Below are 288,358 nucleotides of genomic sequence, written 5' to 3'. Positions count from 1 at the left end.
CCAGAATCAAAAGGGAAAATATATATACAATAACAATGTTATTGGACTAAGTTTCTGTTTACTTGATTGTTTTTGCTTTCAGAATGTTCGCGTGAAATAACACAAGTGTTATCTGCTCAGGGCAGTTTTTAATTAACAGTTTTTATACTATAGAATACCAACAGCACTCATTGATCACTCTTGGCTGCTCTTGCCAGACCGATTGATAACATGTAAATACCATTTTTAAAGAGCGCTTATATTCAAAAGTACGAAAAACATTTTTTTTTCAGCTACAGAAAGCATCAACTTGACAGTCCAGCGACGCTATATACTAAAATACATCCAGCTATGGTCACACTCAATAAAGTTTGATAAATAGATTATGTAGGTTATAAACAAAAGAACAAAAACAACAAAACTATTTTATATAAATATCTTAAGTGATATTTCATGCTATCTGGGTTTAGAATTATTAAACATAGCAAAATATTATTTATTTGAAGTTGAGCACAAAGCTACACAATGGACTATCTGTGTTCTGCCCAACACGGGGCTGATTTTTAGTGTTATAAGACTGCAGTCATATCACTATGTTTCTAGGGGGTTTATGCAGAAGTAACTCAAGTAATTATCGCGGCAGACTAACCAAAGAATTGCTTTCATTTAATTTAATTCTTTTATAGAATAAAAATGCATCAATTACAACTAAACAGGCCTATTTGAATAACTACGTTTACACATTAGTTTAATACTTGGATGTGAAATTAACTGAGTTTTCTTTTAAAGAAATATAAATGTTAAAAAACGTGTTTCATTTTTTTTACTATTTTAATTTTACATGTTGTGTATAAATCATTTGTTTTATTTGTTTGTTCTGCGTGTGTGTGTTCTCTCATAGCAAAGCCACATCGAGCTATCTGCTGTATTTGTAACCCTTTACTGCAGTGGTGTAGAACATCTAAGGTAACGAAAAAATTGACTTTGAGGGCCTAACAAAAAGGTTACAGTTACGTTTAACATTTATATCTTTTTAACTATGAAGTACGTGGAAATAAAATTACCAACATATCTTTCGACTGACATAAATCAATACACAAAATATTTTTTTCATTCAATAGCAAAACTTATAAACAGAGCTTTATCAGCAAAAATATTTGAAATTTTATTTGTATGCGGTATGATATATCTCATGCAGTAAACTAAAAGGCTTAAAATACCTTTTCAGGCGTAAGAAGAGTTATTTAAAATTGTATTTGACTCTTGCCTTTTTTTGTTACATTTTTCTTAAATACCACCTTGAAGATTAGAATCAATTCGATTATAGTAATATCATAAAATTAGACACTGCAATTTCTCCAACTACAATTTCAAAATAAGCCTAATTTCATATGTTTTGCATAATACGTTTTTAAATACAAATTAAATTATTTAATGGGTTTTTACCGTAATACGCAATAGGTAGCATTATCTATGGTATTATAACAGTTTTCCTTTGTTTGCTACTGACAAATCGATTATATATATATATACAGAGTGAGAGCAGTACATTATATTAAGGTAAAACTGAGACTACATATTCTGTACTATTTCCTAATATACACGTGCACGTGCATAACGTAAGCGCAATTTACTTTCATGTTACGAGATTCTTCAGTGATTGTAGTCACTGTTTTATACCTCTTCCGCAGTTGTTTTGTTTCGAAAATGTAACAATCTATCACATGTTAGTATCATACAAAAAGCTCCTGCCACAAAAGACGACACGCACTCACGTGAACCCTTGCAACTAAATGTTCTACAAATCAAGCACTTCCACTTCATGCAAACACTTTCAGTGTACGTTATTAATCATAACCAGCATGAGTGGAACGGATGTCTTAAAGACTGGATCTGATTGTTGAAATCTTAAAACAATTAAGAAAGAAACATAATCGTTTAATATCTCAACTAATACATATCTTTGCAAAGGTTTCACCCTTCCAAATGTGTTTTAAAATATTCTTGTTTAAATTAAAAGCAAAACAGAATAAAATACATTTTAGTCGTAAAGCAATATCTGTTAATAAATAATACTGTCGGAAAAGATTGCCCAACATTAATTAATTACTGTCACGTACCCGAACGTCGGATATTTATCTTTGTGCAGTAATTGATTCATGCCGCCAAGCCTGGAGATGAATTAAAATTTTCACCCATGAGTAAGAAATTTGGTTTGGCTATGTAAGTACGTACAAATTTAAGGCGAAGTTTCATGCTGGCTCTAACAACAACAAAATAAACTAATAGACTAATATAACAATAAAGGTAACTTCACATTATTAACAGCACGTTGAAACTGTATACTATATAGCTTCACCAGATTGGACTGCCTCCCCTTAGATGCTGAAAACTGACTGTGCAGTAATTACTTCAGATTTTGACATATTACACTTTAAACGGAATTTCAGACATAAATTTTGCTGTCATAGATATATCTGCCCAGTGTATGAGTAGTGCCATTAACTGGACACCTTCTCAAGAGTAATACATAACAGACAAAATACAGGTCTAAAATATTTTACATTTGCACTTTCATTAGAGATGTTACACCCAATCACACCAAGTGCACCATTGCCCTCCAAAATTACAATTTATCATGAAATTTGAATTATAACGTATTCATCCACTCAGTAGCTCAGCAATATTGTGAAGTGCGCATAAAGCTAATATTCAGGGTTCAATACCTGCAGTGAACAGTGCTAAAGTTGACAGTTGTGTAGCCTTGCGCTTATAAACTTATCTATGTTAATAAGTTTTGCAATGGTATTATATAACGATTTTAGCTAGTTTTACAAAAAAAATACAAAAATTATCAAAACTTTATTTTTCCAAGTGTTTATAGGCGCTTTATGTACGATAAAAACTTTAAGTAAAAATTGTTGCAACGATATCTATTCTGTGTTTTGTAAGTCTAAAAACATTGTTAACTGTGTTTCTTATATTCTTTAAACTAGATAAATAAAATATGGAAATAGAAGTACAAAATATACCAGACATTAACTGTCATACAAATAATTGTCAGAAACTTATATGTTTGTCACAAAATTGTGCAAATTGTTATTTGACTTCTTTTCAACTTTTTTTATTAAAACTACTTAAAACTAAATTATACAGCTTGTGTTTCGTTCCACGTCTTTATTTTCCGTCGTCTCTGTAACGAATTATTTATCATTCTTAAGAAATTTAAGTTTTTTTAGAAAAAGTCTCAGCTGGCTTTACAACTGAACTGCAAATATTTTTAATAATGACAACCCAAAGACATGCCAAAACCTGCGAAACGAAAGTTATCATGAAGTTTCTTAAAGTAATAGCGCCTTTACATATGGTGAAATTAGAGATGTCGTAAGTTGTTTATGGTGTAAAGGGCTATACTTCCGTTAATTTATTTGCTATTATAAAACGTAAATTATCTTGGTAAATATACAGATGTTATTGTTTCTCAAATAAAACCAGCAGATTGAAATTTCTATAAAGTGTTATTCGCGCTTTATACGAAATATATTCTATTTGCAACCTTTGTAACTACTTCTTCCATCATTAGTCATTATTTCCCAAAACAGCAATTTCCATAGTAAAAAGTTCCTGAGATCTGACGTATATCTGATTTTCCCCACATCTACTTCAACTGAACGTCTTCTTCCAAGATTATATTTAATCAGACTAAAGGTGCAAAAGACCATAGGAACTTCATATAGAGAAACTTCACAAATGAATTAAGGTTGTTGTGATTTCAATATTTTCAACCACCTATCTCAAGAAAGCTGTTTCTGCACCGAAGGTTTGACTGGAGGTCCATGAACATTTTAGCTTGTGAACCTTCAGCAAATTAAAATCATTGTTTATTATCATGTTAACAGGACCAGCAGATTATGTGCAATTTTATCACAGTAGCTTTGTGAATCGCAGGGTCTTCATGACATCTAATTTTATGGACTAAAAAGCTGCTGTGGATTAGCTTTAGGTATGGGTTTGGAGCGAGTTGATATCCTGAATACTCTATCAAAGCATTGGAAGCTAGTGTTTAAAAATATTGTATCTTCTGGATAAACATCATTTAATGATGCTGTTATATAAATACTTATCTCCAGAAGAATCCTGCCAACTAAAATCTACATGATGGCATCACACTGCCGAATTGTCAGATATTCTTTGTAAAACAAATATAAATAGGTATTTAACATGTCGATCGTGGTGCTAGAGCTCGCATTTCTAGCGAAACGACAATGCATTAATACATACAAAATGCGACTAACCTTCTATATTCGCATCTTACGTTGTGTACTCATTCAACAATTTCATTTTCTAAGCCCAAGAAGAATATCATCTAGATCAGTAGGACAAAATTATGTTTTTTTTGCATATTTTATACTGATATTATTATTCTAAAACTACTATACTATAACTATTCTAGCATATTTCATGTTAATTCATTAGATTATTGATGAATAATAACACATTTCATTATTTCCCTTTTTACGACTTTATGCAAATAAATTGTAAATTATTTATTAAATTCATAACAATTATCAACCCGCCCACAGTGGAATATCTACAAACTCATCCCCCCTATAAACCAGGTTTCGATACCTTTGGTTGGCAGAGTACAGGTAGCCCAATAAGAAGCTTTGTGCTTAATTCTAAACAAAGAAACAATTCTCAGAGCTTCAACCTTTCTTTTTCCTGTAGAAACATTTTCAGTAAATTTTTAATATTCAATCGCTTTAAACAATTTCATTTAATATGCTTCTTGTGTACAGTGCAGAATACTTAATAGGGTGTACTGTTCGGTTAAACTAACAGTTTTCGTTTACTAAGACATCAAAACAGAGCAACAAAGTCTTACCTTAAACAACATCTTAGAACTTCAAAATATTTGTTTCTGACTTTTGTTAAGGCAAACAATTTGTTTAATAAAATGCATATATTTAAACTTCTTTAAATAATAAACGAAACACATATATAATATTAAACTGATACAATATTACTAGTAGTTGTTACTTACTCTACCATTTGTTAGTGTTCACATCACTAAAATATTATTTTTGTGGTTAACTCAACCTAGTTACAGAAGCAGATAAACAGATCTAACTCTAAATGTTTTTAGCCTTTACTAATATAAACAGGAAGGTATTTGATAGTTAAATGATTCAGATAATATACTCAGTAAATCATTTTCCTTATAATCAAGTACATATTGAGTAGATTAATACTTATAAAAGTTAATGAAGAATTGCAAAACTGATAACTAGTGACTGATTATTTGTCAATGTTAATGATTAACTATTATCAACTAAATGTCATATAGACTAGCGGAAACGTCTAATGCTAGACAAAAAATAAAAATCAATTACAATACCTCTTATCCTGTTACTGGCTTAAAGCCAGCTCCCTTTAGTAGATAGTATTACTGTTCCATGTAGTAATTTAAAAAAATATCCGTTTCTTGAATATTAACCTCTTTCTGAAAAAATATTAATAAAAGGACTAGAAAATACTTATTCACAGGATACGAAGTTATGTTCTATACTATGGAAATGGAAATATTCCACTAATGTCCTCAATATCTTTACTCGTTAACGTTATTTTCTGATAAATAGAAGAAAGTTTTGTGCATGTGTGAGAACAACCGAAAGAAATCAGTAATATCTTGGCATGAACTGAAATCAATTCGTGAAATGAATGCAGCAAATTAGTCATATGGCATTTGTCACAGAATGAGCAATCACTGAGGACAGGGAACAGCTTGTGAAATTCCTTGTGTGTTGTCAGTTATTTGCTGCTTCATAATCTAGACGCAACCAAACTGCTGACCATAACACAAGATCCCTATTCAGTAGCCCGTCAATTTATTGTCTCGCGAAGGAGAATAGCAAGAATAGCTAACTGCGAGTCCGTAAACGCAGAAGACAACTAATTGGCATGGTATTCTAGTGCCAGTATATGGCAACCTCTGCTCGTGAAAATGAACTTGCAAAAGCCACAAGCAGAAACTATGCCAGATTTCACCTTATATCCTAACCGGGAAGGCCAGCCGTAATTCACTTTGTTAATTGATTAGTGTTAGTCACGGTTGTGTAGTATTGATAAATTACTTGGCGTAACTACTAAATTACCAGGTTCACCAATCTTATAAAACATCTGTATAGGAAGATGTACAATTTATGAATTGAGTGTCAATATTAAATATTGTGTTTGGTAAAAATATAGTAAAAACAACTGTGATTTGGAGGGATTTGATTATTGATTTCAAGGAACTGAAACAAATATTTAATACTTTTAGTGTTTATAAAATATAACAAACGGTTCACTTTCATATAACTCTTCCTACACGTTTCAAACACTTTTTGATTAATACGAAAAAAGTAAATATATTATTATGTGTATATTGCATAAAATTCCTTCTGAAATTTAATTCGTGAACTCATGGATACTTAAACAGTAGGTAAAAACATATTTGATTTATTTACATGTGCAATAAAAATATATATATGCTTTGACATTTTACAAAGTATTATGAAAAAACATATTCTTTAGGTTCATCAACAGAACATATCATATCTGAGAAGTCATCAACGTCGTAAAACTATTTTTCTTTCTCGACTGTCCCCCGGTGGAACAGCAGTAAGTCTTCGTACAACACTAAAATCAGGGGTTCGATTCCCCTTGGTGGACACAGCAGATAGCTCAATGTAGCTTTGGTATAACTAAACACTTACGTTCCTTCCTTGAATTTACTGGAGACGCACACTAAACAGACATAGTGTCTAATAACACCGAGTTTCTTTGTTCCTTCTTTTACAGTTTTGTTTACAGAAGAAGTTTAGTTTTATTACCAAGTTATGGTAACAAATTCGGTGGGACAGAATGTGTAAATTTTATAAAACTATACTGATTTCAGATGAGAGATATCTGCAGTAGAGTATTCATTTTTCAATGGAACTATTTTCAAGTAGTAGCTAAAGTTTATACTATAGAAGTTAACTACTGTTCTAATACGAATTAGAAATACTGGTAATGCTGGATTCTGTACATGGTGATGAGTTATTCATTTACTGAACAGGCAAAAAACGTTTACACATATTCTCATATGAATAAATAGATTAAACATTCTTAGATTTTTTATTTCAAAGTTGGTATTGACATACGAACAAATTCAAAGGTATAAGAAATACTCTTAAAAAAAAGATAAAGGTGATTAACTTAGTAAGCCTACTGACAGATGGTGAATGAGATCGCCCAAGGCACGTGACCTCATCTGACCAATGAAAGTTTGGCAAACACCAAATCCCGAAAGAGTTCAAAGCTAGTTCTTGCTCGCACACCTGTGTAACATAGGCCTTACCTGCCCGATCGATGAAATAGTCAGGGAGTTGTCGGTTTTCCGCACATGTTTCACTGGATTCTGTCATGTCAGAGCGGTGCTATTGTTGCATGAAATCTGACGTCATTGACGCGTGCACAGTTTCACAACATTTGTAAGGAATACGCGGTGAAACTTTCCAAGCTCCACACCTTGCTAGAAGATCTAGAATCAGTGCCTGACTTGAAAGTCGTGTATGTATGTATGAATGGACAGTCATAACCCTCTTCACAGCCCTGCAGACTTCAAGTAAGTTTCAACGTATTATGTCACTATGTATATATTTTGTATGTCTCAGTGGAAAGCTTTAGGTGAATTTCTGTAATTGTCCACATTTATTTAAGAAGACACTATACAAACAATACACAAGATGTCTAAATGAAAAAGTTTCATTTCATGACTAGCACATTCAATGATCCCATTTAAATCATTAAACGATGACAATGTAGTTGAATGCAACTTTCATTAAATATGAATAAACTCCCTTAAAATGTCATTGGATGCGCAAGGAACATTGTATTCTAGTACATAATAACATTATTTGACTTAACGTTTCCTAATTTCTAATAATGTAAAATGAATAAATATATGTACTATATTACCTTGACTTGAAGTTTACTTACAGATGCTTGAAGCTTAATAAGTACGTTATGTAATTACTAGCGTTTCAATTGATGGTAAGCGCAATTATTAAAGTCCTGAGATTGTTTTTGTTATTTTCTTTTAATTTTCCACGGACAATATATGTGACATAAAACATTTAAATACTTATCTGTGTGACAATTTTATAATTTTTGGTGATCGTCTTTAGATACGATTACCTTGAATATTGTTATCATATGTATATAAAGTTTTCACAGTACATTACTTCGGAATATCAAATATTTTGACACGAGGAAAAGAAAAAGCGATATAAAAATGTACTTTAAAAATTGATATAGCTTGTGTGTGTTAACATACAGTGTACATTTAATCACCATAAGTTGTTATTTGTTTAGGCTGTTTCTAGTTTACCTCAGTTATTAATTTTTTTTTAGTGTGTATATTGATAGGTGTGTAGCAAATGTATAATATTCATGTATATGTGTGACATGTAGGTAAATAGTAGTCTATTTACTGTGACAATTTTTTTCTAGCGCAAGGAAGGAAAACAGAGTTTTTATATCTTCAATCAATAAACATACTGTTCATCTACAATACCCACTTATCATTGTCAAATAATTTGTTTATTTGTAGAGAGCAAAACTATACCAGAGTCTGTGGTCTGTCCATCACGGGTATCGGAACCCGGTTACTGACTTTTTAAAGTCCGTATGCGTACCGTTGTACCACTCATGGCTATTATGATATAAAGCCATTCGAAACATTATCTACTTTTTCAATGTTGTGTAAAGCCATTCGAAACATTATCCATTTTTCCATTGTTGTATAAAGCCATTCGAAACATTATCTACTTTTTCATTGTTGTATAAAGCCATTTGAAACATTATCTACTTTTTCGTTGTCAAATAAAAAGCCATTCAGAACATTATCTATTTTATTGTCGTATAAAACCACACAATAACATAATTGTTTTGCTTTTAGAGCAAAGCCATATTGGGCTATTTGCAGTGGCTACTCCGGATTTTAGCATTGTAAGTCTGTAAACTTTTCGCTGTCACACCCGGAGACCTTTACCAACAGAAAACTGTCAAAATACAAAAAAATATGCATATATATACTCAGCATTGGAAACAGAAATCGTTTATTTTGACTAAGCATTAATAATTTGATAAAAGTAACTAAGGAGATTAATAATTTTAAGGATCACTTTACATGGACAGTTTGTTTTTTGGTTTGTTTTGGAATTTCGCACAAAGCTACTCGAGGGCTATCTGTGCTAGCCGTCCCTAATTTAGCAGTGTAAGACTAGAGGGAAGGCAGCTAGTCATCACCACCCACCGCCAACTCTTGGGCTACTCTTTTACCAACGAAAAGTGGGATTGACCGTCACATATAACGCCCCCACGACTGGGAGGGCGAGCATGTTTTGGCGCGACTCGGGCGCGAACCCGCGACCCTCAGATTACGAAGTGCATGCCTTAACGCGCTAGGCCATTACATGGACAGAGAAAGTGTTACAGCCAATGAGGTTTCCTATTTTATTCTGAGTTTGAATTACATTGATGAATTGAAGCATATCTCAACAGTTGGACTTGAGTTTCTTGTTGTCACGTCAAAAGTTTATTATTTATAGTTAAAGGTGTCTGGTATGTTACCATTTTAGTAGGAGAAATTACGGTCGTGTACACTACAGTATATTTATCGCTTTGCAAGTTTCCGTATATATATATATACCTTATACGCAGCATCTTATTTCTCAACCTCTTTACTACACTATTCAAATTAAAGGACTGTTTTGTGTCACAAAGTGTACAATATGATATAGTTAAAAAACTATAAGTTAAAGGAGTATTTGGCAAAAAAAATCGAATACGGATTACAGGTTTTAAAGCATTATTTTGATCACAAAACTAACTTTTCTGGCCTTTCTTATAATATTTATGATAAGAATCAACTTTTTGAGTTAAAAAAATCTACTACATTTACATTAGGTAATATTTTATTTCTCTTCAATTTTATCATCTAGGCTGGAAAACACAAACTATGCACTGGTTAGTGTCATTTAATTTTAATGATATTTATCAAACCTTCTAAGTTATAAATAATTGTATTTTTACTTATTGGTTTACCGCTGGTTACAAAGTAAAGATAACTGCGGAAACAAAACAGTCAACTCCGTTTTTGTTAAAGTTGACAAACAACTGTAAATATGAAAGTATGTCTCTTGTTAATAGAAAGCTACATGCACTCTAAAATATTAGTTATTTAATCAATCTGAGATTCAAATGTACTTTATAAGGCACACATGATTACCAGTTTGACACTTTTCTACTCGTGTTAAACGTCACAAATTTCATTCCTAAAACCAAGAACAATTCACAAATATAGATACTAGTGTGTAACCTCTGATTTTATTTGTGCAAAATGTAATGTTATATCTTCCACTAAATGGTGTTCTTATATATTTCATGTGTTTCCAACCAAATCAATTACTTTTCAAATACAACGCTACAATCAGGGATTCGATTACCCTCCGCGGACTCAGCAGATAGTCCGATTGGCTTTGCTATAAGAAAACACACACACACACATACTCTTCAAATATTAAATGTAAAACGTTACAAATATAGTTTAATGAAATGACATGGTTCTTCTCAGTCTTCATAACTAAGGTTTAAATGATACTCATGTTAATCCCTATCTTCCTCCAGATTATAATGAATATTCTTTCAATAAGATATATCAATAGTCAGTGGTAATGTTTGTTTTAAGCTCAAAGCTATACCATGAACTGTTTGCGCCATTCTATTATTGAACCCCAGATTTTAACGTTAAAACCCTTACAATACCGTGAAGTTACTAAATGTTAGGTAGTATGAGAAGTAGTAATGAAATTTCACTGACTAAAAATAAAATTTCTAAAAAGTTTGAAAATGAGCTGTGCAAAATATTTAATACATTTAATTCTTGCCTGCCGAACTCCAAAAAATTAACCTTAAAACATAGTTTGCACAAATTTGCATTGATTGTTATTTACGTTCAATTTGTTGAATCGAAGCTCTACTGGAATTTTTTTTCCCATACCATTTTCAAACACCTAATGATCCACCTAATTATAAGACTAATATATCTCAAACCTATACTTCAGGATCTTGTTTCGTTCTAGACACTTGATTTGGAGAAATACCTCTTTGAATTCTTTAATGTTACAGGTACATTATTGATTAAAACAAACTGCATAGTTTTAAAATGAATACCTCTCGGTCCAGATTAAAAATTGTCTGTAGTTATCGCAACAAAAGTTTTAATTAATATTCTAACGTTTACATAACAGTGTGTCTTTATATATATGAGTCATTCTTTTGATTAGTTTTCTATTGCACAAAACAATCGGCCTGGCATGGCCAAGCGCGTAAGGCGTGCGACTTGTAATGCGAGGGTCGCGGGTTCGCGCCCGCGTCGCGCTAAACATGCTCGCCCTCCCAGCCGTGGGGGCGTTATAATGTGACGGTCAATCCCACTTTTCGTTGGTAAAAGAGTAGCCCAAGAGTTGGCGGTGGGTGGTGATGACTAACTACCTTCCCTCTAGTCTCACACTGCTATATTATGGACGGCTAGCACAGATAGCCCTCGAGTAGCTTTGTGCGAAATTCAAACAAACAACAACTGGCTTTTGGTGCTGCTGGCCAATTACCTTATATATGGTCAGTAAATCAAAAATAGCTATGATAGGATATATCCTAACAACTTTTGTCGTAAATTGTTGTTTACAAACTGTTGTTTGTGTGAGATTTGAAGTTTAATTTATGCGATACGAGTTTGAAATGTTAAAACGGAAAACAAGTTATGAAGTGAACAAGAAAGCGTAAATGAATGTTTCAGTGTTCTGCCACCAGTATATTCTATAATTTTCTTTCCTTTTTTTTAATACTGTTATCCTTCATAACTATACATGTAACTTAAGTGAATAAAAAGAACCTTTAACCCGAGCGCTGAAGAAGAAAGGGACACTTTTCGAGAGCGCTCGGGTAAAAGGGTTTTTATTTATTTCTATCAAGACTGCTTGAACTTACAGCCTCCCAATAGCACAGCGGTATGTCTTCGATACTCTTTGTGGGTAGAGCACAGACAGCCCATTGTGTAGCCTTGTGCTTAATTTCAAACAGACTTTAACTTAAATGTTTTACTAGTATCATGAATGTAACATAAGGAAATGGTTCGAAAGTGCTAAACAAAGGATAAATATATTAAAAGTTATTGCCAAAGGTAATTTCCATTGAAAAATATTATATTTTATATTAATAAAAGATATCTAAGTAATTAATTAACTTACTTTGCTGCTGTTGTTGTTGCTGTTCCATATACTTTATAATAATCCGTTTTGTTAAATTAACACAGTTTTATTAAATGGATACGACATTAATCTATGAGGCAGCCCTAGTGACTAGTTATTCTATAACTTAGAGTCCGAAAATTTTATAACATATTTGTATATTTGTTATTTTCATTGTTGCTGTTCAGTCATTTAATAACAAAATGAAGGCTGTGATCAAAACTTTGAAATATCTTTTTTTGTAATAGTTCTATACGGTATGAAGTAAAAATCTGGGTTCTGTTTTGATTCTTTCAAAAAATTAATATTGGAAGTTATTTTGGAACTAAACACAAGTCATGTGTGTCTTATGGTAGGAAAGATTAGTCTTGAAACAATAGCTGGAGAATACATCAATAGGTACCGTTACTGCAATTTCAGATTTAAGCTCTCTTAACATCTAAGTGGCAGTTTAGATATTTTAACACTTAACATTGGATAGATTCCATGTCCAATTTGTAGAGTCTCGCCAGGCTGAAATAATTCCACTACAATCCTCAGCAATTGACACAACGTAATCACAGCCGAATAGTTTGACTGTCTGCTCTTAGACTTATATTTGGCTTTCACTCCAGAATTAGATGAAACTTCTAAATAACACTCCAAAAAGATTCCACTCAGAAGCAAAAGGTACTTTACCTGAAACCAAACCATACTTAGCAATATACGTTGCACATACCTTGCAGGTGTTGTCAACTGAAAATTAGTTGCATACGATACTGTATGAAACTATGAATTTGTTGCAAACATGATTTCTGATCCTGTTTAAGAATTTTCGCATGTTTTTGTCTACCTGGACGTTTTTGAGATGTTGTACCATCAAACTTTGAAGACTGTTCAACAGTTTCATCCAAAGTAAATGGGTAGTGTTCAATAATACAGGCTATTCCCCATATTAGTTTCTCTCCGTTCTCAGTGCATATAGTTCATTTTCTCTCAACTTCACATAACTCACTGCATTGTAAACCATTGTTCTACGTACTTTGAGTGTCCTTGTAATTAACGTTAAGAAAACAATAAAACCCTGTCAAAAGGACGAGTACTTTAACGTGTTTTTATAAGGTTAATAAACTCTTTTCATTCTACATGTTTCTTATTATTATGGTGTTCTTGTATATTCATAATTAATGTGTCTCCTTACACATCGGGTGAATTGGTTGTGCCTAATCTTCAAAGAGCATCTGGATAACTCGATACCTTTGGTAGGATTTATATTAGAAACTTAATAACATTAGGATCTTTTGAAATGTTTTAATTATTGCAGTTTTATAAGCAGTAACTTCCTAAAAACACTAATTTTAATGAGACACATGTCTTCCTTATCATATCATTCTCCAATGGGACAACGGTTCGTCTAAGGATGTACAACGTTAAAGTCCGGGGTTCGATTTCCTGTAGTGAGCACAAAAAATAACCCAATGTTCTTTTGCTTTAAAATGAAAAAGACATCTTATATTCAACAAAGATTTAAGTACTGTAAGTTGTACTTTAAAAAGTAATAATATTTTATAAGAATTAACATACATTAATATCAGTTAAACGTTTTAACCAGTACTTTAGCAATACGTAAAATACTTAATATAAACTACTGGTGTTTTTTTTCAATGTAATGATATGTTAACCACGATAAACGTTCTGCAGTGAAGCAAACAATCATAATCGAATTTAAAAGTAAATATTCCCTTATTACTCTATCAATAGTTACTTTATAACATCCACAATTTTTATTGTTTATTATCTTATATTGTACATCTGCTATAAACTTTAAATGTTAAGTTCAAGAAATACTGCTTACATCTTTGAATATTTTAATTACTGCTTACATCTTTGAATATTTTAATTACTGCTTACATCTTTGAATATTTTGAAAGATATTTCCGTATTTCCTATTAATTTAAATATTATACGTTTCGAATTAATTTGGATCCAGAGTTAGTATGAAACAGACGAAGTGCTTAAAATTTTTACTTCTACCAAACATTGAGCAATGAACAGTACAATTCATGTACTAAAAGATTTTATTACAGAACTTAAGAAGTATATGAACTACTTTTAGATATCACTTCTTTCTTTTCGAATCATTTTTTGAAAAATATCTGTTATGCTGATCAATATTAAGACTGAAATAAAAGCAGGTTAATGTATTTTAGAAAGACTGGTACATTTGTTTAAAATGCTTACTTTTCTAATAATATAATATACTATATATTTTTAACCATCTCGAATCTTAAATGCCTTATACTTTAAAAATATTTTTATTTTTTTCTAGGAAGTATCACTTTGTTAAAACGTATAGTACGATACGTTTGTTTTCACTGTAAGGTTTTCATACGTTTTTAATGCTCTTATAGATTTTAAAATTTATTCTTGTCGCCCTTCATTATATAAAGAAATCAATTTTACAACCTATTTCAAACATTCACAGTATCATTATATATAATAAGCAAGACGTGAAATGTTTCTAGCTATATTCTTATATTTCGAGATTATGTTCTTTATTATTCTCTAAAATGTTATCTCTCTACTTTTAGAAACTAATCAAACAAACAGTTTCTGCTTAGCACGGATGAGATTTTTCGAATACCATTGAAACAAAAATATTTTAATCATTCGTTAGACGGTATATGCTTCTAAGGTTATTGCAATACTCTCTACAAAATATGTGTAAATGAAAAATAACTTTCTGTTTAAGTTGTGATTACGCCGAAATATTTCACAATATTTTAGACATTTAATCATTACATTAGAATTTTAGTAAAACTGTCTCCATTAATTCAAAAGTGGTTTAAAGTTTGATGTGTGAATAAAATGGTATCATTCTCATGAATATTACTCTGTCACGCGAGAACAGTTTTTTACATAAAATCTCCAAAGAGTGAGTTCTTCACTCCAGTAATTCTTATGAAGACCCAGAGGGATATTGTGGAATGCGATTACAGCTCGGCTGTAGACGTGAAAGCTTTTGGTATTCACACATTAATAATTATACAGTTCCTTTCATGCAGGGTAACCTGACATAAATGATTTTGCATTTTTTTATGTTCTTATTTTTTTAACGGTAAACGAATCTCAGCGTCAAGTGTTGCAGTTAAAATACGGTATTTAATGAAGTGAGTCCAAATGTAACACTTGTTCCCGTCTTCCATCGTAAACTAACACTCCTCACGTTGTTTAATAGTACTGTACTAATAAACATTCAGTCAACCATGAAGTGTTATACCAATGCTTTACTTTTATTCGAATATAACTACAAAATAAGTATAGAGACGTTATAAAGCAAATGTGATGTTGGTCCAAAGTGTTCTTTTCTTGTGGCTTCACATAAAGGAAATTTAGTTCAATTTCGTATTGCCCATCCATCGGCATAGTCACAAATGTATATTAGATAAAGGCAAACTGAGTTTCTCATCAACAATGTTCTCACGCTGTGTTTTTGATTCTTGCTCCTTTAGTGTTTTTCCTTTAGATTAAAGAGGAAGTTATATGTTCTAAAAAACCTTAAGCTCATAGGTATACAATAATATCTGACTCGTTTAGCTCTATTATTATATTTAAAGTTTTAAAAAAATTAGGTGCAAAAATAAATTATTATTTATTATTAAATGTTATTATAAAAGGAGTGGAATATCTTATATATTTGAGGTGTTGAGCCAACCTCGTTACAACAAATACAACCTGTACAACTTCAAATGTTAAAAAAACATCAATAATAATGTTGTTAATTCTTAACCAAGTTTTAAATACTGGTTACTTTCCTTTTGCACGAAACTATTCAAAAACGTAAAAAAAAAACGAGACATATGAGCAAATTATAATATTTTTGTGTAGCTGACTATACGTAATTTTTTAAACTAATGCCTTTGATTAGAAACGCCCCCTTCCCAGTGGCACAGCAACATTTCTGTGGACTTACAACGCTATAATCTGGATTTCGATACCCGTGATGGACATAGCCCAGAAAACCTTCGTGTTGCTTTGTGCTTTAACTTCAAACAAACAAACCGTTGGAATCTTTCGCTGCGTTTAATTTTTAATTAGATACTTTGCTGGTTTCTACTTTGTCTAAATGGTTAATAGGTGCTGAAAATGCTCACAATGAAACAACTAATGAGCACCCTGAGTGAATGAAGTTGAAACCAATATCACTGAATTAATGTTACATTAGAATTTTCTATTAGAAGTCACGAACGAAATGTCTATCACTTCTATAGATACGAAGTTTTTATTACGGTAAAATCGTGTTTCATTTTTTGTGTATCTTTATTTCAAATCAATACTTTTGTAAGTATCGGAACGTACTTAGGTATACAATATATTGATTACCTCTATACATTCGGAGTTGACTAATATGTTGAAAACTTAAAAATATCAAAATAATTCGTTTACAACAGTTTCTAAATAAAAACTAACTCCTTGAGATTGATTTTACTGTTTGTGAAATTAATAAATATATATTTTGATAATGTAAATCCGAAATAATTTGTTTTATTTCATTAGAAATTCTCATATTGTGAACATTTATATATAAACCAAATATTAAAGTAATGTGTATTTAAAAAAAAACATCACGTTTGTAGCGGTGTGTCTACTATATTCCCTTTGAATTTCAATAAGCAGTCTATTTGCGTATAACAACATGGATCTATATATATATCTGTTTGTGTACATTAACGTATGTTTTGATTCTTTACAATATTGCAAAATGATTCAGCAGGTTAAAATAATCACAAGATTATAAAATTATTACATTTCAAAAATGTAGATATAACATAAATCATGCTTGTGTTTATGTTTCCATAGAGCAAAGTTACATCGAGTTATCTGTTGAATCCACCGAGGGGAATAAAACCCTTGATTTTAACGTTGTAAATCTGAAGGCATACTGGTGTCCCACCGCTGTGCTGTGCTTATTTAGTGCACAATATGTGCAAGTTTCAGAAAAAAATATGTTAAACATAACTGAATAGTAAATACGTCTTTGTTTGGAATTAAACACAAAACTACACATTGGGCTATCTGTACTCTGCTTCACACGAGTATCTAAACCCGGTTGCCAGCGAAGCGAGTTCGCAGACATACCGTTGTGCTACCGGGAAGAGGTAAGTAAGTCACTGTCAGTCGACTACATGCCATGTTTTTCCAGGCATTACAGTATACAAAACGTAAAAGTCCATAAAAAGACTTTACATAACAGTTTAATAACGTACACCACCAAAAACTTTATGAGAAGTATATTAATTTATTGTTCAGCTCCTACTGGAAAGTTTAACACTTTATATAATCACTTACACTACAAAAATGACTTTGCTTACGTAAGATAAAAGATAAGTTAATTTTTTTTTATTGTTACCTAAATAATAATTTTCGCATATGTTGATAAACTGCTATCAATTATTTGGTAAACGCTGAAAAGCAAGGAAAACGAAGATCCATTTCATTCAGCATGTTTGTGTAACGTTCCTTCTTGAAGCTTAGAATTGAATTTTTATCATACAAGATATAATAAAATCAAATAACTTCTGAATCGCCTAACATGTTAAAATCCAATTTTCATTAAAATTATGATATTCAAAAGTTGGTAGAATATAAGCTCTGTCTGCTTTTCGAATTTCGCGCAAAGCTACATGAGAACTATCTGCGCTAGCCGGCCCTAATTTGGCAGTGAGAAAGCAGCTAGTCATCATCATCCACTGCCAACTCTTGAGCTACCCTTTTACCAATAAATAGTGGGATTGAGCGTCACGTTATAACGCGCCACAGCTAAAAGGGTGAACCTTTTTGGTATGACTGGGATTCGAACCCACGATCCGCAGCTTACAGGTCAAGCAAAAACTATACAATGAACCATCTGTTTCTACAGCGTTGTGAGGCTCCGTACATACTGCTGTGCCATTGGGGTGGAAGCAGGTTACAAGATATAACTCGAAACTTTGTGCTTAATTAATCCCTATTCAAATGTTTATGTTTGACGTTCGCATGTGTCTGTGTGTCGGTGACTGGAAATATACGTTCATCGATATAATAAACCTAATAACTCATATCACTTTATACTACACTATGAAAAAACAATTTTAATGACTTCGTGTGAATCCGCTGAAATTTCAATAGGCTGTAAGGAACTCTCATGATACGTTGTCAACCAGAATGATAAAGTGTCCCTTGAACTTTCACTACTATTCCGGTACCAAGAGAACTACAATGATAGAATATGAAGTGTAATAGTATAAAAACAGACATTCTGATCTAAATCTGTAAGAACACACAACGAAGAATGAAAATGTTATTTCCGGTCACGTGAATTAATCACAATACCAAGCCCTGTCTACAGTGAATTTGATTTATGTGATAAAATAACTACTATTGTGTGCAGGTGCGTAAGGTTTATCTATATAATAAACCATTAAGGTCAATTATAACAACATAGTATTCAAATGCACTTCTTCGCATTATAACACTTTACTTTTTTATGTTAATAATACATTACATACGAGCTTAAACCTTGGAAACAACGTTATATAAAACACTTGTTTTTTCAACATCATTTCTTACTAATACTAGTAACACCGTCATTTTGAGTTAATGTTAAAGTTAAACCATAAAAGTATTGATATGCTGACAATATATCATACAGTTTCATACTGTCTAATAATATTTTCATTTTACTTTAGATTTATTCATGATTTTATAAAGAAAAACTTTCTACTTTGAAATATCAGCTTTGACAGTCTTGTACGACTCATTATTGTAGCTCAGGTACAATTGACGTTAACTGAAAACGTAGGAATGTTATAACTGGACTTATAAAATTCAAAGCTATCTTTAATTTTTCTAGCCCTGATTCTCAAAAATAATTGATTTCTGTAACAATTTATTAACTAATAGGCATATATATATATATATATACACACTAACGAAACAAAGTATATATAAAAAAGACAAAACACCTTACTTTAGCTGAAAGCATAAATCATCTACATCCATGCTTTTATTAAATCACAGCAAATAACACGTTGAAAGGAAATCTTGAACATACCAGATATTAATATCAGTCGTTATCTAGGAACAGCTGCTGAGATTCTCACGTAACAAAAACACTATATCTGTGATGTAGCGATGGAGAAGAGCACTTAATGATTTTTGTAGGTTTCGATAGTTCTATTGATGTGTCTTGTATTAAATATTTCGATGTAACTCAACATTTAAAATGCGTAGTAACAATGTACAATTCCTAAATAGGTATTTCTTGGTATAAGCTATAAATGGTTTATCATTCATATGTTGTTTAAGTAAACTTATATATTTCTATTCAGCATTCAACTTAAATGCTCCTTTTTTATATTAACATATTGACCACTGTGGTTATTTTGCTAACATACGTTTAACAAAAGTAATAACTATTTTTATATATTCAACGTAAAAATTATATGCAATCCATAATAAAAACAGCTTCCCGGTATATTTGAGGGGGCACAAGTTCTCAATGCATCAACAATAAACTTGTGGACACGTAATGCTAAAATTATGGATCCAATCCCTACGGTGGGCACAGCGAAGATACCCCCTTGCGCAGCTTTGGATTTCACAAGAAAAACAAACTAAATGCCTCACCGTATAGAAACAAACAGCTAGCTTGAACTTCATTAATGGCTCTTGTTTAGCCTATAATTATTATTAACTTTGTGAATATTATTTACGTTTATAAATGATTAGTAAATAAAAAAAATTATATTCTTTATTTTTTTGTTAAGGTTACAATAGGAGGTAAATATTAAGGCTAAATCCAGACTGAGGCTTGACAATTTTACCAGAAAGGAAAATTAAAGCGTTTTTGATAACCTCGCAAATATAATAAAGTTTACACTGACAAAGATTCAAATAAATTATTACTACACTGCAAGAACCTAAAGCAGCAAAATAAAGAAACCCAGTTAGTTCGTTTGCTGTAATAGCATATTACTATGGTTAGTAACGATTAACTTATTAAGACTGGTAATCCACAGAACCATTCTACTTTAGTTTACAAAAGAAAATCAAAGAGTAAATTCAACTTTTGAATTTTCTTTTCTCTCACCATTTGTGTAAAAGAAATCAAACACATCTCACACTTTAGCAAACAATATCGCTAGTCAGAAATTCATTTATCTACAACACAAAACACGTTCCCTCTTTCAAGACACTTGAAAATATAAAGTGCGTAATTCAGCAATTATGTATATAATTGGCTTTATTTTCAAATTATACATGAAAAAGAGAAACGCAATACTGAGGAGTGTAATATGAAAAACACCTGGATATGTTTCTTTCTTTACAATGTAATGCTTAATTTATTTTATTATCTCCTTTGCAGTCATGATCATTGCACAGATAATAATTGTGTTAATACTTTACTTCATCCCTTCAATAGACTTGCACTCGTGTGCAATGTTAACTTTGAATGGTATTACCCTGTGTTTGTAACCTCCTATTAGCACAGGCCTTATGGATTCTACTACATTTATTTAAGCAATAGTTGATTTTTAGCATTATAATCCATCAGACTAACCGCCTAACAACTGGAAACTTTTTTTTTAATAATAAAGTTGTTTCAATATTTCACAAGAATGAAACTAAAGCTTGATTGTATTCATGCACCCAAACAGCTCTCACATAGTTTGGGAAAAACGTGTTTTTTTAAAACTAATCTCTCACATAGATTCATATTCTTATTTCTAATTAATCACACATTTAAACGCATTTGAAATAGGTGTTGACATTTGATTGTCTTGTCTGACATGAGAAAAAAGTGATAAACCTCGTCGAGCAATCAACCACAACACTACTGCATTTCAAACTGTAATAATCTTGTCTTGTAGCTCATTACGTATCTCTGTGTTTAACTTCAAATAAACAAACAAATTTGTTCTGTCTGAAATGGGCAAAGAGTGAAAATTTCGTCCAACAGCCAAATATAGCACAACTGCATTTGAAATTGTTAATAACTTATTCTATCTGAGATGGGCAAAGAAAAAAAAACTTCGTTAAACAATCAAATTAATCACTTTTCAAACTTTATAAAGCCAAACTTTCTTGCAATCGTGCTTCCATGTATTAACAGTAACGACTCTTTTTTTTTTTGTTTGGCACAATTGTACATAAGGTCCTTATTAGTTGTTTCAGCCACGTACGAACTCTGATTTTAGTAATTGAGTTACAGAAACTACTTAACCGGAACAACCAGTAAAGACTTTATTCCCAATTGTGTCAAAAAAGTTGTATTTTACTTGTAACGTTATGTAGCCTATTTTATGAATATTTTATTTTGTATAATTTATTATTCAAATCCAATTATCTATCAATTAATTCAAAATAGTATATACCTTAATAGAGTTCCTTTGATGAATAACAAATATTGTATTTATGTTGGATATGATACATTGATTCTTTTTTTTATAATTACTAAGTTTCCAGTCTAAAATGAATAATTAATTAAATTTACTTATTAAAAACACAGATAAAGGGTGTATTAAATATGAAAATAATTAATTTTTGCATTATAATATTCTGTTATTATAGAAAATCAATTCGAGATATGAAAACTAAATAAAATCCAGGATATAATATCTCGTGTCATTTTTGTTATAATAGATTTATAATAACCTTGCAGTTTATAGTATATTTTTGCATTTGTGGGGTCTATGTTTTTAGTCGTTTAATGCTACTTAAATGTTATATGCTATTTATAATGTCGTCACAAACTGCCACATGTCTCTGCATTTAACATTTATTGTGAAATGCCTATTTTATTTATATATAGAGAGAAAAAAAAAGAAGTAAAGGGGGATTTTTTTAGTACCAGACATGACTCTACTGAACATGGCGCCACTTTCGCAGCTAAATGATACTATAAGCTCTTTTTTTATATTATTTCATTGGAAAATAATACCTTGAGAATAACGTGTCATATTTGATCACTGAGGTTACATTTCAGTCGTAGTGATCCGACCTTTGACCTTAATCACAGCCTACATTATTTTACCAATGTTTTCTTCCAATCTTTGAACACACATGATGCCATAGACCGCCACTCCTCTTGTAAAACAGCTCCTAATGTAGCAAGATTTCAGAATTTCTTCTTTCCCCCAATACAATACTTTGCTATTAAGTTAAATTGAGATCAGGACTCTAAACAGACATTGATGATTATTTCTTACACAGAGCTCATTAATTAATGTACTCAAAAAAAAAAATCCAGATAGTTCCAGTACGATAATATATGTATGACTTTTACACTTCTACCAGTAAACAGAATTATAGCAAAATCTATAATTCAAACTACTTTCATCAGTTATATTTAAGACAGCTTAAGTCATTTAAAACATTCTGTAAGCTGTCAGCTTTTTATCGTTTGTTTTTTATTAATACTGAAGTTAACAAGTTTAAAGCAATTCTCAACAAGAATTTTGCTTTTGTCTATACATATTTTGCACTTTTGTTAACAATTTTAGTGTCAACATACTAATTTGGAAACATTCACACACCTTCTTACTCAGTCCTTGTTCTCTTGTTTATGTTTACTACACATTTCAGAACCTTATAATATGGGAAAACCAAACGCACATGTTAAATGTTGCTTAGAGACATGTTGTTACTGTTTAGAGATAAAGAAACAGAAGACATTTCATTCTTTCAGTTACTAAGAAGGCAAACACATTCACTTACCTTAAAGAAGTGGATCACGTTTTAAAATAAGTGGACGATCGTGTTTACATTGTTCGACGTTACTTTACCACTTCTTCGTGAGAAGTCTTTTTTTTGCCTCAGACACCTAATCAAATTAGGAATGGGCTTATAAAGACTAAACTCAGTTAAGGTCAATAGCTTGATTCACAAAAAACTGATAAGAATTTATACTATAATCCTTTTAGTATAATTCAAAGTGGAGACACTTGTTTCTTTATTCTTAAGCCTAAAATATTAGAAATCCCTTACTTATATTAGTATCCTAACCCATACTGGCCAAGCGTGTTAAGGCGTGCGACTCGTAATCTGAGGGTCGCGGGTTCGCATCCCGTTCGCGCCAAACATGCTCGCCCTTTCAGCCGTGAAGGCGTTATAATGTGACGGTCAATCCCACTATTCGTTGGTAAAAGAGTAGCCCAAGAGTTGGCGGTGGGTGGTGATGACTAGCTGCCTTCCCTCTAGTCTTACACTGCTAAATTAGGGACGGCTAGCACAGATAGCCCTCGAGTAGCTTTGTGCGAAATTCCAAAACAAACAAACCTAACTCATACTTTGGAGAAACAAAGTAATTTTACATATATTTTCTCGGCAGGGTGATGATAATGAAAAATATTTCGTCAGTTTCCTCCGGTTCCCGCTAGTACAGCGGTAAGTCTACGGATTTACAACGCTCAAATCAGGGGTTCATTTCCCCTCGGTGAGCTCCGCAGACAGTCCTATGTGGCTGTGCTGTAGAAAAGACACAATCAATTTTCTGTACTAAAAAATACGAAAATAGTAATGTGGGAATATATTAGTTTATACACGGGTTTAGGTGTTTTATATAATACGATTTTGGAGCGTCATCATATTTTTATGCTCTACGTTGTCATGTTAGGTCATGCTATCTAACTACCGTACATCATAATGATACCCATGCAATGTATTTTATATTGCAAAAGGCTCAGTCGTAAGACAAGCATGTCTAAATCTTGCAACTTCTTCCTGCTTGCTTTCCATAATCAGCTAATATACCAATGTGATGGTTTTGCAACACCTGTTTCAACAGTATGATCACACAGAAATCTAGTGGCGCTACATCAGGTGACCTGAACGATATATCGTGTATGGAATAACGTTAACACCCGTTTTCTTCTCCAGCTGCTTGAGGTATACGACGATTGAAAGGATAGGTCAAGAAAACAACTTAGGTGTACGTGATAGGTCAAGAAAACAACTTAGGTGTACGTGACTCGCGCTGATTTTGCAAACGAAGATCCTTCCCGATTATGAACCGAACAGTTTAGTTACCTGGGGCACTTGAGCAACTTTTGTCATTAGTTTTTGTGTTCGTTGATTCTCACCTATTACAAGACTGCACCTTGTTTATCATGGTTAGAGTGCTACTTATTGAAGATCTTTTTATGAATGGTCTTGATGCCCAAATTGATTAATATCTTCTGTTCTCAATACCATTAACACAAAGGATATCATCTTCTGAAAAAAAAGTCTAGTTTTCCAACCTAAACACATACTTATGACATCGACGTATGAATATTTTGTGTCAGAAATTGCTGCTTCATACCATTCTCAAAAATGACTAGTTCGCTGTGGCAGTACACTACTCATACACTGAAATATAATTAATATACACATTCTTTCCACTGCGATTTTAAATCGATTGTTGATTATCACGTGCTGATTTTCATATTCACTTTAAAGAATGTATTCAATCGTGTATTAGGTAAAAATCTCACACCATAAACCATCTAAGAAGTATATTTTTTAAACAAGTTCACCTAATAATGTTATTAATGGCTTTAAAGTATTTTGATGTACACCTGCACTTTTATTCTGTTGTATATTAACAGAGAGTTTGAAGGCAGTCAGTTTTTGAGCTAAATTTAACCATGTTTCTGTGACGTTTTAGAGAGCTGAACTGCTATGTGCAAACAAATTAGCTTCCTTCGGTTTATGCATTTTCTTTTCTATTTAAAGCCATAAATATAAAATTCCATCGTCTAAGAATTTCTAACAGTGAACAAACAGAACTGTTGATATTGTTCTAACCTGCAGTTCTACCCTGCTAATAATTTCTCTCATCAAAAATTAAAAAGTTCATAATGCTAGATTTATCCAGAAAGCTGAACAGCTTCAAAAATTAAAATAAATGTTACATTAAAAATTTACGCGTTTCACTTATGTGTAATACAAGATAGATTTTGTATCTGACACATAAGCTATTTAGGGGCTTCCCAGTAGCTCAACGGTATGTCTGCGGACTTAAATACTAAATACCGGCTTTCGATACCCGTGGTGGACAGAGTACAGATAGCCCATTGTAGCTTTATGCTTAATTCAAAACACCAACAACTATTTAGGGTTAATGAGTTTGTAATTGATAAAATTAAAACAAACATTTTCATGATACACGTATCAGTTATAAATAACACAAAAATAGATAACTAAATTATTCAGATATTCACCCAACGATCAAAAAATGAATTAATTAAATAAAACAAATATAGGCTTATATGTAATTTAAAACAAATTTTTGCTCCAAAATCGGGTCTAATTTACATGTATATGATTTATGTTTTAGGCTGCACTAAGCTTATATTTAACAACATAACCTAGAATTATTAACTGAAAAATTCAGACGATTGAGAATGTTATATTAAAATTGTTTTAAATATGTAAATCATAAAGTCACCTGACAAGCACAGCTGATTTAAGTCGCAGCGAAACAACATGTATCAAAATTATATTCTGACACTGCTTAACGTTTCGTAGGTAATGTGATATCACTAAAAACTGGCCACTTTTGGATACGACATATAATAACCATTTTCCGTCGCAAAATATTCATACACTCGGACTATAAATGTGTTTAGATCAGAAATTTATAATCTGTGCTACAATGATATTCCTTGTTTTAAATGGTATTAGGAAACAAACGAATATTGATTCATTTAGAGCACTAGTATGACCCAAAAAGAAACCTGTAACAAGTCGCATCGCGGCCACAATAAACAAAGTTTGGCACTTTGCAACAGATGGTAACTTACAATCACAAATTCAAAAAAGTGTGTGTCTTGGTGCCATATGCAGCTATAAATAAAATATTCAAGAAGAATATTTGTCTGAATAGGCGATACAAATTTCTTCCACAATATATTTTTTTCTTAGATGTCGAATACCTCAAACACTTGGAGAATGAAACGTGTTCTTCATGCTATTCCATGTGCTTGCGGCCTGGCATGGCCTAGCGCGTTAAGGCGTGCGCTTCGTAATCTGAGGGCCGCGGCTTCGCGCCCGAGTCGCGCCAAACATGCTCGCCCTCCCAGCTGTGGGGCGTTATAATGTGACGGTCAATCCCACTATTCGTTGGTAAAAGAGTAGCCCAAGAGTTGGCGGTGGGTGATGATGACTAACTGTCTTCACTCTAGTCTTACACTGCTAAATTAGGGACGGCTAGCATAGACAGCCCTCGAGTAGCTGTATGCGAAATTCCCAAACAAACAAACAATCCATGTGCTTGACCTATAGATTTCTGTGTAATCGAATCGTTGAACCATGCGTTGAAAAATAGCCGTTTACGTACTTAGGGTGGCTTATGTAAAGCCACAGAGTGGAGAGGTGGGCTTTGGATGTGACAGTCTTATGCCAGAGCTTTCTGCAAGGAAGATTATTCTAAAGAACAATTGCCAAGATGCACAGTCGTCGAATAGAGCAGGAGCAGACGTGATAACATAGACTATGATGAAGTAATGAAGCTCCAAATCGATTTAATATAACGTATTATACCTTCTAGGAAACTTTTAAAAGTTTAAACCTCACACAATAACAAATCCTCATATAAACCGATAACAATGCTCTAAAATATTTCCTAAAGGTAAGGACTCAGAAGCTATTTGAACACTTCCAGGTACCATGATTCTATATCCTGTAATTTTTACAGTCAAATTCCAGTAGTATCTGTCCATAATTAGGTAAGTCTTTATGTAACAAATTCTTGAAGCAGAACTTAAATAAATGTTAATCAATAAACAGTTTGGGTCTTTGAGTACATACTTGTATTCAAACACTTGTAAAAACATCTAACCATATGTGATGACACCAGATGTCAGCTGATATAAAATAATAGGAATATTTTCTGTATATTGTCGTGGACGTGCTTAATAAGGTCCTCTTACCCTGGATCCATAAAACTTTCCATAATAACAAAACTTTGCAAAAGTTACTTTAATAGTAATAATGCCACGGTATTTACAAACTTTTAAGGCGTCGTAGTTAGGTTAACGGACTACAGTTTTACGAATCCAAAGATCATGTCTTTTTACTCCAGAAAATAATTACGCTTTGCACTTTGGGGTTGTGTGTGCTTTATAAGAGTAACAGTTAAAGTCTGCTATTCGGTTCGACATGGAAACTCCTGAGTAGTTAATGGTTGCTATTGACTATCTGTTCTCCTCCTAATGTTTAAATTCAAATTTAGGGACAACTAATGCTTTTGCACGAACACCCAAAAAAAATAAAAAAACATGCCTCTGATGAAGACGGTACAGATGTGAATAAGACATTAAATAAGACAAAGCTAATATGTCAATAAACAAACAGGCTACTTACTGGTACCAAAGATTTGACAAAAAATACAATGTTTACATTATTCATATATCTTCTTCACAGGAGATTCATTTATATATATATATATACTGTATTATACATTATATACAAAGTAACAGTCCAACAGTGCTCCTTTGACTGTTACATGGTGAAAAGTAAACTTCTGATCTTGTGCATGGATCTCGTTAAAACAAATCTGATTTAGTAATTAAAAAATACATTTCATTTTAATTTGTTTGTTTCTAATTGACTTATATTAACCTCCCCTTCAAGAGTGGTACAGGGGTATGTCTAAGGACTTTATACCGCTAAAAACCGGGTTTCGATAAATGTGGTGTGCAGAGCACAAATAACCCTTTGTGTAACTTTGTGCTTAATAGCAAAGAGCAACAACTTATATTGTTGCTATGTGATGTACCTCCGTTCGAAATGCTAGATTTTCATGCTTAGATTAAATAAAAATTACATTTATTTTGTCATTAACGTTTTTCCAAAATATCTATTTAAAGCCTAAATGGTGGTCGAGAAGAATCAGGAAGAACATTTACTAAGTTTAGACACAGTATAAAGTGTACTAAAGTCAAAATGCTTCACTTCTGTTGCAAAGACAAACTTAATTAGAAGCTAGCTCATATAGATCGTCTATTACTCTTTATAACAATTAAATGTTTATCAGTTTACAAACGTAATATTTCTAACAATTTATTCAGCAGTTCGTACCTTAACACTATAATTTACAGACATACTGATAAATCTCACTTACTGAGTATCTTGTACATTTTTAAAATAATATTGACGTACATTAGTTGTAGAAACTGTTAACTGCAATTAATTTTGTGCTTTTACTTCAGGACGGAACAAAAGGCAACAGATGTTTCAAACGTATTTTAATTAACAGCTATTGAATGTTCAAGAAGTGCAACCTGCTTTTTACGAGACTACCGTAATAAATCTTTCCCGTAATAATTCTAGCACTTCACTTGGTTTGCTTTCACGTTTAAACAATGCTTGAAGATGTTAAAGGTTAAATGTGTTATGTCATTGAAATTGGAGAACACATAATTTAACTATCGCATTGGTCGAGTGTGGCTCAAAGGTCAGAGTGCTGAACTGACGATCAGTGGGTTCAGTATTCTTATACACTTAGCGAGAAACAAAAAAGTTAAAAATCGACCCCTGTAGGACTTTGGGTGTATTATAATGATCTTACTATTCAATCAGACAACAATAACTCAAGGGTTAGCAGTGAATACTGTTAACTAGCTGCCATTCACCTAGCCTATCACTTAGATTTTAATAGCTCTCGACTAACTTTGCACAAATATCCTAAATGATAAAAAAGAACGAAGAAATATAAGTTTAATAATCATATGATGAACCGAATAAATCGAAAGACATTTCTACAAATGAAGCTATTTTACCTCTTGCTAACAATTTCAATATCAACATAACCTCATTTTTACGTATCGTATTTCATCTGAGAGATGTTTTCGTTAAAAAAAATTGAAACATTATGCTAATAATGTGGTCGCTGAGTCATTATACAAATAATTTGTCAAATATTAAAATAATTGTAACGCTTAGACTTTTTTATCAAAGCCAATTTCATTTTAAAATGTCTTCCCCTTAGTAGCTAATAACACTTATAACACGTAAATTTGAGGCTCGATATCTGTAGTTGGCACAATGAAAACAGTCCATTGCACAGCCTTATACTTAAACCAAATTGTGAAATGTACTTTCAAAACTGAAATGGTAAATTGTGAACATAGATCAAGGAATTCAGTGGTGAAACAAATACATGTGACAGTTGTATAATTAAGGATTGCGAAAGAATTTGTAAACTGCTTGTTTTATTGAATTCTGCACAAAGTCTTTAGGGACTATCTGATCTAGCAGTTCTTAATTTTGAAGTGACACTCTAGAGGAACGTCAACTAGTCTACAGTGTTCACGTTAAGTCGTACACTGTTCTTTACCAACGAATAGTAGTATTTACCCTTACAGTGTCACACCCACAGGTGAAAAGCGTGGGCAAGTTTGACATTCAATCCCGCGACCCATATATTGCGAGTCGACCGACCTAAAGACTAGGCTATGTTAAGTCCAAGATCGAAGAGAAATTCAAATGGCTGTAAAGTCCATATTGAGAAAAACATCATTAATCAGCTAAAAAGGTTAAACAGTTTTATTACGTATTTTTCTGCATTTTTAGTTTGTATATAAATATCATTTATCAATAAGCCAGCTATCAAAACAATATTTTTACAAAACAGATATTTATTCATTTTAAAATTGCAATAACATTCAGGTATTTAAAATATAATTTTTATTTTATCGATTAATTCTAGAAACGTACAAATAAATTATTAATACGGCTTTCAGCCATACCAGAAGTTGACTGTACTACTTTTCTAGCCATGACTGTTGTATCATTTATTTATTTTAATCTGTATAAATACTTATTCACATTTATAATTAGCAAAGTGCATGAGAAGCTACGTTTTATCACAGAACCATATTTTATTAGTTTTCTAAAAACATTTTAGTTTGATGATTGCATTTTATTACTGAATATTCCAAAGAAAAAGCAGTATAAGACTCATTCTGCCTGTAATGTGGTCATGCGATAAGAAAACGATGTTCCATATGAGTATTTGAATATCAATAGAAATTATCTAATTTGTGTTTTTCGGTTATGACTGTGAAAAACATTAAAATTAAGAAATCCTATAGAGTTTAATAAGTGGGAACATATAAGTTATTTCGTCTCCCTCTACATTGTTATGAGAATTTCATATAAGTCTCATGGTTTAAACTATGTAGCACAAAATATGTAATGATACAAAATTTTAAGTAAGTAATTTACTAAGATTTCTTTTTATTATCTTAATATTCAAAGTCTAATCTTTCCTAATTATATTTCTTCCAATAAAAAAATCTAAGTCCTCCTGTGAGTTCGATTCCCTACGAGGGTTCATTCACTAGTTCTGCGCGAAAAAAATCAAGAAAGATGGATATACCTTTCTGAAGATTACAGTTATCGGAAACAAAGTAAAAAAAATCATTTTTAGAGAAAAACTATCACTTATATTTCTGACTGTATAGAAGTAGAAATAAATCATTATTGTTTTAATAATCGCATAAAGATTTATCTATGTTTAATTGTACTAGCATGCTTAGAGATAGACAATTTTATATTAAATTATAACAGTCTTCAGTTCTAAGTCCTTAACGAAACATAAATAAATAGATAAATGGAATGGGTTTCCTACAACTGTTGTATTCTGTTAATGTCAATGATAAATACACTTCCTTTTAAACTTTTAATGGAGTATAACAGAAAAACGGGAAGATGCAGAGGGCAGGAAACATTATAAATTACACTTTCTTTGTCAAATGCAAAATCCTTTATTATTTCTTATGACTCAGTTGGTTTTTTCTCTCATTTAATACATCGAAGTGATCTCCTTTATGTCGAGGAACAAGTTTTCATTAGTCACCAGCTGCAACGTGTAATCCTTAAGTTGCAGCAATGCTGTCAGTCATAGCCACCATGGATGTAACTTTGATAGATTCACAAAATTTGCTACATTGACTGACAAGAAATGCATTTTCTCAAATACTAAAATAAATAAATATTAATCCTATCGGATTGGACGTGGCGGCCTAATAGCGAGTGTGTTTAAGATGTGAATCCGATGATTCGTGGTTCTTAGCTTGTTCCTCCAAAAACGCGCTCCTCAGATTGAAACTGTGGAATGGTGATCACAATTCGATTACAAAGGTTTGGTTTGGTTTGTTTGGAATTTCGCGCAAATCTACACGAGGGCTATCTGCGCTAACCGTCCCTAATTTAGCAGTGTAAGACTAGAGGAAAGACAGCTAGTCATCACCACCCACCGCCATCTCTTGAGTTACTCTTTTATGAACGAATAGTGGGATTGACCGTCACATTTATAACACTCCCAAGGCTTAAAGTGCAAGCATGTTTGGTGTGACGGGATTACATATGAGTAGCCAAAAGGATGGCATTCAGTGATGCTGATTAGATGCCTTCCCTCTAAACTATTTGTTCAAAATTAAGGTGATTTATGTGTAGATAGTCGTTGTGCATCTATTGGCGAAAATTCTGACATTAAAAAATATGTATTCGCATTGACCCTTGGTACTTGGTAACAATAATATATTATTGTTTCCGGAGTTGCATCCATGTTGTAACGTTATAACCGAACGGTTTAAGTAGATTTGGATTTTCGTTTAAGTTATTGTAAAACTCAGTATTTATATAACAGTCGACAGTATAGTTTCAATGTATTATTAACTAAGTCACTGGAAGGATCATTTTTGCAGAAGGGCTTTAATACATTACGTGCGTGTTTTATTGATTACGCTATTTGCAGCATTTAATAAATAATCTACATATTGCAGTAATGTACATGGTAATAGTTTGAATGTTCATTTTTGAGGATACAATATCATTATTGTTATTTAAATGTTTATCGAATAGCTTCAAGTTGGTGTATTTGTAAAGCTAAATGCTATGAAGTAGTACTCAATGTTTACAACAACACAGGCTTGCGATGGATTTATTGTTTTGGATTTTTTACATGTTCTATAGTAATGCCTGTAGACTGAATTCGAAAATGACATCCATTTGTCTCCATCATGAACAAATTTTTCACAAAACGTCATAGATACTTTTACATAAATAAATCACTTTCATTAAAATTTGGTTACGTTTTGTTTTGCTTAAAACATCGACAACCACTGGTTATGTATTTCTAAAGTCAATTCGCGACGTGAGAGTCTTATAGATCGTTCTAGAATCCAAACCTAATAAGTATAATAATAAAAAAAAATGTTCATTGCAGTAATAATAATTTTAACTAAGAGTTTTTTCCTTCTTTCCATTTGTAAAAAAATGCTTATATGATTTTAAAAAAATATTATTATATTCGAAATCTGCGTTGCTGAATTGTAAAAAAGAAATCTGTTTTTGCAACCAAAACAGATTTAAATTCACAAACCTGTGTAATTATAGCGTAAACTTAATAAGATTGTGACACGCCATACTAAGTTAACTAAACACCAACATATATAGAACACTGTTAATTGTTTTAAACCTTCAACGTAACGGTTCTCTTGTTTGAACATGTAGTAGAATCTGACTATCATTCGTAAACACATCCAAAACTCCAAAGAGTGGAGTATATTTTTAAGTCAACAACCTGTGAATCAAGTACTCTGAAAACTTTAACCATTTACCTTCATTTAAGTGGGGAAAAGAATGTCAACTATAATTTGTATTTAAGTTGAGGATGAAATTACCTTGTTATTCTTTTATTTCTTTTTACTTAAAGGACCATAAAACTCGATTCCTCAGTTGTAAGCAATGCTCTCTATGTGCGCCAGACAAGACTATGCAAAGCAACATATCAAAGCGATACTAGTTGCATGTACATATGCTGATTCCACAATATATCCGTTTAACTGTCACATGTCTCGTGCAAATAGAGAGTTAAACAGGTCCATGCTATTCCGTACGAAGATGTGTCAGTGAAGTCGCTAGATTTCTGTGTAATTGGACCGTTGAAACGAGTGTTGGCAAAACATCTTTGTACAAAGATGGATTATGTAAGGCTTGCAGGAAAGAGAAATGTATTTTTCGTAACATCTTTTTACAAAATGTTTTGCAACGTAAGCCATGTAGCAGATATGGCATGATCAGACGTGTCGACACCGACTGTAACGACATGGTAAAACTCCAGAATAGTTTTGATACAATGAAAGTCGTTGTCGCTGTTACTTTGTAAATACAATTATAAAATGTTTACCTTATGTTCTTAAGTGACACTAACCAACCACTGGCATCTTAAATTTCATTCCATACACGTATTTGATTCCTCCAAGTAACTGAATGAAGTTCTACGTATATGTCAAGTAATAATGAGTCAACACTTCATAATCTGTTGCCTTAGTCATATAAACAGCCTGCCACAAACACATCAGGAAATTTAACAAATTGTACTAAAGACAGTTCTAGACTGGTAGTTATGATGTTTATTTTGTCATCGTTAATATTTTTGTTATAACAGTTTTATTTTTAATTTGAACTGCTAGTATTAGTAATTACCATTCACGTTAAATAGTACGTGGTTTTACCGACTTGGTTTAATATGCTACAAAAACCAATTAAAGGATAAGCGGATTCATATTTTTATATTTGTGACAATGTAAGCCACAGTTATAAAGTCAAAGACAAGTACCTTCCCTCATTTCCTCGTCAGACAATTATAGTATAGGTGTCTCAGATGATCTTGTCTCAGCTACCAGGTTAAAGTTAACTAAGGAGATTAAAAGTCTTCTGAATTGCTTATGAACCATGGATCACATAGGAAAAATCTGAAACTTCCACTACGTGTAGAGCATTTGAATGAATGTAAACTGCATGACTAATCAAAGTAGAGTATTGCAAATAGACTTCACTTATTCGAAATGTCCTTAACAGAACGTTAACCACTTACAAACTGAATAGTACTGATTCTAGGGCATCTGTACTAGGTAGACTAATCGATAATACAATAAAGTGATTATCATCTGTCAATTCTAGCTTGCCGCAAGTAAGGGTAAATTACTCCGAAACCAAATTAAATGGTCGAAACCGCAACCAGACGCCACATCAGAATACAAACACTCTGAAACAGACTTCACAAGGTTGTTCTACAAAAAAAGACGATTGAAGGAGAACGATCCATTCACAGCAAGGAGCATAATGACTACTCTGAAAAGATGTCAAAAACATATCTATTGAACTAATAACGTGGTGCAACTGCATTTTAAGATTAGTGTTTCTTCAATCTACATGGCCTGGTGATTAAGGTGCTCGAATTGTAGTCTGGTGGTCGCGGGTTTAATTCTCTTCACCGAATATGCTTGCCTTTTTACCGTGGGGCCGTTATTATGTGACTATTCGTTGGTAAAACAGTCATCAAAGAGTTAGCGGTGGGTAATGTTGATTAGCAACATTCCTTCTAGTCTATCACTGTCATATTGGGCACGACTAATGCGGATAAACCTCTTAAAGCTTTAGGCCCGTCATGGCCAAGTGGTTAGGGCTCTCTACTAGTAATCTGAGGGTCGTAGGTTCGAATCCCAGTGCAACCAAACATGCTTGCCCTTTCAGTCGTAGGAGGAGTTATAGTGTGACAGTCAATCTCACAATTGGTTGGTAAAATAATAGCCATAGAGTTGGCAGTTGGTAGTGATGACTAGTTGCTTTCCCTCTAGCGTCACACTGCTAACTTGGGGATGGCTAGCGCAGATAGCTCTCATGTAGCTTTGCGCGAAATTCCAAACAAACCAAACCAAGTTTCAGTTATAACAACCGTGATAACAAGCGTATACTCATTTGTAATAATCTGGAACTATATTTTATCTCATTTTCATACAAATAAATAATACATGCAGCAGTGTTGAAAGTATGGTGTGAGCAGAAACAAACATTGTCAGATATAACGGACTCAACACTTCACAGAATTCTATCAATAGTGCCAATCACTATAGTGACCACATCCTTTGCTCTTTATGTTGCCATATAATGGTACAGTTTACTTTCGCATAATAAATATTAACTCCTGTCGTCACCTTGCTAAGCACTTGACGAATCACGATGTGTCTGATTTGCTTTAAAACTTACTATAGGAGGAGTATATTATAAATTTCTATTATTTTCTGTGCACTGCACGTTTGAGCTTGAGAACATTGTATATTATCGAAGTACACAATATTGTATATCAGAATAATTCTACAAAAACATTCAAGGATTCTGGAAATAGCCAAAACAAAATACCTTATAAAAATTCATTTTGTAAATAAAAGATGCACATAGAATAACTTAATATTTTGAGAATGACCTAAACACATATTCATGTAAGCAATCTGTTAATGTCCATCATGATGTGGTGTACTGTAAACCTTGACAGATAGAATAAATTTATGTTGCTTTATAAATACAAAAGTGATGAAAGCATACCACGAGTAAATTTTATTTGCTAGTGGTTTTAGCGTTGACGTTTGAAGCAATATGTACAGTTACGACAGAAAGTGTTTGTACCCCTGCGTCCCGAGTAGTTTTTTGCTCATAACTTAAAATGTATCACGATTAGGCTAATAGACGTAAGGTGATTATAAATATTATACTAACACACATCTACATAAATTATTATGTAAATTAAATGAAAAATAAACTGTTTATAAACAAATAACCAAAAATAGAGGAGCAGAAAGTGTTAGTACAGTTCAGAACGTGTGAAAAAACTGATATTCCCGTAAAAATTTTGTTTAGTTTTGCAAATAAACTACATTATACCATTCCAAAACTAGACACTAGATTCATGATTATTGGAATTTAGCCAGCGAAAAAATGTACTCCCGGCAATTTAGCGCCGTCTCCGTCTTTATCTGCTTGGTCATCATGGCGAACAGGAAACAACTGTCCAGTGATTTAAAAAACCGAATTATTGTAAAATACAAGTCTCGTGTGTCTCTTTTCGGTATGCTACACAACTTAATGTACCGAAATCTACTGTTCAAAGCATAATTGTCAAGTTTAAGCTTACAGGATCAACTGCTAACCTCCCTCGTTCCGGACGCCCCACCAAAATTCCAGAGAGAACCAAGAGAAAGATTCTCAGAGAAGTTAGTAGGAACCCTCGTTTAACACGTAATGACATACAGAAACAGGGGTTGAAGTAAGCACCTCTACAGTTACGAACATGTTACGCTCTTCTGGGTTCAAAACATGCCGTCCTCGTAGAATTCCATATTTAAAGCTAGTTCATTTAGAAGCACAATTGAGGTATGCAAGAAAGCATATAGATAAACCCTTTACCTATTGGAAGAGTATTCTTTGGTCAGACGAGCCTATAATCGAGCTTTTCGGCCACAATGATGTTCGCAATATTTTCCGTAAAAAGGGGGAACGAAATCTTCAAAAGAACACTGTCCCTACAGCTAAACAAGATGGTGGCTCGATCATGCTATGGGGTTCCTTCAGCTCTTCTGGTATAAGCAGCCTTCACCGCGTCAACGGAATCATGAAAAAAGAATAGTACGTTGATATATTAGGCACTTATATCAAGAATGATGCTCGGAACTTGCGGCTTGGGCGTCGTTGGATCTTCCACCACAACAATGACCCCAAGCTCACATCAAAATATGTGCAATCCTGGTTGCAGACGAACCATATAAGCATTCTGGAGTGGCCATCGCAGTCACCTGATCTCAACCCAAATGAAAACGTTTGGCATGAGTTGAAGACCAGGGTTCATCAGCATCATCCGAAAAACTTGCAAGAATTGGAGGCCTTCTGTAAAGAAGAATGGAAGAAAATACGAGTCAAGTACTGTCAAACGATCACGGAGAGCTATGAGAAGAGATTTCGCCAATTCACCTTAAAGGCTACACAACTGACCATTAAAGTAGACGTACGAACACTTTCTGCCTCTCCTATATTTGGTTATTTGTTTATAAACAGTTTATTTGTCGTTCAAGTTACGTACAAGTTTAGGTAGATGTGTGTTAGTATAATATTTATAATACGCCTTACTTTCATTATCCTAATCGTGATACTTTTTAAGTTATGAGGAAAAAACTACTCATGACGCAGGGGTACGAACACTTACTATCGTAACTGTAAAATAAACCCCAGGTAGAGTATACAAATCTTTTTTAGTTTTACACAACTATTTTTACATTATAATTCCTCTTTCATTTAATTAGTCAACCTTCACCTACTTATTTCTTTAATAATTTTTATTTCTTAAATTACTCTACAAATGTTATACATTCCTGTTTGAAAGGGGTTTAATGTTATACGGTGACTAACAAGTACAATAAGCTGAATATATCACTCTGTAAGAAGTTCATTTGGCCACAGTTTGATATAAATTTGCCAAAATGCTCACTATGGTTGACCCAAAATAACTATGTTTGCTCATTGTTCCCATTCTCAGAAGAACAATTCTATACTGGAACTGTTTCACATTAAAGCACGTTAGAAAAGTGAAAATAAATCGCTCAGCTTAGATGGTAGATGATATAATGATGCTGACTTTCTTCTGGCCAGTATTTCAACATTAAGGACAACGGTGGATAGTCTCTGTAGCGTTGCCATAAATACAAATGCTCTGCTCAAATGTTTTTAAACTTACATTTATCTAAATGCTTTGTAAATAGTACTGTGTTTTAAGTTAGTTACATTACAAAGTCAGTTTAACAGTATAATGAAAATATGTTAGCTTAAGAGCTTTGTTACGTTGATGCTATAACAATTTAGTAAGAGTAAACCAAACTAATTGTGTTACCGACTATTATAATTACCCATATGAGAAACAGAAGCCAATAAGATTTTAATGTTGCACCTGCATCCATTTAGATCAATTTAAACAATAAGATAGATCAGCGGATATTGCTGGCTCTTCTACCACATATTTGTGCTCTAGAACCAAAAAACTAGAGATTTTTTACGTCAGTAGATCTTTCTTTGGCGTCCTATAGACAAATTGTATTCCTGCTGTAAGCCTTAGGTTATAAAGTTTCGAAAAACAGCACCTTTTAGCATCAAAATATTTTACTGAAAATAGCTGCCATGATTCGTATTTGTTAAAACATACACATCGTGAATAATCGCAAAACGTTAAGAATGTAACTGTTTGGAACAGCAAATCTGTTTTAAAAAGCGTCGCTTCAGTTTACCTTTAGTTTTGAATACTTTATATATAGTACTGTAGAAGGAAGTTTGATTTTTTTTATCCTGTTGTGGTTGCTTGTTATATCTATACAAGAAACAAATAAATCAGAATTTAATGCTTGTTATCTAAGATCTTAATAAAAAAAATACTAAGGTAGAATAGTTACTTAGATGATTTACAAACGCTGACATGTGATTCACTGGAAACGTTACTCATACGTATTGTTTATGGCAATTTAAACAGATTTTTTCATTGAATGAGGCTTTAAAAAATTAGGGCTTTTAAAATCCAAAACAATGCTTTAATGTATCAGTTGTTATTGATTTGAATTTCGCACAAAGCTACACGAGGGCTATCTGCGTTAGCCGTCCCTAATTTAGCAGTGTAAAACTAGAGGGAAGGCAGCTAGTCATCATCACCCACCGCCAACTCTTGGGTTACTCTTTTACCAAAGAATAATGGGATTGATCGTCACATTATAACGTCCCCACTGCTGAAAGGGCGAGAATGTGTGACGGGAATCCGAGCCTGCGACCCTCGGATTACGAGTAGAATGCTTTAACCACCTGGCCATGCTGGGCCGTCAGTTGTTATAAGAAAGAGCTTATACTCTTGTTTAAACCACTTGAAATTTCATTCTCAAATATAAGCTACGTCAGAAAAAAATACGATAAAATACAATATATGACCAAACTCGTAGGTCACAAGCATCTCTAGACTAGAAACAAAACGTTGGTGATTTTATTCAATGTGATTACGTTATTTTACTTCACAAGCAGTATACTGCAGGCATCTTGCGAAAAGAAATATTCTGAATTAACATGAAATTAAGGAAAAGAGACAGAAAATAAAGGACCATTAACTGTAGAATTGGTTTACATTTCGCTTCTAGCATAGCTTTACTTCATAGGTGAGAGCTAAAATTAAGTTAACCTTTCCTAAATGGACAAATTACTTACAGAGAGTTCACCGACTAGCCATTAAAAAAGAAACCATAGTCACAGGGGTAAAGTTATGAATTAATGATATAGTTTGATCGTAAGTGCGTGTATAGGTTAAAAGCAAAACAGACAACGAGTTATGGTTAAGTAGCTACTGCTCTACTAAGTATAATTGAGTAAAATGCTCGTTTCCATGACCAAATTAAATAATTATGTTAGATCTCTTCCATTCCTTGACTCCAATACAATATCATGAAAAGACATTTATACATTAGAAGTATTTTATATTACTTCTCTACTTAGGTTATGTGGTTCTGATGGAGTAACTGCTTTTTCTACCCCAGATAATTTGTTTGTATATTTTTCGATTTTTTTTTTTAATTTAGACAGATCCTAGCCGTTCCTACATCAGAACTGCTAGACAAGATGAATAACTACTAAACAACATGTATCGCTAATTCTTGTGTAAATAAATGAGTGGGATTTGACTGTCATTCTTTTAACGCACCCATGGCTTTCAAGTAGGGAGCAAGTTTTTTCCCCACAACGGGACATGAATTTTTAATCCTTGAATTCACTGTTCGAGCACGTTATCCACAAGACCACGCCTAGCCTTGTTAAAGATTCTTTTTTTTAAAATCGTTGTTTTACCGAAAGCAAATAACTGAAAAACTGTGCATGAAATATTTCTTTTCTAAACAAACCATCGCAAATATGCGTGAAAATGATTGCCCTTGTACATGAAATAAAAATCTCATGCAAAGCTATTGTTATGCAAACTACAATTATTGATTGGGAAATAATGTGTTAAATTCATTGTTTGTTACTGTATATTAACTTTGCGTTTGTCGTTATGTGAGTGTTCTGTTAGTAACAATAATATACATGATGCGAATATTTCGCTCTTATTCAATTCGTTGATTATTGTAAATGAAACATCACCACATTCCCTTTTCGTACTTAAGTTAGTTTTATACAATGAAACTCACCTCATACAAACTTGTTAAACTTGCGTTCGACTAATGACAAAGATTCCTTAGTGGCGAGATTTTAAAAATGTAGCTTCATAATCCTGAGAAAACTGTATTCGATAAAACTGTCTTTTCTACAAGATAAGCGCAGTATGAAAAGATAAAACAAACAAAATTTAAAAAAAAACTCAGCACTACTGTATAATGTATATGAACTACTTTTCAAACTTGTTTGGTTTACTCAATTATGCCACGTAGTTTTAAAATTAATGATAGCGTGGTTCATCTTTTAAAAAATACTACTGCACATAAAAGTGAGGTGATACATGCACTTCTCATCGGCACCAAAGTAATGATAGAATTCATCAATCATTCTTAACTGACATGTAACACTTTTCTCAACGTGAGAGCTACCGCACAGGAAATTCTCGGATTACATTTAGTTTTTCTCTTTTCAATTGAAAAAAAAAAATGTGTAGGAAACATCGAGTAGACTTCAATATTGTTTACGTTGTTTTGAATTTGATTTTTTCTTTGCTGAGATAATAATAGATTTGTTCTGAACGTGTTTATTTAAATATTTATCATTTCGATACCCGTGGTAAGGCAGAAGACAGATAGCCCATTGTGTAGCTTTGTGCTTAATTCAAAACAAACCAAAACTAAATATCATGAGTTAACTTCTGTTCACGGTACAAACTCTTTTTATTTTTATACTTTCTTAAATAAAAGAACTAACTCAACTTAAAACATCATAAGGAATTGATCTGAACTAAATCCAGGATAATATTTGACTGAAATTAGATCTTGAAAACGCGGATCTAGATCGCCAGGTGAGGCCACGTGGTTAAAGCACTTCACTCATAATCCAAAGGTCACGTGTTCGAATTCCCGTCACAACAAACATGCTCGCCCTTTCAGACGTGGGGGCGTTATAACGTCACAACCAATCCCACAATTGGTTGGTAAAAGAGTAGCCATAGAGTTGGCGGTAAATGGTGATGATTAGCTGCCTTCCCTCTAGTCTTACATTGCTAAATTAGGGACGGCTAGCCCTCGTGTAGCTTTTTACGAAATTCATAAACAAACTAACTAAATTATACGTCCTCCAGTTGGACTCCAGTAAGTCTTCCGATTTACAATGTTAAAATCAGAGGTTTGATTCCCCTCGGTAATCAAAGCAGATACACCGATTTGGTTTGCTATAAAAACACACACATTTACTAAATTATACATTTCAAGTGAAAAAAATGGCTTTAGTATTTTGTATCTCTAACGATATGCTAAATGAAATAAAACTTAAACGATAAAGTGATATTAGTTTATTAAATTTATTGCAGAGAGTCAGGAACTATTAGTTCAGGAAATATTTTAATTATCAGTTTATATATTAAAACTAAAATACTTTATCAAAACAAATATTGTATTTTATAAAACATAAACTTTATTCTAAAAACTAATTACAATTAAGTTTCGTTCCATTTCTGCATTTTTATTTTAAAAACTCAAAACACTACAAAAATACGAGTGTTTAGATAAAATTAAACCTTGACTTGCATTCAAAAGTGCAGTAATTTGTTTTGTTTGTTTTGGAATTTCGCACAAAGCTACTCGAGGGCTATCTATGCTAGCCGTTCCTAATTTAGCAGTGTAAAAGACTAGAGGAAAGGCAGCTAGTCATCACCACCTACCGCCAACTCTTGGGCTACTCTTTTACCAACGAATAGTGGGATTGACCGTCACATTATAACGCCCCCACGGCTGGGAGGGCGAGCATGTTTGGCTCGACGGGGATGCGAACCTGCGACCATTAAATTACGAGTCGCACGCCTTAATGCGCTTAGCCATGCCGGGCCAAGTGCAGTAATGAGATCATGACTTGATAATCACAGAGTATTATTAAGTTTGATTAAGTTTTATTGAGATAATTCAAGACTACTTCTTCAAATTACACTTAATGTTAATTAAAAGAAGGGATAAAACTCACACCAGTTTTTTAGGAACAAAAGTAAAGTAATTTCGTATTAATGAAAACGTTTGGTTGTGTTTACTTGTGATCAATTACATTAAAATACTTTAGTGTTTTACACAACAAGTGTTTTAAAATATTCCACATTCATTGACGAACCTACAATTTTACCCTGCCGACAATAAATTGATAAATGCAGAGACATTAACTTTGTTACGTATTATAATTTGCCTCGGACAATCTTTAAATTATTATGTAACGTATGTTAACGTATTACGATTTAAAAAAAAACACGGAAATTTGAATTTAAATTTAAAAGTTAATTAACTGTCAATATGTAAAAAATTTATAATATTTTCCAACAAAATTGATGCTACAATTTTCTTTTTTAACACAACTGCATTTTAGTACACAAAACAATAAAATTTATAATATGGGTTAACATAAATAATTATTCATACACTAAAATTTTACAAACTAACAAACAATATTGAGTCTTCTATATTATATATTTATAAACGGCTAGTATGAGCAGAGAAAGCACTAATAAAGAAGTGAACAAGGTTTTGACTTTCTTCTGTCATCTTCAAGTTCACAAAGAAAGATAGGGTTACTGACCGATAGTTTTTGTTTTGTTACATGTGCTGACTCCCAAAGAATGTATAGTCCAGTATAAGTGATTTTTCGGTGTATTCCTCTTTTAAATTGTGTATCGGTTCTTGTAATTTTGAGGTTAAGAAATAAACACAACATAATTACAGAAAACACACAAATACTAAATGAAGAAACAAACATAAACGCAAAATTAAAGAAGCCTTACTTATACAACAACTCAAGTCCAAAATAAACCAATACAAAGGAAGACCTTTATACCTATATTAACGACCACCGCTAGTACAGCGGTATGTCTCCGCATTTACAACGCTAAAATCAGGGGTTCGATTCCCCTCGGCGGGCTGAGCAGATAGCCCGATGTGGCTTTGATATAAGAAAAACACGCAAAACCCACACCTATATTAATAAATATAATCAAACATCTAAGCACGCCCTCTACATTCCAAACTCAATTACACAACCGCCTTTAACATGTGGTCAGCTACTGGTGAGTAATCCTTTCTTTCTTTGTGAACCTGACGATGACCGAAGAAGGTCGAAAAGTTGTTCGCTCTTCTACTAGTGCTTTCTCTATCTATACCAGCCGTTTTTAAATATATAATTTTCTCTACAAGTAGACTTTCTCGTCATCACAGATGAATCTTCTATCTGGTCTGAAACATAATATTTTATCGACGGTCCAGGTCTACGACGAGCTAATTAATTTCACGTTGATACATAGATACACTTCACTTGTCTGTGTTTGGCCTAAAACGGTTTACAAGCTTACTTTTTACAGAGGAGGACAGATATCTAATTTCTTGTAGAAATATTAACGTCCGAAGCTAATTCTCTGAAGTTGAACGGTTCGAAATGTTTGAAATATATAAACGTTCCTGGTCAAATATCTGTAGTTATATCTGTAGATTAGCATTTTTCACAATTATAACTTCCGAGGTTTGTAGTAATTTAACTGTAGCGACCAAACAATATGCTAAAACTGTCTCTTGGCGTCTATCGATGGTTAGCTTTTATACTAATTAGGTACGATTCTCGAAAGTTCAGCAATATTCGAATATACGCTTGTGTTTTTGTGAAACATATATTGATGACTCTAACTATCGAGAATCTTCTACACATTTAGAGAACAGGAAAGAAAGACTTGCGCAATACACGTTTATCAATAAACGTTGCATGAATTAAACGCGGGTATTAAAGTAATATTAAATCGTTACATCTTCTATTGTTGTACAGGGTGTTCGGAAAGTCACTGTGCACTTATATATTTATTAACAGACAAAAGTGCACAGTGACTTCCCGAACACCCTGTATTACTACTATTTATTTCCAATTTTTCTAACAGAAACAAATATATTTTATTCTGTATCACACGAGTTTATTGCGTTCAGTTTCCCCTTTTAGATCTTTTTCTAACAACCACTACTAAATCACGCAAACATAGAATATTTTTGGCAAATGTTATCGTTTCTCACAATGACTTTGGTTGGGCGACGCCTTTGTTTTACAACATAAAGACTTTACTTGCTTTTCGTCTGAATGTATTCTTCTGTTATCTAGCTACTTCCTCGAAATAACTGTTTGTGCGATAATACTTTCCTTTAGGCAAAGAACAAAAACCAATTGAAGAATGAATAAGAATATCGCTATCCAGCTCTCTTGGGCTTTTTCTTTCACTGGTCGGTTCCAATCAAAAGCTTTTAGTTGGCTCTAGAAGTTTACTGTCTACAATAGTTAACTATAGATTCATATCACCGTCTAGTAATCTTCCTTATTGTTCGTTGTTATATGATTACTGAAAGGTGTGCTGAAACATATATCATGATAGATGTTATGTCAGTTTAAATCCTTGCTTAAACATGCCAGTCTTGCCAGAAACATGCTCGGTATTGTAAGATGAAGTTTGCCTTTCGAAGCAAGATTTTATTTCTTGTCTTCATAAAAACAAAAATAAATTCGACATAAGTTGTTTCATCTTCTCACATTTGAATATTTTATAACCATAAAGTAAGTGAGCTGGCAAGTATCATCAATGGAAAGACCTCTTTATATACTCATAATTCATTCTTGTAAGTTAGGTTATCTTATTATACATTTAATCTTAATTTTAAATTAAAGCTGGTTATTACTCTTAGCTTCCAGGCTTCTTTAACAATGTATAAGCTTCTCTAAACAATCTGCCCCATTGAAACGTATCTGAAGAGACCTGATGCAAAGAGGATTATCAGAACAATTGATCATAGGTATATAAATATTGCATATATGATCTTCTGTGCACTGCTTGAAGTTCGATTTTGATATTTGTCAAAGTTTACATTTATAAAATCTAAGTCATTAATGTCCTACTTACTTAATGTTTAATGTCATTTTCTATGTGTCCATTTCACAATGGATTATTTTATTGATATTAATAAATTAGTCACACGTTTCATTTTTCTCTTCCGTGGCTCTATCTTAGTGGTGTCACACATGAATCGTTATAAAACTTTACTTTGAGGCTATTAACATAATACATTTTAATTTTCGAAATTTAACAATTTTGCAAATCTCGAACAGAAGAGCAGTTTTCGTCCCTAAAATCGTGCAACTCAAAGTGCTAACCTTTAAATTTTGTATTTCATACACCTTTAAACGAAAGAGTGCATTAAAAGATTGCGATTATTCTGAGTTATTACTAATTTAGTAAATAATAAATAGCTTTATGAATACTATTAGTGAAATTCTTACTAAAGAGTCTGGTGATGAAAAAGTGACGATATAATTTGAGAATTAATTCAAATGTAGCTTCTTCAATTCTATAGTCTCATCATGTCGTCACACCTGATCGTACTCGATCTGATGATCGTGCAACGTGACAATAACCGTGCGATGTACTTTCAAACGCGAAAACGCCACATCGTAAGGTGTCATGTCTAAAACACTCTACACTTCTCTGCGTTCTTTCCATTGTCCATAATTTACAAGTAACATAATTTCCTAGTGTCCGTTTCAAACATTAAGTCGCATAAAAATCTGTAGGCATTACATTGATTAACATTTTGGATGAAGTAACATAAATACCTGTTTCATTTTCCGGCTGTTTCAGGTATACCATAGTTTAACAGATATGTTGTGAAAGCAAGCTGTGTACACTTTCCCAGACGGATAGATCCTTCTTGATTATGTTGAATATTGATTGACGCACGCAAACAGATTTTACCACTGATCTTTATACCTATAGAGTCTCACCTGTTATAAAACCTACATTTTACTAATCATGGCTGACGTAAGAGTACTTGCACGTCTCTTTCTGTATGGTCTTTAGTTATAATATTTAATACATGAGATACTCTTCCAAATTCTGAATCCGTAATTTGAACTTTTTTTACATACTACACACTCTTCACAACAACATCACAATCCCTGTCAAACAGTGTTAGAATGTAGTTATAATAAATAACGTCCCACTCCTCAGTCTCGTACATTTGATACATAATTACTGATTTGCACATTCAAATCATTTTAATATAGCATATTCAAACCTCCGTAGTAATAAAGTTACTCACGAAACAAGAACATAAATTTGTAATGAAAATAATATTTTTATAGGGGCTTACCTCTTCAAAATGTAATTACCGATGCAAAACACCTGCATACCGTTTCATCATCCAAGCTGCAGTTGTTATATACAAACCGTGTCATGTGGATATTAAGTTAAATTCTTATAATATATCAGCAAAAATTTTAACAAGTGTGTACTGCTGCTTCATTTCTACAAGAACTAAATAAAATTTCCAAATATAAAATGACACTCTTTAGTCTTAAAACCCTGTCTAACGCATTACAAATTATCACTGAATAATTATATTACACTAGCAAAAGCACCCGGCTTCACTCGGGATATTACGTTGATTTATTCTAGACGACTATGTCGTTGTATATTTAGTTTTGGTTTGTTTTGAATTAAGCACAAAGTTACACAATGAGCTATCTGTGCTCTGCCCACCACGGGTATCGAAATCCGGTTTTTAGCGTTGTAAGTCCGCAGGCATAACGCTGAGCCGCTAGGGGGCGTGACTATATCAGTGTGTGTAATTCTGAACCTACTGTAGTATAAAATAATAGGAAAAAATACATTAAACATTTTGATTTATCAGAAACATAAAAAAGCTGTAAAGAAAGTACAGTAAAGTAAGAATTATTTATTATTAAAGAACTTTATCATTGCGTTAAATATTTGACATTTATATTTAATATCACAAATTTCTAGCATATTTTAACAGAATCTAATACATTTTTTTTACCATTGCATTGCTTAATATTAGATAATATTGGTTGTTTCCCCAAAGAAATAACACATACGCTCTTTAATAATAATAATATAAGAAACCATTTCTTTTTTTTGTAGTCTTTCGCTAACTTGCCTCGTTAAAAAGATGGACAAGCGCATGTGCGCTGAAGATAATGAATAATTCCCGGTTGCAAACCGTCATGGTTCACTTAGCATGGATGCAAAATTTCAGGTTTCTAGGTTTCCATCTTGGAAATATGGTAATTAAAAATAGACACCCGTGTGCGCATGTATATGTCCGTCTGTGATTTGCTTGTATTATAAGAAAACACTTCTTCTCTATGTAGTTTTTGCTAATTTGCATCATTAAAAAGTTGCTCACGCCATGCGCGCAAACACGTGGATGAGATAAGCAGTAATATCCAGGTACACACCCACAAGGCCCACTTAGTATTGATGCAAAATATGGCTTCTAGGTTCATTTCACTTAGAACTATGGCGGTTATATTTCTTTTTAACATAGTTTTCCGCTAAAAATGTATTTTCAAGACAGCTGGTGTGGGTATTAAAACTTTACTTAAAATAAAGTACAGAACAACGTTTTGTTGATCTGAAGATGACGTAAAAATGTCGAAACATTGTCTTGCACTTTATTTTACTAAAAAGCTTAGTAACCATACCAGTCATTTCAAGAATACATATTTACTTCAAGTGGATTCCTCGTCATCATGAAGTGGTTTTCCGCTATCTTACCCACCAAAAGATGCGCATACGCACACATACGTGGCTAAATAATAACGCCCAAGTGCACAACCTCAGGGTCCACTTAGGTTCTGTACAAAATTTCAGGTTTCAAGGTTATTTTGTCCTGAAATTATGGTGGTCACACAAAATAATCGCAGACACGTCCTTTTATTATTGTAGATTATTTTCTCAGAATTGTTAAAGCATACTCGTATACTTTAACATATAAATTTGAAATATATTGTAAAACGTGTAAAAGTATATCTTTAAATTCAAGTGCTTATTTTTAATACGTTGTAAAATATTGGTGTGAGTTTCTGAAATCTTTTTACAATTACAATAAATTGTAGATCTGATATTAGGTAATACGCTTCTATGGATAACTATTTCATGTTCTCTTGAGTCCAACTTTTTCATAAAAAAATTCATACTATACAGTCCATTTTATAAAAGAAATTCCAAGTTGTTTTAAGTAAAAAAACATCAGCTGGGGCTCAAATAAAGTAGCCCTCGAACGTGGCGAAGTTCGTCAATCTCTGAATTAATGGGTTTTGTAAAACTCTTCTTTTATCATTACTTTACATGGCCAAGCGCGTAAGGCGTGCGACTCGTAATCCGAGAGTCGCGGGTTAGCGCCCGCGTCGCGCTAAACATGCTCGCCCTCCCAACCGTGGGGGCGTATAATGTTACGGTCAATCCCACTTTTCGTTGGTAAAAGAGTAGCCCAAGAGTTGGCCCTCCCAACCATGGGGGCGTATAATGTGACGGTCAATCCCACTTTTCGTTGGTAAAAGAGTAGCCCAAGAGTTGGCGGTGGGTGGTGATGACTAGCTGCCTTCCCTCTAGTCTTACACTGCTAAATTAGGGACGGCTAGCACAGATAGCCCTCGAGTAGCCTTTGTGCGAAATTAAAAAAAAACAATCATAACTTTAAGTTTTATATAATATTTTTGCTGATTTCCAAGGTTTCTCTTTTGTATAAAAGTGTCATATATATACATTACCATTTAGACATCTGTTTTTTTTTTATCAGTCTTGTACCTCAATATCTTTTCATTTCATCTATATAATCTTATTCACAGGATAAACACGGCACTGCATAGTTAATTTTTAGTGATATTTAGAGGACTTTCTGAAAAAATAATAATTACAAAGTTGTTTATAACTATATTACTCAGTTCTGTATGGCCACGTGGGTAGGGTAATCGACTTATAATCTGAGGGTCGCAGGTTTGAATCTACACTAAACTTGCTAACCTTTCTCAACCATGGTCGTGTTATAATGTGACTCTTAATTCCACTCTCCGTTGGTAAAAGAATAGCCATAGAGTTGTCGGTGGGTGGGGATGAATAGTTACATTCCTTCTCGTCTTACACTGTTAAATAAGGGACGGCTAGCGCAGATAGCCCTCGTATAGCTTTGTGCAAAAATTCAAAACAAATAAGTTTTAGGACGCTTTTAAATTATCTTATTAATCATTTTCTTTGGTTTTGGTTTCAATATAGATGTCGCTAACTTTACTAGTGCCAAATTCTTCAAAAATGATATCAATATTTTAATGATACAATTAATATGAACTTTTAGTAGAATGTGTATACATATATAAATTCAAGCGTGATTTTGACTCATTTACACGACGTTTTTGTTTTTGTTTTCAGAAATAAATGTAATTTCTAGATATTACTTTTACATATCTAAATATCGTGAAGTACTGAAATATTACTTTTATAGTACAAAATAAGAAAAGGTAGTTACTGTGTGACTAAAACAAAATTTACAGTAGTATAATTTACTCAATTTCATAGAAGTTAATAGCCAGTTAGATGCTTAAAAATCTTTACTTGGTTGTTGTTGAGGGGTTTGTTTTTGTTGTTGTTCTTTTTACTCAGCAATCCTCTGTGGATAAAGATATAAAATAAGTCTAGATTGAGGTTGTCACAACCAGCTGGCCATTAAGTGGATTTTACTGAAAACTTACACTTTAAGAAATAAAATCATATAACTTAACAATAAGAATACAATAATTTATTTACAAAAAACAGTTGTCCAGCTTTGAAACGAAACAGTGACCTTGTTTAAATTAAATATTCAAAGTACAGACTCCACTGTTTTCTTTGAACTGAGGATTAGGACACTTGTCTGAGGATCGCAGGTTCGTATGTTTACAGTAAATAAACTTTTTCGTCGAGGGGACGTTATAAAGCGAGGATCAATTTTTACAGTCAGTTGGTAAAAAGTAACCCAGGAAATGACGGTAGATGGTAATGACAATTTTTTCTTACTTCTGTCACTTTTAAACTAAGAACGGCTAATACAGGTGGCGCATGAGTAGTGTTGCGCGAATTCAGTAAATAAACATAATATCTTGTATTTCATTCTCCGATAGCTAATACTATATATAAAACTTGGATAGTGCTATAATTCATGTTGGCTTTAACACCAAGTGTTTATTTATAGATGTGCATGTGTTTTGGAAGGATTTGTTTATCTCTTTGAAAAACACACAATAAAAAGAAATATCTAACATCCATCACTTCAGATTGTGAAAGTCATAAATAAATGATTTATCTTTTTATGTTATATATTATTCTTACATCAAGAATGTAAGAATGTCTTACACATGTTTCGACAAAACACTAATTTTCTATAAAGTTGCAAAATATCCACAGTTGTTTATAAAACTCTATCGTCCGAAGAAAATGAAATTCAGGTCCATAAGACAAACAACAGTAATTTACAAAATGTGACCCTTTTATAGTGTGTAACAGTCCAGCGCTAAAAGTTAGCATGCTGTTCAAAAAGTATAGTAAAAAATGTTGAAGAATATAATATAGATTTTAATACAAATTTTTCTTATAGATTAAGAGGGCATTTGAAAGCTTCCCTTAATATATTATTAATGGTTAAACCATTCCTTTAATTTTCTATAAGGTGAAATCATTAACAAAGAAAACAATATAAATCAAAGAAAACATTTTCTTAAATCTCTTTATCAACGTCAATTAACAAAAATGTGTACATATATATTTATGGTAATGTTCTCTTTACTTTCCTATTGTTGATTTCTATTACATCATTAAACATTATTGTAACACGTAACAGTTTGAGTTTGTTCGACATTATTAATGGAATGCAACCTGCTGATTTTAAAGTAACGTAACAAGACTTAATATTTGTTAAAAATGCAATTTCATAAATACTTGCTTGTTTAACCATACATGAAAAATATTTTGAAAATAAACAGCTCAAATACAGAAAGTGTATATATCATGAAAAAAATGTAATATGATTTACGCAAAATTATGTATCATAAATTTTATTTTGAATCATTGCTATTGTCCTGGCATTTAGAAAAGTTTTATTTGTACAGATAAGGCATACTTAACTTCAATACATAGGTAAGATTTTTCCAGTGTAGTTTCATTTTTATCGTTACAATTATTTACATTTCTTTTCAAGAAACAAATATACTTAAGTACGATTTATATGTTATTTTCCAAAGTTGCTGACAAGATTTAAATCAGGTTAAGTACATACATGTGGTGTAAAACCATTAGGTAATAAATTAAATATTTAAAAGAAATGGTTATAATGTTGTATCTTCATATGTTAAATATTTGTTTGCTTTTGAGTTTGTTTGTTTTGTTTAATAATTTCTGTTTTTGTGCGGTTTAGGAATTATAACAGTGCAGTTAAAAGATACCAAAAATAACGAGAGATTAAATGCGATATTTCAACAATATTATAATAATTCACATTTACTAACAACTAATCATCAAAGAGCACAATTATAGCCAAAATAACTTCCCCGTACCATTATTCCAGCTCCAGATTTAAGAGTTTCTTGAAATTTACTCTAAATATTTTCATTTTCGAATAGTACAAAACAGGTAAACTGTACTTATGATAAGCATTGCACCCTTCCAGTTTTTTATGGTCAAAGAATTTAACTTGTAGACATTACTGAGCCGTGCTTTTCTGTCTGTACCTCAATGATTATTTATCTGAATGATTTTAAATGCCATGCGACATCTTTCTTAATGTATTTCGCTTGCTACGGTTAAAGGTATCAGATCCCGAGCAATATTAAAGGAATTTATCAATTGAGATACGACCTGAAGTCCATTATCTTGTTCAATCCCATACAATCGTATTTTTTCCCACGGTCAATAAACAGCAGTTGGAGCTCACAGTTTCTATTTTATTTCTCTGTGTTGCTTTTCTAATTGTAGAAATTTTCCCTATTCGGGTTGCTCTTGCCGTTGGACAAATGTCTGTAAACATCCAGTTAAAAGACGGCCTTTGTTAAAGTTGATTCTTAAATAAACTGAAGGAGCCCACTTGACGTATCATATGCTGAATTTATTTTACATATTCAAATAAATGCAGTATTTTACAAATTCAGTCGTTGTATACCCGCGAAGCTAGTTGTTTTTACTTTAAAAGCTTAATGGTATACGCACCATTTTAGGACATAGGTTTTACTTATCACATGAGAGGTCTTACTTTGACAAACTATTTATTAATCCATTAGTAATTAGTTTATCTTGTTTCAGTAGAAGCAACTGCTTCCTCTCGACTGGCTGTGAACGTTTAAAGCAAATATGTATGTATGTCACGGTAGACAAGCGCAACCACATCGACATCTGATGTTAAATTTCTAAATTTCTTGTAGAAGTGATTCTTAAATCTGATGGTATCTAACTCCTCCAGTAAGCCCGCTCTGTAATTTACATCTTGATTTTGATTCTCTATTCAATGTATGCAAAACTATTTGTTTGATTTGGCTTTTGATAAAAATTTAAATCACCAAAGAGATAGATATAAATTTTATTTGTCAATTTTGTTATCTGGCTGTTTGTCGAGTTTATATTTAAGAAATTATTAATTGTTTATCACAGAGATCTCGACTGATGAAAATAACTTTTATATAGAAAAGAAAACTTTCAAATACCTTTTATAGTTATATTTGCGCATGAGAACGTTACTCTGTGGTTAGCGGGCCCGAAATGTAAATTTTATTATTTATGGTTGCGACCCGTTATCGTTAAAACGTGCACCATATTAAGGCTGTAGGAACGCTATAAAAATCATGATCTAACCCTGTATTCGATCAGATGGGAACAGCCCAAGAGTGAGAAGTGGATGTTAGTAACTCGATGTCTTTCTTTAATTCACTCAGTTCCATATGAGAAGTGACTATGTACAAATTGTTTTTGGGGTATCTTTACATTTATATATGCTGTTTATATATATTACAACAGGCGAGGCGAAGAGAAACAATACTTCTGTGCGCCACACGTTATATCAGGTCCTGAGCTTTAGCTTGAAGTCAAATAATTTTAAACTGAAACTACTCCCACGCTCTCTTCCGGGAAGGCCCGAAGTAGTCCATGAGTTGGCGGTGGGTGATGATGACTAGCTGCCTTCTCTCTAGTCTTGCACTGCTAAATTTGAAACGGCTGGCGCAGATAGCCCTCTTGTAGCTTTGCGCGAAATTTAAAGAAAACAACCAAACTTTAGGTGAAATTTAAAAATAAAATTATACCTTATCAGTCTGTCCGTCTTCCATCAATGCCGTAATCTGAGGGTTGCGGGTTCGAATCCCCATTGCACCAAAGATGACCGCCCTTTCAACCGTTTCTTACCCTGCTAAATTAGGAATGACTAGCAAAATTCAAAAACAATCTATCAATTAATAATTTTAATATTATCTCTACCTGACTTTTTACTTAATTAGATGACTTTTACTCTTGTTATAATAACAATCTATAATAGCTGTTTTATTTGGATATATTACCATTTTAAAGACATTCTTTCTTTTACTAATGCATTCGATATACATATATTCTTCTGGCTTTTGGTTAGTAAACGTTTTGATACAATTAACTTCAAATCCTTAGGCAGAACAATACCATTAACGGAACCTGCTTCTTGTTTCATGTATGCTAGTTAATTATATGCTTTGTTTTTACTTTGTGAGAAATGGCACGAATAATAAGCTTCTTCCTGAACACAGGGTTGTGGACACTAACTACCACAAGTCCATTAAACCTACATCACGTGAGCCCAGATTTAGTGGAAGTCGATTGCAGAGGTGAAGAAACTATTGCTTCGGTACGTTTTTTGTATGAAATAATTATTAAAGTACAAACATGTTTTTGAAACGATATTTTGTTTATTTTGTTTTTCACTTAGTAAAACTATTTTATGCTTAACAGGTTGCATTTTTTTTAATCCTTCATATTTAAGGGTGTTTGGTATGATCAGGTAGTCAGAGCACTCGACTCGTAATCTGAAGGACACGAGTTCGAATCCCCATCACACCAAACATGCTCGCCCTTTTAGCTGTGTGAGCGTTATAAGGTGACAGTCATTTCCACTATTCATTGGTAAAAGAGTAGCCCAAGAGTTGGCAGTGGGTGGTAATGACTAGCTGCCTTCCCTCTAGTCTAACACTGCAAAATTAGGGACGTCTAGCGCAGATAGCCCTCCTGTAGCTTTGCGCGAAATCAAAACAAACAAGTTATATCTAAAGGAAAAAATTACAAATGAAATCAGTTAGCATTCTTAATACTAAAAAAAAACAGTTGCGTGTTTATAGAAATGTATGTATTCACTGTGTGATTAGCAATAGCAAATTCGTAACAATAGTTTAAACACAGGTCACAGCTATATTGCTAGAAACTTGTCAGATTCTGAGAAGCAGGAACCACACTCACCCAATAACTTTATGCATGGGGACTCGGTAATTTTTGTGAATGTAATGCTTTTTTATTTCTATGCATATGTTGCACGTGCATATGTTAATATGTTATAGTTATATTTATATGTATGTATAACATATGTGTTTAATGTGCTATATCCATTTCGCTCAATAAAGAGTTGTATTCGTGAATTAACTATGAAGGTTGAGTATTTTAAACTGAAAAGAATTTAGATATACAAATCAGCAAGTTATGTAATAGCTACAGCCGACAGAAACTCACAATGGAATAGCGTGTACCAGAACTATATTTTGACATTGTTTGGCGTTCCAAGTTAATGCGGTACCACTAAAAATGTGTCGCTTTTCATATATAAACTGGTATCGTAAATATATGTTCAGACAGGAATATACATTGTATTTATTATTATTGGAGTACAAATGAATATAAATCAACTTGTGGACCGTCTAGAAAAAGATATGGAGCAGATAAGATTTTGGTAGACCAGAAGTCGTTTGTTGGCTCTATATCTTACTGCAATATTGATATTTTGATGTATTTTATTGTGCTGGCTGTTATGATGTCAATTTGGTTGTGATATATGATAATGATTTTTCTGTGAAAAATTAACCCCAGATACTTTAGTTTTTTCCAAAGGCATTGCAGTGCTCGCAAAGTATGGTGATAGTTTTTTTCTAATTGGTAGGCTTGTTTATGATATTGCAGAATATAGTTGTGGTTTAAGCAAACATTTATAACAAATTCCTGTGTCATTGCACCACTTGTTGAACATGTATTAAGATGATAGCATCTTTAATGAATTCTATATTCTACACCAGAAAATCATCAAAAATGTTAGCACACAACATCATGTTAGATTGATAAGGTAAAATAGATCCTTGGTGTACCTTTTGAAGAGGACAGAAGTGGTCCTTTAAAGCAGACCAATATTGATGGTGATCTAACCTGATAAGTTAATTCCATTCTTTATGATGTATATTTTGATGGTTAATGCACCTAAAACCTATTCCGAAATTTTTGTCAGTAAGAATGAGCAGCTGGACTTTATTGTAGGCACCTACCAAATGTAAATGTATTATCAATCTGTTGTGAACAGCTTTAAAACTTTCTCGTCTGTCAACTACGAATTCATCAGTATTGATAGAATGTCTCTTTTCATCAAATAGTCATCTATGTGTATTTTTCACATACAGCAAAGTCACATTAAGCTATCTACTGTGTTTACCGAGAAGAAACGAATAACTAACTATCTTATGGTGAGGAAAGCAGTGATTCAATCTGATAGGCAAGTATTTTCTAGGATTTTGCCAATGACATTTCATAGAAGAATGATTTAATGGTCTTTAAGAATATAGTGACTCTTCAGGGGTAGGAGTAAAAGTACGAAAAAGGCATCAGTTCGTATTTCAGAGATAATCTTGTTGTTTAACTACGTTGAGTCTGAAATTAACTTCAACAGGTTAACTTCTATAGATTTCTTTAAGGTTAAGGTTCTTACACCATCAAAGTTTTACTATAAGAAATGTGTTGTAAAATTAAACAAAATATCAAAATATTTGTATTTTTTCCAGTGAAATTTCTTCTACGGACACAATATTAAATAACATTAAGGGAATGTCCGAAACAAAAATTAGTCTGACATGGCCAGGATGAGTAGGGCGCTTGCTTTGTAATCTGAGTGTTACGGGTTCGAATCCTCATCATTTTAAACATGCTCGTCCTTTCAGATGTGAGGGCTTTATAATGTGATGGTCAATTCCTCTCTTCGTTGATAATAGAGTAGTTTAAGAGTTGGCAGTGGGTGGAGATAACTGTGTGCCCTTTTAAATTTCGTTTCTTCTCGGTGGACTCAGCAGATAGCCTGATGTGGCTTTGCTATAAGAAAAATACACACACACACCTTCTAAATTAGGGACTGCTGGCGTAGATAACCTTCGTGTAGCTTTGCCCGAAATTTAAAAGTAAACAAACAATATCTGAAAAAAACATCTTTGCTTGTTTGTTTGTTTTTCCAAAGGTTTGAAGAAATACCCTGGTTCTCTTGTCTTATGTATTCAGTATTGTGAGAAATCTTGAAACACCGAAAATACCTTTGAAAATAAAAATTATACGGTGGCTCATCGATAATTCTGGGTGTCATAACGCTAAAAATTAGGAATGATCACTGAAGCTTCGAACTGGGCCATTTTGTATAAAAGTTTCCGTTGGTTAGCATTTGCACAAAAATTACAGATGCATATATTGCTCGTATTACACACTTAAATAAATAGCTTTAAAAGTTTCTTTAAAATGCTGTATAATTACATATCACAAAATCTGCTCATCAAAGTTAACCTTCCTGTTTTGTTATTCCTAAACATGAGTAAACAGTAAAATTCTTAATATATTATTGTTATATTTTATATAATAAATGTATTGCATTCTTAATAGACTTAATTAATATGGCAGTATTATTTATTTTTGTTTCATTCGCAGCAAACAAAAGTCTCTACAAACCTAACACACACAAGAAGTTAAGCTCTGTTTAATAAGATATTTGCAGCTTTTTAGAGTAACAAATACAAACAGTAAGCTTTATATCTTTTACTCTTTGAACTGTCGCAATAAACATTTCTAATTCCTATTTCAGGGGACATGGATTAGATCTCGTAATATCACCATGCACTCTGATGCCGAATTCACTCTTTATGCCGATAATGCAACATCCAGACATAATTCATGTTGTTCTCTATGCACTCCAAATGTGATGAGTGATTCTAATACTTGTTTGCCAGGACAGGGAAAAAACAAGGGGTATATTTTGCAAATTCGACTTTATATTTCGAGTAAGAAACCTAAGTATTTTCCTATACATTAACTAAAACGCCATCGATTTCCGGTGCTTGATAAAATGTCGTATTATTCTTTGGGTGTTGACATTTCAGTTGATTGAATAGAGTGTTCGGCATTTACAAAAACAATTAATTATGTTTTTCAATAATGACATTTGCCTGATCGAACTAAAAATTTGAGTTTTCTTAAACAGTTCAGACAAATTTTTAAACATTATTCAAGTTTATATTAATATTTAATATACAAAAATCAGTGAACAAATTTATTAAAAAATGTGATTCTTTTCGCAAGAAAATATCTTTGTTAATAACACTGCACATCAAAATTTTTGCTTCTTGAACACTGTTGGGTGTTCTTTATAGGTTTTTGGCTGCTGATCACGAATATCACATCCACATTTGCCCATCCATCTAAATCTCCAGTTTTGTCATTTTTTTCTCATATTTGTGTCCAAAAATTTTCGTTTCTGTAAGAGACCTATGAACAATATTTTGTGAAGTCTGGGCATGTCCAGGCATGAAATCATGCCAGGTTGAAAGCTGTTCTGTGGAAGTATGCAGCTCGAGCATGTCTGGGCAGGCCGGAGCCAGCGTGACACTGTCTCAGCAGGCTAAAAAAGTGGTTTGCATACACAGATGCTGCTCATTGGATTAATATAGACTTTATAGTGTGTACGTATTGTTTCAGAATATAGCATTGCCTCAGTAGCACTGTAACAAGTAAGTTAGATGTTATAGACGTTTTACAGGACGATTGGTATCGGACAATATGTCTTGTCAGTGTCGTAACAGCCGCGATACATTCTGCTATATTTGTGGCGAGTATACGTTCGTTCATCAGAGACGCTCAATGACTGCTCTTGTGAAGAAAGCTATCATCTGTACTTCGGTTGTAAAATTGGTGATCAAGACCAGGAATGGGCGCCTCACATTTGTTGTGCGACATGTGCTGTCTGTCTGAGAGCTTGACTCAGAGGCACTCGAAAGATAATGCCGTTTGTTGTCCCGATTTTGAACCGTGCTCCTCAGGCGATCCACATCTCATAACACAGTCAGAAATAAACGATCTGGTCAGAGATTTGGGTCTATCAAAAGTAAAAGCCAAATTGCTGGGTTCGAGACTGCAGGAACGGTGTTTCCTGTCACCAGGTACGAAATTTTCTATTTTTTGAAGCCGCCAAGATGATATAACCAAATTCCTTGCACAAGTTGACAGTCTCTGTTTCTGTGTTGACATCAAAGGATTGTTCTCTGCTTTGGTTTGTGATGACTATGACCCGCAAGAGTGGCGTCTCTTTATTGATTCATCAATGTTAAGCCTAAAAGCTGTTCTGTTACACAATGACAACGTTTACCCTTCAGTACCTATTGGCTATGAAGCACACATGAAAGAAACCTACGAGAACATGGAAATGTTGCTAAAGCACATTCAGTATAACAAGTACAACAGTAGAGATCTGAAAGTCGTTGCTCTGTTACTGGACTGCAGCTCGGTTATACAACAGTACTTTTACTGTTGTTTCATCTGTGAATGGGACAGTCGTGCCAAAGAGTCACATCATTCTAGACAGAGCTTGCCACTCCGTAAAAAGTTAGTTCCAGGACAAAAAAATGTGGCGCATGAACCGCTTATCGACCCGGGAAAGATTTTTCTGCCTCCTCTTTACATAAAATTGGTTCTGATGAAAAATTTCGTGAAAGCAATGAACAAAGAAGGTTTTCGTTATTTAAGACAGATGTTCTCAAAAATAACTGAGGCCAAGATCAAAGAGAACATTTTTGTTGGCTCTCAGATCAGACATGTTATTTGTGACAAGCGGTTCGAAGATCTGTTAGTTGGCCCAGAAAAAATTGCCTGGAAAGCCTTCAAAGACGTTGTTGACAATTTTCTTGGCAATTACATAGCTTCACATTACATTCAGCTGGTAGACAAACTTCTCAAAGCATACAAAACAATGAAGTGCAACATGTCACTCAAGGTTCATTTCCTCCACTCACACTTGGACTTCTTCCCCGCAAATCTCGGTGTTGTCAGTGATGAACACGGTGAAAGGTTTCACCAAGACATTGCTACAACGGAAAAACGATATCAGGACAACTGGAATCAGTCAGTGCTTGCTGACTACTGTTGGACACTGCAACGTGATGCACCGGACATTGAATACAAACGAAAATCAGGAGCAAAACACTTTTAATTATGTTGAACGTAATAGCGTATTAGAAACATGAACGCAATTAAATACGTTATTGCCGATAAACAGTTAACTATATATTTCTCAGAGTTCCTACGTGATGAAGCAAAACCAAAACTATATTTGTGCATACCCACCAGGTACCTGTCACAATCAGCAAAAACTTTTCAGGAAGCAAAACTTTCCAAAAAAATTGTTGTGCAGTGTAATTTATAGATGAAATAATCAAGTTATTATTCTCTTTTTTGTGAAAGCTGTTCATAATAACTATGGTATCTCTTCCTTAATTATTAAATATTTAACAAGACTTCCAAATAATTTTCTTGAAGGAGAATTTTTAGTGAAAATTTCATATAGTGACTGCAGTTGCAATTGTAAACTACTTCAAATAGATATTTCGTTAATTGCTTAGAATACTCTAAAATAAGTCACTTAAAATAAAAAGAGGAACGTTATTTTGGTTCATGGTCTTTGTAAGCGACCTCAGTTAGTAAAAATTGTTTTATTTTTGCTTATATGTATGTGATTCCGCTTTTTTCCATTCAGAGTTACTGTTATATTTATTGTCTTTATAGTTATTTGAAAATTTTCTTTCGGTTTAAACCCAAGTCCTTTTTTAAGATACTTTAATAATTCTTCTTTAAATTTTGATGTATTTTTAATCTCAACTGCTAATACATTCTATTAGCATGAGTCAGTTTATCCATTTGATCATTTTTGCTTCCTATTCTAGTTTATGATATTTATAAAAATTTTCTAAACATTAGATTCACCTTACATTTCTGATTTAAATTCTTCAGGTGTTAAATATCTTGATGACTGTTAAATGACATGATTAAACAAACAGGTCATAAACTAAAGCGTCTTATGATTTATAGAATAATTTTATTTTTATTTCACAATTCACACCAGTTCCAGGAAAACGTAGACGTGTGAATAAATCGAATAGAGTATCTATATGTCAGGGAGATGACGTTCACTTACTCTGCAATGTAAGCAGTTCATCACCTACGTCCATCACATGGCGAAGAACGTGGGATAACGTTTTATTTGAGGATGAATCTTTGGTTATTTCTAATGTTCAAAGAGAAGACGAAGGAATTTACTTATGTGAAGCAAATGATGAAAATGGCCATGTTGTAAGAAGTGACGTCATGCTAGTTGTTGAATGTAAGTCAAGGATTTAATTATCCTAAAATTTGGCTTGGAAAGCAAAGCTTATTTTCTTTTTTTGTGAACTTATGCTTTGTTTTAAGATGATAACGTCGTAATTGTCATTAAACTTAAGTTTAACTTAAGAAGTATAACATTGTATGTATTTTTTATGTTCACATCCGTGGTTCAGAAAAGTAAACTGGTATTTCTATTATAAGGTCATTTCTAGCAAAAAAAAATAACGTTAAATTTATGTTAAAATGTATGGGTTAAGTTATTAGTAATATATTCTAAATATTACGTTCCTCATTCAATGTACGTTTTAGTTTTTAAAAATACATATGATCCTTGTTAAATGTTAGTTTTAATTTTCTAAAAATTACGTCATTCCTTATTAAGTCTGTAATCTAGTCTTAAAAGGAAATGTCACGTTTCTTGTTAAGTTTATGTTCTAGTTTTAAAAAGTTACTTCATGGCTCTTGTTCATTAAGATACAAGTATTGTGCCACATAGTTTCCTTATTTAGTTTACAAATTCATCAACCTTACTATATTTTGTGGCAGAACGTACTTGGTTTGACCCAGTTAGGCCCTTTCAGCTGTGGATGAATGGTGAAGACTAGCTACCTTCCATTTTGTCTCACACTTTTAAGTTAAGAACAGATAACCATAACCTAACCACCTGGCTATGCTGGGCCAATAGCTTTAGTAGCTTTACAGAAATACTAAACACAAATTATTTAAAACTTATTTTCTTAAAATATCGTAATTAACTTTATTTACTTCAACCTGTATTCTTATTGTTTTGTATTTAAAATTCTTCTTTTTACGTCAACGTATTGATGGAAAAATCCAGCCTAAAAATTCACTAATTTCCTTGCAATATTAATTTTTCCAAAACCTCCCGGGAGAACACTTCCAACCAAGATACTTATATTTCAGGAAATATTTTTTTATATTCATTACTTTTTAAAGCCAGAGCCTTTCTTTATCTTATTCAGAAACCAAAATTTAATCAATCATTCTTATAAAAGTAATTTTTTAATAAAACATGGCTTGCATTTTTTTAATTTTATTAAAAATTACTATAACATATTACATCTATTAGATAAGTAAAAGTCCCCTGCATGCTTAGCGCTAAATTTAAAGACTCATAACATTGATATATGGAATTCGATTCCTGTCGGTATACATAACACAGATAGCTCATTATAAAGGTTTTTTGCTTTAAACAAACAAACATATAAGTAAACACTCCCCCTAGAGAAGCAAGTGTTTTATCTTCTTCTCTTGAATTTTCCTACAACTTACTTTAATTAAGTTCAACAATATACTATGTTAACGGGTTGTCAATTCTACAATAACCATATTATTTTAAATATTTTTTGTTCTATTACTATCATAATTTCAGTTAGAACACACTTCGTCTTTGACGTTTTCTGAGTATAAAATTGTAGAGTGCGGATTAACTTTGCTTCGTTTGTAATCTAATTTCTCTTTATTCCATATACAGTTCCTCCTTTGATCTATGTGCCAAATGAAGAGATTAACATTACCATTGAATCAGAATGTGTGTTACAGTGTATTGCGGAAGGACTTCCTGCTCCGGAAATTTTGTGGTTTAAAGATAACACAGTTCTCGATGAAAGAACGTACCCATATTATAATACGTCGATAGAAAAGACCGAAAACTGTACAGTGTTTGCTACTTTAAGAATAGCAGCAAGCTTACTATTTGGGGCATCTAATAAAAGTAGCTTTGGAAATTATACTTGTCAGGCAACTAATAAACACGGCAGAACCCGAGCTTATCTTCAGCTTGTTGGTAAGTAAATTCTGTTCAAGAAAATACATGTATACCTACCTAAAGATTTTGGATTTTATTTTTCGTTGGCAGTCACTAATCATAGGTTGACTTAAAATGCAAAAAACGAACTTTTACAAATAGCAAATCCTTTTATTTCACCATTATATCAAATGAATAAATTTACAGTAAAAAATAGATAAGATTTACAAACTAAATAGAGGTTACGTGAAAACAATTAAAACATAAATATAAAAACATAAAATAAATATATTAATTCGTCCGGTTTTGAGATGTACAATATCCAAAGTTTATATAACGGTTACGACAATGTAATTGAGTATTCGTGGTTGTTCAATGTTATCTTTTTCCTTTGTTAATTTCATTTGTCTGTCTGATGTTATGTTGTTATTCTAATTTCATTGAACAAAGATTTTGGCATCTGGCTATTTGAGTTCATCGTGTGATTGTTAGAAGCCGAATTTTCAAATGCACCTTTTTTTTGCAATAGTTTTTGTGTACTTTTAACCTAACTTGGAGATATATTCAGTTTTCCGATATAGAGTTTCCTACGATAAAAAGGAGATTTCACAGATGCCTAATTTTTTTATTCTTGTGATTATTTATTTTTATATTCCTCCATCAATTTTTTTTCATATATTTTGCTTTGTGGCTTATAAAAGACTTCTATATTTATATTTTAATGAGTTTCCAATTATTTTGACTATAATAAGATCGTAGGGTAAAAAATTCGTTATTCTTAATTATTCAATTTTTGCGACTTGTGTTGGCAGTAACTTTTGTGGGTAACGATTCAATTACAAAGGAAATCATAAGTAGGTTAATATATTGTTTTTTATTTTATTCACAAAATTGGTAGAGTTTTCGTGAGTGTACTCATGGAAAGTCAGTAGGGGAGAAATAAGCTTTGACTAATGCTTGACCTGATTGTATGATGAGCTGTTATAGCAAACAACGATAAACCTCAATTATAGCTTACTTGTAAGGTTTGTACAGTACATACAGTTTAGTGGAATTCTATGCTTGTTGTCTTTTATTCATCCTTCTTTAAGCATTATAAGAAAGACTCAACTTTGCTTACAATATCTTAGTTTAGGATGATTTAGGAAACACACTGAAACTAACTTTAAGGCAATTTACTACAGATGATTTGAATTTAATTCAATAATTATCACTCTCGTCCTTTTTGTTTTTATCTTCGTGAATGTGTTAAACTTAAATGGAGAAGTTTATTTATGAAACACAATGGTTGAACAAAACCATTTGTTATGTATTACAATAAGAAGACGCTTCAAGGTTCATAAACTTTTATAAATTTCTTAAAGTATTTATTTATTTAGAAAATCTGTTGTAAATGGATAAATTCTCACATTTAAGTGAAGCATTTCACATATTTCCAGTCATTCCTTTGATATTATAAGTCTTTCAGTGATACAAAGGTATGTCTGGGGACTTAAAACCTGTAGAAACCAGATTTCGACACCTGTGATAGCCAGAGCACAAATAACCTTTTGTTCTTAATAATAAATAACAATAACTTTTAAATTATATTTATAATGTGTACTTTAATGTAATAGTTCATCAGGATATTAAACAAACAAATCATATTCGTGATTCAGCATATTTTATTGGGTTATTAAGCTTAATTTCGCCTTCACACAAATTAAAACATGTTTCCTTTGGCAGATCTGAAAAGTTCCTATTAATATTTACATTGAAAGCACTAAATTTACTACATATTAACGTAAAGTGGGTATTTATCTAATACATTATAAACTTTCGTTGGTTAACAAGTTTTGCAAAGTATTTTATTATAAAATGAAATACGGAATTTACATTTTATCCTCTTAACTGGAATGTTTTGCTGCTCGATTCTATGAAGTAACTATTTAATTTTTAAAGAAGGTCTAAGAGGTGCAGCGCATTTCCGAATATTAAATGTTCTACGATAGAAACATAGAGCGGTGAAAATTGAATAGTGATTACATGAGAATGGCCAACATACGTAAAGAAAGTGCATTTCATTCTCGATGAGGGTAAAGAAATTGCGATCTGTCTTTCAAATCACGTTTATAAAGTAGTTGTTATGACATTTTTATTTCGTGTTTAGATGAAAGTCAAAAGGAAATTATTTACATTCTTAAAGATTTACATTAAACTTTCTAAAGACGTAAAAGGAAATATGACCAAAGATAAGTCTAAAATAGATTTTTTGTGAGAAAACAAAGTTCCCTAGGAGTAAGTCACGATATTTTACATGCGATATTTTTTTTATCACAAATCACTTCTATATGATAAAAGCATGTAAAAATAAGATGCGGTATTTTTGTTCATAATGATGAAATCTCTTCGTCCACCTTTAAAGAGTGATGATTTTACTCTGAATTAAACTTTATATAATAAAATCGCTGTCTCTTTAACAGAAGCTTTTTTTTCTGAAATGTAGTGTGTTCATGTACGAATAATTTTAATCAAACATAGATTTTGATTAAAAATGTCACCTAAACTTAGAACAAAGAATCCCAATTATATTTTTATTATAGCAATATAAATACTCTCGAAAATAGTAAGTTGGGCATTTTCATAACTTGATTGTACTTACATAACATATCTAGAATCGTAATAATGTAGGTACTAAAACAGAAAACTTTATGCATATATATATATATATATACATACACACTTGTAGGTATGATCAACTCTAAATTATATGCATTTAAAATCTGTTATAACACATAGTAGCGATTTGCATTTTAATGACGATTTGTTACATAACGAACCAAAAGAAATTTCTTTTTCTCAGATGTCTATGGGATCAACAGTAATGTGACAGTTAGCAGTACACAAGAAGAGAACAATCCTAAGAAGTTCAATGTAACAGGATTTATTGTTGGGATGCTTCCTCCACTTTTTATCTCTTTTTATATCATCCTCAAGCTTGGATACCGATCTCGCTATGCAGAGGAACGTGCTGAAGAACAAGGTATGCGAGAGGAACCTTTCTTTGTCAGCTACTGAAGGCTTCAATAAACACATGAGATAATTAAAGGATCACAAGAGTGTTGAATCTATCTGTATATTTATATATCTGTAAGTAATCACTTTTACAACAATAAGACATCTGCCGATAACAAGTGCAAAACACGAGAACAAAATTAACCGTTTGGCAGAGCCTTCGTAAAGGTCATATCAGTTTAAATCAAACAGAACAGACTGTCCTTCTTGAATAGGAAAGATACTGTGATAGAAAGAGAAGCAGCTTGTCGACACATGGATTAGATATGCTAGAAATGTGTCGGAATAAGCTTTAAAATAAATACAGAAAATATCGTAGAAATGTTTTAAAAAGTGCAATAGAGTAAATATATCACTAACTTGTTTCATTGAATTTTATCACCTACATTTAAATTACATTTTTTTCTCTAAGAGTTTACATAAGTTAATATCAAAAGCACTAATCACAAATGAACAAATGGAAAAAATGAAGAATGTAACGGGGATTCACCAAAGTGCTCTTATGTATAACTAAAGACTTGATAAAACTATAGTATTGTATTATTGCAAGAATGATCTATTTTAACCTTTTATTAGAGTTCTAATAAACCAAACCTAATGAGTATTGATTTAAATTTAAGTGTGTGGAAAATTATTAGCAATGTTTACTTTTCGAGAACAGGTTAAATTAATTTTGATGTTGCATTGAAGATGGCGATTGTAAGTTGACAGTGTCCTATTTATGTAAAGTAATAATGTAAGTTACCAGTGGATAATTTATTACTTAAAACTCTACTTTGTTAGAATAATGTGTATAACCAGAGTAACTGATACCAAAGCTACTAAATATACTCCACATTAGAGACCACATTATACATTTAGATTTTTGGCATAGATCTCGATGTGGTATTTTTTAACTGGTACGATTGCTCTGTACTTAATTTTGTAACAAAATCACATATCTAATACTTTAATAGGTTATACTAATAATAGTGTATGAAATAGTTTACTAATTAAAGCTGGGTTATTTAAAACATTATCTCTAAACAAACAACTAATCAATTTTGAACTGCTCTGCTTCAGCTAACTGGTAATTTAAATGATTAAGAAGTTATAAAGTAATTTAAAAATCTTATATAGCAGGTAATTTGAAATGTGATAGATAAGATACACAATGACAAAGGCTGAGCTCGTATTTTTCAAATGGTTCTGAAAATACAGAAAAAAGGGTAAGTAGTACGTTCTTTTCTCTGTTCGTCTTCCTAAAATATATGCAGAAAATACCATGTGTTTCTTTAATTCTGAGTCATTTAGTACAAGTTTAACGACAAATCAGTATAACTTAATTCTCTGTCTCCTAATGTGCTTCTACCAACTTCAAAATTATTTATATTTCTAAGAAATATTAAAACGTTTTTTTTTATCTTTATAATCGTTAAACAAGAAATGTGTTCTTTCATAGATTGTTTAGGCAGAGTATTCATGATGAAACTTTGTAGAATGGACGGCAACTGCCTGTTGTGAAGACACAAGTATAAATTGTTTGTTTGCTTTTGAATTTCGCACAAAGCTACACGAGAGCTATCTGCGCTAGCCGTCCCTAATTTAGCATTGTAAGACTAGAAGGAAGGCAGCTAGTCATCACCACCCACCGCCAAAAAGAGTACTTTTACCAGCGAATAGTGGGATTGACCGTCACATTATAACGCCCCCACGGCTGAAAGGGCGAGCATGTTTGGTACGATGGGGATGCGAACCCGCGACCCTCAGATTACGAGTCGCACGCCTTAATACGTTTGGCCATGCCGGGCTCACAAGTATAAAGGACGACGTTTCGAAAGTCTTCCGCCTTGAAGACAAAAAGCGGAAGACTTTCGAAACGTCGTCCTCTACACTTGTGTCTCTACAACAGGCAGTTGCCGTCCATTCTACAAAGTTTCATCAAGAAATAATGTGTATCTTTAAAACTATTTTTTTACTATTTTCTATTTATTTCAAGAAACTTTAGAAAGTTATGACGGTAAACGTAATAATTGTATACATTTAAACTTACAGTATACTGGCCAAAACTTAAAAGACAATTAGATTCCTCTAGAAGTTTGTTGAGGCATCGTTCAGCGTGCCTCAACAGCACTTGCTAATATTCAAATTAAAAACGTCAATGAAGATTCGCTTTAGTGCTAATGGCGCTCATTACATAAAGCTTCATTGATTTTACACAGCTGCCATTTTAACACAGATAACTTAACGAAGAAGGAGTAATTATTTCACCAGAAATTCAAAAATGTTTTTTTCATTTTTGCAACAAGTAAGATTTTAGATAATTTTACTCAAAATTAGCATAAATGTATGTTAACCCAATTAAGCTAATCTAGCAAACATTTGATAGTATAAACCATTCCATCTTGTACCAGACTAACAGCTTAGACTTAAAGGCGGCTACTGGAAATAATGTGTCGAGAAAATTAAAGACCTGTAAGAAAATAAATATTATGATTTTACATATTCGCGAATTTGTCATTTTCACGTCGAAGATAAACTATTTAAGCAACCAAATCACAATATGTCCCTCCGTATCGATAACTATCATTTTAAATATTTAAATAATTCGAAGGTATATTGATATATTATGTAATATGCATAAGTGGATATAAATTGCTTTACTATTAAAATTTTATCCTATAAATATGTTCATCTAGGGACATTTTTAGAGCTGTTACCGTACGTTTTATAAATTACTGAGACAGAAACAAAGCTGATCTTAATTTTGGAAAATGTGTAAAAGATAATCGCCGAATGTAAATGTTTCATGTGACTCACTAGAAATTAGTTATACACCTTTTCAAATCATATTAGTTTAATTTGTTTTATGGGTTAATGAGCCATAAAGTAAAAGACATATGGGTAGTATTGTTTCATTTGCGTGTTTACAATTAAACTCACTGGACTGTACATACTGCCCTTTTATGAACATGCATTAAACGTACATAATAATATAATAGTAAAAAATTTGGATTACTGAGTATTTATATTGGTTTTCCTAAGTCTTGACGTTATTTTATCACAACAGAAAACATTTAGCAATACAATAATTAAATATTGTAGATTACAAATAAAGAAACTAAATTTTTGTTTATTTACATAACTATCCTCCTCTCCACAGTGGTACAGCTGTCTATCTGCGGTCTTAAAACGCTAGAAACCGAGTTTCGATACCCCTGGTGGGTAAGCCACAGATATCCCATTGTTTAGCTTTGTGCTTAAATTTAAACAAACAAATTCATAACAAGCATTAGCTTAATAATCGATCACTCTTTTAAAAACTTATGAGTTTTTCAATTAAAGCTTCTTAAACAGATACGTGGTGACATGAATAAGAAACTGTCCAAAGTGAACAATTATTCCCTGCATAGAACAATTAAGTGATAGCTGTAATGTATAGAATCTTATTTATGTTAGTGTAAGAACTGTTGAAGTAAAAGAACGTTTTCTCGGTTCATTTTTTTGCAAATCAGACATCTGGTGATGATCCACCACATGACCTGAAATACAAATCATTAGTCCTTCAACTATGCTCATGAATGATCATTTTATAGAAAGTAATTTTATACTCATTACGTTTTAGTTCCCCCACTTCACCCAGTGGGATAGCGGACAGTGGACACACTAGACAACCCAATATGATTGTTTTCTACAGCAAACAACAGAATACTCTTTTTTCACTGTGAAATGTGGTCGCAATAAACAACAAGAACACTTTGACATGAAGTTGAATACTTGAAATCAGTGTGTTGAATGGTCAAGTCTTCGGACGTAAAGTCTTGGTTAGTGTGTCAAATTATTTGACAGGGTGTAACGCATCCTCCACGAGCATCTTTTAAGTAATGGACTGTACTGTAGTTCAGTGAACTTTCTAGCATATCTTCCTGAAGGAAAATACCAATCAGTTTAGTATAATGAGGTAAGGGTTACATCTATTACGCTAACGTCATAGTCAATTGCACCAGCAAATGGAAGTTCATAGAATGTGGTTCTAAACGCTGGTTAATGCTTCTTCCTTTTCATATATTCTCACCACCTCTATAATTGTATATGCCTGTGTAAAAGATGTGGTCAGATCTGGTTCAATATTAGTTCGAAATAAGTATGCGTCTGTTGTAGTGCTGCATAATGAATCGCGACTCAACTGAAAAAATATCATTGCTCCACATTCAGTTAATACAGTGGACGTATTCTTGGAGTCATGTAGAAGAGTTGTTTTGTATCTAACTGTGAGAATAATTCACTTCAGTGATCGTCCGTCATGAAGTATATCCTATTTCTAATCACCTTTACACTTTCACTCACAACTTGCAGTTGGGAAATTTTGATTTGATATCAGTATGTTGTACGTTTACCTCGTCCAAGTGTCTGAGCAACTGAACTATTGGTTTAGAAAAGGTTCCTTCTTTTACTAACAACACTTCGAGAAACTTGTGCGCAATTCGAAAAATTCTTAGTGAGATTGGTGAATTTCTATTCGTTCGATAATCGTCCACATGAATGAAACACTCAAATGACTGAGAACACTTTAAAGCTATGAATCGCTAAACAGTAACAGCTGCCACATAACTATATAAGACCCTTCTATATAGACTAGATCGTTCATTTCCATTTTTAAATCGCGTGACATATGAATGATCAACCTTCTGATGTACATAAACATGGACTATAGATTGTGTTAACGTTATTTTATAACTGTGGATTTGCTGTATTATTAATAGTCTTGATTATTATTTAACTGTGATGTCCAATTTACTAATACTTTTCAATTTATTAGTCCTCAATAATTTATAAATACTGATGTAAATATAAATGTTTATTTGTTTTTATTTATTCTGACTCTACAAATTATCGATAAACACAAAGGCATAGAAGGCATTTGTTGATATTATTAAATATTTAATACTCGCTAATCTTTTAAATACTTGTATAACGTTTTACAGCAGTAAATAATTTTACTTAACTCCAGAAGTTTAACAAAGTTTAAGCATTTGTTTCGCTCGTTACAACCGAATTCTTTTTCCTGATCATTCGAAACGTTATACAAACGATATTAAATTTGCTCTTTTACTTAGTGCTTCTTTTCTTACTCAAAGAAGTAAAGGTTCCGAGTGTTTGTTTGTTTAGAATTAAACACAAAGCTACACTGTGGGCTATCTGTGCTCTGCCCACCACTGATATCGAAACTCATTTTTAGTGGTGTGAGTCTGCATACATACCGCTGTGCTATTGGAGGGGTAGAGGCGAAACCTAGTGAGAAAACAGACATTCAGAAAATAATATTGTTTTATGAGCTAGATATTACAAATAACTCTAAAGAATGTTGACTTGTTGATCAAAAATATGTATATACAATATGTTTAAGCTACACATGTTTAGTATGGATATTTTCAATGCTGGGATTTGCAAAGGTACTTGTATTTATATATGCACAGCCTTAAGAATTTTTAATCAATGTTGTTTAAAGTTTTACACATCTATTTGTAGAACAAGGAAATCCTACTTAAGTAGAAATATCATATTTATTATGAAATAGATTAGAAACATTATGTGCATAGTTTCAACTCATTTTATTATATCTGTTGATGGGTCACATTATGCTGAATATTCTACATTGGGATAGAAAATCACGAAACGTAAGCAATGAGTAATGTTAGTGTTAACTATTTATATTGTTATTCACGATGTCATTTTATTCTCAGAAACACTACATTTTGTTTATGCATGTATTAAGTATGCTTTTAAAATAAATAATATACTGCAGATACAGCCATATTTCCTGTCTTTGTTTTAATATATCTTCTTACAAAAACTTTAATTATTTATAAAACTTAACGATATAGAAAATATTTTTCATACAAAAACACTTTATTTAAATCATTGACTGTTACTCCAAACAAAATTGTGCAAAAGGTTTCGTAAACCAAGCAATAAGTATAACGAATTATCCATGATATTAACCTAAATAAATGGTAAATCAAATTATAACTCATCTCCGAATTGTTGCTTTTCTTGAAATAAATAATAAAAGATAGTAAGCTCTTAATATGAGTTTTTTCGTATCAATCACAGTATTTTAAGTTACAACAGTTAATAGAAGTGTTTTAAGAAATTACTAGAATGGAAAAATATTGATTTTTAAAAACTTTAAATTCACATTTGTAACTAAATTATAACAAACGAGTAGTTTTCTACTCTTTTAGTAAAATGTAAAGATTTTTATTAAGAAAACACAAATGTATATTTATATACACGAGGTTGTTCTTTCATTAAGCCATTGATGAGAATGTGTTACATAAGCTCAGAAAAACAAAAGAACTAATTTTCAATATTTTAATAGACTTACACTGCGATTAAGGTTTGGATTTTGTTATTTCTAACACTTTTACAAAAAACACGAAGTCTCATTTTACTTTTTTCAGTTATCTAATTTTGTTAATAGTTTTATTTTCCAAGTCGTACTCTTTTGGAGAACTATGAATTCCTTTTTTTTCAGGCTTTATACTATATAGCACTCCTTTCAAAGAGCAGCAATCATATTGAGTGCAATAAACTGTAATAGCATTAACAACAATGTTCTAGTATATACTTCATCAACACTATTTCTTTTACTTTAGACATCTATATCATTCAAATGTTTCTACATTACGTAAGAATACTACAGTAATAAATCCTTTTAGTCAACCATAAAGCTAAAGCAATACACAGTTAATTGGTTCTCAACAATAGTTATATCGCCACAGTACTCGTTAAATAAAAATGCACTTCAGATGATGAATATCTCCACATTAAAACACAAAATGGGTAACGTAAAACTTTCACGATCCAAAACACTGAAAGAAAAACAAATTAACAAAAAAATGAAAGTTTTACCTAATATTCTGTGTTCCGACAAACATCAAGTCCTAGTTGAAAAAGAGTCAAATCAATTCTACTTCAACATCGTTATCAACTACACATTTCTTTCTTAAACCATTTCATCTATTTGTTTTACTTATTAAACTCTTAATCAATTATTAGATTAGTGATCAATCACCCACTGATATTCTTTCCTTTATTCACGTAGATTTTCTACAGTTTGTTCCTCTGATTCAAAACAGAAAGTTACATGGACCAGCTTTTTTGTAATTTACTACTGTTGGCTTTCAAACCGGGCGTGGCTTTGTTCTTAACTTGCCCAGATCGTGTATCTGAGAGTTCATTGTTCGCGGTCCACTGCTACTATTCGATTAAACGAGAGTACCTTATTATATAACAGTAACTGTTGTTGACTAGCTGTCTTCCCTTTATTCTATCAATTCATAATTATTATATTACCTGTATGGTTGGGATTAATATAAAATTACGAATAACTGTACCCAAACTGCTTTGAGCTGAACTTCTACCACAAGCTATCGTCTTTCTATCAAAATATCCAATATCATCCAGTTTCATGCCTAGCGAAACAACTAAAGCAGACGTACTTTCAATAAAAATCAGTGTTAATATTTCACAACTCTGAGCTGTAAATCAATAAGAATAATAATTAATTTCAAAGCATGTATTTTTCAAAGGAATTTTATCGTCTTTCCTTTTATGTCTTAAATTATTAATCAAACATTAGATTCTTTCCAAATCTCACTGTTCAGAAGTTCCAACACTTAGGAAAAATTCAAATTCCCATAGACTTGACAAGGACCATAAAAGTAAGTCTTACTTAGGCGTAGATCAATACTAAATTTCACCAAAAGGAAAGCTTAATATATATTATTTTTGTTTTACTAAACTTTGTACAGAAAATATGCTTATAAGATCAAATAATTTACAGACCATGGTAAAAATGTGCCTTTATTAAAATAGTGTCCTGAAAACGAAAAACAGAAATCAATAATAAAGGTTAAGAAGCTAGTTTTAGTTTCTTCTTTGACTGTATAGACGACCAACTAATATTAAACTCATAATAGGTTTGGGAGAGAATCCACTGATATATTTTCGCTTCATTACGTTGGTCCTTTCTGACTTTATTAGGCTCGGCATGGTCAGGTGGTTAAGGCACTCGACTGAGGCTAGCGGGTTCGAGTCCCCGTCAGATCAAACATGCTCGCCCTTTTAGCCGTGGATCCGTTATGATGTGACGGTCAATCCCACTATTCGTTGGTAAAATAGTAGCCCGAGTGTTGACGGTGGGTGGTGATAACTAGCTGCCTTCCTTCTAGTCTTACACTGCTAAATTAAGGACGGCTAGCGCAGATAGCCCTCGTGTTACTTTGCGCGAAATTCTAAAAACAAACAATCTTTCTAACTTTATCATCGTTATAAACAACAAAACTTGATAATAATTGATTTCTATTCTATAAAAAACATTGTTTTTTTATCAACAAACATCACCAATTTGCTCTTCTCTTTATAATTATTATTGTTCCGCCAGTCTTCAGCAAAAATGGGCGCGAGTATTACAATCAAACCTAGAGTATTACTGAACAGGTTATTCTGTATTGCGTACGGTATTTTAAGTAATTTCTATATTTTTCATAAGCAACAAAAATTATTATTTTAGAGAAAACGATGTAACTATTACCCCTTGAAGAAAAGTCAGTGTTTTCATCCGATGACATAAAATCAAATCGGTAAACTTACGTTAAATGTCACTTATTCTCTTATAATCCTGTTTGTTGTACTAATTCGAAAGTATCCTAAGTTCGTTAACTGAAAGTAATTAAAATACAATTTAGATTAAGCTTTTGTGTCTAATAATTATGTTGTCTTCGTGCACGTTATTACCCTTGTTTGAAATAATTTCATTCTTCCCTTGAACAATTTTATCGCACAAGGGAAGATTAGAATCATTTTAAATGTAATATATATCCTATTATAAAACACAACCTATACAACATTGTATTATTGACACCTCTACCATTCAGGTTGGTGTTTCACACCGATCGTATTATTCACATCAATCCGCTTTAAACTTATTTTGATAGGTGGAGATAGATAGAAAACATGATGTAAATAATAGTGCAACGGGAAAGACCATTATTAAGCAATTCAAACGAATATTTTAAATCACATTAGATTTTTAAAATTGTAATAGTTTTCGGGATTTTTTTTTCGAATTAAGCACAAAGTTACACAATGGAATATCTGTGCTCTGCTCACCACTTGTATCGAAACACGGTTTCTAGCGGTGTGAGAAGCTCAGGATTTTTATAGAGCTCAACGGAACGGGATATGTAACGCATTTCTATCACTTTCCGTAAAAAAATTCTAATTTTAACACAAAACCTAAAATAAACATAAAGAACTGTGTCACAAGAATATTATCGTCTTATAAACCTAGCATTACTCTGAACTGTGCATGCGTTAAAAATATCAGGAAAACCTTTGCAACAGTGAGCTGACATTGTCTCACAAAGTTCTTGAAAATTAAATGTTCAAACAGACTTATATTTGCTAAACTTACTGTGACAATATTCTTCATACTTTAATACACAAATGTGTGTATTTAGCGTTAAACTTCCTTCATATAGACTTAACCTTACTGATTACTTAGAAAATCTATTTAGGCAGATATATAAATCATGCAAATGCTTAATAATGCGTTTGTTTTAGTTATATTTAAATGATAACATGTTTAGGAAATACGTGCATTCAGTGTTTCCTTTCAAAAGTAGATAAAATTTCGACTCTTTCATTTTTTCAGTAATGACAGGAGAGAGTGGTTGTGACACTAGACAGGCGTTCGTGGGAAATGATTTGATTAATGAACAGATAACTTTTGGTTAACCCACGTAAATTGTGTTATCAAAAGTAACGATATGTTTTACATAGAGTAGTGTGCATCACTAAACTCAAGAGACAATAACTGTTTGATGCACGAAATTTCAACTTGCTAGAATCAGTCAAACATTAAAATAACAAAAAAGCTAGTACAATGGGAATTATTTAAATAATTAGAAATTATGATATTACTTCAAATTTCAAAATAAAAAGTGAATTTCCAAACATATCAGCTTAAACTAAACAAAACCTATTGTTTTCTTATACTTAGTTGAATAAATTAAAATATGTTTCTTCATTAAATTTCAATTCCTGTCCAAATTCATCCTCTCTTTAGCATGATACGATAAACGATGTATTGTACATAAAGTATACTGAGGAAAGCATTTCAACCGTCATTTTGTAAAGTACAGCAGAGGAAACAACGTTTCTAAGTAGAGTGGCTTATCTCTAACAGCAGAGAAGACAACGTTGTTAAGTAGAGTAGCCAATTGATATTCCAAGAACCTAAGAGGAAATCTAGAGAAGAATGTTCAATAATATGTCAACCGCGTTCCAAGTTTAAGCACTTACCTTTAATATTGATCGATATAAAAAAAACTGTTTCTGATGGAAAAGCTAAACATAGTAAAACTGGATGGCTTTAAAAGCATATCTATAGGTCATTTCAAGTCGGAAACTGTAACCACAGTCATATCGAACTGGAGTGCCGCGTTGCATAGTGAGGAAAACTGATCTGTTAAGTCGCGTATATATACATATATATATTTATAATGTACATCTTTATGTCACAGTTTAAAAATACTATGTTCGTACTAAAGTGATAAGTTTGGTTGCTCGGTAATAAACTGATTATTATTTTTTGTTTTCCTCGTAATTTGATTTATTGCGAGCCTCTAAACACTTTTATGTATCACTCGTTTTTTTCCCTTGAGTTACTGATCTGTAAAAATAAAAATCAACAGTTATGAACCCAATAGGATATTGAAGCCATTCCAACGTTGCCGTGAAAATAAAAATTTTAAACTGATTTTGGCATAAATGGCGCAATATAAACATTCTCAAACCACATATATTTTCCTATAGAAATGTTGGTCGATTTTCTTCCTAATTACTTCTTAAATTTGTACAGTTCATTTACTACAAAGCACACAATGAATACCTTGCCGACTAAGCAACAGAAAATATTTTGACAACGAACATCTCTGAAGTTAGGTAAGGTGTACTGACATTATTAAGAAACATACCTGGACTCTTCAGCTAGATTTAGTGAACTAATTCATTCTAAAGTCGTATATAAAATAACATAAAAGTATATTTTTTTCACTTGATTCACTTCAACTGAAACCAGTAATAGTGAGAAATATCAGATCTTCTTTACAGTCGAGGAAGAACTTGTCTAATCTTTTTATATTTTCCAAAAATAAAATTTAACATTTCTGCATATTAACATTATAACATTGTGCGATATAACGATAATAACATTTAGTAGCATGTTAGTAGCAGAAAGAACTCATCAAAAACACTATTTTGATGATATAACTTGTCTGTTGGGCAGAAATTAAGTCAGAAATACAGAAGTGATTTACAAAGGTATTTCCAGATACACGCATTGACACAGTATGGCATAATACAAACATTGCTTTTGTTTGTTTGTTTGTTTGTTTTGGAATTTCGCACAAAGCTACTCGAGGGCTATCTGTGCTAACCGTCCCTAATTTAGCAGTGTAAGACTAGAGGGAAGGCAGCTAGTCATCACCACCCACCGCCAACTCTTGGGCTTCTCTTTTATTAACGAATAGTGGGATTGACCGTCACTTTATAACGCCCCCACGGCTGGGAGGGCGAGCATGTTTGGCGCGACGGGGATTCGAACCCGCGACCCTCAGATTACGAGTCGCACGCCTTAACGCGCTTGGCCATGCCGGGCCGACAAACATTGCGAGGACAGTAAAAAGTTAGGTAATATTTTGTACTCTTTTACATAATAATGAAGAGATAGATAATATTTTTCGTATTTGTATGCAACAGTAAAAAGATAGGTAATGTTTTGTTAATAATATTTAACTTAGTATATTTGTATTTGGTTTAATAAATGTACTATTTTCAAAACACATGAAATTATAAATAACTCTTTCTTTCTGAAAAGCTATTTATTACAGCAGTATTTTCATATATCACGAATCTAGATATTGGCACACGTATTTTCAACCTAAAGGATCCCTTATGCCAAAAATGGGTTGAACAGCCAAGTCAAAAATCCCCACTCCAGCATAGTTGGCCTTATTTTGGAACTGCGGAATAGCAGTTCCCCTTATTCCAGTAGCGTGATTGACTGTCATTATTCTTGATGAGGAGAAACCCACTTGAAATAAAAATGTTTCTCAGAACGGCTGGTATGGATATTAACACTTTTATTGATAATTAGAGAACAACGTTTTGACCTTCCTAGGTCATCTTCAGGTTGAGAAAGAGAGATTTTGAAAGTGACCATTGACACATGTCTTGGGGACGAGAGTATAAACGGGTACGCCATTGTAGAGGGCGTTGCAGGTGGATTTTAGGTTATTAATTAGTATAGGTATAAAGGTTTTCCTTTATATTGGTTCAATTTTGGTTTCAGTTGCTGTATAAGTAGGGCTTTTTTTATTTTGCGTTTGTTTATATTTGTTTCCCTACTTAATATCTGGGTGTTTTCTATGGTTATGTTTAGGCCCGGCATAGCCTAGCGCGTAAGGCGTGCGACTCGTAATCCGCGGGTTCGCGCCCGCGTCGCGCTAAACATGCTCGCCCTCCCAGCCGTGGGGGTGTATAATGTGACGGTCAATCCCACTATTCGTTGGTAAAAGAGTAGCCCAAGAGTTGGCGGTGGGTGGTGATGACTAGCTGCCTTCCCTCTAGTCTTACACTGCTAAATTAGGGACGGCTAGCACAGATGGCCCTCGAGTAGCTTTGTGCGAAATTCCAAAACAAACAAACAATCTATGGTTATGTTGTGTTTATTTTATTTGCAATGTTCAAAAACATGTGAAGGTGTTTTTTTGTGTACTTTGAATCTATTTTCCATTTTCCTGCTTGTTTCTCCAATATAGAAGTCGTGGCAGTTGTTGCATTGTATTTCATAAATTATGTTGTTCAATATATTAAGAAACCAAGTAAGCACAGCCAGAAACCTATACGTATTCACCCGATAAAATTAACGATGAAATCAACAAAATAAAACAACTCTTTATCAACATCAACAAATTTCTTCAAAAAACTGTGGAAAAAAATTATACGTACACCCCTAGACCAACAACAAACAACAATAAATCCCAAGATAGAACAAGCTACAAAACCTTACACTGCTTCATACCATATGTTACCGTCATCAGCGAAAAAAAAAACCATTTGGAAAAACTTATAACAAAACACAACATTCCAGTAAACACCAAATTTATTCAAAGCCAGGTACAAAACTAAAGCCCATACTATGTAAACATCACACTGACAAACTCAACACCAACATAATTTATAAAACACAGTGCAACAACTGTCACGACTTTTATATTGGAGAAACAAGCAGAAAAAAATGGAAACTAGATTCAAAGAACAAAAAAACACCTTCACACGTTTTTGAACATTGCAAATCAAATAAGCACAACATAATCATAAAAAACACCCAGATATTAAGTAGGGAAACAAATATAAACAAACGCAAAATCAAAAAAGCCCTACTTATACAGCAACTAAAACCAAATTTAAATCAATATAAAGGAACATCTTCATACATAAACTAATTAATAACCTAACATCCACTTGCAACGCCCTTACAATGCCGTACCCGTTTATACTCTCTTCCCTAAGACATGTGTCTGTCAACGATCACATTCAAACTCTCTCTCTCTTACCCCCCGCTAGTAAAGCGGTATATCTACGTATTTACAATACTAAAATCAAAGGTTCGATTTGCTATGAGAAAAACACATACTCTCTTTCTTAACCTGAAGATGATTTAGGAAGGTCGAAACGTTGTTCTCTCCTTATCAGTAAAAGTGTTAATACCCATACCAGTCGTTTTGAGATACATGACTGTCATTGTTACAACATTCTTTACAAATAAAAGAAAATGTTCAACGGTATATCACTATTCGGAACACAAGTCACTAAGCTACGCCTCGCCCCCAGACAATAGACTAGTTTATAATTTGAAGGTTAAGGAAACATGACTGAAATTAATTTTAGTAAAATTCAGGTGTCAAGTAAAAGCAACATTTATAGTTGTAATGATATTCAAACTAAACATATTTCTGACTCGCTATTGAACATTTAAGACATGTTTTAGTTCTTTTGCCCAGGACTATGTCTTTTTACGTCTTTATGACAAGTTATAATTGTATCTCAAAAATGGACTTTAATATACCTAATAAGAAAATATGAATGGTATGTTGAATAACTATATTTCTTTACATTTTTATTATCTTGCCATTGCTCATGATTTACCCTAAGTTTCACACCTTTATTTATCTGTTTCATCGTTTGATCTCATTCAGTCTTTTCTTTTAACATTACTTGGTTCCATTCTAATCACATATCAAATTTTAGCTTGGTTTGTTTTCCTCCTTCATTAAGCTCATTTTTCATTATGAGACACAAAAACACAAATGAATCCTTGCACGTTTTAACTGATAAAATGTTATAGAAAATACATACAATGCGAATTGTAAACATTGTTGGAGGAAACAGCTGCCAGAATTTTTTTTCTTTTTTTTTTTGAGCTTACAATTTTTTTTCAAGTTTATGGTAGCGGGTGGCAACGTGGAGGATCATAGGCATACATATGACACCACAATTGGTCAAATAATCAATAAGCTATATGCGGCATGAACATGTATTTGTAATCCTAAATGTAATGAAGCACAACATATTACTTTATCTCTACATTTTTTGACACAACGAAAGAAAGACGCATTCAAAACATCTAGAAAAAAATGTTTTCCATTTAGTATATATATATATATATATATATAATTGTTGGTGTTTCATACCAGTATAAAATAAAACTTTAATTATAAACATAATATATTACTTATGCAAAACATATATCAGTGATTTATAGATAATTTCTTTCCACAATTAAAAGTTTGTTTATTTGAATTTCAAGCAAAGCTACACTAGCTATCCCTAATTTATAGCGTAAGACTAGAGGGAAGGCAACTAGTCATCACCACCAACTACCAACTCTTGGGCTAATCTTTTAGCAACGAATAGGAATTGACTATCTCATTATAACGCCTCCAGAGCTGAAAGGGCGAGCATGTTTGGTGCAACGGGGGTTCGAACCCGCAACCCTTGGATTACGAGTCTAGTACCTTAACCACCTGGCCATGCCGGGCCCTCGCGACTAAAAGAAAAGATTAATAACAATGTTCGAAGGTTCGTAAAAATATTTTAGTGAAAAGTTAATAAAACCGAGATCAAAATGTTCTGCAATTTGTGAATATACCCAAAGACAAATACAGATTAGCAGATGTTTTTGTTCGAACGAGAGATATTTATAAATTTTGGTTCCAAATTAATTGCCTCCCGCTAGTACAGCGGTATGTCTACGGATTTACAACACTAAAATCAGGGATTCGATTCTTCTCGGTAGGCTCCGCAGATAACCCGACGTTGCTTTGCTATAAGAAAAACACACACCAAATTAATTTCTTTAACAAGTGAATATTTAAAAGCAACATCTTTGTTCATCCGAAGAAAAGTTTTAGTAATAAATATAAACAATGAAATGTTATAGAGCTCGTTCCTTAGATAAACGATAACGATTTCTAAAACCTGACGTGATCTGTTATCTGCATTCACAAAGTGCATGTCGGCAAAGCGTATAATATATAAAAACTATTCTCTATGAAATGAGACGTACAAACTTCTATTTCTTACTGGAGCCGTTGATTTCAACTCGTGAATCTACTCTATTTATCAATGGCCAATGAATGAAATATAACAGCTTTTAACCAAAAAATCCGAATTGAAATATATATCATAGCAGTTTAATTGCCGAGTTTCCAGTCTAGAAAAACTTATGCATGATTCTAAAAGACACGTTATGTTCTGATGTAGGTTGTATGAAACACATAGGTTATTCTATATCTCTATATATATATCTATATATTCCTTATTGTTATTATGTTCCATATTTTAACAAATATATCATATAAAAATAATTTTATGGCATAAAATTGGAACATTTTTGTGTGGCTAATCAAACTAAACAGAAACAGAAAAATATTATTCTACGAAGGTAAATTTCAGTCACTCATAGAAACACTTATAGAAACACAAGGAACAAATAAAAGAAAATAGAAAAGTAAAAAAATATTCTTTATTTAAAAATATCTTAATAATTGATAATCTAGCGATTAAGCCAAAAAAGTAACAAAAAAAAATCTTGAATTTAACTATAATTGACAAAACATTCTTTTTATTTCCTTTATTCTAATAACTTGTCATAAAAGCAAGCTTTTAGCACTTATACAAGATATTACTTCAGCTTGATTTTATATGTATATATCCAACTATAAAATTGTTAAAAGCTCGATAAGTTTTTAACTTTCTTCAATAAGTTGATAAGTTGAAATTAGTTTAAGTGATAAATGTTTTAAGTTATATGTTACACAGTTAAAATTAAGAAAGGTATTTCAAATGTTCTACACAAACTTATGTTTTGTGATGATGAAAACTTATTCTATAACGTGTTGTGATTGGCTACTAGGAATAGCATTCGTCAGAAGTACCAAAATTTTCTCAAGGAACGATGCAATCTTTCAAGGAAACTTGTGCAAAATCTCAGCGACTAAAAATGTATTTACATTTATTCGTCTTTTGCTGTACGTATATTTTCCCCAGCAAATGACTACTACGCGTACTAACCACACCGGGAAGCTCATAGCACGTGGTGGTATTGATTGATAAAGATTATTACATTTTAGTCAACATCACACGTGACGTACCACTCTGTGATATGAACAAGGCTCTCTACAAACAGATTCGGCTTCTCTGATGGGAAATGAGGCCACGTTTTGTTTGAGCTCTACCAAAACACATTACGTTTAATGAGACTATATTAACTATCAAAACACATTACGTTTAATGAGACTATATTAACTATCGTTATAAATCTAAGATGACGAGAAGAGCCAAAGAAGTAAGTGTAGAATTGGCCCTAAAACGTTAATCACAATACTTATGTAAAACAATCCCATTCTACAATTCACTCGATTTTTAAATAAAATATTAAATTCTTATCTTTCCATATCATGAAAATAAGCTGAAACATTGAATTTCATAAGAGCAAAATTATGAAACAACAGGTGGTACCCAGTGAGTAGTTAAAGCATCTACATGGACCATTCCGAGAACCTGTCACAGCAGTCCACCAAATACGTTTGTCACAGAACAAACAATTTTTTTTTTATTTTCTTATTAAGAGATAAACCTGGTATTAAGGGCAGAAACGTTACATTGTTCAAATATTATACATGCCTAGTCTTTTTATCAAACTTTTGATACTATTTTATCATCATAGTTGATAAAAACTGTTTAAGAATAGTCTGTTTATTAAACATTTGATAGAATCTCATTATCTCTATTTCTTTACTGTATGATTCATTCTGTTACGTTGGGCAAAAATACTCACAGAGACATAAGAGCTATAAAAATATCACACATAGGTTGTTATTATTTTCAAGATGCAAAGCTACCCCGAATTTTAGCCTTGTAAATTAAAATCTACAAATTATTCATGCAGAGAAACGCGGATTATTTTCTTATGGGCATTATAGAAAAGGCTTTTAGAGAGATTATTTTACTGAAAGTGCAACCTATGAAAATACGGTTCGATATATATATATATATTTAGGAGAATGCGTCAAGGAAGCCAACTAAAATATTTTTTATCCTCTAAAGTCCTGCAGTTCTTATGATTCTTAGAAGACATAGTGATGAAATTTATAAATCATTATTGTCCACATATAAATAATGTATTGTTTTACTTTCTCAAGATGGGTTTTTACATGCCGTATACCCTGTTGTTAAATAATCACTATATGTAACCTATTTGAAGATGGCTTTTTTACTATTCGAAATTAGAAATTTTGAAACCAGTCACGTTTAAACCAGAACGTTTCTACCAAAAGTGCGCACATTCGCTAGTCGACGGTTCTATATACATATATATATAGTTTGTATTTATTGAAGATTTTCGTGTCTATTTGTATATATAATTTATGTATCAAACTCATAAACTTAAAGTCTAACTCAAAATATAAAATTGTCAAGTAAATTTTGAGATTAGAAATACTTTATGTATTAATTTGAATGTGATAAGTATTTATGCAAATCAAGATGATGACATTATGAAGTAAATATATTTTCTTAAAATATGAAACTATCGTTTAAATTAATAGAATCTACTTGTTCTTGGTTTTTATTTACTTTTGACATATTAACCTACTGTTATTAAATTCCAGCACTAGTGAAGAAATCTAGAAAACTTTAGATTGCAGTAAAACAGGATTTTTTCATTGTTCATATATACTAGCTAAGCTAAAATTATATAAACACTATTTCGACAAATATTTCTTTCAAATAGTGCTTATAAATTAATAGCGGCTATTATTCAATTAGATAAATTATAAATACAGAACAGACGTTATTATTCTCAGGTCCACAATACCATAAGACTATAATTTTTATTAAAATTACGAGAGAAATCATCGATAAAATACAATTTTTTGTCGCCGAAAGCACGAAATATTTAGTTAATGACGAATTACACTCCATCTGCAGCGCACTTCCGCCATGGATAGACTTAGAGACTGAATATATTCATCGAATATATCTCACCATTTCCCATTAGAGGTAGTCGTTAAGAAATATTGTTTAAATACATAAAGTCAAAGGACACAACATTTAACAAAAGAGGCATTTTGTATCCTGTATGAAAAACTCGCATAAAAAAGATGCGGTTAGGACAACAAAGCTCTGAAATTATATCTCAAGCTAATCTGGAACAATTTTTTTATCCATCACGTGATGGCTGTAATTTCTTAGTTACTTCGATATAAAAATCACTGTGTTAATAATGGGCATATTTTTTGACACCATTCCAACCACTTTTGATTCATTGTAAAACATACGAACTAATAACAGTAAATAAAACAGATATAAAATGGAAATTTTATTGGATTGTCTACAGTTAATTGTATGAAAAATGAACTGCACTGTCTTTATGGCTTCAAGAAAAAAATGTGTGAAAGTCATATTTTTTATTAATGTTATGTACTACTTGTGACAAATTGAGATAAAGTTCCTCACTTCAGTGGAAGTGGTATGGAAACTCTGAATAAAGTTTTAATAATAAAAGCAAAAAAAGAAGAAAGTCCAAAGTCTCTAAGACAATTATTCCTGTACATGACTTATGGCAATTTAGTAAAGATTTGCACTAATGTATTAGCTTTAAATACAAGTATGAATGTTACCTCCAAAACAGTAAGAAACACATTACCATCTAATGAATTTATATTGTACCTTCTCAGGTATCACTTTTTAAAAGAAATAGTTAAAACAAAAGGATAAAAACGCATCAGATTTCAAACAGGGAAATTAACAAAACTGTAAGAATTTAATCTTTATCACATTCAAATTTGATAGCAAAAATCAACAATAATTTGTTTAATGACAGAAATAAGACTGGAATCACTGTCCATCTGCATTTAAACACACTTAAAGATCAATAAAAGTGTGGATGCATCTCAGTCACTGGGTTTGCAGAGTTACAGAAAATAATATTGATGGCATCCTCAATGCTAGCAGGTACAAGTAGATTCTTGCGTGAATGCCTGGGAAGCAAGATCTGTTGGATATCTATTCGTCATACAGCAAGACAGTGATTTAAAACATGCAGAAATTTTGGTGTAATAATATCTGAAGTGAAAAGGTGCCTGTTGAGTACTCTGAAACATGACTATGTCTGCAAAAAGTCCTGATTTAAATATTATTGAAGTTGTACGAGAAAGTGAAACAGTAGTCAGTTAGGTTGGGTAAAATTGGGTATTAGTAGTATTTGGCAATCATAGATTCATAAACTTGCGAAAGCACAAAAACAAATTGTACTGCCCAACTTAAAGAAAATACTATTATGTTGAAAACTTATTTGCTTTTATTTCTTATTTTCATTAATAACATACTGCAGTAATGGTGAACTGAAATTATTTTTGATTGCAATTACTAATTGTTTCTAACTCTTGTATGTGTATAACCAGTATGTTTCCATAATTCTTTCCAATGTTTTATACATATGCAATATGCATGTGTGTGTGTGTGTGTGTGTGTGTGCATGTAGAAATGAATAAGAATGTTCCAAAAGCAATCAGTTATGACATGGAGAATATATTCATACGTTGAACAAATTAAAATTAAAACTAGGGTCATAAATACAGTTTCTCTTTTTAAAACTGTCTTCAAGAAGATAACAAAATTTGTATCCAGTTCTGTTTATTTATATTCACTTATTCTTCTGTAAAATACACATTAGACTATGAATTTGTTTTCTTTCTAAACCAGTAGACAAAATATGTTCTTTCTTTTTTGTAAGTTTACTTAAAGAAATGTAGTTTATTTTATGTCAGCACGTGCTTGTGTAATGCTAAGTTAAATATCCCAACAAACATTTCAGAGAGTTTATACTTGCTTGTTCGTGCTTCTGTAGATCACGCCCAGGTGACGGGGCTGACTAATACAGATATATACATTTGTACAAGACAAGTTGAGACGGAATTTTATCTCCTCTTTAATTTATGTAGTATATAAAAGTACTATGACCCAAGTAATGCGAAATCTAGATTATCGCACTAAAACATTGATTTACTTTAACTGTTTTTTAGAAACAATCCCTTAATTTTCTGTTCTGTTAAAAAATGTTTTTTTTCTGATCCAGCAAAAACCATATGTTTAACAACTATAACTTAGAATCCGTTAGTGCGGTTGAAAGACCTCAATAAGTCTTAATTTGTAAAATATTAAGCAAATAAGCAAAGATTGTTGTTGTCTGTTTCATATATTTGTGCTCTACACCGTTCCTCTGTTGTCACAGCTATACGTATGACAAACGTTTTTAACTCCAAGGTAAAAAAAAAATTGAGTTATATGTAGGTACTCTGCATAGTATTTGAATAAGAACGATATAAAACAAATTAGCAACTATTAATACCATGTAAGGTAAAATATATGTTGTAAAAATGATCATTTTCGAACAGCTAAGTGATCCATTCTCCAGTTATGTCAATTTTCTTCATAGTGACAATTCAACCCAATTTATTATTCTTAAGGCTAATAAAACATTATTAATAATCCGAGCTTTAAACTAAATTGTTTATAATGATCTTACCCAACTACTTGTATTGTAACAAATACTAAACCATCTGTTCTTCATCAGAGGTTTCGCATCCCCGTCGCGCCAAACATGCTCGCACTTTCAGCCGTGGGGGCGTTATAAAGTGACAGTCAATCCCACTATTCGTTGGTAAAAGAGTAGCCCAAGAGTTGGCGGTGGGTGGTGATGACTAGCTGCCTTCCCTCTAGTCTTACACTGCTAAATTAGGGACGGCTAGCACAGATAGCCTTCGAGTAGCTTTGTGCGAAATTAAAAAAAAAACAAAGAAACAAACAAATCATCACAGGTTGACATACAAACCTCTTTTGAATAACATGTGCCATTATCGGCTTAATTGCACTTATCTAGCTTGACAATACTATACTCGCCTCAGCAAATATGTTTCATGTTTAATTAATAAGTCGTAATTGTTCCATAGTTGGAAGCCAAGCCACAATTTAAGCACTATTTAAACAGATGAAGGATTTATCAGAGGCAACTGTTACAAAAACTTCAATTCCTGGTAGATTTCATTTGTCCTACTCTACTTAATAAGTCCATCTGAAAGAAGTAAATATCTTTCTTTTCCATCTACTCTACGAGCCTTGACAGCCTGGTCACTTGGAATTTGTTCCATAAGTTATAAAAAAGCAACATATTTAAAAAATCTGTCATCTATAAGTAAAAGGTGCTATTAAAATATTATCCGAGTTCGGTCATATCATTTACTTGGTTAGAGAAACGTTAACTACAAATTTTATTTCTGTGCGTATTTTTAAACGAACTTACACTACACGCATTGATAACTGATACGTTAAGACGAATAGTGGGATAAATCTATATAAAACACAATAAACGTAAAGATTTTTCTTAAAATATTGTTAGAGTTTTCATTGATTATTGTAAGTTGCTTAGTTCTACTTGATTAAAATAACACTATTAATTTTTTCTATGTGTAGTATAAAAACGCATCGCTTCACATTAGATAACAAAAACAATCTTGAGTTCCAAATCAAACTAGAAAGTCGACAAGACCTTAAACTCTCTTTCGCAATTAATGCGTATTCTTAGCAAATATTTTTATAGTGGAGAAATATTTTCCTTATTTATAGACTTTTATCAGTAAGCAAAGATTCCTATATAAGCTCCAGCTCACTATATTTGTACAAAGTATTATTCAAATTAATATCTAAAAAAAAACTTTCTTTGTGAAAATAAATTGATCGTTTAATGCGATTTCCAAAGTTGAATCCTAACATCTTACAAAAGAAACGTCCTAAAATACTTCAAGGACAAGCTTAGAGACTTCTAACACTAGAATATGCCGTCAATAGAGTGTAAAAATAGCTCTTTGTGTAGCTTTACACTACAACCAAGGAAAGAAAGAAAGAGCTATGCAAAGAAAGTAAACAGTATCAGAGATATTCCACAAACTGGATTCCAAACATTGTAGTTAGATCTATCAGTTTATCTTGGTTTCTGTTTTAGTGACTTGCTTTGTAAAAAGAAAAAATAGATACAAACAGTAGATAAGAAACCACTTTTAGTTAAATTGCTGAAATTAGTCAAATGTTCTTTAAATTATAAAACTTTGTGGTAAGTACTATATCGTACAAATCAACTTGTGAGTAAGAAATCGCAAAATGTTTGTATCAGTAACGTTTATTCCTACATTTAACAAATCGTAAACAAGTGAAAGTATACATTTTTCCTAAGTTTAGTTACAGTTGTCCTCAAGAGAAGTCGCCTTTTTCTCGCATGCTTTTATAAGGACCTCAATTTATCGTACATTTACCTTCAGAACCCAATAATGGTAATCTGTTTTGAATAACATAGAGAATATATATATCATATAGTTTGAGTGTGACACTTCATTTCAGCTGAAGGCTAGTGGGCCCTTTTACAATGTATATAAAAAAAAGGATAGAGTTCTTAAGCTTCCAAATATAATGTGAAACCATGGTTAATGTTTTATCTTGGACCGGTGTAACAATGGTTTTATGAAATTAGAATGTGTACAAATAAACGCACGATAAAATTATAATATTAAGTGGTATATTTTATAAACCTACATTTTACAAATAATTATTTTATTCTTTGCAAATGCTGAGAATAATCATGTTATGCTTTTAATATTGTTTGAAAAAATATATATTTAAATACCCAAGAGTTACAAACTCAGAGATAAAGGGCAAAGAAAAAACCAAGAATATTTGTATTTTACTACCAAAATGAAGTGTGTATGTCTCAGGTATCGATCAACTCTATTCTTAAAACCAACAGGACTCACTCATGGGTCGTTTCTTTCTGCTACTACAGCATGAAATAGATTCGTTTTCTTGAGGCTGTCCAAAGCAGATAAGATGCATAACTGGGAGCGACAAAAAAATGTCTAGGTTTTTACAGAACTGAAGAGCAACATAATTCAGAATTATTCATCTGATAAGGAAATGTTTTAGTTATGGAATAAAACTGTACTTACACACACATATATAATATATATGGTAAATCGTCAGGAAAACGTTTAGCTAGATGAAATAGTTCTCGTTTATGGACCTTACTTTAGTTTGCGCATGTTATGGAATTCATGTTTCTTTAATTAGGAGTTGTAAGAACATAAACATCCTTATAGTCATTTAGTTATGTTTCTGATGTCGAAGTCTGTCAACTTCTTGTTTTATATACTATTCTAAAATACGTGAAATATAATACCTTTTGTTTTCCCCTCAAACGCTTTTTCGGAAAAGTTATTCCAAAAAGTGAAGATATTGCATTATAATTTTGATTCTTGATTCCAAGTTAACTTCCGGTTTTCTAGATTATATGTTCTACAAAGCAGAAAACAATTTTCCTGGTTGAATTTTCACTTTTAGAAAACGCTATTTCAATACAAAATTAAATGCAGTCTCAAAGGAAGGCTGAATAAATAAACATACATCCTCAAAAATTAAATCCATCAGTCCTATAACGTCATATGTAAATATCGCTTATGACTCATAACTGCAGGTATGCCTATGGAAAGACAGCAAGATACGAAAAGATCTCTTAACTATATAATACCGAAAATGATCACAGATATCCTTCTGTGTAGCTTTGTGGTTGAAAACAAACAAACAAACCAAGCTGGAAACTGGAACTAAATTTTAAATAAAAAATAAGTAATTAAACATTCAAAAAATACTTAAGTCCTAAACATAACATTAAAGAACAAATGTAAAAATGTCTCATTTTCATCAGGAAATATCCTTTTAACTAGGGTTACAATTATAACATAGCTAAACGAAAGCAAATTCTTACCCAATACAATATCGTACATTGATAACAGTGAGTATCGCAGATGCTCTTATGCACCTCTGCTTTTTGGAAACTAATTCCCATAAACCGAGTTCAGATTTCCACAAGTCTTTGACAATCGACTTTCCAGGAATTTACGGCTGTCCACGCAGGAAATGTATTTGCAAACAGAGAGAAAATACGGTGATATTTCTGTTATAGTGTGGATACCATTAGTGCAACTGGTGGATGCGAAGGAATTGTAACTGCTGTTCCATTCATCCCAGTTCTCAAGAAAGGCCTTCTAGCTATCTACATCAATAACCAGCTAACGAAACGTAGCAGTGACTTCGTGCAAACTGGCTCCTGCTTATTCACCCGTGTCAGAAAGCGATGTTTTGAAAATCAGGGCATTACCATTCACACGTGGCAAGACATATCGCCGGATATTAACTCTATCAACATTCACACGTGGCCAGACATATCGCCAGGTATTAACCCTATCAAGCAAATGTGCTCCAGCTATGATCGTTCTCTCATTCAAGTTCTTGACCAGAAATGGGGTGCTATCCGGCAAGCATAGCTTATAAATATGGTGTTAAACTGTGTTTCTTCCTTAAATACTGCAAAGGACAGGTTGACAGAGCACAGATAACCCACTGTGTAGCTTTGTGCTTAATTACAAACAAACACTCTAGTACTCAGAATTATTTATAAATTTCTAATTGTGTATATCTATTTTCTATTATTTTACTCTTTGTAAGTTACAGTTTTGTTTTTGTACGATTATAAATAAATGCCGAAAAGTATTTTTGTTCCGTATCCATTCTGGTATTTTTGTTAATGAAACACTGATGTTATATGTTTCTCAAATTAAAATAGAAATATGACAGTTGATGATCTACTTATCAAACAGTGTTAGTCTTCACAATATGTTTCAATGCTATGTGAGTCTTATAGCTATTTTCTCCTATTATACTTTCGTGCTTTGTTTCCATTAATTTCCTGACTCAGAAAATCACATTGTCTAGAAAACAGCAATCACCTTAAAAAAGGCGTCTAGGCAAGAGTCTGATGAACATTCAAATTCCAATCAATTGTTAAAACTTTAATCTCACAGAATCAATGTTTGTTAATGTTTGTTTCGACAATGCATGTTGTTCATAAAGTGCACATACTTGAAGAACTTTTCAAACTTTAACGGAACTATTTGTTTAAATATGTATAGATAAATATTAAAATGTGTCGCTTGACACTTTCGACATGATTACTACTTGTTATCCTGATACGGCTCTTTTTGCTTTCATGTTTTCAAGGCGAATAAAATACTTTAGATACATTTACTTGTTGTTTTTTTTACGTTTACTTATGTTTGTTTTAGCTAAATATAATTTAAACTGATTTAATTAATGTTAATACACGAGCTGATAATACTCAAAACTATGGCCAGGTAGTTACGGCAGTCGACTCGCAATCTCAGGGTCGCGGGTTCGAATTCCCGTCACACCAAACATACTCGCCCTTTCAACCGTGGGAGCGTTATAGCGTAACGGTCAATCCCACTATTAGCTGATAAAAGAGTAGCTCAAGAGTTAGTCATGGGTGGTGATGACTAGCTGCCTTCCCACTAATCTTACACTGCTAACCAACTAACCAAGCAGAGTTGAGTGATAAAGATAAGTTAGAAATTTAATTAAACCTCGAGCAAACCAAACTTGCTCAAACCTGCATAAAAACCCAGAAAGAAAAAGAGCAAGTCTGTGTTGAAGCAGAAAGAGAAAAGTTACATCTCGAGGCTGAACAAGCCCGTATCAAAGTGGAAAGAGAAAGTAAACGTCTGAAGGCCAAAGAAGCCCGTTTCGAAGCTTAAAGAGAGAATATACGTCTCGAGGACAAACAAGCTCCTATAGAAGCCAAGAAAAAATTAAGCTTAAAGGAATAGAAATTACACTCAACTCTGATCGACCAAGGAAAAATAATAACTTTGAGTTCAATTGATATATAAAAGCACTATCATTTAATGATATATAAAAGCACTATCATTTAATGATATATAAAAGCATGAAAATGAAGCTGAAAAATATTTCCAACATTTTGAGAAAGTTGCCCAAACTATGGAATGGCCCACTGAAAATGGTTATTATTATTACAGGGTGTTTTAGCGGGTAAAGCACAAGAATCTTATGACGCTCTCTCTCAAGAAGAATGCGCCAATTATGATAATGTTAAAGCAGCTATTCTCAAAGTGTACAAGTTAGTATCAGAAGCTTGTCATCAAAAGTTTCGAGGTTATCGCAAGCAAGATAATCAAACTTACATGGAATTTACCCACAAAAAATAGGTTTATTTTAAACGATGGTGTAATTCTATGCATATTGATAATAGTTTCGACAAACTAAAACAATTATATCGAATTGAAGAATTTAAATGCTATATAAATGACGACCTAATAACGTAGTGGGTGAAAAAAAGTTGAAACATTACAGAAAGCAACTGCTCTTTCAGATGATTATGCTTTAGCACATAAAATCACGTTTCATAAACTTCCTGTCACCATAGCAAAAAAAAACAAAAAAACTGTACCTGTTCAGTCCATTTAAGTTAAGGATTTCTCTAATATATCCAACCCCTCTATTTCGAAATATTATTACAGATTAGATAAAACTTCATTAACCTCATAAAGGCCTGTCTGCTATTTTGTAAAAAACCTGTTTATGTTATATCCGTTTGTTGGTGTTTGAAAAAGAAAGAATAGGAGACAACATCCAGTGCGTTCATGTTCACATATGGACGTAGTTTTACCAAATGACCTACTTTTCTTGATTTGGCCACTGATAAAAAAGACTGATGTAGCTAGCGAGGAATTTTGACCTTTTGTACCTGTTGGTTCTGTGTCTCTGACAAATTACTTCACTAATTTTACCCATACGTAATTTACGTGATATTGGGGCGACTAAATCGTTGTTGTTAGAGGGTATATTACCCTTAGATTTGAGTTCTTCCACTGATTAGTCTGATATTATTCAGGATATTGAGAATGGTTTTGTTAATATCCTTCTTTATAGCACTTAATTAGTATCATACCTAGTTTCGGGACCAGTTGTGGTTGAAGTAAAACCTACTTTGCCAATAAAGGGTGGATCATTATCGTCGGGAAACGATTTCCCTAGGAAGAAAGTTGTTGCTGAAACCAAAATGGTTATTGAGATGATCACTGTTTCATACATGGATGATGTTATTGTTGAGGAAAATCCAGTTTGTTTGTTTGTTTTTGAATTTCGCACAAAGCTACTCGAGGACTATCTGTGCTAGCCGTCCCTAATTTAGCAGTGTAAGACTAGAGGGAAGGCAGCTAGTCATCACCGCCCACCACCACCAACTCTTGGGCTACTCTTTTACCAACGAATAGTGGGATTGACTGTCACATTATAACGCCCCCACGACTGAAAGGGCGAGCATGTTTAACGCGACGGGGATGCGAACACGCGACCCTCAGATTACGAGTCGCACGTCTTAACACGCTTGGCCATGCCGGGTCTAGGAGAATCCAGACGTGATTCCCATGTGTAATGTGAATCAAGCTCGGGCTAAGACATTAAGTTCCAAACAAATGACAGACATGTATTTAGAAAACGATATTATAAGTTTTTTTCATACATTTGTTTGGATTCAACAGGGATCTTGTAAATACCTGTCCTACAGGGCAATTCATTGGTGAGTGACAACGATGAATGTGAGATATCTGGTTCACCTGCTAAAATTCCGTTTGTTAAAATTTGTTTTCAAAACAAGAATCAACAGATCTAATTGCTATTTCAATATGTCCTTTCAGAGAATTGACTGGAGAAAATTACAAATGGTTTATTTTACAAAATTAATGTACTCATTAGAAAATGGAGACCACCAAGTGCGTTAGCTTCAGAAGATTAGGCTAGAATTTATCAAATGGTTGTTCCAAAAGCATATCATTCTGAAATATTGAAAGTTTCTCATGAACTCTCTATGGGAGGTCATTTAGATGTAAACAAGGCATGTGACAAACTTATGAGACGTTTCTTTTGGCCAAAAATTAGACAAGATGTTTCTCAATTTTGTAAAGATTGTCATACCTGTCAGTTGGTTTAAAAAACCTAACCAAAAAAATTACTGTTGCTCCTTTCAAACCTATCCTCTCTTTCAAATTACCCCTAAGTCGTGTTATTGTTGATGTTTTTAGGTCTATAGAAAAGAAAGATAGCACTAGTATTAATGCACTTTCTCGTGCTATATAAATTTATATAACATATAAATGATGTTATGATAATAACTTTATTATCATAAAATTATTTGTATTGATTGTGCTATATGATTATTGAGATTATATAATTCTTTACAATGTATTCTCTTTAATGTATTGTTTGCAACGTATCATATATGTATACATAATATTTTAGTTAAATATCGTCAAACGTCAATTTTAAATTCTCTGAATATATATTTAGATATGTGTGTAACATATATTGTTAAAAGTATATTGCGAATGTAACGCCTATTCTGTAAATTTGTAGAAGATTCTCAAGCGTATGAATTAACAATACATATTTTATATTGTTGCCAACTGAGCTTTCGAAGACCTTGCCTAAAGCTTTTAAACTAACACGCGGAAAGACAGTTTAATATTGTTATTTTGCTACAGTTGCTATACTATAAGCCTCAATAACTACAATTGTAATTAAAACTTGTTAATCAAAAAAATGCAGATACTTGATCAACAAGGTTTATAGATTTCGAACGTTACAGACCACTTAGCTTCAGACGTTAATATTTCTACGGGGACATTACGTATCTTCACCTGTGAAAAATACAAGCAGCAAGATATAGCTTACCCGTTAAGTGAACTGTATCGATATCAACATAGAATTAATTTGTTCGTCGTGAACCGTTGATAAAATATTCAATTCCAAACCAGCAAGAAGACTCGGTATTGTTTTTAAATTTGTCAAACTTTTGTATACAAATCATTATTTGTAATAACCGTTATTATAAATTACATTGTTGTTTAATAATTATATATAATCAGTGATTACGATAAAACCCACTTGTAGAGAAATATATATGTAAAAAAGTCTGGTTTGGGTTGAGAAATTTTTTTATGTTTTTACGTTTTGACCTTCTTCGGTCATCGTCAGGTTCACAAAAAAAACCTTCAAACATGTGGTCAGCTATCGGTCAATTACCTCTTTCTTTGTTTGTGAACCTGACGATGACCGAAGAAGGTCGAAACATTGTTCGCTCCTCTACATAAAATTTTCTCATCCCAAACCAGACGTTTTAACATATATATATTGTTGTTTGTACATTAAAATATATTTGTGTTAAGAAAGAAAATTGTGTGTATCAATCTTGTTGGCAAATGTCATAAATTTGATATATATCGATATTCAATTAAATTCTAGATTCAATTTCAAATTTTTGGCTATTTCAAATCATAATACGTAACGTACGTAACAAAAGAAATTGGAGATTCATCCCACACACATTATAATACGTAACACAATGAAAGACAAGAAGAAAAATCAACTGGATGAAACATTGGAGTCAGAAAAGAGAGTAAGTTTCCTTTTCATTTTTATCTAGCTTGCTTTTGAAACACTAGATGATAGTACAGACAAGAACTGGAAATTGCTGATAAAATTCAGTGGGTAAATAAATGTAGAAAACTGTGGTTGCAATTAGAATAGAAAAGATGAGATTCGTGAAATTTTAATTAATGTTTTAACCTGGAGATTAGTATAAATATGGGAACTTCTAGTAGTGTTTGCGAAGGTTATTACGCTGACAATTTAGAGCTTGTTAAGATATAGTTAAAAATGAAACGTTTAGAAACTGAGAATAAACGCTTAGAAGTACCAGTTGGAAAAAAAACACTTAAGAACAGACCCTGAGAAAAATGTTTAGAGGTAGAGTTAGAAAATAGGTGTAAACAAATAGTATTCGACTTGGTGGTGAGGGAAAGGCTGGGTAATTCTGTTGATAGTACTGGAATGCTTGATAGAAGCTCTCGTGTGCAGTTGTCTAAGGTTTGTGAAAGCGATTTAAATGTATATTTCTGTGCCTTTGAAAAAAAAAATATATAATGATAGTAAAGTAATGGTAGCTACATGATATGGTAAGAAAACGGTTTCCTGTATTACCTGGAATGATGTTAGCAGTATACAATGAGACAGGGCGCCTAGATGAATTAAAATATAATGTAATGAAATCAGCTATTATAGAGACGTACAAGTTAATTCCGGAGACATATATTAGAAAGTTTAAAAAAAGAGTTACTATAAACAGCGAGTGAAACATTTAAAGAGTATGGGTTGCTAGTTAAGTGGATAGAAAGTTTTAACTGCGCTGGAAACACTGACAGGATTGCAGACTTGATGTTGCGAGAGCGAATGTTGATAGAATCACGAAGTATTTATTAATATAGCTAAAAAGATAGAAAGCTACAAACACACGTGAGACGGTGACAAGGGGGAGAAAGGAATCCTGTTGACTGGGATATGATACTCCATTTTGTGCTATTCGTATCGATAGCTCCTTCAAATTACAACAGGATTTTTATTGTCTGAAGTTACTGTATGGAAGATACGCTAAGGGTCAATTACACTAATTAAAAATAAGCTGGTCCAGTTTCAGCAAAGTAACATATGACGTAAAGATAAGAGATGAGGGAGTATTAGCATGAACATATCGAATGAATATGCTTAGACTATAATACACTAAATTCACATCTGTAACTTATATGATGACGTCTTTAAAGTGTAGTAGTAATGAGAGTGAACATTTGAACAGATAACGTTTGTTAATTTTTTAAATGAATAACCTCTCAGCAGCAGGATAAAATGCGTAATATTGTGAGAAATTATGAGAACGTATTGGATGACAGACCACGGCAGAATAGCTAATTAAGTACACGATAAAAATAACAAAGTGGATATTAAATTAGAAAATTCCTCTCGTGGTTGAGTTATTAAACTAATATATGTTGTCTATAGATATGGAATTTATACAGCTAAGGTTTAAAACTAATATTTTGTGCGAACGTCTTGTTATGCAAATGAATGGAACAGTAATAATTTGTGAAGTTATTGGCTCGAATCCTGAACAGTAAAGTAGTACGGAAAAAGAAACCCAGGGTATTTTCTGGTTAAAGGTATAAGAATATATGTATACATAAGAATGCGAGTTTTTTTTTAATATTGCAGTTAGATATATATGCATATATAAATATATATCTGACATAAAAGGCTGTATATTTATGAAACATCTAGAAAAGGCTGTGAACTTAGTGTGATGAATTTAAGGACAGTTAAATTACCAGTGTTCCACAAAGGACAGTTACTGTTAAAACAGCCTATAGAAGAGTATGATGACACGTTGGAGTTTCATAGCATGGAAAACAAAACCGAGACTCAGTGCAATAAAAATTGTTGAACGTATTTAGGAAAAGGAGAAAGTTATATTAGGAATCTAGGGATAAGGTAACGTCAGCTGAAGTTTAAATAGTGTGAGAGGGTAACCGACCGGATCACACTGCTCTAAATTATTAGAAAATTAATGAAATGAGTGGATATGGCAGACAGTATGGAAACGTTAAAACCTCTTCAGTTATGAAACGTTACATTTCGATACACGGGAAACATGTGCAAGGTCAAAAGGAAAGGAGCCTGATCTTCATGGGTTTGAGAATGTAAAAAAAAAAAAAAAAGAGTTCGACAAAAAAAAAGAGAAAACCAAGAAATGTGAGAGAGAAAGAATAAATCGAGAGAGGAAAATAAAGAGAGTGATATGCTGCAACTAAGAAACAGAAGCTACTTTAAATTTATGTTTTATTGATTAACAACAATAAACACCAATTCTTTATTGCTATGAGTTAGTTCCTAATAGGAATAAGTACATAGGTAATGGACGTAAGAAGAGAAAGCGAAGTGTGAGCATAGCATATTCGTTGCATGTTCAGTCCCACTTTTTGTTAGTAATAGAGCAGCTCAAGAGTTGGTGGCGAGTATCGTTGACTAGTTGTCTTCCCTATAAGGTATCATCTCAAAAATAGAGGCGGCTAGCGCAGATAGCCTTTGTATTACTTTGCATGAATAGCCGAAACAAAAATCTAAACTATTTTAAGAGAAGATAATTTAGCTATTAATCGCAGCTCTGCCCTTAAGTACAGCTGCTTAAAGTCTAAAGCATAATACTATATTTGCAAATGCGTTGCTTTCCGAATGAACTTCGCATTGACATTAACATGTTCCTTAGTGTATACATTCAGAATATAAACACCACCCTTGTGTACTAATCACTAAGTTCGAAATAAACCTAATTACTCAGTAATGTTTTAAAAAATGACAAAGTTACTATTTCTCCAGTATAACATATGAGCCGTTAGTTATGCATGATTTACAAATTCGTACGCATTTTTATCCAAACGTTAAAGCAGTGTTGAAATATTATATAGTTTGCTGCTTATAAACAATCGTAGCAAGAGAGATTTACCATGGTTAGAAATGCTATATGAACAATTTTGTTTTCAAAGTAATCCAGTAAATAATTAATGCATGGGCTTTTAGTACAATGATTATAAAAGTCCTCCCTTTCCTGTAACAGAAGGTGGAGTCAGAACAATAAGGCTTCTGGATAAGCAAGATATGCACCACACACCCCATAGATTAATCTTCTCAACAACAGATGACCATAAGGTAGTACAACGTATACAGAGGTATCAGTTTATCAACTTTTATAATTTTGTGTCAGTGTACCATATTTTAACAACTAAAGATAAATTTCGTCTGATTTGTTATTTGTTAAAACGTAGAAGTTGGTATATTAGATTGAAGTTCTCTGACAGAACTCTAAGCAATTTCATATGCATAATTATATTCTGATGTGTAATTAAAGTCATCAGTAGTATCATACACTTAAGCATGTTTTTATTCTTGAATGGTTATAAGATCGATAAGAAATTATTGCATCTTACCCATTATCAAAATAAACACCAAAAATATTTTTTCTTTAATTGGAAATTATAATTAAATTAGATATTTTTCTATTCCTTGTCATACACATAACAGTTACTCTAGGAAAAATCTATAATGTATTATCTTTATTGTACATGATTGTTCTCATTTTTATGCATACTATTCTGTGGCACCTGATATAATGTTTTCGAGCATCAATTCAGCTCAAAATAGCACTGAGTTGAAGTTAAATTAATTTTACCTTTTACCTATTTATTTCTGTTATTTGCACTTAAAAAATTGTAGTATTCTTATAAAAGTAAACTCAGTGACCAATATTAAAAGATAGTTTTATCCTTACCAGAGTTTTTCTAGTTGGTCCTGCATGGCCAGGTGGTTGAGGTACGTGATTCGTAATCTAAAGGTTTTGCGTTCGATTCCCCGTCACTTCCAAACATGATAGCCTTTTCAGGTGTGGGGCGTTATAATGTGATGGTCAATCGTTGGTAAAAGAGTAGCCCAAGAGTGGGCGGTAGGTGGTGATGACTAGCTGCTTTTTCGCTAATCTTACGTAGCTAGATTGGGGACGGCTAGCGCATATAGCCCTCGTGTAGCTTTGCGCGAAGTTAAGAAAAACTATACAGTTTCTAGCAACAGTTATGAAATTCAATATTTACGATTACAGTTTAATAAATAGAGATTATTACTACAATATAGTTTTTATTCACTGCTGTGTAAAGTGTTGTTTAATAAGCAGTATTATATGTCATTAAGTGCCGATAAATGTTTATACTTTTCATAGCATGGGTTATTTTGTTTTAATCAAGTGATAAGCAATTATGATACAGCTCTGGAATTGGCGAGGATAAGCCGAGGTTAAATCCGAATGGTACCACATATAATTCCTTGCACTTTAAATGACGAAAATAATTAAAATATTGTAGTGCTATTGTAAAACAAATATAATTTTGTTTGAAATAGTTGACATTGAGAAATTTTAAAATTTCAATATGTTTTTGGAACAAAACCAATTATTGTTGTAGTTTCCTAGATTACATTCTTGAAACTGTTTAGAAAAATGTTCTAATTCTCATAAACGAAATCTAAATACGCAAAAACATGTTTTAAGTGAACTGTTTAAATATCGAAAAAATACATGGTAATATAGTGAGAAAAGCTGGTGCGTTTTTTTTCTCGAACAATTAATTTCTTGTTTATAAGTATTAAAGATAGAAAGTCGAAAAAAGACTTCTGTTTTTGTCATACCAAAGTTATTCTTCTAAAACTAGATAAACCCTGTTAAACTAAATCGAACATCATTAGTCAAGTGCAGATACGTGAACACGTGCATGCTATCATTTAAAGTTGGAAAATTAACAAGCAGTAAAAGTAATGCAGGAGAACTGTATTGATGGTATGAACATTGATGAAACCAGCTGTGTGGCTCGTGCAGATACATTAATTCTCAATGGATATTACTTAAGACATATTTCCAACTCTCCGTTAATGGAGTCCAGCAAACTTACATGTAGTCTTCTAATGGGATTGCTAATAATTTCTAAAAGATAATTTTTACTCTTTCTTGGAAATCAAAAAGCTAAATCTTAAACTTATGTTATCAGGTAAATCTAGTTATATAACCTTTCGTTTTTTTTCTAAAATAAAATCTATAATTAAATATTCCGAACTTGCTTTAAACGTACATTCAAAACACATCATTCTTACCAAATAGTAGATGTTATTGTTGTATATTTTCCTTTGCGTGAAGAAAAAGATCGGCTTCAAAATACTGTAAAACATGTCATTTTAACAAAATAGTAAATATTACTAATGTGTGAAAAAAGATCAGTTTCAGAATACTCTAAAACACGTCATTCTTACAAAATAGTAAATATTATCGTTGTATATTTTTCTTTGTGTGAAGAAAAAGATCGATTTCAGAATACTCTAAAACTATTTAATCATTGTTATGACATTTTATCGAGACGTTTGAATTTATTAATGTGCTACACTAATTGAATAACTGAACAAACGGTTTTGTTGCATCTAGCACGCGTTTAAAGAGAAATTCTTTATTAGTTATTGTTATAATATAATTAGTGCAAATTACAAAATAAGCTATATGCGATCTGTTCAACACAGAGAATCGAATCCCGAATCTTAGCTTTACCGATGACTTACTAGAAACTGATTTATGAAATGATATGTACAGACATTCTCCGATAAACTGAAATCTTACAGCACTGACAATGAAACTAGAGCCAATTTTATATAAATCCGAGGCGGTACAAATACCATTCAGCTTTATAAGTTAGTGCAACCACGTAATGTTTATATTATTTAAATCTTCTAATAAAATTTGACGTTTCTTTCGAGAAGTTGAAATTTTGCTTCAAAAGTGTATTATCTATCTTTATGTTACTAGTACAACGTCGTGTTACTATCAAAAGTGTTTATTATCATAAAATTTTCGTTTTAAACCTACTAAATAGTCGCTTTTGTTTAAAAAGATACAAATGCTTAATAGTGTGAAGATCCTAAAAAGTATCTTATATTTTACTTTATAAAAGTCTCCGCTAGTACAGCGGTAAGTCTACGGATTTACAACGCTAAAATCAGGGGTTCGATTCACCTCAGTGGGCTTGGAAGATGGCCGCTGTGGCTTTACTAAAAGAAAACACACATACTTCAGGAACTTTTTTTTCGTTTTTTAATTCAAATATTAAAAAATGAAACTTAAATTAATGCACTTTATAATCACTATATCAAAATAAAATAATTATATACTATAGAATATTCAAATCATTTAACCTTTAGTCATGACCTGTATGTTTCGAAGGTATGTTATAAGAGCGTTTCGTTTTGGTTTCATGTAAAGTTGTTTTTTTTCTCGTCAATAACCTACTAAAATACTTTTGGCGTTTGAATAACATGTGACATACTATCACAATTAATTATCTGTTATTATTCAACAGATGAAGTGGTTAATTATTTATTTGTAAATTTCTTTTCCTCACCAAAACTTGGATTTCAATGAACAAAAAAGAAATGACGTACAAGCTTAACCTATTAACTTCGTCACCTCCAATGAAGCAGACTAGTTTCGTTACGATCACAGCTCATCAGTGCAGTTTAGAAGAGTATGAAAGTAATCAAAAAAGGTCTCGTAAATGGTGGAATGCAGCCAGTTAGTTTAGTTTTGACATATGTTCCTTTATCACCACAATTAACCTAACATACTTTAGATATTTGAATGAAATATGACATACCGTCATAATTACCTAATCAGCAGACTAACAGATCATTTATTAATTTGAAAGGGTGTTGCCAAACTACTCTCATGTTCTTCTTTTTTTAATAATTTGTTCTTCCTAATAACTATTTAGAGAAAAATTATGATATCTCAACCAGTATAAGACCTTTATCAAATCAGCATATCCTAACCCATAAATGACTTATATTTCTAAGCACGTCTCCTTATACGATCAAAATATTTTTTTTAAATATAATCATCAAGGTAACAATCAAATAAATTTTACGGAACCATAGCATCTCTATTACAAAACCTACAAATCATTTAGAACTAAGTGATTTGTTAAAAAAGTTTTCAAACTGTGTAAAGTTTTTTATTCATGTAACTAAAAATAGTTTACTTTTTATTTTACAATTCTGAACATCTTATGAAAATTTTCGATGGTGTGAAAAGTCAAATATAGTGTCAATAGGAAGAACGTTTTTCAAATAAGAGAAATTAGGAGAGCCGCAAAAATGTAAATACATTTTTGTAACAGTGCAATGTTCAAAACTAGAAACGTCACTTTCCAATTCAATAATTTTCCAGTTCTACTATTTACCGTATAAGACCACAAACGATTCACATCAGACTACATAAAACCATATTTAGTCACAATACAGAGAAAGGTATAATAATTTCCAACCAATTTAACAGAATTCCTCCAAAAATTAATTTGCAAAATTACAAATAACACAAATATCGCTTTGTAATCGATATGTTACTGAGTAGGGCTGTATTAATAGTTCATTCAAACAGTTTTATTGTTACTCATGCTCAGGGGAAATCGGTGATCTATATTTTTATGGTATTTCGTTATCTAACTCATATATGCACAACATTTCTTTAAGATGTAAGAAAATAAGAAAAATGGATGAAACATATAACATATAGTGTGTAGTTTACTTAATTAGCAGTTTTATACAATCTTGGGCTATTTTTTGCATATTTTGTAACAAATACGATCATTATTATTGACGTGGAATACAAATACATTTAGTGTTGTCATACAAAGAAATGCATGTTATATTAAACATCTACAAATGTGACCTGTATAATCAGACTGGTTATATGGTCATCGTGAACGATTTTTTAAAAAGCAAACAGTTTTATGAGACATCTGTAGAAAGATGTGTAGTTCAGCATTTTACCTATAACAACCAAACCTTAACAAAACTAAAATAGTGACAAAATATCACATTAAATTATCATAAATAGTGTCTGTAACCTTATATTACTTCATATTAAACATTCAGTACTTTGTCTTTGGTTAGTCCTCCTCGTCCTCTAATAACTTTTGCAAGGCGACGTGGTATGCTGTCGAAGAAATTATTTCATCCAAACTTTTCACTAGAAGGCGCTGCATCTCAACTACAATAACTGTTTTAGATTTTTGGTTGGCAACTTTCTGGCTCATTTCTGTCCAACAGTTCTCAATGAGATTATAATCTTGAGATTTTGTTGGCCTTAGCAATTTTTAATATCCGACATGTCTAAATAATTATGTACAATAATGCAGTGTGAGCATTGGTATTGTAATCCTAGAAAGAAAAGTTATTCCCAAACCTTACCCTAGCATATGGCATAAATATCATATATATGTGATGCCGGTAGGAGGCACCATTGACGTCCATGGAAGATATGAAGAGTAATTTTCCATCGTGATGAATGCCTACCCAAACATTTACTGCACCATCACCTCTTGTGTGTTCTTTGTATTAAAACAATCTTCCCTCATCAGTTTTTTGGGCAAACGACGAACACGAGTTCTGGTTAATATCGGTTTGCAGACAGTTCTTCCTGCAAATTAATCTTCTTTGATCAGTCTGTTTATTCAATGTTCTTATGGATGTCCCGGAATGGATGAGTTTAAGCCATTCCTGTCATAACGTGTTGCAAGACTTTTTTCGACTTTGACGTGTTAACATTCTTACGTATTATAATTTATCCCGAACAAATTTTCAATTTATTATATTCCGTTTTATGCTTTCAAATAGCCTGAAGCCGAGTTAACTTGTAATTCAAATTTAAAAGTTAATCAAGAGTCGATATCTATTAAATTTATAATATTTATCAACAAGACTGATACATACAACTTTCTTCCTTAACACAAAGATATTTCAATATACAAGCAACAATACTATTTATAATAACTCTTATTAGAAGTAATGGCTTATATACAAGAGTTTTACAAACTTACAAACAATACTGAGTCTTCTATTTTGTTCAGAACTGAATCTTTTATCGACGGTTCACGGAGAGCAAATTAATTTTATTTTGAAACACAGGTACACTTTTCTTGACGAAAAAGTTAGCTAGCTCTATTCTTGGGTAACCTCACGCAGTCTACAAGTTCACTTTTTACCTAGGAAGGTATCTATGTCCTCGTAGAAATACTAACATCCAAAGTTAACTCTCTGAAGTTGAACTGTTTGTGATGTTCGAAATCTATAAACTTTCCTGGACAAATAACTGTAGTTTCCGAGTAGCAGGTGTTTATCAAAATTATAACTTCCGAAATATATAGTACACAGATTACATCAAGCCAACAATATTGTACTGTCTCTCCGCGTGTTGTGATAACTACCTTTTATGATATTAAGGCGACATTCTCCGAAAGTTCAGTTAGTAACAATGTAAAACATATATTGCTGATTATTACACTCGAGAACATTATATTATACAAATTTAGAGAATGGGCGGGACTTTCCCGATATATATTTAACAAGATAAGTTACATAAATTTTTATATTCATATTTAACTAAAACAAACATCGATATTAAAATAAATATATATTAGTAAATCCTTTATATAAAAAAAATGTATTAAGTTAAAATGTCATGAGACCTCATAGTAATACACTTATCATTGCATTTGGCTGGAAGTATATTCAGATACAAGACTTTATTAACGAAGAGTGTTTTGTTTGTTTATTTTTGAATTTTGCGAAAAGCTACAGGGGGGACTATCTGCGCTAGTCTTTCCTCACTTAGTAGTGTAAGACTAGAGAGAAGACAGCGAGTCATCACCACCTACCACCAACGAATAGTGGGATTGACCGTCACATCATAACATTCCCACGGCTGAAAGGGCTAGCATGTTTGGTGCGACGACTATTAACCACCTGGCCATGCCGGGCCTAACGTAAAGGGAAGATCACATTTTGATACATGTTACATTTTATAGTAACTTGAATATATTATTGGATACGTTACGCGCAATTTTTCAAAATCGTTCGAATCCCCTTTGCACCAAACATGCTCGCCCTTTCAGCCGTGGTGGCGTTATAATGTGACGGTCAATCCCACTATTCGTTGGTAAAAGAATAGTCCAAGAATTGGCGGTGGGTGGTGATGACTAGCTAACTTTCCTCTAGTCTTACACTGCTAAACTAGGGACGGCTAGCTCAGATAGCCCTTGTGTAGCTTTGCCCGAAATTTAAAAAAACAAACAAAAGATCGTTTCAAATAACTGAATCAACATATTAAGAATAAAATGTAATAACTAATAGCTGTCACCCAACTTTTCCAAGTCTAGCCCTACGAATTTCATTTAACTAAAACAAGCAACGATATTAAAATAATTACATATTAGTAAATCAGTCACAACTTGAAAAAACGTGGTCATCTTGGCCAGTAATTTTTCGGTGTTTACCAGTAGACTTTCCTGGAACAACGTTTTCAGTAGTCCAATGATGTTTCAGGATTCTGGATACAATACAATGTTGTTCTGGCAATGTCTATTTGCTTCTTATCATTTCTGGACAGACTTTGAGGCCTTCTACCTTCTGGCACATGACAAAGTATGACGCTTTTTCAAGTTCAAAGCGTTGGTCTGTTTCAAAAAAGATTATTCCAAAAGCACACACTTTTATACAAGACTGGTGAACCCAGCATATCCAGGTGGTTAAGGCGCTCCACTCGTAATATGATGGTCTCGGATTCGGGTCCGTCACACCAAACATGCTCGCCCTTTCAGCCTAGGGGGTGTTATAATGTTACGGTCAATTCCACTTTTCGTAGGTAAAAGGGTAGGCCAAGAATTGGCGGTGGGTGGTAATGACTAGTGACCTTCCCTCTAGTCTTACACTGCTAAATTAGAGATGGCTAGCGCAAATAGCCCTCTTGTAGCTTTGCGCGAAATTCATAAACAAACAAACAAAACAGGTGTGTACGTGTGTATATACTTGCTGATTAATCCAAATAAGAGTACTTTGTCGATCGCGTAACTTTACTTAATGTTCGTTATCAGAAACTTATCGTTCGTTATCGTGGATTTTGTGTGTTTGTGGTAGTCAGTGCACTTTGATTGCAAGTAAGTGAAAGTAAATATATTGTTTTCAAAAGTAATTGCTTTTCTTCCTATGTTTCACAAAGTTTTGTATATTATTTTTGTTTACTGTATTTCTTTGCACAATTTTGTACATAATTCTTGCTTATTGTATTTTTACCTAGTCTTCTTCACAATTTTTGTGTGGTGTATTTTGCATAGTTTGAACATATTTCTTCCTCAGTGTACTTTTAAATAGATTTTGTAACTACTACTTTAGAACACTCATAAGAATAAAACTTCATAGATGTATATTTTGACCAATTTTAACTAAAAACTGTCCTGTATATGTTCTTTTCGGTAATGTGTATGTCTAGAAGCTCCTTTGCTGCGATTACTACAACAGTTCACACTTACAGTATTTCTATAAATCAGAAATAGCTTTAACATGTGAGCAACTAGCTGGCAATAGCAGCAAAACCAGTAACAATATTTATATTGTGTTTTTACTTTGAATGGAATCGAATACATCGTGCTCGCTTTATATCGTTGACCTAAAGCTATGTTCGTAACACAGGCACTGTAATACATTTATCAAAACCTGAAACAAGCATCTACTAAGATGAAGAAACAAGACGTTCAAGAATTACTTGACATATTTACAGATAACAAGAGAGTAGAGGTTCAAATTCTTCTAAATCTAAACAGTTGCATGTGAGACAAAAACAGAACTGTCGAAGTGTACTACGAACTGCAACATTTAGTTCATGTCATGTTACTTATCTTTTATTTGTCATATTGGTGCAGGATTTCGCTAAGATCGGCATTTTCAAAACTTCCCTAGGGTATCAAAACATATAAAGCTAGCTTTGCTGTAAATAATATATAAATCTCAGATTTTCTCTGAATGTTAGTAAATACACATCTTTCAAAATATAAATTATGACCAAATTTTACTAAATATGGTCCTACGTGATGATTAGTAAATCATCACATGTCTTTCATTAGCTAATATTGTATTTAGTTTAGTTTATTAATAATAATTCAGTTCTTTTTCGTGTACTTAGTGCTTATGGACAAGAAGTGACTGAAATTCTAGATCAAGAGACGTTAATATTTCTCCACACAGAGAAACCGTTTTTTTTTTGCCATTAAAACACAAATTACTTTATAATTATTTTGGTTTTGTTTGTTTTGAATTTCGCGCAAAGCTACATGAGGGCTATCTGCGCTAATTTAGCAGAGTAAGACTAGAGGGAAGACAGCTGGTCATCACCACCCACCGCCAATTCCTGGGCTATTCTTTTGTCAACGAATAGTGGGATTGAAACGTCCCCACGGAGGAAATGGCGAGCATTTGTGGTGGAACGGGAATTCGAACCCGAGAGCCTCAGATTACGAGTCGAGTGCCTTAACCACCTAGCCATGCCGTGCCCTTTGGAATTATAGAAGCAGTTCTAACAATTGTAGTGTTGAAATGATAAATACGTTTATGAAAGAAAAATTCCTTTAATTTATGAATTGCTAATTTTCTGATAAAGTCACAGAAGACGTTTTATTCAACTTTTATACAAAATATGTAGAATAAGTTTCTTATATTATATATTATAATATTCCATGATTTAACTATAGATATTGAAATGTCTTAAAAACCCTTTTTATTTACGTAAATTTTGCTGATGACTTAAGACACTAAACTAAACACATACGAATAGTTTACCTCGTTCTTATGTCATTATGACATTCTTAGGTCAAACACCATATTAAGGTTTGTTGCATTAACCTTCTCATGCTACTACCACCCGGTACAGGTAGAATTAATTAGTATTATTATAAGCAGAGTACAGCAAATATACGTTTTGTTAAACTTGTAATTATTTAATGAAAAAATGAGCCAACTCATAAGTTGTATGCACTAGTTCTCCTTTACATCTTATTTCCAGGTGTTTAGACACTCAGTGTCAATCATGAAGTATAATATTTATTTTCCTTCCATTAAGTAAATTGTATATGTCCTCATCAAAATTTTAAATTTTATAAAATCCAGTTTATTATTCGATTTGCACATGAGTTTGATTTGTTTGGGTAATTGTTATCCACTCCTAAGTTCCTGGATAATGGCCTGTAAAGTACTAGCATATCTCTTGCAGCGACAGTCTACATGTCGTATATGTCTTGTTTAAAATGTCCTTTATTCCCGACAGTAAATCTTAGTGCTGCATTATTTGAAAAATATATGGTATTAACACTACTAATTTATTCTTCGAAGTTATTCGACGTACTTACTGTTTAGGATAGTGTAATTTGTTTACCTAATCACTCATCCTAACCAAGAATTACAGTTGTAGAATCGAGTAAGAGAATGTATTTGACAGTTTTTGTGTGGTGATGTGGGAAAGACAGAAATAAATACCATAAGGATAAGAAGCGTAAATTAACATACATGGAATAGTTGCAGAAGTATACGAAAGCTGGGATCTGATTGAAAAATAAATTATGGAATAAAATGATTATGCGGAACAGGTGGCCGGTAATGTTATAATTGATACTTAACGAATGACTTTTAGCTCTAGTAAGCGAACTATAATACGTTTGGGTTGTGATAATTTAAATCATAATTCAAATATTGGGATAACACTAAATAACATGGCTAAAGAAAATGATCTTAGGTTGATGGTGGATAACTTGCTCAGACCATCGAGGCACTGATCTGTCACAAATAGTAAACGTAATAAGTTTTTAGGGTGTATTCAGAGGCATTTGATCACACGTTGAAACAAAAATTCTTGAATTAGTGTTGTTCCGAAAGACGTGAGAAGAAAAACTTAAATAACTGGTAATAAAGAAAAATTGTCAAATCTAAATGAAACCTTTTTCTAATTTTTATTTAGACATGTCAATTTATTCTTTATTATCATTTATCAAAGCAAATCATTGTTTAGGCTTCTTTTGGAACAGTGTGTACAAATTTAGGTCTTCCTATCTAAAAAGAAATGTTGACTTATTTGAATGGGTTCAGAGAAGAGCTACTAGAACGTCTCCTTGGATGGAAAAGATATCTTACAAGGACACAATATGTTCTTCAAACCTACTTATTCTTTAGAAGAAAGTAAGAAATTGTTTTATTGAACTTTATAAGATTGTCCGGGAAATATGTAGGATAAAGGCACCTGACTTCTTTGGGCTGTATATTGAAAAGAATCGGATAATGGGAAACAAATTTAAGTTTAGGAAAAAGACGAGTAAGTTTCCAGTTAAGACAGTTTATAACAACCTAATTATTTTAAGTAATAAGTTGCTTTTAGCAGTAATATATGTCGGTACTTTATAAGAGTTTAGTTTCCTAGTGGAACAGCTGTAAGTCTTCGGATTTACAACGCTCAAATCAGGAATTTAATATCTATCGGTGGAAACAGCAGATAGCCCAATGTGGTTTTGCTATAAGAAAACACACACACATACAAAAGTTTAACATGGAAATTGATTATTTGCTGCAAAATATAAAAGGTAGGTTTAACTTTCTACTTTCCTTAAGGGTAAGTGTATAATTCTTGTTTATTGTATTTTTTTACATAGTTTTCCTCTTAGTTCAGTAAATTACTACCTTTGCTGTTTGTATTTATGTTATATTCTTCAAACACATTTGTTAGTACAGACTCAATGTGATGAGTAAAAACAAACTTGAATACCATATCTTTTCTTTTCTATGATACTTGTTTCGCCATCTAGAGGTCAATTAATAGATTTCACTGCATACATTGTGTTTAAATAACACAAGAATCTTCAAAAGGTCTTCAATAGTGGGCGTTTAGATACCGAATGGTTCTAAAGCTGGCTTGATAAGCAAGTAAATAATAATGTATTTTAATCAAACAGTCATAGGTAACTATACAACCATATAAAATGAATATGTTATCAGTTAAAAAGGTGCTGCAATAACATTTAACTTTCTACTTAAATATTTAATTATATTCATCATGAATGAGTACTTAAGATTATTAAAACATCCTAAAAAGAAATATGAAAGATACGCCATTAACTAGTAAACACTTTGTATATGTTTAACACTTTTGGCAGTTGTTCTCAACAACAAATATTTTTGGTTTCTCTACTGTTTAACCTACTCGATACATATTTCCAATTTACATCGAATTACTTGAGCTTCATTTGTTTGAGATTTTAAACATTTCTGTATTCAAGTAACTAATTTGGACATTAAATAATACTGAAACACCATATAATGATTTAAACACTACATATTTTCTCTTTTTCTTTAACCTTAAATAAATTCTTTCACGCACGAACAGTGAGCGTCAATGACTTTAGAGATCTATCAGTTTACATAACTTTCGTTATTTATTATTTGTATTTTAATTGTTCATAAAAATACATCATCACACCATTTTAATTACATTTAAATTAAATATTAAGCTGACTTTCTATACCGATTTAAGGTAAAACATAAAAAAACACCACTCAGAGAAATTCACACTAACTTTTAAAGCTCAATGCAGGTATAAATTATTTTAACTCTAAATATCTCAATATACATGAATCATCTCCAATTCATAACTTTTCTGCGAATTCATGAATAAATGAAGTAAAAGAAAATATAAAGATAGTATTATTAGCCAGTGCCATTTGATCAAGAAAGGCCAGTACTAAATGGTGATTTTATAAAATAGTAGTCTGGTTAATTGAAATAGCTATTATAGGATTTAAATATCTAATAACTATTAAAAAATCTCAGATAAAGTAAATATAGGTTTGGCCCTTGGATAAATAACTTTATTTATGTCATGGTATTAAACATATATATAAGTTTTGATAGTAAGTTTTAAATTATATGAAATAAAATTAATAAAATACAATTTGGCGCTACCAATATCTATTGAACACAAGCTTTATTTAACTTTTCGTCAGGAAAGAAACAATTTCAATATATTGTCTGTCGTCTGACAAAGAGGCGATAAATAATCTTAGAATCTTAGCTTTGTTTAACACAAGCTAGAGTCTACTGTGAGACATTTTTTTTATAAATGCAAATAAAATAACGGTCTATATTTCTAAAGGTTTGTATTTAAAAATGCATTATGGTGTTTGCCTCAAAGTTAATTTTGTATAATACCATAGTTTGTTTTTGAAAATACACTATAGCATAATTAAAAATAACCTTAACTGAAAGTAGAATACAAACTGCAATTATACCCACCTCCATGACAATTATACTTGAAAAAAATAATGATATTAATTAAATAAAACACTGTATATATATACATAACTGCAAAATGTCTTTATAAGTCATATAAACAAATACTATGAAATATTTTAGCAAATTTGTACTAGCTTAAAAAGTCTTAATTTAACATGCGATATGGTTGAATTCATACAGTATAAACATTGAATTAATTCATATTTTATTTTAAATACTTCCAGTAGTTGTCATCATCTTGTCTTATATCTTAAAGACAGAAAAATGTGTTAATATACATAAACGTATTTAAGAATTACATGAATTGGGGAACATATGGTCTATTTACACGAAACCTATAGAAGTTTTAAATATTGCAATCCATTAAATATACACATTGTGGAAGTACACGTATGCACTAATACTGTACGTTGTTCATGAAGAGTTTTGTTTAATTATACTACAAGACATTAACAAAGACAAGTTTTCACTACATTCTGAGTATTTCAATAACCATTAGATTTTTTTTTTTATCTTTCGAGTATAAAATGTTTTCATTTATTTTTCCAAAGCGTGTGCTTCCGACATATTTTATTGGTTCTACTATACTTTTTATTCATTATTTATTATCTAAGAATTATTATGGCTATTTGGAAGGGAAAACAACATACTCTCTGAAATATTTAAAAATAAAATAAACAGACGTCTTTTTAAATGACAGCTAAATACTTGCTCCAACATCTGTAGCAAATGATTGAAAGTGATTCAGTTTAATAAGCTCACCATTTAAGGTGAGCCAATACGCATGCTCGTAACTTTACAATGCTTCAATATATATGAATGTGTGTGTGAAGTAAGGCTTGTTTGCATTACATGAATTGTCCAGGGAAACCTTATAAAATATTTTCCAAAATTAGTGAAAAGTATATTTTATATTTTACATGTTTTATGTTCCTCCTTTCAACCCTGTTCTAATTTTTTTCATATCTTCGTATCAAGAGGAAGTATTTTATTCTAATGCTTGTGTAAAATATTACTTAGACAGAAACTAACGCTTGCTGAATTACAGCATAGATTTTCTTTTTTTCTCTTTAACAAGTATCTATATGTTGTATTTATATTAAAGTCCCGAAGGACATCTCCTGCATTTCCTAATTTTGAACAACTGACTAGAAGAAGGGCAAACATTCAGCATCACATTACCACCACCCACTAAGGATTACGTACCCACAGCTCAAAGTAGGAAAGGGGGAGATATTTTGTGGAATTGTGCAGATCTCAACCGTGGTCCACTAGCTCTTAAATTCAAAACTCTACTATACGGCCAATCAGCAAACCTTTTTTTTTAAAACAAAGAGCATATATATGCCAATAATAAAGAAGAAAAATTATTTAGTGAATGTCTGGACTACAAAATATATTCTATACTTTGAATTATTTATATAATATTCAACAAACTGAAAGGCTATAGTAAAATAAATAAAAGCACAATGTAATAATATACGCTGTACATGTGTCACGTGATCTACGATGTGGCATTCAATTCAGTTAAGATTGTAAATTTAATACGATGGTGCACGTGGTAAAAACCATATACTGATTTTCATGTTAAAACATGGTCAAGTATTCGGGTCACATAATAACGTAAGATGAGCTTTTGATTTCGAAATACCATTATTTTTAGATATTACTTCTCTTGTTGCACTGACAAACTACAAGAATGCGATCCCTAGCACTAGATTCTAGTATAGAGGCCCAAATACTATGTTCTCTGTTTTGTTTTTCATGGACAATCATCAAACATAGTTTAATTCTATCTTCAGTCAAACCATTTTGTCAACTTATATTTGAATAAGCATTGGCGAGCATAATTATAAAATCCCTCTCAACTTGCAGCATATAGTAACAAATTCTGATGTTCTTTCGTTGATTTCCATTGTGTATTTTCTTCAATTAATATTAATTTCTAACGAGTCGTTAATCCAATGTTTTGAAAGGAGTAACTATATTCAGTTTCGAAGAATTTGCAAATGAAGTTAAACTTACTACCCAATATTACTTTCACCAATTAGAATAAAATCGCGTAAACAATTCATCTTAACATCTTAAACATAAGTTTTCTCTTTTTTTACAAATGTAACTTCGAAAAAGTGCTATTTTAACAATAATGACCATTTCATGCAACGTTTCGTTTCACAATATTTGTCGTTTCATATGTCGTGGAGTTAAATAAGATTTACTGTTTCATTAATTATTTGTCTAATAGACACATAAAACTTTTTTTCATGGAAATGTCGAAATTTCCCAAATAATAGAACGTCCAAAACATTAGAATTTTCTATTTATTTCGTTTTTACATTATCACTGAGTACGTTTGAAAGGAGGTTCTTCAGAAGTAAATTATATATTTACACATACATAGCTAAAGCTTGTAATTGCTCTTCATACGTATTTAGTCTTGTATGTTGTCGTTGTTGTTTTATATTCTATCTCCTTATAAACATGTATCAATAAAATCTGCTGCCTGGTATCTTTTTTGAGATTTTAAAATTTGTTTAAGAGCAAGTAGCATGCTAGAATAAAAGAAACACAAATACTGAAGACATACATTTGATGCGGGAAAAAATGCGAAACACCAGTTTTCTTTCTCAAAGAAGACGTTTACCTAAAACTATATTTGATTCATATCTGATATAAGAATCTGTAAACTTTGTTCAATCTGTTAAATGCGTGCTTGTAAAAGAGAATATGATTTCTCTTTCACTCAGCAGCTTTAAGTGCTTTCACAATGAGTTCGATAAGGAGGTTGAACATTCGATCGGAAAATTCCCGAAGGATTTGCTGTTAACTACATACTTGTCAACTTTATTTTCGTATGTGAGATGACCATTCTAAAGTCTATAATTATCTTTAATTTCCTCAAACACATTATTACTTTCTCATTGTTATTCCAGTGTAACATTACTAACCCTAAAACAAAAGTTTATTTGTTTTTACCCAATTCATTTTTTTCTATCTTCTAGCCAAAAATAATACTTTGAAAAACTAAATCGGAAATCTATGTCCAATATTATTTTCAACACCAGGAACTACGATTCACATGTGATATTGAAACGTTAGATAAGTCGGCCCAACGTTCGTGATTATTAAACATGTACCTGAAAACGCACCATGATGAGGTTAAGTATCCAAATATAGCAAAACAAGTTTTTCATTTGTTGCACGATAAATAAAAGAGACTGAAAAGTAAAAAAAAAAAAAAGAGAATTCAAACTGATATGACAAACTAGATTTCTTAATATAGTGACTATTATACATGGTTCCGTGTCATCACTGACTCAGACATGCAACTCTCCAAAACGACCATGCGATCGCAAGCTCGAAGTTGGAGACATATTTGAACCAGCGCAAAAGAAGATATAATGGTGGTTAAACAAGTTGATAAACGACGAACATATGCCCATATTTCGATTTTAAGATATGATTTCGCAACAAAAATTGCTGTAGGTGTCAAGACGACAGTTATTTCTATGAGGATTTAACAAAATTCGAAAAAGCTAAAATTCTAAAGTTCGAGGATAGAGATTTACAAAAAGTACCAAAAACACATTCAAAGTATTCAGTGATGCGAGAGCCATTTTTCATCAATATTAAAGAAACATTCATTCAGCCAACATTTTTCATTATATCAAAACTTTCTGTCCACAGCTAAACATGGCAAAAGTCATTTAAACTTAGAAAACATTACATATTACATACACTAACTTTGCTCTTGAAAACTTTAGGGAATATAGCAAAAGTAACTGTCTATCTAAACCTTTTCAATAGGTATGGAACAACGTACCAAACGTGAAGACTCTCCAAAATAAAATGTTATGTGGGACCTAATCTATAAGTCATAAAGATTTTATAGGAATTATTTGTAAGACAGTGTGATTAATCGGTGTATCGTGAAGATAATTACGAATATTTCTTATGAGAGTTTGACAAGATTTACCTGTCTGCTGATTTGATATAATTTTTTTAAATATCTACATCTTTCTTAAAGTAATAACTCGTTCAATAACAAATGTATTTCATCCAAACGAGAAATTATTATGTAGTTATAACAATTACTGGTGAAGCTAATGAATACATAGAATACATTAATACAAAGTATTTTGTAGTGCTAGACACTTATTTGTGATATAACCTTATTTTATAATGTTTATGATTCGTTAGCCTTCTTGTTTTGCTCTTTTCAAATGAAGACGGGCTATGTGGAATAATTAAAATATATAAAATGTTGTTTTCCTAACCAAATGAAAAAAAGAATATTCATCCTGCTGAATGCTCTACCGAAATATGAGTATGAATAAAATATTTCCTGTAACTACCAACTTAAACATTTAACATGAGTTGGGTTAAGTCAAGCTAACAATATTTAATAGTGACCCAGTTCTTGTAATTAAAATATTTGAGAAGAGTCTCATGGAGTTCCACATCAAGACTCAGTCAAAAATCATTTCATATAAATATTATTTTATTTTAAAAAATTACGTTATCTGAGTTACGTGATCACAGTACGAGTATACAAATTATATAAATTGAAACATCAGAAACACTTCTAAATATATGACCCTAAAATCAGTGAAAAATACAATACAATAAATACAAAAAATATATAATATCATAGCTAACTGTACCAACTGCATAAAACTGCAAAACAAAATAACTCTGAAAGTTTATAATTCTATTAATAGCTAACAAATATATACTGTGTTGCAGTATTTTCAAAACGCAGGTTAATATTTAGTCGACTCGCAACATTGATTAAAGGCTAAGGTTCAAGTGCTTAAGCCAATCATGTCCCAAGTCCTACTTTATTCACTGTCTGCAGAAATTGTGGGCGTGGTAGTACTACCAATTAAGTATAATTAATAAAGAAAAAGCAGACTTATTTAAGTTCATATAATTAAAAACACGTTAGAATTTTATAATCGAAAAGTTTTTCACTTTGCTGTGACTAGTGTTATATTTTTTCAGAAAGTATTTTTTGCCAACAGGAAGAATTAACTTTAACTGAGTTAATTATTTAATTATTTAAGATCTGTAAAAGTTTCATAGACTTACGTAAACGATACGAAAACTTGCTAAATAAGTTTTCTTAAACTATTTTTTAAATAATCCTATTATTTAAAAGTAACATTTTTCTATTAAATTGTTTCATTCACAGCTTGTGTAGATAAAATTCTGTTACTTTAACGCAATGTAAAAGACACCTGTTAGTGAGATTTTTTACATATAGCTAACGAGTTAATCAAATCTGAGATTTTCAGTTTGTTAAATCTAATTTATAAAAATTTAAAATACACATACAGTTATTATAATCACAACGAAATAGTCGTTTTTATACAAAACAAATCTCATTTTCTTCCCTACCTAAAGTTTTATTAACTTTTTAAAGATAAACTGACATTCATAACACTGATATCTTGTGTAAACATTCAATATGAAAACGAATTATAGATTTTTGGTTACAAGTGTTATAGTTCTTTTGACTGAATCAAATGTAATATTTCTGCTAATATACCGAAAGTGAATAATAAAATCTGAATAGACATGAAACTTTGTTCCATAAAATGAATATCTCTCTCTAACATTTCACATGGATGTTTTATAACGAGAATATCCGATAAAAAAATCTCAAAATTTCTCCACTTTATGAGTAAAAACAATATTATCAGTAATAACTTTCAAAATATCCAGAAATGTTTAGTCCTAATTATTCTAGTTTTCACTTGGAGAAAATCACCAAGGTAACGAAACCAAATACAAAAAAATATAATTTTTAATTATCGTAACAAATTTTCCATTAACTAAAATTACGTTTTGTAGTTCCTTTGTTGGGCCTTTGCAATATCTCCACTTTAAAAGCTTTATGTTCTCTGTAAACCCTCTTATTAAAAGCACAAAATAACAATAGAGGAATCCTATCATGAAAATGTGCACAAAAATTCAAATAGTACTTAATTTGTTAAATCTAAATGATAATCAGTACAAGCATAACAAGAAATAACATCAAAAGAAATCGATTTTTTTATTTTCTTAGGTAATTTAGTTGTAAAACTTTTAAGAGTAACTAGTTTCAAGAAAATGGACCTAATTTTCTCCTTTGCAAACATTAGTTGAATTTAACATCTGAAATATTTGTCTCTCTCTTTACGATCGTAAGAACAGCTTATGTTCTACTTAAAACATTTTTGTGTGTGGATTCCGTTTGTAGTTGAACATAATATTCAATTTCAAACGTCGCTTTCTTCCTGGCACACTATAATGAATAAACACGTTTGTTACGCCCATGATGAAATTATATTTTCATTCATACGAGCGGACTGAACTACAGTAATATTTCCTTACTCTAAGACTTTCTCTTTCAAGTGTGCAGAAAAATCTCTGCTTCTCATTTTATATGGTAAGGTAATGATGCACAAGGTTTTATTCTTAGATTTCAAAGCAATCTGTAAAATAGATATTTATTTTATACATGAACAAATTATGTTAATACAACATACAGCCTCCAAACACATGCTTATTGTTTTATCCTAAAAGCCATAATTTTCTAAGCTGATACTACATTGTAAATCTGTTGGATAATGTTTTTAAATTAATACTATTGTGATAGTTTCTGTTCTCTGGCGGGATCATTTATATTATTCTGTGAAATGTAAAAGTGCAAAGTACAATCCACTTAATGATAACAAAAGCGTTTTATTTCTTTGACTACAAATTCCGCAAGTTGTACGTAATGACTTTGCCTTCATCTAACGATAGGTCAAACTCTAGTCCCACATCTGTCTTTTCACATGAAATCTTTTCACAATATTTACTCTTATTCAATATCAGAAACTCGGATATTATGTTGCATAAAATAGTTTCCCAAAATCAACATACTAACTATATTCCTTTTGCTGGAGCTTTATGACCACTTGCTTTAACTCTCGTAACTGGTAAAGCACAAGAAGCGTATGTCGCTCTGTCTCTATTTATAATTATAAGATTTATGATAAAGTTAAAGCAACTATTCTCGAAGCACACGAGTCAGTCCCTGAGGCTTATTGCCCAAAGTCTCGAAATTATCATAAGCAAGATAGCCAAACGTATATGGAATTTGTCTACGATAAAGGAGTTTGTTTTGATCGATGGAGTAATTCTATGCATACTGGCAACAGTTTCGACAAACTAAAACAATTATGTGTAATTGAATAGCTTAAATACTGTACAAATGACAACCTCAAAACTTACTTAGAAGACTATATGAAACAGCTGCTCTTTCCAATGATTACACTTTAACACATGAAACCACTTTTCATAAAGAGAAACACCTGCAACCTCAGCAAAAACTTGTATGTGCTCAAACCACTATAGTTGAGGATTATTCTAAAATATCCATCTTCTATAGTTCGAAATACTCTGACAGTCGGAATAAAACTGTATCAAAACCATCAATTTCTGTCTGCCATTTTTGTAAAATATCTGGTCATGTTATGTTCAATTGTTGGTGTATAAAAGGAGACAGCACCCAGTACGTTTGTGTTAACATACGGACGTGGTTTCACCAGATCACTTGATGTTACTAATTCGGCCACTGATAAAAAGGCTGATGTAGTTAGGGGGAATGTAAACTTTTGTGTCTGTTGGTTCTGTGTTTTGACAAATGACACTGCTAATCCCATACGTATTATATGTGATACCAAGGCGACTCAGTCGTGGTTCTTATAAGATATATTGTCTTTAGATTGCACTTTTCCATTGGTGAATCTGTTATTGCTCAGGGAATTGATGGTGGTTTTCTTAATATTTTTCTTCATAAAATTTAGTTAGCATCAAGTCTAGTTTAGGAACCAGTCGTGATTGAAGTAAAATCAACTCTGCCAATTAAAAATAAGCTGGGAAACACTTTAGTTGGGGAAAAGTTGTTGCCAAACCCAAAATGGTGAGCGAATCGACCACTGTTTCATCCCAGAATGCTGTTTTCGTTGAGGAGAATCCAAATTTGTTTCCTTCGTGTGTTGTGACTCATGCTCAAGTTAAAACATTGAGCCAAAAACAAATAATAAGCGCATGTTTGGGGGAAAATATTATAGATTTGTCTTAAACATTTCTTGGATCTGATGGGGATCTCGCGGATGATTGTTCTACTGATGAGTTATTAGTGAGTGCCAATGATGGACATGCGGGATCTGGTCCACCGGGTGAAGTTCTGCTTGCTAGAAATAAACCGATCACCGAACAAGAAAAGGATCCACAGATCTCATCATTATTTAAATATGCACTCCCGAAAGATGAACTAGTGAAAGTTCGAAATGTTTTTAATCATGTGCTTAGAAGGAAATGGAAACCACCAAATGTGCCAGCATCAGGGAACTAAAATGTAGTTTATCAAATTGTTGTTCCAAAACCATATCATTCTGAAATATTGAAAGTTGCTATTGAACTCCCATGAGAAATCATTTAGATGTCAACAAGACATGTGATAAAATTATGAGACATTTCTTTCAGCCACAAAGTTATTATACTTGTTATGTAATTGGAAAACCTTGCCAGAAAATGCCTGCTGCTCCTTTGAAACCTATCCCAGCTTTCAAGGAACCCTTCAGTCATGCAAGTGTGGATTATGTTGGACCTCTACCAAAAACTCGATTAGGGAACCAGTATTTGTAGACTATTCATGTGCGCATCCACTAAGTTCTCTGAAGCTATTCCCCTAAGAAACATTTCAGTTAACAAATTTTCAAAGGCTTTCATTAATTTATTTACTTTAGTTGGTTTGTCCAAAGAAATTCAGTCTGACCAGGGATCAACTTTTATGTCTGGATTGCTTCAACAGATTGTTTACCAGCTCGGTGTTAAACAGATGAAATCTAGTATGTATCATCCCGAATTTCAAGGTGCTCTTGAGAGATTTCATTCTACCTTGAAAAATATGATTCTGTCTTATTGTCTCAATAATTAGAAGGATTGTGCTGAAGGAGATAATTTATTATTATTTGCTGTTCGTGAGTCAGTTTAGGAGTCGTTAGGATTCAGCCAGTTCGAGTTGCTATTTGGCCATTCAGTACGTGATCTTTCAAAATTTCTAAAAGAACAATAGTTGGAAAATTACCCGACCCCAAAAAAATGCTCTTACTGGATTACGCTTCAAAGTTTCGGTCCGGATTTGTATGTGCTTGTGAATTGGCTGGAAAAAGCTTGAAGTCATCTCAAGCTAGAATTGGAAAACGTTTATGACTGCAAAACTGAAAAGCGTAAGTTCCATTCTGCTGATAAGGTTTTAGTACAAGTGGCATTGAAACAAGGAAGTACTGCTCCATCTGTCAAGACACCCCACCTGGTTGCAACAAACTAGACTAACTTTCGTTGCTTGTTTTATACCTGGTACACAAAGTAGGAAACGGCGTAGTTTGGTTTGGTTTTTGAATTTCGCACAAAGCTGCTCGAGGGCTATCTGCGCTAGCCGTCCCTAATTTTGCAATGTAAGACTAGAGGGAAGGTAGCTAGTCATCACCACCCACAGCCAACTCTTGGGCTACTCTTTTACCAACGAATAGTGGGATTGACCGTCACATTATCACCACCCACCGCCAACTCTTGGGCTACTCTTTTATCGACGAATAGTGGGATTGACCGTCACATTATAACGCCCCTACGGCTGGGAGGGCGAGCATGTTTGGCGCGACGCGGTCGCGAACCTCGGATTACGAGTCGCACGCCTTACGCGCTAGGCCATGCCAGGCCCAAAACGGCGTAGTAATCGAATATTTATGAAGGCAGCAGAAATGTTCAGTTAACTGCATAGTCTTTCATTTAACAAGCTGCGGTAGCCAAGGATATGATGACTACTCTATTATGTCTTACCATTACATTAGATCACAAGAGCATGTGAAATATTTGGCTGAGAAAACTTAACTTGTGCTTTGCACAGTTTGCATATTGCTTAAATTTAGTAGTCGTGGACAGATACACGAAGAACAAACTTATAATACATTTTTGATGTAATTCAGAAACTGCTTTCATTTATCAAAAGCAGAACAAAGCAACATTGTAGCTTCAAGAGCATTCAACATCTAATTTAAGATAGTGCAATTATAGGCAACAAAACATTGATCAATACGACTAGGAAACTGTAACATGTTTCTCAGTACATTAGTGTTGCGAATTTATTATAATTTATTATGCAGACGGTAATTTTGACTGGAACTGCAAATAAAGCTTAAAGATTAGATTTTGAAATTAACCTCTGTCTAGTCACTGTAGGTAAACCTACAAAATAACATCATACATGTATTTCTTCCACATATCTGCAAGGTGAGAGTATAAATATATCCTAAGCTGATTGAATTCCATAACAGATTAATGGCCTTACAGCTGAAATATTGTAAACAGTAAAAGTACCAAATTAAAAATGGATTCTAATCGTTATAAGTACGTAGAAATATAGTAAAACTATATTTAACAACTATATTTATTACCAAAACAAATTTTAGTTTCTTTCTAGTTAAGTATCTTTCTCTGACAGGATGTTATTATATGAAAACATTTGTCTTTCCTGAAAATACACGTGCGCTTTGCTATCTAAATACATATAAGCGCGCACTTCATTCAAACAGATGTAAACAAATGACGGGTGTAAATAAACTTTAGTAGACGTTTTATACAACAATATACTAAAAGCTTATCAAAGTTATTTTTTTAAAAAGATCTAACGTCAGGTCGTAAAATAACTTCATAAATTTATTTATCAAAAGCACGTAGAGTGTAATGTGGCCGAAACAGCCTACTTCAGGGCACACTGTGTGTTACTAACACGACTTAAAGTTTAGCAATTTTACACCTTCTACATTCTGTAAGTCCATCATACCCCAAGTTGGACAAAAACTGCGGTCAAGCTGACTATTGATTTTTTGCAGAATATTTGCTGTACAATTATTATCAGTGCTATAAGTGTAGCTACCAGTTCGGTTGCCAATTTTAATTTGATTCCTTTATGTCGCACACCCAATCCTTTCTATTGTCATACCTTTTTCCACACCTAAATTGTTTTTGATTAGATTGATATTAATAAGTGCGGGAAAATGTGGATAGCCCAAACTGAACTAAAGCAAACAACGTTCACAAGTTACAGTGTTAATTTAACTTTTTTATCGAATATAGACTGTACGTGATAAAGGTTTAACTAATGTTAAACTTAAGCAAGTGGACTTAAAGATTTCGGTATCTGAGATTATAATTATTTTATATTACTCCATAAAGACTATTTAAAAATCTACTGTGCAATAAATATATCAATTTTGCCGCGGTTGTTTTGCGAGTTTCTGATAGTATCAAATAACAGCAAAATTTCAAGTTTAACTGTTTACTTCACAATTTGAAATTATGAGAAATGAAAAAAAAACTTCTGAACTTCATAAAACAGTAGACAGTACTGGCTACTTGCTCAAAAATCTCGTACTAGAAAGGTATCTTCTACATTGGATCAATATTTTGCAACTCAAATCGTATTAACTGACTAAGATCGATACTGAGCTATATTTTTTATGAAGTGCTATATTTGATGTTCAGTGATCTAAGAATTATTTCCGCTCTTGATATCAACTGATCCATTAATGTGTTCAAATGCAGTGAAAATCTCTATGTTACAAGCTGTAGCTGCTTTCTTCATTGATAACGTGAACTATGAACTCTCTGATTACATGCTGCCTGTTAGATCATTTGCAAAATGCATACAGCCTTTCGAATTGAAAGAAGCTCCTTAGTTTACTTGCATGATAGAATAACAGAATCAAATAAATGTATTCAAACTTAAGTAGGCTTTATCACTTAACTCTAGTTTGCCAGTCACATCTTGACCCAGCAATCATTGCAAAGCACCATATAGTACCATTATATTTTGTAACGCATTCACTATTATGTATATTAATTTTAATATCTATGATTGTTTTACATTAATATGTATTTAGAAATACCGTAATTTATAGTGTTAAATATGTTATGGGAAATCCCTGCCTATTTTCAAACTTTTTAGAAGATTCTCAAGTATAAGAAGCAACAATGTGTTATGTGTGTAAGTAAAATATTATTGCCAATTGAAGTTTATAAGTCAACGCACGAAGAAACAGTATAATATTATTTGCTTAATATAGTTAATACACTACAAACCTCGAAACCTATAACCGTGATAAACGCTTATTAATTGGGAAACTGTAGGTATTTGACCAGGAACGTTTATATATTTCAAACATTACAAACTGTTTAACTTCAGTAAATTATCTTTGGACGTTTGTATTTTTACGAGGACATTAAATATCTTTCTCGGAGAAAAGTCAACTTATAAACCACGTGAGTCCAGCCAATAATAGAGCTAGCTAGCTTTCTCGTTAAGAAAATTGTACCAATATATCAACATAGGATTAATTTGATCTCCGTGAACAGTCGATAAAAGATAAAGTTCCAGGCGAATTAGAACACTTGGTATTGTTTGTTAGTTTGTGACACTTTTGTATATAAATCTTTTTTTTTTTAATAACCATTATTATAAATTGTATTTTTGTTTATATATTAAAATATATTTGTGCTAAGAAAGAAAACTGTGTGTATCAATGTTATTGGTAAATATCATAAATTTAATACATAGCGACATTCAGTTAACTTCTATATTAAAATCAAAATTTCAGGCTATTTGAAATTGTAATACGTAACATAATAAATTAAAAATTCATCTTAGGTAAATTATAATACATAACAAATTATATCAGTTGTGTTAATCAATTGATATGTTATACAAGATGGTTTCTGCAGTCACTTTGCTGTTAATTGATGAACAATAATAACTGTTAATTTTTCATTTTCATGACTGTTTCGCTACGCACATCGTGTATTCGTACTTCATGTAATATTACTAAACCTTTTGTACAACAGATAGAAAAACGAAATAATATTTTGCAGTAAGCTAACGTTCTTACTGGTACTGTACGACCAGTCACTTATCTTGCACAAAAACATGCAACTGTTACACGTGCGTAGTTTTATGCAACCTAAGAAATGGAAGAAGCACATACTAATGCATTAATATGAGCAACAAACATCATTTGTTATTTGAGCCCCAAAAAAGAAACAATTCATAACTTGATGCCTTGTCGTACAAAAGCTTACGTTTGACAAAATAAACATAATAGCTATCTCATGATAACTTATTAAAGATACAAGCTTACTTACTACACCCCTTCAAAAATACTCTCTCAATAGTTTTGATTGACAAACTGGATAATAAATTATTTATTTACTCTAGCAAATAGTAAGTTGTCTATTGTTCTTAAACTTTCGAGAAAAATCTAGACGGTAGGCATCGCTCTCATGGCATGACTTTGAACGTCCTTTTTGTTGAACAGTACATAAAATATATTGAATGTAACTATTACTACAATTCTTCATAAGATATCCATGTTTGTTGCAAATAAATGTACGTAGGTACAGACGTTTATTTTAATTTTATAATATATGAGGTATGCCTAAGTGCACCTATTCGTTATGATATTGTATTACTCTCAGAGCAAGACCAAAACTCAAAAATACTTTAAATGGAACTGTATGAAAATACACGTGTATTTACTGTAATTAACTATACTCTAAAGACTGTATTTTAAATGTTAGCTAAAGGGAGCTTTAGATCTAAATGATGACGTTCCCATCAAAAGGTTTAATAAGATTGACTCTAGAACACTTAGAAAATTCTAAGGAATTTATGAGAAGTTTTCACAATATTTAGAAGTATATTATACATAAGATATATGTTACGTATCATAAATTATCTCGGTCGATCCTCCAATTTATTATGTTGTATAGAACGATTTCAAATAGTCTAAAACTAAATAAAATTGTAATTTTATTTTAGAAGTTAATTAAATGTCGATATTTATCAAATTTATAATATTTGTCAACAAGATTGATACGCGCAGTTTTCTTTCTTAACAAAATCATATTTTAATATATAAACAATAGTACAGTTTATAATAACGGTTATTACAAACAATGATTTATATACAGTCGTTCTATAAATTTACCAATAAATCTGATCTGTTCTGATCTGAAACTGATGGTTCACGATGAGCGAACTAAGTTTTAGTTGATATCGGTACAGTTCACTTAGCAGGTAGCTAGTTATCTCTCTTTGATCACATGTGAATTTGTCACAGCCAAAATTATAAAATGGGTTTTCGTGGAAACACAACGTCCGATGGTAATCCGCTGAAGTTAAATGGCTTATAGTGTTTGAATTCTATAAATGTTGCTGGTCAAATATTTGTAGTTTCTTAATAAACGTTAATCTCAATTATATCTTTCGACGTTTATACTATACCAATTATAGTAAACTAACAATATGTACTGACTCTCGGTACGTCGGTTTATAAACGTTAAGGCGAGATTCTAGAAATTTTAGTTGGTCTAGCGTTGGTGTTTTCGTAAAAGATATATTGTTGATTCTTACACTGAAGGATTTTCTTACACAAAAAAGTGTAAAATAGGTGAGAATTTTGCAACACACATTTAACAGTGCACACATTTCTAAGTATATATTTAACTAAAACAAACATCGATATCAAAATATATATGTAATAGTAAATCCGTCACTAACAGTTAAGACAGTGTATAGTTTTTTGCCATAGTTGGGTGTGTGTTTTTTTCAAGAAATAAACTGATTTCTAAACCATTAGAGAAGTTTGAACATAATTTGTAACGTAGGTTGACAACAAATTAAGATAATATTTGTAGAAATTATAAAAAATGAAATAAATTAATTTATCATTGTTCAAAAGGACTGGACTTGAATTATTTACATGACATATTTTAAACGAACTCAACGATACAACAATACATACAATCTATCACTTACTTTGCAGAGAAACGTTGCATGTGCATAGCTGTATACAACCTAAGAATTTAATGTTTATTTAATATAAAATCAATAATTTAGATAATTTGGTTACCATGGCTAATTTCACCGTCACTCTTCAAAGCATTACGTATCAGCTTTGATGTTTATTGCCCGTTTTGGTTTTCTGATTAATATTTCAAAATTTACTAATGTTAATGTGATAATTATTTTAATAGATGCGACTTAGATTTCTTTCATATTTTTCAACTCTTCTATTCTGTTTTCACTGAGATATCATTGTCATTTTTGAGCTATTAAAATTAATTACTTTAAAATTCAAACTTATCAAAAATAGTCTATTTAACAATTTCAGTATAAATTCCTACTAACTGTCAGTGTGATTTTATGAAACCAGTCTCACTATCGAAATTGTAGCGTTCTGATATTAAATAAAGAAATATCTGGCTCAGTTTCAAACTGATAAAATATCGTAATTTAAAATAAATCACGAAAGCAGTTTATTTGGACTGATTTAACAAAATTCTCCATTAATGCACATGTAACTTTACAGAAAAATCAAACTCACAGAGAGCATTTTTATCATAACTCTACCAGTTAACATGGATATATTCCAAAACAAAAGGTACAAGGAAATACTTTTTGTTCTTGTTTAGTTTTTAACAAAAAGAGTTCTATTAAATATATTACGTTGAATTGCACTGCATAGAAAATAAGGAAGCGTGTAGTCAAGATTCTTTCTAGTGAACGTCTTTCTTGACCACCTCATAGCTAAACTCTGGGTACCGTTTATATCGCCTATTTTTTATAATTCAGAAATATTTACTATTTTCTTAAAACATAGGTCCATCGCTGCTACAGCGGTAAGTCTACGACGGATTTACAACTCTAAAATCAGAGGTTCGATTCCCTTCGGTAGACTCAGCAGATAGCCTGATGTGGCTTTGCTATAAAAATACACACGCACACACATTTTAAAAATATAGAGCATGTAAATATTGTGTTGTGTTGAATTCATAATTGTTTGTTTATGTTGTTTAGCATTTTACGTATGCTTACAAATGTAGAAACTATATGCCTATACATTTAGTATTGTAGGCTTATTCTGACATGAGTTTTCCAAGCAAGCCAAATCTTTCGCTATTCTCTTATAAAGATTTATTCTGTATGTAACACAGCACGTGCATTTTCTCTGATACCAACACAAACCTACAAAGCTGTGGTGTCAGATGTTTTTGAACTACATTAATAACACGTTGGTAGTCGGCCTCTTTCTTCTAAATATTATAGTATGTGAAGATTCACGAACAAAAATTAAGATTCGCCAAATAAGCAACAAAATGTAGCATAAGTGAATAACATGACTTTATGAACCGTTTTGAACAATTTGTGTGGTTTTATAAACACACTTCTGGTTGAGTCTAATCAAAGACGAGGGAAACAGATCATTATTATGTAAGAAATCTCTTATTCACAGTAAATTTGCTCACTTTTAGACATTTAAACAGCATTAGAAGTATTGTAATAATGGCTACGCAATATTAGACTCGGTTAAAAAATAAGCAAAATATTAACGTTGAAAACACACCATTGAGTGTAAACATTTACCTTACAATCTGTCACGACATATGTATCGCAACGTCTCTCGTAACCTCGTACACGTTTACCCTGTCTTCATCGCAATTTATTTCTTAGTTTCATTTGTCTATCTTTTACTCTCATTTTTTGACAAATGTGTTATGCTCTTTTTCTATTACATGTTAGATTTCACAGATCACTTGTTTAGTATTAAAGTATAAACTTTCTCTGTTTTATTGTACATATGACTTTATGGCATACGTTCAACAACTGCTTAATTTTATCAGTTTTTTATTGTATTTACATAATTACAAAAATTATACAGTGAAACTATTTAGTCCTGTCACTTAAAGATGTTGTATGAACATAAATTTCTTAGTAAATATTTTAACAAAAAAAACAATTATTTTTATTTTTACATAATGAATGGTCAAGTAATCTATCAATTATTATTTGTTTGTTTTTTAGAATTTCGCGCAAAACTACACGAGGCCTATCTGCGCTAGCCATTCTTAATTTAGCAGTGTAAGAGTAGAGGGTTTGTTTGTTTTTGAATTTCGCACAAAGCTACTCGAGGGCTATCTGTGATAGCCGTCCCTAATTTTGCAGTGTAAGACTAGAGGGAAGGCAGTTAGTCATCACCACCCACCGTTAACTCTTGGTCTACTCTTTACCAACAAATAGTGAGATTGACCGAACATTATAACGCCCCCACGGCTGAAAGGGCAAGCATGTTTGGTGCGACGGGGATTCGAACCCGCGACCCTCAGATTACGAGTTGAACGCCTAAACCCACCAGGCCATGCCGGGCCCAATTTATTACTTTCTCCATCTAGGTGTACCTAAACTTATTTATACATTCATAACCTAACATCTAGGCTGATAAATATCTCAGCAAAACACCAAAATATGTATTTTTTATATTTTTACGTAAGTGCATGATGTATTTTATCTGATATTATTGGCAAGCCAATAAGGGTTTGTAGCCCTAAGCTTATTTATGTGTGTTCCCAAATTTGTAGGTTTCTACTACCTCATGGACTTTCACAGTATAGGAAATAACGATGTTTATATATGATAAAAAGAAAATAAAACCTATAAAAACTTTAGAATTCTGTGGAAAGAAATCGCAGCTAAGGAACTTTACTAAGAGGTGAAGCTGCGAAAGGAAGGAAGACTCTCTTCCGGTTTTCTTTTCTTTTCTTTCTGAACCAAAGATTTGTCAGGTTAAATAGTATTGTAAAACATTGTCGGTAAGAGAAGAAAACGAAAGAAAAGTATAACAGTCTTCTGACAACATTACTGTATTCAACTGATTTTTTTTTTTTTTTGTAAAATATAGTGACCATTGTTACGTACAGTAGAAAATTGAAATGAATCGAAAAAATAAATCAAACTTCACAAACATTAATTATGTGTTAATTTTAAAACGTATCTTGTGGTATTTAATGCGAGAAAGAGTATAATTCTGTAAGCTATAAAGAAAATAAATAATATAATACTTTAATTAATAGAAGGAAAATTATGGTAATTTTAATTATGTGAAATGAAATCAGATTCGTTTATTTTTTTAATCATGAGAAAATAATATTGTAAAACACGTCTTCAATAAAAATAGTATTTTTAAAGGTAAATGGAAGAAGTATTTTAAATTATGGATCACTTATTTTTGGTAATTATTAAATTAAATTATTATAAGCATATGTATAAAAGTCACTGAACACAAACAGTCTTACAAGGGTCGCCAAACAAAATAAAATAGTTAGAACTGTCATTCCCCGCTCTAGTACCTCACAAGTCTTCCAGTGGCACAGCGACCTTATAACGCTAGAAACCGGGTTTCGATACCTATAATGGACACAAAAGAGATAGCCCATTGGTGTACCTTTATGCTTAACAAAGTAAACTATTCCATTGTTTAACAACACACATAAACTATCAACTTTCAAAATCTAACGTCATTATCATTTTAACAGCTCCCTCTAGTATATAACTAAACAAAAACACTTAAAATATATACTATAGAAATGCACTATGTCAAAATTTAAAAGGTGCTTGACGGAATCACTTTGTAGATTATAATAATAAATTGCAGAAATTTTAAACTTTCGACAGCAAATTGTAATTACTATGTAAATCATTTTTAAGTAATAATACTCTTATTTACTTCTATATAAGTATAAGCTTATATTCTTCATTAAAAATTGATAAACTTGGTATATTTTCAAAAAAAAACAATAAAGATATTCTTTATAGTTTGTTTTAAGAGAAGAGTGTGTGAAAATGTCAGATAGTAACACGGATAATAATTATTTCAGGAAAGTTTATTACTACTAATTTCAAAACATAATGTTATAATTAAATTATACGGACAGTTAATAATAAAATACAGTCAGTCTAAGGTGTACCTGAAGAAAATAAAATTTGAAGTTGGTTATTGCCAAATAAAGTTCAATTAAATCTTGATTAAAATATTAATAGAAGCATGCAAGAATAAAATCCCTATATCATACTGTTAATTACAGAACAGTAAATTTTAACGAAGTAGGAACTTTTGGAAGACTTGTGAGTAAAAACAAAAATAATTAAAGTAACTATCTAATAAGGCCCTTTATTTTTATATTTCAGCTGGAAAGAGCTAAAAACCTGAGAACAGAAAGCCTGTACGCATTTAACTTGAACTCAAGCCTCACTCGTGATAGTCGTGTCAACCAAGTTTCAACTACTGAATTAGAGAAAATTAATATATCCATGATGATCGAAATATCGATTAAGAAAGTGTATTCTCAACCTCTCGACAAACCGTTAACGTGTTTGAAGTGTTACGTATTATAATTTATCTTGGAGGAGTCTCCGATTTATTATGTTTCGTACGCTACGTAATACGATCACAAATAGCCAAACGTTTTAGTTTTACTTTAAAAGCTAACTGAATTTCGATATATATCAAATTCATGATATTTACCAACAAGGTTGATGCACACGATTTCTTTCGTAACACAGATATATTTTAATATACAAACAACAATACAATGAATGATATCGGTTATTACAAATAATGATTTGTATACAAAAGATTTACAAACAATACCGAGTCTTCTATCTGGTTTGGAATTGAATATTTTATCGACAGTTCACGACAAACGAATTAATTCTATGTTGACAATGATACAGGTCACTTAATAGGTAAGCTATCTCTCGATGCTCACAAGTGAGTTTTTCACAGACAAAAATACGTAATATCCATGTAGAATTATTAACGTCCGAAATTAATTCACTGAAGTTAAGCAGTTTCTAATGTTCGAAATCTATAAACGTTACTGGTAAAAATTCTGTACTTTCCTGATTAATAAGTGTTAATCGCAATTATAGATTCGAAGCTTATAGCATAAAAACTATAACAAACCAACAATATTAAACTGTCTCCCTGCATGTCGGCTTATAAACCTTAGGCGAGCTTTTGTAAAGTTCAGTTGCACATATTGTTGATCCTTACACTCGAAAATCTCCTGCAAATTTAGAGAACAGGTGGGACTTTCACAATACACATTTAACAATATGTTACATGCATTTCTAAATATGTATTAAACTGAAACAAATACGCATATATAAATAATTATATGATATTAAATCCTACAGAAGAAGTCATAAAATATTATACACGTGTCTCTATGAGTTTAAATTTTGAAGTTAAGCATAAGTTTTTTTAGTTTTATGTTGATATAGAAAGACTTTTGAAATTACAATTGGTAACAGGAGAAACAACAACAGAACAAACCAATGAAGTCAAATACTTGGAGTTTCTAAAAATTGTAAAAAGTAAAAACGCCATTTCTATATAATTAGATTTCATGTGAAAATTATGCAGTACACTATTTTCATGAATGTAATATTTCTACACTATTAAGTATATAATAAAATAGAATGAATTTGCAAGTAATTATTAATAATTTCAGTGTGGGTTAGATTCTTGTTATAATGTGCAATGTTTTAAGTCAAAAAGCTAAATAAAAAACTCTTCCAATATCTCACAATTGATCACAGATCTTTTTATCTTAGAAATATCAATATAGGTTAAGTGTATCGATAAAAATTGTGTTAGCTTATTAAAGGAGAACCAATAAACAAATAATATTTTTTTTAATTTGCAAACTGTGGTTACTTTCAAGATTTAATTATCATGTGAAAGGTTTAAAATATTAATCACTTTTTCTTTATCACAACATTTATGTATTATTTATGATAACTTCTCAAAGGCATGAAAAATAGAAAGTATGGAAATAAAACAACTTAAGATCTACAATCTTACACATACTGCAAGTCGTGGCGTCTGTCTTGTTTGAAAACATCCACTTTTGAAATGACGGAAGAACAGGCATGAATAATGTCGATCCTAAATTTTATTTTTCAAGTAGAATAAATAGTTATGAATAAATCACATTATCATACACATTTCAAAATGTGTCTAAATTAAAAAAAAAACATGTAGGTTTTTACCTATGTTATTTTTAATCAGCTCTTAACATAACTGAAATACTAAACAATTATTTTTCGCGTGAGCGTTGTTAGTAGCTCACAGCTTTGGCTCTGGATGAAACCATGAGTCCAAAACAATTAACTTTCTTTAAAATCTATAAAATTATTCAAATCAATAAATTAACTTTTGACTGTGAAAACATAATTACTGCGGTGACCCATAACTATGATCGCATGCAGACAAATGCCACCGTCATTTACATATATAGAGTGTAAGATCTCTTGTATAATAGTTTAAAAATTATTAGTAAGTTTAACTAAAATATCTCTATTTATTACGCTAGATGTTAGAGAAAACTGTGCTTACTACCTCATATATGAAGATTAATATTATGCATGGGTGAAGTGTAAAGATAAAAAAAAACACTTCATATTCAAAAATTAGGTATCATGTATAAAGAAAAAGAAGAAATTATTGTAAAATATTAAAATTTTGTGTCACTTTACTAAATCTCAAAAATGTATTTTATAAAAAAACGTACTACGTGTGTTTGGCTGAAAAATATCAACAATGAACAAGGTAACAGAAAATATATTTGTTTATAGTGTAACATGATATGACACCGTGCTATTGAAAGATAAAGAACTAACGACCAAATATAGCTAGAAATCAAAATACTTTAAACTTTTGTTTCGTGAAGAAGACTGGAAAATTGTACATAAATTAAAGTGCTTCCAAATCAATTAGCTGAAGTACTTCTCAGGTACATAAATGTGATAAATGTCTCTTTCAATTATTAGAGCTTCAAAAATAAATTCTTATACTTCTAACTCAAATTTTGTTATTTGACTTTTTATCCATTCTGTTTATTTTGGACACATAACTTCACATGAGCCATCTGCACCTTACACACCGCATGGATAATCCCGGACTTAGCGTAGTAATCCGTCAAGCTTATTGATGAGCCACTAGAGGATGGGACTCAACAAGTCAGTTTAAACATTTGAATATTAATGTTTAAAAATCACTTATAATGTTAAAGGATTACAACTACATTAACTAATATCTACTTTTGTTTTCTACAAATTTATTTTTTCTTGTGCTAGCTTTATGAATTTATTTATAACATGAAAAAATTTGACATTTCTCTTTTTGCCATTAATTAATCATATCTTGAAATAAATGTTTTAGAAGTTAGGTGATAGTTCTGGTTCAAAAAGACGATTTATCTTACGCTCTCTCTTTCTGTTTGTTAAATTTCTTTTCTTTTTTACATTACTTTCAGATAACATTTTTAAAAAGAAAATTGGACACGAAAAGGTCTGATCTGATATGCCCTCTGTCGTTTGCTTTTGAATTTCAGAACTGTTTTAAAAACGGTTATATCTCATTCCTTGACTTCCTTTCTATTGGCAGCAGTTCCTGACAAGGGATAGTGTTACAAGAAAAACGTTGAGCTCAGCAGCACGAAGACAAACTTTAAGACCTACTTTTCTTTACATTTTCCTTTCAATGATTGCTAAAAACAAAGAACGTAGGAGAAAATATACTAGTGTTATAACTATCCTTTCTATAAATACTTTCATCAAAACTTAATGATTTAATAATTTAGTGCATTAAAAATATTTATTCGGTTTGGAATGAATAATATTAAAAAAAAATAAAATTGGTATCCATAATTTAACTATCCTTTGACTGGTTTTAATTTTAATCTTTCTTTTTTTTAATTAATGTATTTCTTCGTTTCTTACTGTAGTTGGAGGATTTGGCCTGATAAGAGAAAATAGCATTCCAAATGGAAATCCGCTTTATAATAACGGAAATGTTGCTATTTTTAATTATTAGCTGAAATATTATTTCAAACAAAGCACAAGACGTTAATTAAAATATGTACATTCGTTATAACTATGCTGTACAATTTGTACAGTAATATCGAGCTCTAAGATTTTCCTTTCTTAGCTATTACTTATTTACACCAATAGATGGCACTACTGCATAAAACGGTATATTGCAATTACTCGATGATCCAATATTAAGGCAGAGCCTATATGAATATGTTTAGTAATATCTTTCGCAGTGACAAGCTATCACGTGACATGTATGGAATTAATTCTTCCAGTTAGAAGTCCTACGTTGCTACATTTTTTTCTTCAAGAAATGGCCAAAACTAGTAATAGTAAAAACTGATTGCTGCTAATAAACAGCACAAACATATAGAATACTGATCGTCAAATTTATTAGTACTCTACTGATAATTGCTCGGTAATAGTTAGTATTTGCTGTATCATCTTAAGTACAACTTCTCTGTTGTTTTATATATTTATCATTGTCTTTTGTATTATTCTTTGTGATAGATATATTTGAGAAGGGCCCAGCATGGCCAGGTGGATAAGGCACTCGAATCGTAGTCTGGGGGTCGTGGGTTCGAATTCACGTCACAACAAACGTGCTCGCCCTTTCAGCCGTGGGGGCATTATAATGTGATGGTCAATCCCACTATTCGTTGGTAAAATAGTAGCCCAAGAGTTGGCGGTAAGTGATTATGACTAGCTGCCTTCCCTCTAGTCTTACACTGCTAAATTGGGGACAGCTAGCGCAGATAGCCCTTGTGTAGCTTTGTGCGAAATTCAAAACAAACTAAACCAAATACTTGAGATGCAATTTAAATATTATACAGTAAAGTTAAATATATGATGTTGGAACTGAATTCTTTTTCTTTGCCCAATACACAAAAATAATTTAAATACAAACTTGACTTTTTTACTGGGGTTTAGTGCATAGAATAATTTAATATTTCGAAATAGGTCTTTTAATATATATTCAAAACGCTACAAGTTCAGATGAAGAAAGCTTAATGTATATTGTGCATGAAATTTATTGCAAGACAAGCCATTATGCAACAGTTTCTTACGTTACCATAAATAAAACAAAGCGTTCGTTCGTTGTTCCTTCTTTACAATGTTCATGAGTGCCACTCACAACACTTCAAAATTCTCGAGCAATAAAAATTCCTTTTTTTCACATTATATATATAATGGCATATGTAAAAAAAACCAGCTTTGCCTGTATATTGAGATCACTCGCAACTGGTGATATCAGTTTCATTTTACATACACTTAGTTAGTTATCACCATTAGATTCCATCAAGGAACATAGGGCCGCAATCACTTGCGGATTCTTCAACAAGTATTTAAGTGAGTAGGTTGTTAGCCCACTGTACCGAGCCGTCCCTAATTTAGCAGTGTAAGACTAGAGGGAAGGCAGCTAGTCATCACCACTCACCGCCAACTCTTGGGCTACTCTTTTACCAACGAATAGTGGGATTGACCGCAACATTATAACGCCCCCACTGCTGGGAGGGCGAGCATGTTTGGCGCGACATGGGCGCGAACCCGCGACCCTCTTTACATACACCACTGGCCAAAATCTTAAGGCCAATGAACGTAAAGAAAAAATGCATTTTGCGTTGATAGACTCAACTACTTATTTTAGTAGAGCTTCGAAAGATGAAAATAAGAAAAGGGAAAATAAAATAAAAACTTTTTAGCATTTAATAGAAAAATGTGAACACAAAGAAATTTGCCTAAATACTAGTTGGTAAAAAGTTTAAGACCATACCGAAAAGAAGTCCTAAACAGGGTAGGAAATGTGCAACAAGAGGTCTCAGTAGTGAGTTGCACGGCCGTCATTGGGAATAACTGCAAACATTCACTTTGGCCTGGTCGATATAAGCGTTTGCAGAAGGCTGACTGGAATGTTATTCCAAGTGGTGAAGATGGCTTCACGAAGAACATGCACTTTTTGGAATTGACGTCCATTTCTATAGACTTCCATTACCATCCATGCAAACATTTTAAATGGGGTTCAGTTTGATCGAACAAGCTGGATGGTCCAAAAGAATCACGTTATTCGCCATAAAAAGTCCTTTGTTCTGCTAGTATTGTGGATTGCAGCGTTGTCCTGATGAAAGATCCAGTCATTTCCACACAAGCGAAGGTTTTCACTCAATAAGGATGCTCTCTCCAACATGCCAATGTAGCCAGCGGCTGTTTGACGCTCCTGTATAACCTGAATCTCCATTGTTCAATGGAAGGAGAAAGCGCCCAAGGTCATGATGGAACCTCCTCCACTGTGTCATGTAGAAAATGTCTCCTGGTGGGATATTCTTATCATGCCAGTAACATTGGAAGCCATCTGGACCATCCAGGTTAAATTTTTTTCTCATCAGAGAACAAAACCTTCGTCCATTTTTCTATGTCCCATGTTTGGTGCTTCTCAGCAAAATGTAACCGAACTGTTTCGTGGTGTGGAATGAGGCGTGACCTTTGAAGACGACGATTTTTAAAGCCTTTCTCTCGTAAATGCCGTCTTACTGTTCTTGAGCTACATTCTGCGTCCGTAAGAGCCTTAATCTGGTTCGACGATCGGCTGGTATCTTGCCGGACAACCCTTCGAATTCTCTTGCTCAACGCCGGCAAAATTTTCTTGGGTCGACCACTTGAAATTCTCCTTCCGTATCCTTCATGGTCTTTTAAGAAATTTACAACAGCAGTTTTACTACGCTCAATCCTACCAGTGATGGCATGTTGAGAGAGACCTTGCTTTTGCAGCTCAACAATTCTGCCACGTTCAAATTCTGTCATTTTTTTAGCCGTTACCATGTTTTTATCCAATGCAACACAGGAGATGTCAGTGGGAGATGTTGACAACGCTAATGCTTGAACACAAATGACTAAATTTCGTTACGTGTTTACCGATTAATGCTTCGTTTCAGTATGGTCTTAAACTTTTGACCAGCTAGTATTTAGGCTAATTTCATAGTGTTCACATTTTCCCTGCTAAATACTAAAAAAAAGTTTTTATTTTTATTTACCCTTTTCTTATTTTCATTTTTCGAAGCTCTACTCAAATAAGTGGTTGAGTCTAACAATGCAAAATGCATATTTTTTCTTTATATTCATTGGCCTTAAGATTTTGACCAGCAGTGTATTTCGGAAATACACTGTGCGACTGAATTCTAATTGGAAATCTCTCTTTCGTCACACCAACAGGTCATGTAACCAGAGACAAGTTACAACTATATTGTCTAATTAGTAAGATATCACTGAAAAGCAACACGATTACAGATAAAAAAAAAATCAGATGTCAAAAGTATATAAAATTACACATCTTGAAGACTAATAAAACTTGATAATTAACAAATTGTAACAATCATCTAAAACATGCCGAAAATCCCAAAATACAAAAATATTCATAACTACTTAACAAGCTGTTTTATAAAACCATGCTGTGTTTGTTTGTTTGTTTTTGGAATTTCGCACAAAGCTACTCGAGGGTTATCTGTGCTAGCCGTCCCTAATTTAGCAGTGTAAGACTAGAGGGAAGGCAGCTACTCATCACCACCCACCGCCAACTCTTGGGCTACTCTTTTACCAACGAATAGTAGGATTGACCATCACGTTATAACGCCCCACGGCTGGGAGGGCGAGCATGTTTGGCGCATCGGGGATGCGAACCCACGACCTCAGATTACGAATCGCACGCCTTAACACGCTTAGCCATGCCGGGCTACCATGCTGGGTTTCTCATTACTATTCGTTGTAATAAAACTTCTATAATAGAGTAAACATACGATGTGTAGAACAAACCACTCGTCTTATCTTATAAATTGTAAATGCAGTTTACAAAACAGAGACTTTAGTGCATCTAATTTGTATTGTACATAGGTTCCTGTGAGGATTTCAATAATTTCAAAATTTGTCAATTACAACTTTTTATACATAAATAATTTGTATGATATATATATACATATACAATAAAATCCAAAACTTTAGATTTATAGTATATTATAATCCGCGCTTTCTTTTTCATCTTGACTGTGAACTGTAAAACAGGTAGTCTTATACCAAGTGTTTTCATCTGATTTGAAATCAGTGGATGAAACCTGGCACGTGATCGCCATAACAACAGGGGTCTCAAGCTTCTCGCCTAACAGCAAGAAACTTTCCAGGAAACGGGTTGTACAATGTTGGAAGAAACAAAGTGTCTTATTTAGAAGTTCTAAGCAGTAAATAAGAAATAGTTTTATCTAAAGCTTATTTCACCAAACTAATCAAACGAGTTTTATATTTTATTATTTTGCATATATATTTAACTCAACAATATTGGGCTTATAAACTATTTTCGTCATCACTGATCAATACAAATTGTTTGTGAGGTTGAACTATGTAACTTTGTAAAAACAAAACATGAATAAACATAGCCGTGTGTTTTTAACATATATGTAACATTGCAAACTACGATAAAATAAAAGTAGGATTTGAGTGGGTTTTTTGTTGTTTTTTTTTTAGCCATCTTTTCAGCAAGTTGGCTAAGTACAAACTGTTGTAATGAAACGTCTTTTGCATGTTGGCAGTGCACACAGTAGGGGACAAGTTGCCAGTTTTGCTTTGGTTACTGCTTCATTATTCAATATCAAGCACTGTTCATATCCCCTAACCAAAACTGAATGTTACATGAATAGCAAGCTGTACCGTGAAATTAAATGAAATATGATGTTAATGAGTCATCTTTAAAAGTAAAGTTCTGATTGTCAGTTCCTCTATTTTATTGATGCAATATCACTGTAGGATGGTGGAATATTTGAAGGAAAAAAAGAGCAGTTGGCTTAACTTTCATCTAAAGGACCTTCTTTAGAACAATGAAGAAAGCAACCATGATGGAGATGAATAGCTACAGGATAAAGGGATAATTTCTGATCAGAAAATAGAAAGCAAAGAATAGTAGGGTATCACAAGTATAATTGATGAGCTAGTCCTAACAAAGCGACAAGGGATCTGATTATATAAAAATCAACACTAAAAGAGAAAATAAACAAAAAAAATCATTCCCATATTCTGAATCACTTTTTACAAAGTAAGATTTGATTAGCAGTCATTCTGAAATTATTTGTTTGTTTGGTTTGAATTTCGCGCAAAGCTACTCGAGGGCTATCTACGCTAGCCGTCCCTAATTTAGCAGTGTAAGACTAGAGGGAAGGCAGCTAGTCACCACCGCACACTGCCAACTCTTGGGCTACTCTTTTACCAACGAAAAGTGGAGTTGATGGTCACATTATAATGCCCCAAGGCTGAAAAGGCGAGCATGTTTGTTGTGACGGAGATTCGAACCCGCAACCACGAGATTACGAGCGAACGCCTTAACCCACCTGACCATGCCGGGCCGTCAATCTGAAAATATTCGTGAGAAGTTATAACAATGAAAGAATTAATATTTATCACATCTTGTACGCTATAATATTTGATAATTTTTTGTATCTCAGGACGGTTGGTATGGGTATTAACACTTTTATTAACATTCTGCTATCAATAAAAATGTTAATACTCATACCAGCCGTTCTGAGGTACATTTTTATTTCAAGTGGGTTTCTCGTCATCAAGAATTTGATCATTTTTATTCCATAGAGACTCTATCAATGCGCGATTATAGGGATCTGTAAAATCCTTACTTAGTTTACATAAATTTTAAATAAGCACTAAGAAGCCTTTATGTTTACGCCATAATGAAAGTTTATAAAGTGATATGTAGCAAATGTTTATTGGTGTTTTTGTGTGTGTTTTTTTTTTGTTGTTGTTGTTTCTTTGCTTTAAGTTAAGCACAAGCTACACAATGTGCTATCTATGCTCAACCTACCACGAGTATAGAAGCGCGATTTTTAGTGTTGTAAGTCTGAGGGAGAGATATTTAGAAAAGTCTAAATTAAAATTATATTGTACAGACGTTATTGTAAAAACTCAAACAAACGCCCATAGATGACAGCACTTATTAAATAATGCACCGGACATTAACTGCTGTTTCTAAATAAAGACAATAATTTTCACAATTGTGGTCAAGTCAAATCATTAAGTTATTAACTCTGTATTTGTACAGGCCAACTATACGTAACAGGTGTGAATGCTAAAGAATTTTTAATTTAATATTTTTGCAACTAATATTGCGGATATACTGTAGTTAGTGGTATGATCATTGAAATCAAGCTCGTTCTGTGTCGTTAGAACAGAAACCTTGTGCTTTATAAATACCGCATCCCAAATTGGCAAAAATCTATTTTGTTGAAATTTTTATATACAAATTAAATAAAGTCACTTTTAAACATTATTTCGCACACACTGAAATACTAAACTAATTTACGGACAGATAAGCCTGAAATCATGAATCGTTTTGAAATTAGTCAAATAAACTCGATTTTTAACGAAATTTGTTTTCTAGGTTTTAAAGTTGTAAATGTGTCCCAATTCTACTGGTCAGTAACCTAAATCTCCAGTTGGTGTATTGATCGATATTATACCGAATCGCCAAAAATTCAAAAGCTTATGAACCTGAGCCTCAAATATTTTAAGCAACTAACAAAGCCTGTATTAAAATCTGATACTTTTGTACGATATCCTTTAGCAATACAATAATATTTCTTGAAAAACCATTAACTATTATATTTGTAAATAAAATAATTCCTTTGTATCGAACATATATTCTGAATAGGTTGGCTGTAATAGCAGGTTACTCAGTAACAAAATATAACAAATAAATAGTGTAAAGAAGAAAAATTATGGTTCATTGAGGTAGGTACATCAAATCAGTAAAAGTTACTCAAGTCGCCATATTGCTGACGTTATCAAAAGTGTGTGACCCCAAGTAACTATCCAAAATAAAATTAATTGTATGGAATTACGAGAGTCTGCAAGCAAAGCAAGTTTCATAAAGATTGAATGTTATATTCGTACATTTTCCTCTTTATTTCCAAAATGCGTTCATTCAAAGTCCCAAATTTTAAAGACTCTGTGTGAAATAGAGTTAATTGGGTATTTTTTTCATTCAAAACATTTTCATCAAACTAGACTTTTGTGGATTTTGTATATGTTACAAAGACAAAAACTTTGGTTCCAGCAATATCAGAAACAACTTGTTAATAATATTTTACAGACTACAGGGATATTGTGCAAACCCAGTTAATAATAAATTAGTATAGAGATTAAAATTCATGAAAAGCAATTGAATATAAGTGTAAAAGTAGAGTACAATGCTAGTTCACTAAATCCTAGATTAATCAAGTAAGCAATAATTTAATGGTATTTAGTTTTTATATGTCCAGATTTTTAGTTGGCTTATAATGAATTAGTACTGAGATTAAAATTCATGAAAAGCAACTGAATATAAATGTAAAAATAGAGTGCACTGTTAGTTCACTGAATTCTAGATTAACCTTATAGGCATTAATTTAATAGGGTTTTGTTTCTATAGAGCCAGATTTTTACAACAGTGTCTCATAGCCCATTTACTTGTTTCCGACACAGCCTTCATCTACTTGCATATTGTGATTTGTTACTATCTTTTGATGTTTATCACATGCTCTAATCACTACTAGCATTGTTGACCCTTTTGCTAACTTGAGTTAACCATCACTCATGCGCTGTTTAATTGTAGAGATAAAACTTTCTTCTTGTAGTGAATTTGATGAGTTGTCTTTAATCTGTTTCCAGCAATATACATAGTGACAGACGCTCTTTTGTTTTTTTCTTGCTAGCAACGTCTTCATAGGTAACTCCAGCTGCTTTCTTTTAAGATTCTTGCTGCTGCTTGGTGTTAACAGACTTGCACTTTATTGCAATGTGCTCTATTTTATAACAAGCATAGCATCCATCCTTCATTCTGCCTCTTGACTTCTTTTCATCTTTGGTAATATCTTTCCGGTCTGCCACCTTTGGTTTTCGATTTTAGTTGACCATTCTTGCACTTGTCAGTTATACTTCCTTCATGGACTAACATATAATATTCTGCCAGCTTGATCATCTCGTCCATATATCTTGGTGCTCTATTCTTTAGGAACAGTGACATATCAATGAGCATGTGATTATGAATTTTTCGAGTATAAGTAGATCTGTCAGTCCCTCAAAACTATTTTCACACTTGGCCATGACAATCCATCTTGTGAAGGATCACAATATACCATAGATTGAAATACAATTTTTCCAGCATCAGGTTTGACTTTTCTGAACTTCTGGTGAAAACCTTCCTCATTAAGTTCATGATGTTTTAACAAGAGCACTTTTGACTTGTCATAGTTTATGGCATGTTTTGATGTCATCCCTGTATATATGTTTAAGCCTTTTCCTGTGAGAAGTGGGCTGATACAGATCACTCAGTTACCTTTATCCAAATTTTGACTTTGGGCAAAACTTTCATATATCTCCAGGAAAGCATCCGTGTCACCTTTATTATTATCACATTTGAGCAGCTTGGGTCAGCTGTCCCTAACACCATTATCATTATTGGACCTTCATCTTTCTTTTGAGTGAGCTTAACAATCTCAGTTTGTTTCTCTATTTCCAGTCTTTCAGAGCTTTCTTTTTCCTTCTTTCTCATTTTTGCTCTTATTTTCCCTTCCTTTTTTCCAGTCTTTCCTCTCTCTCATTTTCTTCTTTCAGCCTTTCTTCCTCTTTTCTCTGTTGCTGCTCCTCTCTTTTCTCTTGCCACTCTTCTCTCTAGTTCTTGTTTTTCACTTGTAGTTCACTATCATTTTTGTTAACTGTGAAACTCTCTTTAAAATATCAACCTTAAGGCTAATCACTCACATACTAAATAACTTCACGTTTTTTAACTTTTTGAATATAATATTACTTACTTTTTATCTGCTTAGCTTGCGTTTCTTATTCCCCTATGTTTATATACCTTCTTCACTTAGGCCTGAAATTTTCTACAAACTACTCAATAGTGAAAAAATGCTAAGTTGAAGTAACAGGAAAAATACCAAAGATTTGAATATTTGATGTCAGTAATATTCCAAGCCTAGACAAACAATAAAATTGCAAACCCAACTTATGACTGGCATAGAGTTATATAACGAAATTTGTCACAACTGAGTCTCCTAAAATAATTAATCTTCAACATTGCTGTCATGAAAACTAAATAATCGTTAAATATTAACTCACAAAATAAATAAAGTAAGAGCATTTAGACTAAACAGTTTAGCATATCCAACATAAAGAGTCTGATAAAAAGAATATTTATATAACCATTCATCCTCTCGTGGGATAGCAGTAAGTTCACGGACTTACAATACTAAAATCCTAGGTTCGATTTCCCATGATTGACGTAGAAGATAGCACAACGTGGTTTTGCTCTAAAACAAACAAACCATTCAGTGAAATATAACATAATAAATGAAAACAAACATGTATTCACTGTAGGGAAATATTGACTTGCAAATCTTGTTTGTTTTGTTTTTTTTAGAACATAATTAATTAACATGACAAGTGGATGTGACATGTGTAGTTAGATTTTTTAAAATTCTTTTGATAAGGTGCAACATGAAAGATATTGCTCTAGTAGCAATTAGGAAAATAACAACAAACTGAATTTTAAGATGGTTAGATGGGGAAAAGTAAAATATTTGTTAGTGAAACAAAACTCTTGTTACTATTGGAGTACCTCAGGAGTGAATACACGAGCTTTTGCTTTTTGTTATTCATATAAATAAAATCGATGAGGATATAAACAGTAAATTAATAAAATTTGCTTGTCACAATTATCTGTTAACGATGTCGCGATATTGAAAAGCTAGTGGGATTAAATGGTATGTTAGACAAACATTTGACAAATGACCTCTAATTACAGAATTAGCAAGGGAATGTATTTGAGCTACCATAATTTGGATCACATGTTTAATATAATATTATAAGTCTACTGCTGAAAACACTATGGTCATAACCCATACCTTCGAGGAATGTGCTATAACAGTAGTAGATTTTTTTTATAGTAAGAGAAGCTACACTTACATACCTCATAGAAATGTATATTAAAAATGTACTGTCAGAAGCAAATATTTCGGTCCAGAAGTTGTCTAACGGAGAAACTTATATTGAATCCTTAAGTGAAGATGACCAAGAGTGGTTGTTAAGCTAGTTGAAGAGATACACAAGCTTGATTCTTACCAATCTATTACAGAAACTTTTAGATTCTACTCAACCACTACGTATCTCATACAGATGCCTGTCTTGCAAAACTCTAACAGTTGAGTGGAGTAAAGCATTCTTAGCAATGAGACTGTCATGTGATCAGGACAGAATATGGAATTTGAATGTCATACAAGAAAAGGAATAAATATTTTGTTTCAACTTTTTTTTTAATCCTTACGAGAGGCTCGATCTGATCTTTGTGCCAAGTTTCCTGGAATGATAGAAGACTAGAAGTAGGAATTTGTTTCTTGCTACTCCCAGTCACAATAATTACAGTTAAGTGTTCTTCTTCATCATTCAATAAAATTTTATATGATGAAAGAAATCACCTTTTGACTGATAATGTAAACGAACTGATGCGCAAGTTAGTTAACGGACTGGAAGCACCAGACGAACGTGAAATCATAATGGATAATAAAGATTGTTTTCATTTTCACCAGCTTTGTTCGCCCTCATTATGTTACAGACTCAGATAAGTTACCTGATCATGATCTGTATTTATTAATGTATCTAAAACTCGTTGGGAAAAGTCAGTTTTACCGTAAAATGTCACAAAGAATCAGAGGATGACTATTGTGGAGTTCTCGGTATGTAAATATTATTTTATATAGTGGTGTAACTGACTTCAGATAATAGGAAGAGGTAGCATAAGTCTAAGAGTTGGTGATGAAATACTAGATTTGCTCTAGTTAAGACGGTTTTATTTTTATAACAGGATAACTGAAATACGGAATGAGATATTGTTGGTTGCAATGTAGGTCTTAGAAAAAAATCAATTTTCAAAACATAAATTTTATTTTTCTGAAGGATAGTTATGCGATCAATGATCTCTTATTATTCATACCATATTAAAGGCACGAACAAATTTAAGCTATGAATACTATAGTCGGTCTATTCAGAATCCAACTATATAATTGTTTTAACTTTTATGTATAAGCTCGTTTGTTTTGAATTTCGCGCAAAGTTACACGAGAGCTATCTGCGCTAGCCGTCCCTATTTTAGCAGTGTAAAGCTAGAGGGAAGGCAACTAGTCATCACCACCCACCGCCAACTATTGGGCTACTCTTTTACCAATGAAGAGTGGGATTGACCGTAACATTATAACGTCCCCACGGCTGGGAGGGCGAGCATATTTGGTGTGACAAGGAATCGAACCGGTGATCCTCAAATTACGAGTCGGATGCCTTAACCACCTGACTACGTCTGACCTTATGTATAAGTAAGAGAGCGCGTATATATAATTTCACATTGTTGGCAGTGTTATCAAGAACTGTGGTTCCAAGAGCCAAACTGTATAAGTATTAGTGACTCTTTTTTTTTTTCTTTCCCAGCGACTTCCGGGCACGGTCGTGATTATTCGGCGCCCAGGCCGTAAATATAATTTCACATTGTTGGCAGTGTTATCAAGAACTGTGGTTCCAAGAGCCAAAATGTATTTCTCACGTAAGGGGACGAAGAGGAACTACAAAAAAGTTAATCAATGAAACGTTAGTTTAGTATTAGTGACTCTCTATACTTCGCGTATTGTTTTGCTGTTTAGCAGTATCGGTGCAACTAAACTACGTAAACCAGAATCATCGTTATAATTTCAATAGATTGTTTGAAAGAAGCTTTGTCGAATATGAAAGAAATTTTAATATCTGTCGCACAGTTAGTGAGTAATAGAAAAACATCGGCAAAGAAGACAAGAACGTACTTCTTTTTCTGTTGTGTTTATTAACAAATGCAGCGGCTTTCGAAACAGCGTGTTTGTGTGTGTACTTTTCTTAGCAAAGCCACAGTGGGCTATCTGATGTATCCATTGAGGGAAATCGCATCCCTGATTTTAGAGTTGTAAATCCGTAGACTTTTCACTGTTCCATCAAGAGACACTTTCGAAACACCTTTTCTACATTATAAAATCCACTTATTTTTAACCAGCAAAGTAAGCCAGAGAATGCGTCTAGAGTGATTTTATATCATTTATATTACACCTTCTTTATGCTTAAAAAAAGAGCATTCTCCGTTTGCATAAAATGGAAATAGAAAAAATATATATAAAACAGTGATGTGCTCCATAACCTTGCGTCCGATCACGCTTGCAGCGTTCCGAAACACATTCAGAGACATTGTGAGGTGGCCATATTGACTTACCTTATTTTGACGAGTAAACAAACTAGCACGTGGGTTTTGAGAAGATATGGAGAAGGTACCTAAAACGTTAAATACCCATCTGTATGTCTTCAAATCACTTTGTTATGTTAGATTATTCAAATTATTTTGTAGCATTAAGTCAGTTTTATGGAACCATTATGATAACAGAGCGCTGAAGTCAATAACGAATAGTTACACTATATATTATTATATAGTAACATCCAGTAATTGTAGGCCTATTACTATTAGTCTTACATCAGTTGTGTAAAAACTTTGGAAAGGCTACTAAAAGATCCTTTGTACAGTTAGTTAACAAAGTTTAGAATTTTATTTTATACTTGTCATGGTTTTATTAAGAGGAAATTTTGTCTTACAAATATTTTAACATTCTTTGAAAAGGTTACTATCTATAAATATTAGGGTAAGTGTGTAGATTTGGTGTATCTGGATTTTCAGAAAGCATTTGACAAGGTGATGTATAAAAGGCTCTTAAAAGAAAAGAGAGAGAAACATCTTTTTATGTATGGGAGATAAGTTGACAACTTGACCAGAAAGATGGAAGAAAGCAGAGGGTTCTTATAAATTGAGTTCAGTGAAATTGGACTAATGTTACAAGTGGGATACCTAAGAGCTCAGTCTTAGGAACTTTGTTCTTTTTTTATCTATATCATGGTGTAGATCAAAGAAGGGTCAATAAATTATTTAAATGATATTAAGGTATTTGGTGTTGCTGGCTGTGGAGAAGATGCTGCTGATTTACAAAATAATTTAGATCATTTAATGAGTTGGATGAATGAATGGTAGATGGGCTTTATTTGTAATAAGTACAAGGTAATGCATGTGGGTTGTCATAATTTGAATTATATGTATGATTTTGGTGAGAATAACTAACATTTTTATGGAAGAAAAAGATCTTATTGTTCTTATAGATTAGTTTCTTATACCATCCAAATAATGTGCCCTTGTTAGTGGCAGGGTAATTAACATATAAAATTATAAGGTTTTATCAACAGAAATTTTAAACACAAGTCTAAAAAGATTATAATATTGCATAGGTCATTGGTTAGGTCACATTTGGAATACTTTATTCAGATGTAAGCTTCTTACTTTAGGACATTGAAATGTTGGAAAGGTTTTTTTTTAATTGAAAAAAACAAGGATGAGTTTATCCACCAAATAGTGGTTATTAAATTTATTTACAGCTTACAGACATTTACAAGTATCTACTGCAAGCTGTAAATAAATTTAAATATTACCATTGAATGTCAATGTGAAAAGATGCCAAGCTTTTAAAAGAACCTAGTCATAATAAAAGTGGAGATATCCATGTACCAAGTCATAATAAATAAATTAGGTAGCATATAGGTAGCAAGGTTAGTTGTTTCTAACATGACTTGGATACACCCTAGTTGTTTCTAACATGACTTGTTTGTCCGATATCTGCACCCTAGTTGTTTCTAACATGACTTGTTTGTCTGATATCTGCACCCTAGTTGTTTCTAACATGACTTGTTTGTCCGATATCTGCACCCTAGTTGTTTCTAACATGACTTGTTTGTCCGATATCTGCACTTTATATGGCTGAGCTCTTTTTTCATAACTTGCTATATTTTCACATTTCCAATGTATTTGTTATACATATGTACAGGTGATTTTCATGGAGGGTATCTTTAATGACAGTCTAAGACTAATTAATTAATCACTCTTTTTTTTTTTTCATTTTTTACCTGATACTAATTACTAAATAGTCTACATCATATGTGGTGGATGCTAATTTATCTACTGCTGTCTTCAGTAAACACTGAGAAAGATTATTTGTGGTCATAGTGGCTAGAATTTGGACCTGATTCATCTTAGTAGAAAGGCTAGCACATCATTCATTTGTCTGAAGTCTCCACCAGTAGAATTTAATTGTGTTAATACTTTGAAAAGAACTATTCAGGTTTTTCTTAATTTTGTGCTAGGTTCACTGGGTGTGTTATTTAGGTTGATATAGATGACTGGTTTTATCCTTTTTTTTTAATGGTTGGTCTTTAGGTGATTTAATGTGTAGTAACTCTGTATTGTGTTGTGGATTCTGAATGCATAATTACTTTATGCTGCCTAAAAATTCTTTATACATCTACAAAGAAATCTTTGACATAGGGATATATGTTTTCCTTCTTATATTTGGTTAATTTTTTTCTTCTTTGCAAGTAATTTTTGTGATTTTTTTTTTTTTTTCCTTGTTCTAAGCATGTTTGTACATCACTGGAGGCCCAAATCACCATTTACTACACCCTTCATAAAAATGGGTTCCAATACTTTGGAAAAACAAAAAAAGTTAAAAATCTGGAAAATATAAACACGAATAGTGCCAACACATTTCCAATAGTCCATCATGCTATAAAAGACCATACAATAAATTAGAATAATATGGAGATAATGTGGTGTAAACCACACAAGAGCAAAAAATAAAAATAAAAAAGAGGCCATTTGAATTCATGTGACTGTAACACCTTCAGCCAATTCTAGGATAGAAGGTAGCAAAACCCAAGTAGCCATCTTGAAACTATTTAAATAGTTAATTGATTCAAGACCTAATGGAAGAGACTACAGGCTAGTGGATATTACACCAGCCTTTTTATCAAAAAGACAGGATTAAATCCCAATCAATACCAGTACAGCCCTTTTTCTCATGTTTTACTCTGAAGATGGCAGCAGACCAGCTGCCAAAATGCAAGATATAAGCTAATTAGTAATTGGTATCTAATGGTAGCAATGAGTAGCAATTAATTACTGACTAGATGCTTACTAATCTTGTAGGCCATTAGCCATGACAAAGATGACTGCAACCTTACCATAAATACTTAAAAACCAAATAGAATGTACTATAAAACTATACAATAAATCTGTGTATATTTGTATCATTTATATTATTAAAATATGTTATAATTTTTGGTTTAGTGTTTATTTTGTTGCACCTTTATGTTTATAGCTTGCTTCATCAGAAAAGTTGGTATGGATAAACATGCTGTAACTATGTGTTGTGCCACTGGTTTGAAAAAGGCCTTATTTTGGCAGGTCATTTTCTTGTATTTGCAACCCAAAAAAAGAGAATGTGGTAAGTTATTTATATTTTAGTTTCTATATTTGATATAATTATGTAGGCTGTTTGTGACAATTATTTAATTTAAGTTATAAAAGAACTAACAGAAAGATTTACATTTTTTTCATAAATTTTCTGAACAATGGCCAGAAATAAAGTCATAAGAAAAAAGTGTCAGTTTTGGCTAGGAAGAAAAAAAGTCACAAATTTCTTAATACCCGAACACAATGTAAAGTAATACAACAAAAACATTTTTAAGTTAGTTAGTTATTACAATAATAACATGATTTATGATATGTGACATTATGTGAAAAGTACATTAATAACACAACTTACTTGACATCATGGCATTACATGTATATTCAATGATGCAAATAAGCTGTTAACTTGACAAGTGTATTTGTATATAATGAAACATCAAGTGAACTTTTCAGGTATATATTGTGTCAGTAATCACATGAGTTAGTGGAGTAATTCAATAATTTAAATTTTATAAACTTCAAATTGTGACTTTTTTCCCATGCTCCTCTGAACAACTTTTAATATTTGTTTGGTATGTGTGTGGGAATGCTTCTTAGTATATTGTACTAGTTGTTTACATATTATTGCAGTACACTAATTATTTATTTGATATCAAGTAAATGAAAAATTGCAAGAAATTTACTGAGAGTAACACTTTATACTTAAAAATGGCAAGAGAATAAAATTATTCACTTCTGAGACACCTCCAGAAATGTGATTGCATCATTTAAAATTTTACCCATCTTTTATAGATTTGCTAAATCTGAGTTTGTATTATGTTGATCATTGCTTAAATGAAAATATCATGTGCTTAATTTGTAACATAGTAGTGTATTTGTGTAATAAACAAGTGGGTAAACACAGTTATTCCTATCCTATATGGTAAATTGAAGCACTGAGGAAAACCTTGGGCCAAAATGAGGCTTGTGAAGGTGCACAAGGACAATCACACACCTCAAAAATGAAGCAAGTATTGCATGAAAGTAGCACAATGCAATGAGATATCACATCTCAGAATAAATTAGCACCCACTGTTAACAACAAAATCGTAAGCATGCTAATTTTCTTAGAAAAAAACTGGAATTGTTATTCATAGGACAATTACATAAAAATTATTGGAAAATGCTAATCTCTTGAATATAAGTAATCAGAAAGAGACGAATGTCATTCAGTACAGAAAGACCACTAATCTCTTACTTTGTAGTCAGAAATAAGGTTTTTTTCTGATACAATAGTAATTTGTTTAAAATGCATGAAAAATTGGCATGTAGTTATTATTGTTAAAATACAGTTATAGCAGATGCTCATAAAATAATAGTTTTTCATAAAATAATATTTCTGGATATGACGGAAATTACAAAAATCAAATGATTGTATGGACGTACTTCAAGTTTCCTTCATTAGATTAAAAACTATTCCCTCTTTAACCACAGCCAGACATTCCATCAGTTATTTCAGATATTTATCAAAAAGTTCACCTTAATTTTTTCTTCACATTATCAACATTCCACTCATTTAATAGTAACTCCAAAATTCTTTCAAAATGCCCATACTTCAAGTGCATAATTTTACATTTCATAATATTGAAGTTACTCTTCTTACTCACTTATTAGGGTTATTGTAGTCTTTAAAACTTAAAACCTTCTCTGAAATGAGTAGTTTTCCAAATGCTACTCCCAAGTAGTTGTTGGCATCATTAACAAAGCTAACAAATAAAAAAGGTCACAAAACAAAGGCCTTAAGGGCAATACTAACCACTGGCTTCCAAGCAGAAATTTGTACATATATCACTTCTCTTTCTATATTACTAACATACAAATTTATTAACATAGTTTTAGTTTTTTATCAATTGAATAAGAAACTTAATTAATCTTTTATGAGGCACTTTATGAATCATAAAGCTTTCTGTAAGACAAAATGCACAACATCTATGCCCTCAATTATCCATGAAAATAGAAGTAATAATAAAAAAATAAAAAAGCTGATATGCATATAACTGACTTTTACTCTACCCTTATAGGAATCAAAACATTAATACCAGGACTGTTATCAAACTAAGCATGTATGAGAACTTTCATAAATTTAAAAGAATTAAACTTGTGTTTCGAAAGAGGTGAGCTTGGACTTCTATAAACAATACACACTTCTGGCTCCTGTTAGGAAAAGGGACCAGAAAGAAAAGATATACTTTTAAGAATTATCACAAAACATGCTTAACAATACAACATTTAATTATAACTCTACACTTATTAAGTTCTGATAAAGTTTCAAGCATCATCTAAATGGAAACTGCATATTTGGAGTCTTTAATCTGCTACTAAAGGGAAATATTAGAACTTAGTTTAGGGTGATTATTGGCTATTACTTAAACATCTGGTGAACTTCATGTATTTACATACAGGGTTGGCACAAATTTTGGGTAACCCCCATAATTAAAGTTCATGTTAACAGTTTACTTTCTTGCATCTTAATAATGATTGTGGCAAAAGAACTATGTGAAACAACTGACATTTAGAAATAAAAATTGTTAAAAGTTTCACTAAACTCACCACTGATATGCTAAGAAGGATGTCACATTGCACATGGAGATGCATCATCCTGTGTCTTGAAAGTGAAGGCAAAGAAAGAGATGTTTTGGATTATTAATTGAATCTTTTGTTAGCCTTTGTCAGTATATGTCAATATGCAATAAATTCTTTTTTCCATATACTTTATTTTGATTTCAGAGAGGGTGCCCAGACATTTTGCCCAGCTATGGAGTGACATACTTATTTACATTTAGCCATTGAATTGATTATTTCCCACTATCAACTAACTCATTTTTATGTCAGCTACTACAACAAATACCATAGTGCCATTTACCCAGTTTCTGTCATCTTGTCTCACTGTGAGAGTAGTACTGTTATAATTAACTCTAAAAGATTATGAGTTGGTATTATGCATGAGAAACCTAAAAGGCAGCTGAACTAAATAACAGAAGAACATGAAATATAAACATAATAATAATTAAAAAATGTACCTTAAATTCTTTTTTCCATCAAATAGAGGTAGTTAAAAAGATTTTTAGAGATCTATTCCAGGTCAGTAGTGTCAACAGTAACAAATTTAAATGGTTACATTCATATTTTATCCAGACAGCTGCATGTTGTAAATAAACATGTAATTTTCTATTTTATATGCTAAGAAGATGGTCATAAAAAAGTTAGTTTAGTTAATTTGTTAACTCTAATTCCATGTAGACTATGATTCTACTTGAGTGTTTTGACACTTCACAATATTATTTTTAAAGAAAAGGGATTTACTAATGAAAAATCTATATAAAAATGGAATTTACTCATTTACCATAATACCAAATCCACTGTTTTGAGTGTTAAAACTAAATTCAAACAGAAAAACATTTATACAGTATGTAATCATTTATCAAAATATGTAAGCAATGTGAATAGAGGAAGGACTGAAGTATGACAAAGTTTGTGAAACCTATGTGAGCATACGGAAGCAAAATTACATAGTGCTATAACTAAGTACAAAAGATAAATTCTGAAACATGCTTACCTCTACTCACACTATAGTTTTATTTCAATAAAAGCTACTCTTCTCTGCCCATGTAAACATTGATATGAATCTTATCTTGTTTATGCAGCCTTTATACACCACTTTATTGCTCATAGCAAGTTAATCTAATGACTCTGCCCACCTACATCAATGTACTTCCTATCCCAGATCTGTATATTAACTCCCTGTTATTACATCTTATTTACTTTTTCTTGATGGCAGAATGTTCTGATGAGTTTTATGTGTTTGCTGTGGGTTTCTCTTCAGTGTTGACTACCTGTAGTTATACCTACACTTTACACAATTTCCTTTGTTTTAGGTCTGTCTTGTTGGGTCTAGAGTTTATCATCTATTTTCTTTATTTTCATAAAAAAAATTATGAGATGTTTTCAGATATGAACTCACAAATTCATATATCTATCACAGAGCCTCCTAGTGCTTCAACTCTACACCTCTGGAGTGTGTTGTTATCTCTGTATTGGGGAAAGGGTCTCTTTCCACCATTGTCTGTCCATTCTTCAAGGATCATCTTACATCCAGTTGTTAAGCACAAGTCATCCAGGATATTCCACACATAGAGGCCATAGAGTGCATCAATTCCTCTCTTGAGTTTTTATTTTCATACGTTCAAAGTATCAAAGAAGACAGGTGATTGACAACCTCTCATCAGTCTTTCTCATCTCAGTTGCTTCTTCCAGTATCTATGGTTTATAATGGAGTTATTTCTGTCCTTTCTCTAGCACGTTTCACTCAGTTTGTGGATGATGAAGTTTGATGTCACTGATTCCTATTTTCATAAACTGTTTGCAGAGTTTTCACAATATTGTCTCTATTCTCTGCATGAATATAGGTTTCTCAGTTTTTCACTCTACCATCTGGCCTTGCAACTGCCCCATATGTCTTCTGCCAGATAGTCAAATCCTCTTCATGTCATCTTCATACTCACCATTATATGGACAACTGAACTGGCTTCCCACCAGTTGACAGAACTTCACACTCGAGCTGTTTTACCCAAAGCTACAAAAGCTGGTTTTCTTTTTAAAATGGTAAAGTCTATTCTTACTCCAACATAATATCTTGTCCATTAATGGGTGTTTTTCAGTTCAAGTGTCAATTGGGCCCAATCTCTTACTGTATACCTACTTCAGGCCATGAAATGAAATATTATTAACACAATTATCTCCTTCTCCACCAGTATGTGTGGTTCCATCATTTTGGGGATGTGGGCATCACTTATTCCTTTAGGCTGGGTCCAAATGTATTCCCTTCCGTGGTTGTTAGAGGACAAATAGAATATTTACAGACATACATTTGGTTGTCCAGTAGCCCTACTGGCTTCCAGCCTGCTAGGTCTGGGCTAGTGGTTTAAGTCTATAATAAGTGCTATAAGCTATACTTTTCATCATATAATTGTTTATTAGCTTCAGAGAGGTGTGAATCATTGATCATTTAATGATTCAAAAACCTGGAGTAATCTGTTAGAACAAAATAGTGTCTATAGAGTTGTTAAAAAAAGACAGTTGACATTTATTTTGTAGATAGAGTTGAAGCAGTCAGTGTCTTTTCATGAATTATTTGAATATATGTTTGTTATGATGCTTCTTGAGTGAACAACTAAGTTGTAATATAATGTAAGCCTGTAACAAAATACTTCAGTGTACAAGTGTTCGAAGTTGTAAAATGAGAGAAGTAGAAATTACCTAATTCTTCACAGTTTATGTAGATTGCACTTTTAATTATTTTCACTGAATAACTAAAAACATCCATTCACCACTAGAAGAACCAAATTACTACACTAGTGTCAAAAGTGAAGTTATAATTAGTGAAAATATTTTATTTTCACTGAACATCAACTTTCATAAAAAAAAAAAAAAAAGAAGAAGAATGTGATAAGGAACTAAAAGACGAACAACAAGGTACAAACTGAAATGGGGAGCCTGTTAGACGTGATAAAACAGTGACAAGAAGGGCAGATGAAGGAAATAGGAGAATAAAAGAGAGCAGAAAACAATCAAGAATAATTAGATACAAAATTGGAAAACAAGACAGAAAATAAGAAAAAAAGAGATAAAATATTTAAAGAACATCAGAAAGAGTGGAGAAAAAATGAAAGAAGGAATTTCAGGAAATTAAAAAAGACCATGAGGTACTAGATGTGAAGTTACAAGAATAATATTGAGACAGAAATGTATTAATTAAGAGAAAATTAAAAGCAAAAAGAATTCTTATTAAAGATGAGATGAATGAAGCTATAAAGGATTTACAAACATATGCAACGTAAAGTTTGAAGAAATGCAGAAGGACAGCAACAAAGTGCAAAAGGACAGTGATGAAGTCAAAAGTAAGGAAAGACATTCTCAAGGTTGAAAATAATATTGGTAACAAAATAAAACATCTCAAAGACAAATTAATACAAAAAGTAAATCAACCATACCTATTACCACTACTGTTATGTTACCTATTACTGGCCAAGCGCGTAAGGCGTGAGACTCGTAATCCAAGGGTTGAGGGTTCGAGCCTGCGTCGAGCCAAACATGCTCACCCTCCCAGCCGTGGGGGCATTATAATGTGATGGTCAATCCCCTTTCGTTGGTAAAAGAGAAGCCCAAGAGTTGGCAGTGGGTGGTGATGACTAGCTGCCTTCCCTCTAGTCTTACACTGCTAAATTAGGGACGGCTAGCACAGATAGCCCTTGAGTAGCTTTGTGCGAAATTCTAAAACAAACAAACAAATACCTATTCCTACTATACCCATGAGGCTCTCAAATCCAGTTCCAAAATTTAGCTGGCCAGTTCATCATTAACCAGTCAAGAAACTAATGGATTATAGAAGGTAACTTGGGATTTATTCCAAGTTCAGACTGAAATAATTTTTTGAGTGAACAATAAACCATCCTCCATGCTGCTAATTTAAAAGGACCACCTCTGACAACATGAAGTAACTTCCAGCTGAGAACTGTAACAACCATAAGTTCAGTGTCACACCAGAAAGAAATATCCATAACAAAGTTCTGGAACAATGTACAGATGAAAGAAAAGTCTTAGCCAAACTTACAGAAAATTTGAAAAGACTTGCTCATTTTTCTCACCTAAATGCTGTTTATGAAGTGATAGATTCTTTGGCATATGACTAGCTTATAGATGCCATGACAGATGATATGATAATTAGGCTGAAACAAAGTAAATGTACATCCTTAAGATCTGCAGTTCACAATGGAATTAAAATCCATTTCAGAAAACAACTAAAGACACTATTTTGAAATTATAAGGCCATTAGATCAAGTAATATTGGAATATCAACTCATACTGACAACAGTGTAGAAGTGTGAAAAAGATAATTAGCAATACAAATGAAATGAATAAGCCACAAAATAATAAAATATTTTTTGTGTAACTTGAAAGGACATTTTACTGAAAATTGTATAATATAACTTCTAGAGAAGACAAACCCCTCCAAAATTATACCAAAAATGGGGAAGTTGTGTTGTAGGTGTTGTAAACCTGGTGATTACAGCCAAGGCTGTAAGAACTCAACAGTTGTTAAAACATTAAGAAGACAATACTTCAAGGATGAATCTTCTAGTCCAGCCAGATCAAAAGAACAACCAAGGTTCAACCAGACATCAGGAAACAGGAAGTGGGTGGACTTAGGTAAAGTCCAACTAAGAATAAATCCATCTGCCCCAAATGAGACAAGAAATTACTTATTTAAAGAAATTAAGAAAGAAAGACTCCAGAAGTTTATTCATAGGAAGCTTTGAAGTATACTGGTGAAAAGTGGTTCTGCAGCTAAAATAATTTGACTCAATTTGTTAATGAAAGAAAGGAAATTGCTTCTAGATATAAAAATTAGAAAACATAATGTGAAGAGCGAGCATAAAGTTCCAGAAGAGGAAAACTAGTTAGAAGATTCCCTTATTGTAGAAGACTACTTTACACCTATTGATGTGAGTAACTGACATTGAGAAAAATGGATACAGGAAAGTGACTTCATGTGGAGAAATGAATTTGAAGTTAAACTTCAAACAGTGTATTACCAGGAAATTCCTATGCACTACATAATAATTACCACAAAAGAGATCAACAGTAGGGAGAGCAGTTGTTGTTCCACTCAGAAGTTAAGTACTCATACCAGGACTTATTAAAAATAAATTTACATCTAGTGACTGTGTAGTAACAGGACCAAACACTCCAGCATTCCCTGATGGATTAATGGTTTGGAGAACTTTTGTGAGCCTGAAGAATAAAACTGTCATCCTTATGACTATGAATACAACAAACTATATGATTTGAGTCAAATCTGGATGGCACTCTGCAAGACATCAAAAACATCAGGAGTTTTCACTCACAAGGAAATATATAGCAAGTCTCATGCCAAACCCTTACATAAGGACAACTTGCAATAGTTGTACGATCAGCAGTTAGAAACCTTGCTCACAGAAGCTTTCTCCACTGACCTACATGACATAAACCAAACAAATATATCACAAGATTGATAGTGGGAATACAGCCCCAATACTTCAATTAGCTAGATGACTTCCACTTATGAAACAGGCTGTGATTTTTAAATACATAAGAGCCTAAAAAAAATGGGGAGTGTTAGAAATGAGTAGTAATAGCTGAGCATCACTTTTGTGTTTATAAAAAAGAAGGATGGATCCACAAGGTTTTACATGGACTTGAAAGGTGAACAAAGTTATAAAGAAGATTGTCTATCCATTGTCAAGGATCAATTCTACCTTAGATACTCTTTCAGGATCATAATGGTTTTCAATATTGGATCTTAACAGTGGATATTTGCAAGTGGAAGCTGATAAAGTAAGTAAACAGAAGACAACCTCTACCTCAGGAAATGGATATTAGCAATTTGTCATTTAACCATTTGTTTTATATAATGTTTCTGCTACATTATAACAATTAATGGAGTGTGCCCTGTATGAACTACCTTGGAATTGCACAAGGGGAAGACCTTTGATAATGCTTATGAAGGAATAAGGGATGTTGAATCCTTGAATAAGGGATCCTGTATATATAAAGTAAGAGGATTTCTTGGCCTGTGCTTTATTGTTATTTTATAAATTCTTTCTCTGACATAACCTGGCCTTTACACTAACTACCTGAGGAGCCAAATAAGTTTTGTAGGACTACTCATTGTGAACAAGAATTCAAGAAACAGAGGATAGAATTGACCACTATTCTTGTATTGGCATGCATAACTCTGGAATATCTAGTCATCATAGACATGTATGCCAGTGATTTTGTAGAGTGAGGTGAGTAATTTTTTCATAAGTACAATAAGGGAAATAACATGTGACTGGATATTATAGCAAGGCAATGAATATTGTAGAAATGAAGTATTGTACAACTCAAATGGAGCTGCTACATATTTGAGCTTTAATTCATTTCCATCATTATATGGGAAAAGTTTGCACTTTGGACAAATCATGCAGCATTGAAGTTACTAGTGAATTTTCTTAATTCAGAAGGCAAAATAACAAGATTACAACTTTTATTATTGTACATCATCCTGGATGGAACCATGGAAATGCTGATGTATTATCCTAGAGACTGTGTAAATAATGAATGTAAATGCTGAGAATAGAGAAGCACAGGATAAAAGAGATAACCTAAATCACAGCAAAACAAAATATAGCATTTATCAGTGATGATGACATATTGATGTGGTGCAACACCCAATTGGAATTTCTACCTGTTTTATGCGTTAGCTTTCAGCCTAAGCACCATATGTGCTTTATTCACTCCTTTGCACAGCATATTCATACCTTTGGGATGTGTTTCCATGTTTGTGTGGCCACCTGGCTTCTTCTTGCTCATTCTGAATGAGAATCATCCAGTCACACATCAGCTCCTGGCCAAAGCTATGAGAATGGGCTGATTGATTAAACTGGAGAAGTCCTACTCAATACCTGCTACATTTTGGTGTTTTCTTCAAAATCTACCATAGTTGATCTATCTCTTTCCTCTCTGACTTCATTTTATGAAACAAAGTGTTAAGAAAATTCTGTTTGTTTCCTCACTTTTAGGAATGTGGTCATCCATGATCCCTCTCATACCCTTGGGCATGGCCCATATGTATTCTCTTCAGTGGGTCCTTTACAATCAATAGAAACTTGTCCAGGATTCCTTAGATAAGTTTTATGTTCATTCCTTCTTCATTGTTAGATGATTGCCATTGGTGGTTGGACAATGTACGCACATCTTCCTCCTTGCCCACTACTGGCTGGTTATGATTTATTCTGACAATTCTGCCTTAGTGGTTTGTACTAAACACCAAAGTGGTACCAGACTCTGATTCCTGTGCTTTTTCACTCTAGATTTTCTTTATTGGGCTAACACACATCACATTTGTTTGATGACATGCATGCAATTAGTGCCTTCAATCATGTAGCCGATCATATTACCCAACCAGATCATGTTTATTCCATGGTGTGGTCCCTGCATTCTACCATCATTCTGTGTGTGGTTCTGTCAGCATCTTGGTACACCACATACTGATGCTTTTGCCACTGACCTCAGTCATAACTTACCTCGACTTTGATCCCTGGTTCCCTATCCTTGAGCCTTGATAGTAGACACCTTCAGCTAAAATTGGTCTCACCAGTTTCTTTATGTTTATCTGGATAATCTCATCTGTTTACTTCATTGAGTAGTTTTCCTCATTCATACTACTCTGTGCATGGTTCTTCTGATTGCCCTTACTGACGCACTTAACCATGGTTCCCTCAGTTGTTCCAACTGCAGGTGACACCTCCCCTTCCTCTTTTTCTCCATCCTGACCTGCTCCATCAATTTCAGTTGCTGGTGCTCTATCCTGCACCATTTGTTCTCCTCTTTTAACATCACTTTTATCAGGCTCATAGGAAAATGTCGAGGTTTATCTTGCAGAGTAGCTTCACATTTAGCATATTCCATTTGCCCTTCTTCTTTGGCAGTATATCATTGCTCCTGGGCATTGACTTCACACTTCCACATGGTCTTTGCTTCTCTTTCTCTTTCCATATTGATTCATTCCTTTCAGATTTGGTGGACCCTGAGACATCCATCACTCCTGGACTGGGATGTTAATGTGATCCATCACACCCTCACTTCACCTCCATTTGAACCATTGTCAACATGTTCTTTGTTTCACCTCTCCTTGCAAATGTATTTCCTCCTCTTCCTGTCTTGTGGACAGTTTAGGTTGGATATGTTTGCCCTGAATGATACCCAGACTTTGTATCATTTTTCACTCTCTTATCTTTTATCTGGATCATTCTTTCCTTCTCAAGACCTCTGACTTGTAAAGGTCAGTCCTCTTTTTCTCCTACTTATCTGTCTTCTATTTCTCAACTCTACCCTTGTCAAGATTTGGATAGATCATTCTGTCCTGTCTGTGTCCTCTGTTATTATATTCCTTGCACAGCTTTCTTCCAAGTGTTCTCATTCCTACCTGTTTATACTCTGGCCATCTTCCTCCTCCTATGATCTTTTCCAGCTTATCCTGACCAATTTAGTTCATTGTTTGATTCAATTGGCTTATTCTCCCTTATCTCTTTCACATTTCTTCTAATCAAATCCTTACAACTTCCATATTTCATATCAGTCATCGAACATGAGGTTTATTGAATGGTAGCTACAAACTGCCCACAGTCGTTTAATGAAGTGGACCACACTAAATGGTTTTAACTTCTATCTCTCTAAAACCATTTGCACACACTTTTGCTGCCAACGGGGTATTCACCCTGATCGTGAAGTCCATGTTGATGAGGTTGTGCTTCTTGTGGTCCCTGAGACAAAGTTCTTGGAGCATATCTTTGACCATAAGCTGACCTTTATACCACACATCAAGCAGTTACAAGTCAAATGTAGAAGAGGAATGAACATCCTCCGTGTCCTCTCTTTCACCTCTTTAGGACCAAATCAATTTTCTATGCTAAAGATAAATCATGCTCTTATTTAATCAAAACTAGACAATGGGCCTCTGGTCTGTGGCTCTGCCAGGACCTTGGCCTTGAAGATCCTGGACCCTGTTCATCATCAGGGACTTTGGCTCTGCTCTGGGGCTTTTTGCACTTCCCTAGTCCAGACCTCGTACACAGAGTTTCATGAACCTCCTCTACACTTCCACCATTTGTGACTGTTTTTACTGTATCCTTTGCAACTTCAATCCTTACCACAGCATCCTACCTGGGGATGTGTTTTCCTTCCTCAGTGGGTCATGTTTTTCAAAACAGACAATCAGCCACTGTTCTTTTGACCTTCTTATCCAGGCACAGATGGATGAATTGGGCCTATCCTTGGATAACATTGCTGTATCCACTGGTCAGCCCATCCCATCATGGCTTATTACAATTCACAAAAGTGACCTTCCTTTTAGTCATCTGAGAAATGCAAATACTCCTGATTGGAAGTACCGTATTTTATTTACAGAACATCTTTTGAACCATTCCCATGATGTGACATCAAATAACTCAAAACCACGACTGATGTTTGAACTTACCAGTTAGTCATCCTAGCAAATTATAATAATTAAAATTATGCTACAGAAAGCCTTTCAAAACTTGTATCACCTTACTTTCTCTCTTACTGCTGTAAACTAGCAAAATTAGAAAATGGCTGTGACATCAAATAACTTGAAACCAGGAGTGGAGAGGCCAACTTCAGGTGACTAACACTTGTGTTTGAACGTACTGTACCTGTTAATTATCCTGGTGAGTTGTAATAATTAAAATTAGGCTACAGAAAGTCGTTTAAAACTTGTATTACTTTCCTTTCTCTCTTACTGCTGTAAACTAGATTTAAAAATTGGATTTAATGCTATTTATGTTTTTAATTCAAAAATTAAACTTTGTTTTGTTTTACCTTGATTCCTTTTTATGAATTTTAATAATTTTACTTTACTTTTAATTTTTTTACTGGTTGTTTGGCACAAAGAGCATAATTGCTTTGTGCCATAAAACATCAAACAACAAATCAACTAATCAAATCTATCAACCTTCTCCCTTGCCACTCATTTTCATCACCCTTTGGATTCTGTTCTGTGGTAAGTGATGCGTGATCAGGTATTTTCTCTTTGTTCTGAATGGGTTCCACTTAAATGACTATAACCATTTGTATACATCTTTCTATCAGACCTGTATGATAGGTGATTTTGATTCCTATACTTCCATAACTGTGTATACTCACCTTAAAGGTGGGGGTGTTTTACCAGACCATCAAGTATAAATCACTGAGAATGCCCTTGTACTTTTTTTCAGAGAGTAGTCACTCAGAAGAATCTTACACAAAACATGTAGAGAACTTGAGGCACACCATCAATGACACTCATGACTTTACCCAAGAAAGACATAAATCAGCTAGATATAAAATTAAAAGTTGCTGTGATGTTAATGCTGACAAGACTGGTTTCCTTTAAGGTGACATAATGTGGCTGTCACAAGAAAGGATAGATTCCAAAGTTAAGCAGGTGCTGGAATGAGCTGTGCATTGTACTGGTAAGAAGTACTGACATCCAGTGACCTGGCAAATTATCTAGAACAAGGTTTACATTATAAATTGAAGACAGCATATAAAGCTATTAATTAAAGAAGACAGAGAGTTGAATCAGTGTGTTTTTATGAAGTACTTGGATATGTTTTGCTGTTGCACGTATTGAGTTACTTAGCTATAAGGCTTAGACTATAAACAGAAGACCATGTGTAGAGTTGTTAAAAGAGAGTTGAATCAGTTAGTGTGTTTTCATGAAGTGTGATTGCTATCATAGTTATTGAATTGATTTGTACAGATAAGTTGATTCATGTAAATTAACATTATTTGTTATGTAGGCCAACAATAATTTAAACCAAATGTGTGTTCAAGCTTGTAAAAACATTAAAGGAGGAAATAAACTATTTACAGTTTATGTGAACTGTACTTTGAATTATTTTCACTGGATAATTTAAAAGAACTTACCAACAAGAGTAAAAGATACCTACATAAGGAGGGGGGGGAACTATAGCAGTGTGAAAACTGTTCTTGTCTGCTTATAACTTAGAAGGAATGTATCTTTAGTAAAGTCTTTAGTATGCAGTATAATATCAAATGAATTTAAAAAATTGTAGTGCAGGTGTTCTTTAAGTGATTAGGTCTAACAGTGTTGTGAATAGGATATAGATAGTTATAAGCTTGCATGAATCTTAGTTTGGGCTAAGGTAAATTGTATACATGGTGATCATTTTATTTGGGCTACCGCACGAACACATTTGTCTGTTTTTAAAATATGGTCCAAACAGAATTGTATTATATTTTGTCAGTGTGAGATATTCTATTAATGTCCTTCATATAGGAGTTAATTCATTTCTGCTGCACAGCCAGTTTGTCCACAAACAAATTAAAGCCAGCTAGTTATGTTCTACACTATAGTAAGACTTGTGTGTTTCATTTTTGAATAAAGATTATTATTGTTCTTTATTTCAAACATATCCCTACAATTTTGTGTTACACATTCTATGTGCCATTCATCTTATGCAAGGAATTTCCTGAATCTACTATTTATTGGGGATTTTGATACTTAGATGGCTAAACATCAGTGAATCTGAATGCCATATTAGTATATGAGAAGCTAATAACAATCCTAGTTTATCTCTAGGGTTTATCACATATAAACTTTACAATTAAATGTAATTAGTGAAATATGATTGCCTTTAACTAACAGCATGAAATAAACAACTTGCTTAATGAGCCATAAAAGCTTCACCTCAGAATTATATAACACATTTAATATTTAGCATGTTATTCTCTTTTTCTTTCACTCTCAACTTCAAAAGACGCTTTTAACAAAACTCCAGCTTTTCACCTAACACAACTACACTATAAAGACTTTCCATTTTGCCATTCTGAAGATTTTTGGAAGCTCTATCTAAACCACTATTATCAAACATAACCCTCTATTGATACTTACCATGGGCTATAAATTCCATGTATTAATTTTCTGTTTACCTATAACCATTTAATCAAGCAAGTAAATATTGTAATTCATGACTAATCTAGACATAATGGAGATGTAACAGATATAGCAGCAGAACTTTAAGCCTAACAACCTAATTTACCAACTTAATAGGTTTTCAACCAACTAATACAGTGCAAATGCCCCCAAAATGCATGTAACAGAAATAATCAAGTGAAATAATATTCAAGTAAAAACCCCATTTTACAACTTACATAAAATTAACAGTACTAGTAATAAGCAATTCATTTATATGATAAATGAAATTATGTATGAATTACTTACACAGACTGACAAAATGTGGTTACTAAACCTAGGAAAATTTTGAACAATTTGGAAAGCAAACATGTTTTAACATAATCACCTAGCTATACTGCAGAAAACGGAAACTAAACTAATAAATTTGCGTAATAAACAGAGAGCTTAAATGAGTTATTTTTTTTATTTACCTTCAAGGAAAAAAACTTGATTGTGTAAGTTAATTAAAATAATAAATATTAAAAGTATGTAATTAATTTCTTAAAAGTTTTATAACGATGATATGGAAATAGAGTGTATGGGTGTGTTAGCAACACTGGAAACAGTTTCAACAAAGACAAATATTTATTTATAGCTTTTTGCATTATATTTTGAAGAAAAACAAACTATTTTCTAATAAAACACTGAATAAAATCAACTTTATGTTGATGTTATTATTTTGAACTTTATGAAGTTTTTAAATAAAATACCAATATTACCTTTATACTTAACTTTAATAAAACAAATTTACATTTATATAAACTCTAACTAAAGCCAACTTATACAGAAACTATTTTGAAAGGGTATGTGCACTATTTTTCTTGAAACATATGCAAACAAAAGAACTTAATTTAAAATACAATAACCATTTCACACAATTTCATATTCACATTATTTGACAAATTTGCTAACAAGATAATCTAATTACTCCTTTTTAAATACATGAGCATTGAAAAATTAAAGTATTTAAAACATATGCATTTTTTATATTTATATATTTTTAATGCATGCTAGTGTTTTACACATAAGAGAAAAAGTTATATATTCTTAGATCTAAAACAACTAAGAAAATCCTATGAACTATCTAACTACACAGATATTCAACAATTTTACCCACCACCACTATGAAATACAAATATTGTAGTAAATTTATATAATTTTTTCTTCAGTTAATTTATGTTTGTTAGTGTATTTGTGTGTGTGTGTGTGTGTATGTATGTATGAAACTATCTTAATACATTTTGTAAAGTGAGGAATGCTGTTTGTCCTATTTACATGTATGTTGCAATGGCATGCCCTAGTTGCATGCTGTATTTCTAACTGTGTCTCAAGTTATTACAAATAAGATATAGATATGCTATAACCAGTGGTATCTTTGTTTTATAGAACATTGGTACTAATTTTCTAATGTTTTAAAAGCTTTGCTGCCTGAATGAATATTATATGTATGTAATTTGTTACATACTATTACACACCCTGAATCAATAACTTATGACCTCATTATTCTGTTAAATAGTAGTCTTAGTTCATTTTAGTATTCTGAGTGTTTGACCATAATTGTAATTGTTTATCAGCAAATTACTTGAAAAACTGGATGCAAAGAGTAAACAATTACATAAGGTATATTTAAATGAATTATCCTATACACTGTGTGAACTAAACTTTTGTAATATATTTGGAAGTAAATGTTCTTGGGACTATGTAGATTTTAAAGCTAATAGACTTATAAAATAGTCACATTTGAAAGCATTAAGTAAGAAACATGAATATAAAAACAGGTAAGTTTATAAGTGGTAGTTAGTTATCACTTACTGACTGTTTTAAAGACATTTACATATTTTCTCCAACTATTTAAGGAAAAATATGTTGCATCTAGAACTACATATATGTTGTATTAGAACCAAATTTATTTTCTAGTTATGTTCATGCAATAAATAAAAATAGTATTCTACAAAATAACTGGACTGCTACAATTATACACTTTGAGTTACATCCTTCTAGCTGATCCACTAAATCTGATGTAATGACTGTTAAAAATACAAAAATAAAATAGTTTGATACACTGATAAGTAGCCTACATACTGTCACCTAAATGTTAATATTAATCTCTTTTGCTGTATTCAGGAAAGGTCTTAGAAAGTTGTATGTAGTGGCAGAAGCCAGGATTTAAACCTGTATCTTATTGTTAAAAAGCCAGGTGTGTAATAATTTATTTTGGTTCTTGCCCCATTTAGAGTTTCATTTGCTAACTTGTTTGAATGTTTTCAAGAGGCAATATCTAGGTTTTGCTGGTTTAATCTATACCAAGATTACTGGGTGTATCATTAGTTAGTTCTTTTGTGTTTCGTTTTGTTGTATTTTGTTTATATTCCATTATTTCAGTGTCATTTCATTTTATATTACGTGTTATTCACTGAAATGATGACCTGTTGCATAATTTTCAGTATTATATCAACAGTATATCTATTATGCTTCTAAATGCTGGCTTTTGCCAATATGTTTGTTTCTCTAATGTAATGAACTCCATAATCAAATGAAATATATTGCACTTAGTACTGTAGTTTGGTGCACATGTTCTAACTGATATCATTATTGTGTTGTGATTTCTGAAGACTGTTCTAATATTGTGCAATTTGCAAATCTCTTGGATGTTTTTAAGAGTCCTATGGCTATATGGTTGTATTTTCTACCTGCTTACCCCAAGTTTATTAGTGCAACTTTTTTCTAAGAAAGTATTGGTGGAATGTAAATCCAGTGTTTAATATTTCTTCTTTTACATTTTTATGTACCAAATAATATTATTCTGTATAACACTACAGCTGGGTGATTAATTCATTTAATTGATTACCTATGAGCATTGATTAATGTCATGTAAAATAATTTATTAATTGAAATCATGATTAAATCAGTTAATGTCAGGAAGATTAGAGTTTATGATTATTACTCTTTTTAATTATACCAAATACCAAAGTAAACTTAGTATTATCATTATGATTTCTCATTATTAATTTCAATACGTTTATTTATTAATCGGTTAGTTTTAAGACTCATAAGCATAATTATCTAATCAAACTTAGTGTTTCTAGTTCTTAGTAATTTTGGTTATTCCAACTATCATGACCTCATATGAGAATAATTAGTTTGTTTAATGCATTCAGTTAATGAGCCCCACAATTAAATGATCATCAAGTTCCACAAATGAACCAGTTCTACTAAAAACTAAATTTATATTATCAGTATTCATTCACAATAAATTTTCTTTTTATTATTATAATATTCAAGATAACCATTCTAAATACTTTTATAAAACTTAAACATGTTTGTTTATTTTCACAGAAAGTCACTTCAAGGATGAGGAAATCCTAATCATGAACAAAGGTGCTTTTTTTTCTTTCTCAAAGATTTATTCAAATAGTTTTTGTTACTAAAAGTAATAACTTATTCACTTTTAAATTTTGTATTTACCAAAACACTTTTTTTTTAGGGAACAAAGGCTACAAAGAATCTGATGAAATAAAAAAACTTGACTTTTATAGAAAAGTATTATAGTGCACTGGTTACACAAAAAAAAGTATTGTGTTAAGCAATCAGAAACATTAATTATATAAAATGTTCTCTATTTTATTTAATTTTAAAGTTTTATGAAATATTAAATGTTTCTAACTGTATATTAATTTAAAAATTAAAAGATCCACAAAGAAAGTATATTATGAATTCATAATTTGGGAAGTAAATTTCATAAGATACATCAAACAAATATATATCTTAATGACTATAAAACTTTTTTAGGTTCCAAAGTTATTTGAACAGGCTATTAGAACATCCATGTAAAAACATTATATAAAAGCTATTAGGAACAATAAGTTTAGAATGGGTAATGAAATTCACTATGTAAGTTACAATGTAAGATTATAGTAAAACTATCATAATTTAATTTTCTTTGTGGGGGGAATTGTATCACAATCTTCATTACAGTGCATGGATTATTGCTTTACACTAATCTGCAACTTTTGTATAAAAATGAAATTTCTGAAACAAGTTTTTAAACAAAAACTTAAAAGGGTATATTTTTACTCTTAAAAATTCACTCTGTTTCAATATGTAAATTTTGCAGTAAGATGAGGACAAATACTAACTTTTGCATATTTTTGCAACTTTTGTATAAAAATGAAATTTCTGAAAAAGTTTTTAAACAAAAACTTAAAAAGGTATATTTTTACTCTTAAAAATTCAGTGTTTCAATATGTAAATTTTGCAGTAAGATGAGGACAAATACTAACACATAATTAAATACACAAGAAGTCTTGATATTGAAAAATGCAAAATATTTTTCCTTAAAGTTATTTTGACTTGTACCTATTATCATAAAAAAGGTAAATGCAGAAATTTTATTTATATACATATGTGATACATGAAATAAACAGGTTTTTCTTAGTTATCATCAGAATTAAACTTTTAAGAGATATTCACAATAATACCTGTCTCAACTAAGACTATATTACGTAATGGTGAAACAATTTCTATACAATTCAACTAATTTATTTGTAATATTCCTAAGTTAATCTTAATATGGAAATATTATTGTATATTTATTATGTGACTGTAAGAATTAAACTATTTTAAAGGTCTAGATAACATTTTTCTTAAATATCTTACTGAAGGACAGCCATAATGATATACTTATACATCCATGTTATACATATGATGTCATAGTGTGGGTTATAAAGATAGGTTTATACATCCTATTTTACAATTACATATATATATTGCAAGTTTTGGCAGTGTGAGGTGGAATATATATATATACCTCTATATATAGTTTTAAATTGTTTATTGAAAAAAAAACGTAAAGAAATTTATTGTGTGAAAATTTCAGACTTCTTTCATAAAATCCTAACTTAAAATGAACAAAATGTTTGTGTCTAAAACTGAATAAGAAATAGAAGCCTATGTAACAAATCATGATTTTCACATTGATAGACTGCATATAAAATTTATGTTTCAGTCTTTTTTTCTTTACAAGCCTACAATATAACACACAAATAACATGTGCAATTTAAATTTTTCAAATACCAAGAAACTATTTATAATAAGAAACTCTTGACATTATCTCTTTCAGACTTAAATTTCATTCACAAAAATCAAACATCACCTTTTATCACACAGTTACAAATAATTATATAGAATTTGAACTAAATGTACAAGTTAAAATACATAAAATTTATCAGCACATCTTACAATTTATTTACTGGATATCTGCAAGACAGTAAGCATAAATAACTTGAATTAACAACTTAAAACTATATCACTTTATATCTCATCAAGTATAGCCTTCACTGTTTAACATATATTAATGTGATTTCATCGGACGGGTATCTGTAAAACCTGAGACTATTACATGGAAGAATTAAAATGAGCTTGAACATATTATGCTGTTCTTCCCTTTTCCCTGGATTCTATGCAAATATGTTTATAAGACTATGTAATTGTAAGGCAAAACAAAACAAAACAAACATTTGGTTTATTAGTCAACATGATACATCAACATTTCCATCTATTATTTGCTCCAGGGGGTTGCATAAGGCGTTCCTTTCTGCGAGTTTTTCTAACATTTGTTTGTACATGGTGAGTACGATTCTGGCGATCAAGATAAGACTTACGCAATTGCTTCTGCTCACGTCGCTTCCAGGCTTGTTGAGCTGGTTGCACATTTTCAATGTGCTCAAGTATATCTAAAAATTTAAAATAATTTTACCGTTACTTAAGACAGAAGAAAAATAATTATCTTTCGTTTCCAGCACACATCCACTGGCTGATTTTGTTGTGTTTTCTACGTTATGTGCTAATTAAATAAACTATTTTTGTTTTACTATGGAACTTGTGTCCATTCTCTTTCCCAAATTAATTTAAATCAAAATTCAGTGTACATGTAAGTCTACAAGACATATTCTGCTTAACCTCTAATGAAAGTGGGTATTATTCTTATCTGTCAGATATTTTTTTTTATATATGATATATATATACACATATAAAACCATAAAATATTCAAGCCATAAACCAAAACACATTAACATGAAATTTTTATATAAAAAAACGTTTTTTTTTAAATATGCTGCACATTTTTTTTAAAAGGGGTCCTAGGGTACTAAGCTACAACATGGGATCATAAAATGTATCTTAGGTTTTAGAGATGACTGCAGAAGTTGGACCCACATTTTGGTGAGGATACACTGTCTATATATATATAATTAATTTCAATTTCATATACCTTTTTGATTACATTGTACCTAAAAATTTCTTTAGAGAAAAAAGCTGGTTCAAGCAAATTTTTAATTACACTAATAGCTTTAGGTGATATATAATTACAAAATTTACTGTGACTGCAATTGGATAATTACCTCTTCTTGAAATTAGAGCAGAAGTTTCTTGTCGTGTTCTTGTGTTTGCAAGAGTCCTATCCCTGCGACTATTAGTTTTCAAGTTAATATTTGTAGCAGTTGTGGTTACTGCTGTTTGTATTGGCTCAACTTTCTCAATGCTCAATACTAAATTTTCAGCATTTCTTGCATCTAGTATTTGGATAGTGCTTACTTCTCTGTTTTGAGTGGACAAAACCTGTGGACATGCTGATCCATAAACACTCATACTGGGGTGTTCAATCAGAAGGTTTTCCAAAGGAGATATCTCAACATGAACAGGCCCCCCAGCAGTAAAGCAAGGAGGTGGTGTAATATACCAACTTCCCTCCATCTGGGTAGGGCTAACTGGACTGGCTGGTGTTGTTAGTGATTCTGTTTTCTCTGGCAGTTCGACAGAAAGTGGACCAGTAGCACCAGCCTTGTAACTTTGTTGTTTGTATGCTGTGCCTCTGTTTTTTGAGCTGGAGTGATGTTTAACATCCAATTGGTGCTTGGATAAATTATCTTCAGGTTCTAAGTACCAGTACAATAAAGGCAATGGTCAAGTCTCATTTTCGTAACCTTATTGAATACCCATATCTATAAAAACTAATATAAACACTAGGTTTTGACTTGCTTGAACAATCTGTTAGTTTTACAGTGTTTATGTAGTTTGTTGTTGAAAATATTTCGTTACTGTGCAAAGAAGATATGAGACAATTTCTTCAATTATTCTGCTGTTATATATATATATGTGTGTGTGTGTAAGAAATTATGTTGCTATCCAGAAACAGTTTTAAATTTGAAAATTTACCTGGAAAATTTTTAATTATATTCATTGATAGATACAGTACGGTTTATTTTAATTATGTTTTTTCAGTTACTACTACTGGAAGTTGAAAAATATTTTAAATAAGGCATTGGTTAAGAATTTTAAAATGTAGAAATTACATTCTACTAAAATAAAAATTCAGTTCAAGAAGGATTGCTATTTACACAGTGACATTTTAATTGTTAATTAAGTTATTTGTACCACAGTTTTGTGAAGCATTCAACTACATTTTTGACAAGACTAAAATACAACATGGTAGCCCAATAAAGAATATATTTTTAAAATCTAACTCTGATGTTCATATACAAAATGTTTATACAAGATGCTATAAAACTATAATGATGCACATATAATTTCCAGTTGTATATTATTTTCATCATAAAAGGAAAGGATGTACAGTATCCATTATATATCAATATAACAGAAGCTACGAACAAAAAGGAGCAAGTTATGTTTTATTATCTGCAAAGAATTCATTCAGTAATCTGAACAAAAGAAAACATGAAGAGTCATTTAGATTTAATATACTAAATAATGGTAGCAATAATAACTGAAAACTAGATCTCTTTTAAGAACTAAACTGTCAGGATAAGAAAGATGAATAGCATAAAATGCATTTGCAAACTGAATTCTTTAATACTACTTTTTTACTATATAATTCTACTTTTATAATTGAGATGTAATGCATACCTGCCAACTTTCTCAAAGTGGTAAAGAAATTTAAATTATTGCCCTTTCTTGTGATGCTGAACTTGATTGTAAAAATATGTCATTTTTCCAAATCAGTGAAATTTATTATTATTATTACACATTTCCTAAACCCTTAAGTCACTGTAATATTTTTTGCTCTCATTTACCAAACATGCAAAACTGTGCTTACACAATTTCTTGTCATGTAAGAACATTTTGATAGCTTTCAAATGAATATAATTTGACACTAAAACATTTACAAGAACCAAAAAAATGTCTTAAAAAAGCATAATAAAACTGCTATCTCTGTGTTGTGAACTTCACATTATAAATCTTTGTTCATCTTTACAAAAGCTCCAGGTAAATAGTATCTCAAGAAACTGCATTACTGCTTAAACTTAAGTCTCTTGTATTCAAAGCTTTCTGTAATAATAATAATGATGAGTAATACATACTGATGAACTCCATAACTTGTACTTACACACTCAATATGTCACCATCAGTACTATTTAAAGGAATATCTCTAATATCAAATTGTTTTTTCAAGCTGCAAACTACCTTCAAATACAAATTAACTGTTGAAATATTTTGAATTGCCAAAACTAAAGCTAGGGATACATAAAACTATAATAAGTAAAAAATAATAATAGCTTTCCAGTCATTAATTGTGCTACTACTTTTAGCTTAACAATTATTATTATTAAAATAACTTATTATTTTATTAATGTTTCAAACTGTTTCTAGGAATAACCACTATGGTAATTAGAATTTAATACAAAACTACAAATTATTTTATGAAAAATCTTTCCTCCACCAATATTTTAGTCAGCATAAAAAATTTGATAAAAATAATGTCATGAAAACACTTAAAAGAGAGCAGTTAAAGAAAAAAATAAACTGAAACTAAAACTAAAAGCTGAATAAAAAATAAGCTAATGTAAAGAGACAAATCAAGATGAATATTTGTTTCAGACTCAACCATTTCAGTAAGCTGGCAGGAAAAGCAAGACTAAGATTAACCTGACAAAATGTTAGTTCATTATTAAATAAATTAAAATATATGTATGAAATATTAAATATGAAGTAACATTTTTTCAATGAATTTTTAAAACCATACTTCCCAAATCTGTAAATCCTGTCAATTATAAAGTTTTAACCAGCTTTCTTTCAATTAATTTATGAAATTATAAGATATGAAAATTTTAAGTTAGGTTACCTGGTTATTTTATATAGATATCTGAATCTTACTTCCATAAAACTAATTATTCTAAAAATATTATTGATCACTGCATCAAAATTCTGCAAACGATTTATGAACATTTTATTTGCCTAAAATTTCAGAGCTCACTTCGACAAAAAAAAGACAAAATTATATCAAATATCTGAAAACCATATCAGCAAATAAATGAGAAACTAAATGCTTGTGTACAATGTTATCAATATTTTGATATTTCCCACAGATAAGTAATTTATACAGTTTTTTGATTTAAAATATCACAGATTTTCATATTAAATAGTCATTAGATTTCTCTTGACAATTTCATGATTTTTTTAAAATTAATTACAAGTGTATCATTATTATATTGTAATTAACTTTAGCAAGTTGCACATTTAAATAATTTTGTATATAAAAATTACCACTAATATCAACAAGAAGCCATTCATCTTCTGCTTCCTTCATCACATAAATTGTATTTTCATCTCTATTAGATCCTGGAGTTTCCTTTCCTTTGAAAAAATAAGTTGCTATTCCACTAAGCATATTGTGCTGATAGTTTGGTCCTTGAAGCAGAAGCTAGCTGAATAGTTAACAATTCTGAATCTGAAACACAAGAAGTAAAACTTCTGTATTAAAGAGTTACTCTTATTAAAAAACAAAATAAAAAACAATTACTGTTGTTTAACTTTTTGTGTACTTATTTAACAGTATACAACTAAATGGTACACACAAGTATTGTGCATGTCTGTGTGTGTGTACATGTATATATATATATATCCAACAGTTATTACAGTTTGAACATATAGGGGGAAAGTAGCATAACACACCAGTATTGCCATAAGTTTGATGACTTTACATTACAGCAAACAAGGAATAAACAAACAATTGTCACAAATACAAAAGTTAGACAAATGAAACTGGGTAAAATGCAGTATAAAAAGTATTGCAACTTTGTAATATATAACAGACTGGTGTTTGAGCCCACAATGCCCCACATTAAAACTTGTTTCTCCTTACGAAACAGTACTAAAAATAAATTAGAACAAAATACTAAACTCAATGCAAATAACAAGTAGAACTTTAATGAAGTTCTAGTTATATATCTATTTCAACTCCATAATAAAAACCTAGATAACTAGGTTAATATATTACTATGAAATAAATTCAAAAATGGAATATAAGTGGCTACAAACTCAAATGCAGGTCATTAGTCAGTAGATAGTGATAAAATGAATAGCTTTTTTTATAATGTATTCACATCTTAAATTATGTAGTTACAACTTTTGTTTCACATTTTGCGTATTACATATTTTGTAGGAAGAAGACAGTTTCTAATTTCTTTTGCAGTTGTTTTGAATAACTCAACAAATATAAATTCTGTTCTATCATCATTAGGAGGTGTTTTTTGAAGGTATAATGTAAGATATCCTAATTTTTGGATAAGAAATTCTACAAATAATGATAATTTGAAATTATATCATTAATTTTGAAAGTTTTATTTTCCACTAATTTTAATTTTTTTTTCACTGCCAAATGTTTAAGTTGCAAGTTTTGTAATAATCTGAGAAAATACAGGGTTTCTCTTTCTGATACAGTGAGTACAAATATTAGAAAAAAAAATATCTCTAAATAAAAAGATATGTAGGACTGGCTACTGAATTTGAACAAAAGAACCAAACAAAACACAAATGGAAGTAGACATATCACTTTATCTGTCTAATGATTACATAGCACACTAAACTGCCTTGACTTTACATGAAAAATAAAATCCCAAATTACTGGCTCCTCCACATCATCTATCAAAAGTTTGGTGTTTATATGGACTTTCAACTTAATTCACTATACTTTTCCTTTAGTTGAGTTTAGAATACTACTTTTATAACCATTTTGCAATAAACTAATATTTTATGACTGGAAATTCTAGTTGTGTTTGTTTTAACAATAAGAAAACCAGTAATGTAGGGACTTCATTCTCCATGTAAAGTTGAGATTAATTTGTCTTCTTCTATGTAGCCATTAATCAGTAAAGTGATATGCTCACTTCTGTCTCCATCTTGTTTAGTTCCTTTTTTCAAGTTCAGTATCCAGCATGACACAGTTTTTTATTTAGCTTTTTTTTCTAATATTTGTTTAATATTTTCGTAAGATGGGATACATGAGTTACAAGGTTATACGGTGGATTCTAAAGCTTCATAAATTTTGCATATAATAATAAAATAGGTAATTAAATATTGTGAAGGCAGTTTTGCTCTATAAAATTATAGTTACTGATATAACTAGGTAGGCAATAGGCCTGCTGAAAAAACATAAAGATAACAAAAATAAGAAATCTCAGATTTTGGCTATTTTCTGGTTTTTGGCTTTGGGATGCTTTGTATAGCTAAATAGCACCATATACACAGGAGATAGAAACTATGCCAGGCAGCTCTTCATATCTAGCTTCTAATGACCTTTACATGTGTTGAGTTGGCTCCCTAAAAACACCAAGTGTATAGTGTACAAAGCACATTAGTATTCTACACCTTACTGTAGTTTAATGTTCATATATGAAAAAAAAGCTATTTTTCTATGTTGCAGGGTTTAAACTGCCTGATGATGGGCTTCTACCCAAAATGTTACAAATAATAATAAAGGTTTGTTACTGACATGTGTTTTACCAGTTTTGAACACTTTTTTCATTATTTTCTCCACATCTTACACTCTTTTCTACTGTTAATGTTCATCTGTTTTTGGTAGATATTTCTATTTTAACCCTGTGCTTATGCTTTTTAAAGGAACACCAGATCTTTGTTAAAAGATGATTTTAAGGGGTAATAGCATTGTTTAAACTGGAATTTGGATTTTTTTTAAATTATACATAGAATAACAATAAAATAGGTTGTAAAAAGTCATGGAGGCTGGTTTGCTCTATCCAATGATGATAAAATTATAGTTATTGCTAGAACTAGGTAGGCCCTAGTTCTGTTGAAGAAAGGTGATGAGGATGAATGAAACTAAGAAATCTCAGTTTTGGCTGTTTGCCAGTTGACTTTGGGATGCTCTGGATAGCTGAAAGAGGTATATATACCAGACATAAGAATGACTATGCTAGGTAGCTCTTCATATCTGACTTCTGTATTGCTTTAATATATAAGCATCCATGCCATCTCTATGTAGAAAGTGCTAACACACTTCTTTTTTTTTTTTTGTTAGGTGGTAGGTTTGTGTATGAAATAAAGCATTTAAAATAATGAAAATTATGAAATTTCCAAATTATCTTTAAATAAAATGTTTGACAAAAGTATTTGGCAAAATAATTTTCTATAGCCAACAAATATATTTTTTTTGAAAATGGCCAACTACTAGAATACATACCTGGTCAAGTCATGGGTACTGCCTGGGGGTAATATAGGGGGATTATATCGGAATTCCATTCTCTTTATGTCACTTCCTTTGAGCCCTAAATATTCATGCTGGGTTTAGTGATAACTGATGCAGTGATTCACCAGTTATAACTGGGGACAATCATAGAATGTTGTTAAATAATGACTTAACCTTATTTGCATGGTAGGTTCAAAGTGTACAGGCCCTGATGTTGTATAAAGTGCTGTTCAATATGATATTGTATATCTGATGCTAGACTACATAACTATTAATTTTATCCTTCACTACTGATTTAGCAACAGTGTATGACAGGAGATAAATGCCAGATACAATATATAATGATATTGAATAAAATAGATATGCATTTCAGAAGCTCTAGAATTTAATATGTAAACTGTATGATAAAGTACTTTTATTATTCATGTGCACATCATCTTGCACAGTGACTTGTCAGAGACACAATAATGTTATAGCTTCACATACATATCTTGTGTACAAATATCTCACCTCTTTTTTTTTTTTTTTTTTTTTGCATAGAAGAGATCTGTACATTTTGTTAAACAGCTTGTTGCATTCTATGTAGATACACATAGTAAACCAGAATTATAGTTACTACTACTTTTCAAATACAACTGGGTTGGACCAATTGATCAAATCTGTGCACTTTCTATTACCATATGCAACAATATCCATCAGTATTTATAAGCTGAGTTTGGTTTGACTTACAAAAAAGGATAATGTTACTACTGTGCCTATAATTTTAAAATATAATAAACTTATCTGTAAGAGTGAATTAAAATACTCACAGCACTTGTGAGGAAATTAAGGAAAAGATTTTTTGTGTGTAGTCAATTTATAAACTAATAGTGTTGTACCATGGGACTTTAATGTGGGCCACACAGTGGTGTATTTAGGTTGAGGCAAGAGAAGGGTCAGCCCCAAGACCCATGGTCTAAATGGAGACTCACTGATTATTTTATTCTATGTAAATTTACATGGGATATAGAAGCCACAAATATTATTAGCTCCTGGGTCCACACAACTTTAAATCTGTCACTGTGGTCACATGAAAATGCCATTTATGGAATTTGGGGGAAAAAACAACAAAAGTACAACTACTACTGAATCTATGAGTATGTGCAAAGTTCACCAAATCATTAAAAAAATATTGATGGATTTAAAAGGCAATAGTTCCCAGCACAGAACACAAGCTAATACAGTAATATATATATATATATTAGTTTGTTATAACCAAGAACAAGCCAAAACAAAAATAAATAAAAAATAATTAATTGAAACGATCCCAGCTATAATGTTGGATATAAACATCCATTCACCAATCTCACATAAAAAAAATAAAATAAAGGAATATTAATAGAAATTACAATTACAGTAATAGATATAGAAATTAAGAGAACAAGATGTGGGTGCTCAAGCCCACAATGTCCCACATCTATATCACCCCTCACTGTCTCCACACAGTTGTGGAAAGGTGACTGCTCTCCAAAGTAAAGAAGAAAAAAATTAATTGAAAAGGATAAGTATATCAAATGGATTTACCTCTTGAAATTAGTAGTCCAGCCCCCATTATGGTAGAAAGACATTAACTGTTAACCCAGTAAACAAATTATACTAGTATGAAGGGTCCCATCCAGCTCTCTAAATAAACTAGGATAACTCCCAACTTCCAAACATTATGACTACTGTAACTATAATGCATTAAACAAGCTTTTATATGCAGTCAGGTGTACATTCACATAAAGTAGTGCCAAGTTGTTAAATGACCTTATTCATAATTAAAAATAGTTATAAATTTTCAGTGAAATTTCTTTATATCTATTCAGTACATTGTAATATTTGTTCCAGAATAGTTTAATAATTTTATTCAGAGTTTCTTTATTAAATCCTTTAACTATTAATTTTTGTATGAGTATTTCAACATTACTAACAAAATATTGTAATTCATTACAAATTTTACAATATCTGAATAACTGCAAAGTTACCATGCTTATAACAGAAGGGTATGTATGACACAATACTATTAAAAAAGGGTAAGACATCAATTGGAAATTCAAAGTATTTTATCAAAAATATTTACATTGAGATCCTTATTAATTATTTTAATTCTAAATTTAAATACTTATTTTTCTTATTTTTTTATTTTCAATTAATTTTTTCTTCTTTATTTTGGAGAGCAGTCACCTTCCCACAACTCTCTGCTGACAATGAAGAGTGATATAGATGAAGGATGTTGTGGGCTTGAGCACCCACATCTTGCTCTCCTAATTTCTGTATCTATTATTATAATTGTAATTTCTATTGCTATTCCTTTCATTTTTTTTATGTGATAGGTGGTGTGCCCTCACCATAACGTGGGTCCTACTTCTGTAATCACCTCCAAAACCTAGGGTACATTTTATATCTAACATTATTGTTTATACCCTGGGATTCTCTCAATTAGTGCAGTGTTTTTTTATGTTTTAATTTATTTTTTTTGGCTTGTTTTTGGTTATAACAAACTAATGTACTTATTCAGAGGTTTGGACTTGCTGTTTTTAATGCAGCCCTTATTTTTTATTTTATTGTAATTTACTTAACTATAGCAGTATTAATTTTCTCTAAAAATATATATAGATATATATCCTAAAGAAGCTCTGCATCAGACTTTGTTACTTTTATATACTTCATTAATTCTTTATGCTGCATTAAAAAGTACACACACATGTATGTGCATATAAAGGTTAGGAAGCATACATTAACATTAAGTTAATACATAAGTTATTCTTGTATATAACAAACTTTGAATGTTTGTTTTTTCCGGCTTTTAGGTAGCACATGCTAAGTCCTTCATTGAAAAAAAAGTGAAAAGTAACTGATTTATTATTTACTTGTCCAAATGTGGAAGTTAATATAGTGATAAAACAGCCATTACTGCCTCTATTTTTTAGTTTCTAAATGTTAAAGCAAAATACATGTTGCTTTAACACGATTCGTCCCCACATCTGATGGTTGAAAAACCAAAAGCAAAAAAAATATGCGTGCTAGTTAACACAACTTTGTTCAGTAAGGTAGCCTGTGTCGGTGTGTGTTTTGTTTCTGGCACAACGCCAAAACTCTACTGACACACTCGTACCTTTTGTGAACTAGGAGATTAAACCAATTATTATTTTATATACCCATCATGCGACTCTATTTAATGAATTTGACCAATCAGCTTGTTTCTTTCTTCTTTGGTTGAGGGATTTTTTAAATAATAGTTGTTAAAATTCTTGTATGTACCTTTTTTTTTATACACACTATACTACAAGTTCGTCAAGAGTGCTATATTGAATACATTGGAACTTTTCCCAGGTTACCTTAAATAACAAACACAGAAGTACGTATTTAAAATAATGTTTGACCTTGGCCTACTTCAAAGGGCAAAGACTTTCCTGCCGTATAGGTTTACTTTTAAGTGTGTATATGTTTTAAAATTCTGACGGTACATTATTAATTCATCTCCCATCATATAACGTGTTCTACCCATTAGTTGCTGTATCAGCCTCCAGTATGTCATTATTACAAAAAAAAATATATTTTTATTACAATAATGAACATTTCTATAAGTATTATGAATACCATGCTACGTCTTCATTGCACAGAGGAGGCCGCTGTTTCAAAAAATAAAAAATAGTGAAAGAGCGAAATCAGAAATTAAATGATACGTCACAAAAACTTAACGTTGTCCATCCTCCACTGTAATCCGTAGTTTACCACAACTTAGCAATGATGTGCTAAGTCTTCTTACAAAGCATCAAAACACGGCACATTATAGTTTGTTGCCATTGACAGTCAATACTGAAAATTGTTTTGAAAGTGTAATGTTCAACAAACTAACTTTCAGTGTAACTAAAAACTAAAATTAAACTGTTTTTCACATCTTAGGATCCACCGAATGACAATATAAGTCGTCGTTCCTGCCTCGGCAATTTTTACGAAACAACAAAGAAAAATCGACACTGCTAATTTATCGATTTTTTTCTGATTCTAGTAACTTTCATAGTATTTTCTTCACATCTGTTATATTAATACCCTTTAAACATAGCATCTGTTTACTGAATATATCACTGTAAAAATTAAGTAAGTCTAGGATATACACGCAATAAATTTTAACGAAAGTATCTTGTCATCATTAAACTATTAAAATAATTTATTTTTATTACGTATCATGGCGTTTTGTGAAAAAAAAAGATACTAAAATGTTGAAAAAATAAAACAGACAAAATGCATTTATCTAATACAAAAAATAACTTAATTCCCTGCACATTAAAAGAAAAATTCCTATCAAAATAAATAATTATTTTATAACCACAGTATTCATTGCATGACAGTGCAGAGTAAGAATTACTTCTGAAACGTAACTGCTTCACGTCCTACGTCATAAACTTTGGTTTGATAGTTAACAGTATAAACATTCACAATTTGCGAAAAGAATTATTACTTTCCATAAAATTATACATCTTTGCATAAATAATATAAAAGTACGCGTAAAAATGTATTTACCTTATTGTTAAAAAATATTAAAGAATACATATATGTTGCAGACGAAAATATATACAGGTGCATCATAGACTCTTTGGATGAAGTTCGGTTAAAATTAACAATTTAGTCCCCGTTGCCACGTACCCCAGGGTTTGGGTATCTGAGACCTAACTTACATATACAGACTGTTTAAAATTTAAAATTCCAGTGCGTATCTAAGGCTTTCTATGCGAAATTACTTACTGCTGATTTATCCCACAAAATTCTATACAGCATTTTATTTAATGATATCCTGGCAGTTAATTTCCAGAAAACACACACACAAAAACAAGCTGCAAGTAGACTTATCCCTAAGTGTTATTGTGCTTAGAACTCCAAACCAGCATTTAAAGCCTCAAGGGGAAAGGTATGTAAGAGATCTGAAAAAAAGTAATAAATATCAATTTCAAAACACATTTCAAACCCTAAAACTAAAATGAGAAATATTTAATTCCGCATTATTCTTATAAGTGATGATTTTTTTTCCACTTTTGTTCAGTTTTATCACTTCATAATTAAACATTCATGAAGCTTACCAACCGTAAAGGACTCCTATGACAGGATATTCTCCTTTCTGTTTTGTAGTCCTTAAATCCGACTAATGATCTCAGAGCAAGGATAGTTAGTCATTTTCCCTATAGCTATCTCCTTACATCAGCTGACTGCTATGGTAACGCTCCCCTACAACAGATATTGGTAGTGGCTGTTGTTATGGCAACTTCGAAGCGAGATGCTCAAGGGTGAACGTCAGCATAACAGGTCAAAACCTGTGCAAGCGTTGTTACTGGGTGGATTAGAATGACTGTATATATAGTAATGACCTCCTAGGTCGTAAAAATGTAATTTATAGTTACAGCCATTAAATATTTTTAAACAATGGAATCGCAAAATTGTAAATAAAAATTTCTAATTAAAGAGTCCGGATATTCTAACAACAATTAATACATTAAGAACACCGCGAAGCGCAGACTGTCGGCTGCACTTAATTTCATTTTTGTTTTTCTTGAAGCCTTTCACTGTGAAAATACAAATTAATTTACAATACTTCTGTTAATATTTAGGCAGTGGTTGGTATATTTTTAGATATTGAATATGGCCTTGTAGTTATTCGTCACCAAACAGAACAAAGAAAAGAAAGTTAACAGTCTGGACTTGAGAACTTAACTACACGTGCACAACACGAGTATCGGTCGTGATCGTTGGTTCTCAAAAATAACCTTCCAATAAGACTAATGAACTTGCTGATATTTTATATTAAACAACAAAGCACGCACCACCTTGTCGTCTTTGCTTCTCGTCAACAGTAGTTTTTGCTTATCCCCAAATTTTTTAGACCTTTCTTCTACGTATGACACACTGCGTCTCCCTTTTTTGTATACCTGTATTACTGTAAATTATTAATCGTATGTAACGGGGTCAACTTGCCTCTATGTAAATAAAAGTTACCGATCAGTGGGTGCCAGAATTGCATAATTTGAGTTTATATTCCGTGTTACTGATATGACCTCTGTTCTCGGCTAATGTCATGGTACTTTTCCGCTCTTACCATTCGCCCTCTGTTTAAAAACAAGGTCACAAATGCTTAGCAGATAAGAATAAAAATAGCTTTTGGCTTAATTTTTAAATATATGTCTTACCAGTCTGACAAAGTTATATTACCACATTCTGAATAACATCTACAAATATGAAACTAATGTAGCGGATGGCATTATTCAACTGTAAGTGTGAAGACAAAACAGTATAATGATTCGGCAACAAACTTTCAAAAACGTATTTGTTGCTTTCAAGTATCTGAAGTATGGATACGATAAGTTATGGTTCAGGAACATAGAGAAGTTAAAACGTATTTTTCCAATTTTAATATTTACTGTTTTGTAAAATTAACTGACTTTTTAATGTCTTGTTTTTTTGGGAATGTGTTTTTCTTATAGCAAAGCCACATCGGGCTATCTGCTGAGCCCACCGAATGGAATCGAACCTCTGATTTTAGCGTTTTAAATCCGTAGACTTACCTCTGTACTAGCGGGGGGCATTTCTGGTAATGAAAACATTCTTGGAAGTAGTGTTTTATCTTGACTAAAATTTCCATCACATTATAATATGTATATATGTTGCACATTAGGCAAAGGTTGTAAAGACCTAGGTGTTTCAGATTTATGTGTTTTATTGTTCTGTGTGCATCTGTTTATGGTTAAAATAAAATTTCATCTATGCGCAGTCAAATCTTAAATTCCAGGTTGTGTGATCACTGTGGGTCAGGTAATATTTTACTGTATTACATACAGATGAAACTTGGTAAGAATGTTATCTTTCTTTCATTTCCTTTTTCAATGCTGTAGGTGTTTTGAAAGTATTGGAACCAGTAGTTTATCTGAAAACATATATTCATGGTGCTAAAAAAAAAGTACTCCTGTTCTAAGATTTAAGTTTGCAAAACAAAAACAGGACTTCTATTGCACCCCAAAAGAATTACAACACAAAGTTCTAACACTGCAAACTGAAGTTGCATGCTTTTCTATTTGTATATATATTCACAGATGATACTTTATCATTCCAAGCTGATGAAACTACATTCATTTAGGATTATAATACAGTAACTTCATGCACACATGTATATACACATCCTGTACATAACTTACATTATTCTGGCCTATTTCATTTGTTTTTTATTTACAAAGGAAAATAAATATAATATAAAGTATGTAAACATCAGATTTTATATTTTGCAATTAGTAAAACATCAAAGATTGCATGTGACAATGTAATTTAAAATAAAAACAAAATAAATATTTATTCTGGTAATAAACGTCTGCTTGAACCAGACACATTCTTTTAAATATATTTTACATTCAAACAATAATTCATTTTATAACTAAATACACATTAAATGTTGTATTAAAAGAAACATTAACTGTGTTTATGGACTTTTACAACTTTTGTTTGTTTTGAGACCATTTTGAGTTTCATGCCTAGATCTTAATTATAACAAAATGAATGGTCAAAACAGCATTGGAAAATCATTACTGTATTAAACTTTTTTTTAGAATACCAAAAGTTAATATTAATCTTTTCTCTATTTCATATATATATACATAGTAACATTAATAAATGTCTCACTTTATTTTCAAAGCAGTGATAAATAAAATTTTTATGATTTAATTATGTGTTTTTTATTCCACCAATATTTTTGTGATGCATTAATTTGAAAAGAAAAATGTATTTCTTTCAGTTTAATTTAACACCTTATAAATTATACTAATATGTATATTAATGTTTGCAACTGAAAAATTTTTAAACCAATAAAACACCTACAGATTTGTTGACTGGATAACTTTTCTTAAAGATTTAAATCCATGATAGTTCTCAAGATTAAAAAAAAAAAAGGCATAGCTTTATTGAAATTTAAAACAATACTCATGCCCAAAAATAAAATTATGTTTTAAATGGAATTTTAAACATCAGTTATAAAAAAAATTACGGAATAAATACCAACAGTTAAGTTACAAATGAGTCCTAGCTATTGCCTCATTTTGTATCTATTATGGAAGCAATAGCATGAAGACTTCCACCGTAATTGTGATATAATTGTGTTATATAATACTTGTCATATTAGACAGACAGTATAATAGCATCAAAAGAATGTGAGCAATAATCACAATAAGAAAAAGAAAGTTATGTTCTACAGAAGCATTGATATAAAAACCCTTTTAAGACTTACTTAAATAATTCACAAGTGATTAAAATTTACACACCAAAAGCAAAGCAGTACAAATCAATTGTGATAAAAACTACTTTAACTATGTACATTTTTTTGTAATTCCTCTTAAACTGTCAAATGGAATTACTTTACGAGCTTCTGATTTTTAATCCACAGTAGACAAAATACATGTGGAAATATCCATCTGCCATTATCACAATTTTTATCAAAAATTTTAGGTCTATTAAATTAAAATTACAAAATTATTAATTACAAAAACAAAATCAATGCAGTCAAAATTAATTTACATTATATATATAAGTATAAAAACAAGTTATACTTATTTTGAATATTTTAAAAAATATGGATCACAAGCAGAGCTACTTTACAATGTTTGTATTGCTGAACAAACTATGTATTTTCATCTTAGTTTGAACAACAAACATGTTCAAATCTATTAAGCTCAGAATTACAATGAACTGTTAATACACTGCACAAAGTTATTTTGGATACACAGACAACTTAACTATTACACTGTATAACAACTATGATTTTATATGTATATTCATATAAAATATATATGGTTACTTGTATTGTGTGAAAAACTCATTCCCATTTAATTGTAAATGATTTTTTACTACTTGGGTTTGTAGTACTTTTAATAGCATATTCTCCTGAAAGTAAATATATTAATTAAGTTTTAGTAACCACAAAATACATCAGACAAGAAATTTATTTTGAACAAGCAAAATATTTCTAATATTGCAATTATAAAAAATAAATGACATAATTATTTAATGATAGAAAGGATACAAGTTTCAGCTCCTAGCAAAATATTGTTTTTAACATTTTATAAGATTATTGAAAATTTATTTGAAGTACTATTTCTAATTTTCTTACACTTACTACAGTAAGGATAGTAATATAATAGAAAAAATGTAAAGATTGTTACTAGAATCACGTATGGTTCAATAAAATTAGCTTGCAAGGAAAGGTTAGAATTTTATATTTGTTTTTTCTTCACTGTGAAATACTTTCAGTTACTCGTTTCAGGTTTAAACTTTTAAAAGTGGTCTCTTTATGAATGGAATGACAAAATACCAACTTATGATATTAACGATAACGTTTATGCTTTGGAAGACCATAAGAAAGTTTAATTTTTGACAAAATCTCTTGCTGTAGTTTGTTATAAACAAGTGAAATGATTTACCCCATTTATGTGATACCTGGTCACTTTAAGTTAAATTTATTTTGCACATTTGTTTTGATAAATATATAAATGTAGTAAGCACAATAGTTTTTCTGTTTGTTTGTTTTTGTGTGTAATAAATGTCTTTGATAGGTGTAATAACTTTGTCATCAAGTTTACTGTTTCTATATTTTCATAATTTTTTTCCATATTATTTAATTATCCCATCTGTGTCAATGGTCAAAATATCAATATTAAAGATTCCCTAATATCTACAAGGAAGAAACATCTAATGTGACACAATTTTAATTTTCCAATAATTATTTTTTATATTGTTAATAATGTTAGAAAAACATGAAGGTTCAAGAAGTCTATAACCTGAGCACTTTCTAAGCACTTGGGTTATGAGGCTTTTAATTCATTTCTATTCTTTAATAGTGTCACAAATATGTTCATCTCAACTTAATAAGCATCAATAGAGGTTATAACTAAACAAACTGAATTTTTTGTTTAAAACATGATTACAAATGTCAATAATTTGAGGATTCAGCTTAGTATTAATGGAGTGTGTCACTCGTTTGTGGTATAATTTATAAAAGGAAATGTACTATGTACAGGATTGCACACAAAATTATCAGTAAAGACTAACATTAAGTGTCAGTGTTATCTTTTAATTTCTTCCAGGTATTTTTCAATGTTAAATCAGATAAATGTTTCTATGATTTTGTACTTATAACAGTCAGTGGATGTAATAAGCTTACTTAACCCTTTCGGCACTGAATAACAACTTTGAATGTTTGGCATGGCGCTGAATATATATGTTTGATACTTCAACTAATTACGGTATCAGTACTAAAAGCATGATATCTCGGCAATAACTGAACAAAAGTCCCTGAAATGTTCAGTGATTGTACCTAATACTATATATGTTAAATTCAATATATAAGAATAACAGGAATAAAGGAGGGTCGCCTGCCGCGCTAAGCCTGCAAGTTGACTGTGGTCGCCAAATGCGTCGAAAGGGTTAAAGTAAATTACAACTGCTGGGATATGGGCTGGTTTAGCTGCAGGGAAGTTCATTAAAAAAATCAGTACCCTGCAACAAAAATCTTTCATGAATATTATTTTTGTTGTTTCTATTATATTTCTCATTTGTATTTAGTACTTAATGCACTAATTTAAAAACAAAGTAACAAATTTGTACGTAATGATGTATGTTACACTACTTATAATTTCTTTGTTACTGATAGCTACAACTGAATGTCCTTTTACTTTATATAAACTGTTTCTTTATTAGCAAGACAAACTATATACCAAGTAAAATGAAAAGTAGGTGTAACTAACTACAGAACACATATAAGAGATTGTTGAAGTATGATCCAACAAATGTTTTTGGCTTATTCTGAATGATATTTTGTGAGAGTAACAACTAGTAAATATAGGCTATGTTAAGATTTTTTTGTCTCAGAAATTGAGTCATTATCTCCAGATGGAGAATCATTTGATCTCCCAATACCAACCCCTGGCTTATGCTATGCCCTTGAATTGAAACTGATGTAAAATTTAGATATAAGTGTGATTTACACATGCATGTTATAAAAATGAAATTTCACAACAAAAAACATATTCAAATAAACACAGTTTGTATTTTATAACTGCAATCATTTATGTTCTTAGAAAATACTACACTTTTATGTGTGTGTATATCATTACAACAATCAAATGTGTCATAATAGTCTTGTCTGGGAATGCAACTTTAATTCAAAAACAATTTTTACAACATAGCTATTTCTAAATCTAATTTGTAATATGTACCATATTTTATTCCTTGTGAGATGCACTTTTTCTTTACAAATACTTTGCAAAATCCCCATGTATCTTCCAAGACAAAAGTAATGGGTTAAGGGAAGAGGTTAGTTTAGGGTCTACTCAAAACAGCCTCTCATACAGATTGTAATCTCAGTACTTACCAATTACAAGTATTTTCAATAGCATAAAACATTCAATTTAACTAATATTGTTGATATATGGTGAAGAATGTGATGTATTTGACTGTTTTTACTCAGTAGGTTGAGAAAAAGGTGTTGGTTGCTGAGTGAAAATATTTTCTTCTTAGAATTTTCTTTCCAAAATTAGGGTGCATCTTCCACAATGTAACATCTTACAAGACATAAAATACGGTAATATTGTTCTAACAATTTTTTATTTTGAGGAGGTTCTTTTAAATTATTTGGTTAAAAACAATAATGCAGATTTTTTTTCCCCTTAATGATAATTAACAAATTCATTTTGGTTCTTGTAAAAGTTTATCTGATAAGTTTACATTCCTCCCAAAATTAGTCTAACTGTAAAAATAACACCAAATAATTATTTGCAAATTTTATCTCCTACTTTGGCATATTCTTTTGTCTTCAGCATTAAAAAACAAACTCCATATTCAGAAATCGTAAGTAAAATTACAACAAATTGAGTAATAATCAGTAACTCAGTAATCAATTTCAATGTAGCAAATTCAGACCTCTGTTACCACACCTCATCTGAGCCTATAAAATTAAAATGTTTGTTTACTAACTACTATATTGTTTTTGGATTAGGCCTAACCAAACTTAATATGATAATACATCAAACCAAGGGGCATGCCATAGGGCTGTAATTACCTAGCCCAACCCACCCTGAGCCATGCCCACAGCAAGAATATGTTTAGCTAATACCTTTACAGTTGTGAACCAGTTTTTACTCCTCAATTTTTTGTTGTTGTTCTTGGAAATTTTGAGTTTATTCATTAAAAATGACAAAGTTTCACCTTTTTGCCAGGAAAAATGACAACCGAAACGCAGGGTCAAACCCTCATAAAGTTGGAGGACTACGTTTGAGGGATTAGTAGATATAATAAAGTAATTGAAACACCATTTATGTAAATTGTAATGTGAAATAAGGTAGTTCAAGTCCTACATTCAATCCTTATGCTCCTGGAAGTATGATGGGTGCCTAACTTTGTATTTTATAAAGCTCGTATAGTTTCCCAGATGAAGTTCACGAAATATTTAGTAGCACTGATTTAAATACAATCTTAATTTACTTAAATACAAAGTTTACTCTGACTTGTTAATATGCAACCGACATATTTCGAAAATATATGAGTTGCGTAGGCGAGGAAATTACTAAATGTGGAAAAAAAATGAACAAGGTGAAACGTTCGTCAATAAACTTGTTTCACCTTGTTCATTTTCTTCCACATATTAAAATAACCGTCACAATAACACACATGTAAAAACATATAACTTACCTCTGTCAAACTTAAAGTATATTAATGTTACTATAATGAAAGTTTCACAGAATATGAGGCCTTGCTGAAGATGAGATGTACGCAATACTTTCTATTTAAACGATATAAAATAAGTATTGTGCCTATAGAACAATAATATAAACCAGATAAATCTACAACTCTGCGTTACTGCGAGTTAAACGTCACAACAGCTGGCTCTTTCAGCCCCTGCTTTGTTTTTGTTTTTAGTGACGTCAGTTGTCAAGGGAAACGTATTGAGAGCCAAACATGAAAATTTAACTGCGCAGTGCCTTCCACAAAGCTCAAGAAATCTCATTACAGCGTATCTTGATTTGTGGTGCGTGTAAGACATAGAGATTTAAAATTAGATGTAAAGTTTAGATATTATAAGTAAACGTTTGTATATTTAGTCATATATATTTCATTTGTTATTTTTTTGGGTATGAAAAGTTAAATGTGCATTTAGTTTTATTTCTTAAACATGTAATTGTGAAGCGCACAAGACGTAATATATAAATATAGTATTATGCTTTAGATTGTTTGTTTGTTTGTTTGTTTTGGAATTTCGCACAAAGCTACTCGAGGGCTATCTGTGCTAGCCGTCCCTAATTTAGCAGTGTAAGACTAGAGGGAAGGCAGCTAGTCATCACCACCCACCGCCAACTCTTGGGCTACTCTTTTACCAACGAAAAGTGGGATTGATCGTCACATTATAACGCCCCCCACGGCTGGGAGGGCGAGCATGTTTGGCGCGACTCGGGCGCGAACCCGCGACCCTCAGATTACGAAGTGCACGCCTTAACGCGCTAGGCCATGCCAGGCCATTTTGCTTTAGAAAAAGTGTTTTTAAAATCCACACACGTTTTTATCAATTGTACACAGCAAAAACCTTGTTTATTTTATTCACAACGTTTCACCAGATTTACAGGTGGGATATAAGTTTTTTGTATACCACTTGATCCTAATGATGTATAATCATCAGATCCAAGGTAGGTTCTCACTGCTACATTACTGCACCTATTGTTTTGTAGGACCTTTGCTTCTCTGTTCCCGACAAAGCTTTCACCTACTGGCATTGTTGATCCATTGCTAACTCGAGTTGACCATCAATTATGCACTGGCTAATCATGGAAATACAACTTGTGGTGAATCTGATGGATTGTTTCTTTTATGTTTCTTTCGGCAGCAGCATCCATGGTGATAGCCACTCGTTTCTTGTTTCTTGCCAGCACTATCTACATAGGTAGCTCCAGCTTATTCATATTGAGATTTTTGCTGTAGCTTGTTCATTACAGATTTGCCCTCTTTTATAACAAATACAGCATTTCTTCTCCCATTTCTCTCGTATCTTTCTGTCACCTTTGATGGACTCGTGCTTTTCGTTAGCCACCAATAGGGAGGATGCAGAAGGGTTGTGGGATGCATTATAAAAAGTTCGCATATACGAGAAGAACAAAACGGGAAAATTAATCTTGTGAACAGAGGAAATTAATCAACAGAAATACATTTTTAGTTTAGAAAAATTATCACATTTGCCTGTAATGAACTTTTTCGCTTATTTAATTTTCAGATATAAACGTTTTCTATTGGAAGTATCGACAAAGACATTACCTGTTATGGACATATTTAATTTTGGATTTTTACTTTCCAACATTTTCTGCATCTGTAGATTTTACGGTATTTTGTTTCCACATTATTTTTTCATAAGTATTAATAGCTTTCACTTTGTCTAGTGTGAAATAACACGATTTTGTTCTCTTTAGGCTAACAATTACATTGGCTTTGGGTTTGTCTTCATATGTTAAGAGAAGTGCAGTTGGATTTTGTGGAGTGATTCGTGTTGCTTGTGCTTTTGTTTGTCCCTGATATACTTCACCTATAGTTCTCGTTCGTGACAGAGGGGATTTTCTTGTTGTTGTTTTTTCTAACACTTACCTTTGTCAAATATTATACCGATGATGTCTTCATTTTGCTGCAACCTCGTTGATAATTTAGGAATTCTGTCACTTCTTCCCACCCCTCTGTTCCTATTTGTCTTCCTACTGCTTATAGATTTTGGTGTTGTTAGTCTTGGTAATACATCAAGTTTAAGGACTATTTTCTCATGATGATTTGTAAACATCTAGTTATGATAGATTCAGTCATGTCTGCAGTTGTTTCGTATATCAAGGCCATATTCAATTACTTTTACCACTACTTTGGGACATAAATGCCTCATCCTCTTTCCTTTGTTACCTCATATAGTAAGGCATGACTTTTTGCTGTGTTGGTTTTCATCAAATTTTAAACTCTGGAGTATTTTCTTCATATTTAGGGGTCAGATCCTCTATCTTTTGTTTATCTTTTCTCAGGCCTAGGTTCCCTACCTTCTTCTCACACAAACTACTTATTTTGTTGTTTTTTCCTCCATTTACCTTCTCCCATGGTTGTCCACCATTTCTTTGTGGGGATTTTAGCAGATGTTTATTCACTTATCTTTTGCAGTGGTGTGTTTAATTTCCTTGGCCTTATCGGATCATGTTTTGTTGATATGTTGCTCAAGTTTCTTGTGGCATGATACCTTTGTTACTCTGTTGTTTATGCCTCTATTTTATCTCATATACCTTCATCTGGCTTCTTTCATTTGCATTTGTGATTTTACTTGTGTGACTGTTTCTCTAGTGTCATATGTTGAGACCACATGTCATTGTTATTCCTTATATTTTGTGGTTTATCATCTCTCGTGTGCTTCTTTTTTGCCTCTCTCTCTTTCAAATCTTCCACTTTTCTCTCTATCACGTTTTCCTACTTCTTTTTCCCATTCATCCTCCTGTTGCTTATATACTTTGGTGCTGTCAGTATAAGCTCGAGATCAGTTGGTTCTGTTTCATTTTATCCTCTATCTGCAGCCAGTTATAAGGTACTGGTAACTCTGTTAAGGAGTATTATTCGACGTTTTACTCTCTTCATTCACTGTCTTTTGTTCCATTTAATTTCTCTCCTACATGGGATCTTGTTTCTTATGAACATCAGTTCATGGCAGAGTTGATCCTAATAGCTAAAGTCACTGTTGGATAGGTTTCTTATCGTTTTCCAATATTTTATTTCAATTTTTGTGGTTCCCAGGAAATCTATCGATAGGTGCCTTTTCTTTAGACCTTTCTTATTTCAGTCAGTTTCTTATCCTCCCTCAATTTCCTATTGGAAGTTTCTCACCTTTTGGCTCCCTCAGTGGGGATTCCTGTACGTGGTGAGGGGACATACAAGAGGAAAACTGAAAGAACATCCAGTCACGTGTTTGCTGTGCGTGGTAACCCATGAAGGGGAGGAGAGGATCCTGGTGGTTGAGAGGTCCAACCCTGACACACCACTTTGGCCTTAGAGTCAATTGGTTGGTCCACTTGGGCTAGGGTCAACCAAGTACCAGTGTTGGATGTTCTCAGCAGGTGTTCTGGACATAGTATCTGATTCTGGTGTTTGGGTATAGTGCTCATGAAACCCTGGAGTTGCTGCAATGTCCTTGTTTGGCATTGTGATGCATCCCCTCATAGGGCTTCATGGTGGGTGGGTCAGTGTACACTGAAATATTCTTTTTTTATTATGGATTCTCCAAATAAAAACTTAAATAAAATAGTGTAAAACATTCCATAGGTAAACAACCACATCTTGAAGATTCTGAGTGGCAATCTTCAACATCTGTAACATCTGTTCACATCTCAACACAGTGAACTCCTCTTGCAATCAAAGGCGACTGGAGATATACCTATTGAGGTCATGCCTCATGCTACTTTGAATTCGTTATGAGGAGTTATTGTTGAGAAAGATTTGAAGAACATTCCCGAGTCAGAGATTCTCGCAAGTTGCTTCACCCAAGGAATTTCTCTGGTGAGGTGTATCTCCACTTACAAAGATGGAATTATGATTCCAACCAATATCCTCATTCTTACATTTACATCATGGCGTCCACCTGCCGCCATCAAGACAGGCTATTATAATTGTAAGGTATGGCCATACATTTCAAACCCTCTCAGATGTCTCCAGTGCCAGCAGTCTGGTCACTTGAAGACATCATGTTGTGGTTCCTTGATGTGTATTTTATGCACTGTTAAGAACCACAATGCCTGTGAGTGTGAAATGGACCCTCATTGCGTCAGTTGTAATTCTCTCACTCGTCCTGCTTTTGTTTTTGTTCTAAAACTAAATGGTTGGATGAAAAGAGGTGCAGCATTTGAAGATGATTCAAAACATTACTTACCCTGAGGCTCGAAAGTTGCTATCTATCACTTCATCTCGGACATATGCTGATGCAATTCGTTCTACTATTACAGTGGGAGTGCAGATGGATCTCTCTGTGCCTCCAAAAATCATTCTCAAACCAAAGAAAAGTCTTTTGACCTCCATGGTTAAAAGAGTTGATGAATCAACATCAACACCCATCTCTGTCCTTAACATACATTTCAGCAAACTCCAAAATCCACTTCCTTTAGTTCCGGGTAAGGGCATTTACTCGGGTACATTTTCTCTCACCCCAAGATACAAAACGATCATTTGTTCACGTCTTTAGTCGCTGGAACCCTCTTTGAACAACAAAGACATGCCCAATCGACCAGGGCAGAATCCATAAAGGTCAACACACCTTCCTCGAATAACGACAATAAAGAATAAAGACGTGGTTGTAAACTGAAGGGTTCTCCGCCCAGTTCGCCTACACGTAAATAAAAATGGCCACCCTGATATAATGGAACTGTCGAGGTTTACGTTCTAATCTGGATGACATCAAAGCACTGATTGCTTCTCGACATCCTGTATGTCTTTCCTTACAGGAAAAATTTCTGAAACCTGCCGATACAGTCACCTTTTGGCAGTTTTCTCTGTACAGAAATGACAGGCCGTGTGATGGACGAGTACATGGAGAGGTAGCACTGTTGGTTGATCACCATATGTCCACCCTGTCTTTGTCATTCAACACACCCTTGGAGGCCATAGCCATCTGTGTTTCCTTGGGTCATACCATCACTGTTTGTTCTCTTTACCTATCGCCTGGAGAGACATATGATCAATCAAACCTTGATGCTGTCATTGAACAATTATCATCTCCTTTTTTAAATCATGGGGGACTTTAAAGGACATCATCCTCTCTGGGGAAGTGCTGTTATTGATGGGAGGAGTCGCTCTGCAGAGCATACTTTCTCTTTTCATTACTGGTTCTTATCCTTATTTTCATGCACCTAGTCAGTCCTTTACTCCTATTGATCTCTCAATTTGCTCCCCTTAACTATTCTCCCACTTTTCATGGAGGGTTGACAATAATCCACGAGCCAGCGATCATTTTCCGATAATTTTGAAAGATACTGGCCGTGGTCAATGCCACCGACCCGCGTGACCCACTGCAAGCTGGATCAAGCAAACTGGCCCTCATTTCACTGCTCCCGTAGAACTTGATCCTGCCATCGTCTGTAAATCATCAATAGACGACTTTGTGGCAGCAGTATCTGACTGTATTATACAGGCAGTTACTCAGTGTATTCCTAAAACCTTGGCACATTTTCCACGATATCCTTATTGATGGTGAAATCCTGTCTGCCACATGACATGGAAGGCTCTAAAACAGGCCTGGGATGCTTTTCATTGCTTACCAGCAGATCCGTGCACATGCTTGGTGTATAAGACGTCAAAGCCAGAAGGACTTTTGCATTAAGTTCTCAACCAATATATCTTCTACCACCAGCTCCAAAATCATATGGGACAAGATTTGAAAGGTCAGTAAGCAATATAATTCTGTCCCCTTTTGATCTTTCTCTCTGATGGCCAGGAAGTAGCTGATACTCTAGGTGAAAGCTTTTGCCATGTATCTAGCACTTCTGCTTCATTCTCCACCTTCTTAGCCATCAAGACTCGGGCAGAGCAATTATCTTTTTCTTTTAAGCTGATTGTCTTTGTGACTAATCGTACACTTACACTGGTGGAACTCAAACTGGTTCTTCATTGGTTTGGTGGTACATCAGTCGAACCTGATGATGTAACTACGAAATGCTATTCCATCTATTTCCTGCTTCTCTTCCTATTCTTCTGATTGTTTTTAACTGGATGTGGCAAAAAAATGTTTTTTCTAATGCTTGGTGCCAGGCTAGTGTCCTACCTTTCTCTAAGTTTGGCAAGGATTCCAAGATTCCTTCAAACTACTGTCCAATTGTTTTGACCATCTGTCTCTGTAAGACCTTAGAGAGGATGGTTAATGCTCGTCTTGTTTGGTTCTTTGAATCAAACAACCTCCTTTCACCCACCCAGTGTGGGTTCCGACAACAGCACTCCACCATGGACCAACGGATTTGACTTGAAGCGTCAATCAGAGAAGCCTTTCTCAAACAACATCTTATATCAATATACTTTAGCATTGAGAAGGCTTATGATACAGCATGGAGGTATGGCATTTTGCGAGACTTTCATTTAAATGGGTTACCTGGCCATTTCCATATTTTTATTGAAATGTTTTTAATGGACAGGTGATTCTAAGTTTGTGTGTATTCGACACTTTCCCGTTCTTTTCATGGCTGTGTTTTGAGTGTCACACTTTTCATTGTAAAGCTGAATGCCATCTTACTGTTGCAAGCAGGGTCTGTGTTGACGACTTTCACATCTCATGTCAGTCATTGCATATGAGATGTATTGAGTGACAGCTACAGACTGCTCTTATTTGTTTAGTGAAGTGGACCACAGCAAATGGTTTTAACTTCTCTTTCTCTATAACCGTTTGCATGCACATTTGCCACCAACGGGTTATTCCCCCTCATCCTGAATTCCGTATCGGTGAAGATATGGATCCTGAGACAAAGTTCTTGGGGCTTATTTTTTACTGTAAGCTGACCATTATACCACATCTCAAGCAGCTATGGGTAAAATGTTCAAGAGAGCTGAACATTCTCCATGTCCTCTCTTCCACTACTGAGCTAAAGATATATCATGCTCTTATTTGATCGAAATTGATCTATGGCTCTGCCAGGACCTTGGCGTTGAGCATGCTGGGTCCCATTCATCATCAGGGACTTCGGCTTTGCATTGGGGCTTTCCACACTTCTCCAGTTCAGAGCTTATACACAGAGTCTCGTGAACCTCCTCTGCACCTCCACCATTTGTAACTGTCTTTAGTATATGCTTCAAAACTTCATTCCTTACCAAAGCATCCCACCTGGGGTTGTGTTTTTCTTCCTCAGTGGGCCATGCTTTTTCAGAACAGATGATCTGCCATTGCTTCTTTTGGCCTTTATATTCAGGCACAGTTGGGTGAATTGGGTCTGTCCTTGAATAACATTGCTGTATCCACTGGTCAGCCCATCCCACTATGGCTCATTACAGTCTTCAAGTGTGACCTATCTTTAAGTCATCTGAGAAAAGCAGACTTTCCTGATTGTAAATACTGTCTGTTATTTGCTGAACATGTTTTGAACCATCCTTTCATTCCTATTTACACAGATGGTTCGAAATGAGGTGACTCTGTGGGCTCTTTCATGGTTTCTTGTGGTTTGGTGGTTGCACGCAGAATCCCCTCTACAGCTTCTGTGTTAACTGCTGAATCGTACACCATTTCTTTTGCCCTGGATCACATAGAAGCTAAGCTCTACTCAGGTTGCACTATTTATACTAACTCACTTAGTTCTCTACCAGACCTGCAATTGCATCATGTTAATTCTCACCCTGTTCTCGCCGATATTCAAAACTGACTGGCCCATTTCTCCTTAACATCTTCTTCTATCCAGTTTTTCTGGATACCAGGCTACGTTAGTATTCGCGAGAACGGACTCGCCGACACTGCAGTTAAATCTCCTGTATTCAAGACTCGGCTCCATGCCAGTTGACAGTCGACTTGGAGTGAGGAACGTGAAAGGAAGCTTTTCCATATAAAACCCTCTATTGGACTTTGGCTGTTTTGCTTCTGTAAGGATTGGAAAGAGGAAGTTGTTTTAAGTAGACTATACATTGGTCACAGTTTTAATTCATCGTTTTCTTTTATCTGTGACTGATGCTCCAAGGTGTTGTCTGTATAACACTCAGGCCACAAAAGCCACATTTTACTATCTTGCTGTTGCTACAACTCTCAAGGACAGCACCATTTTAAACATGTTTTGTCCCAAAGTTTATCCGTAACATCAGACAGTGTTATTGACAATGGTGACAATGTCCACCTTAGACATGTTTTTTTAAGTTTTTATAGGCTATTAATCTTTTTAATGTTATTTAAGTTTTTGAATTTATGCATTAGACCATTTTTAATGTGATTCCCTTTCAAGAATCAATGTACATCTAGTTTGGTTTCAAATTAGAAAATGGCCGTAATGTCAAATAACTCGAAACCAGGACTGGAAAGGCCAACTTCAGGTGACTAACGCTGCTGTTTGTACTACATGTTAGTATCCTGGCAAGTTATAATAATCAAAATTTTGCTACAAGTCTTTTAAAACTTGTATTACTTTACTTTCTGAAAATGGCTGTAACGTCAAATAACACAAAACTAGGACTGGAAAGTTCAACTTCAGGTAACTAATGCTGATTTTTGAACTTACCCATTAGTCATCCTGGCGAGTTATGATAATTACAATTAAGCTGCAGAAAGTCCTTTACAAGTTGTATTACTGTAGGTTTACTCTTACGAGTCTTACCACAGTAGACTACATGTAAAAATTGGATATAATGCTATTTATGTTTTTAATTCAAAAATTAAACATTATTTTGTTTTACCTTAATTTCCTTTTATGAATTTTAATTGTTTTACTTTAATTTTAACTTTTTTACTGCACTTTGGCAGAGATAGCCCAGTTGCTTTGCACCATAAAACACCAAAGCAACCAACCAACTCACCTTTTGGTGGTCTTTTGCCCGAGGTTTTGTGATTACTGAAATGGGCATCTTAGTCACTTATTTTCTTATTTGTACCCATCCAAACAAGCCTCCTAGAGCCATTTTCCTCTCCTTCAGGATAAGGTGCATCTGGAAAAATTATTCAACTTGTAAAAATCACATTACACACTCATTTAGTTTCTCATTTATTTGGGTGATATTTTTTAGTTTCCATTTCCACAGGTCCCAGCCTTCTCCTTTTGAGAGACATTAAGTAATTACTTTCCCATGCTATATTCTCTCCTTGTCTCAAAAAATAGAGGGTTTCTGTCTTTTGGGGACATGATCTTCCATGGAATCCTGTACCCTTTGAACCATACTCATTTGTGACATGTATAATGGATTCTGCAATTACTTGAGATCTTCCATCATTCTCCATCCTTACTCAAATACTGTATTTGATGATTACATAAAAAAATCATCACCAAAGAGGGTATTCCTTTTTTTCTCTCCTCTGTATATCCTTCTGTTTCCAGGTCCCTACTTCACGAGATGGCGGGAACGCGCCTCGATTCTCTTGTGAATTTGATCAGTGGTACCACGACATATCCCTTTATATCCATCTCATAGAACCTTTGGTTGTGTGTCGAGTTTTTGATCATTTTGTATGATTGCTCCTGGATATCTAGTAATGGTGCATATAGTCAGTTCTGTTTCCTTTATCAGTTGCCAGAGGGACATTCATTCTGATTCTCTTTGTTCCACACTCTCAGCCTGTTTTTTTCTGAACCAGTTTTTTAGATGTATGTCTAAAAATTTGTTCTCTTCCTTGAAGTTTGTTACTGATTATTTCTTAAGGCAAGATACTAACTCCTGATTGGTCTTTCATTCGTCTGATGTTCAAGTGACTGTGCTGTTTTTTTGGGTGCTTTTTTTTGAGATAATTTTGTCATTAATTTGAATACCCTGCTTTTCCTTTTCAGTTATTTTGTTTTTGTTCCCCAAGGTCTTGCTATTGGTGCTTTCAGTCAACCTGGTTTGAAACCTTTAGATGCCCATGATTGGTCATTTTAAGTCTGATATCAGGGTATTATTTAGTTTATACTGTGTCAGCTTAAAGTAAGTTAATTTGTAGAAGCGATAGTTATGCTAAATTTGCTAATGTAACTGTTTACAACTCTTTCGTAACTTAAAAATAAATATTGAACAAACACTTAAATATCGATTTGTGTGTGTCATGGTATGTTGAATGGAGCAATGGTTCAAATTAGATGTTTGTTATGTGAAAATACAAAGTCTGTAGTTTTGTATGAATTAGGAACGTAAATTACCGACATGAATAAGCTAGAAGATAAAATAAAAACCTTTTATATTTTATATTTGCTGAGGTATCACTATATTTACTGAATCAAATACAGTGCCCCTCCATGCTCACCTTTTTCCTTTTTTGTAGATGAATCTTTATATACACTTCTATATATGGCATGTGAATAACTAATTGGAAGCTCAGAATGTCCCCTTGGCAACATTCTCATCCATTTTCAAATATAATGACATTCTCTTTTTTGTGACAAAACTTTGTACTGGTGAGTTGAATATTTAGTCTGTTCGTGATTTGATATTTTTGTTTCAGATACAAATACAGTTTAGTTATTAAATTTGATAACTTATAATGAAATTCTGTTGTATCAATGAAGTTGTTTATGATTTTGTAATTATTCCACTATATATATGTAAAGCCTAAAAATTATTTTGTTTCACATCCTCCACATGAGAAATTTCTAAAGGCTTAGCAAGCTAAGACAAGCAGTAAGGAATACAAAAGTTGTAAGTAGAAGAGATAATTGTGTGCTTTATTTCTTTATTTAAGGTTACATGTTTTTGGAAAATAAGTTTGAGAAGTTGTTGTTAAATAGTAATAATCTTTACATATATACAGTTTATAATAATTGAAATATGACTGATTTTACCAAATACTAGTCCACTATAATAAAACATAGTTAGGTCACCATGTAAAAACTAAAGACAAGTTTTATACTGTTATTGGATATGGTAACATGAGTGCACATCCTCAGCATCATTGTAACTTTTGTATTATTGTTATCACCATAACACCAAAGTTGCTTGTCCTTTCAGCCATGGGGAGTTATAATGTGACAGTCAATTCTACTATTCATTGACAAAAGAGTAGCCAAAAAGTTGGCAGTGGGTGTTGATGACTAGCTGTCTTCCTCTAATCTTACATTACTAAATTAGGGATGACTAGTGCAGATAGTCCTCTTGTAGCTTTGCACAAAATTCATAAACAAACAAACTGTTTTGTTAGCCAGACATGGCTGAAAGGTTAATAAAAATAATAAAAACATATAAATATTTAATGTTATGAGATTTAAGCTATTTATGCTTTTGTTTTATAATCTGTTGTCATTCTAAAACGAAAAAAGCATAATTTTTTAAATTTTATGTCGTTGCTAAGAGATTGGTCAAATTGACTGAATCCATATAAGAGATTTATTAGTGAAAATACCATAAAATATGAAGTTTTTCTTAAGAAATGTTTAATAAAACTATCTGGACATTATAAGAATCTTGCTTGTGAAAGTTGAAAATTTTCTGATGCGTAAAAGTATCTTTAATCTTAAAATGAAAATTACTTTGCATTTTGCATAGGTAACAAATAAAAAGGTACGAGAAGACCTTAAGACTTAATAAAAAGTCTGATATTTGCATATGATAGCCTTGTAATGTTTACACATAATTTGCCAAATTTTGTAAATATACACTTACTAATTTAAAAGTAATAAAACGAAAGCTATAACAAGTACAAAATGGCTATGAGGTTGGAATCAGAGACTGAGTTTGTCCTGAAAAGTGAAATATTTATTGAGTAATTCAGTTTTTGTGAACTAACATTATGTTTCATGAATCTTCTGCAATCTTGTCATTGATTTAAGTGAATATTTATACAACAAAATGCCTTATAGTCTGTAGAAAGTTCTAGGCTTCAGTTGGGTAATATATATATAAGCAGCCAAGATAGTGCAGGTAAGTTAGAGATAGTAAAAGTAAGATAAAGCTAGTAACATATAGTCAAATAGATCTAAAGTGTTTATAGTGGTGACTTTTAAATTGTATTCATCACAGATTGTATTGTAATAACAGAGAAGAAAAGAATAATTCGTCTTGTAAATTGGGTTCTAAAATAACTGGACTATGTGGACTTTGATGTAAAAGATAATTATTTAAAATTCTGGATAAAACTGTGATAACCCAGGGGTAAAGTAAATTAATTTAACAATGACTCTGTTCTAATAACAGAGTAGAAAAGAACAATTTGTTTTGTGACACCTACTGTAAAGAATCCAATGCACACATAAGTAAGAACTGGGCAGATATTTTGTCCATGCCTACCTTCTATTCATCTTTTCTCTTGTGTGTTTTCCCTCATTCAGGACATTTCATGTTGAGTCTCTTTACAATTCTCTACTGGCCAACTCAGCCACCATTTCCTTTATTGCAACTTCTTCAGTCTTTTTCTGCTCCTTCCTCTCCCATCTGGTAGTGTTGTCACTCCGACTTTGCAAGTAGGTTTTATCTGGTCCCTCTCAAAACATTTCAGACTCTCTTCATGTTTGGCCTTACTTCATTTTTGATCATTTCATTTTTCCTCTCCTTCTCTGTCCATCAAAATGTGCACATTCCATAGTTGGTCTGTGCATCATGTTTTTTCTTCTTCCTATCTTCTTATCTCCCATCTTTCAGAGTTTTTCGTTGGTTGTTTGACTAAGGCTTACCACATTCGACCATTGCTGGTTACTGGGCAGCTTTAAGTAATGTTTTCAAGTTTCTCAATATCTGTGCATCATGTTTTTTCTTCTTCCTATCTTCTTATCTCCCATCTTTCAGAGTTTTTCGTTGGTTGTTTGACTAAGGCTTACCACATTCGACCATTGCTGGTTACTGGGCAGCTTTAAGTAATGTTTTCAAGTTTCTCAATATTGTCGTGTATTCTCGTCTTCTACCTGTGTGATGATTGTTCATCGTTGTTGCTACTTTCATTCTCATTATCTTACAGTTATTCCTGATTGGTAGCTTAATGCTGTACACCACACCCTTACCCTCTCTGAACTTATTTCTTACTTTTGCTTCTGGTTATAGGAAATGTGTATATCATTGCTGCTTCTCATATTTTTTTATTTCCATTTCTCATTCTATTCCAGTTTATTTTCTTTATTTCATCAGTGTGGTTCATTATTATTTGGCCTACACTACTGCATTTCATGGTTCATGTTCTTGTTTATTTATCCTTAGGAATTTCTCAAATCTCCAAAGTATTTGTCCCATTACCATTGAGGTGCATTATTGTAACTCCTCCATCTAACTTGTGCTACATTGTGTAGATTCACATCGACTCTTTCAGGTGTCTTTTCACCAAATCCAATACTTTACTCTGTCTCTGGCTGCTCACCTCCATCATCCATTGGAGGAGTTAATGTTGGCTGGCATGTGGACTACCCTGTGTACATTTATCACGTGTTATCTTCATTATCTGGTTCTCTCTCATTTTTTGGGATATTGACTTCTTTCCATCATTATTCTAACTTTTTACTGGCTTTGAATGGAGAAGTTATTTGTATTCTTTACAGTGATCAATTTCTACATATCAAGTTCCCACTGAATGACAAGTGATGCTTTCCAACTTAAATGCCATATGCTGTGGATTTAAAGATCTGTAAAGTTCACTGATGAGGTGGAATGTTCTATATGATTCATAATGTTTTTCTTGTAGTATATTTCTTCATAAATAAGGTCTGTTTCAGACCTTACCAACTCATGGAGTATCATGAGTAAAGCAATTTATAGATTGTATTGCTACCCATCCCTCTTGCCCAAGTTGAATAAATGGGGTCAGGTCTGCTTTTAAAAATATGGGTTTTATGGTCATCCACTGCACAGTTTTAAGGTGTTCCATTCCTCCAGACTGTATTCTCCCACCCTTTTTCTAATGAAGTATGGGAGTCATTCTCACTTATCAGTTCCTAGCTGCTGGGGTGGTAGGCCATAAAGGTTTCCTCCTAAGTTTGACCCCTTCCACTGAGAATAGGGCAGTGGTGTGTTGATGTAAATAGTGTGTACTCTCCCTCCTACCACAGATTGGATGAAAAATTCCTAATGCAACTTGGTTTCTAGGTAAGTCCACCATATGCAGTTCACCTCTTCAGCTGGCCTTTCCCAATCTTACTGCTGCCTCTATGTCAACTACCAAGCAGTCTGGTGTTGGATTGGCACAGGACCAGCCAACATAAATCCTCACACATGTAGTTGGTAAGAACTTCCCTCCTACCATGGATCAAATGAAAAAAGTCTTAAATTTTGACTGAAGCTGACCCACCATATTTGTTCTCCCCTTTCTACCATCACCCAGATGTTCAGTTTCTTGGTGGCCTGATATTGGTTGTGTACTAGGTATACACATATGCTCTACTTAGATTACCAGAATGGAAGTTGCTTCTCCCTTCTACTTCCTGGTATTAAGGTGAAGAAAGTTGGGTCTTTCCTCATACTGTAGATGCCACCTAGTTTTGCATTAGAGTTGCACCAGCTAGAGTCTGACATGCCCTAACCACTCTACTTCATCAAGAACATTCATTTTTCTATTGGACTTACTTCCTTTTCTCCCAGCTTGGCACCACAAATCTTCAATGCAGGTGAAGAGTACACCCTGATACAGACGAGGTATGGTCTCCCAGGGGTGTTTTCCTATATTTTCATGGTATAGGTTGTCACACTCAACTGGTTTCTTCAAGCGACTTCCAAAGAGGAATCGTCGAAGTAACCTGTGCATTGGTCCATTCACTCTTTCAGTATGAGAATGAAGTTATTATGTGAGAAGAAGTGAAGTATAATTTTGGAAATTAATCTTTTCCAACACTTAAAATGTATTTCCTATAGATACTTACTTTCTCTCACACTTACCATATTTCTCACCCACTTCCTGTGCCTAATCTCAAAGTGTTAATTGTACTGTACAGGATAGGAAGGCGTGTTGAACTACTGTCTGTGAAGGGTTGTTGAATGCTCATTTGCACACTGTAAAAAAGCACATGATTTAAGGTGGAAGCCTGAAGGCAAGTGAAAGCAAATACTGTGCACATATAGAGGATGGCACAAATTGAGGAAATCTATTATATGAACAGAGCTACATATCTATACAAAGTTAATTTTCAGTGTTGTAAAAGGTTAGCATTTATATCTTGAATATATATTATGCTTTATTAAAATATGCTATCTCACTGACATAATCCAAATCAAGGATGCAAATGCGTGAGGATGAGAAACCCACTTGAAATAAAAATGTATCTCAAGATGACTGGTATGGGTACTAAAATGTTTATTAAAATAAAGTAGAGAACAATGTTTCAACCTTCTTAGGTCATCTTCAGATTAATCAGCTGCCTTGAGATACAAGGATGAAAATTATATATTAAGAAAAATTAACATACATGCCATAAAAGTTAAAGTGAATTATTGTTTTAATATGCATACACTTCCTAAATGTTCATAACATATATCTCGAGCAGGCAATACACTTTTCTGAATTATGGACATTTTATACAACAGCATTTGGTTTTCTTTTACTCTATAAGGAGTTATTTCATTATCAAAAAGGGTCTATAATCTCTTATGGCATTTGTGATTTCATTTATCCTCTATAAACATCCCATGGATAATGAAACTGAGGGTTGAATACAAACTGCAAGTCAGACATTTTGGTAAGGGTAGTGTTAAAAATGTGAACATAATACAAGAAGTATACACGTTTTCCATGTGGATGAAGCTAAGCATAATGTACCATATACAGTTAAGTGTTAAAAATTGCTCCTTTTTAATGTATAAAAAAAACAGTAAAAATAAAAATTGTGCTACTTCAATTTTATTGACTGAAAAGTTTCAGAAGTTATTCTTTCTTTGTAGTGTTTAACTTTATAATAAAACATTTATTTGAGATTTCATGTTCTGTCTTAAATGGCATAATTGGATGAAAATGTTAACTTATTTTGAAAATAATATTAGTTTAATTGGATAATAAGAAAGTTTGATTTCTGTAAACACATTACAACCTTAGGTTTTAAAGATTGGGTATAGGTAAAGGTTTAAGCTAAGATCTGCAGTAAATTTAAAAGAAATTTGGCATTATGCTTTTTTGCCCTTTAATAAAATTTTCTGGGTAATTCTCTTTTCATTCAGATTTGTGGTACAAGTCCATCTTATTTGGTAACAACAGTTATACTATGGAATATATTAGTTCTGTTAGTGCTAAATGTTGCCAGCTCTTTTAAAAATGAACTACATTTGGAAAACTGGAAGGTAGAATCTAAAAACAGAGGTTTGTGTGTATTATTTCAACTTTCAAGTTTTACTTTATTCACCATATTAAAAAAATAATTATTTATAAATTTATATTAACATAGAAAATTTACATACCACTAATACTTTATTTCATCGACAGAAACACTGAATTTATTTTGAAGTCGTTATTTATACTTTTTAATACAACTACAATTAAGAAAAATTTTTTTTTAAATTAAAGCTTTATTAGATCAATATAATTAATAAAAACAGAGAGAAAACTTTCCTGTCTATTAGAACTGGTATAAACTGAACTCTTTATATCAGATTAAGTTAGTGAACAGTTAAAAATATATATAGCTGAAAAAAATTTCAAACCAAAAACTAATCTTTTAGCAAAATGTTCCAATCTGACATGTTACATGACAATACATTTATGAAATAGATCAATTATTTGTGAAATTATGTGATGCAAATCTAGCACTCGCCTACTTAATAATAAACAAACATTTTTTTACAATAGAATGCTGCTCTAAGTCTACACTAACCAACTCTTGATTATATACTTCACGACAAACATCTGCCTCATAGGCTATCATAAACACTGCTACACTAATTGATTATATTAAAATTCAATTCCACAACACACATAACTAAAGTTAGTTTTGAGCATGGATATCTTCTGTAAGATATACAAATCATGTAAAATATTTTTGACTTCCTGAGAACTATAAATCTGTAGCTGTTAAAATATCATAGTCAACTATCAATTTATTTTTGCTCCTATTTCATAAAGTTTATAGAAAAAATATGGTCATATACTCTGTTTTAAAATCATTACCTTTTACAAAATTTAATTTATTTGTTATGAGCTACTACAAGTGAAACCAACTGTTGTTAATAACCATAATCGTAATAAAAAATTACAATTTACTGTAAATGCTGATTGTCTTTTAAAGTAAAGAAATATTAAAACAAGTAAAATAACTTTCATGAAACATTCATAACAATTTACTGGTTTTGCAGGTTATCTTTGTTTATGTCAGGCAGTAAGATGATTCATAGACGCGAATAAGTAGTAAAATCTAATGGGTCATCTAAAATTTCCTTGACAAGTCTTGCCGCATGCTTTGCAGTTCCCCAAGATAGAGAAACACCATGGGCTCCATGGCCATAATTGTGAACAACCTGCAAGCAAGAAACAGTTTAATTCAAATACTTAGTACTTATTTTTAATTTTTAAAAGTATTAAAAATATCTGTTTTTTTTATTTGTTTATAATATTTTCATCATCACCTGACTATACACATATTTCTAAAAGTATGTTTTTATTTTATTGATTCTTATTAAGAATAAATGTATTCATTATAAGAAACAGTTTTAGAAACAGTGCAAATTCATCCTGTATGCTTTAAGTACAGTTGATATAGGGACTTTGTGTAAATAGTTTAATTTAAACAAAGTACTTTTGTCCTTAGAAAGTAAAATTTGTTTAGTTTTCAGCAATATAGCTATATATAACATTAACATTGCACATGACTTATAGTACTTGGGAAAAAACCCTGGGAGTGAAAGGGTTAACTTGTTTTACCATTAGTAATGTGTTTCATATGTAACATTTCCTTTTAGCTAAATTTATTTTCTGTGTACAAGTACCTACAGCACTGAGCTTAATGATATATCTCTGCTGTAAGGATCTAATTTATGGATATCTTATAATTTCTTGCATACAAATCAAATATAACTATCAAAAATTTCTGGTAGTGGTTGAAAAATATTTCATCATATTGATTACGCTGAAAAATTATGCATTCTTTTGACTTTACTTAGTGTAATGTTTTCTAATTTTGATGCACTTTTACTAGGACAGATAAGAAAAATGGGAGCAAAGTCCTCATACTTCCTATGCCACTGGTGTTTAAAAGAAAATAACATCTGCAACAACAAATCCAGTTCACAGAGTTAAGATGTGACATGAATAAGCACATACATATCTTCAATGATTTCTTGATATATCACGTGCAGTCCAAGACATACACTACTGGCCAAAATCTTAAGGCCAATAAACATAAAGAACAAAATATGCTTCAAAAGATGAAAATAAGAAAATTGAAAATAAAAATAAAAATCTTTTTTAGCATTTAATAGGGGAAATGTAAACACTATGAAATTAGCCAAAATACTAGCTGGTCAAAAGTTTAAGACCATACCAAAAAGAAGTCCTAAACACTGTAGGAAATACCCAACAAGAGGTCTCAGTAGTCAGTTGCATGGCCGTCATTGCGAATAACTGAAAACATTTGCTTTAGCATGGTTGATATAAGCGTTTACAGAAGGTTGGCAGGAATGTTATTCCAAGTGGTGAAGATGGTTTCACGAAGATCATGCACTTTCTAGAACTGATGTCCATTTCTGTAGACTTCCCTAGCCATCCATCCAAACATTTTCAATGGGGTTCATTTCAGGAGAACATGCTGGATGGTCCAAAAGAATCATGTTATTCGCCATGAAAAAATCCTTTGTCCTGCAGGCATTGTGGATTGCAGCATTGTCCTGCTGAAAGATCCAGTCATTTTCACACAAGCGAGGGCCTTCAGTCAATAAGGATGCTCTCTACAACATACCTGATGCTCCTGTATAACCTGAAGCTCCATTGTTCCGTGGAAGGAGAAAGCACCCCAGATCATGATGGAACCTCCTCCACTGTGTCGTGTGGAAAATGTCTCCGGTGGAATATCCTTATCATGCCAGTAACGTTGGAAACCATCTGGACCATCCAGGTTAAATTTTTTCTCATCAGAAAACAAAACCTTCTTCCACTTTTCTACGTCCCATGTTTGGTTCTTCTCAGCAAAGTTTAACCAAGCTGTTTTGTGGTGTGGAAGGAGGCATGGCCTTTCAAGACGTTTAGAGTTTTTAGAGCCTTTCTCTTGTAGATGCCATCTTATTGTTCTTGAGCTACGTTCTGCATCCATAAAGGCCTTAATCTGGTTCGATGATTGGCTGGTGTCTTGCCGGACAACTCGTCGAATCCTACTGTTCAATGCCAGCAAAATTTTCTTGGGCGGCCAACCACTTGAAATTCTAATTCCATATCCTTCAGGGTCTTTTAAGAAATTTATAACAGCAGTTTTACTATGCCCAATCTCACCAGCGATGGCAAGTTGATAGAGACCTTGCTTTTGCAGCTCAACAGTTTTGACAGAATTTGAATAATGAGTTTGTAACACAGGAGTTGTCAGGGGGAGATGTTGTTGACAACACTAAAGCTTGAACACAATTGACTACATTTCATTACGTGTTTACCAATTAAAGCTTTGTTTCCGTATGGTCTTAAACTTTTGACCAGCTAATATTTCGGCTAATTTCAAAGTGTTCACATTTTCCCTATTAAATGCTTAAAAAGTTTTTTATTTTTATTTTCATCTTTCAAAGCTCTACTCAAATAAGTGGTTGAGTATAACAATGCAAAGTGCATATTTTCTCTTTATGTTCATTAGCCTTAAGATTTTAGCCAGCAGTGTATCATCTCTACAATTCATGCCAATTCCAAGTGGGTAATATTCTCAAAAAATTAAAATCTACTGGACATACTAATTTGTACCATCAATTACCCAGATCTTTAATAGAGAGTTCAAAACTGTAGTGACTAGCAGATTCACAAGGTGTACAGTGCTCCATGTTATTATATTTTAATGAAAAGGCTACACCGTAAAAAGTCACATATTTCAGATATGAATTTTGAATTGGGTTTTATTGAAAACTATCACTTTGTTTCATCAGCTCAGAGAATGATTGGAATATAACAGTTTAGCTGACACAATGAACAGTGGTAGGAACATTATATATGTAAAAACGACTGGTTTGGATTGAGAAAATTTTTATGTATGGGAGCAAACAACGTTTCGACCTTCTTCTGTCATCTTGAGTTGTTGTATAAGTAAGGCATCTTTAATTTTGCATTTGTTTATGTTTGTTTCTTTATTTAGTATTTGGGTGTTTTCTATGGTTATGTTGTGTTTATTTGATTTGCAGTGTTTGAAAACGTGTGAAGGTGACTTTTTGTGTTCTTTGAATCTAGTTTTCATTTTTCTACTTGCTCCTCCAATATAGAAGTCATGGCAGTTATCACATTGTATTTTATAAGTAATGTTGGTGTGGTGTTTGTCAGTTTAGTTTTTACATAGTATAGACCTTAGTTTTTTCCTGGTTTTTGAATAAATTTGGTATTAACTGGAATGTCATATTTTGTTACTAGTTTTTGCCAAATGTTTGTTATTTTTCTGCTGATGTTGGGAATATATGGTAAGCAGCAGTTTCATGATTTTTTAATTCATGGGATATATTTAGTTTTGTTAGTTGATTTTGCTTTTTGTCTAGGTGTGTGCGTATAATGTTTTCTACGGTTTGTGGAGGAAACTTATTGATGTTGATGAAGTATTGTTTTATTTTGTCTAATTTGTCATTAATTTTATCTGGTGAGCATAGTTTTATGGCTGTGTTTATTTGGTTTCTTAGTGTGCTGAGTCCCAAGGAATGTATAATTGAGTATGGGTGATTTTTCGGTGGATTTTGGTTTTAAAATGTGTATCGGTTCTTACAATTTTGAGGTTAAAAATGATATTTGATTGCTTTCTTCCTGTTTACATGTGAAATTAATATTGGGATGTATAGAGTTAATGTGATTGAAAAAAATTTAGTGTGTGTTCTGTAGATATGGATCCTGCAATCGTGTCGTCTACATATCTGTACCAGTATAGTGGTGGATGTAATGCTGTGTTAATTGCTTGTGTTTCAACTTGTGTCTTAAAAATATTGGCTAGAACTAGTAATAGTGGGTTGTCCATGCATAGGCTATTTGTTTGTATATAGTTGTGGGTGTTGAACATGAAGTTTGTCTTCATCGTGGTGAATTCTATGAGGGTTGCTGGGAATGTCTATTGATGGTTTAGGGTCTCGGATATAAAGTTCTAAGGCTATCTTGCAGGCTTCAACTGTTGGGACTTCTGTAAAGAGGGATATAACATTGAAACTGGTCATTAAGGCTTTATAATTAAGTTGATTAAGGTCAGACTTGAAATTAAAAGAGTTTGATGAATGAGCTGGTTGATGTTACATATTTGGAGAATGCCCATGCTATGTATTTACCAAGATTGTAATTAAACCATTCATATGGGGACATTATTGGTCGTGATGGACAATCTGGTTTGTGAGTTTTGGGGATGCCGTATATTTGTGGTGTGCGTGGGTCAGTCTTGCGTAGGTATCAATAAAGTGTTTTTGAAATTGTGTAGGCTTTTTTCATTTTTAGTAGTATTTTGTTTAGTTGCATTTTATATGTCTTTGTTGGATTTGTGTGTGTTGATTTAAATTTGTTTGTGTCTGATAGGATGTTTATTAGTGTTAAAGTTAAGTAAAGACATGAATATCTTCTTGTGCTGTGATATTCTACACAATGATGCACTGATTGAAATTTATGGGAAAACAGCTAGTCTTGTTTAACCTTATAATGCATCATATACACCATGTCCAATAATGGTTTGAAAAAATATAACTTTTAGAGTCTATCTCTGGTTGTCCCGTACCTTGAACATGAATCCAAGTGAATTGTTTATGGCATTTCAGAATACTGTCTGAAGAACATAAAGGACACAGTGAAATCTCATTACACTTGGAACTGTTGTGCAAGAAAAGTTAAGATATATTACAGATTGTTACCACTGGCTAGTTACAAATGTTATTAAGTGTGTTTAAGGCAAGGTATGGGCCTTCTTCCAAAGAAAATAGGACCCCAGTGGTAAAATGTTATACCTCTTTTATGAAGGCGTACTTTCTTAATTGTAGTGTAATAGTGTGGATACTGAATTTAAAGCATACATATAAGTACTTTATGATAGAAACTGATGATTTGCATCAAATTAAGGAATTAAGAGAAACCATTAACCCAAAACATATGATAAAAATGCAGTTAAGTAAACTACTATGGCCCGGATAGATAGGATACTTCACTAACAATCTCTTGGTCATAGTCTTGAATCCCCATCACCAAGCATGTTCAACCTTTAGGGATATTGACAGGGGCAGCCACCCAAGTGTATAAAACCTGAGTGACCAACCTCATAAGTAGAAAGATTAAACAACAAAAATCCTTAAAACAAATAACTGATTTACCAATTAAAATAATTAACAGTTGTATGATTTCAACATGAATAAACAATATTGCAAATCTCATATTTATATTGCATATGGTGCATACTTGCAATAGAATATAAAAACTTTACAGTAAAAGGGAGATTTGGTGGAATACTCTAATGTTTTCCTTGTGGTATAATTATTTTTGTAAATTTAGTGAAAGCTCACATGAACACATATTTTTCCATGTTAGTTTTTAAAGAATAATTTTGCTTTACTTTTGACTCAAAAATCAATGTTTTTTTCTACATTAATTCTTTTCAATAGTAGATAAGTTTCAAAGTTATAGACTATTAAAGTAACAGATTATCAAAGAAAATAATTTACCTTTTGCTTTCCAGAGTTCAGGTTTCTTATTTCTTTCTCTACACGAACAGGCTGACGAAATGGCCGCAAACCAACCCATTCCCATAAAACTTTGGATTTCTACACATAGTGTTAAAGCTTTGTAATTTAACTCTGGTTATATCAGAGAAAAAAACAATTATAACATTATTAATAAAACCCTTACTGGCAAACTCAAATATTAATTTTGAATCTACTGAAACTACCCCCAATTTGAATAGAGAGAGGTTATCCATATCAACTTTTTACTTTGTATCTTCAGGAATTAAGCAAAATGTTTGTTTTTTCTTGTTTATTGTTGACTTATGAGATTATGTACTTCTATACAATTTTCTTTGTTACACACACTTCATTAATTTATATGATAGTTTTTGTTGCAATCTGTAAAGTTAGTTTACTTTTGATTGAAAAGTCATTAATAACAGCACAAATAAAGTTGTTCTTTTTAAATTTATTGTCAATATTATTTTTACTTGTAACTAATAAATATATTTCTTTAATCTTATTTGAAAGGAGGTACAAAACAGGTAACCTAAGTCTTTAAACACTAATGAAATTAATAGCACTGTCTTGGATCATGAAAGAAATTCTTTGAAGAAAATTATGATATGTCACTTACTTGTATCATTATATTATATTGTTATTAATATGTTCATTCTGAGTCACTTTGAAAAATATAATGTAAAAATCATTTGACAGGTCTTATCATGCATTACAGATTACCTGACAAAACATATTTTTATTTTTTATTAATCCCTTTTCAATACAGTACTTACTAAAACAAAATATTGTTGTGTTGCAGCTCCATGAACCTGGCTTTGCTGTGTTTAAAATCTGCTATTCTACTTTTTGTTTGTTTGTTTTTGAATTTCGTGCAAAGCTACAACAATGTGACTTGAATGTCTCGAAGAACATACATTGATGAATCAGTCCCAGATATAAGAAAATGATGAGTTAAAAACTATAAACAATGCATAGCCTAGCCAGAACAAGTTACTCTTTCCAATCCTGACAAAAGTAAGTTGGCCAAAGAGTAACAGAATGCTTGATCTGGAAAATCTTATCACATTGATAACACCAAGGTGACTACCAACTTCTGCAAAGTTGAGCCTTCATGACAAGGCTCCATATATGAACAGGCACAATTGTGACAGTACCAGAGCATTCAGACTTACTGCAGTACCAGTGAGCTTGTTGCCATGAATACCGACATTGCTAGGTAACCAGAAAAATTGGATACAAAAAATGAACTACAAATGGGCCAATCATTGTTGAATAAACAAGTCAGTGTAAAATTAAGGAGCTGTATAGCTTCTACGTGATCCACGGCAAAATAAATGGCATATAACTCAGCAGTGAACACAGAAACTTTAAAGGGAATCCTGTGAGAAACCACTGAGCCACAAAAACCATGGCAGAGCCCACAAAGTCCCCTGTTTTTGAACCATCCATGCAAATGGTAATAGAAGGATGATTCCAAAGATGTTCAGCAAGGAGAAAATGGTGCTTACAATTAGATGTATTCACCTACTTTAGAGGAAAAAAGATACAACCCCTGGTGGGATGCTGTAATAAGGATTGAAGCTTGGTAGAATAGTGTAGAGAAAGTAGCAACTGGCAGACACGAAGATGTTCATGGGACTCTTCATGCAAACTCAATACTGGAGAAGTGCAGAAAGCCCCATGCAGAACTTAAACCACAGATTGTGAATGGGTTCCAGCATCTTCAGGGCTGAGATCTGAGCAGTACCATAGGCCAGAAATTCATAGTCCAGTTTGGACCTAATAAAGGCACGATAGATCTTGAGCATAGAACACTGGTACACTCCTTAAAGATGTGAAAAATAAGACACAGAGGATGTTCAGTGCCCTTGTACACTTGATATGTAGCTGCTTTATGTGAGGAATAAAAGTAAGCTTATGGACAAAGATAAGCCCCAAGGACTTTGCTTCAGGAAGAACAATATCAGCAAGATGGGGCTTGGGATCAGGATATAAGCCTCACTGCTGGTGGAAATGTATGCCAACAGTTTTGAAAAAGGAAGGGTTAAAACATTTTACTGTGATCCACTTCAACAAGTGATTGAGGGAGTCTGAAACTGCCATTCAATAAACCTCACGTTCAATGACCAACATGAAAAAGTTGTCAATGTAGAGCCTGTTTGCAGGCTAATTAAGTGCTTATATTTCACTGATTTCTCACTAAAAATCTGAAGTAAGATATAATATTTATTAAGTTCAAATGATATAATTATCTTCTTGAAATCATGTAATAAAAGATGATTCAGACAAATATAATAACACCGTTCAAGTGTATCACATGATCAGTTTTTGTGTATCTTTCCATTTTCACAATAATTTTGAATTTATAGCATATCTCTATGATCTAGTACACAAGAAAATGGTAAAAACACGTAAACACAAGTGAAATAAATCATCATGTTCATGCAGTCAAACAATAACTTGTGTTGTCAAACAGGGGAATGGCAATAACTGGTTTAAGTAATAAAAGGTCTTTGCTGCTCTCTCTCTGACTGCAAATTTTGTTCAGTAATTATAAATTAATTTTTCTACAGAGAAGATATCTTAAATTCATTTAATATAACATTGCAAGAATATTTGCTTCAAAAGCAACTGTTTTTGAGATTTCAGTATTAAAATATATGTCATACTTTGTTTTGCCTAATTTAAATATACCTATGTAATTTTGAAAATACCAAAGAATTCCCCACTAAAATTTTGTTTGAGAATTTACAAAAATATATGTTTTTCATATACAAGTATATTTGTATTTGGATAAAATGGTGTTACTTTTGACTAATATAAAAACTCATATTTTCAAATGCGTTTTGTATATCATTACATATCATTAAGACCCAATTTATCATTATCAAAAGTGGATATCACTGTAATAATAAAAACAACCTGATCAAGTATTACAAAACTTTGAAAAATACAACTCTTTCAAAAAGAAAATACAAGAAGTTACACAAATCACCTCTAGGCTAGGAACAAGACGAGTACACCGTTCCCAGATAGACTGTCGATCATGTGAAGATAGTTCAGTTTTCCAATTGCCCAGCTCTTTCGTGCCTCCTAGTGTTACGTAGTTAAACCTAGATGTAAACATTTACATGTATATAAAAAAGTCCATTTTTGTGAAGTAGAAGCATAAATATTAATTCTTCTAACTTTGGAACAAAGCTTTGTAACTAACTTTTACATTTATTGCATGGTACAGTCATTGAAATAAAAATCTGTACCTTCCTTTAAACATGTTCAAAGAATTACACTAATATTCCTATTAAAATGTTATCCAATTCACACAAAAATATGCATCTATCAAGATGATCATTTAGTTTTGTACTGTATTCTCTTTTTTGTTACCAATTAAGCTCATTAAATACTTCATTAATTTTCTGCATTGATTTTTTAAAATGAAATTGTGGAGTAAAATCCAAAATTGTACACAGGGATGTCACAAAAAATCTACATTAAAATATAATTGGTAGCATCATAAAAGAAAACCCTGGTAAACAGTTAAATGAGTATATACTTTAAATATTAACTATAAGGTCTGATCAAAAAATTATAAGACTTCTTTTGTTACAGATGCCAGTACAGAAGCAATGAGCTACACTAAGATGTGTACAAAGTACAAATAATGATCTACCCCATGAACAAGCCAGTTCTCCAGACTGTATACCCGTTTTACAAAAAATGCATTCAAAGACAGACATATCTCTTGCATCTGTCATAATAAAAATGGAGAGAAAAGAAGGGCAACATGTTTGCATCAAGATTTGTGTGAAAAATGGTAAAGGAAGAACAGAAATCCTTGAAATGTTAAGAACTGCCTTTGGTGACAACTGCATAAGTAAGGATGTTGCATATCAGTGGATAAAACACTTCTAAGATGGTCAAGAGTCAGTCAAAGGTGACCAACGTTCTGGGCGACCATCAACATTCTCCACTGATGAAATGGTTGCTAATGTGAAAGAAAAAATATGAAGTGATTGACAATTAACTATACATCAAATTGCTGATGAACTAGATATTTCCTTTTGATCATGTCACTGGTTTCTACAGCGTGACAATGTGCTTTAAAACACTGCTGTGTCTGTTCAAGAATTTTTGATAGAAAAAAATCATTTCTGTGATACCACACCCCCGTATTTCCTGATCTTGCCCTGTGTGATTTTTTTAATTCCAAAAAATCAAAATTAAATTGAAAGGAAAAAGGTCTTATGAAATTCCAACCACCCATAATAATGTGAAAGCAGAACTTTTGCATAATGGTTGAAGACTTCCAGCATTGCTTCTGAAAATGGCAGGAATGTTGGAACAAGTGTGTATCACCTGGGGGAAATTACTTTGAAAGGAATAGCATATAATACTGATGTATGTACATTATTCTTTGGAATAAAAGTGAAGTTTAAGAACTTTTTGATCACACCTTGTGTATATCCTGCATCTTAAAAGATGAATCAGTAGAGCATTATAATTGGCAGTCAATTGCACTCTTCATTGGTAAAAAACATTCCAAAATTTGGCCGTGCATGATTTTGACTAGTTGTCTTCCCCTCTAGTTCATTCCTTCAAAATTAGGGAGGGCTAGTGCCAGTAACCCTTATGTAACTTTGCATGAAATTCAACAAAGAAAGCAAACATATATGCTTATTTAAAGTCTCTGCATTGTACTACAACTACTAAAAAACTTTAACACTTACCCTGGAATAATGTAAGTGTCATCTGCATAGTAGAAATGTTTGATCCATGGAGCTGAAACCTTTTTTTAAAAATATATATACATATATATTCTATATTAAGTTTCTAGAAAAAATGTTAATATGATTTTGCAAATGTAACTAATTGTATTAAATTTCTAAATTTTGCTATTGATTTATGTGAATTTATTTCATTGCTAATTTCTTTGAAACAAAATAAATCTACAATTCCATTATTAATTGATATATAGTTATCACTGCTTAATGTTAAACTAAAATAATGAAAAAAAAATATTTACGATTTCCTTAAATAGTACTTACGAAACTATTTGAAGAATGCAAAAAATAATATAATACCACATTTTCTTGTGTTTGAATTGTGGTATAATCAGAGAGTATGAAATAAGAAAGAGGGTAAGAGATTTAAAATTGATTTAGCATTGTAAAATAAAACAACAATTAAATTTACATTCTTTAATTTGGGTACACAGATTTCCAATCTACATCAGCTCCTTAAAAATGACTCAAACCTCTAAAAATAAAATTCTGACTATTGTTCAAAGAATATTTTTGTGAACTTCACCTTTACTGTACAAGAGACAGATTTTGGTACTCTTTAGTATTTAAGAAACATGTTCATGTTGAGAAATGTTTGTACATATAATAAGGAAAACTCTGTGTAAACACTAATAATATTCTAAGGATCATAGGAAAGGAAGAAAACTTCAGTAAATTTGGTAAAATGTTTGTGTAATTGTGCTTACAGGTTTTTTTAGCAGTATTTTTTTTGCTTGAAGATTTAATTAGCCAAGTCAACAAGTAACTAAAATTAATGAATAAAGGAATACAGAGGTTGAGTACTTTATAGTAAGATGATTTTGGAGCCTCAACATGTCATTAGGAGCCATATTGCCTTGTCTATTTGTGCTCCATCCAAAATTACCCTACAAGATATTTTCCATTGTAAATGATTCTGCTATAAGGCTTTCATGCTCAAAGCATATCCCTCATTCCTGCTACTTTTCACAACCTGTGCAGTTTAGGAGGGCAAAAGCTTGATTGCGTAAATGCTGTATTCAACAGCTCAGCCAAAATGTTTTTGTATGGAATAGCAGGAATACCTGAGACCGGTTTCGTTCTCCAGCCACTGTTAAATATACATGTTGTAGAAGCAAATTATGTACATATGACTTGTATTACTTTTGTAGATGGAGATATTGAGATCTTTTTTATGTTAAGTACTGTTATCTAAGGCATATGGACAGTTTTTGCCTTTGACCTTTGTTTTTGATAATATCAGATTCAAATCATCAATTCTGCCTAACAGATTATGTTTGTTCACATCTTTCACTATACCATCAGTACATATTTTAGAAATAAAGTGAAAAGCTACTATTACAAAAAAATGTTTATATGGAAACATGTTTTCATACCCTTATGTCTTCTTCACCCCAACTTTTGTTTGTGAAAAAGCACACATGCAGCCTGTTTTACGAAGGAAGTTCTGGGTTGTGTGTGTGTCAAAGCAGAAAGAACAATTTCAAATATCAGTTTGTTTCCTCAAGTAAAAAATATCACAATGGGTTATCTCTACAGTGCCCATTGCAAAGATGAAATCCTTAAAGTTGAGCTTATCACTGTACCACAAATGAGCAATTTATCAGAAAGCTAAAGAAATCCTATTGTTAAACAAGTTTAAATATTAAGATGCCATATGATCCTTGATCTCCTTCATTTGGTTTATTACACAAACAGTACTAAGATAAAAGTAATTAAATTTTTGAAAGGAGAGTAGATACATATAACACTAATTTTTGAAATCACAGATAATATAAAGAAAGTCCTGTAATGTGAAGGGTTAAATGTTTAACCACAATGATAACCATAAAAATTAATAAACCAACAACCCAGTTATTTGTCACAACCATTTGCTAGGGCTGTTATTCATGAGTCCATCTCCTCTTTGATAATCTACAAATTATACTTGTGGAGGAAATTAATTTCTATTACATAAAGTGCAATATCACTTATACTTTTAGTAATTAATTACATATAGGAATAATTATATTCTAAGTTCAATAAGGTCAAATAATTGAATTTCAACAACTTGTATTAAATTCAAAATTATGCTCAGCAAAAGTTAATTCTAAAATAATACAGGAGGTGGTTTTTCCTCTATACCAAAACAAAATTAAATAATTATCAATTATTTATGTCTGTACTTGCATCTACCAGACCCTAAAGATTTGATATTATCCATTCAAGTATTACAGTGGTACAGTTCTTCAGAGACATTTACATACTTTGATTACTTGTCCTCGCACTGGAATCAAAAACTTGTCCCCCAACAAGGTTTTGGATCCTAGCCCTGTACAGTTGACTACAACATCAAACTGTCCAGCAACCTATTAAAAAAAATTATTTAATCAGTTACAACTGTATTCAGAATTGATACCACAAATACTATAATGTAATATTCTCAATTACAAACTATTGATACAAAAGCAACTTTAATATACAAATCAATATGCCAGTAATGATAGTCAATATTTATAATCAAGCACTCTTTCAATATAGAGCATATTTTATGAACTTAAAAATATCTCCAAATTTCTGCCCTCTTTATGACCAGGTAGGTGTAGGTAAATACCTCACCCTTCAAAGTCTCAATGTAGATAGGCTTATTTATAATACTACCACCTTATGTTTCACAATAGCAGTAAAGAACAGTAATTTTTAAGAAGGAAGATGTATTCAAACAATGACATTGTCTGTTTTATGGAGCCAGATTCTTTACAGTAGTTGCCTGTGTCTTGTTTACAATAAATGTCAACAATAAACAAACAGCACAGAGCCCACTTGTTTCAAAGAATATATTCAAAACAGTGCAAACATATGTACATAAATTAATTACACTATTGGTCTTTACAGCTGTGTCTGTCCAGAGCTGTAATAATTATGTCCTTTCTTCAGATCCATACAGGTGGGTTCAATTGCTTTAGAATACCCTTTGGAAAGACAAATTTCATTATCTCTGTTGTTACAATGCAAACTGTAAAAATCTAACTTTATAAACTGCCCATTACAGCTCAACTGAAAATCACAGAGTGTAATTTTACTTTCACAAACTTAACCTTCTCTGTATCTGCACATATTTATTACATGTAAAAGAAGTATATAGCTCTCTAGTAACCAGAATATTCACATAATGAGGTAATTTAAAAGCTTCAAGTAAAATGATATCAACAGTATTAAAAAAGCCTAGTACAACAATTAAACTGCATATACAATATACCATTTATACAAAGATACATAATGAAACTTATCAGAACTATTGTTTTTAAAATAATTAACTTTTAACACTTACTATGAAAACTACATAATTAAATATTAAATTAGTAACTAAACTAAATAATAACATTTAAGCTAGTCAGTCTTTTATATCCAACAAATATTAAATAGTACTTATAAGAGAATATGAGATATTTTCATCTCTTGTAAACTTTCATGGTTATAAAAAAATAGTTTTTATGTGATACAAAAAATGCACAAAGGTAGTCATTCATAATACACTAGTGTCAACTTTTGAAACTAAAATTCTTAAAAGACAGTAATATATTTAAGCCCAAATAAAATTAAAAAAGAAAAATTTAGCTATATAACTATATAGACAAAATAAATGTTCAAGGTGAGTTGCATTTAATTAGAAAATATTTGGTTTACCCAAAATCATAATTTAGCTTATAAATTATGATCCAAACTAAAATAATTTAAATGTATATACATATTAAAAAGAAAATTCACAATAGCAAACAACCAAAGATACAATGTTTACTGATATAAATCAACAGACTAAAAAATTAAAACCCAGAATTATTAAAGTGCATTAACTGAAACAGCAGTTGTGTAGTATTTAGATAAGTAACAAACATTTCTTTCTCTTTTACCTTAGAAAGGTAAAGATTCTTTGTTTCTTACACACATTTACATGTTGAGTTTGACACATAGATATACTAATTATGAAATATTGCACATTGTGAAGGGCCATTCCCCCCTCCCTTTTTTGTATTTTGTTGAATGCAGTAGATATTGCTTGAAAATTTCTTTGTTTTGTTCTAAGTAATGATATCAATAATATAGAGGTTTAGGAACACCTTTAGGGTGTATTCCCTCTCTTTAAACTTTGGATCACATAGGTGACAAATGCACCCTGGAAGACATAACCCTATGTTCTATAAATACAGTTATTTGTTCTTTTGCTATAATTCAGATATTATGGTGGTATATCTTTCTCACAGTATCTACAGTAAAATGCTGTTTTCATTTCATACATGCATAAACTTGCTGAATTGTATTTGTTTAAGTGTATACTATATGCTATTGTATGTTTATAAAATTACTTTTTTTTTTCCTCAATTCAATTATGTAGAAAACACAGGCTTTGCAATTTTTTTATTCTACAGATTTTCTAGTCAGAGAAGGGTACTACTTTTACCTGTGGGAAAACAGCTTACCTAAGAAAAACATGGTTTTGTAGCCTCACTGTTATCAGCATTTGCAGACATAATCCAAATATCTTACAAGGTTCACACAGCTTGGAGAATTTAGGTTAGTCCTAAATACACACTTTAAAACAATGCACAATAATCTTCATAATTAATGTAATTATTAAGACAGTTTATACATTATAATGAATAAAATTGAATAAAAATAACTATAGAGAAAAAAGGATTAAGGAAAAGTGATGTAAGACTATTCTCTTTGGAAAAATGGATAGCCTTGTATATCATCAGTTACAATGTGGAGACATTTAAAGTGAATTGCATGTAACTATTGTTCAGGTGACTTTGTATGTGAATACATTGATAAACAGGAATAAATGTTGTTAGATATATATGACTGTGTCAGTTTAATGTAAGAGTTATGATTTAGATAGTTAATATAGTGTGAGTGTTAAGTTTAGCTATTTTTAGAAACAGAAGTTTATCACAAGTTTGTTTACATAGTTGTTTTTAAATCATACATTGTGTAGTTCACTAATTATTAATTTGTGATTGTTATATTATTGCATCACATGACTAGAACCTTTTGAACTGTTATCACAATTGAGTATTATAGTATCATAATATCTAGTTGTGTATGGAATGTTCTAGATTTCTGTCAGGGTATAAATATACATCAGAAGTGAAGTTTGATACAGATAGATCTGGAATGCATGATTGTGAATTCAGCCATAAAGAGTGTATAGTGGGAATTTTTTAATGTGAAATTATCCTAGGTTGTTTTCTAATAACAGAATATAGAAGAAGTATTCATCTTATAAAATTTTGTTCTAAAGTAACAGAACCAGCGTATGTGGACTTTGATGAGAAAGATTATGTGTGTTTTTTTATAGCAAAGCCACATTGGGCTATCTGATAAGTTCACCAAGGGGAATTAAACCCCTGATTTTAGCATTGTAAATCCATAGACTTACCACTGTACCAACAGGGGATGATGAAAAAGAGACAAATACTTACAGTTCTAGATATAACTGTAATAACAGTTTATATCGATATGTTTGACTTGTTTTAGTACATTATTTTAAAACAAGTGGACTGTGTGCTGTTTGTTTTGTTGAAATTTATCACTAAAAAGTCACAGACACCTACAGTAAAGAATCTAGCCCACACATGAAGCCTGATAAATGAGAATGATCAGTGTGTGACTTTAATTTTTGTTTTTGTAGCTTTCATATATGAATTTCAGAACACAAAAATACACCAGATCTAAAATGGTAATTAGGTAAAGTTTGAATTTCTAACTGTTGGAAACTGCAATAGTTTATTTTTGATGTTATAAAATGCTGAAAGAGATAAATTAGATGCACCAATGACACAAAAAAAATGAAGATTGAAATAATTGAATGAATACTTGTTTCTAATGTATTTCTGCTACACACTTTATACTAGGTGTAAAAATATTAAATGCAGGATTATTTCAGAGGTTTTTTTTCAAAATGAGGACACTTTAGGGAACAACATTCCTCAAGAGAAGACTGGTTCCAATAATTAGATATGTATGCTCTATGCTGTCAATGTACTCCATAAGAACTGTAAAACAAATTTCCTGCAGTTAAAGTTCCCACAATCAGAGTTCTAATTAGTGGCATCCTTTGATTTGTCTTCTTAACCAAACCTTCATTTCCAAGGCAATTGTTGCAAAAAAACTTTTTCATGATGTGGCATGCTCAACTTCAACACAACACTAAACTGGGAGTGTTCTGATATACATCTACACTTTTATATCCTTCTAAACATTGCTTTGAATACACCATTTTCCATTGTGGTGGACAAACATGGTTTTAGTTGACCATAATAAAAACTTTGAGATGAACCTAACTGAATGTAAACTTTATTACCATTTTGATGAGGTTTCTCACTAGTATTCCTTCTATTGCTGACTTCAATGTTGATAGACTGTGCTAAATGCTTCATTGAAAATGCCTATTGAAGCATTAGGCACCATATTGCACATTCATGACATAAGTCTATTTTCAGTCCTTACCAACAGTACTTATGAATTTTAATGGATTCAAAACAATGAAAATAATGTATACCCTCATTTCCAGCCTAGTGTTTTTTAAATCTTTCATTCATCCATGAGCTTAAAGATATAATCTTTGTATTTTGATTCAATGTGTTTCTTTACTTTTTGTGATTGCTATTACTCTTCTTAAATTAAAAATTTTTAATCATCTTGTTTCTTACATTTTTTTTATGTTCATTTATGAAGAATCAATTTCAAACTATATATAAGCATATGACTTCAATTGAATGTCATGTGGTTTCCAATATTTTACTGCTGCATTGGCTTTTTCCATTCAACTATTATTTACTGAGCCAGTAAGTTTTGTGTAAACACACATTTAACAAGTGTTAAGTACAATGAAAGCAGCTCACAACAGCATTTCATATATTATGTACTTATAACCAAATAATTCAACTTAAAAGAAAAAAATAATTAACTTTTTAAATAGGACATTGAAATTTGCAGTGTTTCATATACCATATCTGTCTGCTTTTGGTTTAAAATACCTAGCTGAGTTTGCTGTAGGCTTGTGAAACAAATATATAAATAATAATAAAATAATACTAATATGCACATTCACAATTTCAATAAATCACAAAAAACAGAAGAAGAAATCACCAGTGACAAGATCAGAAAGAAATCTACTATGGTAATTTAGACTGTTAGAAAACTCATTGAAATAACTGCAGAAAACCACCCAGAGATGAGGTATAATGATAAACTCCAGAAATGAAGAAGAAAAACAAAATTGAGAAGTGATGAATCCTCAACATGGCAGTTCCAAATTAATTTACTATAAGTTGCACAAATTATTTTCCAATCAATATACATGAGTAAAACACTAGATTTTTTCAATGAAAGAAAGTGAAGAAATTCTTCAGGACAAAAACAAAGTAGTTTAACTTAATCTTAAGCCTACCCCCATGACATATTCAATACTGCATTCATTACTACTGTTCAGGTCTTCAGTAAAATATTCATAGCCATTTCTCCTGTAGCAATTTGTAAAACTAATAGTAAGTCGACACATTATTTACTCTTATTAAACGAAGTGTTTCTGACTAGTATACTGGTGCTTAAATGACTTCTACATTTTTACGATGCTTGAATGGCTTCAAAGAGCTTATGTTCATAGCAAAGAAGAACTGAAAAAATTTAGAAAGTAGAAACCTTGAATTTCAAGAACAAACTCGAAAATAACCTTATAAACTTCACAAGTTTAACAGCTGTGCATACATTTTCGCACAATATACCAAGCTATTTTATTTGTAGCCTTCTGTGCTTGAATGGTTTTGAAGAGAAATTTGGCCAGTAGCAAGTAAAAGAAAGAACCAACATAAAAATAGTCCTATGATCTGTGCAGGAATTTTTAGTAGGTTGCCCAAGTTTGAATAAAATATTCATATCTGTTTTTTTCTATAGCCTTATGATATAAGAATAATAAAAGTAATACCAATAATAACATGAAGAAAAAATGGATACATTTTGTTTAACAACTGGAAAAATCAGCTTTTTTGCTATTATCAATATTTTAGCAGCTTTTCCCATTAAGATAGAAGGTCTTAAGTGTTGTTTCAAACACAAGTTTACTTTTTAAAATGATTTTGGCCTATATGTTCTATTAGAATCTCTGTAAAATTCCTAGGCAAACCTTATAATGAACCACTATTTTGGTTCATAATAGTTTTTCAGGAGATCTAAATTTTAAGCTAACAGGAAAGGTCTGTGGTTTAAATAATACTTTAATAATACTGTAAGTGGTAGGTGGTAAACTCAGTGTAAGTTTAAATTCAGTTAAAATGATGTAAAGCACTGGATTAAAGACAGAGATTTGATTTGGGTATATGAAGCATAACATAAAAAATAAATGAATTTTATTTGAAGAAGAGGGATGAATATTTTAGTAAAGAACAGAAACATTTTTTATTTCCCATTCATCCTAGAAGAGATTTTGGAGAAAATCATTTATGTCATTGGTTATGGTCTATCCAAGTTAACAAGCTAACAAATGCTGTAAGAATTAGAAACAAGTGTGCATAAGCCATCTGTTTAGATTATTATGTCAATGTGCTGTTACAGACTTCTCAAATAAACATAATACCAGTATCAGTAAACCAGTGTATAATTTTAGGTTAATCCCAATTAACATCAGTATAGTATTATAATTTTATCATATAATACAGTGCAGTTTATTTATATAATGATGACTCTTCAATGCTTCACAGAAATGTTTTTTTCAAATGAAGTTGTAGTCATACATTTGAATGTTTTGAATTTTTTCATATATATCAGTATTTAGCTAATTGAATTGTTTAAAATGAGATTTTTTGTTAAAGAAAATTCTGTATTTTATTTTGGTAAGATAACTAATTACATTTAGTCCAGTCTACTAAGTTGAATACTCTGATATTTTCATTCATATTACTGCACTACAACAGTAAAGTAAGCTTTAAAAAATGATAAGTACTGTATTAAAACTTTATACCAGGACCATAATACTTGTTAAGAAATTATATTGTTTCTAAAAATAATAAGACTAGGGAAGTTTTTCCTTTTACATCAATAATGTCTTGGTGCAAAAGTACATTCAACTTTTCAAAAAAATCTGTCTTGTTTTTAATGTTTCTATTTTCTACAAGCACAATGACTAAAAACTCAAAACACATTTACTTTACTATAATTGATGAAATTATAAAAAAAATCAAACATTAATAAGTTGCATTATCCTATACAATATGGATATGCATAGTAACGCAGTATCCTGAATTTGTTTTAAGTGTGCATTATCAACAATATATGTTGTATTCCAAAATTAATTGTCACAATCAAAAACTGAAAGTATTTACTGTTAACAATTTTCAAAAAATATAAACATTATAACACAAAAAGATATATGGAATATTTATGTTCAAGAAAACACAACTGTTGTTCCACTTTGTTAAAGCATATATTATTACTTGATTTATTAAATTCCTAGCTACAGTTTGAGTATTAGAATAGACCTAAATTTTAAATACACAAGTTACATGTAATTTTATAGCAAATAACACAATACATACCTCTTCCAAACTTTGAATATTTTTGCTTTTTATATATCCACCGTTGGACTCAATCCTAAAGAAATTGAATAAATTATAACTTAGGTAAATCACAGTCTACATCAGTTTAACAGTATAATTTTATCATAAAATGCAGTAAAGCTAATGATTTCTAAGTACATTTTTATATATGTCAAAACGGCTGGTTTTAAGTTGAGAAAATTTTTATGTAGAGGAGCGAACAATGTTTCGACCTTCTTTGGTCATCATCAGGTTCACAACGAATGATGACCAAAGAAAGTCAAAACGTTGTTCGTTCCTCTATCTAAAAATTTTCTCAACCCAAAACCAGCTGTTTTTACATATATATTTTTCTCTACAAGTGGGTTTTCTCGTCATCACTGATAAGTATATTTTTACTTCCACATCTTGAACAATTTTTAATGCAGTGTGAAATCACCTAAAAAGAATCTCACAACAATTATGAGTATTAATTAAGATGTAATACCATTAATACAGAAACACGTAATCCTGATCTTTGAAGTTTATATAATTGTGATTCTTGAATGCTTCACAGAATTGTTTCTGTTCAAGCAAATAAGTTCTACAATATACATAATGATACCACACACAGTATAAATATCAAGACAAAATATAAAATGTGTTTAAACCATAGGAATGTCATTATTATTTAGGAATTAAAAACTTCTTTTTAGTTTTTTTTTTCTTTTATAATATTCTTAGGTGAAATTTTTCTTATACAAATACTAATGGAGCTATGGTGTGTCAAAATTTACATTTTAGCAATACAATTATGTTATGTTTCACCTAATTAAGGAACTAGTGAACAGTAAAATTAACATTTTCCTTTATTGAAAATATACTCCAGATAATTACTTACCTTCTGCTGCATAAAGAGCTAAATTACCTCATGTGGACAATGCATAACATATGTATTGCATCATCATATGATGTAATCATCATATAATCCTTCATCAACAGGAGAGTGACACATTTTCTATGTGCAGTGACTCATTCTTGATAAAGCAAACCAAATGCACTGGAAGTGGGGTTGAAGGGTGAGAAATGACACATATATTTATAGGTAAGGAAAATATTAACCTTAGAAATGTTACCTTTCTACCTGTGAAGGAGCTAGTGTTGTGAAATAAATTATGAAGATTAACTCCTTTCTGAACACAGAATAAAAATTGAAAGCCTGTGGTGCATAATATCAATGAGGTGGGAGTTAGCCTAGTGGGAAAGTACTTTGAGGGACTCGAACTCAACCAGCCACTATCTCACATGTGGCCAAATGAGTATAGTATGTAGCATGGCTAGGGTTATAAGTCAGGCCACTGCATATAGGAGAAGTATTTACATGAGATACTCATCATAATAATCAAGTGCATGGAGAAGCATCCCAGACCTGTGCTTAAGGTGAACCAAAGACCTTTTCAAATGGGTCAAACCACTGGGAATAGCATAGTTCATAACATTGTGGGGAGTCCTGTACTACACTACCAGCTAAAATTTCAGCCTTAGTTTTTGTATTGTCAGTTGTGTTCTAAAGTAACTGAACCAGACTGTATGAACTTTGACAAAAGAAAGTAAATTATTTAAAGGCATGAATTTAACTGTGGTAACCAATGGTGTAATAAACATTTGTATGTACATTTTCCTTATTTTTAATATATTATTTCAAAAGAATTAGATTTTTTTACTGTTTGTTTATAGTTCAAATTTTTTATTGCCAACAAGTCACAAATACTTACTGCAAAGAATCCAGCCTTACAAAATCTAATGGAAAGTCTACATAATCTATTGTAGCAAAAAGTTAAAACAAAAATCTTAATATGAAAACATCACATCTGCATGAAGAGAAAAAAGTGCCAAGAAAGAATGAGAGCCTATGTTCAACAGTGAGTGCAAATGGAAAATGTGTTGCTCTCCTAATGGTGGTGGAAGGCTATTGTCTACTGATGATTATATCATAGGTTATACATTGACTCATATAAAGGTGGGAGCTACATTTAAGGCTTTTGGTAGGTGCAGAATTTTGTGGCAGTGAATCGAAGATAATATTTCTTTATGGTTCAGAGAGGTTAATACCATTTCTGAATTACTTGGTTTTATAACCACATTCACTTACACTATAAATATGCTTATCCAAAAAATAATTATCATTAATTGTACAAAATGGTTATCTGACTCAATAAGTTTTCATTTGTGGGGATATTTACACTAAACACAGTTTATTATAATAGTCAATGTACAGATCTATAGCAGAATTTTAAAAATGATTTTCTAATGTATAAATACAAAATTTCATTGAACTCTTGGCATACTTTGAATTATTAAAACTTTATCCAATGCTATTTATAGCAATATAGTGTCTTTACAGGTCAACCATTTTGAAAATATAAACTGTTGTATTTAAAAAATATATATATTATTAAACAATTCTATTTTTGCTCTAGATTAATCAAACATAAGTTTAATATCCTTTTGATCATTGCAGGAAGTTTTTAGAATAGCTTATTGCACGATAAGTTATGTAAAAGTTTTTGTGTATAAGTTGCTGTACACTAAACGAGGATTGCAGAAACAGTTATGTTTATTCTTACAAGATAATTTTTGTACTATTTTACCCTTTTTCTTCAAGCTATAACACAGATAACCAAAGAAATTAAAAATGATTCCACTGTCTGCATTTTATAAAAATGACAACTAACAAAATTGGTTCCTGAAGCCAGTGAGAGAATAAGAAAGTACAAAAATTAACTACATTATTAACAAAGTATGTATTCTAAACCATTAGTAACCCATCAATACACTTATAGCTTTTAGAGTTTTTAATGAAAATTTAAAAGCATGGGACTTTGTAGATTTTATTTATCCATCAGTAACAGTATATCCAGTTACTTTACTTCATGTTACAACCAAACACAAATACAATCACATTAAAATTCCTCTAACTGTATTAAATATTTCATATTAGTGTATTTATAATAACTAAAACCCTCTAGATATGGTTAAAGCTAATCATTTGTAACAAAGAAATCACCTTTTTCTCAACCAAGGAAGATAATGATAACAGTCTGTAACAGTGGTAGTGTAAAACATTCCAGCCCTAAAAGAAATTTCAGGAAAAAAAAAACATATTTATTCCCATTCATTTTGAGATGTTAGAAATCATTAAGACATTTTTCAAATATTATACTATTTATATAGACATACAAGTAAGTATTCCTTTATGAATTTATTAAATATCACCAGAAAAAGATTTTGATAAGCCTTGCACATAATCTCTTAATAACCTCAAAAGCATTTTTTGGCAAAGAACATTAATTTGAAATTGATACTGAATAAGTCACCCAAATATATTTAAAACATCAACAAACACTATTATAATGCATGTTTATATAATAAACAAAGATATGTATACCCTCCACTTTATGCAAAATAAATACTCTCACATAATATCTTAAAAATTCTTATTCCCAAATGGTTGTATGGCATATTTCTACACATACACACACACAAAATAAATAAATAAAAAGAAAAACAGTTTTCAATATGAAAATTTGATTAAAGAAATTTCAAACAGTGTATTGTAATGTTATATGCTCAACACAAAGGTTGAAATCAAACTACATTCTATTTATAAATATTATATCTTACCCATTTACAAGAACAAATTGCAAATCATTCATGGTCTCTACATCTAATTGTATCTAATGATCTTGATAAATTAAACAGCAAATTTATACCATGATTTCTTCCTTTTACCACAAATACTAGTTATCTATTTAATACTGTAAAACACTATACATATACTTACTTCAGTTCAGGTGGAAAAAGTTTGTGTTCTTCTTCAGTTACTGGTCGCAGCAATGGCACCAACTCCTCCAATACTTCATTCTTAATATTTAAAGATGGAAACAATAATGCTGAGAAAAGTTAACATTTTATTACACTGAAAATTTGTTTTGGATAGGTAACTACCACTTCTCACACAAAGCTACCTTGATCTTCTTTCCATCCTCTAAACATACCTAAACAACTTCATGCTCAGCATACCAGTCTATGTTCTCCAATAATTTTGCACCATTTTTAAACATGTACATATTACTTGACTACTCTCTATCAGTAGTATTGCACCATTTATTTTCACACAGTTAACTCCCTCTGCTCTTTCCATTCAATCCCCACTTCAGAGAATTGGCAGGCTGTACAAGAAGAACATAAACAGTGGGAAGAAAGGATAGGAAATGTGTGAAAAGAAGTAAATACCTACTGGAAATACATTTGCAAGTCTTACCTCTCTTCACACAAAGCTAGAATCCCACATTGCAAAGATGGAGGGTACCATTTAAGCATACAACATTGAAACTAAACAGAAAATGACCACTCAGAATGAACGGGTTTACTCAAAAATGAAAATGAAGCACACCTATGGGATACCAAACTCCTTCAGGAACAGGTATATTCTTTGAAGATTAGAATGAACCTGATATAGGCAGAAAAAAAGGATATGCACAAGTGCAATTTGTTCTGAAAGATGCAATACATAGTAAAATAGAAACTGAATTAGCTTTGTATATACAAAACCTAAACAAGACAGATGAATTTCTATAATTCATCCTGAGTGTTAGGAGATTAAGGATAAAAGAAAAGGGGGCAGAGTAATGATCATGGGAGGTCATGAGGAATATAACACTGGAGAAAGTGCAGTAAGTGTCTGATTTGCTATTTTGAAAAGCAGACCAACCCTAATTAATTCAACCAAAAAGTCAGTAGGAATGGGCAGAAGTTCCCTTCTGCTTTCCTCATGAAGTCCATAAGTGATGGTCCACCACTAAGTTAAACTTACTAGAAATACATAAGTATATTACCACTAGGCATGCAACAGTGGTTTTGCAAAATAGTCCATCTCTATAATGAGCATTATATTGTAATCAGTAAATGGTACAGGTTGAAGGCAAATCATATCTGATCAGGCAACATCCATCACAGAGCAGGATCCCATTAATGGAGGTAAAAATGAGGATTACTGAAAATAAAAACATAAATGAAAGGAAGTGATAAAAGAATCAAAGGTGAAAGGATATGTGTGGAAGGTGATTCACACCTGAGGAAAATACAACCAAGTCTTGCAGATAATAAACAGTGAAGGTATTGGGAACAACACACATTCTAGTCTGAGTGATCTCTTAAGGATGGAGAAGGCAAGCAGTCAAAGACTTGGTGAGATGACAAATTTGAAGAGAAGGAATGTTGTGGAAATGATGACCTTTCATAGCTAAGCCTGAATATGCCAGCCTAACAAGTTGATGAACCCAACCAGTTAGTTTGACAGGAGATAGTATCATGGAAAAGGAAAGGGTTTCTGGGAATGAAAGGTTGGAAATGTGAAGTCCAATTGGGGGCAGTATATGCCACATAACTGGACAAAGGATATGATCAAGATCAGAATGGGAGGTAAGGAAATGGGTATGAAAACCAAACCACCTTTACATGCAGCAAAGGTCTAAGGAAAGAAAACTAATATAATGACACATGAGGAATGGTAGAGGATGTGAGTAATGTAAATGGCATAAATATATGATCAATGACATCCACGAGTGACAAGAAGGAAACAGGTCTTGAGGGAGAGATGGTACAAGAAACATGCAGACAAAGGTTCTAAAGGAAGATAAGAAAGGCATGAAATACCACACTTAAATCCCAGTCAGGCAAATCAGAGGAGAGAAATGACAGGGGAAGGCAAAGCCTTATGAAACTGGGAGAAATTGATGTTGTTTGACAAAGCTGTCTATCAGGCATAGTCAGAATGGACAAGCCTTTGTTAAACAACCATTTGAAGATTTAGGAAAGATAAAGAATGGTATGGTGGAAAAAGATGGAAACCACATTGAAAATTATATCTGGCTAAAGTACTGACACTGTCTAATGTTACGGACAAACCTTGAGACCGAACAGTGTTAAAATGGTGCCGTCATTGAGAGTTGTAACAATGGCAAGAAAGTAAAATGTGGCTGATAGTAATCTGAGTGTTACATAGACTACACATTGGTGCATCAGTTTCAGATGAGTTAAAAACTGTGACCAATGTGTAGTCTAGTTAGAACAACTTCCTCTTTCAGATCCTTACAGAAGCAAGACGGCCAAAATCCAATATGGGGTTTTATTTGGAAAAGCTTGTTTTCACGTTGCTTACTCCAAGTCGATTGCCAGCTGGCACAGAGCTGAGTCTTGAATACAGGACCATAGTCCATGTATGGAACAGGCATAGTGGTAATAGTGGCAGAGCAGATAGATTTAGGTGCCATGTCTGCAAGCTCGTTCCTGTGAATACCAATGTGGCCTGGTATCCAGAAAAACTGGATAGAAGTAGATGTTAATGAGAAATGGGCCAGTTGGTTTTGAATATCAGTGAGAACAGGGTGTGAACCAACGTGAAGCAATTCCAGGGCCAGTAGAAACCTAAGTGAATCAGTATAAATAGTCTAGTTGGAGTACTACTTAGCTTCTATATGATCCAGGGCAAGAGAAACGGTGTACAGTTCAGCAGTGAACACAGAAGCTGTAGAGGGGATTTTGCGTGCAACCACCAAACCGCAACAAACCATGGCAGGGCCCACAGAGTCACCTGATTTGGAACTATCCGTATAAATTGGAATGGAAAGATTGTTCAAAAGATGTTCAGTAAATAAAAGACGGTACTTCCAATCGGGAGTGTCTGCTTTACTCAAGTGATTTAAAGAAACGTCACATTTGGGGACTGTAATAAGCTATGGTGGGAAGGGCTAACCAGTGGATACTGCAATGTTATCCAGGGACAGACCCAATTTATCCAATTGCACCTGGACGCAAAGGCCAAAAGGCACAATGGCAGATCATCTGTTCTGAAAAAGCATGAGCCACTAAGGAAGTAAACACAACACACCAAGTGGGATGCTTTGGTAAGGAACAAAGTTTCGAAGAATATAGTAAAGACAGTTGCAAACAGCAAAGGTGCAAAGAAGGTTCATGAGATTCTACGTATAAGCTCTAAACTGGGGAGATGCGCAAAGCCCCAGTGCAGAGTCTAAGTCCTTGATGATGAATGGGGTCCAGCATCTTTAAGGCCGAGGGTCTGGCAGAACCACAGACCAGTGATCCATAGTCGAGTTTCGATCGTATAAGAGCATGGTATATCTTTAACATAGAACATCGATCCGCTCCCCAACTGGTGGTAGAGAGGACACTGAGAATGTTCAGTGCTCTTGTGCATTTGACCCATAGCTGCTTAATGTGTGGTATAAAGGTCAGCTTATGGTTAAAGATAAGCCACAAGAACTTGGTCTCAGAGATTACAGACAATGAAACTTCACTGATATGGAGTTCAGAATCAGGGTGAATACCACGTTGGCAGCAAAAGTGCATGCAAACAGTTTTAGATAGCGAGAAATTAAAGGCATTTGCTGTGGTCCACTACAGTACACGATCGAGGGCAGTTTGTAGTTGCCATTCAATACATCTCGTGTTCAACAGGAGATGTGAAAGTCGTCGACATAGAGCCCGTTTGCAACAGTGAGAGGGAGTTGTTCAGTGATGGCATTAATCTTTATACTGAAAAGTGTGACACTCAAAACACACTCCTGAGGGACTCCAAGTTCCTGCAGAAAAGTACAAGAAAGTGTCTAACTGACACGAACTTGGAATTTCCTGTTCATTAAAATTTTTTTAATAAAAATGGTTAAATGGCCATGTAACCTACATATATGGAGGTCTCACAAGATGCCATACCTCCAAGTTGTGTCATAAGCCTTCTCAATGTCAAAGAATATTGATACAAGATGTTGTCATTTGAAAAAGGCTTCTCTGATTGACATTTCAAGTCGAATCGAGTGGTCCATGATGAAGTGCTGTCGTCGGAACCCACACTGGGTGGGCGGGATGAGATTGTTTGATTCGAGGAACCAAACAAGACAAGCATAAACCATCCTCTCTAAGGTCTTACAGGGACAGCTCGTCAAAGCAATTGGACAGTAGTTTGAAGGAATCTTGAGATCTTTCAAAGGCTTAGAGAAAAGTAAGATAATGGCCTGGTGCCAGGCATTAGAAAAAACATTCTCCTGCCAGATCCGGTTAAAAACAATTTGAAGAATATCAAAAGAAGCAGGAGATAGATGGTGCAGCATGTCATAGTGTACATCATCTGATCCAACAGATGTACTGCCAGACCGATGAAGGGCCAGTTTCAGTTCACCAGTGTAAAAGGGACAATTATAGTCATAGAGACAGTCAGTTCAAAAGGAAAGAGGTAAACGCTCTGCCCGAATCTTGATGGCCAAGAAACTGGAGGAACAAGCAGAAGTGCTAGATACCCAGCAAAAGCTTTCACCTAGAGTATCGGCAATGCTCTGGATATCAACTACTTCTTGGCCATCAGAGAGTAAGATCGAGAGGGGGACAGAATTGTAGTGCCCACTCACCTTTCGAACCCTGTCCCATATGACATTGGAACTGGTGGTAGAAGATATCCCTGTTGTGAACTTAATCCAAGATACCTTCTGGCTTTGACATCTTACACACCTAGCATGTGCACGGGCCTGCTGGAAAGTGATGCAGTTTGAAAGTGTGGGATATCTACGGGAAGTATCCCAGGCCTATTTTTGAGCCTTCCATGCCATGTGGCAGGCAGGATTCCACCATGGACGAGGATATAGTGGAAAACGTGTCAAGGTTTTAGGAATACATTGAACAGCTGCTTGTATAATACAGTCAGTTACTGCTGCCACACAGTCGTCTATTGATGGCTGACAGATGATGGCAGGATCAAGTTCTGTGAGAACAGTGAACGTGGATCAGTCTGCCTGATCCAGCTTCCACTGGGGCATGCGAGTTGGATGGCACTGACCATAGCCAGTGCCTATACTCTCAAAAGTATAGGAAAATGATCATTGCCTTGTGGATTATTATCAACCCTCCATGAAAAATGGGAGAATAATGAAGGGAAGCAAACTGAGAGATAAATTGCAGTAAAGGACTGACTAGGTGCATGAAAATAACGATAAGAACCAGTTTTGAAAAGAGAAAGGTTGTGATCAAAAAGTATATACTCTGCAGAGCGACTCTTCCCACCAATAATAGCACTTCCCCAGAGGGGATGATGCCCATTAAAGTCTCCCAGAAGTAGAAAGAGAGACATCAACTGTTCAATGAGAGCATCAAGGTCTGATTGATCATATGTCTCTCCAGGGGACAGGTAGAGAGAAAAAACAGTGATGGTATGACCCAAGGAAACACGGATGGCTACGGCCTCCAAGGGTGTGTTGAGTGACAAAGACAAGGTGAGCATATGCTGATCAATCAACAGTGCCACTTCTCCATGTACTCGTCCGTCACACAGCCTGTCATTTCCATACAGAGAAAACTGCCAAAAGGTGACTGTATCGGCAGGTTTCAGAAATGTTTCCTGCAAGGAAAGACATACAGGATGGTAGGAAGCAATCAATATTTTGATGTTATCCAGATTAGAATGTAAACATCATCAGTTCCATTGCATCAAGGTGGCCATTTTTAATGGCGTGTAGATGAATTGACTGGAGAACCCTTCAGTTTACGACCACGTCTTTTTTCCTTACTGTCCTTATTCGGGGGAGGTCTATAGACCTCCATGGATCCTGCCCTGGATTGATTGTGCAGGTATTTGTTGTTGGAAGGGGATTCCAGTGACTGAGGACTCAAACAAATTATTGTTTTGCATCTTGAGGTGGGAGAAAAAGATGTATCTGAAGAAATGCCTGTACCTGGAACCAAAAGATGTTGATCTTAGGGTTTGTTGGAATGTATGGGAGGAACAGAGATGGGTGTAGAAGTTGATTCATCAACTTTTTTAACCATGGAAGTCAAAAGGCTTTTCATTTGGTTTAAGAACGATTCTCTTGGAGGCACAAAGAGATCTGTCTGCACTACCACTGTAGTTGTGGAATGAAGTGCAGCAGCATATGTCCGAGATGAAGTGGTGGACAGCAATTTCCGAGCCTCAGGATAAGTCATGTTGTGAGTCATTTTCAAATGCTGCACCTCTTTTTCCTCCAACCATTTAGGGTAAGAACGAAAGTAGGAAGGGTGAGAACCATTGCTGTTCACACAATGTGGGTCCGTTTCACACTCATAGGCATCATGGTCCTTGCCACCACAACGAGCACATGTCAGGGAACCACAACATAACTTCTTTGAGTGTCCGAACCCCTGACACTGGAAACATCGGAGAGGGCTTGGAATGTACGGCCGTACCCTGCAATTTAGATAACCTGCCTTGATGGTGGCAGGTGCATGTGGTGATGTATATTTCAAAACAAGGATATCTGTTGGCAGTGTAACTCCATCTTTGCAAGTGGAGATGTGCCTCACTGCAGAAACTCCTCGAGTGGAGAAACTAGCAAGAATCTCTGACTCGGGAACGTTCTTCAAACCCCTCTCAATAATAACTCCTCATGATGAATTCAAAGTAGCATGAGGTGTAACCACAATAAGTATATCCCCAATTGCCTTTGAATTCAAGAGGAGTTCACTGTGTTGGGATGTGGATGTTTGAACCAGTATGTCTCCAGATTGAAGCTTCTTTACTGACTTTGGAGAGGCAGCAAGTCCCTCCAGTCCTTCTGAATAAAAAAGGGGAATATTTACCCTAAAAGTTTCTCTGAAAGAGAATGTAGGATGAGAATATGAGGTACAGATGTTGAAGATGTTATTCAGAGTTTTGGAGATGTCATTTACTTATTGCTATTTTTTCACTATTTTATTTAAATTTTTTATTTGGAGGATCCATAGGAAAAAAGAAAATTTCGGGGCCCACTGACTCCACCCACCATGGAGCCCTACAAGGGGACGCACTACAATGTCAAGCAAGGACACTGCAGCAATGCCAGGGTTTCATGAGCACTATACCCAAACACCAGCATCAGACACAATGTCCACAACACCCATTGAGAACTTCCAACACTGGTACTTGGTTGACCCTAGCCCAAGTGGACCAGCAGATTGACCCAAGGGGGGCCACCCAAAGGCCATCCGTCTACAGGAATTCAAGGCCAAAGTGGTGTGTTAGGGTTGGACCCCTCAACCACCAGGATCCTCTCCTCCCCTTCAAGGGCCACCACGCATGCCAAAGAAGTGGGTGGATGCTTAGAACCCAGAGGAGGTAATCTGAAAGAACAGAACCTTCCCTGGGAAGTCCCCTCAACATGTACAGGAATCCACACTGAGGGGTCAGTAAAAAGAAATAAATGCTAAATATATTCATATATATATATATATATACGGTTGAAACAATTGAATGCAAACACAGTAAGCCTACCAGTGGCCAAGTGGTATGTTCACAGATTTACAATACTAGAAGGTTTCAATACCCATGGTAGACAGAGTACAGTTAGCCCACTGTGTAGTTTTGTGCTTAATTACAAACACAGTAAAAGAAAACTGATGAGAAAAAAATTTCAAGTAACAAATAAGCACAATCATAAATGGTAGCCACATGAAAAAAAAGTCTAACTGAAACTGTGCCATATAAAAAGTAAAGATTGATTGGAAATAGCAGATGGAGCTAATTACACCAGTATAGGTTGCACAATACTATTGGTAGAGAGTGGTCACATGATATGTATATTTTCAAAAATTACACAAAATGGATAGGGTATATAGACTGATGCACTGAGCATGAAAATTGTGCACTCAGTCACTTAGTGGGTTTTACTAGGACATTCCAATTTCTTCCACAGCAAATTTCTTGATACAGGATACATATATCCCCACCATCCTGATAAGGGACTGTTTGCTTCTTTCTCACTTTTAGTAGCAAAGCCTGGGTATTTGATACTTTGACCTCCATAACAAAGGCAGTCTTTGCCTTGCATTCCCCATCTCAATGTCATAACCTCTTGAATTATCTTAGTGGTCCTTCAAAATTTATTTTAATCAAGAGGCTTGTTTGTTTATAAATTTTGCACAAAGCTGCACAAGGGCTATCTGTGCTAGCCGTCCTTAATTTAGCAGTTTAAGTAACATACTTTTGGGCTACTCTTTTACCAACAAATAGTTGGATTGACTGTTACATTATAATGCCTCCAAAGCTGAAAGGGTGAGTACATTTGTTGTGACAAGGAGTCAAATGTCTTAACCACTTGGCCATGCCAGACCTCAAGAAGATTTTAAACCAAAAATAACTAAATATGTATGCATATATAAATAAATTAGTATTTTAAATAATTGTAACATTGATTTCATAAACGTTTCATAAGTGAGACAAAGGGGATACTATATCTCTGAAATTCCCAGTTAAAGAAAGTTTTTTTTTTCTTTTAAAACTAAATACCAGAAATAACATAGAAACTGTGATAGCAATGTTTAGAGAATAGAAAGAAGATCGAGATAGGTTTGTTTGAGAAAGTTAAAACTATATATGAAAAATTACAGATAATATCAAATAACAAGCCTTGATTTTTCATTGTTGGTACTTTAACAATACAAAATCTCAGTTTAAAGTTCTGTAGAACTTGTTTAGTAAACAAATGAAAATTTGTTTTAATTTCTGAAAATTAAAACTACTATTTTGACAACAAAAGCCAATAAAATATTCACGTCATCCACTGACACAGAAATTGTCTTGACCTTTATGCATAACTGCAACAAAAAGACTTGTACATTACCAAAGTCTGGCAGTAAATAACCAAAATTATCTTGATAATTTATCTTTATAAACATCATTTCTATCAATATAATATAACAAGTGATACACAGATCTGTTACCTATACTACTTTTTGCCAAGATAAAACAAGGAAAATGAGTTTTTTATGAGCTTAAGATTACTTGAATCTTTCTGATATAACTGACTTCTAACTTTAACCACTTTGGCAATTGAAAAAAAATAATTTTGTTGCTTTTAAATGTACTTATTGTTAACTCTGGGGTCAGTATGAAGTTTTGTATATGAACATATTTTTGACAAAAAGAGAGCTGTATACAAAAAATGTATGCTCTACTACTATAAGGTGCTTGCCTTGTTCTTTTGATTTTTCCTTATCTAGGGTTACTAAGCAGAAGTTGTATTTCCTGAAACTATTATAACTCAGTGACTGGTGGTGAACCAAATGACAGAATGGGCTTCATATTTATTTTTAGTATTTTAAACAGCTTTACAGCTGAACAATTTAAAATAATAAATTATTTATATATTTATTATATCACAGGTTTACTGTGATAAGCCTTCTAATTCAAAAGACAGTTCTAAACACTTTTCAAAATATATTAAATGTTAAAACAGCACACGTGATTTTGATTTCAAGAAAAACAAAAATATTAAATAAAAATTTTGAATTCAAATGATGATTCCCTTACTTGCACATGCTCCTGTTTTACAGAACTGAAATGGTATCCTGAAAGCTGCTGAATGCCAGCTTCACTTGCATCAGGTGTCTTTAGAATAGACATAAAGTGATTGTAGCTGTCTCTGCACCACTCTCTATCAAAATTGAAATCAAAGTAATTAAACTGTTTTCTTTAATGAGTATTTTATCACACTTAACTTTAGAACATGCAGTTTCAGTAAGTGGATCACCTATAGAAACCTGTAAAGAGCATAATAATAATTATGCAATTTTGCTGAGCATTCCAACATATTCAGGATGAATAATTAATAAAAGTAGTTATTCTGAAAACGAAGAATATATATTTTTCATTAGACCCCTATATTGTTATAATCAATAAAACAATATCTATTACCATCCTAAAATTATTGGATGTTTAAGATCAAAGCAGTGAAGATTCAAGCTTATTGAACAGGGTAACCATTAAAAGTTTTTGTAGCCTTAAAAGACCATATATATAATTTTACTTATCTTGCTTTAAATCTACACTTAGTTGCTTGAAAAGTTAAAAGAACATAGAAGTACTCACTATTTCAACGAAATTTTTACCTATTTGACAGTTGCTTTCTGCAAGTGAGAAAAAATTGTCAAAGTTCCAAATGCAATTGCTAACCCCAATTAACTAGTTATATATAAAGCCAAAGAAACTTGGAATAATTAGGCATTGTGCTGTGAGGAAACATTTATGACAAGCCCATGGCTTTTAACAGAATAATTTAGTGCCCTCTGTTTTGTTGTGAATAATCTAATTTAGTCATACGAGATAGGCAAAATTATTTATTTGAGTTAACCATGGCATAATGGTTTGGAAGGTCTAAACACTACTTAAACAATATGCTTTCTTCTATTGATTCATGTGATTTGTATATTTTTGAAACAAGTATATTAAATAGTTTAACACTAATAAGAGAAATAATGCTATAATATTATTTAGTGAAGATATTTAAGATATGATTCATTGCAGTATTTATTATGTCATTGATCAGATATTTATGCTATTAATGTTACCACTCTTCTTATATCATCATATATTTAAATGGGTCATTCCTCTCTAAGGCCACTGTTGCATGAAGATGGCATTTGGCTTTCATGCCTAATTCTTTATCCTCCATCTCCCACCTGTACTCCCATTCTGATTCTGATCAGCTTATTTGTCATAATCACTTCCTATTATGTCATGTGGCACATACTACCTTCTTTCAGAGTTCATGTTTCTGACCTTTTATTACTTGGAACCCTTTAGTTTTCTGGGATCTATCTTCTGTCAAACAAACTGGCAAGGTTTGTCAACTCCTCAGTCTGGCATATTTAGACTTATTCAAAGAAGGTCATCATCTCCTCAGTGTTTCTTCTCATTACATTTGCCATATCACCATGTTTCTGCCTGCTCATCTTTGCTGTCTCTTGGTATAAATCACTCAAGCCAGAGCATGAGTTACTCTCCATTATTTTGTTGCCCATTATTTGCACTGTTGGGCTGTATTTTTCTGATATGGATATAATCTTTCTCCCATGGCAAGTTTGTATATGTCCATTTTTCTTTGACTTGGATATCTCTTTTCACAACATTTCATTTATATTCTGTTTTCAAGGACCCTCTTTTACAGCTACTAATATGGATCCCACTCTGTAGTAAGTATTGCCTGGTCAGATGTGCTTTTACTCAAACCAGCATTATATACTAGTAGAGCTATAATGCTCACTGTAGAGATGAGGTGTTCCACAAGATCACTGGTGGCATGTCTATTGGTACATACTTATATGTCTCTAGGTGTCTGTAAGTTTAATTCATTGGTGAGTAACCACTCAAGGACTATCATGATTAAAGCGAAAATCAATTTCTGTCCATCTCTGCTGATATTTTGATTACATAAATTAGAGATGGTATGCTTTTCAAAATAGGGAATCATGGACACTCATTGCACTTTCTCCAGTGTGACATTCCTCTGGAATCTTCACTGCATTTACTTCTCCAAGTAGAACAGAGGAGATTTTACCATTTAACAGTTCCAAGTCACTGGGGTGGTTGACCAATGAGGCTTCCTCCTGAATGTGAAGTAAAACTTTACCTTACAAGACAACCACACATTTATATACTCAATGAAAAGAGGGCAAAACTTGGATCTCTCTTTCCCTTTTCCTCAGGTGCTCATTCACAGATGGACTGACTGTTGGTTGGAGCAGAACGAGCCTATGCAGTACCCTCTTTTTAATACTGGGTTCAGGATGACATTGCCTTATTCCTACAGTTAAATGCTGTAATTTTTGATTGCAGGAAATTCTTTTCTCCTACAGTTGAGTTTGGGGGATTGAGTTTGCATCATAATACTGGCAACAAGAGATATGTATACTATTCTATGGTTGAATAAACTTTCCACATCCTCCTTGTAATTTCAGGTGTAGGAGGTGTCTTCTCCACATTTACATATAGGTGAGTTATAGTTTCTGCAGTTAATACTAGTTACAGGTATTGCCCTGTTTTGACACTTGAGTTGAGGCAATGAAACAACCTCATAATGCCAGGTTCTGTTTGTTGTATTTCTTGCACCTATGGTGGTTTGGAGAGTTTGTCTTGCTTTGGTCAAATACTAACTTTCTCTCTGTAATTTCCACTGCTTCGTTATGACAACCTATTTACTTATGGTTGGGGTTGGTATTTATATCACACAGTCCACATGCCCTAGCCACAGTGTTTATGTAACTCTAATTTTGTTTTATTTGGGTAATCCTCAATCTTTTAATGTTGAGGATGGGTTGGAACCTCATCTGCCCAGTTTAGGTTAAGTAGATACCTAGCCATGGCTATTTGTCATTCTCCATGATTATGTTTTGACAAACTATCCTTGACTTGCCCTTTCTGCTCATGTGGATATTGAGTTTACTTTAAGTTTTTGTTTCATAAAACATTTTTTTTCACTTCTAAGAGCCAGATGTTCTCTGGTCTGATTTGTGTGATTGAGAACAATTCAAAATCACACTGTTTATAACTATGGATTGCACCTCTCTGAATGAATTATGATTGTGTGCATTCTTTTTCTTTTTTGCCCATGTCAGATTCATATCCTCCTTACAGAGCAAAGAGCACATCTGATCCAGAAGTAATTTAGTGCCCTGCATGTGCATTTCAGTTTCATCTCTGAGTACACCTGTTATTTCTGGGCAGTTACTTTCTGCTTGGTTTTACTGTTGTGCATCAAATTGGCCCCTCCACTTTTTCAGTGTGGGATTCTTGCTTTGTGTGAGAGGTAAAATCGTATAGAAAGTAAACATTTTTAGATTGAAACTGTACTTCCAATAGCCATATAATGCCCTGTTTTCACAGTTGAGTTGAGGTAATGAAACAACCCCATTATGCCAGGTTCTGTTTATTATACTTCTTGCACTTAGTATATCCAGATCATCTACTGTGGATATATATATATATATATATCCTGTAAAACCCCATTTAAAGTTTTAAGTACAAAAAATATATTTCTTTGGTGCATGTGCTGTATTTCAAATTCCAACTTTAAAAAAATTTAACTGTGATAAAATTATAGCAATAAGACTTACTACATACAACATAAGTTTCACATGTAACCTTTTGTACACTATATATATACATACAGCACTTTCGTTCCAATTTTCAGCAATGTAATAGATTGTTACAAGAACAGAGAAATGTTCACCTGATAGTAGACTTAGTTACATAAAACTATAAAACAATTGTACAAGCATTTCTTGTGATATTTTTAAATATCAAATCATTGTGTGTGTGTGACCAAAGGTATACTGAAAGTTAATAAATTTGCATAAGAAAGAAATTCTGTAAATTTGTGTACTTTATTTTAAATATTTTGTTTTCAATTTCTGGAATTAACATTCAATCATCAATTAAACTAAACATGTTTGTTTTGTTTTTCTAATTTATAATCTTCATCCACCCTTTCCAGGATTAATTGCTAACAATACTTTACTTACATGGTAAACTATTTAACTTTGGTCATCACAATATTGTAACTACAGTTTATCCAAATTATAAACACAACAAGACAAGATAAAATTTTATTCTCATATTTTTTTTTTCACAGACCTGTACACTCACTTGAAAATTTCACTGCTAGGTCCAATATTATTATCTGGTCGAAATAAACCACCAGCTCCACTACTCAATGTATCATTCTCAAACTTATCTGCGATAACTGTAAGTACTACTCCTGGTATAATTTCCTGTATACAAAGAGCTGTTGAAAGACCTATAACACCAGCACCAATAACGACAACTTTAGGATAAGGACCCTTCAAACTAGCCATTTGTAGATCTACAATTTCTGCAAAGAGAAATATACAATAAATCTAATTAAACATTTTTGCTATAAGTCTAAAATTAGAAATAAAAGAACACAATACATTTAACAGATCTCTTAGAAAAATACAGGTCCCATGTCTGTAACATCTTTTACCAAGCCTAAGACCTAAATTTATATAGTTTAATTTCACAAAACAATTACCTTCACTGTGGTAAATATTAAAATATAAGTTCCCCAATAACATATATGACACAGTACCTACAGGTTTCAAAAATAAAGTAATACAATTATAAACTTAATGAGAAAATCAAAATTTGTGAACCTGACGATGACCGAAGAAAGTCGAAACGTTGTTCACTCCTCTACATAAAACATTTTCTCAACCCAAACGAGCCGTTTTTACATATATATTTCTATACAAGTGGGTTTTCTTGACATCACTGATTGAAATTATCTTATGTTTACTGATACACTCACATCTAATTTGCACTGTATACATAAAACAAACAAAAATCACTGTATCCAAGGTAACTTGTATGTACAAAGTTCCTATAAATAATATATACATTCATATTTGATGAATCAAGATTCCACTCATAGCCATATATACTTGAGGTTTTAATTTTTCAAAATAAACACAAGAGTTTTACAAAATCAATAAAGCAGGTATAAACTTCAAATTATTTAAATATTAGTTTTTATCAGAAAGCTAGTTTTGTACCAGATAATACCAAGTGTTAGCTATCCTCTTAGTTACTATGTAAATTTGTTAAAGTTTATGTTTTACTTTCAGTTCAAGTTAGTATCATTCAAGTAAACAACTAAGCATTTCTTACCCTGGTATACATGATACACAATCTGCTAACTGACCATTAAGCAAGTTCCCTTGCAGGAAAGATAGCTATTACTTCATTAAGATATTTAGACATAGACAGTTGTCTTTTCTGTCATCATGTCAGATTATGTCCTGGAACTTTTAAAGTTCTGTGGTGGAACAGTTATGGCTCTAGGCCACTTGTATGAAGTGTAGTATGTAAACTGCTTGGCTTTATTTGTGTTATTATTTTCAGCATTAAAAACTTCATTTCTCCCTCTGCCAGCCCTTGCCATATGAGTCTGGTTAATTTGAAAAGTACATGGCACAAAATTTTACAAAGTTACATTCAAAATTTAACTAAACAATTTTGTTATCCATTTATATCAATAAACTTTGCATCAAAATGTAATTAATAATTGAGTATTTTATATTATCTGAGCTTTAATTTCTTAATATCTGTTTTGTGATGTGTTTTGGCTCTGAATTTTTCTGTCATAGATTTTATATTTTTCTTAATTTGCTGAACCAATAAAAAAAAAACTGTACATTATAACATGGAATATGATATTTCAAACTCTTAATTTCTTAATTCGCTGAGATATCAATACATTTATGAAAGCTACATATAGAAACCCCCATTCTTTTCAAAATATATATGGCAGTTTTATAAAACAAACTTATTTGAAAGACATGTTAATAACCAATAAAAAAGGATTTTTTCTTCTTCATCAAGATTACAACTGCCCTTTTCAAGAAAGCTATTTTCTCTGTCAGTAATAGTAACAAAAATTTTTAAACCTAGTGTATTGCCTCTAATTAACATACCCAGAGCATTGTAAACTGCAAAGGTGGGGAGGGGATAATTAGAGACTAATCAACTCATATGATAATACCTTTATCATAAATATACCTATAATAACTGGTAGCAAACAGAGTGTATTTAAGTGTCAAACAATTCTGTGAAGTGATCATGCCAAGCACCAGATAACATCCTTTGATCAGCACCACCAATAGCATCAATGGAGTTTGTCATTACCACAGAAAAAAAAAAAAAAGGGGATTCATGGCCGACATTAGTTTCCACCAGTATCTCTGGCTTATATCTCTATGATTGGAGGGGAGGATAATAATCAAAACAGGACATTAATTAGGACTAGTGTAAGCGTACTTCAAAAATGACAGGAAACCAAAACTATTGCACATAAAATTCACAATAACAAAAAAGTGTAAAATTTCCTTTCTCAAGAACATGCTCCATATTGGTGCCTTTGGATAAAAGACTAAAACATAAGATGAACATATGATTGCATGTACACCTTTTGTTTTCTTTTGAGGAAAAGTCATCATTTTATGTCTAGATATTTGTTATCTTCAGTCTGTTTCAAGAGGCTTTCTTTCATAATAATTCCCAAACAGATTTGCACTACTATTTTATTTATTCTTCACAGAAGTCTTCCTGAGCTTCCTATTTGAATCCTACCTAGTTTGACATCATAATGATGTACTGTCATACACATAACACCATGCCTAATCTAGTCCTGGAAATTCCCCTCCTTAACAGGCTTTTATATAGCAAAAAAGTATCAAAGTTTTGGAGCTATATACACCTATGTTAGCTATTAAATTTAACTAAAATAGGAACAGACAATCAAAAAAGGAAGTATCATAGGAGAAGAATGGAATTGGACTCAGGTAACTCACAAAATTTGGAGATATCAAGCATGACCAACTAACACTTGGCTTTTATATATAAACTGATACAAACCCTGTAACTCAAATATTTTTAAAAGTTGGATATTTCTTCAGAGGCAAACTGAAGAAGAAAGGGACACTTTTCAAAAGCACTTTGGTTACAGAGTTTTTATAAGCTTGATTAGAAATGACCAATTAAATTATAGACGCTTTGGACCACTCTGTTCTACAATGGATATTTAAAAGGTACATTAACTTTTATCTGAATTTAACTAATTTAGTGGAAATGTCAAGACTAAATTAAGTTATAGTTCATAGTGCCTACACTCACAGTTTAATAATGGATAGAATCTGCTATATTCATGCATGAATGAATAGACTATTTCTGTGATTCATGCCAGGCAATAAAATCATACTTATAAACTTAAAGGAAAACAAATATTAGAAGGTTAACAATTGAAACTGTAAATATAATTAAAGATGTAACAATAAATTATTCATTCAAAACTAAAAATAGAAACTTGTTAGAATAATCTATATGGAATGGTTGAAGCAAAGTTTTACAAGTTTTTCAGATAATTCTTTCTATTTTTAAAATAACTTTTCACAAGGTTTTGGATTGTCTTATCTTTAGTGATTCTAAAGTAATATTTATTTGTTTTTGAAGTCAGTTTTATTTCATTTTAACAATGAGGGGTTATTTTTTGTTTTAATTACCTCTTTTTTTTTAGTATAGCTCTTATGTTTGAGGTTCATGCACGAGTATTCATAATAGTTGATCTATTAACGATTTTTCATCCTTCTTCCACCAGTTCAAGACACTCATAATAAACACTTGTTCCTTTATTTTACTTATGTATTATTCCTTTCTTCAATAACAAACTCAGTCAAAGTTCAATAACAAGTTCAATAACTATGTGATGTGATATCCTTCATTCTTCCAGTTAGTGGGCTCTAACTGGCTGCTTTGGAGGAAACTTGTGCGCACAATATAACATAGTAAAGAAATGAAGGAGATAATTTCAGCGCCATGACCAAGATTGTCACTGTTGTAGAGGTTTGTTCTCTTTCTGAGCAGGTATATGACCAAACATGTTCACATCTCAGTAAATACTCCACGTTTGTGTTTGTGCAAAAATGTTTTTTTTCTCCTTGAAAAAGGAGAACAAGAACTGAGGAATACCAAACTGAAAATGAAGGTATAGGGGCTAAATCCAGAGAAAGTCCTGTCTGGGATAAGATCCATCAAAATGAGTAACATCAGAGGCAGGCAATAAATATATCTTCCATAATGGAAGGTGTGTTGCTAGTGTAAGTATGGACCTCAGAGCAACTTGGAGATTTGCAAGACCAAGAGATGACCTACATTCTGTAATTCATTGTTCTGTGACCCTGGAGTCAGTAGCTGACACTAGGCAGAACACATGTGGCATGACTTCTGGCACTTACCTGTTCAATAGCACCCTATCATACAAGACTGCCATGCCTGAGGTTTAAAAAAGCAAATCTGCCCTGGATAATAAAATGGTAGCCAAGGAATGGCTGGGCCATGCCACTTACTTATATATTTCAGAGGGGTCATTGCCCGGAATAAACACATTCAAGTAGTGGCATTGCTATGCCTGATGCTTAATACATAGAAGTTGATAATAAGAGGTAGATTAGAATTCCATTGGTCAAATAAAATGCCAACAGTAACTTTCTGATTTCCAGATTGAGACAACACTCAAGCTGGGATGATCATTTCCTCAAGAAACCAATGATTGAAAAGGTGTTGTGAACCTAACCATGTTACCTGCAGGTAGTTAGGAATATGATCTTCAGGCAGGTTAAGCATAAGCACATATGAACCAGTAGACACAAGTTCAACCACAGCTGTATTTTTTTCAAATCCAGAAAAGAACTCAGAGAAAAGTCACATTACAAACACATACATACATGAAAACATTTTTACTTACAAGCACTTCTATATAAAAATATCATTGCAGATATAATTGATTTCTGTTCTATTGTCTTTGTACACCTAGAATTTATAAATTAGATCTACAATGACTAATTAAAAAAAAAGAACATAATATTGTTGAAATTATGGTGATAAAATAACTTCAATATTACTATTCAAACTATTATTTATTATTAAAATTACAATTTTTTCAAAATGTTCCATTTTTTTGCACACTGATGTATGCATGATGCTGACCCACACAATTTTTGTTCTTAATGTGTAAAGTCACGTATTATCAATTAATAACTGATTTAAAATATTTTTTTAGTTGTTATTACTTTATTTTATTTCACCATTTTTTCACACTAGTCTTGATCAGTCATTAAAACCAATCAGGCATTTTTACTCTTCATTTTCAATCCTATTTAACTCCTTAGACCAATACAGATGCTGCTAGCTTCAGGCTGAAAATCCTAATTAATTTATCATCATATGATGACATCAAATGTTTAACAGGAAAAGGTGTGAAAAATATACAAAATTAAGAAAATTGAAATTTTATAAGGTATGGTAATAATTATTAGGAAATCATGAAAATCATTCTGGCAGCATACACAAAATATTATAGGTTTAAAGAGTTAAGATAAAATTCTCATCCTACCACTCTACTAAATTTAGAGCGACTATCCAGCTTGAATATCTGAACTAAAATGAAAGGAAGTACTGGTGAATAACTTTTGTTTGTTTTAGATGTTTCAGACTATCGAGGGCTGCCAATAGCATACATAGTTGGCCTAATGCTTACATTTTCAGAATCTATGAGTGAAAACACATTGCTTGACAATGGATCCAGTGTACAGGTTAAAGAGGATACTGCCAACAGGCTAGACCTCCAGGTTCTGTAACATTAAGAACTGCTGTCAGCCACCTCACCAATGGTAATTTAAATGACAGAAACAATCAGTGTGAGTTCTCAAATCCTCAACATCTAATGTGTCAGTCATTCAGCTCACTAATCCAGTGCCAAATCCATCATTTCTAGAATTCAAGCAAAGATCTAAGTCTAAATCAAAATCCAATAAAAGGTGAATTCAGAGAACACCAGGAGATATTTCATGAAACAAAGCTAGCACTATGCAGCATAGGGATTATCTTATTTCTTGTGCCAACAAAACGTTTGTGAATTTATGTCATAAGAAGAAATCCACAAAGGGGAAGTTGTCCACAACCCAAGCAGCAACCAACACAATGATATCAATGGCAGTGGAACCACCAGCCGTGATGGCAACCTTGACCATAGGCATCCAAACATTCACATAATTGACAAGTTCCTTCCACAGCTGCAGAAATAACAGAAAAGTTCATGCTTCTTACTTAAACTTCCAACCAAGATAAAAGAGCAGCTCTAATTCATGCAGTTAGCAGTTCTAAAATGATGCTGTAAAAAGCAGGTAACCAGATATGTAAATGTGCATATTGTAGGGTTCTAAAGGCCTACTGAAGCCTTCACAGAGAGCCATCAAATGCTGAAAATAAAACCAGAAATTCATAGCTATGTTGGGAAGATTTACTTTCAGGACACCTATATGGTTAAGCAGCTCATCTTCCCTATAATTCATTATAGTCATAATATAGTAAATATACTTACACATTTTGTTCAATCTGTAATATTCATGAGTATGTTTTCTTTGTAAATTGTTTTTCAATGTATGTATAGTGTGACTTTTATGTTACAGTGCATATATGTATATTTTAAATTTTAGTATGCTTGTATACATATGTGTGCATAGTTCATCTTTCTTTAAATTATACAAGTGTATATATGCATGAATTAATTCATGTGTATGGTAACTGTTTGTTTTCTTTTTTATGTACTACCAGGTTTAATATAATTTTGTTAGATAATCAACATAGTTTCAAATATAAAAATTGTGCCTAACTGATCTTTTGACATTCTTTGAAGAAATTACTGCTTATGTAGGTGAGCATACAGGTGTGAATTTGATGTATCTGGATTTTTAGAAAGCATCTGATAGGCACCACAATAAAGGTTTGTGAAAAAGTTATCTCAGTAGATGTGGGGAATAAGTTGACTTATTGGATATAAAACTAGCTGGATGAAAGAAAGAAGAGGGTTGTTATAAATGTAGATCAGTAAACTGAATTAACAAAATGAGTCTGGTACCTCAGGACTCACTGTCAGTACTTTATTGCTCTTTTTTTCTTTAATTTACATCAATGATATAGATGAAGAAATGGTCAATAATTTATTTAAAGTTGCTGGGTTACAAAAACATTTTGATTAGTTGTTGAGTAAGTGGCAAATAGCTTTTAATTATAATAAATACAAGATAATACACATGGGTTGTCACAATTTGATAAGAATAACCATAACAGTGCTACAGAAGAAAAAGATATTGATGCTCTGGTTGATGAGTCTCTTAAATCATCCAAGCAATGTGCTGTTTCTATGGACAAGGCAAATAAGATTTTTGGTGGTATATACAGAAATGGTAAATACAACTTCTTTTTATACATAAAAAAGTTATAACGTCATTGATATGATCACATTTAGAATATAGTGTTAAGTCTTGGGCTCATCATCTTAGAAAGGGTTCAGAAGAGGGCACAAATATGATACCTTGAATGATTTTTGTAGAATTTCTCATAAAACTACTCATGGACTGTCCGTGCTAGCCTTCTCTAATTATGAAATAATAAACTACAGGGAATGCATCTAATCAACACCATCCACTGCTATCTTCTGGGCTACTCTTTTACTAACAAAAAGTGGGATTACTATTATATTATAATGCACTCATGGTTAAAAGGGTAAGAACGTTCAAAGACAGAACTGGATCTCCAGCCCACAAGTTATGAGTCGAGTGCTTTAACCACCAGGCCATACTACCTGGGGTGGAGAGGATGTCATATGAGAATGGATTAAGATTTCTAAAATTGTTTTCTATTTTAAAAAAGCATTAGAAAATGTGATTTGGGTATTTATGATTGATAATGCAATATTAATGGTGTGGATACATCATCTTTTCTTATATTTAATGGTTAAAATGGTAAAACTAGAAGACATAAATTTTGGTAAGGTTGGATTCATCTTCAGCTGAAACAGCTTTATCTTTCTACTAGGGTAGTTACCATTTGAAATAGGTTATTTACAGATGTATTAGGTGCAGTTAACTTAAGGTAAGGGAAGGAAAATTAAATAATCAAATGACAAGAGCTGCCCTTGTTTAGTTTTATATTAGAGTTTAGTATAGTGGGTTGGATGGCCCAGATAGACCAACAGGCCCTTTGTTGTCCTTAAATTATTTGTATATTAAAGAACTCATTTCTCACATTCTTGTGTTAGAAGTTTCCTCCAAAACAGGACAAGGTTTCGTTTGATAAAGGTTTTGAGTAAATTTTCGTTTATTCCTCTTATATGAGGTCTGTTCAAAAAATACGCGGACTGACGTCATAAAACAAAATGTACTTTATTTAGAAGTTACAGGTCTGGGACCCCTTCAAAGTACTCTCCTCCCCAATGCACACACTTATCCCAACGGCGTTTCCACTTGTTGAAACAGTCCTGGTACGCTTCTTTTGTAATGTCCTCCAGCTCCTTCGTCGCATTTGCCTTAATCTCGGGAATCGTCTCAAATCTTCTTCCTTTCAAGGGTTTTTTGAGTTTGGGGAACAAGAAAAAATCGCAAGGAGCAAAGTCAGGTGAGTAGGAGATGGGAAAGAACAGTGATCGAGTGTTTGGCCAAAACCTCACGAGCTCTGAGGGCTGAATTTCGCAGCAACGCGGTGCATCTTCAATTTTTCGGTCAAAATCTCGTAACAAGATCCAACTGATATCCCACACTCTTCAGCAAGCTCCTGACAGTCAGACGTCGATTTGCCCGCACGAGAGTGTTGATTTTGTCGACGTGTGGGTCGTCAGTTGACGTGAAAGGACGTCCAGGACTCTCATCATCTGCAATGGACTGTCGACCATCCTTGAAACGTTCATGCCACTTGAAACATGTCGTACGCTTCATAGCAACATCACCGTAAGCCGTGTTAAGCATAGCAAAAGTTTCAGTCGCAGATTTTCCAAGTTTAACACAAAATTTCACAGCAAGTCGTTGCTCCTTCAGGTCATTCATTCTGAAATCTGCCAAACGAAAAAATCGCACTTCACTTAAAACCGCGTAGCTAATACACAAATGAAGATATCTGCAATCGGGAAATGGCGTCGTAATCAGCTGATCTGTGCGTACCTAGCGACACCAAGCGGATTCCCCTGGAACCAACTGGAGCCGCGCAATTCAAACAGTCCGCGTATTTTTTTTTAACAGCCCTCGTATACTTAAAATTTACAAAACGTACATTAGACCAACAATAGAATATGCATCACCTGCCTGGATTAACACAGCACCCGCACATGTACAGAAACTTCAACGTATACAAAATTCAGTACTAACTTCAGCATATAAAGTACCACGTAGCACCTCAACCACATTCATGCACAAGTATGCAAACATAGATACAATAGCTGAAAGACTCTTGCATAATTCTCTAAAATATTTCAATAAGAATTGGCATAAAAATGACTTAATGTGTGATCTCAACAGATATCACGTACATGATGTAAATGGTCCTAAATACATCTCCCCTTTTAACATATATTTAAGAAATGTAACACAAGCTGGCCACTATGCACTAGACACTTAGTCCTTGTTTCTTTCTTATTATTATAATTATTATTTTCTTTTTTAATCATTATTTTTTTTTCTCTTTTTATTATTCAAGTATTGAGTAATAATAATTATTATTACTTTCTTTTTTGTGTGTGTTACTACAAGTAGTAGTAGCATTCTCTCGATCGAGAAAAAGGAGAAAAATACAAAAAATATATATATAAAAAAATTAAATGAAGAAAAAAAAACTTCTTGTTCGTCCATGCATGGTCTGAGCCCTGAAATGGACCTGAGTATGATGTTATACTTTTACTCTGGCCCAAATTTAAAAAAAAAAAAAAAAACCTAAAGACAGACGCTATAATCGTTCGGGAGGGAGGAAGAGGTCAAATGCACCTGACCCTCCTGGGTATTTAACAACATCAATACCCAAATACCGACACAGTGAAACTTGGAACAGCCCTCGTATATATATATATATATATGCCATATTACTTCAAATTTAAGATGCACCCCACTTTTAAAAAGGGATTTTCAGGAAAGAAAATAGGTTGATAATTAGCAAGGAGTAAATATGTTTTAAGAGAGTTTATTAATGAATTAAAAGTATTAATAATGTATATAAAATGAAATATAATAAAACATACAATGAATACAAATATACAATAATGTTTCTTCATGCTTTCTTTATTTAATCAGAATACTACTCCAATGTTTCTTCTATCCCATTGTTATATTCTGAAGTTGAAGCACCTTCATCTCTTGATTCACTATTGTCCCACAGAATATCATCTTGCATTCCATCTTCTGCATCTTCAAAATCTGACACAAATTTGTGACAAATTGTTGTCCTTCGCCGTAATGATTTTCTCTTTTCATAAATTTCTCAAACCAACCACGACTAGCCTTGAAAGAAATGCCACTATTTTCTGCACATTCTTTTGCTTTTAACATTAAGACTTCTCTCGTTACAGGTAGTCCTTTATATCGTAACTCTCAGAAACACTTTAAAACAATGGCATCAATTTCAGGATGTCTTCCTTCTCTTAAGCCAGAAAATGACTGTACTTTTCTTGCAAGGAAACGACTTGGTTTTCATACCAGGACAATGATGTACATTTGCTTCACTCACTGTATACTTTTTATCGGCTGCATGATTCCCAATCTCTTCGGTGCACAAAATAACTTTTATATATTTAAAAACGTTGTTCGCTCCTCTACTAGTGCTTTCTCTACCACTACCAGCCATTTTTAAATATATAATTTTCTCAAGCTGTATTGGTTCATTTTTATTCTCATAAATAATGTTGTTTTTCATTTCTCTCATTCGCGTGCATGAACTTAAAGCGTAAAATAGGGCATCTGTTCCCCACATTTCTGTTGTCCCCCAGTGGCATATCTACGAGAAACAAGGTTGCGATAACTACAGTGGACAAAGCATGTGCAGCTACGTGGTTAACTACAAACACGCAAATACATTTAAGTTAATTCTAATAAGAAAAAGAAAATCTTCCTGTTGGGAATAACAACTTAATCGTTTGTTTTATATTTTTGTTCACAATTATTGTTATGAACAGCACTATCAAAGGCAAATTAACGTTTTTATATGTATAAAGCACTTCCCTCCTAACATATCTCCTGATACGTCAGCAATAAGCTCACAGAGTTGCAATTCTAAAATACGGGGTTTGACTCCACTTGGTAATCACAACACAAAGAGCACACTGAGGAACTTAGCAATAACAAACAAACCCTTAAATATAGTCAGCAGTACTAATAGTAACACATCAATAACGACATTTAAATGAATGTTTCCCTCTGTATTACTTTTGCTACTTTTTCTTCCTCGATGATTTCCACTTCTCCTTTTCATCAGCGACATGTGAACAGTTATTCCACTCTATTCATAATAAAATCGTTTTATCAAATATTTTGCCCTGGTGGTTAGGGTGCTCCTCTCACAACCCGTAGATCGTCCTTTCATTGTTTTTTTTTTGGAATTTCGCACAAAGCTACTCGAGGGCTATCTGCTAGCCGTCCCTAATTTAGCAGTGTAAGACTAGAGGGAAGGCAGCTAGTCATCACCACCCACCGCCAACTCTTGGGCTACTCTTTTACCAACGAATAGTGGGATTGACCGTCACATTATACGCCCCCACGGCTGGGAGGGCGAGCATGTTTAGCGCGACTCGGGCGCGATCCCGCGACCCTCGGATTACGAGTCGCACGCCTTACGCGCTTGGCCATGCCAGGCCAACATCGTCCTTTCAACCGTGGGACTTTATAATGATATGATCAATCGTTATTACAGTTTCCAGTGACTGGTGTTCAGTAGTTACCTTCTCTTTAGTCTATCACTTCAGAATTAGGTACGATTAATGCAGATAGCTCTCGAATAGCTTTGCGCGAAATTCGACACAGAAACTAATATATATTTACCCATTTTCATTCCTTTTCACAAGTGCTTCGGAGTTACCTACTGCAGATAGCCCCACAGTCTGCTAGCAAATCAAGACGCTAACGTGAAAATATTGTTCCATGTTGGAAACAATACTAAGAAGGAGTGTGACAATTAAACAACGAATTTCAGCACATAAATAAACTAAACGAACGTAAACTATTGGAAAAATAACGAAACTATAAAAATTACGTATGAATTCGTGGAATGAGGGAATTGGTTTTATGATCAGGGTGCGAGTGCAATTACACCTCATGCACCACCACCTTGTAGTTCCGCCCCTGTTCTAACTAGTTGAAACTTCAATTTTATATTCACTTGTTTTCATAATTTTCTACAAGTATGATAATTACATGATAGTAGAATATTAATTTCTTTTTAGCTTGTTTCTAGGGTCTTACAAAAAACACAAATGTCCAGAAATGCAAAAACAATTTTGCAGTGAAGGTATGGCCTTATGAGAATCAATGCGAAGATACAATTTAACCTAATTTTCTTTTTTATTTCCTTTTAAGCGCAAAGTTATACAGCGTCACCTTCATTATGCCCATTGAAGTTATCGAATTTCGATTTTTTGCGTTATAAGCCCTTAAGCCTTCCGCTGCGCCACCGGGAGGAGCGCTATTTGTTTCTTGTATAATAAATAATATAGAGTATTAACAAAGGAAATATTCATAAAGACTACAAATGCGATTCTTGTTCATATAGATATTATGTAAATACATTTTAATAAAATTTATTGGGATTTTAGTCGCACGTTAAACCTTAAGTTTAAAACTCGAGTCTTGCGCTTTTCAGACACTGTGCAAAATCTACCTTTTAAATATCGTAGACATAAATCTGTACGATTATTGTGCTTCATAACATCACCGAGGCAATGTTGTTTTACATTATTATAGAAGCAATGAAAAATATATTTACTTTGGATAATTCGTGTTCAGTCTCACGCGTCACAACAATGTTTTACGTTATTGATATCATTATATTTTAATCTTTCTTTTTGTGCATTTTAATCCATTTAAAACTTCATACTCAGTAACCGTATTATAACTATCTGTCTAAGACCTTACACAACTTTTGCAAGAAATTCGAATAAGTGATTACCAAACACTCAAACTTTTGATATACAAATAGCAATTTTAAAATATTAATATTTTAAATTTGTAAGAAAGTTAGTTATGGTACAGAAAAACAAACTTGGCTGAATATTACTATGCGCGAAAAAATGATTTATATTAGAATAATCTTGTAACATATTATTCAGATTTTATTCTATATTTAATTTAAAATAAGACTACCAACAATTACAAGTACAAAGCAACATTATTGAAATTACTTTTGTAAAAAATTAAACTATTTATGATTAATGCTTTTCAAAAGTGATATTTTTATCCATATTAAATTCACACACCCCCCCCCCCAGTGGAACAGTGGTAAGTGGGCGGTCTTACAACGCCCAAACCGGGTTTTGATACCCATGATGGGCACAGCACAAGTAGCCTTCCTGTTACTTTGTGCTTAATTCAGAACAACCATGTTAAATTCAGTGGTGACAAATACATTTAGCATAATAAGATACTGTGAATTAATAAATTTTTATTCTTATTTCAGATTATAGATTTTTCCCTATTAGTTTTTACAAAATGTTTTAATAAACTAATTACTACATATTATTATCCGACACTTTTTTAACCAGTAAAGTGTCTATGCTGTCATGTACTCGTTCTAAAATCTATTAATCTTTAAATAATTCTTTGAAAACTTACCTGAAAAAAAGAGAAAATAAAGACAGAAATACACGATGTATAACTAGAAATGGTGTATATAGCAGTGCTACTAGTCCTCGATCGAGGAGAAATCTGCGTGGATAATGATACTGCATGCTTTAATATACACATGTAACTCAAAGTATTGAATTACGAGTCAAGGACAACGTGAAAGGGAAGAGATGAAAACCTGTTAGCTTTTCCAAAGGTCATTTGTTGTAGTGGTGGTTGTTCGTGGCATTGTTACGTATTATAAACAGCGGTTCTTAATATCACGTAAATGTTTTTTTTGTTAAGCAAAAATCTACATAATGAGCTATCTGTGCTGTGCTCACTAAAAGTTATCGAAACCCGATTTTTAGCGTTTTCAGTCTTGAGACGAACTAGGAGGCTCATCGTGTAAAAGTAGAGTAACAGCACGTGAAACAGTACGTTCTATTAAATTACACTAAGTAACAATTTAAACGGTGATGAATGATGAGTGTCACCATGTTTTTCTCAATACGAAAATTATTTTAGTGCAGACTTGAAGATCAAAAAGCTAAAACGTATTAATTTCGTTCCTGTGGTGGGCAGAACACAGAGAGCTCGATGTGTAACTTTTTGCTTAACTTCGAACAAAAACAAACAAAAAATTATGTATTTTGTTTCACATTATTAACACAAAAACACTAAAAAATGTTTTACACTATTTTATAAAACGAACATGTCATAATATGTTTCCACTGTATGTTATATTGTTAGAATGACGTTAAAGTAGACCTAGAATATTCTAGATATTATGAAAACCTTATAACTTCGATAAATATTAAGCTATCATATACATAGTATATATAAATAGATAGATAGATAGATAGATATACGTGTATCCCAGTGGGTCAGTGAAATGAAGCTAGCAAAAAGTCAGTGTTTAGTTTTCTGCGAGTAGTGCCACTCATTGAGCGAAATATTTGGATCAGCGTTAGTTATCGAATGCATACAGTTAATGCGTTTATTAGCCATGCAATTGTAAGGTTATTTTTCGTTATCCAGAGCACCACAAGTGGGGTATTTCTGTTTAAATGTCATTCGAAACTTAGACCTACGAGTCACAAGTGTAATACCTTCCTGAAAGGTTAAAGAAAAAATAAACCCGTATGTTATATCTATGCGGAGTGGATTTAGAATTATTTAACTCAAATGATTTAAAAGAATCCGCCTACTAAAACAACGGCAGTAGAAAAATGGTGTCAGAAAAGGGCTATTTTGTTGAAAATAAAACAGAGCTTTGACTAAACTTTTCAAGATTACTGCAAAGGCTAGAGATAATATAATAATGGAAAGAACACAAGGATGTCAAGAAGAAAGAGACAGAAAATTGGAGAAGAGAGATAGAATAAAAGAACGTATTTAGTCAACATCTATTTCCATTACTGGTGTGCCATCTGTGACTGCAGTGCCTTCCTGGTCTACTCCAGTCTTGACAATATCAAATTAAGTTCCAGAACTTAGCTGGCCACTTCAACATTAGCCAATCAAAAAAGTGGCTGACTATGATGGATAGGTACTATGGAAGTCACACCACATTCAGTTTTAACTCATTTCCAAAGTTAGCAATAAGAATAGCAAATAACTAGCTATTCATCTTACTGTCTACCTAAAAGGATCAGCATTCCTGACATTAAGTAACATTCCATCTGAGAGCCATAGTAACAATCACTGGTAACAGCCTTATACAAGTTTGGAGTGACACAGAAAAAGAAAGTATGCAGAGCACAGTTTCAGAATGATTCTTCATCCAAATGTACAGATTTGGAAAAGACGGCCCAGTTATCTTATCTGGAAAAGTCTTGTAAAACTGATGCACTCATTGACACATAATCAATTTACAGATTCAATAACAAACAAGGATATAAGTGTTAGTCTGAGGCAAAGTAGATGCAGGTATTTAAAGGAAGCTGATTATTTTGTTTAAAAGTAATAAATAAACAACTAAATACACCATCCTAGAGATACAAGATCTTCATATTAAGTAGTACTGAAACACCAACTCACAATGACAATAGTCTCTAAACTAAAAGGATTAATTAAACAAATAATTATACACAATAAGAGATAAACCACTAGAAAACAGGTGATTCAGTTGTAAATTGAAAGAATATATTGCAAGTATCTTTAGATTAAAGACAGTGTGGAATGAAAGCTCCTCCATGAGGATAACAGAAAAAGGAAACTTGTAATTTTGGAAAATATGGCTATCACAACAGCTATTATTAAGCTAAAGAGACAATATCTTAAGGACGAGTCTTTAAGCCCAACCAGTTCGAGGTAACAAAAAAGGATTAACCATTCAACAAAATGACAGTAACTAGCTGAATTTATGAGATGAAGTTCACTTTGGAATGCTCCATATACCCCAAATAGAAAATAAGTTCATTACTTGAGAAAAATAATGCATGGGCTTAGTGATGGAAAACCTTGGAGTATGATAATTGACTCTGATTTTGAAGCTACAATTTTTTGACCTAATGTGTTACTGAAAGGTAAAAAAATCACCATCATATGTGAAGAGAAAAGAATTGTAGGTGTAAAATAGCAAATGAATTTATATATAGTTCAAGCACAAGAAAGTTGGAAGTTATCCTTACTTGGGAAGCTTCTCTACACCTTATGAGTTGTGGATAATTTATATCGAAGAAAAGTGCATCTTTGAAACTGAATTCTTGCATAGGTAAAAATGTGAGGTTAGATTAGTTCACAGGAAGTAATATCCATCTCATACATGCTAATTATTATATCAGAGATTCAAGTTCCAATAGCAATAGGGAGGGAGGTTATTATACCACCAAGAAGTGAAATACTGATACCAGAAGTTTTAGGGATAAATTTTCATGTATTGACTAGGACTTAGTTGAACCACATAACATAATCAGGCATATTCTGATAAAGTGGTGGTTAGAAAAGCTCTCATGAACATGAAAAATAAAGATGCTGTACACGTATTTAGATAGGAAGGAAATAATTCAGCTCAATATGAAATGAAAGGTAACTATGATCTTAATGCAAATAAAACTTGATTTCTTGAAGGTGACATGGTGTGGCTGAACAGTTATTGTTGTAAAAAATGCCTAACTTTAAAGTTAAATAGGTGTTCAGAAGAACTATACATTGAACTGAGAAGAAAACAGTAATTTATAGAATCCAGAAGGATGAGTGATTCAAGCCTAAGATAATCCACCATAATCATCTTTGGAGTATGTTAATGAGAAAATAGCCAAGAGTAACAACTCCAGCAGAGAATTTGTGAGTGGAATATTGGATTGTCAAGGAGCCCATGATTTCTGTCGAGACTACATCCAGATGTACATCAAGGATAAAGCCATCAGTGACTTCATTTAACCCAACAAGAACTTCAAGGGACAGGAGAGTCAATTATGACAAAAAAAGATAATAGACAATCCCATCTTTATAACGTGAGTATCAGATGAGAACACTACTAAAATAATTTATGGGTGTATAGTGTATTGTAATTTTATTTTTTGTTAATACTGTTTAAGTGACTTCACAATTCATGAAAGAGCAGTACTGTAGGCTATACAGTGGAACCCCTCTAAAGCAGCCACCTTTGGGACTGAGATAAACTGGCCTGATTAGAGGGGTTCCACTGTACATAACTAGGGATTATGTAAACAAAAAAAGGGACTGTGAATGAATGACCACTTTCAAGGGGTGACAAAATCTGAGGGGTGGCTGCTTAGAGAGGAGTTCTACTGTATTTTCAATGTTTCAATTTAGATATTAGCTAGAGGATAGATATGTAATGTTAAACTTGGTCTAGAAAGCCAAGAATATTCTAAATGACATTATGAAAATACATTAACTTTGATAACATATACAAGTGTGACAACAAATATAAATATGAATAAACAAGTCAACTAAAATTCAGCAGTAAGTCAGTGTTTGGTTTTCAGTTGGTAATGTGTCAGTCACTGAGTGAAGTATTTGGATGTGTTAATTATTGCACATATTCAGTCATTCAGTCAATTAACTATGAAATTATACATTGTTATGCTTTTTGTAGTTCCCACTAGCAAAGTTTTTCTGTTTAAACATTGTCCTACAATTTATAATAGTAGAGAAATTTGAGCTTGTACAAACATTAAAGAATAAATAAAATTTTTCATTATTATGTGGACTGGTCTCTAAATGATTTTCAACAAAAAAATTAAAACCCACCCAACAAAAAAAAACAACTCTGCAAAACACTGATCTCTATGAGATTAATAGGTCATAGCTGAAATTGGAAAGCATGACATCTATCATTAAAATATGTTGTAGTGTGTAATTATCACATATGTGAGAGTTGTGAAAATTTTGTTTGTTTAATATGAAAGGATGTTTGACAAGGTGGTTTTAAAGCCAACACATGTTATATGGAGCACTATTGGCATGCAAAGCATGCAAATGACTGAACTTTAAAAGTTAATTTTGAATGGTCCAGTTGTGATGTATAAACATCTCAGCTCTAATTTTCACATATTACTTCAACTAATTAGCAGAAAATTAACACAGAAGACATGTCATTTATAAACTGCATAAACTTTATTACACATAAGCTTAAAAAGTCAATAAAATATAGAATAAACCCATCTCAAAATCAGATTATGGTGTAATGACAAATTTTAAAATACAAATTATGACTTAAAATACTATAAAATACAGATCAAAATTGGATTATATACTAAAATTCAAAATGATCACAGATAAAAAGGAACAAAATAAATTCAGAAATACAATAAAATGCACAGTAACTTTGTCACAAAACAGATTAGATTATCAGTACAGAATGGTACCATATACTTTGTACCTCATTTAGTTGACATATCCAATAACAGCAGCTGTTTTACTGGTATGTGAGACAACAAAACTTCACCAGTGAGGAGTGTGGTCAGTTGGGACAGCAAAGAGCCTCTATGTAATGGCAGACACACTACTGAAACAAAAGAGAGAGAGTGCCATTAATTAACATAGTGTTGGAGAACTGCTGTCATCAGTAAAGCATACACACTTAAGAAATGTGATATGTGGAGCAGTAAAGAGCCCATCTGTGATGGGAGACATACTTCAAAGTAACCATGGAGAAACCTAGGGTTGTGTTGGGTCAATAAAAAAGTCACTCCCTGTAACTTGTTTCTGGGTGATCCTGAGGTTAACACTAATTTTGAAACAGGAATCCCAGAACCAGCCTATTCCACCCTAACATACAGGACTGTCTAGTCCAATAAAGACTGCAAATCCATAACTGAGAAACTTAAAGAAAACTATATAACCATGATACAGGTCAAGATCTTTCCCCCTGATGTTTAAGGGTGTAACTAAATACAACTTGGATTGGTTCTTCAGATATATGTTAGAATATTGGCTGCAATGAACACAGGAACAGATGATCTAATATTTGGTCCTGAATTCAGACAGTACAGCTTTGGAACAGGAACAGAACTGCAGCAATGTTGCACTATTACCATTGTTATGACCAAATAGAAAACCAAAACACCAACTACGTCAAGTTTAAGATTCTAAGAATGGGTCACTCTGAGAACTTGGATGACTTTGCCATTGATCTGTACCAATTGTAGAGGAAGACATAATTTGCAATGACATCTGTGTATTACAAGGACAACCTTGTTAACAAGTTTATGGAAGGACTTGCTATGTAAGGCCATAGGGCACTATTTGGTGGCACAATATTTGCACCTTAACTGAGGTGGTATCTATGATGATGAGGTCTCAATGGTAACCTTGGATAAATCACAGAAGAAAAAAACACCAAGAGCAGAACTTGTAATAAAGCCAATACAGGATATTCTGTTCAAGCTTGAGCTTTACCAAGAGTGAATTTGCAGCCAACACATGTCATGTTGCAGAACAAACAAGAGAGTTTCCAGCAAATGGTCAGGAGTACCATGGTTCCATATTATGTTTGTGCCACAGCCACTACTGATGATTCCTCTGCTTAAGCATTACTTTACAAGGGAGGATCAGAGCATCTGCTGTGGTTGTGAGCTGCAGGGGCACTTCTTTAAGAATTGTCCATCGCTTGCCAAGCAGCAAGATATAAGGAACATGGCAATACGGTAGATTGCATGGCAAAGGCAAGCCATAGTTGGTGTTACTTTGGCTAGATGAAAAGAACAGAATCCAATTGGGTTTAGCTGCTGACTCAGGGAAAAAGAGCACAGCAGAAAGCTCTTTTTGAAAAGCATGGTTGTCAGGACAGCTGACTCAGGTAAATTTGGAACATGGTAAATACCTAATAAGATACACAGTCAAGTAACAGAACTTCACATTCAAATCAGACTGCCCAGGACCTTTGAATATTCTGCATTATATCAAGAACTCTGAATGAATCTACTACTTAAGCCAGTTAACATTAATTTTGCTTTGATGAATGATGGCATATTAGACAAAAATTGAGAAGCATGTCTCTGACTACATCTTGGTCACATAAACCCCAGGATAAAGGTAGTCACTTGTCATAGACCTTGATGTTGGCATTAATATCTAGATAGATACACTGCAGAAACTCTTTCAATTTCATCTATGCATTTGCTGAACAGTAGATAAATTATCCAACATGAGCCAAGAAGAGAGGACTGTACCTGTGTGCCTAGCTGTGGGAGTCACAGTACCTCTAGGTACACAGGTGGTTTACTATGGGCAAAATCTAGTGCATTCATGACATATAGCATAGGTTTAGACAGTGTTTGAAATGCACTGCTTTCTTCCACAAAGCAAGCAGCAATATAGTGGATGGTGTCCTATCCATCATGGAACAAAGTTCTAGTGTTTCTTTGAAACTATGTAAAATTGGCAGTCCAGCTTCCTGTTGGAAGATTCATCTGAATAGCAAGCAAGTGGAAGTGAGTAATACTAATGGTGAAAATAGTGTTGCTTCTATCATTACATGTCTGAAAATGAAAATTTGACTCCAAGTGCATCTGATGTTGCTTAGCTCAGGATTGTGTAAAAGGTCTGCACTTAAAACAGTGAAAGAATTTCCATGACCTGTTGGACAAACTTTCTGATATATTTGTGAGAAGTGAAGCTTAAGTGGGCAGAATAAAAATCATGTCACCATACAGATAGAGATGAGGCATACTTGATTCAACTACTGTACAAGTGTCCTGGGAATAACAAGAATACAGTCAATGCCAAGATACAGCTGATGTTAAAGGTGAGAATCATACACTCTACAGAGAATGCCTGGCCATACCCAGTGCTGAATGTTAATGAGAAGTACAGCACAAACAATTTCTGCATAAATTTCTGCTATAGAAGTGCACACTAATAATGCCTTTTCAATGTTATGGAAGTTCTCAGTGTCATACTTGTGAGAGATGGTGTTTCAACTACCCACATATGAATCTTGGTTACTTGAGACTGACTTTGGCCCAGGATGAGACAAGAAGTTCAAAGCTCCTATTGCCAACTTTTCCAAAATTGCTATTCCAATGTCTGATTTGACTAAAGTTGATGTGAACACAAGAGCACAACATGGAAAAGCAGAGACTATCTCCTCATATAGTGAAGTACAATCCATGAATTTCTTGATGCAGTATACTATGCTGAGGTAAAGGCCATTTCAACTGTCGCAATGCACAGCCATACTACAGGCAATTTCACTAGTGAATGGATACAAAAATTCAAACCTCAAGAGATCCAGGAACAACACCTGAAGGACCCATAATTAGCATGGATATTTCATGCCATGGAGCAGGGTGATGTGCAAGTAGTACAGGCTGAGAAATTTACTGCAAGCACACACAGTTTGTGGTACTTGTAAGAGCAGCTCTATGGTGTAATGGTGTGCTCTACCATTTTCATCAGCCATCTAGACATGATTCTGAACCTGTGTCACAACTAGTTGAACCCTAAGAGCCTGAGGTAGCACATTCTGCAGTTTTTACATAACATAAGAACTGAAGGCCACCAGAGTGCTACACACGCTTGTGCTAAAATTCAATACTGGTTCTACTAGAATTGTTTGAGCCATGACATTCAGCACTGGTGTCAGTACTCCAGTGTGTATAGTTCACTCTAAGGATAGGTCTAAATAGGGTAAACTGAAGCAAATAATTGATTATTTCCTTTCCTGAGAATAGCATGGATATTAATGGTCCTCTCCCCAAGACAGAGTTAGATAATTATTACATGCTTGTTATTATATTTGGGCCAAGGAATATCTATTTGTTGGCAATTTAGTATAGAATGTGTGTTGACAAGGCAATTGATGGCCTAGTTTGGTAATGAATAGATTAATAAGGATCAGAAAACTAATTTCAATTGTTAGTTATTCTCTCAGTTGTGCAGTGTCAGGTGTGATGAAGATGTTTATTTCTCATTATTACTCACAGTGAAATGGTTTGATTGAGTGAAGATAACATACCATCAAGCAATTACAAGCAAAGTATTAATTCCAGTCAAACTGATTGAAATAAACACTTTGTTATACTTCAAAATGGCAAACTGGACAACTTAATAAAGACTGAGTGGATGACTACAAAATATGCTCCAGTTTGGGTGGAAAATGATGGTCTCTAAGGATATAATATACAAACCACCAACAAGCACAGAGCTATCACAGTTTCTGGAATAATCCTTGGAATGGCTGAGAAATGCAATAGCAAATGTGCACAAGGTTGCATTTCAAAACTAGCAAAGGCAGTCATATGGCAGAATAGATAGTATAACAAAACAGAGAAAGAATGGAACTTTCAACAAAGAATGAAACATAGGTATGACTAACATGTACCAGTGATATGGAAGCAAATTCAGCTTCAGCTGGGCAGGTCTGCATCTAGCATTTGGATAAGTTGACAAACCACTATGATCTACATTATAGATGAACTTAGCATGTCATAGTTTCATAATGAATTGAGTTTGGGAGTCATAATTCTGAGGAAAATGAGAAAAATTGCTTCAGAATATTTAAGCTGATCTGATGAGGAGGAAATTGCTGGCAGCATATAATGAGTCAGATGAATAAATGCACTAAAGGTGTTGGAAGGCTCTAATATGTGATTAGAGCACTGCCACTGACATCATGACTGAAATTATATGCCCAACTGTGGCTAAGACAATTATATTTTACAAAAAATAAAAACTTAAGACTAAAATGGTTGTGATCCTTACTTTCCAAACTATTAATGAAATGTAGGAACTACGTTTTATGATTACCATTTGATTCCAGCAGTTAGAACAGTTGCTAACTGCACAACTATTACAGAAAAGAAGAGACAATCTTACTTTCCAAGAAATTAAATGATGTTCATTGTGCAACGTACGTACTACACTACGACTTCCACTTGATTTCCTGCAGTAAGGACATTAATTTTATGGAAAACTAACAACTATAAGAGCTTTGTGACCCTTGTTTTTGAATTATTATTTATTAAGTGGTATAGACATATGGACTACCACTGGATTATATCACAGCTTAGAGTGGTTGATGGTGGTAGATGTAATGCAAAGATCAACAATTTGTATAACTGAAAGTGTTTGCTAGTAGTTTGTAAACTCAGCATAAAGGGCATTACAAATCCTTCTTTCTGAGCTGTGGTCAAATTTTGAAAGCAAAACAACTGTCAAACATTCCATTAAAATCACTCACCATTAGTCAAATAGTGAAAGTTTACCAGAAAAAAACAACAGAATGCTAAAGAGATTCTCATCAGTACACTTAAATGTGTGTAACTTTTATGTTCATAAGAGAGTTGGGTTTTTAAACAGCTCAAAAAATGAGATCAACATGAAAAGTAGTAGTGCCTTAGTGGTATGTTTTTGGTAGCTACTTTGGACAGTAAAAACATACTGTAGTAATTTGTATTTAGCCAAAGTTGGTGTGTGTATTGATAAACAAACAAGTAAAAAAGGACATACTAATCTGGTGGCAATAAAATTAGTTGAAATATCTTAAGTTTAGCTAAATTCTGTTGGTAACTATTTTATTTCATGATACCTAAAAATACTGGTGAGTTTCACTACTCACATCTGGCGACACATTACTGTACTGTAATTATCGATATATATAGTTTATTGAAATAGCTTGTTTTAATTACTATGGCAATGGCATAAGAAACTGAAAAAGTTTTGTGCCAGATATCAGCACATTTGACAATATGTAAAAGTTTGAAACATAAGTATAAACCAATGAGCTGTATGAAACAAGCAAAACAATTACTGAGAACACAACATCTGAATATAAGTATAAAAATTTGATCTTATATAATTAACTGTGGTTAGTGGCCTATAAAAGTAGCATTTGAAAATACACCATTCTTGTTTTTTGTTTTTTTTTATTAATGCTGGTGTAAAAATATTTCAGTTTTGACATTTAAGAATGTTGCAGCACACAGATTTTATGGAAATAAATAAGAGTAACTGTTAGAAATACATCATACTTGCAGGAAACACAGTTTCATCTGTTGTTTCAGTGTGTTGGTCAGAAATATCACAGTTTGAATTGAAATTTAAGTGGGTGAAATCTGAGAATGCCTGTGTCAAATGGGTTGTACACTGGTAGTTGGTACTGTGACCTTCATGTAAGATACATATTAGACTATAAACATATTTGACCACAACCCACATGCTTAGCATTCTCCTCCAAAGAAAATTTTCAGAACAGATTATTTCTGTAACTAGGCTAGAAATAAATGTTACAAATGTCCAAAATAAAGAAATTTGTTATTATACATTTCTTTTTAAATTAAAGTCTTATTCTATTTTTCCTTATTATAACTAACAGATATGGTATTTGACCACTAAACATTCTCCTCCTAACAAAATTTTTAGAGTGAATTATTTATGTAACTAGGCTATTACAGCTTTAATCAAAATCTTTTAATGAATTTTTCTGGCCAATAAAAATTAGCTTTACCATGCATTTTCAATTCAGAGTTTTGCAATTTAAGATCAAACTCTAACATTTCTGGCTATCTTGGTATTATACAATTACAAGAAAAACTAGCTGTCAAGAGAGCTGCCAATTCAACTGGAGGAAAAGATGCTCCAACTGTAAGAATATATATATTATGAACTCACAAGCCTCTTATAAAAGCATTGCAAATCACAAATCCATAGCTGCATTGGAAGACTTGTTGTCAGGGTTCCTCTAGGCATGCAGTTGCAGTTTCTCTATTTACCTGTGTGTGTGTAAATAACCAAAACATCAATAAGATTTATCTGTGGGTACAAATAAGAAAACACTGGAATAACATACTTTTTCTTTTAATAATTTCTTCTACCAGTTTTGTGGCTTCAAAGGCTACTCTTCAGGAAATAGTTTTACTGAGAATATATAACAAAAAGCATACAAATACTACTTTTCAACTACTTACAAATAATCTAATTTAAATATACTAGCTGATTACCTGCAGCACCACTGCATTGGATTCACGTGTGATGTATTCATACCATCATATCTGCACCCCAAAAATGAAGTAAAATAAAGTTCTACATGACAAGAAACAAAGGTGAAACTGAAAAATTGTAACTCTTATAGCAAATCTACATGCATACTGAATAAAAATTGAGAAGTTGAGAGTTGCACATAATGTAATAAAAAAGTTTTTCTATTATCATACATATAAGAGTTCCATTATAATATGACGATATACTATTGAACGGAAAAAACATAATTGTCTTCATGTACAACTTAAGTGTATTATATAAGATTTTAAAAATAAATTAATTAGTTAAATATACTTTTCTTTTAAATTAAAATCTTATTCCAATTATATTTTTCCTTATTATTATAACTACCAGAAATACCCACCCTCAGTGCAAGGTATAACTGCTAATTCCTGTGAAAGGCTACTGGAACTATAGCCTTTCCTGGAATTGTCTGACAGCCCTGAAACAATGTACTCATACTTGACTTTCAATAATATTCACCATACATGAAAAACACATTACATCACAGAGTAGATGTAATTGAAGTATTACTTTGTAGATGCAATTATCAGTTTCTGTTGCAACACTTGTGAGATTTTTATAAAAAATATTTGTTTAGGTTTGTTTTATGCTTGAAACTAATCCTTTTTTTGTAATTTTTATTGGATAAATCATTTTCATGATAATTTCAGTTGTTTTAATTATAGCTCAGCTATAAAAATACTATCAAGGTATAAAAATACTATCAAGGTATAAAAATATTACCCAAATATGATTGGTGATGATTGGTGTGGCAGTTTCCAAAATCCAAGTTGTGAAAGCATACATCACAAACTCTATTATGAAAAGATTATAAAGATGTAACTAATTTATCATATAATTTGATACTTTTACTTAATTTTCTTTTGTGCAAGTCTTAGTTACTGTTATCACTGTTTCCAAATTCCTACTGACTTTACACAACCAATTATTTCAGCCCTCTTACTAGTATCTATTTAAAGTGGCACCAAAAAAAATTATAAAATATTTTTCAAAAAATAATCTTTGTTTTATATTATATCCTCCAAAACAGAAAATATGAAAATGTGTTTCTTTTAGAATTTAAAAATTTCTCAAGACACATTTATTAAAATGTTTATTGGTAGATAGTGAGGTTTTTTTTCTGAACATCTGACATACAATTTATGTATATTTATCCTTAATTGTAAATTACCTGTTTCATCAATATACAATTCACCACAATTTACACATTTTAAATGCCCCTGCTGGTACAGCAGTAAGTCTAGAAATTTACAAAGCTAAAATTAGGGGTTAGATTTCCCTTGGTGGACTCAGCAGATAGCCTGATGTGACTTTGCTGTAAGAAGACACACACACACACACACATTTTAAAAGGTATAATACATTCTGAGGATTACAATTAAATGAGTTACAAACCAAAAAACAAAATATCTTTGTTATTGTTCTTTATTGTTTAGGTAGATTTTATAAAACTTGTATTACATAAAGCACAGTTATTTCTGTTACAGCTGAAGATATCTTCTTTAGAAAAATATCTATTTTTAGATTTATTCAATAATCTATACACATTTTTTGGTTCTCTTCTTCATAAAGTAATATTATTATTTTTGAATACATCTTTCACTTTTTTATCTACTATTAGGTTTAATTATGTATTAACAAATAAAATATCAATATATATTTATACAACAAAAAGTATAATAATCACTTTAGGTTTGCTTATGTCTCTATTTAAATGTTTTCTACCACTTTATATAACTTTCTCTGGATAATGACACTGAAATAAAAATTTGTTTAGTACTGATTTATTAGCTCTCATTTCTTCACTGGAGTCCAAACAATATAGTCTACTCGCATAGCTTTAAGTGCATAATCATTTACAGTACTTTGATGAAGATGTATCACATCTAAAGAAACAAGACTGATTTTCTTCTAGTTTTCTCGGCAATTTTTCAACAACTGCTATGTTTTATAAACCTACAAATTCTCATCAATATGCAAGTTTTTTTAGTAATAATCCCAAAAATAAAATGTTCCTGCAAATCTTGCAAGTATATTATTTCATTTTCTTTCCAACAAAGAAACAGAAGGTACTAGATTACTTGAACTAAACAGACTTGAGTTTAGTACCACTATTTAAAGCAACTTAGCTTAATAGTTTTGAAATTGCTAAGAAAAACGTTTTTGATAGAAAACATTTAAAGAGGAATATTACTGAACCTGAAGTGAATATTGTACCTTTTGTGGTGACACGTTGTTCAAATATATTGTTAATACACAATTAAAACATATAGTAGATAAATAGCTAAAAGATATATTCAACAAATAAAAATTTATTTTATCAAGAAAAAAACACCCTAAAATTTTTATATACTATTGAATAAATTTAAAAAAAGAATGTTTCTAAAAACTATCTTCTGTTGTAACACAAAAAACTGTTCTTTACATAAATTAGGTTACATTAAATCTATCAAAAACAATAAAGAACAATAACAAAAAACTGCATTTTAGTATTTTCCCTTTTGAGAAATGTAATGTAAAACATAAAGATTATTTTTTGAAAAATATTCTATAATTTTTTTATGCCATTTTAAATAGATAGTAGCAAGAAAGGAGAAGTAATGGTTTGTAAAGTCAGTAGAAATTGGGAAACAGTGAAATAATTACTAAAACTTACAAAAAGAAAAAAGCAAGTACGAAATTACAAGATAAATAAATTACATTTTTCATTATTATTATTATTATTATTATAAGAAGAAGAAGAAGAAGACAAAATATAATTAGAATAAGATTTTAATTTAAAAATAAAATTATATTGCCCAATTTATTTTTGAACATTGGTAAAGTACTTAATTTGTGCAGGAACTGAATTATATGCTTGTGCATTTGAAAAACATACATACTTAATTCACATAATTTATATTCAGTTGAAAAGTGGTAATGTATGTTTTTTTTTGTTAGAAATTCTCAGTAAAATAATTTCCTGTCAGAATAAGTCAGAAAACTGTTAGAAGATATTAATAAAAGATTTATTTGCTTATTTTAGAGCAAAGTCACACTGAGCTATCTGTGTGTCCACTACAAGGAATCAAACCTTGGATTTTAATGTTGTAAATGCCTAGACTTACCACCATCCCACCAGGGGACAAAAGAAAAGAAAAAAAAAACAGTCTGATATTCCAGATTATACATATATATATTAGTAGCAATGATCAGTAGCAAGAATGAAGCTGCAACAACAGCAAGTTTGAGTGGCACAACTATTAGCCAAGCAAAGAAAAACCGTTTACCAATGATGAGCTAATTAAATTATATATGACTGAAGTAGCCAAAGAAATGTGCTCACAAAAAATAGACTTATTTAAGACCATTAGCTTTTCAGCAAACAGAATTGCTCATAGAGTTGAGGATATTGGAAGCAATATTGTGTCTCAGCTGAAATACAAGGCCAAAGAATATGAATGCTTTTCCATCTCACTTGACAAGTTAACAGATGTGTTTGACACTTCACAGTTGCTGTTGTTTATTTGCAGAGTCAATATTAATTTTGAAATGACTGAAAAATTGGCTTCCAGTACAACCTAGAATGGAAATGGCTGAAGTGTATTACACCATATGGTGGTAAAAATGTGTGGTGCAGGAAAAGGTTTAGTTGGAAAAATTTACAAAGCTGTTAAAAGTGCAGGTTGTTCCAAGCCTATGATTCTCCACTGCACTTTTTTATCAGCAGGCACTGTGTGGAAAAATCTGGATCTATCATGTGTCATGGAAGTTTCAACAGTGAACTTCATTCACTCCCATGGACTCAACTATAATCAATTCCTTGAATTTTTGGCAGAAACAGAAGCAAAATATCTTGACTTGCCCTACCACACTTCAGTTTGATGACTTAGCTGAAGGAAAGCTATGTTTCGATTTTTTAGCTTAAAACTGAGATCCAAATTTTTTTTAAATGAAAATAACCACCCTCAACCATTACTCATAAACAGAGAGTGGCACTGGAAATCAGCTTTTTCTGTAGACTTAACCATGTACCTGAACGAATTCAATCTTAGATTACAAGTGAAACCACACTTACCTGTGATATGTACACCAAGGTAAAAGCATTTCAGCAAAAACCAATTCTTTTTGAGTCCAAATTGATAAAGAGCTGCTTCATACACTTTCCATGTTGCGAAAAGTTCAAGCAAAAAGCGGGATCCACATTCCCAAGCAGGTTTGCACAAGATATCCTTTCTGAAATTACATTTAAAGGAGTATTTTTCTGATCTTGTTGTGAGTGCAATAGAAATAAGGATCTTCCAAAATCCATTTTACTACAGTTAAAGAAGCATTTTTCTGATCTTGATGTGAGTGCATTAAAAATAAGGATCTTCCCAAAACTATTTGATTGCGTTATTGATGAACTGCCACCTAAAGTTCAAATGGAAGTGATTGATCTGCAATCCAACAACACGTTGAAGTACAAATACATAGAAGGAAAACTGACAGAGTTGTATAAATGCCTTCCAAGTGAACAATATGTTCATTTAAAAAAACTTTGCTCATGGATTCATTTCAGTTTTTGACACTAACTATTTCTATGAAAAGACATTTTCAAAAATGAAATATGTGAAATCTAATAACAGACCAGCCATATCTGATAAGCATTTGCAATCACTTTAGATGATAGGAAGCACTAACTTTGAACCTCAGTTAAGTATAATTTTGTCAAAAAAACACCAGTTTTGTGCTTCTCACTAATGCTACAAAAAAGATAATTGTAAATCTTAAATATTTTTAATATGTGCTCTTATGAGAACTAAATTAGTGAAGTTGTATTCTGATCATGTATGCATCCTACTTAATTTTTCCATGACCTCTCCAGCCCACAAAGCCTAAAAAGATCTACCTCCTGGCCCTTGTCCAAAACAGCTTGGAGAATGCTGGTTTAAAGAAAAGATGATTGTTACTTCATTTGTGATATTCCAACAGAGCTGTATTTTCTTTCAGCAAATTAGGTAATAGCTTAAAACTTTCCCAATGGTATACTCAAAAGAAAGTGATCTAGGATCATGTAAATGTGATAAAGCCTGTGAATAGACTGACACTCTCCCCCATTATGCAGGCTTTCTCAGGTTTCTAGATAATTTAAGGACACATTATTGTTGAAGTAAACTATGTCTGAATTGAGAATTTCATTTCTCTGATAAAGATTTGGAATTTGCCTTTTTTTTTTTAAGGCTTTTAAGTATAATTTTAACTTGTGACTTTAAATTCTCTTTTAATTTACAGGGTGGTCCACACTGAATGGGTGAAAGAGATTTAATGAAGGTTTTTTCCAAGTTACCCTTTCTTCAGTTCCATACACAAACAGCAAACATTTGCCCATAAATCTTTTGTATTGTGATTGTTTTGTTAATAAAGATACTGACTGTGTATTTTTGTACTATCTCATTCTATGAAATGCAGTTGGACTCAGGGAGGAACAGACCCATGCTCTGTAATAAAGTATTTATCAGACATACACTTTTGTGGGCCCTACCCAATTAATCTGAAGAAAATCACTGGACTCACAAAAACTACAGCCTCAAAATAAAATTCAGAACATATTTCATGAATTGCCATCAACATAATCTCAGGTTCAATTTGGAACAATATACATACAGAAATATGATTCAGGATAAAGGCTTAAAAATACATAAAAGCAAAATAAAGTAAAACTCAGAACTTAATATGAAAATATGTACAAAAATCTCAAAATACAGAAAACAATACAGTTTACAGTCAAGATAGTCAAGTTTCCCAGTGGAAGAGCAGTAAACATATGAACTAAAAATGCTAAAATTAAAATACAGGGTTTGACTCCCTGAAGTGGACAAAGTGTAAATAGCATTATAAAGCTTTGTGATAATGCAAGATAATAAAGGTAAAATAAAGCCAAGTTTAACTCAATATGGTAAAAACTATAACATGGAATGACTGTTACACTCAGAATAAAACTGATAGACAGTTTAAGATGCATGATGGATAAGAGTAACATTTCAGATAATAACTTGTTACAGAAAAGTTGTGCCCACTGTATACAAATTGTTATACACAAATGTAGGCCAATAACTAGATAAAAAATTATGTAATTTTTTTAAAAAGTTAATAATTAGACTTAGGTGACCATATAAAGTACTTAGCATGAAAACAATTCAGATATTATTCAGCATAATATACTGCACACGAAAACTACATAGAATGAACCTACTGCCAAATGCATTATAAGTAAAAATTACTGGAAATAAAAAGTAACAACCAAAACATAATTCATTGAACAAGAATCAGGTTAGAAAGTTAATGTAATAGAATCTATTAGTAAAATAAATTCAAATGACAAATAACATACACTGAAATTTAGAATTTAACACAAAGGGATAAAAAATGATATAAAGCAACTGATCTCTATACTAAACTGGAATGTGCACTGGGTCACTGCAATGAAACTTGGTGTCAAGGAGTGGTCATATTGTTGATCACTAAACCATCAAGTGCACTTGCATTAACAGCAATGATGTGCAAGGGATGGCTGAATGTTTTGTAATAATTTAACTTATTCAGTTTTTAAAGTATTTTGTGTTGCATCTTTAGGTATATTTTATTTATTTTTTACTTTTTTGGCAACTATGAAAAGAAAATGGCTAAATAAATTGAAAAAAAGCACTTGTTTGTAAAACGGGTATGGTAAAAATAAAGAAGCAATAACAAATATTATTATTTTGGTCTAATTTGATTTTATTGGGTTTGCTATATCATTAATGATAAAGTGGCATATTTTTGTATCAGATTATACAAGCCTGTGGCAATGTATAAATATAATGCAATTATTAATATCAAATGTAAAAACAGAATAAAATTAAATGACTTATCTGATTGTTTATTAACACAACATAACTATTTTTCTGAGCACCGTATATTTACATAAGTAAATTAATAAAGTAAATTACATCTGAAGTAGATTATGTTGCAATATCTATGTACTTTTATTTTACACTTAATGCCACAAACTATAAGGTAATTTGTTGATAACTGTGCTACATACATCTAAAGTTTTATAAAAATAACACTTTTATATTCCATACAATTTAAAACTACTGATACATGAACAAAATCAATTTCAAAAGGTTTTCACTCACTTTTTCACCTGCAACTCTTACAGAATGTTGCTTAGCAAAATGGTGCATTGATATTTTAATATAAATGATAATACTTTATCAAATTGTAAATAAAGCTATCTTCTGGTGTATAACCAAGTACATGTCCACCTAAACCAGAGAAAACTAAATGCAAAAGTACTTTTTTTTTTTTAAATAACAATCTGTATTTCAAGGTTAATTGTACTTGTTTGAGGAAATTCACTTTTCGTTAATTTCAGGAGTCTCTCATGACACCTTTATGTTACCTGTCAATCTTTGATTTCACAAGCTTATGCCTTTACTCTACCGCTTCTATTTTATTTTCTAAAATTTTTACCTGTCAAGGTTTCCAAATAATGTATACAATGAATCCTTTCTTGTGTCATTTTGACTATTTAGCCAGTCATGTACCTTAAGACTGCTTGCTTACAAGAAATGGCACAGGACCAGTTCTTTACTTAGTTTCTGTACGATGCAACCCATGTTGGCACTTTTACCACAAGCTAACACTTCAAAACTCTATGTCTAAAGAACTGAAAACACTGAAAGTACAAGAAGGTATAAACAAGATAGCCATTTTATGAAAGGATCAATGCTCATGTAATTCAGTTCTGTATAGAGATCACTGAAAAACAGTTACTCCTATTATATTGCTATTCAAGATTTTGAAAACTCGGACTGATTGACACTAGATGAAAATAATGCAGTCATGAGAAAAACTTGTGCAAATGGACTCTTCTAATGGAATTCATACAACCTGAATCACTATTCATATTTACAATCATAATATATATTAATATGTAGACAATCTATTCTAAAGTAATGCTAAAACCTACAGCAAAAAAATATCTTACCAATAAAGGCTGGCAACTTGATCAAAATAGAGATATGTCTTAAAATATTGCAGATAAAATGTGGAAAAAAATACATTTTCAGTTGAAAAAAAGATAAATAAAACACAAAATATTACTTCCCTTAACATAAATAAGTTTTTTAGCCAACATCTCATTATTATGGCTTCGCTGGGATAAACAAGATGCTTGCTAACTCATTTAGACTTTGTACAAACTATAAACTCTCATAATCCTTTTTTTTCTGCTAAAATCTGCAATTTTTTCATTTAAAATCATGAAAACTGCTACAGATCTGACAATGTAATCTCACATGTACAGTAACCCTTAAAAATACAATGAACCTCTATGAATAATTTTTAAAATAATGTTCACCTTAATATGGAACTCAGTATTCAGAATAAGGATTTCCAAATTCTTTTAGCCTTGTCATATATCAGATTACTTAGCAATAATCTCTACTCACACCAGTTCCTGCTAATCAAAATTCATTTAAATTGTGGTTTAGTAAGTGTTCCTTTATTTTACAGCACTTGAAGCAATGATATAAGGTGATGCTTTTTCATATTCACTCACAAGCATACATTGTTTCACTACTCATCAAAAATTCATTGTAAAAGTTGTATTTTTCTTTTCTTAAATTTCCTTTTAGGTTTCATTTGCTTTGTTTCTTAGGATGACAGTTACCTATTCCAGGATTTTAACTTGCTAGATTTTGTCAGTTTGTGAATGACCAGGGTTTTTAAAGAAAGATTTTCATTTGTTTGTTAATAAACAGGATAAAAATTCTACTTAGGTTCTCAGCATGTATTTATATTAGATAGGTATGTGATATTACATTAAAATGCTTCTTTATCAATGTTATAATGTTGCATTATTTTATTTTATAAATAGATAGTAATCAAAACTTGCATATTAAGTGAAATTCCTACATTTTCTTAATTTAACACAAAATTTATAATTCCAGTACTTTTTCCTAAATAATCTACAACAGAGGTCTTAATTTATAACACCTCCTTAAAGTTCCTAAAAACAAAGAAACATTTCCAAGTCCTAAAAATCTTTAAAATTATTTATTTTTGAAATCAAAGTTTCTTTGTTTGTAACTGAACATAAAGCTGCACAATGAGTTACATGTTCAGTGTTCAACACTGCTATCAAAACCTGGTTTTCAGCATTTAAAGCCTTTAGACATACCACTGTATCACTGGAGAGCATTTTCAATATAGAGGTGTTAGATTTCTTGAATTCTAAAGTAAAAATAATTAATATCTAAACATTCTTCTGTAGCTGAAAATCACAATGCATTTTCATGTGTATCCACTAAACACAAAAACATTAAAAAAGAATAAATACTTACTTAGCATTCACATATATCATTATAATGATATAGTTTAGAGCATCATTTCCCAAACTTCTGTCATCCCTGCAACCCTTTAACAAATATGGTTTCTTGTGCATCCACCTTTTTTAAATAAGTGAAAGGGAGTTAAATAATGAGATGTAAGAAATGGATACACATTAACATATTATGTGTGTGTTCTACTAATTACCTATTATTTTCATTAACAAAGAATATGTTAAAATGATTAATTTTGCATTATTGCACTACTGCTTCTACCCTACCTTTCCATACCTATTTTATTTAGCATCTCTTTTACCATATGGCAGCCTTTCCTAGCTCTTGAAGTAAAAACTGCATTCATCTGCCAATGTTGTTTTCAATCTTTACACATAAGCTTTGTGGATATTGTGCCATCACAAAACCTGAAGTTGGCCATGCATCATGTATACATGGAGATCTTTGCCAATGAAGCACAAGGATGTTAAGTTAAGCATCCATTCAAATTCTACATATATTCTGTTTCATAGTATGTTGTCCACGTCAATCTGATATGGATTAACACACTTAGAAAGTATCTGGTTTACAATCTGCATCATCCATTCTACTAAACCATTGCTCTCCTGAACATCTTTTCCCTTCCTCAACACTTTGCAAATTTAGAAAATAACTGGGATTTGAAATTAATTCCCTGATCCATACGAGTTTTTCAAACATGCAATCCATTGCTCTACTAACACATCAGGAACAGACTGTGCAAAGTGCCAACCAACAGATATGCCTCAACCCATTTACTGAAATAATAAAAACCATCACATATTGATTATTCAGTCAGTCTTAGGGAGGGGGACTGATATTATTCATGACTATTTTCTGGAGGAGAACCACAATTCTTTGTCAAAAAAAACCCTGCCAGGACCATTTTTTTCCCCCCATTTGTTGTAGTGCTGGCCAGCAACAAATACTATGCTTCAAATCTATTCAGTTGAATCATTGCTAGACATAAGCAGCAGTCAATAATAAAACCAGCTGTGATCTTTGTAGGTTCCATCAAGATTCCTTTGCTACACACAATATGACCACGAAATTCTACTTATATGAAGATTATCACACACTTTTTGCATTTTAACTTCACTCCAGCCACTTCAAAATATGGTTGGAATACAGGCATCCATCTACCTCACTGTATGGCAAGATATGAGCAATTAACATGAAAATACCCCTGCAGCCCACAACCATAGCTTACACTCCAGTCCCCAACTTCTTAGACGTTGGCTGCGTTTGTTGAAGCACAAACATCAGAGAAGGGCCCAAATAGGAACCAGTCATCACAGCATTGGGAAGTATTGGCTATTATTTCACTCACAAGAGAAGGCACTTGCTTGACTATGACAGATCATACTAGAAGGCACATTTAAAATGACAGCTGTAACAATGTTTCCTCCTGTCAGAGTTTTAGTGTACGAGTGTTTGGGCTGCAATTTTTCTGCAGCACGTGTCCGACTTGTTGGAAATAGATTCAAACAATAAATGACAATCACACAATAAACTTGTTTTAAAATATTATATTCAAAACAAATGAAACACATGTACAATAATTCTTTACACGATGGTATATCACAGTTGTATCTAAAACTCTAAATTGTTCTCTTTTCTTGTCAGAAGTCTACTAAGCTTCTTTCAAAATAATCTGCAACAGAGTCACTTACATTACTCCATGGATTACCATAGTGGTATCTCAAACAAACTTTAAATAATTGTCTCCTTTTTGTCCATGTAGATGGATTAAGTTACCTTACAACACCAACTGACAAGGTAAATTATTCTCCTTATCTCAACTTTAATTTTTTTCCAGAAATAGTGATACTGTCCAAACGTTTAATCTGTAATGTTACTTAATTCTTAATAAATATCTTTATAAATTCTTAGAAGTTTATAGAAAGAACTATCCAGTAATGTTACTGTCCATTGAACTGTAGATTTATTTAACTGTCATTGCTTTTAAGATTAATCGAGATTTGATTTCACTGTATATATTATATTGAGTTCAGGCTTCCTTTCTCAAAGTCAAACAATACTGAATATTTTTACAGATAAACTCTCCATTATTCACTGGTTCTATCTTTTTCACTCTTCAGGAAAATCATTTTTACTCGATAATACAACATAGTCATTTAAAAATATAAATAAGCATAACAGTAATGCTGTGTTTTCAGGTTAACTGATTTCTTGTCAAGTAAATGGGATGCTTGCCTGAAAATATTTCACAAAGCATAAAATTCGATTTTCTCTGACCTCAACAGAGTTTGACACAAATATAATTGAATACAAGTTACACACAGCAAAACAATATGTATTTCACTGCAGATTTAAACAATTAATTATAAATACTGACTTTACAAGAGAGAGAAGTGAATTTTAAGTTAAGCTATTCAAAAGTTGTCTAAAGCATTGTGAAGTTACTTATTATACATTTTATCTGTAATTCTTATCGTTCTTCACTGAGTAGGTGTGAATTTATGTGCATCACTATTTGCCACTGGAGAAGATCAGTCTGTTTCTTTCTATTCAGTGTCTTCAATTTTACAAAAATCTTCCTCTAATAAAGTACTCATGACACTATTGTTAACAAACCTAGGAAGTTAGTGTCTATCTTGACCAGCAGTCTGTATCAAGAATATTGAATATGTATCAAAAGTAAAGAGGACAGAAAACACAAGCCCACTACTTCTCTCTCCTTTACCTTCAGGTAGATGTAGGTATCCCTAACTTTAAAAAACAATTAACACATCTCTTGCATCAGTCAAAAAAATTTTATGACTTAATCTTACCCACTGCAAAACACACCATACTACATTTAAGAAAAAAAAGTTTGGCATAAAAAGAGAAAATAAAAATAAACATTTATGACATTAACCTTCATCAGAGTTGATGCAAAATTAAAATGCAATTCTTCAATTAAATTAATATTAAAAATACAAAAATGAAAGATATCCTGCATGCAGAATTTTAAACAATCTAGAAATATGAAAAGGGAAAACATGTTCAAAACAAAATACAACGCAAATCCTTTGGGAAAAGTGAAACTTATTAGAATCAATCAAAGTATAAGATAAACCTTTTGAAATATCTCAGTAGAATAAAAGATGAAAAATATAAAAGAAGAAGAACTTTGAAAGTTCTCCAAAAATAAAATATTCAAAACAACATAATATAAAGTTCATAGTCTACATATATTATGTGATCCACTACAGTATTAGCAATTAACACATATACAAAATAAATGATTTACAATAATCACATATATATTAAAACTACTGATCAGAACAGGACACCTACTTTGAGATAAACTAAATTATGATAATGAGTACAGCTCATTAAATATAATTCCTTTTTAGGCTTTTACATATAAAGATTAGAAAGCATTATTTCATCGGTTATGTAACCTTACTATTAATGCGTTAGTTCATTTTCAGCCGTAATCTCAATAACATCTCACAAGGTTTGCCCAACTTAGAAAACTTAGATTAGTTTTAAATACACATATTAAGCTAAACAGGCAAATCAATTTCTATAGTAAAAGTGAAATAGATATACTGAACAATCTAACTAATACTGTTAATGAAAGTAACTATGAAAAATTAACGGTGTATACTTACTCTTTTATAGAACTTACAAACGCTGGCTTTAGAGCTATTGCTTTCAAATACAGTCACTGTCTCTTACCAAGTATTCGTCGAGTAACGTAGCAATAACACAACTACTACGCATAAGCAAGACCTCTCACAGTCCTTCCTGAGTAAATTTTGCAGCCAGTGAAATCCCATGGAACAGTTCCAACTTTGTAGCTTCAGAGTTTGGCACCTGAATTTAATAAATTACAATGACACGTTACTTGAAAGTTGAAGGTGTGAAGTTGCAAAACAATATCATGAGTACAACCGGTAGTACAATTCAGCCGGTTCGTAAGAAACTGTTCTTATAATTTATTGAGTTAGCCGAACTGAATCTTACTGGCTCTACGCCGTCCAATGCTAGATGTACGACGTTTATACTGTCGTTACTATGGGAATTAATGCTACATAATCGACTGCCACTATGGCGATTGTTGTTACGTAAAATCACGCGCAATAACACAATTGTAAATTAGTATGATAACGTTTGAGGCTGGATTTTCACGGGCTTCTACAAGTAACGGATCAGCCATCTTAGACGAAGGAAAAAGAGCATGGCTTTAGACAAATGTAGGCCTACATTTTCATGTGTTAACATTTGGTATCAATCATCTATCATACTTGGAACAGACAGAAAAAAGGCGAGTTTGAAAAATGATGTAGTGTATGTAGAATTTTACGCTCTTAACGTTAAACTCTGAGGCTTAATGTTATCTTATAGGTTTTACTATTGTAGAACAAAATTAAAAGTACATGAATTGGACATTTAGCCTGGATTGATGTTTTCGTTGTCAATGTTTTCAGTACTGGTTGGTTAATAATGCTGCCCTTCACCTTTTTAAAGCCAAATTGTGCAGGTTAACCATTCAATGTATTCAGACACAGACAAGTTATTTTAATATTCTTATTACCAAAAATGTTAAACTAGTATGTGATGGCGACTGACCATCTAAGGGAATAAAAATACATCGTGTTTTCGCTTGGGATACTGAATCTCTCTTTGCTTGTATTTTCACACTGACAGGATAGGAAATTTGGATACTAGGCTAGGACTCATAGAAAATAACTATTACAATAATAGATATAAACATGAACCACAACATCATAGTACTACATTTGTGTTACAATTGTATGGCTTGGTAAAACTATATTTCATTATATTTATGCTTGTTGATATATAATTATCATATAAAATACCTTATGTACGTGGAACAGAGTCACCTAGAAACAATATTTACAAAAACAGTTAAATATTAAATTAATTTTCTTTGTTTATAAGAAAATTAAAAAAATGATTATAAAAATAGTTTTCATATGAAAATTTATAAAAATAAGTAAAAAATAATTCCATATTTTAGCCTTTGTGGTGAAAGTTTAATAAGAAGTTATATTAATACATTTATTTTTAAATAAAAGAATTTTGGCATTTCAGGCTTCAGCCCCTAAAAACGAAGCAGTAACGTGACATACTGGAGTTTGTAAGAAAACTTCAAGAACTGCAACTTCAAAGCAAGATTCAGTTGGTGGCCAAGCGTGTTAAGGCGTGCGACTCGTAATCTGAGGGTCGCGGGTTCGCATCTCCGTCGCGTTAAACATGCTCGCCCTTTCAGCCGTAGGGGGGTTATAATATGACGGTCAATCCCATTATTTGTTGGTAAAAGAGTATCCCAAAAGTTGGCGGTGGGTGGTGATGACTAGCTGCCTTCCCTCTAGTCTTACACTGCTAAATTAGGGACGGCTAGCACAGATAGCCCTCGAGTAGCCTTGTGCGAAATTCAAAAACAAACAAGATCCAGTTGAACATCTAACATCAGCAACTTCAAGAAATGATGAAACTTCCACTTCTAATGCTGTGCAAACTAGAAATGATGAAGATTCAGCAACTTCTCTTCTGGATTACTGAAGTATGAAGCAGGCCAAGAAGTTCAAGAAAACATATGAAGGTTTGGTCATGATCACTGCACTAAATTTGATTCCATAAACATGAAGGGAATTCACGCATCAATAGAATGGAGAAGCATGAGGAAAGAATAAAACCATCCAGCAAGCATCTCTTAGAAAAAAAAGTGAATAAACATTTTTCATCGAAGGCACACAGTATATGTGCAATGCAACTGAAAGGTCATGCAGATGATGCAATTACTAAATGTCAAGATAAAATAAACCAAAAATATATCATCTCTACGTCTAAAATTTTTAAATACAATCTATAGTGTGGCAAAACAAAGCAGGCCGTTTTCTGATGCTGAAGATCAGATTGAGCTACAAATAAAAAATGGGTTGGGCATGGGATTGGGACTCCATTCTTGGAAAACTGCTGTTAGAATAGTTGAACTCATTGCAAAGAAAATTAAAAATGAAATATTTACTAAAACAATTGAACAAAATATATAACTCTGTGTCATCATTGAAGTTTCAACCATATCTAGTAAACCAATGATCATAAGTTTTGTAAAGGTTGAAGACTGTGATCTGTTGCCAATAATTTTTATTGATTTGGTTTAATTAAAGTGATAGAATGCTGAAAATATATACACATCTCTGCTAAAAAGTTTGCATGATGCAGGATTTGATAGTGGATATTTGAAAAATGGTACAAATGTAATGCTTGGCTGCAAGTCAGGGGTGAGCACTAAACTTAAAAATGATGTTCCTCACAATATAATTTGGCATTGCTTAAGTCACTGCTTGCAACTGGTGTTAGATGATTCTGTCATTGATATAAAACAAGTGAATCACTTCAAAGTGTCAATAAATAACATCTACACAATCTTTCACCAATTAAACAAAAACCAAATGGAACTTTTCAACATATTGGAAGATCTGAAGATTGGTAGTCTTGGGACCAAGATTGGCTGCATGCAGCCTAAGATCAACACTTGCTGTATGGCGTGCTTATCCAGCATTATACAAATATTTTTCTACTGAGAAAAGTATTCAGGAATGGCTAGCCATCTTTGCAACAAATTCTTCCTGGAGGATTTAGCAATAATGATAGATATACTACAAGAAATTTCTGTACTTTCTGATGCCCTTTAAGCCAGAAATTTAAAACTAGTAATAGCAAAACAACTAATAAAAAGGACCATTAAGACATTTGAAATGCTCAAAGAAAATAGGTGAACTTTTGAAAAGAAAATTTATGAAACCATTGCTTCTGATGCGTTTAGAAATATTGAGTTTGTTGAAAATGAAAGATATGTAGGCCTTCCTCGTCAAAAAAGTACTTGAAGCAGTAATAAGAAATATGAAAACCAGATTGATGGATTGTGATAACTTAAAATAAAAAACTAATGCACAAGAAAATGACATTAAAATTAATGAACTGGTAAACACATTTGAGCCAGATTCTTGGAATACTGATGAAGTTGTTATCCCTTAGAAAGCCATTGAAGAAAAATTATATGGATTCAGTAAGCTCTTTCATCATGAAATCAGCATTAATGATTTCCGTAACTATGTGGAAAATGTCCTACGAAACCACCATAATCATGCGATTCCAAGAACTGTACAAAAGGCTAAAAAGATATGATATTCAAGAATGATATCATATATTCAGATAAGAGAAGAAGCCTTACAGTTAAAAATGTGGCAAACCTGATGACAATTAATTTGATTGATCTCCCATAGGATTTATGGGATCCCACCTCTTCAGTTCAAACGTGGCTATGAAAAAACAACCACATAGCTGATGACAACAGGGTCAAACGTGGAAGGAATAAAGATTTTGATAATAATCAAGTGGTGATTTGGAAATATTTAAAGCATGCTAAATAAATTATTTCACTTAGATATTTTATTATATTTCATTGCAAAAAATGGGTGTGTGTAAAGCGAGATAGAACTTTGAATCCCACCGCTGAGTACAATCAAAAGCTAATGTTAATAAATACACAAAACAACGAAATGAAAAGCCAAAATGTATTAATAAGTAGCTAGAATATCGATTCTGTAATAAAAATATAACACTGTGTGACACATGATACAAACAAAACTATATGTTAAACATACTATAAAATGTATCATAACCAATCATATCTTAACATTCGTCACTATAAAAATTCAAATGTAAACAGAATGTTTTAAAAACGTTTAGTAATAACGCCCAAAACAAAGTTAGAACAACTGTAAATACAGCAAAGAACATTTATCGTTGTTAAATGCAATGCTACACAATGGGCTCCATGTGTTCTGCCCACTACAGGTATCGAAATCCAGTTCCTACCATTGTGTAAGTCTACAGACATACCACTGCACCAATTATTAGTGTCGACTTACTACTGTCCCACTGGGAACGCCAAAGAAAATAACTAGCAAAAACTAATGTAATTTACTAATGACATTTATTATAAGGTATTATTATACAATATAGGAAACTAATTATGTAACTAGTATTCACTACTGGAGAGTAAAACTAATGACTCTCGACACTCTAGAGTAGTTCGCTATAACCTTAAGCAATTTTCAAATGAATTAAAGTATAAACGTGAAATTTTTCTAAAAAAAACAAACATTTAGCAGAAATAAGTGAATTTTCCACAGAACTGACTGAATTTTGTTTTTTAAAATATAATGGGATAAAACTTGTAGGCTCCGTTGAACAAGTTTTGTCATGACGAATTTGTATTGTAACATAAATTGTTTGGAATATTCATATTTACAAACCGAAAATTTATAGTTTCAAACTTGAAAATGCCCATTTTATTGAAAAATAAGCTTCTTCTATGCAATATTTTAAACTGGTTTGTTTTGAATTTCGCGCAAAGCCACACGAGGATTATCTGCGCTACCTATCCCTAATTTAGCAGTGTGAGACTAGACAGAAGGCAGCTTGTCATCACCACCAACTCCTAGGCGACTCTTTTACCAAGGAATAGTGAGATTGACCGTCACATAATAACGCCCCCCACGGCTGAAAGGGGCAAGCATGTTTGGTGTGACGGGGATTTGAACCCGCAACCCTCGAATTATGAGTCGAGGACCTTAACCATCTGGCTATTCCAGGTTCATTTTAAAGTGACAATACATACAGATGAAATGCATGTGAATTGTAACACAGCTATTTGCATAATCAAACTAAAAACTAATTAACGGAATAACTGAAACCTACAAGGAAATTGTATGTATATTCACACTTTTATGAGGAAACAGGAGACTCTTAGCCACTTTATTCCCAACAGCAAGTCTTCCAATACAACTCAAAATACTGTGCTCAACATATAATGTTGAGAAAATATTATGTTAAACTGAGTGCTTATAAAATATTTCAATCTGTACGAATAAAAGTATTACATCATATTTAAATGAACGTTAGAGGTACCAACAAAGGTTAAATATAATATTTCTTAGTAAAATACATTTACTTTCTTAATCATCTGTAGCCAAACTATCAAGATGTTGTATCAGCATTCGTAAGTCGATTTACTTATTATGGGTAGCTTCACAGAAATATATAAATACTGGCGTATCCAGTGAAACGAGAACATTTTCTTTCAGATGTATAGCAATCTACCCATGGAACTCTACCTACAAAGAAATAAACTCCATCACTTCTCATTATGAAGCTACTTGCACGTATCTAAGTGTACAGAAGATACTTGGTGGGTCTCTTTCACAGGTATTTCAAGTACTACTCAGTTGTACAGGGTAAACGATTTTCATAACTTTAAGAAAAAGGAAAGAGTATTTTATCTCCAAAAATCACTCAACTGCTCAAGAAGTAAGAATTGCAATACCCTTTCAGCTGAGTTTTTGGAATCCTAGCAATCATCCTTAATTAATGCTCTAGGTATTACATTTCTTAACACCACACATCCTAACTATTTATTCATTAAGCAACTATCGCTTAACATTCTGTAAAATTACGAG

At 32.4% G+C, this 288,358-nt stretch overlaps 3 protein-coding genes and 1 long non-coding RNA gene across 33 annotated transcripts; 2 read left to right on the top strand and 2 right to left on the bottom strand.

Annotated features, from left to right (window-relative positions):
* The first annotated feature begins 7,379 nt into the window (after nucleotides 1-7,379).
* Nucleotides 7,380-71,473, top strand: LOC143232186 (igLON family member 5-like). 2 transcript variants are annotated; one of them, XM_076467314.1, is made up of 6 exons: nucleotides 7,380-7,630; nucleotides 53,961-54,058; nucleotides 57,299-57,494; nucleotides 60,605-60,862; nucleotides 62,360-62,671; nucleotides 65,475-71,473. In XM_076467314.1, the coding sequence occupies exons 1-6, from the start codon at nucleotides 7,582-7,584 to the stop codon at nucleotides 65,687-65,689; spliced, it is 1,128 nt and encodes a 375-aa protein (XP_076323429.1). In that variant the 5' UTR covers nucleotides 7,380-7,581; the 3' UTR covers nucleotides 65,690-71,473. The 2 variants fall into 2 exon arrangements, with proteins under 2 accessions (XP_076323429.1, XP_076323431.1); XM_076467316.1 differs by lacking the exon at nucleotides 53,961-54,058.
* Nucleotides 71,474-146,369: 74,896 nt separating this feature from the next.
* On the top strand, nucleotides 146,370-274,881 carry LOC143232185 (uncharacterized). 13 transcript variants are annotated; one of them, XR_013017420.1, is made up of 6 exons: nucleotides 146,370-147,067; nucleotides 149,990-150,115; nucleotides 168,014-168,055; nucleotides 200,176-200,308; nucleotides 205,971-206,109; nucleotides 216,222-217,511. It is a non-coding gene; the product is annotated as an uncharacterized LOC143232185 (long non-coding RNA). The 13 variants fall into 13 exon arrangements; XR_013017417.1 differs by lacking the exons at nucleotides 200,176-200,308; nucleotides 205,971-206,109; nucleotides 216,222-217,511 and adding exons at nucleotides 221,800-221,944; nucleotides 274,738-274,881; XR_013017414.1 differs by lacking the exons at nucleotides 200,176-200,308; nucleotides 216,222-217,511 and adding an exon at nucleotides 221,800-222,230.
* LOC143232184 (uncharacterized) lies at nucleotides 167,977-174,366 on the bottom strand. Its single transcript, XM_076467312.1, has 3 exons — nucleotides 174,236-174,366; nucleotides 171,076-171,609; nucleotides 167,977-170,409 (listed from the first exon to the last, which is right to left on the bottom strand). The coding sequence occupies exons 1-3, from the start codon at nucleotides 174,357-174,359 to the stop codon at nucleotides 170,219-170,221; spliced, it is 849 nt and encodes a 282-aa protein (XP_076323427.1). The 5' UTR covers nucleotides 174,360-174,366; the 3' UTR covers nucleotides 167,977-170,218.
* LOC143232183 (D-aspartate oxidase-like) lies at nucleotides 205,099-283,717 on the bottom strand. Of its 17 annotated transcripts, none has more exons than XM_076467295.1 (14): nucleotides 283,688-283,717; nucleotides 282,476-282,680; nucleotides 278,835-278,939; nucleotides 273,542-273,699; nucleotides 244,448-244,673; nucleotides 240,335-240,458; nucleotides 230,789-230,868; nucleotides 230,012-230,077; nucleotides 226,966-227,020; nucleotides 219,640-219,741; nucleotides 217,340-217,398; nucleotides 215,608-215,725; nucleotides 212,592-212,690; nucleotides 205,099-207,260 (listed from the first exon to the last, which is right to left on the bottom strand). In XM_076467295.1, exons 3-14 carry the CDS (start codon nucleotides 278,933-278,935, stop codon nucleotides 207,132-207,134), a joined length of 1,317 nt encoding a protein of 438 aa, XP_076323410.1. In that variant the 5' UTR covers nucleotides 278,936-278,939; nucleotides 282,476-282,680; nucleotides 283,688-283,717; the 3' UTR covers nucleotides 205,099-207,131. The 17 variants fall into 17 exon arrangements, with proteins under 17 accessions (XP_076323410.1, XP_076323413.1, XP_076323414.1 ...); XM_076467298.1 differs by lacking the exons at nucleotides 273,542-273,699; nucleotides 283,688-283,717 and adding exons at nucleotides 262,859-262,984; nucleotides 269,092-269,192 and having other exon boundaries at nucleotides 282,476-283,074; XM_076467299.1 differs by lacking the exons at nucleotides 273,542-273,699; nucleotides 283,688-283,717 and adding exons at nucleotides 262,859-262,981; nucleotides 269,092-269,192 and having other exon boundaries at nucleotides 282,476-283,074.
* Nucleotides 283,718-288,358: the final 4,641 nt, after the last annotated feature.

Source organism: Tachypleus tridentatus, chromosome 11 (assembly GCF_004210375.1).
Source record: "Tachypleus tridentatus isolate NWPU-2018 chromosome 11, ASM421037v1, whole genome shotgun sequence".
Taxonomy (NCBI): domain Eukaryota; kingdom Metazoa; phylum Arthropoda; class Merostomata; order Xiphosura; family Limulidae; genus Tachypleus; species Tachypleus tridentatus.
The sequence above is the reverse complement of the archived record's forward strand: the minus strand, read 5'-3'. Positions and strand labels throughout refer to the sequence as shown.

Bases quoted from the DNA above. Each gene is read 5' to 3' on its own strand.
- LOC143232186 (XM_076467314.1), top strand. From the start codon at position 7,582: ATGTATGAATGGACAGTCATAACCCTCTTCACAGCCCTGCAGACTTCA. The intron at 57,495-60,604 runs GTAAGAAACCTA...AATTCACACCAG, and splicing joins AATTCGACTTTATATTTCGA to TTCCAGGAAAACGTAGACGT. The intron at 60,863-62,359 runs GTAAGTCAAGGA...TTCCATATACAG, and splicing joins CGTCATGCTAGTTGTTGAAT to TTCCTCCTTTGATCTATGTG.
- LOC143232183 (XM_076467295.1), bottom strand. From the start codon at position 278,935: ATGCACAAGAAACCATATTTGTTAAAGGGTTGCAGGGATGACAGAAGT. The intron at 273,700-278,834 runs GTAAGTATTTAT...ATGTAATTTCAG, and splicing joins ATGATATATGTGAATGCTAA to AAAGGATATCTTGTGCAAAC. The intron at 215,726-217,339 runs GTAAGTGTTAAA...GTTTACATCTAG, and splicing joins GACACTTACATTATTCCAGG to GTTTAACTACGTAACACTAG.
- LOC143232184 (XM_076467312.1), bottom strand. From the start codon at position 174,359: ATGCTTAGTGGAATAGCAACTTATTTTTTCAAAGGAAAGGAAACTCCA. The intron at 171,610-174,235 runs GTAATTTTTATA...ACTGGTACTTAG, and splicing joins GCTTCTTGTTGATATTAGTG to AACCTGAAGATAATTTATCC. The intron at 170,410-171,075 runs GTAATTATCCAA...TTAAATTTTTAG, and splicing joins TGCTCTAATTTCAAGAAGAG to ATATACTTGAGCACATTGAA.